This window comes from Schistocerca piceifrons, chromosome 9 (assembly GCF_021461385.2).
Source record: "Schistocerca piceifrons isolate TAMUIC-IGC-003096 chromosome 9, iqSchPice1.1, whole genome shotgun sequence".
Classification (NCBI taxonomy): domain Eukaryota; kingdom Metazoa; phylum Arthropoda; class Insecta; order Orthoptera; family Acrididae; genus Schistocerca; species Schistocerca piceifrons.
This window is the reverse complement of record NC_060146.1, coordinates 99928542-100216899: the sequence shown is the minus strand read 5'-3', so window position 1 is coordinate 100216899 and position 288358 is coordinate 99928542. Positions and strand designations below refer to the sequence as shown.

At 44.5% G+C, this 288358-nt stretch overlaps 1 protein-coding gene and 1 pseudogene across 1 annotated transcript; both read right to left on the bottom strand.

Moving 5' to 3' along the window:
* Positions 1-67979: 67979 nt before the first annotated feature.
* On the bottom strand, positions 67980-273031 carry LOC124717013 (esterase FE4-like). The gene is made up of 10 exons (XM_047243655.1): positions 272845-273031; positions 227439-227576; positions 198452-198611; positions 170211-170396; positions 147691-147890; positions 128701-128875; positions 118975-119147; positions 90608-90773; positions 88833-88965; positions 67980-68328 (listed from the first exon to the last, which is right to left on the bottom strand). Exons 1-10 carry the CDS (start codon positions 272992-272994, stop codon positions 68169-68171), a joined length of 1641 nt encoding a protein of 546 aa, XP_047099611.1. The 5' UTR covers positions 272995-273031; the 3' UTR covers positions 67980-68168.
* LOC124717661 lies at positions 200840-200957 on the bottom strand (annotated as a pseudogene).
* Positions 273032-288358: the final 15327 nt, after the last annotated feature.

Sequence of the window (288358 nt, the reverse complement as noted above, 5' to 3'; positions counted from 1 at the left end):
AAAACTCATTCTGGAAACGTCCCCCAGGCTGTGGCTAAGCCATATCTCCGCAGTATCCTTTCTTTCAGGAGTGCTAGTTCTGCAAGTGTCGCAGGAGAGCTTCTGTAAAGTTTGGAAGGTAGGAGACGAGATACTGGCAGAAGTAAAGCTGTGAGGACCGGGCGTGGGTCGTGCTTCGGTAGCTCAGATGGTAGAGCACTTGCCCGCGAAAGGCAAAGGTCCCGAGTTCGAGTCTCGGTCGGGCACACAGTTTTAATCTACCAGGAAGTTTCATATCAGCGCACACTCCGCTGCAGAGTAAAAATCTCATTCTGGAAACATCCCCCAGGCTGTGGCTAAGCCATATCTCCGCAGTATCCTTTCTTTCAGGAGTGCTAGTTCTGCAAGTGTCGCAGGAGAGCTTCTGTAAAGTTTGGAAGGTAGGAGACGAGATACTGGCAGAAGTAAAGCTGTGAGGGCCGGGCGTGGGTCGTGCTTCGGTAGCTCAGATGGTATGAGTTCGGCGCTAGCGGCCGTGCGAAGCTGAGGTCCGATACTTCCGCCTGTGCGGCGTGTGCGAGTGTTTGTTTACTTGTGGACTTAGTCTGCGCGCGGGCTAGTAACAACGATCATGGCGAACAAGTACAGGAAAACTACATTACGATTCAATTTCTACAAAGACTACGAACGACGGCTTTAGCAGTGGAACGATTCATTCGAGAGGACGTCAAGATACCGCCAAACGATATTGTCGGAATTCATCTGTCCATCGTTAGTCCCACGGTGTATGTTAAGATGGTAAATGACGCGGCGTGTGAGAGAATTCTACAGGCGACAAAAGCAGGTCTCCGATTTTGCCATAGTTACGTGAATGTCGGCACGGTAACTGTAGAACATGCTGGACTGGGTGTACGGACAATACGTGTTTTTGAGCTGCCATTTGAGCTCCCGGCTGACGAAGTTATCGAGGCTTTTAAGCCATACGGCACGGTACATGGTCACACAGCAGAACGCTCGACACAATTCGCCACGTACCCAGTTCTTAACGGAGTGCGACAGATCACTATTGATCTTCAGAAGCATGTACCGTCCTATCTGACAATTGGTGGTTGTCGGGCGGTGGTGATTTACGATGGTCAACCACGTACATGTTCTGGCTGTGGCCAGGAGGGACACCTCAGGTCGAACTGTATGCAACGGCGGATTACACAACTGCCTTTAGATGTGCGGGAGCCGTCGCCGTCGATGACAGTACTACCGATCACCTATGCCAAAGCCCTCACTGCGTCCGCTGATGACCGAAAGGACACAGCCCCGGTGGAAGATCAAGATGGCACTCTCCGAAACCTTGTAGCAGACGTCGGGATGACAGAGCATGCTGCTCCGTCGAGCATACAATCTACGGCGACAACATCAGATGAGACCGAACTCCCACCAAGCACACCGATAGTACAAGAAGCAGTTCCAGCCACTACGGATGCTGTTCCGTCTGGAACGCACTCTATGACAACAACATCAGTTTCGACCGAACTCCCGCCAAATACAACGATGGGACTCAAAACACTTCCTGTTCCTACGAATGCTTTTCTGTCGGGCAGCCGTGATTCCCTACAATCTGAGGCCACGGAAGGAAGATCACGCAAACAACGTTCCCCGAAAAGGAGGAAACGGCGTCGTCGCACGACATCTCCTAGGGATGACTCCCCTTGCCCCGACGGCGATGTGCCTGTGGACCAAGACGACACAACAGCCTCTACGAAACAGGATGAGGCAATGGAAACTGTTCGATCAGACCCGCAGCGGTCTGTCACATTGACGGTACCGGGACGTGGTGATGCTGAAGAGGAATCACAACCAGTTGGCTCTCCAGACGCAGATGCTGTGGCAATGGACACGAATATATCAATGCCTGCAAAGATGTGGTATGACGATATTGAGGAGGCGCCGGACGACATACAAAGGCAGCCGGCACTCACGAAGACGGCCTAATAATTGCTGAAGGTGAAGGGCGAGGGACGAGAGAACGTCTTCTAACTCAGCCCCCAGCCCCGATGCAGGGAGATGTTGTTGCGCATCGACAGAGTGGGATTCAACGCCATGCGAACCGTATTGCGACATTTAATATAAATGACGTGCGTTCACCGGCCAAAATACACCTACTGAAGGAAACGATTTGGGCATCTGATGTGGATATTGCTATGCTGCAGGAAGTCCACATAGCTGCACTCCCATACATCGCAGGCTACCAATCCTATTCGTCTCATGGAGATCACAATGGGAGTGGGGTGGCAGTTTACGTGCGAGATGGCTTCCCAGTGGAAAACGTGTGTTACCTTCCGTCGGCCAGGGGAATGGCTTTCACGACGTTTGGGACACGCATCATCAATCTTTATGCACCGTCGGGAAACAATCGGCGGCGGGAAAGGGCGCGATTTTATGCAGAAGACATTGCCCCACTTTTCCATGGACGTTATGAATGTGTAATAATTGGTGGAGATTTCAACCGTGTTCTCAGCCAGAAAGACCAATGGCCGCAAGCAAACATCAGCCAGGAGTTGCGAATCGTTGTCAACGACCTTGTACTTAGTTACACGTGGGAATTACGACATGGAGATGCACCGGGATACACCTATGTGACAAGTCATTCGGCGAGCAGGTTGGATCGCATTTATATCTCACGGGCTCATGCAAATGATATCCAGGACGCGGAACACTGGCCATTGGCATTTTCCGATCACAGCGTTTACATCTGTACGGTGCTACTTCCCCGTAGAGAGGTGTGGAACAGTAAGGCCCCGTGGAAATTAAACATTCAACATCTACATGATCCTGAATGCCGTCACCGGATCCTTGAGAAATGGACGATGTGCGAGCGAAGGGTTGGAAGGTATGCGACGAAGCTTGATTGGTGGCTGACTTGTGCTAAACCGGCGCTTCGCCGTACATTCATCGCATATAGGAGGGAGATGGCAGAATGGCGCCGCCGTACGACCGACTTTTATTTTGCAGCGCTGCGCGACCTGGACGATGGTCCGCCGGGACAGGACGTCTGGATCGAACGCAAAAGGATAAAAGCTAAACTAGTGGCTTTAGCTCGGAAACATCTTCAGGGGACCATGGTGCGCGCCAGATGTCACGATACGATATTGCACGAGATTCCTTCCATGCACCACGTCGTGAATGAACGAAAGTACCGACGACGCGTTTTGGTACGAAAATTAATTACCCGCGAAGACCGAAGAGTGACGCGTCAAGCGGACATTGTCTCTGCATTCGTCGACCATTACCAACACATCTATCGGGAAGAAGCAGCCCCTGTCGATGACCTCGACCGTATAGCCACGTACGTCTCCCGTACACTGACGGTGGAAGCCGCGGGAACCTTACTGGAAGCCATTAGCTGTGATGAAGTACATGATGCGATCGCAAAGGGTGCGTTGAATCGGTCCCCAGGCATTGATGGACTTCCTGCTGAATTTTATCGAGAATTTCGCAACGAAATGGCACCGCGATGGACGGAAATGTACAACGAGATATTAAATTCCGATGCGCCTATTCCACCGGCTTTTATGGAAGGCCTCTTGGTGCCAGTACATAAACCGAAGCCAGGAATTACGGTCACACATTATCGCCCCATCATCCTGCTTAATGTTGACTATAAGATCTTTGCACGGTTGCTAGCGTCCCGATGTCGTTTGTTAATTCGTAGCGTTCTCTCTCTAGAACTGACGACACCGGGTGGATCGATGAATGTGCAAACAGCTACTGGCGAATGCCGTGATGTGATAGCGCTGGCGGAGGAGTGCCGGCTTAAAGCGGCGATGGTGGCGGTTGATTTTGACAGTGCTTTTGATAAGGTGCGCCACAACTATCTGTACGCTGTACTGGAACAAATGGGATTTCCAGACCGTTTTACTGGTCTCATTAGAAGGATTTACGGGGGCACACAATCCTTGGTACAGGTTAATGGGCGTATAGCAGGGCCCATTCAGATTCGACGATCCATTCGCCAGGGCTGTCCTCTTTCGATGCTGCTGTTCGCGATAGCGTTGGAACCATTAATTGGGAGGCTAACAAATTCTCTTTCTGGGATGGAACTGCGGGGCTACACCTTCAAATGTCGTGCCTATGCGGACGACCTCCTGCTGCTCGTTCGTTCTAAAGATGAGGTGAAGACGGTCCTTGAACAGTTGTTGGACCACAGTGTGACGGCGGGTAGTGCAGTGAACATGAACAAATCGGCAGCAATGCCGGTTGGAAGGGGCCTTACGCCGGAAGAAATCAGTCCGTTTCCTTATGTGCAACGATTCCGCTATCTCGGCATAGACTTAACCTCATCTGTAAAACATACTGCGGCAACTACCGACATATTTTACAGACAACACGTACAATGGTCGGACAACATCTCCTACGGCGCCTTGATCCTTTGCAGCGAGTCGAATATCTGAACACTTATGTGGTTTCTCGAATGGTGCATATTTTGCACTACGCGACGTCGACTTCAATCAGCGCTAGGCTATTTTGTGATGATTGGATCGCCCCTCAAGGTGCGATACACAACGCTCACGCTCCCTACGGACAAGGGGGGACTCGGACTTACGAATGTTCACTGCCGAGCGACGGCGCTCCTTCTAGCCACGATGTACAACCAATGGCGTAGCGGGCGTGATTCCCTTACATCCCGCCTACTGGATCTCCTAGTTCCAGCGTCCCTCACACCTCCGGTAGCGGTGGGCAACATTACGCCACATTTTGCGGATCTATCAACATTTATCGTGGAACTTAGTTATATCAGAGACGAGCTTCCGCGCACGAGACCACCATGCGCGAAGGATTTTTATGTTTGGCTGCTACGACGGATAAGTCGTAATGTCATTGAACTCAAACACCCCAAGTTGCATTGGCCGAAGATTTGGAGACATGTGCACCAAAAATTCCTTCCTACCTTCGTTCGGGCACTGTGGTTCTCTGTCACCTGTGGCAAGTTCAACACCAACCAACGACTCCATGCAATTGGACTAGTGGACACTCCACTATGCCCGAAATGTCGCCAAGTGGATGACGACCATCACCGCTTCACTTGTATCGCGGTGGAGGACGTATGGCTCCTAGGAAGACAGATGGTGGCTTGCTACCTCCGTGTGACCCCGCAACATATTACACCTGCTTCCTTCTTACATCCAGAGAGTGACTACTTTCCGGCGACTAAATCACACTCGATCATCTGGGTCAAAGGTTGGACGATCGCGTATCTCTATGGGGATGCTGCCAAGTCGCGACTCGACTTTTGGTATTTCTTGCAGCAAGCCCACAATGAGGTTCATAGATGGTCACACTATCGGAAAACCTTTGCCAACTATCTTCAGGCAGTCTTCCTCGACCCCCCACGCAGTTGGAATGTGCCGGTTGCAGTCGGTGTGCACATTTGACAGCTGATAATGAACCTCACGCTTCTCTCACCGCTCCATATATAATGCACATACTATACCATGAAATGATCTACATGTTCCTTTTAACAGAGTGATCTTTATGGAAAATAAATAAATAAATAAATGAAAACAACATCCCTGTTCCTTAACAATTGTGATTTGTTTTAAAATGATTTTTTTTGTTTTTTTGTTTTTGCAGAGGATGCATTTCATTTAATGTTTGTGAACTGCCTAATTTTGTATTAAAAAAAAAAAAGCGGTTATGGGCGCTGCGGTCTGGGGCCGCGCGGCTGCTGCGGTCGCGGGTTCGGGTCCTGCCTCGGGCGTGGGTGTGTGTGGTGTCCTTGGGTTGGTTGGGTTTGGGTGGTTTTGGGTTCTGGGGGACTGATGACCTCGGAAGTTAAGTCCCATAGTGCTCAGAGCCATTTTTGAGGTCATCAGTCCCCTAGAGCTTGGGGCTGCTTGGGCCTGGCTAGCCTGGGGGCGTCGCGCGCGTCCATGCCCGGGGCGGGGCTCGGGCCTGCGGCCGTGGCGGTCGCGCGGTTCCGGACTGTGGCGCCTAGGATCGCTCGACCAACCCGGCCGGCTCTAACAACTAAACTTAAATTTTTAAAAATCCATGTGTTTATTTGTACCCAATACTCCAATAAATAACCTATAAAAATTTCAACTTCCTAGCTCAAGTACTTTCTGAGAAAACATATAATTTATAAGTGCCAAAAAAAAAAAAAAAAAAAAAAAAAAAGAGATGGTAGAGCACTTGCCCGCGAAAGGAAAAGGTCCCGAGTTCGAGTCTCGGTCGGGCACACAGTTTTAATCTGCCAGGAAGTTTCATATCAGCGCACACTCCGCTGCAGACTGAAAATCTCATTCTGATTCTCTGTTATTTCTCTTCCGTATGATCTTGACATTAATGCTATCAAGTTTGGTACTCGTACAGTAATTAGTTTCGTTGTTATAACGTATTAAAAAGGGAAAGTGTAATTATAGCCACCTGGTATGTCCTGCTGCATATTGACGTTATTGATATGGGCCTGTAATGTAGCGGATTACTCTTACTACCTATCTTGAATATTGGTGTGGCCTGCGCAACTTTCCAGAATTTGGGTACGGATCTTTTCTCGTGCCAATGGTTGTGTATGATTGTTAAGTATGGAGCTATTGCATCAGCATACTCCGAAAGGAACCTACCTGGTATACAGTCTCGATGAAAAGACTTGCTTTTATTAAGTGATCTAAGTTGCTTCACTATTTCCACGGTATCTGCTTCTAAGTAACTCATGCTGGCAACTGTTCTCGATTCGATTTCTGGGATATTTATTATGTCTTCTTTGTTGAAGAAATTTCGAAAGGCTGAGTTTAGTTACTCTTCTTTGCCAACATTACATATTTCAGTATGGCTCTGAGAACTATGGGACTTCACATCTGAGGTCATCAGTCCCCTAGACTTAGAATTACTTAACCTAACTAACCAAAGGACATCACACACATCCATGCTCGAGGCAGGATTCGAACCTGCGACCGTAGCAGCAGTGCGGTTCCGGACTGAAGCGCACAGAACCGCTCGGTCACAGCGGCCGTCACCAGCATTGTCATCGATAGTATTTCCGTCGCTATCGCGCAGAGAAGGCATTGATTGTGTCTTGCCGCTAGCATACTTTACATAAGATCAGAATCTCTTTGGATTTTCTGCAACTTTTCGAAACAAAGTTTCTTTGAGGAAACTCTTATAAGCTAAATTTCGAGCTTCCGTAAATTATCCAAAATCTTAGAGATTTTGCGTCTGTTTCAATTTGGAATGTTTTTTTCGTTGTTTCTGCAACAGTGTCCTGACCCGTTTTGTGTACCAAGAGGGATCAGCTCTTAATTGGTACAAAACTCTCAATTGCTGCTCATATTATTTCTTTGAATTCAAGCCACATTTGGTCTTTACTTACATTTTTAATTTGGAAGGAGTAGAGATTCTCTCTCAGGAAGGCCTCAAGTGAATTTTTATCTGCTTTTATGAATAGGTATACCTTTCGTTTATTTTTGGAGGATTTGTGGGTTACAATATTCAGTCTCGCTTTGACAACGATGTTTTCGCTAACCTCTGTATCCGTTTTGATGCTTGTTATTAGCTCAGCATTATTTGTTACTGAGAGGTTAAGTGTGTTTTAACATCTGCTTAGTATCCGCTTGGGCTCAGGAACTAACTGCTCGAAATAATTTTCAGAGAATGCGTTTAGCACAATTTCGGATGATGGTTTGTACTACCTCCGCATTTAAACATGTATTTTCGCCAACATATCGAAGGTCAATTAAACTCACTACCAACTATAACTGTATGAGTCAGGTACGTGTCTGAAAGTAAATTCAGATTTTTTTCAAACCTTTCAGCAATTGAATCATCTGAGTTGGGAAGTCGGTAAAAGGATCCAATTATTATTTTAGTCTGGTCGCCAAGCATGACCTCTGCCCATACTATCTCACAGGAATTATCTACTTCCATTTCGCGATAAGATAAACTTTTGATAGCAACGAACACGCCACCGCCAATTGCGTTTAGCCTATCCTTTCGGAACACTGCTAGGTTCTTCGCAAAAATTTGAGCTGAATTTATCTCCAGCTTCAGCCAATTTTCAGTGCCTATAACGGTTTGAGCATCAGTGCTTTCTATTAGTGGTTGGAGCTCCGAACACAGCTACGGCAATTTACAACTATTATACCGTTGGTTCCTGTATCTACGATCTTCCTCTGTATAGGCTGCACCCTTTGAAGCACTATCTATGTTTTCCCGAGACCCTCTAACCTAAAAAAAGCGCCCAGTCCACGCTACACATCCGCTGCTACCTGTGTAGCCGCCTCCTGCGTATAGTGGACACCTGACCTATTCAGCGGAACCAGAAACCCAACCACCCTTTGGCGCAAGTCGAGGAATCTGCAGCCTACACGGTCGCAGAACTGTCTGAGCCTCTGATTCAGACCCTCCAATCGGCTCTGTGCCAGACGTCCGCAAATGGTCCTGTCAACTGTGGCTGCAGAAAATACTGTGCCACGAAAATGTATGAAATTGAAACATCCCCTTGGAAAATTTTGAAAGACTGTGCTGGTAAACCTCTACGTTATTTGATTTTCAAACAGATGAGCAAAACTGAACGTACTCAGACATTACTCTCTTTACTTATTCTGATCAACACTAAACTGACACACAATATTTTTAGCGCAACGCAATCTGACTTTAAAATCCCTACAAAAGAATGGCCCTGACTAACAATAACCTATACCTTTCATGAATCACTTACCACACAAAAATTTTCGTTACTCGAACTACTGCAATACAGCGAGCGCCAATACTGCCAGCTAAACAATAGATTCTAACTACTGAAGGCACTAACTACTGATAGGCATAGTCAGCAAATGAAAGATTTTGATAGAGAACAAACAATGTATTTACCTTAATAATGCTCAAAAGTCCTAATATATATATCAGTTCATGATATCCAGTATTACAAATTTACTCTTTCTGGCGGACACACGTCCAGATCGCCCGCTCTTAAAATTCTGCCATCTCTCTCCACACATCCACTGCTGCTGCCGGCCGCGGTGGTCTAGCGGTTCTAGGCGCTCAGTCCGGAACCGCGCGACTGCTACGGTCGCAGGTTCGAATCCTGCCTCGGGCATGGATGTGTGTGATGTCCTTAGGTTAGTTAGGTTTAAGTAGTTCTAAGTTCTAGGGGACTGATGACCACAGATGTTAAGTCCCATAGTGCCCAGAGGCATTTGAACCACCACTGCTGGCGGCTCACCTCCAACTGCGCAACGCTACACGCTGTTCACATCCAACTGCCCAACACCACAATAGCGAATATTCCAACAATGAAAACCAGCCACAGAATGCACACAGCACAGTCAGTGATTTTCATTCAGTGCGCTACGTGGCGTTACCACCATAAAAACCTACTTACAAAATATATTTCCATTTATATATTAATTAAAGTAAACCGAAGAACTTTTGGGTTATTTGGTAACAACGTTTCCGCTGGATATGAAAATGTACTATGTGACCAAAGTATCCAGACACCTGGCGGAAAATGGCTTACAAGTAATGATGGAATTCAACATAGAGTTAGGCCATCCTTAGCCTTGATGACAGCTTCCACTCTCGCAGGTATACGTTCAATCAGGTGCTGGAAGGTTTCTTGGGGAATGGCAGCCCATTCTTAGCGGAGTGCTGCACTGAGGAGAGGTATCGATGTCGGTCAGTGAGGCCTGGCACGAAGTTGACGCTCCAAATGTCCCAAGGCTGTTATGTAGGAATCATGTCAGGTCTCTGTGCAGGCCAGTCCATTACAGGAATGTTATTCTCGTGTAACCACTCCGCCACAGACCGTGCATTATGAACAGGTGCTCGATTGTGTTGAAAGATGCAATCGCCATCCCCGAATTTCTCTTCAACAGTGGGAAGCAAGAAGGTGCTTAAAACATCAGTGTAGGTCTGTGGTGTGATAGTGCCACGCCAAAAGGGGTTCAAGCCCCCTCCATGAAAACCATGACCACACCATAACACCACCGCCTCCGAATTTTACTTTTGGCACTACACACGCTGGCAGATGACGTTCACAGGGCATTCGCCATACACACAACCCCGCCATCGGATCGCCACATTGTGTACCGTGATTCGTCACTCCACACAACGTTTTTCCACTGTTCAGTCGTCCAATGTTTACGCTTCTTACACCTAGAGATGTATCGTTTGGGATTTACCGGGGTGATGTGTGGCTTATGAGCAGCCTCTCGACCATGAAATCCAAGTTTTCTCATCTCCCGCCTGTCATAGAACTTGCAGTGGACCCTGATGCAGTTTGGAATTCCTGTGTGATGGTAAGGATAGATGTCTGTCTATTACACATTACGACCCTCTTCAACTGTCGGCGGTCTCTGCCAGTCAACAGACGAGGTCGGCCTGTACACTTTTGTGCTGTACGTGTCCCTTCACGTTCCCACTTCACTATCGCATCGGAAAGAGTTGACCTAGGGATGCTTAAAAGTGTGAAAATCTCGCGTACAGACACAAATGACACCCAATCAGCTGACCACGTTCGAAGTTCGTGAGTTCCGCGGAGCGCCCCATTCTGCTCTCTCACGATGTCTAATGACTACTGAGGTCGCTGATACGAAGTATCTGGCAGTAGGTGTCAGCACAACGCACCTAATATGAAAAAAGTATGTTTTTGTGGGTGTCCGGATACCTTTTATCACATAGTGTATACAGGGTGTTACAAAAAAGGTACGGCCAAACTTTCAGGAAACATTCCTCACACACAAATAAAGAAAAGATGTTATGTGGACATGGGTCCGGAAACAATTAATTTCCATGTTAGAGCTCATTCTAGTTTCGTCGTCCACCTACGCTCAATGGGGCACGTTATCATGATTTCACACGGGATACTCTATCTGTGCTGCTAGAACATGTGCCTTTCCAAGTACGACACAACATGTGGTTCATGCATGATGGAGCTCCTGCACATTTCAATCGAAGTGTTCGTACGCTTCTCAACAACAGATTCGGTGACCGATGGATTGGTAGACGCGGACCAATTCCATGGCCTCCACGCTCTCCTGACCTCAACCCTCTTGACTTTCATTTATGGGGGCATTTGAAAGCTCTTGTCTACGCAACCCCGGTACCAAATGTAAAGATTCTTTGTGCTCGTATTGTGGACGGCTGTGATACAATTCGCCATTCTCCAGGGCTGCATCAGTGCATCAGGGATTCCATGCGACGGAGGGTGGATGCATGTATCCTCGCTAACGGAGGACATTTTGAACATTTCCTGTAACAAAGTTTTTGAAGTCACGCTGGTACGTTCTGTTGCTGTGTGTTTCCATTCCCTGATTAATGTGATTTGAAGAGAAGTAATAAAATGAGCTCTTACATGGAAAGTAAGCGTTTCCGGACACATGTCCACATAACATATTTTCTTTCTTTGCGTGTGAGGAATGTTTCCTGAAAGTTTGGCCGTACCTTTTTGTAACACCCTGTATAGTGTGTATCTGTCCAGATATTCATTGGAGTAAGTGTAGAAAATTGAGGTAAATCGGCCAAACAGTTTTCAAGATTTTTGATAACGGTTTTAGCGCTGTGTCTTTACATAGTAGTATAGATCATAGAAGCCTCCAATGTTGTAATTAAATTTAACAACGTGCTCTCCATAAATATGCTTCCGCTTTTCCGACTGGCATTTTATAGCTTGGTACTGTGATGCACTCGGCCTTGACACATATTACCTTACCGATTACTTCATTTATAAGAAAACTGTAACTTTGTGTAAATCGATTAATATGCAAAACGATATACTTTGCGAGCTACTGATTTCATTCCATTTGTATAGAATAATTTTGAATTAACAAGAAACATAACCATGTAAATTTTCTAAAGTATTTACAAGAATATTTCCACTGTGAAACTTCCTGGCAGCTTAAAACTGTGTGCCGGACCGAGACTCGAACTCGGGACCATTGTCTTTCGCGGGCAAATGCTCTACCAACTTTTTTTTTTGTGGGTAATCTCATTTTGTTCGTTATTGTTCGTTTCAATTGTTCGTGGCGGACGTCACCTGGCACCCGTTGAAGTTCGTTATTGATCCAGTCACTCAGTTTTTTTATTACAGAGGGCAGCCAACCCTCTGACCGAACACGCTGAGCTACCGTGCCGGCGTAACTGAGCTACCCAAGCACGACTCACGCCCCGTCCTCACAGCTTTACTTCTGCCAGTACCTCGCCTCCTACCTTCCAAAACTTTACAGGAGCTCTCCTGCGAACCTTGCAGAACTAGCACTCCTGAAAGAAAGATATTGTTGGTTGAGCATTTGACCGTGAAAGGCAAAGGTCCCGAGTTCGAGTCTCGGTCTGGCACACAGTTTTAATCTTCCAGGAAGTTTCATATCGGCGCACACTCCACTGCAGAGTGAAAATCTCATTCTGGAATATTTTCACTAAATTATGTTAATTTTGTGTAGAATCAACTCAGTTACTTTCATTGGGGGTAATGCTCGTCTCACAACACTTCGTGAGGTAATTTTGACGTCATACGCAATATCGTGAGGCCGACCCGAATATCGACAACTGATACGGCAGACACCATATGTATTTTGGCATACTTGCATGTTTTGTGTAATAACTTGCATATGTCGTTTCAAGGTAGCGGCGCGTTGAAAATTGTCACAAGCACGTCACCTTTGTCATTAAATTTCAGTTAATAACATATCAAAGGTATAAACCTTCAAGAGATACTATGATGACGAAGATATAAGACAAATTTCACACGAATCGGCTCCAGTAGTAGCATCTATGCCTGGCAACACAAAAAAGTTTTTACTACTCTTAGTTCCAAAAAATATTAAATAATTAACGTTTTTAAGTTTAATTAATGCAAAGTGACGTCTCGAACGTCCTTGGAAGAATCGGAGGAACAAAAAGCCCTCTGTCTGTCGAAGTGGCTGGCACCGCTTCCAGCGGAGTCTGCAGCGCTGCGCCGAGGGCGATGTTGCTCGGGGTTAGTGAGTCTGCACGCTATTCCAGCTTTTAGCTGTAGCCGTTCGAAGTTTCATTGAGGTTTTGAGAGGTGAGAAAGTGATGTCGGCATCTGCTGGAGTCGATACGTTGAAGTTTACGTCTGAAAGAAATTTTGCAAAACTGATCTCTTTTGATGCGGATACGTTTCTAGAAGAAGTTGTTAAACTGAGTTCTAAAGATATTTTTGGCATCCACAAGTCAGTTGTGTCCAGTGTCGTATTTGTTAACCTGAAAACGGCTGGTTTATGTGATAAAGTGGTGGAATCACGTGCAGGAACCTTAAAGTTCAAGCACAGTGATGGTAAAATTTTTGACATGAATATCAGCTATGGTGGTTTTGGTATTAGGACAGTTGGAATTTTTGAATTATCCTTTGAAGTGCCAGCCGAAAAAATAAATTCAGTAGTATGGAAAAGTTAATTAAGGATGTTTTGGATGACGAACAGGTTGGCTTTAGGAATGGTAAAGGCGCCAAAGACACAGTTCTAACGTTGCGGTTGATAATGGAAGGAGAGATTATAGAAAAAGTAAGACACGTTTATAGGTTTTGTAGACCTGGAAAAAGCGTTCGACAATGTAAAATGGTGCAAGATGTTCGAAATTCTGAGAAAAATGGGGGTAAGCCATAAAGAGAGAGGCGTAATATACAATATATACAAGAGCCAAGAGGGAATAATAGGAGTGGACGACCAAGAATGAAGTGATCAGATTAAAAAGGTTGTACGACAAAATTGTTCAAATGGCTCTGAGCACTATGGGACTTAACATCTGAGGACATCAGTCCCCTAGAACTTAGAACTACTTAAACCTAACTAACCTAAGGACATCATACACATCAATCCCGAGGCAGGATTCGAACCTGCGACCATGGCGGTCGCGCGGTTCCAGACTAAAGCGTCTAGAACCGCTCGGCCACACCGGCCGGCTTTGTACGACAGGGATGTAGTCTTTCGCGCCTACTGTTCAGTCTATATCGAAGAAGTGATGATGGAGTACGATTAAAATTCAGGGTGAAAGGACATCATTGATACGATTCGCTGATGAAATTGCTATCCTGTGTAAAATTGAAGAAGAATTACATGATCTGCTGAATGGAATGAACAGTCCAACGAATACAGAATACAGATTGAGAGTAAATCGAAGGAAGACAAAAGTAATGAGAAGTTGCACGAATGAGAACAGCAAGTAGATGAAGTTAAGGAATTGTACTACCTAGGCAGCGAAACAACCAATGACGGACAGAGCAAGGAGGACATCAAAAGCAGACTTGCACTGGCAAAAACGGCACATCTGGCCAAGAGAGGTTACTAGTATCAAACATAGGCCATAATCTGAGGAAGAAATTTCTGAGAATGTACGTTTGGAGCACAGCATAGCAAAACGTGGACTGCGGGAAAACAGAAACAGAAGAGATTTGACGCATTTGAGGAGTGGTGCTACAGATAAATTCTGAAAATTGAGTGCACTGATAAGATGAGGTATGATGAGGTTCTGCGCAGAATCGTAGATGAAAAGAATATATGGGAAACACTGACAATAATAATGATAGTGTAGTGTCGGTAGCTGGACCGACACCGTGATGTTGATTGCTGAAAAGGAATGCTAAACTAACGCTGTGGCCGATAGTGCACGAACGGCAATAAGCAGACGGGCGTGAAGTCTGGAACATAAAAACTTATGAATGAATAAGAAGAAAAGTATGTAGATGCTTTTTACTTAACTTTTAATAATTCCTTGGAATACATCTCTCTTGAATACTCGTAAGCTATAGGCACTGATACAAATGGCTCCTTGTTAGTTCGTAGCCATTAACTTCTGATGGCTATTCTGTCTCTCGGCTAATGAGAGAGAAAGGCTTCGTACAACTGGGCGATAGCTAGGTTCGCGTACAACTGGGCGGTAGCTTGGTTCTCGTACAACTGGGGTCGAGTCCACTCTCGTATCACGAGACCTGCCTTGGTGGTGGCGCTAGGTCTGCGATCACAGTGGCGACACGCGGGTCCGACATGTACTACATGGACCGCGGCCGATTTAAACTACCACCTAGCAAGTGTGGTGTCTGGCGGTGACACCACATTCCTCCCCCGCAAATCGGCGAACGGTCGTGTAATAAGGCTTCCGCCCGCCGTGGGGAGGACCACATGTTGACGTATGCGATGAGGTGGGGAGCCTAACAACAGGCGAGGCTGTGCCACCCGCACCCGGCCATCCGGTCCGAGGGGAGCTAGGAAACGCCTGCAAAACTAGTCCAGGGTGCACGTCAACATGCGGTGTATGCGCCCGTAAAGAAACATGAGGGGCCGAAGTGTCGACCTCCATTGCGTCGGGGTAGCCGACGCGCGATGACGTCACGTGGTCCGGAGCGGGCGGGAGTTCCATGGCGGAGGACAGCTGGTCACGGGAAGCGATCGGCGGCGCGTGACCCTGGGAGGCGCTTGGCGGCTGCAACGAAGCGTCGAATGCGGGCGGCGCCGGCGGGAGAACAAGCGGCGGCGGCGGCGGCTGCTGCTGCTGCGGCGGCGGCGGCGCGTCGCCATGGGGCAAAATGGGAGGCATCGTCGGTAACACCTGGGGATGAGGCGAGCCAGTAGATGGGTCCCCAGGGCGCTGACCGGACGGCACCGTCGCTGAAAGCAGACGGGGAGCGGCAGAACCCGAGCGACGACAGAGGCGCAGCTGATTGAGATGCCGACGCACCTCACCAGAGGCCCCCAAAACCAAATACATCGCGCGGCCGAGGCAGCGAAGAATGCGCCCTGCGAGCCAACGCCGTGAACCTCGATAGTTGCGATAAAATACAACGTCGCCTGGAGCAAAAGCAGGAGTCTGCCGCTGCGCAGGAACCTGATGCGGCGGATGCAGCAAAGACATCAAGGTGCGATGAGGACGACCGTGGAGCAACTCAGCCGGCGAGCGACCATCTCGGGGCTGAGAGCGATACGAAGACAAAAAGAGCAACAATGCTTCCTCCCGAGAATGCGACTCTTTCAATTTCAACATCTGTGACTTGAAAGTCCGGACCAATCGTTCAGCGGCACCGTTGGACTGAGGCGAAAACGGCGCGGATGTCAGATGTTGAATACCATTGGCCTGGCAGAATGACTGAAATTCTGCGGACATGAATTGTGGGCCATTGTCGGAAACAATAGTCTGCGGAAGACCTTCAATGCAAAAGATAGCAGACAACGCTTGGATGGTGGCGGAGGACGTCGTGGAAGACATCCGGACAACAAAAGGAAAATTACTGAAGGCGTCGACCAGAACCAACCATCGAGCATTCCAGAATGGACCAGCAAAATCAATGTGCAAGCGTTGCCAAGGGGAAGTGGCTTTTGGCCACGCAAAGACTTTCCGCGGCGGTGCGGACTGTTGTTCGGCACACGCCGGGCACGAAGAACACATATTCGTAATCGCAGCATCGATTCCGAACCAAGTACAGTGCTGACGAGCAAGTTGTTTCGTTCGCACTATACCCCAATGTCCTTGGTGAAGAAGCCGTAAAACAGAGGACTGTAACGAACGTGGGACCACGACTCTGGACTGATCATTATCAGAACGCAACAACAAAACACCACGTCGAACAAAAAGTCTCTCCTTGTGAGCAAAAAATCGGCGAACCAACGGATCCTCGATCCGAGACTTTGACAAAGGCCATTGCGTAGCAACAAAACGTAAAACAGTAGCAAGGACGGGGTCAGCAGCTGTGGCTGTAGCGACACGACGAAAGTCAATCGGAAACGATTCGACCACTTCATCGGTTTCCGAATCAATGAACATGCAAGCAAGTTCGGAAGAATCGAATGCTTTATCCTCAGCAACAGGCAAACGGGACAACGCATCGGCGTTTCCGTGCTTAGCAGTGGACCGATACAAGATATCGTAGCGGTACTGCGAGAGGAAAATAGACCAGCGAATGAATTTCTGCGCTGTACGTGGAGGTACAGGCTTGGTCGGATGAAAAAGCGATGTCAAAGGTTTGTGGTCTGTGATGATGGTAAAGTGACGACCATACAAGAAATCATGGAACTTAGTAACACCAAACACGAGAGCCAAAGCTTCTTTCTCTATCTGTGAAGAATTTCTTTGCGCAGACGAGAGCAATTTGGACGCAAAAGCAATAGGGCGATCATGGGAGCCAACTTTGTGCGCAAGCACAGCACCGATCCCGAAATCCGATGCATCTACCATCAACAAAAGGGGTTTCTGGGGATCGAATGGCGTAAGGCAAGTATTAGAAAGCAACGCCGATTTCAACTGGCGAAAGGCGCGTTCACATTCCGTCGTCCAGACGAACGGAACACCTTTACGGCGTAAGCGATGAAGCGGAGCTGAAATGGAAGAGGCATTGCGCACATATTTATGATAATAGTTAATTTTACCCAACACACTCTGTAGCTGTTTCAGATTTTGAGGGGAAGGCAAATCTTGTATGGCACGGAGGTGCTCTGGACTTGGATGGATGCCTTGGGCATTAATGACATGTCCCAGGTATGGTAAGTCACGAGCAAAAAACACACATTTGTCCTTCCTCAAGCGAAGACCATTTTGCCGCAAGACCTGAAATAATGTTCGTAAATTCGCAAGATGATCTTCTTCTGTCTGTCCGGAGATCACTATATCGTCCAGATAGTTTGCTGCAGTAGGGACCGACGCACAAATAGTTTGTAAATATTGCTGAAACAAGGCAGGGGCGGATGCACACCCAAAAGGCAGTCTTTTGAAGCGGTACAATCCAAGATGCGTGTTAACCACCAATACGCGCTGGGATTCGTCGTCCACCGGTATTTGCAAGTACGCATCGGCTAGGTCCAACTTTGAAAAATATTTTCCCGGGCACAGTTTAGCAAAAAGATCTTCCGGGCGGGGCAAAGGAAAAGTAGCAGTCACTAGCTGTGGATTCACTGTGGCCTTGAAGTCCACGCAAAGTCTCAATTTTCCGGAAGGTTTTGGCAAAATTACTAAGGGTGAGGCCCAGAGAGAAGCTTGCACACGCTCAATTACACCCTGTGATTCGAGATCGTGTAACGTTCTGGCGACCTCATCACGCAATGCGTGGGGAACATTGCGCGCCCTGAAAAATTTCGGTTGCGCGTTTACCTTCAGTTCTAAATGTGCTTCATAGTTTTTAGCGCAACCTAAGCCCGGTGCAAAAATGTCTGCAAATTCGTCACACAGCCGAGAAACACTGTCTGTAGGCACAGTCTGATTCACTGATAGGACCTGATTTACAATAGACATGTTAAACAACTTAAATAAATCTAGACCAAATAAGTTCACTGCAGCAGAAGAACGAAGAACGTACAATGACACAAGTTTTGTTTGTCCCTTGAATGTTGCAAAAAGGCTGCACTGTCCTAACACAGGAATTTTCTGTCCGGAATATGTAGTTAGCTTAACATGTGCGGCACGCAACGGAGGTGCGCCCAGTTGTTTGTATGTGTCGTTATTGAGCAATGAAACTGCAGCTCCGGTATCGAGCTGGAATGGTATCACTTTGCCTTCAAAGTCTAAGTCCACAAAAAGTTTATTGTCCTGCTGACGACAAGAGCGACTGTTTTGTGCAATTGGAACAGACACTGGTACAGAATCACTTGCTAATTGACGTGATTTCCGGCGACGTCGACGCACAGTTTTTGTGGGACGATCACAGTCACTGTTAGAGAAAGTGTCACTGGACGAAGTGGAATTAACGACATGAATGTCCATAGGCGAAGGTCCACGAGCCTGAGTGTCCTTGGTTCGATTCCGGCGCGAAGCAAAGGGCCTGGAATGATTGTGATTGTCTGATCTGAGCTTTTTCTGGCAAACACTTTGAACATGTCCTTTCTTATTGCAGAAAAAGCAAATAGCTTGGCGTGACGGGCAATGTTCACGCGAATGTTGAGTAGCACACCGCGGGCATGATTTCACTGCATTTGTGTGCCGGCGCGGCACACCTGGCGTAGCACGCGGCGGTCGCTGTGTCGCCGTGCGCGAGGCCCCGTTACCGGGCCGCGCAGCGCGTCCAGCGGGCCGGTTAATGTTACACACGGCTGGCGAAGTTTCAAAAGATTCCTGAGCACAGTCCAGTGTGTCCTGTCTATCCAATATGTCTATCACTTGTTGAAGGGAGGGATTAACTAGTTTCAAAATTTGCTCCCGTATGCGAACATCAGAAACGTTCTGTGCAATTGCATCACGCACCATTGTATCTGAATAAGAAAGACCACAGTCACATTCAAAGGCACAGTCCCTAGTAAGTCCTTGCAATGTTGCTACCCACTCCCTATTAGTTTGACCGGCCGTACGTTTTGTACGAAAGAACGTATACCGTTTTGCAACCACATTAACTGTTTCTTTGAAATAGGCATCTAATGCAGACAAAATTTCCTCGTAGGACAGAGTTGCTACGTCGCGTCGGGGAAACAATTTCACTATCACCCGGTATGTGGACACACCGACACAAGAAAGCAAAAACGGCTGCCGCTCATTACCTTGAATTCTGTAGGCAGCAAGGTGGAAGTTGAACTGACGAGACCACTCTTGCCAGGTCTCATCGGCTGCCACGTATGGTCGAAAGGGAGGTGCAACAGCGTTCAGTGGCAGCGGTAGCGGTGAAGCGGCGGCGGCCGCATCGGTGTGCAGCGCACGTTGACCCTGGACGAGCTGTCCAAGGGCATCCAGTAACGCCTGCGTCTGCTGATTCTGCAAGCGATAAAATTCGGACAGTACATCTGGAGATTGTGGCGAAGCCATGACACAAATAAATGTAAGCAATCAGAAATAAATGTAAGCAATCAGAAAAAGGTCCTTTTCCCTCGTCGCCAATAATTGTAGTGTCGGTAGCTGGACCGACACCGTGATGTTGATTGCTGAAAAGGAATGCTAAACTAACGCTGTGGCCAATAGTGCACGAACGGCAATAAGCAGACGGGCGTGAAGTCTGGAACATAAAAACTTATGAATGAATAAGAAGAAAAGTATGTAGATGCTTTTTACTTAACTTTTAATAATTCCTTGGAATACATCTCTCTTGAATACTCGTAAGCTATAGGCACTGATACAAATGGCTCCTTGTTAGTTCGTAGCCATTAACTTCTGATGGCTATTCTGTCTCTCGGCTAATGAGAGAGAAAGGCTTCGTACAACTGGGCGATAGCTAGGTTCGCGTACAACTGGGCGGTAGCTTGGTTCTCGTACAACTGGGGTCGAGTCCACTCTCGTATCACGAGACCTGCCTTGGTGGTGGCGCTAGGTCTGCGATCACAGTGGCGACACGCGGGTCCGACATGTACTACATGGACCGCGGCCGATTTAAACTACCACCTAGCAAGTGTGGTGTCTGGCGGTGACACCACAGATAGGACATCTGTTAAGATTAGATTAGAGTAATGCTTGTTCTATAGATCACGAATACATTTCGTAATGTTGTGCAACGAGAAAGTGTAACAAAAGGTTTCTTTACATGCCATCATTCAAGTTTTTTTCCCAGTGAATAATTTCAATGTACTAGAAGGAGACCCAGAGGACAAAAACTGTAAAGGAATACAGAGACTGGAATACATCCTGCAAATAAATTAAGACGAAGGTTGCAAGTGCTACTCTGAGATGAAGAGGGCACAAGAGATGAGTTCGTGGTGGGCCGCATCAAACCACTCAGAAGACTGATGACACGGAAAAAAAGGTATCCATTTATGAGGAAGTCATGACTAGAGGCCGGATTATATGCATTTACATGTTGCATATACATTTGCACATTTGACTCCTTTTCACCGGTTATTGCATATTTTAGCTGAAAACTAGTGATGGTGCGTATCTTCGCTCTATGTTTACAATATTTTAAAAATTTAATCGGCGGTCTGTAGCTCGATCTAGTTTTGATATCTCACAGGTTGACCGCGACCTAGAACTGCGTACAATCGCTAACCGAGAAGCCATTGCCTATTGAAATCATTACAGAAGAGGAACAGGCAGAGTCAATGCTCCTGCGCCCTTGAACCCGGTTAATTACCTCCGCTGTCATACCGTGCTCGTGGGCAACAATTAAATTAAACTACGCAAGCTCTTAGTCGCACGTCCATTGCTTCAGTTTAGCTTTCAATTTACTTGCACACAGTTGAACGTGTTTATGACGTGTAGTGTGTAACGTGTTGTGCGCCATGCCCCCAGAAAAAGAAACGTCGTTTCGTGGATAGCTGCCCATCCTGGAACATTTACATATGACAGAATTGTATTATATTGCCGAGTTTGCGAGAAAAACGTTTCGTGCAAAAAAAAAGTTTCAAACAGACCAGCATGTCAAGACAAGTCTTCATATCACAGAAATGCAGAAGAAAGGACCACGACAACAACTTCTGACAACAGCAAGTTGCAGTAGCAGGGATTTGTTCAAAGGTAACCAAAATAGTCTTCACAAACGTACAAACCCTATCCTCAAAAACTTCGTGCTCAAATATTGCTTAAATCAAAATATACCAGATGAATCAATATTGCTTAAAAATTACATACCAACAAATGAAGTAAATGTTCTGGATGAAATACGCAACGAACTGTAGGACAGCATTATCTGGATTTCCGTTGACGAAACTACAGGCACTTGTGGCAGTTACATTGCAAATTGAACTGTTTGTGCTTTGAAAGAAGAGCCTTCTTCTTCCTATTTAGCGAGCTGCAAAGAAGTAGAAAAAGTAATCATTCTACGGTCGCCAGATTTGTGTATGAGGGTATTAGAAAAATATTTCCAGAATCTTCTGCAGATGAAAGGGTGTTTATGTTTATTTCAGATGTCTCTCCCTACACGATCAAAGCAGAAAAATCACTTCGAGTATTTCATCCCAATTTGATTCATGTGACGTGCTTTGCTCATGGAATACATCGCCTTGCTGAAGGGTACGTTCCACGTTTATGAATGTAAATAAGCTGATTTCATCCGGAAAGAAAGTGTTTCTAAAGGTTCCTGCTCGCATCAAGACCTACAAAGAAAAACTACCAAATGTGAATTTACCTCCCGAACCAGTGGTAATTCGTTGGTTCAAAAATGGTTCAAATGGCTCTGAGCACTATGGGACTTACCTTCTGAGGTCATCAGTCCCCTAGAACTTAGAACTACTTAAACCTAACTAATCTAAGGACATCACACACATCCATGCCCGAGGCAGGATTCGAACCTGCGACTGTAGCGGTCGCGCAGCTCAAGACTGTAGCGCCTAGAACCGCTCGGTCACAACGGCCGGCTCTCACAATCCACCCCACCAGAGTTATCAACAACTATACGCCATCGGGAAGCTGTAAAAGACTCAAAACAGCTGAGTTTTATAAAAAAGAGGTCGTTTCTCTCTTTCGAGTGCACTTAGAAAACTTAATTTTAGCAGGAGATTTCAACCGTGTACGAAATGCTAAATATCAAATTGCCAGTTATAACAAGTCACCAGAATTATCATATTTAATCAAAGAGATCATTTTAACTGACTCGTGGGAACGTGGGAACGGAAATGCGCCTGGTTTTACATTTACACTACGTGATCAAAACTAACCGGACGCCCACAAAACAGACGTTTTTCATATTAGGTGCGTTGTGCTGCCACATACTGCCATATACTTCATATCAGCGACCTCAGTAGCCATTAGACATCGTGAGAGATCAGAATGGGGCGCTCCGCGGAACTCACGAACTTCGAACGTGGTCTGGTGAGAGGGTGTCACTTATGTCATAATTATGTACGCGATATTTTCACTCTCTTAAGCATCCCTAGGTCCACTGTTTCCGATGCGATAGTGAAGTGGAAATGGGAAGGGACTCGTACAGCACAAAAACGCACAGTCCGACTTCGTCTGCCGGCCGGTGTGGCGGAGCGGTTCTAGGCGCTTCAGTCTGGAACCGCGCGACCACTACGGTCGCAGGTCCGAATCCTGCCTCGGGCATGGATGTGTGTGATGTCCTTAGGTTAGTTAGGTTTAAGTAGTTTTAAGTTCTAAGGGACTGATGACCTCAGCAGTTAAGTCCCATAGTGCTCAGAGCCATTTGGACTATGTTTTTTGAACCTAAAAACAAAAATTCTATCGAGCAATTGGAAAGCGAAAACTGAACGTCGCATATTTACAAGATGACGAATGCTCCGAATAACAAATTGAAACTAAATTGTCATGTGTGTACAATGAAGTAATGAACCCTGACGCAGATATCCCAATTGATTTTGTGGATGGAATTGTGGTTTTAGTTTCAAAAAACCAACACAGTGTATCTATCAAAAACTTTAGACCCTAACTTTGTTGAATAGTGAGTATAGGTTCCTAGCACGTGTACTAACTCAAAGACTCAAGAATGTAACGTGTACCGTGACTAGTCCTTACCAAACCAGCGTGGGCAAGGAGAACGATTATACAGTCAGTGTGTGATTATTGGGATGTACTGGCTATAGCAGATGTTTGTAAATTAAAATGAGCTATAAGACTTTCATAAGCCTTCTGATAGAATAAACTATCATTACCTACTCGAAACGATGAAAGCAATGGGTCTTCCACAACGCTTTATCATATTAATACATAAAATATTAAGCCAAGGTTCATCTATAATTTTAATGTATGACCAGCTAATGAGAACATTTCATGTACAAATTTCCTAGTGTGAAACATAATGTGTCCTATACTCAACAAGTGCTCAAAGCCCTTAAGGTATACATTTTGGAGCTCATGTTTATTAGACATTTCTTCTTGTTTTGGTCCATACTACCTCCACTCATAGTTGCCTACCCTACTATCTTAGCAACAACAGTGCTGGTACACGTATTTCCCTGTCAGAAGTATCAGAACAGTTTTCGCCTATGACTTTCGATTCTTCATTCCCTGTACAGGGACCCTAGCACAAACTGATACATTTATCCTTCTCCATCGTCCTAAAAAGTTTGTTTCATCATCACGGAATCACCCCTACATACATACGTTTACAGGCACCAGCGCCTATAACTTTGACACTGCATACTGTCGTTAGATGACGTTCCTGGACAATGGTTCCTATTTAAAACTTGATCCACTAAGCCCCCTCTACAACCTCTATAAGTGTTTAACATGAATTGTGAAGCACTCTGTATATAGATGGACATAACGTGGTAATTATGAACATAATATTTCACACCCACTTTGCTTCTACCATGTCAATTATTTTGCAGTCCACGTTGCTAAACTCGTCTGCTTCATTTAGGCTCTCATTTCCTGATACAAGCCCTCCAGTAACACCTGATTTAGCTCGACTACATCCCATTACCTGCACTGTGCTTTTACTGGTGCGCATTTTATAGATTGTTTTGGAGAAGCTATCCAATCCGTTCAACTGATTTTGCAGGTGTTTTATCGTCGGCGACTGAATTATGATGTCAATGGCATAGCTGAAGGTTTTCTTTCTTTTCTCTGAATTTTGTGTCATAACTCATTGTCCCCTAGAGCTGTCCCTGCCTCCGTGCATCGCAGTTGCATCAGCCTGTCATGGTCGCCATATCTACGATCAGGGGAATCCCCAGTCGCTGGTACGCTATCTTTGCCGCGCAACACGCGACACTTGTCTTATCTCTTTGGACTTTTCCTCTGATGCCATACAGATAAAATAAAGTGGTGGACTCTTTAGCGTTACTGCGTATTGCAATCGGTGAGAATTTAAAGTGTGCTGGCCTTCCATATAGAGTGAAACTGTCGCATACTCTGTAATGTATCTTTCCCGCCGACAACGCCTGGCAATTCGTCCTGTTCGCTGCCGTGAAGGCCGCAGCCCGTTTCCAGTTACCGGGACAGGAGTGTCAGACCTGGAGAAAATGGGTCAGTCTTTCGGTACTGATTCTAAATGGGTCGTGATCTGATCCTCCTAGACAAGCTTAAAGGCTTGTAACTTCCTCCGAAAGTAATTCTTTTTTGGCAACTTTTGGAAATAAACTTGTGGAAAGCCTCGTCAGGACGCAGCACACTCCAGAGGAGTCTTCCCGACATGATCAGGAAATGGCCGATGAAGACGCCTGCATTCAGCTGCAGAAGCAGACTGGAGGAGAGGCCTGTATGAAACAGAAATCCGTGCAGCATTTGGAGGTCGCAAATCTAGGATTCCATACGCTCTATGCACAATGCACTATGGGGCAAAGTCTGTATTTCGGAGTGATCTTGAGCATCTTATCCTCCACAGTGGAATAATGCAAATGATGACGTGGATAATAAAAAAAACCACCACAACTGTAGTTAAAGTTCCTTTACTTCGCCACAATTGATTTTGTTCTAAATAAACGTGTCGAGGTCACAGAGGAGGTTCAGAAACATGCTGGTAAATACGAGTGTGTGCTGAAAAGTTATGCCTACGCATTTTTAAGTGAAGACACTTAAAGGACTGTAGAATGTTTGAATTTCTCGACAGAGACACAATCTCATTTGACCTAGCACCGCTTCACCACTAGTGAAATCCTTGAACTTTAAGTTCAGGAACAGCTGGAAATCGGATGGGGCCAAGTCGTTACTGTATAGAGGGTGACCGATGACAGCGAACCCCAGGCATCCAACTGCTGTAGATGTTGCAGGGCTCATTTGTCGTCTGGCATTGTCATTCTGAAGGAGATGGTGCGCCACATGTGGATGAAACCTTCCAATTCGTTCTTCCAGAATCTCAGTTACAGAACGTTGTTTCTCACATAAATTAAGGATAATTGCAGAATGTGGTACAACACAACGTGGCACTACACAAAGCTGGCGGTAACAGCATAGTCACATAGGGAACACACACGACACAGGTCTATAAGTCCAAGGTATTGGTGATCAGTTGAGAAAACCGTCCCGAAACACATGTGCTACAAAACGCTACTGCTTCCTGCGTATGTACCCCGACATCAATATGGGATATGATCACCATGCACACGTACACAGGCCGCACAACGGGTTGGCATACTCTGGATCAGGTGGTCGAGCAGCTGCTGAGGTATAGCCTCCCACTCTTACACCAGTGGCTGTCGGAGCTCCTCAAGTGTCGTAGGGGTTTGAAGACGTGCAGCGATACGTCGACCGAGAGCATCCCAGACGTTCAAATGTTTCAAATGGCACTGAGCACTATGGGACTCAACTTCGGAGGTTCATTAGTCCCCTAGAACTTAGAACTACTTAAACCTAACTAACCTAAGGACATCACACACATCCATGCCCGAGGCAGGATTCGAACCTGCGACCGTAGCGGTCTCACGGTTCCAGACTGCAGCGCCTAGAACCGCACGGCCACTTCGGCCGGCCATCGCAGACGTGCTGGAGAACAGGCAGGCCGCTCCATTCGCCTGATATCTTCGGTTTCAACGTACTCCTACACGAAGGCAGCTCGGTGCGGCCGTGCGTTATCATCCGTCAGAAGGAAGGTGGGACCCACTACACTCCGTAAAAGGCGAACATACTGGTGCAAAATGACGTCCCGATACACCTGATCTGTTACAGTTTTACAATTCCTTTGCCAAAGACATGCAGGGATGTACGTGCATCAATAATAATCCCACCGCGCACCATCAAACCACGACCTCCATACAGGTCCCTTTCAAGAACATTAAGGGGTTGGTATCTAGTTCCTGGTTCAGGTCAGATGAAAACACAGCGAGAATCACTGTTCAGACTATACCTGTACTAGTCCGTGAACATAACCTGGGATCACTGTTCCATTGACCATGTACTGTGTTCTTGACACCAGACTGTACGGGCTCTTCTGTGACCAGGGGTCAGTGGTATGCACCTTGCAGGCCTCCGGGCGAATAAACCATGTCTGCTCAGTCGTCTGTAGACTGCATGTCTGGATACCACTGTTCCGGTGGCTGCGGTAAGGTCCCAGCAAGGCTACCTGCGGGTACTGATGGTGAGATATCGGTCTGCTTGGGATGTTGTACACTGTGGACATCCCATACTGTAGCGCCTGGATACGTTTCCCGTCTTCTGGACTCGTTGCCATAATCTTGAGATCACACTTTGTGGCACACGGAGGGTCTGTGCTACGACCTGCTGTGTTCGACCAGCCTCCAGTCGCCCTAGTATTCTACCCTTCATAATGTCATTAATATGTGTTCTTTGAGCCATTTTCAACACACAGTCACCATTAGCACGTCTGAAAACGTCTGCACACTTACTCGCTGCACCGTACTCTGACATGCACCAAGACACCTCTGCGTATGTGGACAGCTGCCATCGCTACAGTGCGGCGACCGCAGGTCAAATGCACCGTAGGGTCATACCCCGAGGTGATTTAAACCAGCAAACCGCCCACCAGAGCATTGTTTCACCATGTATCAGCATTATGCTTAATTTATGAGCATTGGTGTAGTTACGGTACACACCTCCCTGTTATGCGCTGCATTTTCGGAGCCCTCTAGCGGCAGAGGATTGCAACATCAAGCGATACTGCGAACAGAATAAAAAAATCGGATGCCGTGCTTTTCAGCATGCAGTCGTTACAAGATATTCGCGTGCCTCTGAAGTCATACGGCACGTTCTTCTTTAAGTTCCTCCCGTGATTAGTGGACTTGATGAACAGATATTATATAGTGCACTCTATAACAAAAAGCGTAAGAGTGGGTGTCAGGACTGGGCAACAAAATCCAGAGTCGTCATGTTAGCAGGAATAGAGGTATAATCCTGGCTGTGGATCGACAAGTGGGGGTGCGTTGGGCTCTTTTACGGCACTTCCTTCGGCTTGGGAAGCCCCAGATGAGGCGCAAGGCCGTGCCACACCAGTGTTAGCGCGTGCGGAATCCCTTCGTCTCCGCAATCGAACATTGCTGACGTGCTGTAGTAACGTGCTTGCATCGGTTTCTGATAAAACGTTATCTACATCTGTATCCATACCTTGAAAACCAAAGACAATTCTGTACTTACCTGATTACGCGCATTATTACTGCACTTATATATCGTATAATGCCTGCATTGAGAGTACGTTCATATTTGACGTTTGTATGAGGGAGTTACTGTGCAATTTTAACCAACCATCGACGGATGTATTTTACCTTTTCGTGTGAAATAATTCTATGAAATGTGGAGCGTGTTAAGCTTATAGCTTAGAGGACCACAGCAGAAATGCATCCTTCCGAAGATGCATCACGCCCTGAAAGCAAGCAGATACAGTTGATGCGGCGCAGACAGAGAGGTTGGAAGAGGTTAAAATATGGTAGTATCCAGGAACAAATGAAGTTCGAGAGAAATGAAGGAAAGGTGTATAAAACAGACAGGGACAAGGCGAAGACACATAGGTCCTCTACGTGAATGCCCCAGAAAGTGTTTCGAACATGTAAGTGATGAGGACAAGCAAGTTGGCCGTGGTGGCCGAGCGGTTCTAGGCGCTTCAGTCCAGGATCACGCGACTGCTTCGGTCGCAGGTTCGAATCCTGCCTCGGGCATGGATGTGTGTAATGTCCTTAGGTTAGTTAGGTTTAAGTAGTTCTAAGTTCTAGGGGAGTGATGACCTCAGATGTTAAGTCCCATAGCGCTCAGAGCCCTTTCAACCAAGACAAGCAACACACTCTCAAGAATTTCTGGCAGTTGAATTGCTGTGATACGCAAAATGCGAACCGACACGGTTGCCTACGGTCGAAAAATGTTAGCCTTAAAAGCACCTTTGAAATTCATATTTAATATAAGTTTTGCAGTAATGTTTCGTTAACTGGGTTGGGTTGATTTGGGAGAAGAGACCAAACTGCGAGGTCATCGGTCTCATCGGATTCGGGAAGGATGGGGAAGGAAGTCGGCCGTGCCCTTTCACAGGAACCATTCCGGCATTTTCCTGAAGCGATTTAGGGAAATCACGGAAAACCTAAATCAGGATGCCCGGACGCGGGACTGAACCGTCGTCCTTCCGAATGCGAGTCCAGTGTGCTAACCACTGCGCCACCTCGCTCGGTTTCGTTAACTCGCCCAGCAAGTAAGCAATGGAAAGTCTATGGTACTCATGTGAAGCGTACTCGGTTTGCAATTAAACGATGTTCAGTACCCACACTTTAAGAATAGAATTGTGGGCAGAATTTAGCATTTTACAAATATGTTGCTGTCGATATATCTGAAAACAACGGCGGATCTGGATAAAAATACGTCACATTGGATGCACATGTAATATCTTATTTATGTGAGTTAACTGAAACATTACTGCACGGTTTACATTGTTCATAGCCGAAGCCTTCAATCGCTTTACGGAATCACGCAGAAGGTTCTTGTCGCTCAAGATGTACACGTCTACTACACTACGTCTGTTTCTATGTTTGTATGTTGGCAGCGCTTTCGCTATAGACTGCATTAATATCACTGACAGCGCTCTGCGCTATCGTAAGAGACTCTGTGGCCGGAAGGACTTGCAGTTGGAAGTTAATAATTACCGGTGATGGAGGTTAGCAGTGAGCGAGCGGACGGTCCGGACGTTTGTCCGTCATGGAGATTTAGTGTTGGTTGGAAATCGATTGTACAATGGAAATGGAAATTAGCGTTTGGCGTCATTGGCCGGGACGCAGGTCCGGTCACCTTGGTGCAGGTCTTATTACATTCGACGCCACATTGGGCGACCTACGCGCCGGATGGGGATGAGATGATAATAAAGACAACATAACACCCAGTCCCTGAGCGGAGACAATCCCCTACCCAGCCGGGAATCGAACTCGGGCCCGTAGGACGGCAATCCGCCACGCTGACCACTGAGCTATCGGGGCGGACACGATTGTACAATGATCATTGATGTATCTGCTAATGTTACGATAGTGAAATTGCTCAACACGTGGGGCGTGAGGTCTCCACAGTACATCGATGTTGTCGCCAGTGGTCGGCGGAAGGTGCACGTGCCCGTCGACCTGGGACCGGACCGCAGCGACGCACGGATGCACGCCAAGACCGTAGGATCCTACGCAGTGCCGTAGGGGACCGCACCGCCACTTCCCAGCAAATTAGGGACACTGTTGCTCCTGGGGTATCGGCGAGGACCATTCGCAACCGTCTCCATGAAGCTGGGCTACGGTCCCGCACACCGTTAGGCCGTCTTCCGCTCACGCCCCAACATCGTGCAGCCCGCCTCCAGTGGTGTCGCGACAGGCGTGAATGGAGGGACGAATGGAGACGTGTCGTCTTCAGCGATGAGAGTCGCTTCTGCCTTGGTGCCAATGATGGTCGTATGCGTGTTTGGCGCCGTGCAGGTGAGCGCCACAATCAGGACTGCATACGACCGAGGCACACAGGGCCAACACCCGGCATCATGGTGTGGGGAGCGATCTCCTACACTGGCCGTACACCACTGGTGATCGCCGAGGGGACACTGAATAGTGCACGGTACATCCAAACCGTCATCGAACCCATCGTTCTACCATTCCTAGACCGGCAAGGGAACTTGCTGTTCCAACAGGACAATGCACGTCCGCATGTATCCCGTGCCACCCAACGTGCTCTAGAAGGTGTAAGTCAACTACCCTGGCCAGCAAGATCTCCGGATCTGTCCCCCATTGAGCATGTTTGGGACTGGATGAAGCGTCGTCTCACGCGGTCTGCACGTCCAGCACGAACGCTGGTCCAACTGAGGCGCCAGGTGGAAATGGCATGGCAAGCCGTTCCACAGGACTACATCCAGCATCTCTACGATCGTCTCCATGGGAGGATAGCAGCCTGCATTGCTGCGAAAGGTGGATATACACTGTACTAGTGCCGACAATGTGCATGCTCTGTTGCCTGTGTCTATGTGCCTGTGGTTCTGTCGGTGTGATCATGTGATGTATCTGACCCCAGGAATGTGTCAATAAAGTTTCCCCTTCCTGGGACAATGAATTCACGGTGTTCTTATTTCAATTTCCAGGAGTGTACATTGTTTGCTCTGCAACAAAATCTTTCCTTTGCTAACCATACGCCCGTTAGTAGTTAGAGCCTACAGTTGTTAGAATCTTTTTATTTAGCTGGCTGTAGTTGCTGCTTACTGTATTCGCTGTAGTTCGTGTCATGAAGATTTTCTGTGACGTAAGTTACTTTTGAAATGCACGTGTTATTGTTAGGATTTCTTATAATTCAGGGCCATTCTTTTGTGTTAATTATTTGCAGTCAGATTGCGTTGCGTTTGTATATTGTGGGCATAAATAAATAGGAAAAATCTGAGTTGTATTTGTCAGGGAAAATTCTGTAGGTCAGTGTTGAAATGATAAAAACAAGTAAAGTGACTGTAGGTTCAGTCTCACCCAGCAGTTCAAGAAAGTTCAGTTGCATTTAGCAGTTTCAGCTAAAATATAGAAGTTCACATCTACTACACTCTTAGCTGCGCGGAGTTTCCGCGCAGTTTGAGGCACCATGTCACGGATTGCGAGGCCCCTCCCGCCGGAGGTTCGAGTCCTCCCTCGGGCATGGCTGTGTGTGTTGTTCTTAGCATAAGTTAGTTTAAGTAGTGTGTAAGTCTAGGGACTGATGACCTCAGCAGTTTGGTCCCTTACAAATTCAGACAAAAAATGGTTCAAATGGCTTTGAGCACTATGCGACTTGACTTCTGAGGTCATCAGTCGCCTAGAAGTTACAACTAATTAAACCTAACTAATCTAAGGACATCACACACATCCATGCCCGAGGCAGGATTCGGACCTGCGACCGCAGCGGTCGCTCGGTCCCAGACTCTAGAACCGCACGACCACTCCCGCCGGCAGAAATTCACACAGATTTGAACATTTTGAACTACACCGTTAGTCAGCGAACACAGAGAGACCACTGAATGCTGATGGAGAAGCCCAAGTTTTGTGAGCCATGTGCGGCTCGCGCTGATGCCGTTTATAGCTTGGCATCTTGTAATAGCGATAGTGGTGTCTCGTTTTCTTAGTGTGTTGACTGGCGCCACTACGGTTGCTCGCCTTGTCTGTCCGTGAGTGGCAGCAGCAGCTCTTACCGATAGCGCGTACTGTGGTACCATCTTTGGAGCGGCCTCTAGTATTTCCGGGTGTTCTTGTTTCGAGCTAGTTCAGTTGGGACGGAGCAGCAGGTGGTCTGCACAGCCAGCACTCGCCCGACCGCTGGCGACACAAATGCACTGTCCGACGGAAGGATGCGGTCGCCAGAGTGCACGACCACGTCAAGGACCGGATTCAGCAAGTTTCGGTTGAATGGACCGTGATATTCGAGTAGTGCAGCATTCATTTATGTGTGTGTGTCCGCCCATCGAAGTGACCTCATGGTAATAAGTTGTCAGTCGACGATTTATACTGGGACCTTTCCCGTGCCTGACTTGAGTGGGGACGACCGTTGGTTGGCCGTTCGGTCGGTCGTCGCAGCGGACGGCGTGCATTTGGTCTTCCGACCGCTTCTGGCTTCTCTGTGTCTGTGACGACTTATAACTCGTTCCTGTTGTTTCACAGTGACTGGTTTTAGTTTTAAAATGGGTCAAATAGCTTTGAGCACTATGGGACCGTAGCGGTCGCACGGTTCCAGACTGTAGCGCCTAGAACAGCTCGGCCACTCTGGCCGGCTGACTGGTTTTAGTATTGTGAGTTGTTGGTGGAGTTGTTTTCCCAGAGCTGTGTTTATCTTGTGCCTTTGAATGAGCAATTATTTTAATCATGTCTGCGTACTGGATTTGGAGAGGGGCAGCGAATGGACATCAGGTCAGTTGGGGGCGCAGCAGCGGGCAGGTCCGTCCAGCACGAGGGCAAGCCGGTGCCGCTGGCGGCGTGCTGCCCCTGCCGGATCGAGGAGGGGTAGCTGGACGTTTAAGTTGAGTGAAGAGTTAACTGCAAATGCAACCTCGACTATTCTGAGATCTCGCCTTTGGTCTGCAGGTTGTTGCTCCCAGGGCTGCTGAGCCTGGCGCCAATGAGTGATGTGTTTCGAGGCGGTGAAATACTGCAGCCGTCTTTTTCTACTTGTTATTCAACAATGAATTTATTATTATTCTTTTTAGTGAAGTGCAATCAGCGGTATTTTTTGCCTTGTGGCCGCTAACACCCCAGTTACCTGCCCTGGAGGTTACCGTACTTTTCTGGCAGTGTACCTTTCCTCGTTGTGTTGATGCTGCCCAACAAGGCGTGTAGTTCTACAGTCTCTTGTATCATACTGTGTATATATTTTTTATTTTAATTTTTTTTTAATTTTTGGGCAGGTCTACCTTGGTTCTAGTGTTTCCTTTGGCCTTGTGTTTCCTGGAGTGCATTCCACTGACCCCAGGTCACAGAAGAGCCCGTACAGCCTGGTGTTAAGAACACAGTACATGGTCATTGGAACAGTGGTCCCAGTACAGGTATAGTCTGAATAGTGATTCTCGCCAAGTTTCATCTGGCCTGAACTAGGAACTAGATACCAACCCCTTAATGTTCTTGAAAGGGACCTGTCTGGTGGTCGTGGTTTGATGGTGTGGGGTGGGATTATCATTGGTGCCGGCCGGTGTGGCCGTGAGGTTCTAGGCGCTTCAGTCTGGAACCGCTTGACCGCTACGGTCGCAGGTTAGAATCCTGCCTTGGGCATGGATGTGTGTGATGTCCTTAGGTTAGTTAGGTTTAAGTAGTTCTAAGTTCTAGGGGACTGATGACCACAGATGTTAAGTCCCATAGTGCTCAGAGCTATTTGAACCATTATCATTGGTGCACGTACATCTCTGCATGTCTTTGGCAAAGGAACTGTAACGGGTCAGGTGTATCGGGACGTCATTTTGCACCGGTATGTTCGCCTTTCCTGTCTGTCTCTTCGCCCTTGCCGAATTATATTCCATCATTGTACCGATGATGGTACGTTAGGCGGATTGGTCAATCGGTCGGTCGGCGCTTAAGCTGCTCCTAGTTGAGTTGCCGTCCTGTTACGTGTGTACAGCTCCTTGGCTGCCTGTCTCACCTTATGTTTGAGTTACCTTCCCAGGCCGATCCTCGGAACACTTGCTGAGAACCGCTTGTCCTGATTCCTTAGATTGTGATGTTTGTTTTAAGGATATTTGTAATTTTCTAATTATTGTTAGTGTGGCCTTCAGCCGAACAATAATTTCACTTCTTTGATGTTAAGGCCTTCAGCCGTGTTACAGTAAATTTCTTTTTAGGCAAACTTGTTTTGAAAGCAAGGGTTTTATTTTAGAAGTGCTATTTGGAATTGTTCTTCTGACTTCTAATTCAGGCCTTCAGCTATTTGTTATTTGAAATTGTTTGTGGTCTTCAGCCGAGTAATAATTTCAGTTCTTTTATAATAAGGCCTTCAGCCGTGTTACAGTTTTATTTAAAACGAAGTGTTTATCTTAATATGTGCTATTCGAAATTGTTCTTCTGACTTCTAAATCAGGCCTTCAGCCGTTTGTTGTTTGAGGTTACTGTTGGTGCCCTTCAGCCCTAAAATTGTGGAATTTTTTGTGATAGGGCCTTCAGCCGTCATACAGTTAATTGTGTTTTTTTTTTAAGAGATAGTTTTAAAATTTTAATTTCTTTAAATAAAGTTTACGAATTTGTTGTGCAACCGAGCGCAACTGATTTCGGCCCTTTCCACAATCGTAACCTTATCCTGCCGCATCCTGAGAAAGCAGCTCTCATTCTGTCCTAGGGTAATCCTTTCCTTTAAAAATTAACTAAGCCCCAGATGGATGGTTGAGGGGAAGGCACGACGCTGAAAGTGATTGGTGCTGCATGTGCGACACCTCACCAGTGAAGCGCTTGACTCAAACCTGACAACTCTCTCTTCACTTCTGCTCTGTTCGATGTCCCAGCAACTGGCGCCTTTCCGACAGCTCCACCCAACCAGTGGTTGCGTTAGCCAATCGGAAGCTGGCGCATCTCCCGTCATTCTCAAGTCTGTACTTCAATGTTACGAGAAGGGAAGTTGATATTCATCATATAGCGGAGATGCTGAGTCGCAGATAGGCACAACAAAAAGACTCTCACAATTAAGGCTTTCGGCCGTTAAGGCCTTCGCCAACAACAGACACACATACACACACACACACACACACACACACACACACGACTGCAGTCTCAGGCAACTAAGTGTGTGAGTTGCATTTCCGTATCTATTGTTGATGAAGGCCTTAAAGACCGAAAGCTTTAATCGTGAGAGTCTTTTTTGTTGTGCCTATCTGCGACACAGCATCTCCGCTTTATTGCATGTTAACCGGGAACCTAGAAACGACGGAGAGGCTCCGTCCCCGCCACAGCCGCAGTGGTCCACAACCCCACGACGACTACCGCAGTCCACTTCACCCCTCCACCGCCCCACACCGAACCACTCTTTCAGGGTTATTGTGCGGTTCGGCCCCCGGTAGACACCAGGCATCCCCCCCCCCCCCCCGCCCCCCAGGGAACGTCTCACACCAGACGAGTGTAACCCCTATATTTGGTGGTGTACGCATACATGGAGAACTTGTTTGTGCAGCAATAGATGACATAGTGTAGCTGAGGCAGAGTAAGGGAAACCAGCCCGCATTCGTCGAAGCAGATGGAAAACCGCCTAAAAACCATCCACAGACTGGCCAGCTCACCGGACATTGACACGAGTCCGCCGGGCAGATTCGTGCTAGGGACCAAGCGCTCCTTTCCAGTCTGGAAAGCTGAGCGTTAGACCGCATGGCTAACCAGGCGGGCATCTCCACTATATGATAAGGAGCAACTTTCCTTCTCTTACCACTGTTACATTCCATCCTGGGTTATCAGGTCTATATGATTAATTTTTAAATCGGTTGGCCGTTGTACAAGGCAACAGATCTCCCAAGATGACATGCTGTAACAAGGCTTATTGTAACTGTGGACTATTTGCAATGAAAGTAACACAGTAAAGAGAAAATGATCCATTTCAGTACAGGCGCGTGGTTTTTCCATTTGTATGAAGGCGGCTGCTAGCAAAATTCCGGCGGCGGGACACCCTACGTCGCCAGGCGCTGCGTCTGACTCCACAGGGTTTCGGCGCCTCGACTTACAATACATTCGACACCCAAGTCCCCTTCGTCCCCTTTGAGAACGGCTTTCACACAGACAAGCAGCATTAGCGACTTTGTCTCCCAACTGCGTTTCTCTTATGTGAAAGGGCTCGTAACATTGCAACACAACACGGCAGAACTCCGATCTCTTCACATTCATCTGCACCTAGTCCTGTTTCGAAGATCAGATTTCTAGTACTCGTACATACGAATGGCATTGTCTTAGCACTCATTGGGAAGTTTCACAAACTTCAGGAGTGGCAGTGATTGCCTTGGAACCACATTACGATTGCTGAATGTAGGCTTGATAATACTGTACATCATTGTAGCTGTATGCTCCCAGGCGTTGTCCGAAAATTACATGTTGATGATACTGAACAACAAATGTTCCGACTTACGGAGAAGTCTGCGATTTCACTGCAGGGCGCTGAGTAACTTGAACGTTACTTCGCATTACAAATAGCGAGCACAGAATGAGTGCTGCTTTGTATGCAATGAATATTTATAGAAACATGTACTACAAACTCTACATAATGGTACAATTCAAGATTATTTGACTGTATGAATGCATGATGTCTGTTCTTCCGGAGATGTCTAAAAGAACGAAGACCACGCATTCATATAATCGACCCGTCTCGATGGGCAATCAATCCACAACCTCCAGGGCGGATGCTCAGTTACGTTTTAGCTGGCACAGAGGACATGTACAGGGACAGCAGGTAGGTGGCGCTGGATGCAATGTGAGTTGGCTGAGAGACGCAGTGGTGCAGTGGTTAGCACACTGGCCTCGCATTCGGGGGCACGACAGTTCAAACCCGCGTCCGACCATCGTGATTTAGGTTTTCTGTGATTTTCCTCAATCGCTTCAAGCAAATGCTGGGATGGTTCTTTTGAAAGGGCATGGCTGACTTCCTTCTCCATCCTTCCCTAATCCGATGGGACCAATAACCTTGCTGTTTGGCCCCCTCCCACAAATCGACCAACCAACCGAGATAGTCCACGCATTTGCACTAAATACTGTGTCGGCACAGTGGCAAAGGAAACTGCCTATACTCTGTTCATCATAAGAATAAACCTGATGTAAACTAACAAAAACGCGATGATTGGTCTGAAGCCGTAGCACACGTACACTGGTGTTGCTTAGAGACGGGCTAAGTCATTCATCCTTGGGAACTAGTGATCGCCTCTTTTTGGGAAGCATTTTTACTCGTTCACCGTTCATTATGCTTGGTATATGAGTCTTGTAAAAAAACTGAAAATTAATAGTTTAGGTGACTGAAGATGGAAGGTACCAAGAGGGGGCACTTGCCTCCCCCCTGGAGTATTGAGTTTTTATTCATAACAGAATTCTCACACACTTGTAATTTTCGTGATTCTCCAAAAACATCTCGTTTAGCCAACTGTAGTGTTATGTCGCTGATCGTAGTCTAATAATATAAGGTGGCGCACGGAAAACCGGCCCCGAGTGCAGACTGCCCGCCAATTACGCAAGATTTGTTGACTGCTACGAGCAGAATAGATAAACATGTAATAATTAGGCAGAGAAGAAATAACAAATAAGTTAATGCAAACAACTTCGAAATAATAGATGACGATTGGTAAGCGACAATGAGCAGTCTAGTACTCGGGATCGATTTTCGTGCGCCACCCTGTACCACTGAAGTAATATTGTAGGAGTTATCATCTTCTCTTTACAAAATCTGACACCATACACTTGATTACGAAGCACGGGCTTCACTCGGTTGTAAGTCTGTCTGCCTCCCACAACAATGAACATGCTCTTTTACCTGGTATCAAAAAAAGACGGAAAATGGCCACTCGTGTGTGCCATGCCGACATCCTTTGCATGTCTACTAACAAAAAATCTTGCCTATTTACAAGTATTTTTTCTGCTGTTTATCGAAACAGTGAAGTAAGCTGATACGCCGTTTAGTTACCTGAAAAGAAAATTGCATACCACGTAATTTTATGTAGTTTATGTAATTATAAAATACATTTTAATTACCGGTCATGGATGCTGAATAGACTACGGAGAGAACCAGAAGTTCTGAGTTCAAAAAAGGTTTGAAACAGATACAGAGCGAACGAAACGAACAACAACTCGATACTGAACTAAGTGGCAGCAGTCGGCAGTGGAACTGCGACGAGTGGCCACGCGAAGAAGGACGAGTCCGGTCGAGCGAGACCGAGACCGAGACCGAGACAGACGGAAACGGGACCGAGGCTGGAACGAGACCGACCGACTGTCCGTTAGGGAACGAGACAGTTTCTCTTTCCCGAGAAGTATAAGAAGAAAGCCACGACCGAGATCGAGTTAGACGGGAATGGGACAGAAGCTGGAAGGAGACCAGCCGATGGGTCGTTCGGGAACGACACCGACCATTTCTCTTTCCTGAGAACTATAAGTAGAAAGCCATGACCGAGACCGGGAACGGGAGTGAGACTGATAACACTACCTTGCGGAAAGGCAAATGTTACTTCTGCTTTACTCGATGAACTTATGTCAGTAACCACGAGCTGCGATCACACTGACGGGAAACTACGAATCCAGTGACATAAATGAAACGATAGTCCACAAGCACGTAATTTGATTACAAGCTGCTTATGACGTACGTTATGAAAAGCCTTCTGTAAATCTAAAATACGGACTCACTTTTAAATCCGATGTCGTTAAATTTCAACACTTCGTGAGAGTAAAGAGCTAGTTGTGTTCCACAAGAGCGATATTTTCTACATTCGTGTTGACTGTGTGTCAATATACCGTTCTCTTCGAGGTAATTCATAATGTTCTAACACAATATATGTTCCAAATTCGTGCTGCTTATCAACGTTAATGATATGGGTCGGTAATTTAGTGAATTCTTCCTATTGCCTTTCTTGAATATTGGAGTGACCTGTGCGATTTTCAAGTCCGTGGTTTCGGATCTTTCGTCGAGCGAGCGGTTCCACATGATTGTTGAGTATGGAGCTACTCAATCAGTATATTCTGAAAAGAAGCTGATACGTATAGAACCCGAACAGGAATACTTGCTTTTATTGAGTGAATTTCGAACACCTTGCCCCACATATCTTTTGATCGTGTCTCGATTTTTCTGCCGTTACCAATTGCAGCATGAGAAGTGCTTCCTGGTCTTGCGCAGCCTCCATCCTCAGCTCTCGCATGACCTCCATCGGTCAGCCGGCCCCCCGAGACGCTTCATACTGCTGTTATACCGACCAGGCCAATGAGTAATCGATTTACCCGTCAAACGGCACGCTACTACGACGCTCGTTCCGAAAGTAATGCCTCCTGTTTCTGTTCATGGAAACTATAGGAGGTACATGAGTCACAACGGCACAGCTACATAGACTGTCATTTTTCGACAGTCACCACTATTCGTTACGCACTTTTTCCAACGATGAACCAGAGCCTGCATGGCGCGCTTGTAAAATCCGGAGCCAGCTGAAGCTAACCACTTCCTTACAACTTCGACAACAGCATCCGAGTCCTGAAAATGTTCGCCACGAGGTCCATCTTTCAGAGGCCCAAAGAAACAAAAGTCTGGAGGCGTTAAATCGCGAATGTAGTAAGACAGGCAAGATGAATTTTGCAACGAGTAGGGTGGTCACAAAACTGGTGTGGGGTCTGGCGTTATAGTGTTACAGGTGAAAGTTGGTCTTCTTTTCTGGCCTCACCCTGGAAATTAGGGCTTTCAACTTAAACAGTGTCGTCTTGTAGCGTGCTTAACTGACAGTTTCTCCAGACTCCAGGACATCCGAATGAACCACACCCTGGCTATCCCAGAAGAGTGTGCACATTGTCTGCAGATGACCGTGTCTTGAAGTTCTTCTTTGAGGACGAATTCGCATGTCATCATTCCATGGACTGTCTTTTGGATTTCGGCTCATAGTGGTGACACCACATCTCGTCTCCAGTGACTATGATATTCAGAAAATCGTCACCTTTAGCTTCATCTCGTATTGATCGAGCAGGTCCCGAAAATTTCCATTTGATGAATTTTTTTGTTGTTCTGTAAGCATCCGCGGGACCCATCTCGCATAGACTTTGCGATAACCGAGATGTCCCAACATTTTTTCCATGGCGTCACAGCTTTGCACACAATTCCCTGGTCGTTATCTGCCGATCAGCACGGGCGAGTTGATCAAGACGCTCTTCATTGCGAGGGATGACAGCTATGCATGTTCGACCAGGCCGTGGCTTGTCATGCATGCCCTTCTCACCACCTTGAAAATGCCGTACCCATCGTTCGCTCACTTGTATTGTATCGTCTCCATACACATTTAGCAAGCGGCGATGGATTTCAATCGGCGCAACTGCTTCGGCACTGACGAACTCAATCACTCATCGTTGTTTTATACACGCGTCCATATCAGACTGCAGTTTAGAGCCCTCCTGTGCTGGCGCCAATTACCACAGAACGACGGAGCCACTTGCAAATGAATGAGGAAGGTTCAACCATTAGCACTACAGCAACGACATCTGACGCGAACATCCAAAGTCACCACAAAATTATGGGAGGCATTACTTTCGGAACGACCCTCGAATATTTTGTGTTAGCGATTAATGTGCAACGGTGCTCACAATCAGTACAATGTCATTATTCAGTACTGATGCTTGTTTCGTGATTCCGTGTCTCGCATGTTGGCGTTTGAGTGACATGGGATAACGTAGGCGGATAACAAAATTAAGGGTCATTTAATGACAAATGTGTAACGTACAGTCGTGCTCAAAAGTATCCAAATGACCTGAATTGCATTTCGCCTGATTCACATGCAACCCACATAACGCAGCTGTGTAGCAGGTCCTCTAATCGCTCCTTGGTGCAGTCGTTTGACTAGTAACTTACTTGAAATGTCGTGAGGTAAAGCTTTCTGTTGGACAGGGATTAGAACCCAGAACCTAATCGGATTGTTATGGAAGCACAATCTACCGTGACATACCTGATTTTCTCGGCTGTAGCTAGATGTTTTAACTGAAATGACGAGACGAATCATTAATTTTTTCCTTCCCAGGATTCCAAACTGGCATCTATCGCTGTTCTATTCTAGAGAAAACTAACGTTAAATGTGGATTTGTTACACCAACAGCGACATGTGAGCATGTTTGAACTAGAAATAATATGACGAAGAGTTCAGTGCTGACTGGGAATCGAACCCCACACATATCGTTTCTTCACACAAACAGACGTCAGCTACCGAATTTTTCTCCACCAACGGCTCGGAATAACATCCTTGAACTTACAGTGGGCTCGCAAATAGTCAAAAACGACAGATATCGTTAGTGCTGACAACGAATGAAAATGCCTTAAAAATCAAAATTATTATCCATCATCAGATAGGTGTTCTCATGCTGGAGCTTGATAATTCATAATGAAAACCTTAGTGCCGGGCCAGGATTCGTACCCATTCACGCGCAACATGTGAAGATGTTGAGGAATCTGCAGTTTTGAACAAACAACAAATTGTAGTCGAGCTGTATTGTCACGAAGGGATCAAATTCCGCGTTAAGAGCGGTCTGAGTTGCATTCCCTGTTCAGCACCTATTTTATCGGCATACAGAAGCGCAAAAAAAAGATGGAATAAGTGTCCTGTGACTCTACATACTGTTTGTTTCGTCACTAGAAACAAATAACTAGTATAAGAAAGGATACTGGTGATAGAGTTTATACATGTCGCCGCACCTGACTTTATTGTGGTTCAACCTAACGTCTACTTGGTGGAGAAGGAATATCATGTTTAATGTGACTTTCAGACCACAATGCCGTTATACCTTCTTCACTTGGAGTAGCCAGAAGCGAACAGACTCTGTTTCTCCCTATCAAAAAGGATCAGCAGAAGTTGGAATCGAACCTAGAGCGTCAGAGTACGAAACTACCATCAATCCTACAGACTACCAAATCCTCTTCTCTTGGACTTATTTTTTCTATCATAGCACCGATGCGGCACACTCGATGAGAATTATGACACACAGGCTCCCTGTAGTGGTTTGCTGCAGAAATTTAAATAGGAAGTGTTCCTTTCCATTCGAGCTACTCTATTGCGCTATCTGTTTGTTGAAATCGTTGTGCAATGCAAAAGAAAACCTGTAATTGTCTGTCTCTCAGAAGTCTAGACCCGGTCATATGTATTATCTCACAGCACTGTGGAATGCGGAAGTTCTGGAGCAACTGTTGACTTCTGGAGCAGCTGTAGCGTTGTCCACTGAACATAAGATGTCGTGAGTTGGTTTACATTCTCTGCTACATTTTTTATAACGCAGTTCTGCTGTCTGCTGAAGTTATCAATTTAGTGGAACTTTGAACATAATTCCCTTCACTTCTCAACCCAAAATAGTCGCATGTGGAAGAAGGGCTAACTTCTGCAGCCTTTTGTTCTTTTTAGGTTTAAGAGACGGCCAGGCAGCAGATGCATACCGAAGCATGTATGGGGAGAGCGCATCGTGCCAAAATAGTCAGAGAAGTATTTTCTACATTAGCTGTCGTGTGGTAGTGGAATTTTATTCTTCTTCAAACCTTGTTTGACAGCTTCAACTCAGAGCAAGTTTTCTACATGCATGTAATCAATAAACTGCATGTGCATTGTCAGACTGTTATAGATAACATCAGAGAATTCGCATATATCATTGATGATTAATTTCTCTCTCATGTTTAGTATTGTTTTAACAACATTAAAGGAAACCTTACGAAAATTGTGCACTGTATTATAAGAAATGAAATGAAACTACCCATGATAACCTTACGACGAAAGTCTGTTTTAATAAAACTGAGTGTCTGTACACAAGCGTGACTCTATCGGCGGATATTGGTAAAATACTACTCACTTAGATTTCGATTGGGTCTGCGTTTAACTGGTATGCTGTGTCATGCTCAAAAGGTATGCAAATGTGGCATTTCATAAATAAAATTTCCTAGAAACCCAAAATTTGCTTATCAGCAGCGGAAAGAGGCATTACCTGTTGTGCAGTATTGTAAGTTTTTCACCATTGTACTATGAGATGAAAGTATTTTCTTGCGATTTGCTTATCAATGTTTGATCTGACTGCTTGTAGCTCTTTCACAGAAGGGATAAAAATGTTACACTCAGCGAGACTGGAACCGCGAAGCATTACGGACGTTTTTCCACAGGTCAGCACGTCATCACCGAGCTATCGAAGAGACATGTTTCCTGCATCCCTCTTACAAGGTCAAAACTGGCTAGAACTCGTAAACCGCTTTTAAAGGACGAGATTAGTTGCGATTTCCAAGTGCAACTACTTTCCTGGGCTGAAAACTATAAATTTACATTCTTCTGTTACACTTCAACCTATAGTAACTCAGATTATTCAATGGAAATGACAGGAAAAATTAAGTGAACTTTGAGGCGTAATTCCATGCACACCACGAAGTAGCTCGTCGATCACAGTGTTGCCAAACATACCTTGCCTTGTTGCCAAATGTCAGTTACAGTACCAGCAGGAAGAACCAATGTGATCCTACAGCGGGCTGGGAAGTGACCATAGCTGGCGTCTCAAAGACGTAGCTGCTACGGCCTGGAATACGTAATGCGTCTGATTCGCATTTCTGTAACTAGGTTTAGGGACTGGAGCGTAGTTACTAATAATACTCAGAACTGACTGCTAACTAAGCATCATAAATCAGTAACTCTCATAGTTGTTTTTATATTTCTTTCGTAACTGTACTCAAAACTAAGAAACTCGTTCACGGACGTTTTCGTGCCTCGCCGATAGTCGAGCACAACAAACAAACTAAACTAAAAAGAGAATGTGTGTGTGTGTGTGTGTGTGTGTGTGTGTGTGAGAGAGAGAGAGAGAGAGAGAGATAAAAATAAAAAATAATGAGGGAGAGGATAAAAAATTGTTGTAAAGAAATTGAATACTGGTATGTAAAGAAATCTTTCATTAAAATGACACGTTCCACATCATTACGAAATGTATTCATGATCTATGGAACAAGTATTAATCTAATCTAATCTAATCATATCATATTGCTGACTAGTCATGAAGAGTCATGAATTACCGAAATTTTCGCCAATATCCGTAACCAAATCTAAACTTGAAAATAAAAGACGACAGTTTTTGTAATAAACCGGGACTCCTATCAAGACGCTTTCATCCCTGTTAACTAACCACGAAAGATGTCTGATATACCTCCATTCAGAAGTAACAAAGTATGCATGCATTTAAAGATGAAGCGCATGATGTGAAGTTCAGTGACGGAGATACGAACCCAACACGTAATCGGATTGTTAACTAAGTAAAATCAAATGTTACGTATCGGTTTTGCTTACCAGCTGCTAGGTGTTTGAATTTAAAATAAGGATACAAATTGTTGTGCCTGAGCGACAATTGAACCGCACTCCAATCATTTTTCTTTATCGTCCACGAATATACCTTAAGTATCAATTGCTCATTCAGCAACAGTAAGATGTGTGCGTGTTTGACCAGAAGTTGTTGGCAACACATAAACAGACTTTAAAAATGCACGTTAATTTTCACTAGCAGGCCGGTGTGCACATGAGAGGGCTTGAAATGAAATTATGAATATTTTTGTACTGGATCAGAGTTCAGATCCACATACTTACCTTTGGAGGAGACCTAGAGAAGATTGCAGTCTTGGGAAAAGGAACGAAATGATTGAACTATAGTGTTCCGAGAGATTCAGATCCTCGAAAGAGGAGATACGAATTCGAATCACAGTCAAACACCAAATTTTTCAACGTCTCTAGTTCAATCAAGTACAAGTAAAATCAGAGCCCTTTTCCTTTAAATGGCTATCGGTTCATCAAATAAAATAAAATATTCTAATGTAAGTAAGTTTACTGGCGACTGTATTTCTGTTTACCATGACTCCACCTATGTCATTTCCCAACGTAAACCGGCTCTGCCTAGTTGGGAACGAAGGAACGTGATGTTTAATGAGGATTCCAGATTATAACCTCTTTCTCTTGAGGTTACTAGAGGTAAAGTAAATCTGTTAGTTCCTCTTAAAAGTACGTAAATGCCTGAACCCACGCATTGCACTTGTGATAGTTCGTTCCACCAGACCATTGTTGCCACATTTCCCAGTCTCAGGAGTGTGCTGTAGCGGATGATGTGCTTAGCTTACAAAATTAGTTACGGTGGGAAAAAATGCGAGTCTATTAAATGGTTAAGTAGAAGAAGCTTCTGAAGTGGAGGTTATGCTATTCTCATGTCAGCAGTATGTAAAGACTCTTCTGGGCATCATATCCTCGATGTGAAGCCATTTTGCAATTTTCACTAATTCAGGAAATTTCTTAGTTGGAGAAAATCCACTGTGAAGTGTGAAGTTACCGGATAATTCGATTATTACCGTCATTATTAATATCATTTTCTTCATACCGCTGCTGTAACACATGTGCTTGAAGACCATTAAAGCCTTTTGGTCATTATAGAAGTAGTTCCCCAAGAACAGGTTCTTTCCATGTCTACGGAATCCTTTTCATGTTAATACACTCCTGGAAATGGAAAAAAGAACACATTGACACCGGTGTGTCAGACCCACCATACTTGCTCCGGACACTGCGAGAGGGCTGTACAAGCAATGATCACACGCACGGCACAGCGGACACACCAGGAACCGCGGTGTTGGCCGTCGAATGGCGCTAGCTGCGCAGCATTTGTGCACCGCCGCCGTCAGTGTCAGCCAGTTTGCCGTGGCATACGGAGCTCCATCACAGTCTTTAACACTGGTAGCATGCCGCGACAGCGTGGACGTGAACCGTATGTGCAGTTGACGGACTTTGAGCGAGGGCGTATAGTGGGCATGCGGGAGGCCGGGTGGACGTACCGCCGAATTGCTCAACACGTGGGGCGTGAGGTCTCCACAGTACATCGATGTTGTCGCCAGTGGTCGGCGGAAGGTGCACGTGCCCGTCGACCTGGGACCGGACCGCAGCGACGCACGGATGCACGCCAAGACCGTAGGATCCTACGCAGTGCCGTAGGGGACCGCACCGCCACTTGCCAGCAAATTAGGAACACTGTTGCTCCTGGGGTATCGGCGAGGACCATTCGCAACCGTCTCCATGAAGCTGGGCTACGGTCCCACACACCGTTAGGCCGTCTTCCGCTCACGCCCAACATCGTGCAGCCCGCCTCCAGTGGTGTCGCGACAGGCGTGAATGGAGGGACGAATGGAGACGTGTCGTCTTCAGCGATGAGAGTCGCTTCTGCCTTGGTGCCAATGATGGTCGTATGCGTGTTTGGCGCCGTGCAGGTGAGCGCCACAATCAGGACTGCATACGACCGAGGCACACAGGGCCAACACCCTGCATCATGGTGTGGGGAGCGATCTCCCACACTGGCCGTACACCACTGGTGATCGTCGAGGGGACACTGAATAGTGCACGGTACATCCAAACCGTCATCGAACCCATCGTTCTACCATTCCTAGACCGGCAAGGGAACTTGCTGTTCCAACAGGACAATGCACGTCCGCGTGTATCCCGTACCACCCAACGTGCTCTAGAAGGTGTAAGTCAACTACCCTGGCCAGCAAGATCTCCGGATCTGTCCCCCATTGAGGATGTTTGGGACTGGATGAAGCGTCGTCTCACGCGGTCTGCACGTCCAGCACGAACGCTGGTCCAACTGAGGCGCCAGGTGGAAATGGCATGGCAAGCCGTTCCACAGGACTACATCCAGCATCTCTACGATCGTCTCCATGGGAGAATAGCAGCCTGCATTGCTGCGAAAGGTGGATATACACTGTACTAGTGCCGACATTGTGCATGCTCTGTTGCCTGTGTCTATGTGCCTGTGGTTCTGTCAATGTGATTATGTGATGTATCTGACCCCAGGAATGTGTCAATAAAGTTTCCCCTTCCTGGGACAATGAATTCACGGTGTTCTTATTTCAATTTCCAGGAGTGTATCAAACATCACCAATTACTTGTAGATCACATTAAAACTAAAGTAATTGATGAAGACATTACTTGACAACAAAAACGCGCTGCCTTTCTTCATTTACTTGCGCCTAGAAATGTCCGTCGAGTACTACGAAACTAAAAGCCAAGAGCTCTTACTGCCTTCCGATATACGTCGCTGTCAGTTCTGATTTGATCAACGTGACCTGTTTCAAGTTGTGCATGACAGAGAATGTTTTAGAAAATCAATTGTTTTCCTTTGCAGTAAACAGAAAGATTTTCATTCTAAGCTATCCAAGTACAAATTTTCACAATATTAGTTCAAATTTAATATTCGCTTCTATAATGTCGGAAAGTATTTCACAGTTGCAAAACCCGAATCCGACTCATTGCCCTTACACTTAGTCACCATAAATTCTAGCTCAGAGTGACACCAGTTTAAGTAACCTAATGTAGCGAAGATTGTTTGTCAGTGCTCTTTCTCATCGGAAAATATGCAATTCACTCATTGGGCTCCATAAGTACTCTGCAACAGTAATTTATGTGTGTGTGCAATGCATACGGATTGTAGAATTTAGTGGTGCTCTCTCTTCCACCTCTGTATACAATATGCTTGACCTAAATGGGCCCTTTATCATTACAGGCCCTGGGCGGTGCAACACCATATTGACAACAGGAATGTGCTTATACTGATAACCTCAATGTTCGTTTACCTGATTTTGTAATCATTTACATAAAACAACATGACCTTCCAATGGGAGACATTTCGTCCCCCTTTTCCTTCTGTGAAATTTGTCAGTAAGCTTTTTGCCTTCCAACCACAAAAATGCGGCAGAGTAGGGCCGGTAAACGATTCACAAACCACGATTTAGTGCCGTTACGACGATTTCCTTAAACATTGGCGTAGCTGAAGGAATTTAGTTTCTTCTTAAATCGTCTTATGCAGCAGCGTTCACAGATATCTCGAATAGGAAAAGCTCTTTATCCAGGTACGAAGGTTGTAAAACAAACTTCCCACAATTTGTGTCAGGTTGATCTTTCCGTCTGATACCACTGCGTAAGTATTTTGTCTAAGAGATATCACAAGTAGTGTTCCTGTAGCTGTGGGAATCATTGGTTGAAAACGAGTTTAATACCAGTGGGTACAGCACTGCTAGATATTCAAAATGGTTATCAACCTAAGTCTGAGTTCATCCACAAACTGAGGCGTATTTGTAATATTGGAGTGAGACTGTGTATCCTTGTCTTCCTTGAGTAGGCATTGGAAGGCGTTTACACATACGTATACGAGGGTAATCCCAAAGGTAAGGTCTCCTAAGGGACACGCAAGTGCCAACGCAGGCGCAAACGAGAGATCCTAATTTTAATGCCGAGCAGGAACGACAGTGTGGGCTGCATGGTGGCAAGGTGATAAAGAGCAAGACTCTGGTTACGAAGGTCTGAGGTTCGATCCCTCAACAGTCTCACGATTTTTATGTGCCATTTTACACTCATTTCCCCTCGGGCCGTGTTTTTTGATGTGAAAAATACCGAATTGCATTGTGGTCCGAAAGCCACGTTAAACTGCAGGTTCCCCTATTAACTGGCTGGGTAAGTCAACTCAAAGGTTGGAGGAAAGCAACGGCATACCACCTCCAACAAGACCGTGCACTGTGGTGTTCAAACCGCTCTTTCGACTGATGACTGCTTTACTATGGGTTCCAAAGTTAATGATCTTCGGGTTATTAACATGTTGCGTTTTCATGCTGTAGCTTTGGTACCAGTAAACGTAAGTAACCGGCCGAGCACTGTCACCGATCGAGTTGTCAAGGTGGTAGACGACGATGCTGTCGACCCCAGCTACAATCATGGTCATGGCTATGTTTCAGTCGAATACCTCTATGTCCCTTTCTGCGTATTTCATGATATACTTTTAAACACTTGGTGCGCATCCAAATTGATATCTGATTTAGCTGTATTTAGTAACACGAATCAGATATGTTTTCCGTGCAATATATCGGACAACACGTCAGAGCAGCGCGATTTCGTTCGTGTGTTGCACTTGGTGCAAGAAATATTTGTGTTTTGCTTGCTTTTGTGATAGGTTTCACCCCACTGAATGTGAGCAAGCTCACAAATAGACTGTCAATAACTGGAGTTACGCAATAATACACTTAAAAGTTGTATTTTTGCATTACGTATCCCAATGAAAATGACTGTAAACAGGTTATATGCCTACTTGCTTATTATTCGCACTTCTCGATGCTTTCCTCAACAAATAAAAATAAAAATAAAATGAGAGAGGGAGGGACAGAGAGAGAAAACAGAAAAGTATTTCAAATATCAGCTCACTGACGCCATGTTCGTCTCGTGATGTAAAGCAAGGATAGTTGACAGGTAATATCTCATTGTACTAGCGATATGTATGGCTACAGGGTTCTTTCTTTTCTCTCGACAAACAACCAGAACAGAATTCAGTAACAAAGTGGTAAGAACACCTATGCAGTGTGCCAGTTAAACACTCAGCCTTTCTTGGTTATTTTGTTAACGATCTGTAATGCAGTAAAAATCCTTGATTATTGATTTGTTATTACTACCATTGTTATTGTTATTCGTCACCTCACAACAGCTTTCCTATCACTCATTGCCGCGGATGCACGTAACGAATGGATCACGATGAATGGAATGTGGGGTATTTCGTCACGGAGAATATACACATTTATCTCGGATTCCTGTGTTCAGGGCAATATGAAAATCTCAATAAGAGAAGACGACAACGGGATGCCGGTGATGCAGGCAGTAACACCCAACTATTTCTGTCGACTCAACACCATGACGACAGACAAATTGGCGTCTCACTGTATTTTGATTATAATTCGTTAGCCTTCTTGCGACCTCGTTTTAATACCTCGTGGGAGCAGGCATAATATTTTGCTTTTTAACACGCAAAGATAGTAGATGGACGGATACAAAGAAACAATCGAACTCATGGGTATCGATGCAGTTCATCATTAGAAGACTAAACAAGACAGAAACATTATAAAAGCAATGAATACGCTGGTTATTTGTACAGATCTGAAGATGAAAAAGCGCAGAGCTGGACAGTGCCCACATCTGCACTTCAGTTTCTGTCTTAATAGGCATAATTTTTAGTTTCTTCTCTTCTGAATTTTCGAATGAATTGATCATTACATGGTACAGAATAATTAGTTAACTGTGTTTCTTACAGCTTCCATTCCCACCAAAATTCTTCAACATTCTTGTGCAGTTCATGAAATTCTACTTGTATGATCACAAGACTGCACATAGATGCAATCGATTTCGAGGTGCAAAGTGTATGTAATCTTACTTTTTGTGACAGATGGGCACAGTTGATTTCTAAAGACTTTTTATTGTACTGAAATAATCTTTTGTCACAAAGTAACAAGGTAAGTGTTTTACTCGTATATATTCTGTGGGAAACTGTAATCGTGACGGAAGATTACACACCAGAATGTTTGACACAACTGGTAGGAGAAAACGCTGCATATTAACCAAACCCCGCGCCTCCTGTCCGTATTCTCCTATGACACGAGCACAGGGTTCTCCTCCTATAACGCTACAGAGCTGTTCCTAGCACAGCTGAGAATTGGCAACATCGTCACAAACATTTGGCAACAATGTGACAGTGCAGTCACTTCTGCATATGGTACTGAATTGATACGCCAAATTCACTTGATATTCCCTTTCCATTTGAATGACTCGTTGTTGTGGGTTGGCAGGAGAGCCAACACCGTGATTATTAGAGGAAGCCGAAAGGCACGCGTTTTAGCTCACGCAGGCTGGCGTGAGGTCTGGAACAGGTCAAGGAAGTTAGAATTTAGAAAAACGGACGTAGCTGGTGGAATATTTAACTTTAATCCATTAATGATGAGCGTCGCTCTTGACTGTACACGATTCAGTATCGTAACTGGTAATGGCGCATTGCTAGGTCGTAGCAAATGACGTAGCTGAAGGCTATGCTAACTATCGTCTCGGCAAATGAGAGCGTATTTTGTCAGTGAACCATCGCTAGCAAAGTCGGCTGTACAACTGGGCGAGTGCTAGGAAGTCTCTCTAGACCTGCCGTGTGGCGGCGCTCGGTCTGCAATCACTGATAGTGGCGACACGCGGGTCTGACGTATACTAACGGACCGCGGCCGATTTAAAGGCTACCACCTAGCAAGTGTGGTGTCTGGTGGTGACACCACACTCGTGCTATATAATCCTCATCTCAACTAAGACACAGAGACAGAAAATTCAATTTTTTGGCTAAAGAAATGCTATTCTTCACATAAGTGACATCTTTTAATATCTTTCACGATACGTTATGAGGCTGAGCAACCAATACCAGGACGAGAGTGGCGTGCTGGCAGCAGTGCGTCCGTAGCCCCGTGGTACAGCTCGTGTCTCGCGTTGTAGCGGTTCAAGGAGTCGTCAGTTCTAGCCGTGGTAGGAGCCAGCGTGTGCGAGCTTTTTTTTTTGTGGTCTATTTATGGAGCTGCGAATTTCCAGAAAAAATTCTGCAACGAAAACCTTCACACATCAAATCCTCTTGGCAACTCGACTCAGTAAGTAGTGTTAATCGTCATAGATCTCGGCTTTCGGACTGCCAAGCTGCTTCACAATACAAGCTTCTCTGAAGAAATTCGAATCGACCGTCAACGATACGAAATTCAATATTGTTCTTCACTTAAGACTCACATGCCATGGTGATAAGTATGAAGTAAATGAACTGATAAGCAAATCGCAAGAAAATACTTTCAGCTCATAGTGCAATGGTGAAAAACTTACAATGCTGCACAGCAGGTAACGCCTCTTTCCGCTGCTGACAAGCAAATTTTGGGTTTCTAGGAATACATAACTTTATTTATGAAATGCCACATTTGCATACCCTTCAGCATGACACAGCATACCAATTAAACACAGACCCAGTCGAAATCTATGTGAGTAGTATTTTACAAACTCATGCCAATAGAGGCATGCTTGTGTCCAGATACTCAGTTTTATTAAAGCAGACTTTCGTCCTAAGGTTATCGTGGGCAGTTTCATTTCATTTCTTATAATACAGTGCACCTCTTGTTACAGCACCTCTAGGAGTCAACAACAGTTCCTATAGAACTTCCGCTTTCCACAGTGCTGTGAGATAATGCATACGGCTGGACCTATACTTCTGAGAGACAGACAGTTACAGCTTTTCTTTGCACTGCACGACGTTTTCAACAAACAGATAGGGCAATAGGATAGCTCAGGTGGAAAGGAACACTTCCTATTTAAATTTCTTCATCCTACACTGTCGGCAGTTCTGTGTAGTTGACAGTTACGTGATATTATTTCGGTGATTACAAAACACAGTCGCATGTATGCATTGGGTGGGTAGCCGAGACAGCTAGTTCACGGCGATTCGGTCAACCAAGCAAATAAATGTACTGAACATGCAGCAAACCACTACAGGGAGCCTGTGTGTCATAAATCTCATCGAGTGTGCCGCATCGGTGCTATGATAGAAAAAATAAGTCCAAGAGAAGAGGATTTGGTGGTCTGTTGGATTGATGATAGTTTCGTACTCTGACGGTCTAGGTTCGATTCCAACTTCTGCTGATCCTTTTTGATAGGGAGAGACAGAGTCTGTTCGCCTCTGGCTACTCCAAGTGAAGAAGGTATAATGGTATTGCGGTCTGAAATTCACATTAAACATGATATTCCTTCTCCACCAAGTAGACGTTAGGTTGAACCACAATGAAGTCAGGAGTGGCGACATGTATAAACTCAATCACCAGTATCCTTTCTTATACTAGTTATTTATTTCTAGTGACGAAACAAACACTATGTAGGGTCACAGGACACTTATTCCATCTTTTATTTAAGCTTCTGTATGCCGATAAAATAGGTTCTGAACTGGGAATGCAACTCAGACCGCCCTTAACGCGGAATTTGATCCCTTCGTGACAATACAGCTCGACTACAATTTGTTGTTTGTTCAAGATTCTTCAACATCTCCACATATTGCGCGTTAATGGGTTCGAATCGTGGCCCGGCACTAAGGTTTTCATTATGAATTATCAAGCTCCAGCATGAGAACACCTATCTGATGATGGATAATAATTTTGATTTTTAAGGCATTTTCATTCGTTGTCAACACTAACGATATCTGTCGTTTTTGACTATTTGCGAGATCACTGTAAGTTCAAGGATGTTATTCCGAGCCGTTGGTGGAGAAAAATTCGGTAGCTGACGTCTGTTTGTGTGAAGAAACGATATGTGTGGGGTTCGATTCCCAGTCAGCACTGAACTCTTCGTCATATTATTTCTAGTTCAAACGTGCTCACATGTCGCTGTTGGTGTAACAAATCCACATTTAAAGTTAGTTTTCTCTAGTACAGAACAGCGATAGATGCCGGTTTGGAGTCCTGGGAAGGAAAAAATTAATGATTCCTCTCGTCATTTCAGTTAAAACATCTAGCTACTGCCGAGAAAATCAGGTATGTCACAGTAGATTGTGCTTCGATAACAATCCGATTAGGTTCTGGGCTCTAATCCCTGTCCAACAGAAAGCTTTGCCTCACGGCATTTCATGTTAGTTACTTGTGAAGAAGCAGTACTTAACATCTCTAGTAGTTCGTTAACAGGGACAATAGATGCTGGGTAGGAATTCGCGTCCGTTAAAAATGTTTACGTTATGTAATTTAAAGTTGATATTTGCTAACTCATACAGTCTAATATCGAGGTATATCACTCTCTGTATGCCTAGTTAGGAATGACTGTTAGTTTTCGTCAGTCACGAAATCTTAGTCTGCATGACCTGCGCTTGAATCCATATGCAGAACGAGACGGTTCGTCGTGTCATTTGAAGTTCATACATATTCTCAACTAGCTGCTCGTGAATAACTTAAATTTTTAATGCCATTTTCTGTTGAATAACAAGTACAGTATGTTACTTTGAAGAGGAAGTCACGAATACGACGAACTTACTACGTGCATTACCTATCTGACGTAATAATGAGAGTGGTAACATTTCAGGTATGTCATTAATTGCAATAAATGTGAGCTTACAAGCCTTAAGGCCAGTCTTATCTGTGATAAGATGTTCCCTGTTATTTCTAGTATCGTGGTATTACATTGCATCTTGAGTTATTGCGATACAGAGCAGCGTTTTCTAGTGGTGACTTGTTGGAACCATTTTGAATAGTCAAACGACTGTACCAACGAGCGATTAGAGGACCTGCGCGACAGCTGCGTTATGTGGGTTGCATGCGAATCAGGCGAAATGCAATTCAGGTCGTCTGGATACTTTTGAGCACGATTGTACGTTACACATTTGTCATTAAGTGACTCTTAATTTTGTTATCCGCCTACGTTATCCCATGTCACTCAAACGCCAACATGCGAGACACGAAATCACGAAACAAGCATTAGTACTGTCTAATGGCATTGTATTGATTGTGAGCACCGTTCCACATTAATCGCTAACACAAAATATTCGAGGGTCGTTCCGAAAGTAATGCCTCCTATAATTTTGTGGTGACTTCGGATGTCCGCGTCAGATGTCGTTGCTGTAGTGCTAATGGTTGAACCCTCCTCTTTCATTTGCAAGCGGTTCCGTCGTTCTGTGGTAATTGGCGCCGGCGCAGGAGGGTTCTAAACTGCAGTCTGATATGGACGCGTGTATAAAACAATGATGAGTGATTGAGTTCGTCAGTGCCGAAGCAGTTGCGCCGATTGAAATCCATCGACGCTTGTTAAATGTGTGTGGACACGAATACAATAGACATGAGCGAACGATGGGTACGGCATTTTCAAGGTGGTGAGAAGGGCATGCATGACAAGCCACGGCCCGGTCGAACATGCACAGCTGTCATCCCTCGCAATGAAGAGCGTCTTGATCAACTCACCCGTGCTGATCGACAGATAACGACCAGGGACATTGAAACAATGTTGAGACATCTCGGTTATCGCAAGGTCTGTGCGAGATACGTCCACCGGATGCTTACAGAACAACAAAAAATTCATCAAATGGAAATTTTTCGGGACCTGGTCGATCTATACGAGATTAAGCTGAAAATGACCATTTTCTGAATATCATAGTCACTGGAGATGAGATGTGGTGTCACCACTACGAGCCAGCATCCAGAAGACGGTCGATGGAATGGTGACATGGGAATTCTTCTCTAGTACCTCCCGCTGCGGAAGTCGAACACGTGGCAGAACAAATGGACGTGGTCAGCCCATAGAGGGCTCCGCCTCCTCGGCGGCTATTCCGGGCAGCGGCTCTCGCGCAGTGAGGGCGCCACTGCTACACCACCTGCAGACTGCGGCCAATAGCCGCTCCCTCCGGTTTCGTATATAGGGACCTGCTCTGCCCTAGTCCAGTGATCTAGAGGGTTGGAGCCCCTCCTTCGAAAGCGTCAGATTGCAAAGCCTGGGCTACTCTCAGGGTGGAATCTCCGTCTTCGAAGATTCTGTCTGTCTGTCTGTCTGCCCGCCCGCCGCTTGCTGCTGCAGGTGTTCGTCCGTCCGCCTGCCTGCTCGCTGTCCGTCGCCGTTGCCGTAACCGCCGCCGCCACCGCCGCCGCCGCCGTCGCTGCTGCCTGCTGTCCGTCCGTCCGTTCGTCGCCGACCATCGCCGCCGCCGACGCCGCCGCCTGCTGCCCGTCCGTCTGTCCGTCGCCGTTCGTCTGCAATGAGTACTCCCACCTCCACTGTCATCTACACCTCCCCCTCCCCCTCTCCCACAGTCAGTTCCTGGAGTGCCGCCCCTGGCCACCCTCCTTACACCTCCCCTTCCCCCACTTACCCATCCCCCCAACTCCTCCCCTGCTGTATACCCACACCTCTACACCCTTCCTCCAGCCTCCACACCCTCAACAGCTCCCACTACTACCCCCGCCCTCACGTACGCCTCTGTTGCCGCCTCTGCTGCCGCCCCTCAGCTGGTCAGCCTCCCCTCTCTCACCCACCCCGTCACTTCGTCATCTGCATCTCTCGCACGCATCACGTCGCGCCGAGCCACCATCGCCACCACTGAACCGGCTGCTTCTCCCGGCGCCTCCACTACGCTACAGGGATCTACCACCTGCCACCTCCCTCTCCTCCCCGTCCCTCTCCCCTCCTCCCAGCCTCCAGTCTCCAAAAAACTCCAACAGCGCGTCATTACCGACTCTGCTCCCGCCACTTCCCACAAAAAGTCAACACCACCCCCCCCCCTCCCCCTGCCGTCTCAATGGACACCACCCCTCCTCCTACCACCCATACCTCGGCCCCCACCCTCCACACCTTTGTCCTGTCAATTCCCGATCCTAAGTTCCTCGACGCTCGTACACTCACCATGGAGATCAGAAAGTACTTACCTAGTGCTCCCATCTCCCAACTCATTCCCCGCAAGGACTCTGTCCTTATCAAGTCCCTGTCCCCATCCTTTCACACAGACCTCCTGCAAAAACTCCCACGAGTTATATTTGGCCCCCATGCCTCTCTGACACCCTTCCTTTCCACTTCCACTCCTCGACAGCCCAGCCTCCCCATCGCCCCCCCACCTACACTGCTGTGATCACCAAGCTCAGCCCGGTGATCACAGAGGATGAAGTGTTGGCAGAACTGAACTCTCACCCGGACTTGGAAATCCGCTCTGCCCGCCGTATCCACAATGCCTCTGGTCCCACCTACCTCATGCGGGTATTCTCAGTCCGCCCCATCCATTGACCATCTCCTCACCCAGGGTGCCCTCATATACCACCTTCGCCACCCTGTTGAATCCTTCAAATCCCCTCCGCAATCCTACTGTTGCAAACCCCCCCCCCCCCCACCTTTCCCCGTTGCAAGGCCTCCCACTTTCTTAAGAACTGCCCCAACCTCCTTCCTGTAATATCTACTCCCACAAGTGTAAAGCTAAACCCCCTCCAGCCACCCTTGAGCTTACAGTCCCAGTTCATCCCGTTGATCCCCCTGTCCATCCCAACAATTCCCTCCATCCACCCCCATGGCTGAGGACATCATCCGGTTTCTTACTGTTGTACTCAAAAACATTCACCCTTTTCAGCACCCCCACACCTTCCAACAACTCTCCCTTGCCGCTTGCTCCGTTTTCCACCTGAACATCTTCGCAACTTACTCCCACAACCAAGCCCACTTCACCTTCACCCGCCTCGACACCCTCGTTTAAATCTCTTCCCTTCCCCCTCTTCCCCCCCTTCTTCCTGCCATGGCGCGGCATGAGTATCGCATCCTCTTCCAGAACATTCGCTCCTTCAACAAATACCTCCTTATGCACACCCTCTCTCACCACCAGGTCAACACCTTCCTCTTGAACGAAACCTTTCTCCAGCCCCACCCTTCTATCCGCACCTCTCTCTGTATCCTCCACCGCACTGACGCTCCTGGTCCTCGTGCGCAGGGTGGTCGTGATTGGCTACCTTAAGCATATACCCATCCGGCCACAATTCCTCCTCAATGACCCCACTGAACACCTTATCCTTAGCGTCTTCTTCCCCTCACTCACCATTACCTATGCCACCATCTATGGTCGCTCCAATGCTCCTCTTCCTTATGACTTCACCTCGCACATTGACCGCACCTTCTCCACCTATGTGAGTGCCGCCGACCTCAACATCCATAGCCGCACTCCTGCTGCCCTTCGACAGTGGCATGAGTTCCTCTCCACAATCCAAGGTGACCTTGTTCCCCTTCCCCAGCACACCCGACCCGAAAGTGACACCACCCCTGATGTTGTCATTGCCTCCCCCAACCTCCTTGGGCGTATCGCTGTCGCCATCCTTGACCCCACAGGTGGCGATCACCTCCCTGTCCTTCTCACCATAACGTCTGCTCACCGCCCCCCTCCGGCTCCGCACCCTGCACCCCCTCCCAAGGTCGTCCATGACTATCACCGTGCCAACTGGGATGCCTACCGGGACTCCATCACCACCCAGGTCGAAAGCCACCCCCTTACCTATCGCCATCCTGACGACATCATCCACGCCTCGTCCTTCCTTCAGAAGGTAATTACTGACGCTGTGGAGGCCCATGTTCCTACTAAAACCATCCACCCACACCGTCCCACTCTCCCTCTGCAGGCTGTCCTCCTCCGTGAATCCCGCCGCCTCTATCGCTCCTTGCTGCGCACTCGTGACAGGGACACACTCCAACGCCACCAGCAAATACAGTGACACATACGGAACCTTATTACAGCAACGAAACGCCGAGACTGGCGCCAGACCTGCACACGACTCAACGCCACCCTCCCTATCAACTCCTCCAAGTACTGGTCCGCCTTCCATCGCCTTACTGGCTCCCTTTCCGCTCCCCACTACCCCCTCCTCCATAACGATCGCCCCCTTCCTGACAACCTCAGTAAGGCCAACCACTTCACTTCCCACCTTTCCGAGGTCTTCTCTATCCCCGATGATCCCCACTTTGATTATTCTCTTTTCCCCACCATCATGGAACGTGCCGATACCTCGGTCGCTCCACTTGCTGCTAGTCTCCAGTACTTGGGGCAGTTGCGCCCCTCCGACATAAACACTCCCATCACAGCACAAGACATTAAACTTATCCTCTGGTCCAAACACAACACGGCCCCTGGTCACCACTGTGTCACCTACCGTCACCTTCGTGAAAGCCCCTATTCCTTCCTGACTGTCCTCGCCCATCTCTATACTGTCATCCTCTCTACTGGCTTCTACCCTGACCTGTGGAAGACCTCCCGCATCCTCTTATTCCTCAAACCCAAGAAACCCCCTTCTGCCACCTCTTCCTATCGTCCCATCTGCCTCACCTCAGTCTTCAGTAAGGTCTTTGAATCCATCCTCTCCCGCCGTATCCATCAGCACCTTGCTCAACCCCACCTCCTCCCCCTTACTCAGTGTGGCTTCCGACCCTCCTTCTCTGCTGAAGACCAACTCCTTAACCTTGTTCACCTTCTGTCCCTCCAGCTCAACTCCCGTCACTCCGCCATTTTTGTTTCCCTTCACCTCCAAAATGCCTATGACTGTGTATGGCATCCCGGTCTCCTCTTGAAACTCCAAACCTACGCCCTGCCTATCAATTTTGTCCGTCTGGTCGCTTCCTTCCTCTCGCACCGTCCTTCCTATGTCACCCTCCACAACACCAACTCCCGTATCTCTTATCCCATGGCTGGTGTTCCCCAGGGTTCTGTCCTCTCGCCTCTCCTTTATCTCTTGTATACAGCTGATATGCCCAAGCCACCCCCACCACCTTCTCCAGTATACTGATGACACCGCCTTCCTGGCTCTCTATCCTACCCTTCAATGATCTCAATGTACCCTCCAAACCCACCTTAACCAGTTCACCACTTGGTGTAACCAGTGGTTCCTCCGTCTCAACCCCTCCAAAACCCAGGCAATCATCATAGGCTGCACCACTCCCTCCTTTCACCTCCATGATTTCTACCTCACCCTTTATGATCGTCCCATCCAGCTCACCCCCACCCTGAAATACCTTGGCCTCACCCTCGACCGACACCTCACCTGGACCCCTCATCTCCAGACTGTCCAGCAGAAAGCCCATTCCCGCCTCCGCCTTCTGTCTGGCCGGACATGGGGATTGCATCCCTCTACCATCCTCCACACTTACAAATCCCTCATCCGTCCTATCCTCTGTTATGCCAGTGTTGCCTGGATCTCCACCCCCACCCACTTTCACAAGGCCCTCCAAATCCTTGAACGCCATGCACTCCGCCTTGCCTTCCGTATCCGCCTTCCTTCCCCCACACGGCTCTTGTATGAACTGATCCCCTTCCCCCACCTCCTCCTGTTCCTCCAACATCTCCGCATCCTTTACATTGTCCGCAGGCTTGATCCCCCCCACCCTCTGGTTTCCTCCTTCAGCTCTACCCCCCGCCCATTGCCGCACCTCTATTGCTGTATCCCTCCCTCTCTCCACCTCCACACCCTCCATCTGCTTCATCAGGGCAATTTCCAACACCTCCCCCTCCTGGATGACGAACTTTGCCATGACATCTACCTTTCCTTCCAACTATAACCTGGCCTTGTTCCCCCCCCCCCCCTCCCTCTTCCCTCCTTCTCCCAGAGCGGATTTTCCTCCTCCCCCCCCTTCCCCTGAGACCCTGCACCCCATACTTGCCTCTTTCCTTCCCACATCCCTCCCTACCTGGCCCCCTTCAGTGCGCCCCCCGCTCATCTCCCCCATCTCTTCCCCTCCCTCCCTTCTTCCGGTCTCCCTCATCTCCTAGCGCCTGGCAGATCCCCTGTTTTGATCATCGTCAGTGTGCCACATCAGTGTTGTGTTTAGTGCTCTTTCTCCTGTGCGTCAAGAGGTGTGATTTTAATTGTGTACTGCCTTGAGGTTCGCCATCAGTGTTTGTTATGTGCTACGCCATCCGTCGATACCTTTTATGCTCCACTCATACTGTGCCTTGTGTTCTTTTAATTGTTGCAGTGTGTGGCTTTTTGTGTGTGCTACTTTTAAACAGTTTTTTATCTCCATTTTACGGTCACCCCGTTTTTTGTCTATTGCCTTCCATGATGTTCCCCCTTTTTTTATCTCCATGTTCACCATATTCTCTCCTTTGTTATTTTTAAATGTTTTCTATTGTTTGTTCTATGACTCTCGGCTGAAGAGCAGCGCATATGCTGCTGCCAGCCCGCCCCGATGGGGAATTGAAATACAATAAAGAAAAAAAAAAACCTAGTCCAGTCAGTCTGGTACTCGCTCTGGATTTCGTTTCTACCTCGGTGGTACTGCGTTCTGGTCGTTGCTCGTTGTTGACATTTGGCTGGCTCTGGTTCCGAGTGGATTAACTGTCGGTGTTGTGGTTTGTACAAGCCTCCGTTGTTTATCTCTTCCTTGTTGTGTCGGTCATAGACGGTCGTGGTTGGTTGTCGTTGGTCTGTCGTCCGACTCGTCCTTGTGTTTACCCGGTGGTGCGTGCTCCACCGCCGGCGGCTTCTCCGCCTGGCGGCTCCGATCCGCAGCCAAAGGCGTTCCCGCGGTTGGTTTTGGTTACTACACTTCATCAAAGTAGGAATGCAAGACAGCCATCTGCAGTCAGAGTGAAGTGCACAGTCTTCTGCATCGCAGAAGTCTGGAAGCCAGAGTGTGGTTCTTTTGGATGCCCTGGAGCCTGGAGAAGCTGTCAATTCAGCACGCTACAAGACGACACTTTTTAAGTTGAAAGCCCTAATTTCCAGGGTGAGGCCAGAGAAGAAGACCAACTTCCGCCTGCAACACTATAACGCCAGGCCCCACACCAGTTTTGTGACCACCCTACTCGTTGCAAAATTCGACTTGAATGTCTTACTACATACGCGATTTAACGCCTCCAGACTTTTGTTTCTTTGGACCTCGTGGCGAACATTTTCAGGACTCGGATGCTGTTGTCAAAGTTGTAAGGAAGTGGTTAGCTTCAGCTGGCTCCGGATTTTACAAGCGCGTCATGTAGGCTCTGGTTCATCGTTGGAAAAAGTGCATAACGAATAGTGGTGACTATGTCGAAGAATGACAGTCTGTGTAGCTGTGCCGTTGTGATTCATGTACGTCCTATAGTTTCCATGAACAGAAATAGGAGGCATTACTTTCGGAACGACCGTCGTAGAAGTGTGCCGTTTGACGGGTAAATCGATTACTCATTGGCCTGGTCGGTATAACAGCAGTATGAAGCGTCTCGGGGGGCCGGCTGACCGATGGAGGTCATGCGAGAGCTGAGGATGGAGGCTGGAAGCGCCTGCGCAAGACCAGGAAGCACTTCTCATGCCGCAGTTGGTAACGGCAGAAAAGATATGTGGGGCAAGATGTTCGAAATTCACTCAATAAAAGCAAGTGTTCCGGTCCGGGTTCTATACGTATCAGCTTCTTTTCAGAATAAACTGATGCAATAGCTCCATACTCGACAATCATGTGGAACCGCTCGCTCGACAAAATAAACGTAACCAAAGACTTGAAAATCGCACAGGTCACTCCAATATTCAAGAAAGGTAATAGGAAGAATCCACTAAATTACCGACCCATATCATTAACGTCGATAAGTAGCACGATTTTGGAACATATATTGTGTTCGAACATTATGAATTACCTCGAAGAGAACGGTATATTGACACACAGTCAATACGAATTTAGAAAATATCGCTGTTGTGGAACACAACTGGCTCTTTACTCTCACGAAGTGTTGAAATTTAACGACAACGGATTTAAAAGTGAGTTCGTATTTTAGATTTACAAAAGGCTTTTCATAACATATGTCATAAGCAGCTTGTAATCAAATTACGTGCTTATGGACTATCGTCTCATTTATTTCACTGGATTCGTAGTTTCCCGCCAGTGTGCTCGCAGCTCGTGGTTACTGACAGAAATTCATTGGGTAAAGCAGGAGTAACATCTGCCGTTCCGCAAGGTAGTGTAATGTTCCCTCTGCTGTTCCTTATGTGTATAAACGATTTAGGAGACAATCTGAGCTGCTGTGTTCGCTTTTTTGGCAGATGATGCTGACGTTTATCGTCTAACTAAGTCATCAGAAGATCGTAAGAAATTGCAAAACGCTTTACATAAGATGTCTGTATGGTACAAAAATTCTCTATTGACCGTAAAGAATGAAAAGTGTGAAGTCATTCACATGAGTGCTAAAAGGAATCCGTTAAACTTTGGTTACGCGATACGTCAATCACATCTGAACGCCGCAAATTCAACTAAATACTAGAAATTGCAAATGTGAACAACTTAAATAGGAAAAAACACGCAGAAAATGTTGTGGAGAAACAAACCAAAGAGTGCGTTTTATTGGCAGAACACTTGGAAGATGCAACAGATCTACTAAAGGGACTGTCTACGCTACGCTTATTCGTCCTTCTTTGAAGTCTTGCTGTGCGGTGTGGCATCCTTATCATTTAGGATTAACGGGGTTTGAGTAAGCAGAATAGATTCTTCAACAAGTCACTAGCTTGAAGACTTTTTTAAGGTAATAGAAGTTGGTAAATTGTTCTGGACTGTTAGTGTTTATCAGAGCCAAATGTATCATCAGATGTGCCACAGGTAACTGTGATAGGGCCACTCTTGTTCTCAGTACACCCAAACGATCTGTCGGGAAGGGTGAGCAAGCATTTTTATACTGTATGCTGACAATGTTGTAGTATACTGGAGGGTGTCATTGCTGGGTAATGGTAATAAGATAGAGGGTATCTTGGATAGAATTTCTTTTTGGTTTGAAGAATAGCAGCTTGCTCTGAAGGTGGAAAAACATAAGTTGATGCAGATGAGTAGGGAAAACAACCTGTAATGTTCAGTTACAGTGTTATAGTGTTGAGTTCAAACTGTTATTAACGTAGATTAATTTCAGTAGTATCAAACATCGGCCGTAATTTTAGGAAGAAATTAATGGGAATATACATTTACAGCACAGCGTTCTGTGGAAAGGAATCGTTGACCGTGGGAAGCCTGGAAAAGATGAGCATCGAAGCGTTTGAGATGTGCAACTATAGAAAGATCTAGAAATCTAGGTAGAGTAATAAGACAAGACAATGAAGAGGTTCTCCATAGACTCAGCAAGGAAAGCAGCATGTGGAAATCATTGACAGAAAAAAGGGACAAGGTGACAGGACGTATGTTAAGACATCAAGGGGTAACTTCCACTCATCTCAGATGCAAAGACTGGAGTGTATACAAAAAATTATTGAGAATGTTGGGTCCAGTTGCTACTCTGAGATGGAGAGGTTGGCACCCGAGAGGAGTTCGTGGTTAACCACACGAAACCTGTGAGAAGGCCGGCGATGCAAAAAAAAAAAGTTAACCTCACGTCATCATTGAGGTTGGGATATGGTAAGTGAAATTGATGCGGCGTCATTGATCTTCATCGACTAAAAAATAAAACCTTATGTAACATTTATTTAATAATGAACTATGAAATATTGTAACGAAAATACACTGATTTAAATATGAATATGAAAATTTTCCTCAGATTTGTGAATTTCTGTAATTTTGTATTTTTATATGTCATTTTAAAATCTGTGGTCTTTTCTATAAGGTATGTGCCAATCATTAAGTAATGTAGCTCATTTATGCATAGGGACTATAGTATCGTAAGTTGTAGGAAAAAGAGGGCCTTCAAACCTAAACAGTTGACAAATGAAAAGAAAGCTGGAAACGCGATCCTATAATTAAATTTTCACGCTGCCTCAGAATATGCGCTGATATGAAACATCCTGGCAGATTAAAACTGTGTGCCGGATCGAGACTCGAACTTAGGACGTTTGCCTTTCGCGGGAAAGTGCTCTACCGACTGAGCCACCCACCCGCGAAAGGGAAATGTCCCGAGTTCGAGTCTCAGTTCGGCACACAATTTTAATGTACCAGGAAGTTTCAAGGTGATTCTGTCGGCAGCAGTCTTTGCAGCGTGGACATAACCAAATTTTCAGTTAGGATAAAGGTATAATGAAAGTAGGTTACAAGACCTCGGATGGATATGGCTATTAGCAGCAGAAAAATGGAATTTATTGGTCTGTTCTAAATTTATAATTATGATGCAGAGAAGAAAAGTCAAGTGTACGTAATATTAGCAAGTTATTGCGCCATACTGATTTACGTCATCTCCACAAACAATGTTTTAGTTTTGTACATGCATTAAGATGTGATTATTGAAGTTTCTTCAATATAAATGTTAAAGTGCAACACTGCATTATATATTTTTATTTGTTCTGAATGAATAAACCTGTTAGGCTTGTATTACGATGCCAATGAATACTCTGAGCATTGAATCAAAATAAAAGAACTGAAAAAAGTAATAAAAAATTAAAAGTAAGTGTTAAAGTAACTGCTGTCGTTTTATTGATTTTCAAATTAGATTTAATTCATTATTTTTAAGTTTATTTAACAGCTGAAATACGTTTACACAAAGTACAATAAACGAAGCGATATTAAATTTCTTTCAGTTGATATACAATTTGTAAGTCGAAGCAGTGACTACAAGGTTGTTTACTGATAATAACACAAAAGTGCCTCGACCAATCATAGATGTGCTACGAATTTTTTATCAGTGCCATTTGTTTTATCGAAGTTGATGTGTATACACAGCTAAGGTTTATTTTTGAATGTGTTAATTAGAGAGAAAGTTACAAGACAGAACAGCTTATGCCCTGCCCACTCCAATTTTATAACAGTATTTATCAGTAAAAGTGTAATGAAAATTCTTATATTTATTTTTGTGGTTTATGTGTACCTACAATTTTGAACTGAACTAACAGATTTAGGTAATGACAGATTCAGGACTCACATGTACATGTATTCAATTGTGAAATGCAAAAGATTAGCAGTATGCAGTGACTATAACTTCTGTTGATGACGTAACTGCTCTGTAACTAGTTCAAAAGTAGTCATTATATTGAGTAAAGATTCAGGGTACCATTATTCTACAGAATAATGCTTTTCTCAGTTAAGTGGAATACTGCAGCTAGCACTACCGTACCTTACTGAAATGTTTAGTGCCCGTTAGTGTGACATAATATGTTGCCGGTAAATTTAAGACTGGCTCTATTGAAAGACTCTCCTAGTGCGTTTGTATGTGTTTTAAAGCGTTTTTGTTATTGATATGTCGCACAATTTAGCAGCTGTTTAGACTAAGAAACCATTGCTACAATTGTTTTTGCAATTACTTTTGTCCATTCTACTTTGGCGACTGTATTTAGTTTTCGTTACCACATACTTGAATTTTGCACAGAGCATAACTTAATTATAGCTCACACTTGGTTCAAGAATCATGAAACAAGGTCGTATACATGGAAGAAGCCTGGAGATACTAGAAAGTGACAGATAAATTACATAATGGTAAGACAGAGATTCAGGAACAAGGTTTTAAATTGTAAGACATTTCCAGGGGCAGATGTGGACTCTGGCCACAATCTATTGGTTATGAACTGTAGATTAGAACTGAAGAAACTGCAAAAAGGTGGGAATTTGAGGAGATGGGACTTGGATAAACTGAAAGAACCAGAGGTTGTACAGAGTTTCAGGGAGAGCATAAGGGAACAATTGACAGGAATAGGGGAATGAAATACAGTAGAAGAAGAATGGGCAGCTTTGAGAGACGAAATAGTGAAGGTAGAAGAGGATCAAGTAGGTAAAAAGACGATGGCTAATAGAAATCCTTGGGTAACAGAAGAGATATTGAATTTAAATGATGAAAGGAGAAAATGTAAAAATGCAGTAAATGATGCTTTGAGGGATGAAGTAGTGAAGGCAGCAGACGATCAAGTAGGTAAAGAGACGAGGGCTAATAGATATCCTTGGGTAACAGAAGAAATATTGAGTTTAACTGATGAAAGGAGAAAATAGAAAAATGCAGTAAATGAAGCAGGCAAAAAGGAATACAAACGTCTCAAAAATGAGATCCACAAGAAGTACAAACTGGCTAAGCAGGGATGGCTAGAGGACAAATGTAAGGATGTAGAGGCACATATCACTAGGGGTAAGATAGATACTGCCTACAGGAAAATTAATGAGACCTTTGCATAAAAGAGAACCACTTACATGAATATGAAGAGCTCAGATGGAAACCCAGTTCTACGAAAAGAAGGGAAATCAGAAAGGTGGAAGGATTATATAGAGGGTCTATACAAGGGCGATGTTCTGGAGGACAATATTACAGAAATGGAAGAAAATGTAGATGAAGATGAAATGAGAGATACGATACTGCGTGAAGAGTTTGACAGAGCACTGAAAGACCTGAGTCGAAACAAGGCCCCAGGAGTAGACAACATTCCATTAGAACTACTGACAGCCTTGGGAGAGCCAGTCCTGACAAAACTCTACCATCTGGTGAGCAAGATGTATGAGACAGGCGAAACACCCTCAGACTTCAAGAAGAATATAATAATTCTAATCCCAAAGAAAACAGGCGTATGAAAATTAGCGAACTAACAGCTTAATAAGCCAAGGCTGCAGAATACTAACACGAATTCTTTACAGACGAATGGAAAAACTGGTAGAAGCCGACCTCGGGGAAGATCAGTTTGGATTCCATAGAAATGCTGGAACACATGAGGCAATACTGACCCTACGACTTATCTTAGAAAATAGATTAAGGAAAGGAAAACCTACGTTTCTAGCATTTTTAGACTTAAAGAAAGCTTTTGACAATGTTGACTGGAATATTCTCTTTCAAATTCTGAAGGTGGCAGGGGTAAAATACAAGGAGCGAAAGGCTATTTACAATTTGTACAGAAACCAGATGGCAGTTATAAGAGTCGAAGGGCACGAAAGGGAAGCAGTGGTTGGGAAGGGAGTGAAACAGGGTTGTAGCTTATCGCAGATGTTATTCAATCTGTATATTGAGCAAGCAGTAAAGGCAACAAAAGAAAAATTCGTAGTTGGAATTAAAATCTATGGAGAAGAAATAAAAACTTTGAGATTCGCCGATGACATTGTAATTCTGTCAGAGATAGCAAAGGACCTGCAGGAGCAGCTGAGCGGAATGGACAGTGTCTTGAAAGGAGGATATAAGATGAACATCAACAAAAGCAAAACGTGAATAATGTAATGTAGTCGAATTAAATCAGGTGATGCTGCGGGAATTAGATTAGGAAATGAGACACTTAAAGTGGTAAACGAGTTTTGCTATTTGGGGAGCAAAATAACTGATGATGGTCGAAGTAGACTGGCAATAGTAAGGAAAGCGTTTCTGAAGAAGAGAAATTTGTTAACATCTAGTATAGATTTAAGTGTCAGGAAGTTGTTTCTGAAAATATTTGTATGGAGTGTAGCCAAGTATGGAAGTAAAACATGGACGATAAATAGTTCGGACAAGAAGAGAATAGAAGATTTCGAAATGTGGTGCTACAGAAGAATGCTGAAGACTAGATGGGTAGATCACGTAACTAATGAGGAGGTATTGAATAGTATTGGGGAGAAGAGGAGTTTATGGCACGACTTGACAAGAAGAAGGGATCGGTTGGTAGAACATGTTCTGAGGCATCAAGGTATCACCAATTTAGTATTGGAGGGCAGCGTGGAGGGTAAAAATGGTAGAGGGAGACCAAGAGATGAATACACTAAACAGATTCTGAAGGATGTAGGTTGTAGTAGGTACTGGGAGATGATGAAACTTGCACAGGATAGAGTACCATGGAGAGCTGCATCAAACCAGTCTCAACAACCACATACTTTTTGCTACAGACCGTAGATTCCATCTATAATTACTCCTCATGACACCAACATTTAGTTTACCCAGGATGCGTAATAAAGCCCCACTCCTTCCCATTAGTCACGGTCTTCAAAATTCCTGTAGAAGAGGTAGCATTTGTAGGGTGGATTTGCTAATATTAAAGCGTTAGTATTCTCCTTATGGTGTTATAGGTAGTATCCTGTTACGATTTATTTCATGTATTTTCATTGTACAGGCACAATGTTTTAGACATCCCTTGTGTATATCATATTTGATGTTTTTATGCGATAGACTGGCCACTGTCTCTCCCGATTACATTTCGGCGGCCTCCACTGATACAGCTTGGTTCTGCACTGCTGCTGGCTGCTAGCCGCCATACTGGTTGTAGAGTTTCTCCCAGAAGGCCACCTGTTCCTCAAATGGCCGCTTGGCTATGCACAGCCCGTCGCTGGTGATGTGCAGGTAAGACTCGTCCTTCTCTGTGAAAGGCGGCCATGACACCTCCACCTCAGGGTCTGCTAGCCGGCTGCACACACAGAATGAAAGGTTCCTCACAAGCGACGAAATATTGGTTTCCTTATTTATTTAACTCAGATTAAGGTTATCTGGTAATCTCTTTCATCCTACCACGCATTCTGCAAATTGTACATTACATTCAGTAGAATAGGCATATTGTAAATTACATATGATACAACATTTAGAAATAACTACAATGCAGAAAAAACACACAGTTTACATTCTTTTATGATAAGTTCAACAATAAATATAAGTTGGTTGTTGGGTTGATTTTGGGGGAGGGGGGGGGGGGGGGGGGGAGCAAACGGCGAGGTCATCGGTCCCATCGAATTAGGTAAGGATGGGGAACGAAATCGGCTGTGCCCTTTCAAAGGAACCATCCCAGCGATTTGCCTGAAACGATTTAGGAAAATCACGGAAAAGCTAAACCAGGATGGCCGGATGCAGGTTTCAACCGTAATCCTCCCAATTGCGAGTCCAGTGTGGTAACCACTGCACCATCTCGCTTGGTAAATATAAATTATGGAAAGGTAGGTTTAAACTATGAGTGCTTGCAGCAGTGGATGTGAGGAAAAGAGGTGGAAGGGGCAGAGAAAGAGAAATGTGATAACACGTAGAAAATTAAAATAAGGGGAAAGAAAGTGATGTGGCTCATAGAGAAAGGAAAAGATAAAGAAAGGTAACAAAGAACAGATAGGATCACTGGCTTTATGGCTTCACAGACAATCATCGTCATCATCAGACAGTAAAAGCAACACCTTGTTTAGCCCGCCGCTGTAACCGAGCGGTTCTAGGCGCTTCAGTCCGGAACCGCGCTTCTGATACGGTCGCAGGTTCGAATCCTGCCTCAGGCATGGATGTGTGTGCTGTCCTTGGGTTAGTTCGGTTTAAGCAGTTCTTAGGGGACTGATGACCTCAGATGTTAAGTCCCATCGTGCTTAGAGCCATTTGAACCATTTGAACACCCTGTTTACATTTTTTTGTCCCTCTCTGTCTTGGACAAATATATTATACTAGAACTGACATGTGTTTACATTTTCACGCAATTTGTGTGGACAGATCCTGAGAAATCAGTACCCAGAACAACCACCTCTGGCCGTAATAACGGCCTTGATACCCCTGGGCATTTTGTCAAACAGAGCTTGGATGGCGTGTACAGGTACAGCTGCTCATGCAGCTTCAACACGATACCACAGTTCAACAAGAGTAGTGACCGGCGTATTGTGAAGAGCCAATTGCTCGGCCATCATTGACTAGACGTTTTCAATTGGTGAGAGATCTGGAGAATGTGCTGGCCAGGGCAGCAGTCAAACATTTTCTGTATCCAGAAAGGCCCGTACATGACCTGCAACATGCGGTCGTGCATTATCCTACTGAAATGTAGCGTTCCACAGGGATCAAATGAAGGGTAGAGCCACGGGTTGTAACACATCTGAAAAGTAACGTCCACTGTTCAAAGTACCGTCAATGCGGACAAGAGGTGACCGAGACGTGTAACCAATGGCACCCCATACCATCACGCCAGGTGATACGCCAGTATGGCGATGTCGAATCCACGCTTCCAATGTTCACCGCGATGTCGCCAAACACGGATGCGACCATCATGATGCTGTAAAGAGAACCTGGATTCATCCGAAAAAATTACGTTTTGCCATTTGTGCACCCAGGTTCGTCGTTGAGTACACCATCGCAGGCGCTCCTGTCTGTGATGCAGCATCAAGTGTAACTGCAGCCACGGTCTCCGAGCTGATAATCCATGCTGCTGCAAACGTCGTCGAACTGTTGGTGCAGATAGTTGTCGTCTTGCAAACGTCCTCATCTGTTGACTCAGGGATCGAGACGTGGGTGCACGATCCGTTACAGCCATGCGGATAAGATGCCTGTCATCTCGACTGCTAGTGATACGAGGCCGTTGGGATCCAGCACGGCGTTCTGTATTACGCTCCTGAACTCACCGATTCCACATTCTGCTAACAGTGATTGGATCTCGACCAACGCGATCAGCAATGTCGAGATTGGATAAACCGCAATCGCGATAGGCTACAATCTGACCTTTATCAAAGTTGGAAACGTGATGGTAAGCATTGCTCCTCCTTACACGAAGCATCACAACAACATTTCACCAGGCAACGCCGGTGAATTGCTGTCTGTGTATGAGAAATCGGTTTGTAAACTTTCCTCATGTCAGCACGTTGTAGGTGTCGCCACCGGCGCCAACCTTGTGTGAATACTCTGAAAAGGTAATCATTTGCATATCACAGCATCGTCTTCCTGTCGGTTAAATTTAGCGTCTGTAGCACGTCATCTCCGTGGTGTAGCAATTTTAATAGCCAGTAGTGTTTAAGAACTGTATTTAATCGTGATCATGTGGGGTTATTACATGAGAGATTAGACATTAAATACCTAGCTTATGGAAGTCTACAGCGAACCAAGGAATGGGCCTCATTGTATACGTTAGCTGAGCTTGAGTCTTTCAGATTATTTTTGGTAATGTTAATTCTTCACGCATCTGTGGAAATGGCACCTTTATACACTGAAGAGCCAAACAAACTGATAAACCTCCCTAATATCGTGTAGGGGCTTCGCGAGCATATAGAAGTGCCACAACACGACGTGGCACGGACTCGACTAATGTCTTAAGTAGTGCTGGAGAGAACTGACATCATGACTCCTACAGCAAAGAGTATGAGGGAGTGGAGATCTCTTCTGAACAGCACGTCCCAAGGCATCCCAGATATGCCCAATAGAGTTCATGTCTGAGGACTTTGGTAGCCAGCGGAAGTGTGTAAGCTCAGAAGAGTGTTCCTAGAGCTACTCCGCCGAAATTCTGGACGTGTGGAGTGTCGCATAGTCCAGCTGGAATTGCCCAAGTCCACCGGAATGCACAATGGGCATGAATGGTTGCAGGTGATCAGATATGACGCTTACGTACGTGTCACCTATTAAAGTCGTACCTAGACTTATCAGGGATCCCATTTCACTCCAACTGCACACGATCCACACCATTAGAGAGTCTCCACCAGCTAAAATAGTTCCCTGTGCACATGCAGGGTCCATGGATTCATGAAGTTGTCTCCATACCCCTACACCTCTGTCCGCTCGATACAACTCGAAACGAGATTCGTCCGACCAGGGAACATGTTTCCAGTCACCAACAGTCCACGTCCGTGCTGACGGGCCCAGGCAGGGTGAGGCGTAAAGCTTTGTATCGCACAGTCATCAAGGGTACACACGACTAGGCCCGTATCGATGATGTTTCGTTGAATGGTTCACACTCTGGCACTTGTTGATAGCCCAGCACTGAAATCTGTAGAAATTTGTGGAAGGGTTGCACTTCTCTTACGTTGAACAATTCTTTCCAGTAATCGTTCCCCGTTCTTGCACGATCTTTTTCGGCCACAGCGATGGCGGGGATTAGATGTTTTACCGGATTCCTGATATTCACGGTACACTCGTGAAATGGTCGTATGGGAGAATCCCCACGTTATGTTTACCTCGGAGATGCTGTCCCTCGTCGCTCGTGCGCCGACTGTAACACCGCGATCCAGCCATGATAGCCTGCTACTGTAGCAGCAGTAACCGATCTAACAACTGCGCCAGACACTTGTTCTCAACACATTAAATGTCATTAAAGTTATTTGAATAGTGACATTTTATTCACTTAATATTGGTCTGTGATCTCGTAAGCCGGTCTTCATGGGTGAAGCATGATATCACTTAATGAAATATGTTTTTTAAAATTTAATTACTTGAAATGGCTTCATCGTTGTAGGCTATTATCATTAGGCGATAAGCTATTTGTGCTTTTGGTAATTGTAATTACTTCTTAGATCAACTGAAATTCTTGACCTGTAATTGTCTGTTAACGACCAGCGTCATATTGCAGTTAACAAGTCGTTGTTTTTTTTTTTTTTTTTTTAAGTTTTGCACACCACACTATCTCGTACCATTGTTCACTGTTTATTTGTATACTTCTAAGTGCGTATTGTGTTTTGTAGCGTTGCCAACTTACATATATATATATATATATATATATATATATATATATATATATACATAAGTGGTAACGTTCGCAACGGTACAGAACACGGTGCACACTTAGAAGCTTACAAATTAGACTACAAGTAATAGTGTCTGAAGAAAGAAGCCAAAGACGTGCTAGCTAACGGCACTTCATGACGTTGACGAAAAAGAAAGGAAACATTACCGTAAGCAAAAACCAACTTTTTTCAATCTTAAAAAAAATTCAGTTGTGAATTTCTGTAATTGCAGACCTTTGATGATGCTTTACTTCAACAAAGCGAAACGCGTTTGGTGAGAAAAACACGCATCTTCTTATAGCTGTTACGACGGAACAACAATACCCTCAGGAATTGTACAGAATCTACGGACAAAATGGCCACACAAACGAACACGTAAAGTGCCCTCCGCCACACACCGTTGGGTGGCTTGCGGAGTATAAATGTAGATGTAGAAAGTCAAACGGCGAAGCGGAACGTTTTGTCAGAATATTGAAGCAGCAATGGCCCAATGTCGTTCCGCACACACCAGGGATCAACCCTTGCAGATGTTTCTCGCCTCATATCGTTCGCACCCGCGAGACGGACCATCGCCGGTGGAACTTCTTCACGGCCGCCGCCATCGGGCACAGTTCCACCCGCTCCACCCTCCTCAGCATCCGGCGCCGAAGGAAGGCCGCAAGTATCGCTTCGCGCCGCGTCATATTGTCTTTTACAGGATTGTTAGGGGCGCGAGGCGAGATTGTCCGTCTACTCTGCTCTTGCATGTATCTTCTTTCAGGTCCAGATGGCTCGCAGCGCCGCCATCAAAATCAGCTTCGCCTCTGTCATGTACACGGTGATCTTTCAGTGTCTCTTCCCCCAGATTCACGGGTCTAGAGGACAGCGCGGCAGCAGCAGCCGCCAGAGGGTGTCATCACGACACTGCGGGACGACCCCACGGAGACGGAGCCTTCGCCTCCTCTCGTCCTACCGATGGTGCTGGACCCGCCCACACCGCAGCAGTCGGCGCCTTCTTCGTCTGGTCCATGGCAGCAGGAGGTGGACGCGTACAGTGTGTAAACATTTAGATGGCAGACCTCTCCCTGGTCCTGAATCGGTAGAAGTCGGTAAACGTCTGGAGGCTTCGGTAGGCACACAGTTTCGACTGCTGCCAACATTACGTAGCTGACTGTTGTACAAGGTAGCCATTGTCGTCTGCTTCGTTATTGTTTAGCGCTGTACTGTTCTGCGTGTTTTTATTGTGCAGTTGTGGTGAACATTATCAAAATGAGTGAAGAGGCAGTTGCTGGCCCATCTCGGGAGTCGCCAACAACCCCTACCGGCAGGCCTACGGTTAGAAGGGAACCAGTATTACGTAGCGATGCTCGCAAAATTATATTGCGTGTGATTGAACGCTGCGAAAGGGAAAGGGAGCAGAAAAAATTGCTTCACCCCATTTACAAATCTTCAGTGAGAGCTGCTACATACACAGGACAAAGCATGTGTAGCATTGGAAGATTCAAACAGTTTTCCAAAAATCTTCGTGGCGTATCACCACAAACGCCTGGCAAGAAAAGGTGAGTTTCCATTTCAGATATTTTGGAGCCCCCTATTTCGTCCGAATTACCTTATATTTCATTTTTCCTTGCTACCGTATTGCTTTGTATGGAAACACCACTGGTTACTGTATTATTTCGAAGCACATTCATATTACAGTACTTTGCAATCGGATGAATGGTTTGTGAGCGCATAGTACATGACGGTTTCAGTTTCGTTTGCGAACAACATTTAAAGCGAGTTTTACTTCCAAGCCTTTCGTCTGCTTTCGTGTAAGCATGACGCGCAATTTGTAGTGCCAGCACTGCAACTGGTAGGCGTAGGCGTGCCTTGTCACCCCCCCCCCCCTTGCCCCAACGGCTCCTCTCCCCCCCCCCCCCCCCCCCCCCCTGCCAGCCAATGCTTGCTTCCTCCTCTCCCCGCACTCCCATCACAACTCTGCCGTCTTACAGTTAACACACTGTACCCTTCCGGTAGTTTTCTGGGGGACTTTTCCGTCAGAGCGCAGGCCGGATGGCGGGGTATGGCCGGAAGCTTGACGTCCTCTGCAGCCACAGTGTCCGGCCCTTCGATGCGTCCACAATCTTGCCTCCCCCGCCGTGGTCGCACTCCCTATGCGACGACGGCCAGTCGCTTTGGGGGGGAGGGGGGGGGGCGGGGGTAGGATTTTTCCGGCGTCTCGACAAGCGCCGGCACGAAGACGGAGATCGCAAGAGCAAAGGAGGTGGTGAGACATCAGCCAATAGCCCACTGACAAGGACCACACCATAACAGGAGCGGCTTCTAGCCGAAGAGAATATAAGCGCCGTTCCTAGCAGCCTCAGACAGACAGTGTTAGCACAGTACTGGGAGAGCTCTACGACAGCAGTGACGTGTGATCCATAACAATTGCTTACATGGAACATAGTATATAGCAAAAGACATTGACTGTCTGCATGTCGCGCATCACTTGCGACACCGTTGTGAATTCAAAGTTAATTATTGTCAAACTTCTTTGTTGTAATGAAATTATTAATGTTATTTCCTTGAATTGCTGTTGTAATGGTTCTTTATTTATGTGACCATTACGGCACTCCAACCCCAGTTCTCGATACCAGTAATATCGTACTACTTTTCTGCGAAGTAACAGACATATTTTTGTGACAATATTAACATTTCGTTTTATTAATGTATAGGTACTCCGATGTTTCGATATATTACAGTGATATGGTTCTTGTGTGTAATCATTTCTGTGAGACTGTCATAATCTTTGACTTATTTGTAACTGTTTTGGCGCGAATGCGCACAGAGCAGTCTTTGTTTCACTTTGCAGAAATTAAGTTGTTATTTCGCTTTGTAATAGAACAGTCAAGTCTTGTGTTTGGTTAAAGTGGAAATTAAATATGTGAAGATTGACACAAAGCCGGCCGGAGTGGCTGTGCTGTTCTAGGCGCTGCAGTCTGTAGCCGAACGACCGCTACGGTCGCAGGTTCGAATCCTGCCTCGGGCATGGATGTGTGTGATGTCCTTAGGTTAGTTAGGTTTAATTAGTTCTAAGTTCTAGGCGACTGATGCCCTCAGAAGCTAAGTCGCATAGTGCTCAGAGCCATTTGAACCATTTTTTTTATACAAAACTGTTTTCTCGATGATGTGACAATTAAGAAGAAGTATATGTGAACTTACAAGAAGTTTAATAAAAATGTGGATCGTGAACACCAAGTCAAAAATTATTTCTACCATACCATTGTTCTGATCTGGCATTGTTTGATCATTAAGAATTTCCTGAAAAACGCATTTGTTAGGTCTTCAAATATTGCTAAAATACAGATCTGGACCTTCTAGCAGTCAAAGTGGAATCACCCTAGAATCAACAAGATGAGCCATAACAACTTCGACGAAATCTACGTGGGAAATTAATGACTTTTTTACAGTGACTTCATTATTTCCATTCTGACGATATCATCCACAGTCAATAAATTTGTTGTTGCCCTATAAAGCGAACATATGCTGCCTGAGCAACATTATTAATTTGATTTCTAACCTTCCTTACAAGTGGTGGTATTGTTAGACTGTCTAGCATTCCGAGAACGTGGCACCCTTCAGGCACCCAATAAACGACGAGTGGGCGGCGATCCCTCAACTGTGCCTACAAGTATTTTTCACTTCACATCTACATTTCAGGTACGCTCTTGACAGTCGTTTCTTTCGCTGTTTTGTTTTCGATTGGGGACTGAGAAATTTGAATTTGCTCAGATGTTTATTTAGAATCTGTCAGAGTTTATTGTGTGTTATCTGATATTTTGCCTAGAGTTTCGGATAATATTTTTTGATTGCTGATTTCATTTGGCCCTTTTTTCCAGATCAAAACCTCACTAAAGTTTGCAGATGCTTACGATAGTTCGAACATAAAAATAATGAAAACAACGCATTTAGCAGGCAAAAAATAGCCACGTACAACTCAGGACAGGTCAACTACATCAATGATAAGCTTCCGAATGGAGCTTGTGCCACTATTTTAACAGGAATACACAGTTTAGTGGTTATATTCTAAACAAAATTTTCAATTCAGGCGTTGCCCTAAAATGTGTCTGCTGCACATGACAGTAATATGGACTTGAACCTGCTTTGTGTTGGCGGTAACAGGGCACACAAAATGTAAACAAAAGGTGCAGTACGTATTTAATCTAGACAACAAGAAAATTTGATGCTTACATATAGCTGACATACGTAAGTGACAGAAGAAAGGTTTGCGGGGAATATGGGCTTGGCAGCAGGAATGAGACATGAGAAGATTAACAGGAGTTCTACAATAAATTTCAGATGCTAATAGCGAATATTCTGTTCAAGGATCATAAGAGGAGGCGGTATAGTAAGAAAAGATGACGTATACTTGTCTGATGACGTGATCGAAGAGGAAATTGGGACGAATGTCGATGATGTAGGTGATCCTCGATTAGAGTCAGAACTGAAGAGAGTTCCGGAAGACCTGAGATCAAGTAAGGCGAAAGGGGTAGATAACATCCCATCGGAATTTGTAAAAAAATGTGGCAAGTGGCAACCGAACGTCTATTCAAGTTGGTATGTAAAGTCTCTGTGGCTGGCGACGTACCATCGGACTTTCGCAAAGTATCATCCACACAATTCCGAAGGTAGCAAGGGCAGGTAAGTGCGAAAACTGTCGCACAATCAGTTTAACAGCTCATTCGTCCAAACTGGTGACACGAATAATATGTAGATGAGTCGAAAAGAAAACTGAGGATCTCCTAGATGACGATCAGTTTGGTTTTAGTAGCGACAGGGGCACCAGAGAGGCAGTTCTCGCATTGCACTTGATATTGGAAGCAAGGCTGAAGAAAACCCAAGAAACGCTCGTAGCATTCGTCGACCTATTATGCCATCTGTTCGAAATTCTGAGAAAAATAGGGGTAAGCTATAGGGAAAGACGGGTAATGTAAAACATCTACAAGAACGAAGAGAAACAAGACTGGAAAACCAAGAAAGAAGTGCTCTGTTTAAAAAGAGTGTAAGAGATGTAGTCTTGATGCCTAGTGTACATTGAAAAAGCAGTGGCGGAAATAAAAGGAAGGTTCAAGAGCGGTATTAACATTGATGGTGAAACGATATTAATGATAAGATTTTCTGATGACGTAGCCATCGTTAGTGAGTGTGAAGAAGAACTGCAGGATGTGTTGGATGGAATCAACAGTCTAATGAGTACAGAATATGGATTGAGAGCATACTAGAAAAAGGCCAAAGTGGCGAAAACCGTAGAAGCAAAACTCATGGTCACGAAGTAGACGATAAGAAGGAACTCAACAACCTTGGAAGAAAAATTACCCATTATGAACGAAGCAAGGAGGAATTACAATGTGGACTAACAGAAGCGAAATGGGCCATTCCTGGCCAACGGAAGTCTACTGGTACCAAAGACAGGCATTAATTTCAGGAAAAAATGAGAATATATTTCTGGTGCACAACATTGTAAGGTAGTGAATCATGGACAATGGGAAAACCATGACAGAAGGGAATCTAAGCGTTTGAGGTATGGTAATACAGAAGAATGTTGAAAATTAGGTGGACTGATAAGATGAGGAATAAGAAGGTTTGCCACAGAATCGGCGAAGAAAACACTGACAAGAAGAAAGGACAGGATGTTAAGACATCTGTTGTGACAAGCCAAGACCTGTATGGTACGAGAGGGAACTTAGAGGGCAAAACATGCAGCGGAGAGTAAGATTTGAATACATTCAACAAATAATAGAGGACACAGGGTACATGTGCTACTCTAAAATGAAAATGAAAATGAATAACCCAGAAGGCTACTAAAAAGAAACTATTTTAATATTGTAAGCGTATATCTCATAAACAATAAAAGAAAAAAAATGAACCTGTTGAAGACGCCATAAGGCTGATGAAAAATGTTTGGGCATTAAACAAAAAATAGTGCTCTTTCAGAAAGGCATAGTATCTTTAATTTATTATTATTGTATGCAATTATAGGAACAGAACTTAAAATTCCGTTTTGATGCAGTTGCTGCAGTTCGCTCCACCGATACAGAACATTGTAATATGGATGTTCTGGTATGTCTCTTGATTTTGCACCCGAGTTTTTCCTGTCAAGTCTCTTCTGTATGAAGCACTTATGCCGAATTAGACCTACAAATAATGTAGGCCTCCTCGTTGTATCATGTTACCTAATCAATGTCTTTTCTGTTTAACTGATTTTGATATTTATTCATTAGATTTTGTTTCAGTCGAGGACGTTTTTCTGCTCTTCTCCATCTCCACATCTATATTGCTTCTGATTTGTTTCTTTTCTTGTCCCCCCCAGAATCCACTCTCCACAACTATAGTTCCAAATGCTCCGCCGGCCGATGTGGCCGAGCGGTTCTAGGCGCTTCAGTCTGAAACCGCACGACCGCTACGGTCGCAGGTTCGAATGCTGCCTCGGGCATGGATTTGTGTGATGTACTTAGGTTAGTTAGGTTTAAGTAGTTCTAAGTCCTAGGGGACTGATGACCTCAGATGTTAAGTGCTCAGAGCCATTTGAACCAAATGCTCCTGGTAAACATTATTGTGAATCTCATTTTTAAAATCCATTACACTTTTGTTCTCATCTCTGATTGTTCTTCCCAAGTAGCAAACCCCTATTTGCAACAAATAATTGAAGACTTAAGACATTAGTGTAAAATGTAAACTTCCACGGCCGGAATTGTCACAATTAGCAAAATATTCCGGGCTATTATGCCGTGTTTTAAGGGACTTCGCTTCAATACTCGACGTTTCGTCCCCATCTGCGGAAGGCATTTTCAAGGGAGATCGTAGATTTGTCGAATGTCCGATTCACACCCTGGCTCGCAGTAGCGTTCCCCTTGAAATTGTCCTTCGCAGATGGGGACGAAACGTCGGATATTGAAGCGAAGTCCCTTAGAACACGGCATAATAGCCCGGAATATACTATTATTTGTAGGGCGTTAGTGTTACATTGAGATGTAGATAATAACACAGCAGAGTAAGCCATGGTGGGCAGAATGAGTCACATAAGACCTGTCAGAAGCTTTCATACCTCAAGGACCAGTTCCACGTTTCCTGCCCCGTGCACTGGATGGCTGTGCCAGCTCATACTTCCAGTCATCCTGTATAGCTCGTGTTACACCGTCGCCAAGGTAGCCCCTGCGGGGCGGCAACACATTTAACACGACACAGGACCGAGGTTGCCTATGCCCAAAAGCGTAAGCGATGGTAAACATCGGCTGTGTTGGAAACAGACATTCCGCGTACTACACTACTGGCCATTAAAATTGCTACACCACTAATATGACGTGCTACAGACGCGACATTCAGCCGGCAGGAAGATGATTCTGTGATATGCAAATTATAAGTTTTTCAGAGCATTCACACAAGGCTGGCGCCGGTGGCGACACCTAGAACTTGCTGACATGAGGAAAGTTTCCAACCGATTTCTCATACATAAACAGCAGTTTACCGGCGTTGTCAGGTGAAACTTTGTTGTGATGCCTTGTGTAAGGAGGAGAAATGAATATCATCACGTTTCCGACTTTGATAAAGGTCGGATTGTAGCCTATCGCGATTGCGGTTTATCGTATAGCGACATTGCTGCTCGCGTTGGTAGAGATCGAATGACAGAATATGGAATCGGTGGGTTCAGAAGGGTAATACGGAACGCCGTGCTGGATAACAACCACCTCGTGTCACTAGCAGTCGAGATGACAGGCATCTTATCCGCATGGCTGTATCGGATCGTGCAGCCACGTCACGATCCCTGAGTCAACAGATAGGGGCGTTTGCAAGACAACAACCAAGGGCACGAACAGTTCGACGACGTTTGCAACAGCATGGACTATCAGCTCGGAGACCTCGGCTGCGGCTACCCTTGACGCTGCATCAGAGATAGGAGCACCTGTGATGGTGTACTCAACGACGAACCTGGGTGCACGAATGACAAAACGTCATTTTTTCGGATGAATCCAGGTTCTGTTTACAGCATCATGATGGTCGCATCCGTGTTTGGCGACATCGCAGTGAACGCACATTGGAAGCGTGGATTCGTCATCGCCATACTGGCGTATCACCCGATGTGATGGTATGGGATGCCATTGGTTACACGTCTCTGTCACCTCTTGTTCGCATTGACGGCACTTTGAACAGTGGACGTTACATTTCAGATGTGTTACGACCCGTGGCTCTACGCTTCATTCGATCCTTGCAAAACCCTACATTTCAGCAGGATAATGCACGTCCGTATGTTGCAGGTCCTGTACAGGCCTTTCTGGATACAGAAAATGTTCGTCTGCTTCCCAGGCCAGCATATTCTCCAGATCTCTCACCAACTGAAAACGTCTGGTCAATGGTGGCCGATCAACTGGCTTGTAAGAATACGCCAGTCACTACTCTTGATGATCTGTGGTATCGTGTTGAAGTTGCATGGGCAGCTGTACCTGTACACGCCATCCAAGCTCTGTTTGTTCAATGCCCAAGCGTATCAAGGCCGTTATTACGGGCAGAGGTGGTTGTTCTGGGTACTGACTTCTCAGCAACTATTCACCCAAATTGCGTGAAAATGTAATCACATGTCAGTTCTAATATAATATATTTGTCCAATGAATACCCGTTTATCATCTCCATTTTTTCTTCGTGTAGAAATTTTAATGGCCAGTAGTGTACTTCCTGCAGAGGGAGATGGAGATGGCCTGCAGCAAGTATTACTACACCAACATCTGATTGGCTGGCCAATACTATTTAAAGGCTAGAACCAGCACCGGACCAGTTCACGCTGAATACCGGCCTCAAGGACGTCTCCACTGAAGACTACGTCTTCGCCATCGGAATAGGACTTGGAATTAAATGTATGTGTGTTTCCACGGACTCTTGTGGGAAACTTAGAAATTATCTTTTGTTGTCTCTAGTAGGAAATTCTTACTGGCTTTGTGATTGTGACTTTTCGTTGTTATTCAGTCATTTCCATGTAGGCTCACGTAAATAAAAGTTGTGTTGTAAAAACTTCCGAATTTTCAGTTACAACACAAGTGGATCCCATCCTCGTCGCCACTTGTAACTGACAATTTGAAAGTTTTTACAACACAACGTGCGTCTACATGGAAATGACTGAATAACAACGAAAAGTGACAATCACAAAGCCAGTAATAATTTCCTACTAGAGGCAACAAAAGATAACTGCTAATTCTCCCACAAGAGTCCGTGGAAACACACATACACTTAATTCCAAGTCCTATTCCGATGGCGAAGACGCAGTCTTCAGTGGAGACGTCCTTGAGGCCGGTATTCGGCGTGAATTGACGTCCGGTGTTTTTTTTTTTTTACTTTATTGTTATTTTTAAAACCTGTACAATTCAGGTAGGCTGGCAGCGGCACACTACGCCGCTCTTCAGCCATAGCGTTTTACAAGAGTATAAAACATGGTGAATGACAATGAACAAAGCGACGGGCAAAAGAGAGAGGTCACAGAGACATAAAAAAACACGGAGTCGTTCACATGTGACGATAACAACACTGAAAACACGTTGGCACGGCGCACAAAACACTGGTGAGTCCGACGGCACAAGTGAACGTAGGAGTGGGACGGCGGACACCAAAAACACTATACGACGTCACACACACGAAGCACAAAAGGCGACGATCTCCGGCGCGCGAATGTTCACTATACGTGTGCGAGTCCGGGGACCTGCCAAGAGAGGAGGAGGAGGAAGAGGAGTGGGAGAGCGAGAGGGGAGAGCAGAGATGCCACGGGCAGGGGAGATAGGGGGGAGGGAGGAAGGGGGAGAGGAAGCCCGGGGGAAGAGTGGGAAGGGAGGGGACAGGGAGATGGAAAAAGAAGGGAAGAGAAGAGAAGGGAGGGAGGGTGCCGAAAGGAAAGGACATGGGAAGTGGGGGGTGGGGCAGGGTCAAAGTTGATAGGAGGGGTAGATGGAGGGGACGAGGACATCATCAGGGAGAGGGAGCTGGCGGAAGCCACCTTGGGAGAGGGTATGGAGGGTGGAGAGATGGAGACCAGGTGGGACGTGCGAATACAGGCGCGGCAGCGGGCGGGGGTGGGAGAGGAGCGGGGAAACGAGCGGGTGAGGAGGATCAAGTGTACGTGAGGTGTACAGGATACGTATCCTTTCAAGGAAAAGGAGGAGGTGGGGGAAGGGGATGAGATCATACAGGATCCGCGTGGGGGAGGGGAGACGGATGCGATAGGCAAGGCGGAGAGCATGGTGTTCAAGGATTTGGAGGGATTTATAGAAGGTAGGGGGGGGCGGAGATCCAGGCTGGATGGGCGTAACAAAGGATAGGGCGGATGAGGGATTTATAGGTGTGGAGGATTGTGGAGGGGTCCAGACCCCACGTGCGGCCGGAAAGGAGCTTGAGGAGACGGAGCCGGGAACGTGCCTTGGCTTGGATTGTCCGGAGATGGGGAGTCCAGGAGAGGCGATGGTCGAGGGTGACGCCAAGGTACTTAAGGGTGGGAGTGAGGGCGATAGGACGGCCATAGACGGTGAGATAGAAATCAAGGAGGCGGAAGGAAGGGGTGGTTTTGCATACAATGATCACCTGGGTTTTGGAGGGATTGACTTTGAGCAACCACTGGTTGCACCAAGCGGTGAACCGGTCAAGATGGGATTGGAGAAGGCGTTGGGAGCGTTGCAGGGTGGGGGCAAGGGCGAGGAAGGCGGTGTCATCGGCAAACGGGAGGAGGTGGACGGGGGGCGACGGCGGCGGCATGTCCGCCGTGTACAAAAGGTACAGAAGGGGGGAGAGGACGGAGCCTTGGGGCACACCGGCGGAGGGGAAAAAGGTGTAGGAATCGGTGTTATGGATGGTGACATAGGAAGGACGGCGGGAGAGAAAGGAGCCGATCAGACGGACATAGTTAATGGGAAGGGCAAAGGTTTGGAGCTTGAAGAGGAGACCGGAATGCCAGACGCGGTCATAAGCGCGTTCGAGGTCAAGTGAGAGGAAGATGGCGGAGCGACGGGAATTAAGCTGTTCGGAAAGGAGATGAGTGAGGTGAAGGAGAAGATCGTCGGAAGAGAAGGATGGCCGAAAGCCACACTGGGTGACGGGAAGGAGGCGGTGCTGGCGGAGATGCTGGTGGATGCGGCGGGTGAGGATAGATTCTAGGACCTTGCTGAAGACCGAGGTAAGGCTGATGGGACGGTAGGAGGAGACGGCGGACGGTGGTTTGCCAGGTTTAAGGAACATGAGGATACGGGAGGTTTTCCACAGGTCGGGGTAGTAACCGGTGGACAGGACTACATTGTAGAGCCTGGCCAGGGTGGAGAGGAAAGAGACAGGAGCTTCACGAAGGTGACGGTAGGTGGCACGATCGTGACCGGGAGCGGTGTTGCGTTTTGTGCGGAGTGTATCAATGAGATCCTGTGTAGTGATAGGGGCATTGAGTTCCGTGTGTGTAATGTTGTCCAAGTACTGGAAGCCAGGAGCGAGGGGAGGGGAAGAGGTGTCAGTTCGATCGCGGATATCTGGGAAGAGGGAGTAATCGAACTGGGGATCATCGGGGACGGAAAATACATCGGAGAGGTAGGAGGCAAAGTGATTGGCCTTACTAAGGGAGTCAGGGAAAGGGTGATCATCATGGAGAAGAGGATAATAGGGGGAGGGTTTAGTTCCGGTAAGGCGACGGAAGGCCGACCAGAACTTGGACGAGTTGATTGGTAGGGTTGCATTTAAACGGGTGCATGTCTGTCGCCAGTCCCGGCGTTTCTTAGCCGCGAGCAAATTACGAACGTGTCGCTGGAGTTGCCGGTGGCGTCGTAGTGTGTCCGGGTCACACGTGCGGAGGAAGGCACGGTAGAGACGACGGGATTCACGGAGGAGGAGAACGGCCTGTGGGGGTAAGGTAGGACGGTGGGGGTGGATGGCGACAGTAGGAACGTGGGCCTCCATGACCTCAGACAAGGTCCGCTGGAGAAAGGAGGCGGCATGGGTGACATCGTCAGGGTGGTGGTAGGTGAGAGGGTGGCTATCGACCTGGGTGGAAAGGGTATCCCGGTAGGCATTCCAGTCGGCTCGGGAATAGTCGTGGACATACTTAGGGGGAGGGTCAGTACGAGGGTCGGGGCGAGGGCGACGACCGTCTGAAACGGTGAGGAGGACAGGGAGATGGTCGCTACCAATAGGCTCCAGGACATCCACCGTGATGCGGCCAAGGAGGTTGGGGGAGGAGAGGATAACATCAGGAGTGGAGTTGGATTCAGGACGGGTATGCCGGGGGATGGGGACGAGGTCACCTTGAAGGGTGGAGAGGAACCGATGCCATCGCCGTAACTGAGCAGCAGAACGACTATGGATGTTGAGGTCGGCGGCGATCACGTAGGAGGAAAAGGTACGATCGACGTGGGAGAGGAAGTCGAAGGGAATAGGAGCGTTGGGGCGGACATAGATGGTGGCGCAGGTAACGGTAAGGCCGGGGAAGAAGAGACTAAGGATCAGGTGTTCGGTGGGGTCGGGAAGGAGAGGTTGGAGCCGAACGGGGATCTGGCGGTGGTGACCAATGGCAACTCCGCCACACGCAATCGGGAGGGGATTATCGGAGCGGTGGAGGAGGTAGGGCGAAGTGTGGACTGTGTGTTGGGGTTGCAGGAAGGTTTCATTGAGGAGGAAGGCATCCACGCGGTGGGTGGCAAGGGTGTGCAGGAACAGGTTTTTGTTGGCGGGAAGGGAGCGTATGTTGTTGAAAAGGATACGTTGCTGTCGCGCCATGACTGGGATTTAAACGAGGGTGTCAAGACGGGAGAAGGTGAAATGGGCCTGGTTGTTGGAGTAGGTGGCGTACATCTTGAGTTGGAAGATGGAACGGGCAGCAAGGGAGATCTGCTGGAGGGTGTGAGGGCGCTGAAAGGGATGAACATTCTGGAGGACGATGGTGAGGAACCTGATGATGTCCTCAGCGGTGGGTGGGGGACGAAGGGAATTGCCAGGAGGGGTGGGGGCGTCCAGAGGACGGACAGGTACGGTGAGTTCAGGAGTGGTTGGAGGGTGTCGGGCTTTACACTTTTGGGAGTAGGTGGGATGAGGGAGATTGCAGGTATTACAGGAGGGAGGGGATTGGAGGTTAGGGCACTGCCGGAGGAAGTGCGCCTGCCGACAATGCGGGCAGGTGGGGGCCTCGCGGCACTCAGCTGTGGGGTGCGCATTATAGCGCAGACACCTCTGGCAGCGCAGGGATTGAGGAGGGGAACGGGAAGGGTCGACCTTGTACCGCTGGTGGAAGAGGAGGGCACCCTCCTTCAGGAGACGGTCAATGGAAGGGGCGTCCTCAGAGAAAACCCGCATAAGGCGGGTGGGGCCGGCCGAGTTGAAAATGCGGCGGACCGCCCGCACCTCCAGCGTGGGATGGGCCTGGAGCTCCGCCAACACCTCCTCCTCCGTGATCGACGGACTGAGCCGCGTGATCACGGCGGTGAGGGTCGGCGGGCGACGTGGGGGTTGGGGTTGGCGGGTAGGAGATGGAGAAGGAGCAGGGGTAAGGGAGGCGTTGGGACCAAAACGGGTGATGGGGAGGCGGGAGAGGATGTCAGTATGGAGGGTTGGGCTGGGGGAGGAGATGAGAACAGAATCTCGGCGAGGAGTGAGGAGGGAGATGGGGGCACCAGGACAATGCTGGCGAAGGAAGAGGATGAGGTTCCGGGCTTCAAGGAGAGAGGGATCAGGACGGGAGAGGAGGTAGCGGTAGGAGGAAGGGGGAGAGGAGGAGGATGAGGGGGCAGGGACAGGCGGGGAGACTTCCATGGCATCATGGGTGGGGGAAGGACGAGGCGCAGCCTTTTTGGAAGCAGAGGAAGCAGGGGTGCCACCGGGGCGCTTGACGGCGGTGGAGGAGGTGTGGGGGATGGGAACAACGGGAATGTGGCGGGGAGGGGCAGGTCCCGGGGCCGGAGTCGGCGCCGGAGATGGTGACGGTGACGGTGAAGGCGACGATGACGATGACGGTGGCAGTGGCGGCGGTGATGGCGAAGGTGACGGGGAGAGCTGGGCGTGGGCAGTGGCCCGACGGGCCACCACCCGAGCTGGAGCTGCAGTGACAGGCTGGGGGAGTGGGGGGGAAGGGATCAGAACGAGAGGAGCGGGAGGAAGAAGCGGGAGAGGGGGCGACAAAGATAGAGGGTGAAGGGAGAGTGAGGAGAGGTGGAATGGAAGGAGGGAGGTGGGACTGGGCACACCAAGTTATAGTGGTGGAGGCGGCGGAAGGGGAGGTATAGACAATGGCGGTGGTGGTAGTAGTGACAGTGGTGGTGGGGGCGGACATGACGGGAGAGAGAAACAAGAACGAACAGAACGAAGAGGAGAGGACAGAAACCGGGGACAGACAAAGACGAAGACGGATGAAGACGAAGACGGCCGTAGACCAGGGTCAGGACGGCGGCGATGGTGGCGACCAGGCGGCACCGGATGGCGGCGGCGGCGGCGGCGGCGGCGAGCACCGGCAGGCGGCGGCGGCGGCGGCGGCGGCGGCGGCGGCGGCAAACAGACGACACGGCAGGGATCTTCCACGTCGAAGGCGCACCCTGAGAGTAGCCCAGGCAGTGAAACTCTTCGATGAAGAAGAGAGGGAATCCAACCCTCGAATGGACGTCCGGTGCTGGTTCTAGCCTTTAAATAGTATTGGCCAGCCAATCAGATGTTGGTGTAGTAATACTTGCTGCAGGCCATCTCGATCTCCCTCTGCAGGAAGTAGTACGCGGAATGTCTGTTTCCAAAACAGCCAATGTTTACCATTGATTACCCCTTTGAGCACAGGCAACCTCGGTCCTGTGTCGTGTTAGATGTGTTGCCGGCCCGCAGGAGCTACCTTGACGACGGCGTAACAGCTCGGAGGTATGGTCTAAGGCGTCAGACGAAGCACTATCCCGACTGCAACGTCTTCAGAACAAAGTTTTCCGTGTCATCTCAGGTGCTATCAGATAGGTCCCCAACACACGCATAAGAGACTTCCTAGGCCAATCCACCATGTAGACACTTATTCAAGAAAAATCCACATACTTTTACGAAACAACATAAACTTCGCCCCACTTTCTCATACTAAACTTTGGAAACGAATCACCAGAAGCTTCCCACAAACGCCCAAAATTAACCTCTTTAGAAGCCAATTACACATGCATAAAGCACCAAACTCAAGATTACACACAGAAAACACGCACACAGTCCCAATCCCTCAGCTTCACGTAAGCCCCTAGGGCAGGGTTTCCCAGCCTGTGGTCCGCCGGCTCTTTCTAGGGGGTCCGCGGCCACCTTTCACCAAATCATGTAAAATAATGAGTAAAATTATTGAATAAAAATGTGAAAATCAAATTCATCACTATTTTTTTTTTTCGTGTGAAAAACATGCGTACTTTTACTTCAGGTCGTATCCCAAGCAGCCTTTGCGGTTCTTAAGTGAGAACGCATACACAGTTTAGTGCCGGTGAATGCGGCTTCTCTGATCGCCTGTTTAGCAACAATACGGGGGTAGTTTGTGAGCCGGCTCACGGCGCTAGATGTGCCGAAACCTTTTACGCATGCGCGGAGCGAGCTTTGTAGACCAATCACAGCGCTCGCTGGCACGTAGGCGGCCCCAGGCATCATTAAATGTTAAACTTGCCTTGTCAGTGCACTACCTGTTTCATTAGTCGATTTTTGACCAGTTTATGACTTCTAACATGGATCAGTGGCTGAAGTCAGTATCATTGAAGAAGGCTGCAGTTTTTTCATCGCCTTCACAACAAGGGAAGTTTCCAGTTGAAATAATGAGGAGGGAGGACGACCAAAGGAAGACTTTGCATACATTTGTACATCTTTCTTCGGATTTGACGAAAAACCACACACACACGCACACACACACACACACACACACACACACACGCACACACACACACGACTGTCACGAAATATGCATGTTCCTTACACAACAGTGCCAAATAGTGGAAGTGAACAGACCATAAGCAACAGCTTGTCAACAGCGAAGAGTTTGGACGTGACGATGATTGCTCTTGGAGGAAGAAAGCTCCATTGTGTGAAATTTCAATTACCAAGTAATTTTAATCAGGCTATAGTGTGTTGAACAAAGGCAGTAAATCCACTAGTAAGTGTCAGGATACAGTGGCAATTCAAATTGGATCGTTAATTTCAAGTTGTTTTCATTCATCTCTAAACCAAAGACTATTGATACTTGGGGGGGGGGGGGGGGGGAGGGGTTTTGGGAACATGGCACCTGCATTAAGAAGCTTTCAGTTCCCATGGGTTTCGCTCTGAAATTTGAAGTTACTGTACTCTTGACTGACTAGGGGACCGCCATGGATTTTCGAGTGAAGAAGGGGTCCGCCAGCTGAAGAGGTTGGGAAGCCCTGCCCTAGGGCATTCCGAAGTCAGACGGGCACAGCCCAGTGGTACTTCGTACACAACCAGAACACCCATAGCCTCGTCGCCCCGTGCATTTCCCGCTGCTTCCGGTACGCACCCTGTTTTCGCGAAGCTGGTCCAGAGGCGCGACAGCTGGTCAGTCAGTTTGCCTTCGAATGATCCTGGCTGCGGAGCGTCACCAAAAGTTTCCACAAAGACGGTGTAGCCGAAGCCCGCTCCGTGCACAGCGCCTGAAAAAACGAGAACAACATCAGGCATTCAGCGGCTTTCCTTCTTTGTTATTGTACACTCCTGGGCCCTGCTGGACCCCGTGATGCACAACAAGCGTCATTTCCCGGTTTTTCTTAAGCTTTCCTTTGCGCCCCCTACAACTTTCACTCTTTCAGAATGCCATCTATTCCGCTAGTCAGGCACAGGTGTTCGGTCATCTCCGGCTTTTGGTTATTGGACAAATGTTTGAGCGGAGCGGAAACAAAACTTCTTAAATATCACTCAATGGAGTTCTTGCCACTCAGGACCTAGCTATTTTGCGGATATTGAACTGTCAGAAATGCTTCCTTCGAATGAGGTACTAAATTTAGGATGTTCCGGGAACAGCAGACACTAGGCACGCAAATGAGGTGTCAGTTTAATTTTTCCGAGGCCTAGATATTTTGTGCACAGAAAGTTACATTGGTGCGGTATTTAACAATTAAAGTTGTTTCCTTCGAGTCAAGTAGTAAATTCAGAAAAATTAAAAAAAAGAATTGAAATTATATTGGCCAAACGTTTTGTGAAACGATCTGCTTAAAAGTAAAGCATAAAAGAGGTTAGAGAAACGTTTGAAACACCTTTGAATGACGCTTGAAATCAACTACAGCTAGTGATTGCGACATATGTTCCTCTAATTTATTTTATTTTGAAAAATTATTCCACAAAACATTTGGCCGAGTTTTTAAATTTTTTTTATGCCGGCCAACTGCCAGGTAGTGAATTTTCTATGTAACATTTTTTTTGTGGCATATCAACTTGTATTGAAATGATATTGGCCAAATGTTTTGTGAAACGATCTGTCTAAAAGTAAAACATGAAAGAGGTTACAGAAACGTTTGATACACCTTTGAATGACGCTCGAAATCAACCACAGCTAATGATGTGCGACAAATGTTCGTCTAATTTATTTTATTTTGAAAAATTATTCCACAAATCATTTGGCCGAGTTTTTCAATTTTTTTTCTGCCAGGCAACTGCCAGGTAGTGAATTTTCTATGTAACAATTTTTTCATGTGGAATATCAACTTGTGTTACTTTTGCTTCAGTCAGGTCTTTCTTTACGGCAACGATCCAATTTACTGATTAAAAGTACAGTTTACTGCGCGTTTTACAGAGTTCCTCAACCTGTCTACTTGATCTGGTTGCATTCATTTTTTTAACATGCGTATCCGAATATATGTCGGTAGGCCTATACATTTCAAATTCTTTATTTCTTTTTATTCTGTACGTTTCTTTTTCAATATAATTTGGACTTAAATAAGTAAATGTCAATTTCATTTCTCATTGTCACATGGACTTTCATCTAGTGTATCAGATTTCGTTTATAAGTTAGTAAATATCCGGTTCAGGTAATAATTCAGTCTCCCTCAAGGGAGACATAACTAATAGAAGAATGGGCTCTAATGAGCTTCACACAGCGTAACGAATTAAATGCGTAGGTGATATGTTATTATAGTCTGTGATTTCCACTCCCATCATTATGTCAGTGTTCTAATACTAATTTTGCATTTCAGAAAAAAATATGTAATGAATACCACTTATACGTAGTAACATCAAAATGAAAGAGGTTTTGTGTGCAGAAAAAAATCACTTCTAGAATTAGTACATAAAAAACAGTACCATCGTATTTCTTCTGCATATTTTTCAAGAACTCTCCCATCGGCCCCTGAAGAACTTGTTCACTTATGTGATGGCAGACAAAGAAGTAGGCGGGAGCCTCGGACTTCAGGCTGTGAAGTTTGGCCGCACGAACAGCGTGGTAGGTGAACATCAAATCGCCCAGAAGCTGAAACGAAAAGAAAGGTAAAGATACAATCAAAAAATATTAATATATAGTAACAATAGGCACACAGAACTGTTGCGCGAGATAGGGGCACCATGTCAACAGTTTAGCTGCCAAAACAAACTGGACTCCTCTATAACGGCGTTTCGCACAGCTTTTACTATTCCTGGTTTGTATGTATTATTAGGGGTTCCCGAGGGATAAGCTGTAGATTCATTACTTTCTTCATCAAACCTTAACGATATGTCCACCGTCTCACCCGTCTGCAATTTTCGCTAATATTGTAACGGCCTTGTGTTCGATTGCAAAGTGAAGGAAACTGTGAATCGATATTAGGAAGTGTATGTCTGTGCGGCTGCATAGTCACGGCGAGAAGCGAATGGCCAGCGGTTAGTCGGTGGGTTTTCAGCCGTCGGCTCACGGAACTAGCATTCGAACGTTGAACGTCGACGGTGCCTTCATAGCGTCGGAAAGGCACGTTGGCGAGTCTTTCCGAACGCCCAGAGCAATATCTAGCAGGACTGATACTCTGAACGTTCGTTTAAACGTTGACCATTGAGATGGAAGAACGTCGCCTACGTCACATGAGCGCCATCTCTCTTCAGTAAGGAGTCGGCGGCCGCCATATTGGCTTCCAGCTGAAGCCCATACCCAGAATGTTTCCGTAAGAGCGTATAAAAATGTAACAGCACATAAAGAATGCTCCACTGAAGAATTTGAGGTAGGGAACCTGGGAGAAACCAGCTTAAGAAGATATGAAAATAAAATTGCTACTGCTTTGTCTATCATTACTGTTTTCAAACTTATTTACAGCCAACATGAGTACAAGTTTACACATACCTTCCTGTTTATTTATATGTACATTCTTTATTTCCAGCAAGGAAACAAGGATGATGAGCCTTACTAGTAGGAAGTCACGATACAAGTTTTGCCCCCACACGGATCCTCTATGACCTCATTCCTTTCCCCCATCTGCTCCTGTTCCTCGAACATATCCGCATACTCTACACCTCCCGCCGCCTTGATCCCCCTCACGCCCTGGTTGCTCCTCTCCTCTCCCATCCCTGTCCCCTGCCACACCTTCATTGTTGTGTGCCCCCTACCCTCCATCTCTACACCCTACATCTCCTTTCTCAAGGTGGCTTCCATCAACTCCCCCTCCCAGATGATGCCCTCTCTCCCTCCATCTATCCCTCCTCTCAACTCTGATCCTCCCCCCCTCCTTTCCTCCGTCCATTCCCTGGGCTCCCTCTTCCCTTCTTCCATCCTGTGTTTCTCCCCACCTAACCTCTCCCTACCTCCCTTCTCCCCCCCAAGTCCTTTTGTATCCCCCTCCTCTGCCTTCCCCACTCCCTGTCGCGTCTGCCCGGCACCCCCCCACCCATCTTATGGGTCCTCATCCTCCATCGGCTCCTTCCCCCCTCCCCCCTTCGTTTTTCCTCTCCTTCCCCCCTTTTTTACTTTTCCATCATCTGTCCACTTTCCCCCACCTGCTCTCGGCTGTGGTATGTCACATTTGCTAACTTTTAGTACAGTGTTCCAGTGAATGTTCAGTGTTGTTGCGAACAGAAACCATGCTGTCGCTGGGTGTGCCTTTTATGTCTTTTGAGAACAGAAACCAGACTGTCGCCCTGTTTTTTTAAATTGCCTGTCTATTATTTTACCTGTCTGCTTCGTATGTATTTTAGTAGCACCGTCACCCCTTTCTTCTCTGTTTTAAGCTCCACAATTTTTATCCGTGTTACTATTTAAGTCTCCGATCTTATCGCCTGTTTTTATTACTTATTCTCTTCATCTTATTCAAACAAAGTGTGTAGGCTGAAGAGCGGCATACCAAACTGCTGCCAGCCCGCCCCCTTCGGGGGGAATCGAAATTCAATAAAGGAAAACAAAAATACAAGTTTTGTTTACTTTGCTTGCCCTTAAGGTGGCTCTGTTGTATCGTGTGTTTTGTGGCGGCGTTCGTAGCGACAAGCAATTCGCTGTAGAAACGGCTTACGAAGTCACCGCCACACTTTTAATAGCGGGCCGACCGGTCCGCTGGAACAGTGAACAGAAAGATGAAAACCCAAACACTCTGATTAAATAAAAGTCGGTATTATCTTTATTAACGAAGATACAGAAACACAGTAGTGAACTCCGTGTCTACAGAAATCTGTCTAGTTCGAGTCGGAGCGGCTAGGTCAGCGTCGGCTGACGACAAACAACAACTCTGCTGCGATGAACACACAACTGACTAGCAAGTACACAATTCGGTGGCGAGTATACAACTGAGCGGCGAATACAGAACTGTCCTAGCGCTCGCGACTCCAGCGCTTAAGAAACCAGAAGCCAGCGGTGGCGCGCGCAGACTTGCGGCGATTTCCTGTCTCGCTGGCGCTGCTTATGCGGACGGCGTCCGGACTTTTATGCTGCCAACCTTTTTGGCAGCGGGCTCGGGTGGCATTACTGGCTAGGATATAACACTCCTCCCCCCCAAATCGCCGCACCGTCGTTGAATAATGACGTGGCGAGCGTCGACGGCGGGGGAGGGGTCTGGCCGCAGGCGTAGCGGACGAGACCGGGGCGGAGACTGTTGTCGGTGGCAGTCCCCGGTCCGCACCCCAGCATTGGCTGCGCGGGGCCTCGGGAAACACCGACTGAAAACCGAGGTCAGGGTGCACGCCTGTGACCGCGGGCGCAGCTTCTGGTATTGGACGCGACGGGGCGTCGGGACCCACGAAGAGAGGCAGCGTCTCCTGACGCTGCGTCGACGGCTGCTGAGTGGGCGCCGGACAAGGCGCTGCGGTGTCAGACTCCTTGGGGGTGCCCAAGGAAAGCGGCTGCAGGACAGGCTGCACAGCCACCGCTTGGGAAGGCGGCCCGGCTGAGGGGTCGACGTCCATCAGCTCAGAAGGCGGTGGCGACTGAAGAGGGACCGCAGGCGCCGGAGCGACCACCTGGGGCGCTCCCGGATGAAGCTGCGCGGGAGGCATCAACGGGACGGGCTGTCGGCGTGGTAGCGGCGACGGCTGCTGCTGCTGCCCTGGGGGCGGCAGCGAAGTCGGAAGGCGCGGCTGGAACCCGCCGCGGACCAAATCTGTGGACAAAGAACGAGCGGCAGAATCCGGGCGGCCAGCGCGGCGCAACTGGTTCTGATGCCTCCTGTGCATCCCAGTAGCACCTTGAACAGTATAAAAACCGCGACCCTGGACACGTATCACGGTACCACGTTCCCAACGACGGCGACCGTGATAAACTCTGAAAAAAACGGCGTCGTTGCGCTGAAAACGCGTGCGATGCTCAGAAGCGGTGGGTCGATCCGGGGGGTGCAACAACCGTAGTAGGGTGCGATGACGACGGCCATGGAGAAGCTCCGCAGGCGAAGGGCCGTCGCGTGGCGTGGTCCGGTACGACGACAGGAACGTGATGAGGGCCTGCCGACGAGAGTGCGTAGCACGAAGGCGGTCCATATGATCCTTGAATGTGCGTACAAAACGTTCCGCTGCACCATTCGATTGAGGGTGGAACGGCGGAGTTAGAACATGGCGAATGCCATTGGCAGAACAAAAACTTTCAAATTCAGCAGAGGTAAATTGTGGACCATTGTCAGACACTAAAACTTCTGGAAGACCCTCAATACAAAAAATGGAAGTCAACGCCTGTATAGTTTGTGCAGACGTTGTAGACTGCATGGGCACAACAAACGGAAAATTACTAAATGCATCTATCACGATGAGCCAACGAGAATTCCAATATGGACCAGCGAAATCAATATGTACTCGCTGCCAGGGACCGGCAGGGCGTGCCCACTCAAAACAGCGTTGAGGCGGAGCAGCTTGGTGTTCGGCACACGTCGAACAATCTGTAGACATCTGCGTAATCTGCTTATCAATGCCGATCCATGTACAATGACGGCGGGCAAACTGCTTCGTGCGGACCACTCCCCAATGACCTTGGTGCAACAAGTCGAGGACCTTGGATTGGAGCACTTGGGGAACCACTACACGAAGCTGGTCATTCTCGGTGCGTAACAGCAAAACTCCGTGCGAAACAGACAACAGATGACGTTGCGGATAATAGCGACGAACCACAGGATCCGATATGACCTTTGCCTTGGACGGCCAACCACGTTGAACAAAACGTAATAGTAAACTCAGATGAGGATCCGTAGCTGTCTCACGTGCCACCTGACGATAATCAATCGGAAAATCCCGGAGGGATTTATGCTCATCGGCGTCAATCTGATGGCAAGAGTCGTCAGAGGAATCGAAGACATCATCTGCAGCAATCGGCAATCTAGAAAGCGCGTCAGCGTTTGCATGCTGAGCTGTAGGGCGATACAGTATCTCATACTGGTATTGTGATAACAAAAGAGCCCAACGATGTAGTCTCTGAGCTGTCCGCTGAGGAACTGGTTTAGACGGATGAAACAGTGACGTCAGGGGCTTGTGATCTGTTACTAAATAGAATGGTCTACCATAGAGGTAGTGATGGAATTTTGTGACACTGAACACAATAGCCAACGCTTCCTTGTCCAATTGGCTATAATTACACTGAGCTTTGTTTAGCAATTTAGATGCGAACGCAATAGGACGTTCGGTGTTACCGACTCGGTGAGACAACACAGCACCGAGGCCGAAAGAAGAGGCATCACAAGCTAACACCAGAGGCTTGTTAGGGTCGTAATGGACCAGACAACGATCATTCAATAAAGCCTCTTTAAGCTGCTGAAAGGCTGATAGGCAATCAGCTGACCACACAAACGGAACATTCTTACGGCGGAGACGATGCAACGGAGCAGCAATCTGTGATGCAGTAGGTATAAACCTAATATAATATGTCAATTTGCCAAGAACTGCTTGCAATTCATGCAGATTGCGAGGGGCGGGCAAATCACGAATAGCTGCTAAATGTGACTAGGAGGGATGAATGCCTTGAGCATTAATAACATGTCCCAGATACTCCATCTCCGTAAGGAAAAATGAACATTTATCGATGTTGCAACGTAGGCCTGCCTGAGACAACACTGTAAACAAACACTCCAAATTACGGAAATGTTCAGCAGGCGTCCGACCGGACACAACAATATCGTCTAAATAGTTGCAACACGACGGCACATTTGCCAGAAGTTGTGACAAAAAACGCTGAAAAACAGCTGGAGCTGACGCACGACCAAAAGGCAAACGCAGAAAACGGAACAACCCCAACGACGTGTTTATGACAAAATACTGTTGTGATTGCTCGTCGAGGGGCAATTGCAAATATGCTTCACGGAGATCAATTTTGGAAAAGAAACGAGCTGCCCCTAACTTATCCATCAGCTCGTCCGGTCTAGGCAAAGGAAAAGAATCAATGACATTCTGAGGATTAACTGTCGACTTAAAATCAGCACACAAACGTAACTTGCCAGACGGTTTCTTTATAATAACTAAGGGAGAAGCCCACTGGCTCGCTGAAACGGGTTGAATAACACCGTTGTTTTGCCAACGACGAAGTTCATCTGCTACAGGTGCCCGGAGGGCGTGAGGCACTGGACGAGCACGAAAAAATCGAGGCTGAGCATTATCTTTTAACGTAATATGAGCGGTAAAGTTCGCAGCACAACCTAGTTCGTCTTTAAATATGTCACTGTATTGTTTACACAAATCGGTTATACTGTCTTGAGGAACAACAACAGAATTAATTTGCAACACATTGTCTTGGATAGACAGGCCAAACAAGTCAAAACAGTCTAATCCGAAAATGTTTACACTGTCTGTAGCGCGGAGCACTGTGAATGAAACTGTTTTTGTATTGCCACGGAATGTGGCTGGCACGCTACATACACCTAACACAGGAATTTGTTCTGCACTATAAGTAGCCAAAGAATGTTTTGCCGCTGAAAGTTTAGGGCGGCCGATAGCCGCATACGTAGCACTATTTATGAGAGTCACAGACGCACCAGTGTCTAATTGAAAATTGAAGGTCTTATCCTGGATGCGTAGCTTCACAAATAGTTTATTACACTGTCTCTGGATCGGTGCAGTGGAGGCGGAAGACACAAAATCAGCGCGTTTAGCGCGTGTTCGCTGCTTACGACAACTCGTGGGTTGGGCGGGTGGAACAACTCCCGCTTCACTTGCAGTCTGTACATTACTTTTTACAGCGTTTGAATTACGCCTGGGTCGCATAGCAGAGGGCTGGGTGGGTGGCTTATTGCGAACAAGTTTATTACCCACACGAACCGTGGAAGAGTCTTTAAACGCGACCTTCTGGGCGGGCTGGCTTTGAAGAACATGAATATCCATGGGCTGGGCAGCACTAGAATTGTTCTTGCGTTTACGCAAACAAACAGTCTGGATGTGTCCTTTCCTTTGACAAAAGTGACAAACCGCGTTTCTTAACGGGCGACGTTCACGAGGATGAGCAAGAACACACTTAGGGCAAGACTTAACTCTATCATTTTGCACACGCGGCTGACGAATGTGTTTAACATGACGCGGCCGGCTAGTGTTTACAGTCTGACTCTGCCGGTGGGGCCGCGGGCGTGACATAACTTGCTTAGCACAGGCAATTTGAGAAATACATGGCTGATCTAACTCACACTCAGCATAGTCAAAAGTATCTTGGGCTTCAATGATGTTCATCACAGTCTCTAATGACGGGTCAGGCAACTTTAAGATAGCAGCACGAATACGAGAATCTGCAATGTTTTGAGTAATAGCGTCTCGTAACATGACATCACTGTAGGAAGCTCCACACACACAATTAAATCGGCACTGACGGGTGAGGCCCCGTAAATCTGTTAACCACTGCTTATTAGATTGATGTGGCAGTTTCTTCAATCTGAAGAACTTGAATCTGGCTGCTGCCACATGAACTCGCGACTCGAAATACTCAGCAAGCTTGTTAACAACAACGTCATAGTCTAAAGCTTCTGGCTTGGATTCCGGGAACAACTGACAAAGTAGTCGATAGACTTCCACGCCTGCAGTGGAAATTAAATAAAGCTGCCGCTCAGTACCCGTGATTTTGTAGACTGTCATGTGCGCCTGCAACTGCGCGAAATATTCTCGCCATTCTTCTCTTGATGCATCAAAAGCACGGAAAGGTGGTGCTGCCTGTGCTTGTTCCTTTTGTGTTGGAGGATTAGCCGCTTGTTTGGCGATTGATTCCACCAGACTTCGTATTTGCTGACTCTGTAACAAGATCAACTGTTGTAATTCGGCAGACATAGTGAACACAAATTAAACCAGCCCCCAAAATTTTATCGCTATAATTAGTATAACCAGAAACAAGTTGAACCAGCCCTGCACACGAGTTCGGAAGCCCTCGTCGCCAGTTTTGTGGCGGCGTTCGTAGCGACAAGCAATTCGCTGTAGAAACGGCTTACGAAGTCACCGCCACACTTTTAATAGCGGGCCGACCGGTCCGCTGGAACAGTGAACAGAAAGATGAAAACCCAAACACTCTGATTAAATAAAAGTCGGTACTTATCTTTATTAACGAAGATACAGAAACACAGTAGTGAACTCCGTGTCTACAGAAATCTGTCTAGTTCGAGTCGGAGCGGCTAGGTCAGCGTCGGCTGACGACAAACAACAACTCTGCTGCGATGAACACACAACTGACTAGCAAGTACACAATTCGGTGGCGAGTATACAACTGAGCGGCGAATACAGAACTGTCCTAGCGCTCGCGACTCCAGCGCTTAAGAAACCAGAAGCCAGCGGTGGCGCGCGCAGACTTGCGGCGATTTCCTGTCTCGCTGGCGCTGCTTATGCGGACGGCGTCCGGACTTTTATGCTGCCAACCTTTTTGGCAGCGGGCTCGGGTGGCATTACTGGCTAGGATATAACAGTGTGTACATTCATTACTCTACAGAGACGTACAGCACAATACGACTGAGCAGAACCGGTGCAGTTTCGTAGACTAACTGACATGCAGCGTGCATATGGGGAAGTACGTTGCAATGCTTTCGCTGCTGAAAGGCTGCACAGGGAACGATTTCATAACAGGCATCATCCGTCACGATGAGTGTTTATTTCTCTCAATCGAGCAATGCGGGAGACTGGTTCATTGGAAAGAATAAACGAGGGACCCCGCAACATGAGGATCACTCGCACACCCAATTTTGAAGAGGAGGTGGTGGAACGTGTTGCAGCGGACCCCTCTACAGGGTGAAAAGTATTTAAACCGACAAACTCTGGGAGGTTGTAGGGGACATCAAATCAAATATTTTTCCCTAATGTCATTTTTTCCTATAAGGATTATTAAACCGGTGGAGGCCGTATTACGCTCTTTAGTTCTTAGAGGTCGTATTACGATCTTCAGTTGTTAGAGGGAGTACTGCGATCTTCAGTTGTAGGCAACTGCTGTCCACCAGTGTAGTAGTGCATTGTCTCTGTTTACTAGTGGAGCGACACACCTGGAGTGAGTACACTGATACGGTTGGTGGGTACTACGTAGCACACTACAACGGACGAGCTGCACAGCGGGGTTATCAACACCAATATTCTAATCGCCGTATCCCGCATCATACGACCTTGCTGCTGTGTACCAACGTCCGCGTGAGACCGGTTCATTTAGCAGATTACCTGGACAGGGACGCCGTCGCACGGTAAGAACGCTGCAATTTGAGGAAGCTGCCTTGCAACATGTGGAGCGGGAGCCTTCAATCAGCATTCGTAAAATTACACGTAACATGGGGACGAATCAGACGAATGTAGGAACAGTCCTTCGAGAGCAATTGTTACGTCCATTTCGCTTACAGCGTGCCCACAACCTGGAACCAGTTAACTATCCACCCAGAGCACAGTTTTCGCAGTGGTATCTGGAACAGTGTGAAATGCATCCCACATTTCCATCCTCTGTGTTGTTTACCGATGAAGCAACGTTCGGGTGTGATGGAGTCTTCACATTCACAATTCGCATCTTTGGAGTAGGGATAACCCACATGCCACAGTTACTAGCGCTCATCAAGTTCGGTTCTTCGTTAATGTGTGGGTCGGTGTTGCTGGGGACTGTTTAATTGGGCATTATCTGCTACCTAGGCCATTAAATGGCAGGCATTATTACAATTTTCTCGCCAGAGCATTGCCAGAATTTCTGGAAGACGTCCCGCTCCCTACAAGACAACGCATGTGGTTCCAACATGACGGGGCGCCGGCACATTTCAGCCGTCGTGTGCGTCGATTCTTGGACCGACGGTTCCCAGAAACGTGGATTAGCAGGGGTGGTCCTGTACCGTGGCCTGCTCGATCCCCAGATATGTCCCCTCTGGACTTTTTTGTGTGGGGAGAGATGCGGAACCTTGTTTCTGCAACTTCTGTTGCATCAGAAGACGATCTGGTTGTCCGGATAGTAGCAGCAGCAGGAACAATTCAGGATACTCATGGGGTTTTTGCCCGTGTCAGACAGAACATGATCCGAAGGTGTAACCTTTGTTTACGTGTCAATGGAGTCATTTTTGAAAATCTACTGTAATTGAAACTGGGTTGTGTTAACCTGTTGTCTCTTGGTGATAAAAAAAAAATGGAAAAAGTGTTTGTTGGTTTAACTGATTTGCCGCCAGAGAAATCTTTCTCTACTGGTTTAAATACTCCTCAAAGGAAACAATGACATCAGGGAAAAATATTTGTTTTGATGTCCCTACAACCTCCCAGAATTTGTCGGTTTAAATACTTTTACTCTGTGTAAGTACTCGTCGGATTGCACGTGAAATGCGCGCTGCAGAGTCTAATGTGTGGCGAATACAGGGTGATTCAAAAAGAATACCACAACTTTAGGAATTTAAAACTCTGCAACGACAAAAGGCAGAGCTAAGCACTATCTGTCGGCGAATTAAGGGAGCTATAAAGTTTCATTTAGTTGTACGTTTGTTCGCTTGAGGTGCTGTTGACTAGGCGTCAGCGTCAGTTGATGCTAAGATGGCGACCGCTCAACAGAAAGCTTTTTGTGTTATTGAGTATGGCAGAAGTGAATCGACGACAGTTGTTCAGCGTGCATTTCGAACGAAGTATGGTGTTAAACCTCCTGATAGGTGGTGTATTAAACGTTGGTATAAACAGTTTACAGAGAATGGGTGTTTGTGCAAAGGGAAAAGTTCTGGACGGCCGAGAACGAGTGATGAAAATGTAGCACGCATCCAGCAAGTATTTGTTCGCAGCCCAGGAAAATCGACTCGCAGAGCTAGCAGAGAGCTGCAAATTCCACAATCAACTGTATGGAGAGTCCTACGAAAAAGGTTAGTTATGAAACCTGAACGTCAACTACCCGAGGCGATGGATCGGCCGCCAGGCAGCCCGTGACAGAGCACTTCATCACTGGCCTCCAAGAAGCCCTGATCTTACCCCCTGCGATTTTTTCTTATGGGGGTATGTTAAGGATATGGTGTTTCGGCCACCTCTCCTAGCCACCATTGATGATTTGAAACGAGAAAAAACAGCAGCTATCCAAACTGTTACGCCTGATATGCTACAGAGAGTGTGGAACGAGTTGGAGTATCGGGTTGATATTGCTCGTGTGTCTGGAGGGGGCCATACTGAACATCTCTGAACTTGTTTTTGAGTGAAAAAAAAACCTTTTTAAATACTCTTTGTAATGATGTATAACAGGTTATATTATGTTTCTTTCATTAAATACACATTTTTAAAGTTGTGGTATTCTTTTTGAATCACTCTGTACTCCACGAACAACAATTACACCCATAGCACCCACAACGAGCCGGTGCAATGCTTGTGACTGGCTTTGTATCATGTATCAAGGGGTGGCATTGCGTCAGTGGTTGCTCCGACAGTGGATTGATCGGCCAGATTTCCTCCAAACCGAGCTGTTTACTGGCAAGTCCACATTTGATCGTGATGGTATTTCGAATAGCAGGAGGGGAGTGCGGGAGGAGGAAAACCCTCACGCTATAGCTGTGTCACACCATCAGGTGCGCTTTGCTGTGAATATCTGGGCAGGAATTGTAGGCGACAATATCACTGGTTTATACCTTCTACCTGGCCGGCCTAATGGCCGCCTGTACTTGAGATTGATGCAAAGAGCTCTACCTGAGTTATTGGAGAACGTACCCTGGCCTGTTCGTTCGAGGATATGGATACAACATGACGACCACTTCCATGTGGATGTTCTCAAGCTTCTCAGAGCTCTATTTCGTGGTCGCCGGTTTGCACGGGGAGGTTATTTTCCATGGCCTGCGAGATAACCTGATCTGAATCCCCTTCATTATTTGCCATGGGGATATCTAAAGTCACTTGTGGATGAGACCCAAGTGGATACGGAGATGGAATTAGTTGCCAGAATTGTAGCAGTCTCTGATGTGATTCGAAACACGCCAGGAATATTTGTCAGGATGCATCAGAATCTTGTTCGCCGATGTCACGCTTGCATTGAGGTTCATGGTCGTCAGTTTCAGCACATTTTGTAAGATACAGTACAAATGGTACGTTCATTGTGTCAGTGACGGTATTTGCAGTTAACTGTAACTCAATATGGAACTACATAGTAATGTGATCTTATTCCTATTATCTCCATAAGCTGCCTTCCCCGTCCCTAGGTTCCCTACCTCAAATTGTTCAGTGGAGCATCCTCTACGTCCTGTAGAATTTTTGCACGCTCTTTTGCAAACACCCTGGCATTTCTAAGCATCAGGGAAGTGAGGATCTATCGAAAATTCCGTAGTTAATTGTACGATTTATTGCAATAAAATAACAGGAAATGGCATATTTGTGATTAAATAATTATTGTAACTTGCGTACTATGAAAGTATGTCGTCTCAAGCCAATGGCACACTGAGCTTCTACATCTACATTTATACTCCGCAAGCCACCCAACGGTGTCTGGCGGAGGGCACCTTACGTGCCAATGTCATTACCTCCCTTTCCTGTTCCAGTCGCGTATGGTTCGAGGGAAGAACGACTGCCGTAAAGCCTCCGTGCGCTCTCGAATCTCTCTAATTTTACATCCGTGATCTCCTCGGGAGGTATAAGTAGGGGGAAGCAATATATTCGATACCTCATCCAGAAACGCCCCTCTCGAAACCTGGACAGCAAGCTACACCGCGACGCAGAGCGCCTCTCTTGCAAAGTCTGCCACTTGAGTTTGCTAAACATCTCCGTAACGCTATCACGCTTACCAAATAACCCTGTGACAAAACGCGCCGTTCTGCTTTGGATCTTCCCTATCTCCTCTGTCAACCTGACCTGGTACAGATCCCACACTGATGAGCAATACTCAAGTGTAGGTCGAACGAGTGTTTTGTAAGCCACCTCCTTTGTTGATGGACTACATTTTCTAAGGACTCTCCCAATGAATCTCAACCCGGCACCCGCCTTACGTCAATAAGAAACGCTATGTTCTGGGTACAATTTGTTATAATTAAATGTCTGTTAATAACGTATCGACGATTAAAGCTTTCAATTAATAAAAAAATATATTATTAACTCTTTCAGGAGACGGAGAGATGCAAAGTATGGCCACGGACTAGACGTAGTTGGCACAACGCATTGAGCAGAGTCGTAGAAGTGTAGGATATTGGCTGCTCTGACGCTACTTCGTGTCTCGCTGCACACAATTTTGTTTTGTCCTTCGCGTCTTCTAATATGTTTTGATGAATTTGTTATTAGTTTAATGAAAGTGTGTTCTGTAATATTTATTGTTACGTACACATCAAAATAAGGTTTGCATCACACCGGTTCCCAGAACTCCTGACGATAGACGTTCACTGTGGATACTGTATCACAGACGCAGTCCCTTTGACTGTTCAGAGACGTCACTAAACCCGCTCAACCATGCATCGGGAGCGCCTATTAGACGGAGGGGTCCGACACCCGATCAGTTCCAGTCATTCCAGGAGGTACACGGCTCGTTCAACCATGCCTTGTGTAAGAGTTGTATATTTCTATTGTCTATTGTCAAACCAGAATTTATGAAAGATGTTTATATTTTATTTATAGGATGAAGTAGGAATAATTAATATTTGTCATGTTGGAAATAATTGTGGTAGCAGGGAATGTCTGCACCAAAGTATTGTTGCCAAGAGAGACCGCAAATTGATATGATTTTGGTAGCAGGGATTGTCTGCACCAGAAAGCGTTGTTGGCAGGAGAGACCGCACTTTAGCGTTCGTAGGAAGTCAGTAGCAAGCGAGAAGTGAAGCGAGTCGGTAGCAGGTCTGAAGCGAGAGGTTGAGAGGAGCGGTGTGCCTGCCAGCCACCAGCTATGATTTACAAGAGATTATAAACGGATGTACAGAGACGTCAGCTAACTATTGTCATAAGAGGAACTAATATTATTGAATTATTTTCTTTGCGAAACTCAAGACTACTGAAGGTATGTTTGCGCAATGCTAGTTGTAACATTATTGTAAAAAGTAAGTCCCATTTGAACGTTTATAAAATCATTTCATTACTAGCAGTAAATATTTGAAGAAACGTTTTCAGAATATAATTAATTTTTGCCAGCAATGTTGCATTACTGATTATAATCCATCCCAAAAACCATCAACGTAAAACTTTGCAAAAAATTTATTGTTGTCAAGAAAAAGTGTGACTATGAATTACGCAACTTCAGTCAAATTAATTAAAGAATAACGTCAGCTTTGGTAATAGATACAGCCACTTATTATGACAGCCCACCAGCAGTTAATAGAGTATAGTAAACCAGAGTAAGTATATTCAAGTCGCAGTTCGATGTAGCAGTCAGATGGTGATCCAGTAACAGTAAAAAAGGTAAGGAACCAAAGCTATGTCGTTCGGACATGTTGGAGATACAGAGAGACAGGAACTGTTGATGATATGCCACGCGCAGGCCGCCCAAGGGCTACTAGTGCAGTGGATGACCGGTACCTACGGATTATAGCTAGGAGGAACCCTGACAGCAACACCGCCATGTTGAATAATACACAACGATATTCACAAGACTTACACAAAAACAAAAACCCACGATTAATTTTCTAACCACTAGCCTACACAGTAAAATTCATACGTACAGTTCACTTCTTTGCAGAAGCACGTGAACAAAAAATAAACAGTAAATTAATTTACAGTTTATCACACAAGTGCTGCTGCCGCTGCTGCTCTGCTGGGGAGAGTAACTGTTCCTATGAAATTATTTATTTTTAGAATCAAATACTTATTCAGAAAGACAGAGCAGAACTTCGCTTGATCACACTTAACATTGGTTTGAACAATATAATGCTTCCAGAATGCTTCATTATGGAAACCTTCCAGGCTGCGGCTAAGCCATGTCTATGCAATATCCTTCCTTCCAGGAGAGTCTGCAGGAGAGCTTCTGTGAAGTCTGGAGGGTAGGAGACGAGGTACTGGCGGAATTAAAGCTTTGAGGACGGGGCGTGAGTCGTGCTTGGGTAGCTCTGACGGTAGAGCACTTTCCCGCGAAAGGCAAAGGTTCCGAGTTTGAGTCTCGGTCCGGCACATAGTTTTAACCCACCAGAAAGTTTCAGTACTGTGTTTAACAAAGTAAACAATGATTTAAGAAGGGTACAATGTTAACACAGTATTTTTATAAAAAAAAACAAACAGCTTAATCAGTCAATATGTTAATGCATGACTCAGAGAATTGGGGTGAGCTTTCTCTCAGCTCTGAGCAAGTGACCTAACTGACAATCATTCCTACAAATTATGTGCGCAGTACTGCATTCTTGCCCAAAAGTTACATTATTCAAAATTTATTTTCTCTTCGCTTTCTAACATATGCATCTTATTTGTTGTGTTGGCAGAAGAGCCAACACCGTGTTACGAAAGGAGGCCGAAATGCACGCGTTTTAGCTCACGCAGGCTTGCGTGAGGAGGGAAGAACTATACGGAGGTGAGGTCTGGAACATAACAAGGAATTAGAAATCAGAAAGCGGACATAATTAGTTTGATACTTAACTTTAATCTATTAATGATGAACGTCGCTCTTGACGGTACATGATTCACAATATTATCTGTTCAGAATACATTCGTAGTAACTGAATATGGCGCCTTCCTAGTTCGTAGCAAATGACGTAGCTGAAGGCTATGCTAAACTGTCGTCTCTGCAAATGAGAACGTACGTAGACAGTGAACCATCGCTAGCAAAGTCGGCTGTCCAACTTTGGCGAGTGCTAGGGAGTCTCTCTAGACTAGACCTGCCGTGTGGCCGCGCTCGGTCTGCAATCACTGATAGTGGCGACACGCGGGTCCGACGTATACTAACGGACCGCGGCCGATTTAAAGGCTACCACCTAGCAAGTGTGGTGTCTGGCGGTGACACCACATTATTCATCCTTGCTGTCCTTTACAATCAATCTTTCTTCATCTAACTGGGCAATCACAAGTCAACGCAATACTACTGAAGACGCACATCACCTATCATACTTCAACTAAGAACGTATGAGATGCGCAGAGGCAAAGACTGTGCCACAAAAAGACCAAAGATTTATTTACAGCATCACTGCTCTCTCTCTCTGACATGTACATCGATAACATACAAAAATCAATATAACATGACCACCGTACAGACAGCCACCATACGCCCCTGATCTCTACCCATTGGTAAACGTATCGTGCGCCAGCTGTGTGCTCACAAACCACCGTTCTGTAATTTGTGGGAGTTTAGTGACCTGTAAGTAGACGAGATGATTACTTCTGGGAATCTATCAAGGACTTGTAGAACCCATGTCAATCATAATCGCCGCTGTACCGTGTTTCAAAAGTGGACCAAAACACTATAAAACGGGTGGTCATAATGTTTTGGCTCATCGGTGTATATGTTACCTTGGTGTCTTGAACCACTTCTCTTTTAAATGATAAAGATTTGTGAGGCCACTGTTACCTGCAGCATGAGGAAAAGCTGTAAGCATGAAACAAACTGATTATTTCAATACAGAAAGAGCCTCTGCAGGAAAATTACATCCCTCCAGAAATTTATACCCACTGTCGATTGTCCACAAAAGACTGTTCCTCTCTCGTGCCAAAGATACCTCTTGCAATAAGCGTACACTTTTTTTTTATATACAATCCTGTATATGTGTTCCTGTACAATTTTTGCCATCTACGGCTCTCTCCAGTACCATAGCGTTCCCTGATGTCTTAATACTTATCCAGTGACTATTTTTCTTCTTCTAGATAGTATTTACCACATATTTATTGCCTCCTCCGTTCTGGGGAGCGCTTCGTCATTTCATGTCTCACCAGTCCACGGCAAATACGGCACCTCAACCTTCTCTTATTTTCGTTTCCCTGCACTCCCATGATTCACTTCCCAACAGTACTCTACTCCACGTGGACGTTTTTTCATTCTCAAATGGCGGCTTGCGTTTGATACAGACAGACTTCTTTTGGAAAAACTCCCAGCTAAAACGTTTAAATTTTTCTTTCGTCCGTTATGCAGTGTGGCGTCGCCCATTTTCCTGTCAGAGAATGATTTCCTCTCGGTAACCATCCTGCACTGTTATTTTTCCATTGACCTTCGGAGTTTCGTAAATGTCTCACAATGAACCTCTTATGTCACAGCACGAGTATTCTCACATATTACTTTCACGAAATCTGTTGCCGAAATACCTTTGCCATCCCAAGATACTGCTGCGTTTTGACAGCGTCTGCTTGACTTGTTCGGGCTTATTGGAAGAATGAGTGACCATCTGCTGTTTCGATGTTCTTTAGTATTGGACTTCAAGTACTTCACCCATGTCTCGTCTGCAGTCAACATTCCGTTCCGAAATCCTCCCTCTTCTCATGGTAGCACTTTTGTGAACATCGATTATACAAGTCTCTGTGAGTCCATCTTTGTACAGGATGGCTGAGGGACTTTACCTGTTCAGTATAAAACGTAACATCAAAAACGTCTTAGCCATTTGTATGTCGAACGTAATTTGTTTTTGCGACCAGTTCGGCATTTCACTACGCAATATTCAGGCCCCCCGACCGACCTGTAGCAAGAGTCCAGTCTTATGTGCACTCGAAACAGACGACAGCATTGAGCAACTGGTATCCGTAAATTTGTTTTTCAGCAACACGATCAATTCGCTCGTCAGATGGAAACTGCCAGTCTTGATTTTGCATTTCTAATCCATTTTACATGTTGGTAACTACCGTGCGCAAAACTGATGGAACATAACCTTTCTGTGAAAAGTGAAATTACGTTTCTAGGAATGATAATGGTCTCACGCCTCTCATGGACAGGGCACCTTGCGTAACTCATAGAGAAAAATCTAGTGTTATCCTAGCGTGTTGCTCTCTGGTACAAGAATATCCTGCAGCGGATCACAAAAATAGTATACAGGAGTCTTACAGTGATCTGCTAGAACGTTATGACCACCTATATAGCAACAGGTATGTCCACTTGTATTCAAATGTTAATGTGATTTTAAGAGTCGCAAGGGTCAGCTGGGCAGTTATTGAATTCATCTGAGTTGTTGCAGTTGTGATTAAATTTTCATGTTGTTTTAACTGTTGCACAGATTAGCTGGGCAGTCATTGTTGGCTAGCTTTATAGCAGTTTATTGTGTAAATCTTCCAGTGGTTTCAGGTGCTGCTCAGATGAGCTGGGCAGCTGTTGAATTCATTTCAATTGTTGCACTTTTTGATTGAATCTTTGTGGATTTTAAGTGCTGCACAGATTAACCAGGCAGCCTTTGCATTGGTTGATGTTGCTGCAGATTTTGCTTGTCATTTACGGGGTTTTCAAAAAGTCTCTCCGCAGTGCTGTATGATTGTTAGCCACGAATGCCGTATGATTGTTCGCCTGCCTGGGTTTTTCATCGAAACAATAAACGCACAACAATACTGCAGTGATATTCTATACCCATTCATAGGAGAACTTGTGTTAAGTTCTATTGACACACAGTCAACATGGCTTTAGAAAACATCATTCCTGTGAAATAGAACTATCTCTTTATTCACGATTCCGTATTTCTGGATTTCCGGGAGGCTTTTGATACTGTACCACACAGGCGGTTCGTATGAAATTGCGTGCTTGTGGAATATCGTCTCAGTTATCTGACTGGATTTGTGATTTGCTGTCAGAGAGGTAGTAATTGACGGAAAGTCATCGAGCAAAACAGAAGTGATTTCTGGCGTTACCCAAGGTAGTGTTATAGGCCCTTTGCTGTTCCTTATCTATATAAACGATTTTGGAGACAATCTGAGCAGCCGTCTTCGGTTGATTGCAAATGACGCTGTCGTTTATCGACTAATAAAGTCATCAGAAGACCAAAACAAAGTGCAAAACGATTTAGAAAAGATATCTGAATGGTGCGAAAAGTGGCAGTTGACCCTAAATAACGTAAAGTGTGAGGTCATCCACACGAGTGCTAAAAGGAACTCGCTAAACTTCGGTTAGACGATAAATCAGCCTAATCTAAAAGACGTAAATTCACCTAAAAACCTAGGTATTACAATAAGGAACAACTTAAATTGGAACACATAGAAAATGTTGTGGGGAAGGCTAACCAAAGACTGCGTTTTATTGGCAGGACACTTAGAAAATGTAACAGACCTACTAAGGAGACTGCCTACACTACGATCGTCCGCCCTCATTTAGAATACTGCTGCGCGGTGTGGGATCCTTGCCAGATAGGACATGGAGTACATCGAAAAAGTTCAAAGAAAGGCAGCACGTTTTGTATTATCGCGAAATATGGGAGAGAGTGTCACTGAAATGATACAGGATATGCGCTGGACGCTATTAAAAGAAAGGCGTTTTTCGTTGCGACGGAATCTTCTCACGAAATTCCAATCACCTACTTTCTCCTCCGAATGCGAAAATATTTTGTTGACACCGACCTACACAGGGAGGAACGATCACCAAGATAAAATAAGGGAAATCAGAGCTCGTATGAAAAGACATAGGTGTTCATTTTTTTCCGCGCGCTATACGAGATTGGAATAATAGAGAATTGGGGAGGTGGTTCGATGCCTCTGCCAGGCACTTAAATGTGATTTGCAGAGTATGCTTGTAGATGTAGATGTAGAAGTGAAATACTGAACAGTTATTTTCAGCAAGATGGTGCAACCGCGCATACAGCTCGCGTTTCAATGTCACTGCTTGCTGATGTTTTTAGTGATCGCATAATTTCACAGGGGCGTTGGCCTGCACGATCGCCCGACCTAACACCACCTGAATCTTTCTTCTGGGTTGCAGGAAAGCAACTGTCTATAAAAGCAGTCCAAAATCCATCTATGAATTGAAAGCTGCAATATGCACTTTCACTGCTTCTGTTACAGAAGAAATGTTACAGCTTGAGTTTGGAAACATGATTAGACGAATTGAACTGGGGGGACAGTTGCAACATTTCATGTGAAAATTTGTAAGTAAAAATGAATATTCAATAAATTAATAACTTGTATTTCATTTCGGTATATTCACTGCGGCATACGACACGTGCAGCTAACGATCATACGGCACTGCGGAGAGACGTTTTGAACACCCCGTAGTAATGTGAATGTCAGTGCCGTGCAGGTCACGCTAGTAGCTTTTGAGTCTATTAGCGGTGCTGCGGGGTGAGACTGGTGGTCCTCATGGGAATTGTAATCTGAATGGAGCTATTGCCGATATTTACCATTTCTGTTAAGGCTGCAGTAGTGGGTGGATTGAAATTCGTTTGCGTCGGAGGGTGTGAAAGATAACAGTTTTAGAACGCTGTGGAGCAAATATAACCTTCAGCCTTGCATATCTGCAATTAGAGTGTTCCCCAGTGGCTCAAGTGGTTTGTCGATTTTGGCTGTTGTTGAAATAAATAGTTGTTAAGGTATCGTAACTGGGATAATTCTCCAGCCCCAAATTCGAGAACTGCTCATGGGTTCGTGCTTGGGTTACAAGCAGTATGCCGCAGAGCGTGGTTACTGGGTTATAGGATTATGTGTGTTCGCTACAGTCGAAATCGGTATGGTTACTGGTATGGTCGATTTGATAGCATCGCAGGGAAACTATTTAAACCCACAATACGGAGCTATGGCTGATTCGAAACCGTAGTGTCTGGGTAGGGAGGAACTGATTTATAAAATTAAAATTAGAGGGGCTAAATCCCAGGGTACTGTCTCTATTATGTTGGATAGGTGAAGGAGGTCAAGTTGAAACCACTGGTAGTGTTGCTCAAGGAGGGACAAGAGATAGAATCTGCACTTCCAGTCATCGAGAAGACGTTGGAAGAGCTTGATATTTGTCGTGATTTATTGGTTGATAGTGTTCCATCCGCAGGTCAAGTTGGAAAGCTGGAACATTATAGGACTTATAATAGATCGCAGTTGGTGGAACTGCAAGACAGTATTTCAAGTTGTATCTGTGGTGGGCTGGTTTTAGATCAGAACAGGAAGAAGAAGGTTTGGTAGATAACACAGTAAGGAAATCTGGCTTTAGTAAGTACAGTAATTTGTTAAATCCGTATAAAAGCTTTTTGCAGGAGGTGGGTGAGTTTTCAATAAGTTCCGTCCACAGGTAGATAGATAGATTGATAGATATTCAGCGATCACAGGTCCTGCAGACCACGCGCTGCTTCCACGATTTGCCTCCATTCCTTCCTGTTTTGTGCTCGGTTCCTCCAGGTGTCTTCAATTCCCAGGGCTGCTAGGTCCTTCGCCAGTCGTCCATCCAGCGCTGCCTTGGTCGCCCAATGGGGCGTTTGGTTTCCCCTCTAGTGCCATCATCGCCTGTCTTCCATCTGGCATATGGGCTACATGGCCCACCCATTGTATTCTTTTGCTCTTTATCTTGTGTAGGATAGTTGGTTGTCGCACCAGAAGGTAGATTTCCTCGTTTTTCCTTCTCCTCTATTCTCCTTTATCTAAAACTGGTCACCATATCTACTCTTCTTTCAAATATTAATTGTTATTCCCTTTTTCGTTTAGTCATGCTCCATGTTTCTGAACCGTACATTACTGCTGGGCATATCACCGTGTTGTAGATTTTCATCTTAGTGTTCACTGAGATCGATTTAGAACCGAGCGTCTCTCTGAGGAAATGCATGCATTACGTGCCCACTGCTATTCTTTCATTGATGTCGCTTTTTATGTTGTTGTCCATGGTAAACCAAGATCCCAAGTATTTGAAATGGTCTACTCTCTTGAACCCCTTACCATCTATCTCAAAAAATTCTACCTGCTCTTGTCTTCTTCCTAATTGCATGAACTATGTTTTGTCTCGATTCACTTTGAGCCCTATCTTCTGTGCACAATTGTTCATTTTCTGGTACATTTCTTTCAGCTCGCGCTTTGATTCACTTAATAGTACTGTCATCTGCATATGCGAGATAATTGAAGTTACTGTCCATCTCTACTCCAGCCCATTCCTGTTGCCTACACTCTTTTATTACTTTCTGTAAGATGACATTGAACAGAACACATGAGAGAGCATCCCCATCTCTGAGGCCTGTCTCAATCTCGAATGTTTCTGATGTGGCTCCTCTGAAACGTACTGCTGCCTTTGACCCTTCCATACAAGCTTGCACCATTCTCACTAGCTTGTCAGGGATTCGGAAGTCCCGCATTGCACTGTATAGGCTGTTCCTGTGTACGCTGTCATATGCACGTTGAAAATCGACGAACAGACTGTAGATATCTTTATCATATTCCAATGTTTTTCAAACAATTGTCTTAGTGCGAAAATGTGATCTATTGTCGATCGGTTTGGTCGAAGGCTAGCTATGTACTCCTTTATGTTGTTCTCTATGAATGGTTGCAATTTTCTGAGGATAATGATGGACAGCACCTTATACGTTGCATTCAACAAGCTGATTCCTCTGTAGTTACTGCATTCGATTTCGCTTCCCTTCTTGCATATTATAGCCAATTTCCATTCTACTAGCAGTGTCTCCTTCTCCCATATCAATATATATATATATATATATATATATAAATTCTGATGTTATTCCGTCCTTCCCTGCGGCTTTGTTCTTTCTGAGTCCTTTGATTGCGATTTTCACGTCTTCTTCACTAACTTCCCATTCTTCTTCATCTTTCCTTTCCTCTGTAGTGTTTGCAGGTAATATCCTATCTTGGTCTGGGCGATTCAATAGTTCTGAGAAGTATTCTTTCGATTTTTCTACAATTCTTTCCTTGTCATTTATCACGTTGCCATTCTTATCTCTAATGAAAAAAAGTTGGGCTCTGAAATCTGCGGATCCGATTTTTTATGTATTGGAAGAATTGCCTTGAATTCTTGTTTTGGCTCTCTGCCTCAACTTGTTCTAGCAAACTGGTTAGATATATTTTCTCTTCTCTTCTCTTCTCTTCTCTTCTCTTCTCTTCTCTTCTCTTCTCTTCTCTTCTCTTCTCTTCTCTTCTCTTCTCTTCTCTTCTCTTCTCTTCTCTTAGGATTCGCTTTGTCTTCCTTCTGAAGTTGATAAAATGTTCCCTTTTCTGTTCTGCCTGTCGGATAGCCACTCCTCTTTCATCTTCCTTTTCTCAGTAGCCTTCTGGCATGTCTTGTTGAACCATTTCCTCTTCTTCATTACCTTCTTTCTTCCCAATATATCCTCCGCTACACTTAGTACCGTGAACATTACTTCTTTCCACCTTTCCTTTACGTTCTCTCTTGGTGCTAGGGTCTCTAGGACCTTGAAACGGTTTTTGGTTTCCAGAGGTAGTTAAGTTTTTATATTTTGTGGATAAATTGGAAGAGAACGGTGGAGCCTTAAAAGTTAGACAGGAGGAATTGTTAGAGTAAAAGCCACAAAGGGTGATGGCGAGATTGTTGGAGAATATGCAAAATGCCACTGTCCAGGGTGAAACCTTGCACGAATTCAATGAGACGATGTGCAGGGGATCAGTGCCGCATAGGAGGAAGCAGGTGCTCGTTCATTTGCTTTCAGTACGCGATTCAACGTCATCAGGGGCAGTTACCTGTTATGTAGACGGAGTTAAGCGGAGTGCCAGAGTTTCATGCCTAGGATTTAGTCAGTTGGTAGTTGAACTACGTATTGCTGACGGTATGTGGCCTCAGGACCTACGATTATGTTACCTTGAGTGATATGGTTAGCCATTTGCAGTGGGTAGCTTATGTCGATGAGTGAAGGAAAGAGAAAAGAACTATAGAAGCCAAACCACGTGACAATAAAAAGTCCGCAGCGCAAGGAAACTTAAGGTAATGGAAATGATCGTATGGCATTGTTCGCCGGGAGGCCCCATTCGGGGGAGTTCGGCCGCCGTATTACTTCTAGGTGACGCCAATCGGCGACTTGCGAGTCAGTGATGATGAAAGACACACAACACTCAGTCCCCTGCCGGGAATCGAACCCGGGCCCCCTGCTACGCTACGGAGGCGGACGCAACTTAAGGTGTTACGCTTGCGTTGGTCCCAGTCACCTACACCGACACTATCCTGTGGGTCGACGCAGGCATTGTTGTACGATTGATTTGGCATTTGTAGTCGACCACTATTAAATCATGATGCTTACAGCGCCATCTCATGTTGCATTTTGTAACTATTTATTTTTCTCTCTGATACTTTTTCGCTCTTCTCCGATAATACTCCATTGCAATTTGACGTCATTCTGGCAGTGGTGTTATTTATACAGCGTTTTGAAAGTTTAATTTTAATTTTAGTACAAGTCAGGCATTGTTGTCATTCCATTCTAATACTGATTGTTGTCATTAACCGCAATTGCGTATTCATTTTATGTATTCCGTAATGGCTGAATCGCCGCAGTGCCTATTCCTTTGGACATGCACGCATGTCAAAAGGAACTTTGCATCGTCATCAGAATAACATAAGCACTGCAATATCGTACAAGCTTAGCAAGTCGCTAGGAGTGACATCATACTGAAAAGTCTGTCAACTGATTTCGCTGTTACATGGAAACGGCGCAGTGACCGCAACCTGTGGGGTGCGATTGGCGTAGAGCGGCACAAATTAAGAGCTACGAGGGTTGTAACTTATATAGTGGCAACTATTTATTCACAGCCGATACAATAGAGTTACATGTTTGCAGCTGTTACTGTCCTTCAAAGTAGCCAGCGTTGTGTAGAACCCGTTGCCGGCGATGCGGAAGGCGTAGTACACCGTTACCAGAGCCTGCTCTGTTGATGGTGCGAATGGAGCGGTCTACTCCCTCTGGAGCAGTTCTGAACCGAATGCCACAAAGTGGTTCCTTCAACTTCGGAATCAAGTCAAAGTCACAAGGACTTACGTCCGGGGAGTATGGTGGATGGTGCAGTACTTCCCAGTCCCATCGACCGAACAGAGCAGCCACAGCTTGCTCTGTATGCGCCCACGAATTGTCGTGCAAAATGATGGGTGGGTTGCCCAGAAAGTGTCACCGCTTTTGGGGGTGTCCGGATACCATTGATCAATAGTGTATAGTTCTAAGTGGAGCATTAATAATTACAGCTGTGACTACGCAGAAAATCTGGGTTTTATTTTACCCTGCCGGAATTTGAAGTGATAGTGATGTTTAATAGCACAATAGATTTTCAAGCACGGACTGAGTTTGTACTAAAACCGCGAGGAAGTTTGTAACCGAACGACGTCAGGTGTGTTTCGGAGAGACTTACCCCTCCATCGATCCCACCGGGAGCGACAGAGATGGAACATACAGTCGTATTAGAAAAGAAAAATTGGTCGCAGTACATACACATTCATTGCAACACCTAGAAGATATGCAAGATAAACCAAACTTGGTAGACGTGTTTCTACATTTGAAAGATGACTTCTATTCAGATTTGGCTCCAGTCGCGTAAGAGTGGCGCTAGTGGCACCACTATAAGGATGCAAATCAGGTTTGCCTTAAATACACGCTGTAGCAAATTTTTGGAAATTTGTGGTAAGCTTCTATGGAACCAAACTGCTGAGGTCATCGATCACTAGACTAACACACTACTTATTCTAACTTAGTTAACTTACGCTAAGGACGACACACACAGCCATTCTCGAGGGAGGACTGGAAACCTCCGACGGAGGGAGCCGCGCGAACCGTGACAACGTGCCCTAGACCGAGCGGCCACGCTTTAGCAGCCGTGAGCGTTAGTTAGCTACGAGACTGGACGTAATGAATTGATGTTGGTCAAGAATGTCTTTGACGCCGGTATCAACACCTCATTGACTTTGAACGAGGTCGTGTAACAGGGCTACCAGAAGCTGAATGTTTCTTGTGCGATACTGCAGGAAGACTTGGCAGAAATGTTGACACTGTACATAACTGCTGGTTGCAGTGGTCCCCGGTTCGATTCCCGACAAGGTTGGGGATTTTCTCCGCCCGGGGATTGGGTGGTTTTTTTTGTGTCCTCGTCATTTCATCATCATTTGTGAAAGTGGCGAGACTGGACTGTCTAAAGATTGAAAATTTGTACAGGCGCCGATAATCGCACAGTTGAACGCCTCACAAACCATACATCATCAGCAGTGGTCAAAAAAAAAAAAAAAAAAAAAAAAAAAAAAAAAAAAAAAAAAAAAAAAAAAAAAATGGTTCAAATGTCTCTGAGCACTATGGGACTTAACTGCTGTGGTCATCAGTCCCCTAGAACTTAGAACTACTTAAACCTAACTAACCTAAGGACATCACACACATCCATGCCCGAGGCAGGATTCGAACCTGCGATCGTAGCAGTCGCGCGGTTCCAGATTGTAGCGTCTAGAACCGCTCGGCCACACCGGCCGGCAGCAGTGGTCACGGAAATGTACGGTAGCAAGAAGACCGGGCTCCAAACATCCAAGTGACGATACTGAGAAGGGAGACCGTCGAGTTCGGTGTACGACTGTAGCGCATCGTCCTCTATCTGAAGCAGCAATATGAGCAGCAATCGGCACCACAGTAACACAACGAACTGTTAAAAGATCGCTTACGTCATGGACAGCTCCGGGCCAGATGCTCTGTAGCGTGAATTCCACTGAGCCCAAACCACCGCCATTTGCGGCTTTGGTGGTGTCAAGCGAGAGCTCATTGGAGGTCGAATTGGTGGTCTCCTGTTGTGTTTCCTGGTAAGAGCTGGTTCTGTCCCGGTGCCAGTGAAGGCCGTCCCCTGGTTGGGTTCCGACGGATCAAGTACAGTTGGGCTCACCACCTGTCTTACTTAAGCGAACGAGGGCAGACCGACCTCCCTGGAGGCTTTCTGAATTCCACTGGTGTTTAATTATCTGTTGTCAGCTAAGTTTTAGGCTTATGGTTATTTGTTTGTTTTCCTAAAATTTTGCAAAATTAATTTTTAAATTTATCTTTCAAGCTTAAATACTGTGGCCTTCTGCCTTTAAAGATTATGGTAATATACAGGGTGATTCAAAAAGAATACCACAACTTTAAAAATGTGTATTTAATGAAAGAAACATAATATAACCTTCTGTTATACATCATTACAAAGAGTATTTAAAAAGTCTTTTTTTCACTCAAAAACAAGTTCAGAGATGTTCAATATGGCCCCCTCCAGACACACGAGCAATATCAACCCGATACTCCAACTCGTTCCACACTCTCTGTAGCATATCAGGCGTAACAGTTTGGATAGCTGCTGTTTTTTCTCGTTTCAAATCATCAATGGTGGCTGGGAGAGGTGGCCGAAACGCCATATCCTTAACATACTCCCATAAGAAAAAATCACAGAGGGTAAGGTCAGGGCTTCTTGGAGGCCAGTGATGACGTGCTCTGTCACGGGCTGCCTGGCGGCCGATCCATCGCCTCGGGTAGTTGACGTTCAGGTAGTTACGGACAGATAAGTGCCAATGTGGTTGCGCTCCATCCTGCTGAAATATGAATTGTTGTGTTTCTTGTTCGAGCTGAGGGAACAGCCAATTCTCTAACATCTCAAGATACTGTAGTCCAGTTACAGTAGCACCTTCGAAGAAAAAGGGACCAAAAACTTTATTGGCTGAAATGGCGAACAAATGTACAACTAAATGAAACTTTATAGCTCCCTTAATTCGGCGACAGATAGTGCTTAGCTCTGCCTTTTGTCGTTGCAGAGTTTTAAATTCCTAAAGTTGTGGTATTCCTTTTGAATCACCCTGTATTTTAAAATTTTGAAGTTAATTGTGTGGCTCAGCCATTGGTATTGCACATCGCTTATGTTGCTTCTTTAAATTATTTTATTTTATCTTAACTGGATTTTTATCTTGTTGATTTTTATGATTTCTTGCTGTTAAACATGCTTACCTTGTGCTTTAAATCTATGGTAATATATTCTGAAGTTTTGAAATTTAATTGTGGCCCTCAGCCATTTGTGTTGCACCTTGCGTATGTCGCTTTTTGGGGTTTTAAATTGTTTTATTGCCGTCTTAATGGAAATTTTGATTTTTTTAAGATTTCTTGTTGGCCTTCTGCCTTTAAAGGTCTATGGTAATATATTCTAAAATCTTGGAACTTAATTGTTGGCCCTCAGCCATTTGTATTGCATTTTGCGTATGTTGGTTTGGAATTATTTTATTGCTACCTTAATTGGATTTTTATCTTGTTAAGATTTCTTTTTGGAGGCCTTCAGCCGTGAAAGAGTTGCATTCGGTAAAGATTCGGCTATGTGCCGCTTTGGTTGTAAGGATTATTAAATTACGATAAATGACAATTAGAAGCAGAAACTGACCTCAACGCTTGGCGCATTCCACAAAACTATTACCTGTTCTGCCCAGCGGGTTTAGCGGGCGTATCAGTTCCTTGGCCTACTCGATCACCAGACTGTTCTCCAATTGAAAAGGACATCATCAGAAGACAACTCCACCACCATCCACAAAAAGCATTAATCGTCTCCGTATTGACTGACCGAGTGGAACATTCTTCATGCAGCACCTGTACGGCACGGTGGATGCAGCTTGTATGCTTCCCTTCAACATTCTGGCTATTACACCGGTTATTAATGTGCCAGCGCTTCACACTTGCAATGGCTTACCTCGCGATTACATTAATCTGTAATCTTGGAACGTAATCACTTAAATACGTTACGTAGACAAATGCATTCCCGGAACATCGATACTCTACATTAATCATTTACTGGTTTAGGATATTATCAATCAGTGTATTATACAAATTCTGTCTTTTGAAATCCAAGGATGCAAATGGTTCAAATGGCTCTGAGCAATATGGGACTTACCATCTGAGGTCATAAGTCCCCTAGAACTTAGAACTACTTAAACCTAACTAAGCTAAGGACTTCACACACATCCATGCCCGAGCAGGATTCGAACCTGCGACCGTAGCAGTCGCGTGGTTCCGGACTGAAGCGCCTAGAACCACTCGGCCACAGTGGCCGGCTCCAAGGATGCAGCCATAGGCTATAACCTGGTCGAACATAGCTTTACAGTTGGTCAGGTGACCGTGTCTTGACAACAGAGGAAAACTCACTGCGCAAAGGTTAAGCTTGGTGTCGGGTCCGATTTCGCGGTCCCCGAAGTAGAAGCGCCGTATCTGCTCGGCCACGGCGTCCCTGTCCGCTTCAGGGCAGCGCAGGTTGGTGGGGATGAGCAGGCGGGGGTTCTCAGCGTAGCTGGACGAGTGTATCCAGATCGGTGGCCCATCTGCGGAATGGAGAGAACATCGAATCAGATCAGTCGCACTTCGTAACATCTGCATTTACATCCACGTGTATGCGCTGCAAAGCACTATGAATTGCATAAGAGACGAAATTCTCCTTTTTCAAGAAGAACCTACACTACTGGCCATTAAAATTGCTAGACCACGAAGATGACGTGCTACAGACGCGAAATTTAACCGACAGGAAGAAGATGCTGTGATATGAAAATGATTAACTTTTCAGAGCATTCACACAAGGTTGGCGCCTGTGGCGACACCTACAACGTGCTGACGTGAGGAAAGTTTCCAACCGATTTCTCATACACAAACAGCAGTTGACCGGCGTTGCCCCGGTGAAACGTTGTTGTGATGCCTCGTGTAAGGAGGAGGAATGCGTACCATCACGTTTCCGACTTTGATAACAGCGATTGCGGTTTATCGTATCGCGACATTGCTGCTCGCGTTGGTCGAGATCCAATGACTGTTAGCAGAATATGGAATCGGTGGGTTCAGGAGGGTAATACGGAACGTCGTGCTAGATCCCAACGGCCTCGTATCACTAGCACTCGAGATCACAGGAGTCTTATCCACATGGCTGTAACGGATCGTGCAGCCACGTCTCGATCCCTGAGTCAACAGATGGGGACGTTTGCAAGACAACAACCATCTGCACGAACAGTTCGACGACGTTTGCAGCAGCATGGACTATCAGCTCGGAGACCATGGCTGCGGTTACCCTTGACGCTGCATCACAGACAGGAGCGCCTGCGATGGTGTACTCAACGACGAACCTGGGTGCACGAATGGCAAAACGTCATATTTTCGGATGAATCCAGGTTCTGTTTACAGCACCATGATGGTCGCATCCGTGTTTGGCGACATCTCGGTGAACGCACATTGTAAGCGTGTATTCGTCATCGCCATACTGGTGTATCACGAGGCGTGATGGTATGGGGTGCGATTGGTTACACGTCTCAGTCATCTATTGTTCGCATTGACGGTACTTTGAACAGTGGACGTTACATTTCAGATGTGTTACGACCCGTGGTTCTACCCTTCATTGACATCCCTGCGAAACCCTACATTTCAGCAGGATAATGCACGACCGCATGTTGGAGGTCCTGTACGGGCCTTTCTGGATTCAGAATATGTTCGACTGCTGCCCTGACCTGCACATTCTCCAGATCTCTCACCAACTAAAAACGTCTGGTCAATGGTGGCCGAGCAACTAGCTCGTCACAATACGCCAGTCACTACTCTTGATGAACTGTGGTATCGTGTTGTAGCTGCAACAGCAGCTGTACCTGTACACGCCATCCAAGCTCTGTTTGGCTCAATGTCCAGGGGTATCAAGGCCTTTATTACTGCCAGAGGTGGTTGTTCTGGGTACTGATTTCTCAGGATCTATGCACCCAAATTACGTGAAAATGTAATCACATGTCAATGAATACCCGTTCATCATCTGCATTTCTTCTTGGTGTAACAATTTTAATGGCCAGTAGTGTAATTAGCCTACTCTTGTCCTCACAGTCAAATGGTTCAAATAGCTCTGATCGCTGTCGGACGTAACTGCTGAGGTCATCAGTCCTCTAGAACTTAGAACTACTTAAAGCTAACTAACGTAAGGACATCACACACATCCATTCCCGAGGCAAGATTCGAACCTACGACCGTAGCGGCCGCGTGGTTCTAGAATGTAGCGCCTAGAACCGCTTGGCCACACCAGCCTGCTCTTCACAGTCCCTGTGAATCTTAAGACATCTCGGAATAACTTGCATTGTACTAAAGGGCAAAAACTGTAGGAGAAGACACTGTTTGGAAAACGTGAATCAAATAGTCGAGAACATAAAGCGCAAGTGCTAGTCTTATTTGAAGACCTTCAGAGAGGAGAAGAAGCCGCGGTGGGCAGCATCAAACCAATAGGAAGACTGATGGACACGAAAACAGTACATACGTGACTCTACATTACGCGATTTACTGTTGTAACAAATAATTCGTTACGACAATGCAGTTTGTTGGGTTCCATACCGCAGTCGGTAGAAACGGCACCCATACAGAATCACTTTATAGTTCGTCGGTCTCTTAAGAAACTTTCTTCTGAAGAACCGGTACACGTATGAAGCTGAAATTTATGTCACATTCTAACATCTACTGTTCCTTGGTGGTGTGAAAAAATTAAGCTTCTAAGTAAATTCAAACAGTAGATATGGTCATTCATGTCACATATTTCGATACTTGCAAAGTTACCAAAAGCTATAGGGAGCTTCCCGTTGACTAGAAACATGATATTTGACAAGAACGAAGGTTTCACAGTACAAGTGAAGGAAAGATAGGAAAAATCCTAAAACATTTAATTTGTAATTAAAAGTTTTATTTATTTATTTTACGAATTATTGCCCGTCAGTACGTCTGTCTGTTCACCTGCTAAGACCACGCTTTTCTCAGAAATTGGTTGAAATTTATGTCAAATATTAAGGTTTGCGGCGTCTTGGCGGTGTCAAAACTTTAAGCTTTGAAGTAAATGCAGTCAGAATATTTGGCTGCCTGTGAAGGTCGCCTTTTTTCTCATGATTGGTTAGAGGTATCACGTTGAAACGTATGTCAAACGCTGAAGTCAACGGTTTGTTGGCGGTGTAAATAATTTAGGCTTCAAAATCAATGCACTCTAATGACACTAAGTAAGTCACATATTTTGATACTCGCAAACTCACTCTTCAAAACATAGAGATGAATTATCTAGATATTTGTTGGCGCAGGTGGTCCAGAGGCAAAGTGCATGCCAGTAAACTGTGAAGTCGCGGGATCGAGTCTCGGACGAACTACGAATTTTTCAGTCTTCGTTTTGTGAAGAGTCGCCACGAAGTACAACTGGTTTGGATTCCATATATTAAACTGTAGGTCCCGTTTTGCCGGTTGGATGCCTGGGGTAGGCAAGTCGCCGAAACGGCGTCCAACAGAAAGACTTGTACCAGGCTATTGACACACAAGGTATCATTATCATTACCTATATGCCGGAAGGCTATAATTAAATTTTCCCTGTTTAACACGTCACAACATGGAAACTAATTACCGTACAAGGACCAAACTTGGTGGAATTAATGTCAAGTATATGGGGAAGAGAAACAATGCAGAAGCAGATCAATTACAACACTTTTAATGTGCTACAAAAGAGCACAATATGGCTTCCATCAGTACCCACAAGAGTATGAAAGCCAAGGAATGCATTCTGCACAGCAGAACGAAGTATGCCCGTGGGAATGCTGGCTACCTCTCTTGATATACTGCGCTTCAGATCAGCAAATGTGTGAATGTCCCCCTGGCAAACCCTGTCCTTCGGGTAGCCCCAAAGCCAGAAATCATAGGCAGTGAGATTAGGTGATCGTGCCGACCAATCATTTGAAAACGATCTTTCTCGTGTAGGGCGGGTATGACACGCTGGTGAAGCATATCGCAGTAACGCCGGCCAGACACACTGCGTGTCTTTGGTCCTTGAGCGCCAAGCTGTTTAAAAAAAAATGGGTCAACGATGAACGTAGCCGTGAAGCCACACCACATGGTGACACGTTCATCATACAGGGGAACTATGCTCAGTGACTGGAGGTGAAAATCCCCATACTCGGCAACTCTGTGTGTTCACGCTCACCCCTCAGAGAAAAATGAGCTTGTCAACTTGAATCCTTGCGAAAAAGTGAAGTCAACATGTGGTTGTGCATACTGTGGTGCAAGCTGCTGTACGGCACGGATCTTGCACCGATACCATTTGAGAATGGTTGGAAGCATCTTCCGTACAGTGGAACACGGGATGTTCAACTGTCGTGACACAGCACGCGCACTGCCTGACGATCGGGAATTGCGCGCAGCGTTGTCTGCCATAGCAACAGCGATTTCATTGACCACCTGTGGTTCAACCTGTCGTCGGCCTCTTCCCGGAGCGACGCACCGGTTGATTCGAACTTCTTTATCATTCAGCCGGCGATATTCGCGAAGTGTAGCTGCAGCATTACTGTTGTCTTGATAATACAGCTTCATCAATAATGCCCTGCTCCTATTGTCCAAGCTCGTGTTGGCACGTCAACAAGTGCAGTGCGACTGGTCAGGTGTGGGAGATCATGAATCACGATGACTGATCACGGCACCTGCTGGCCATAACTGGAACTAGACGGTGGCACTGTGACAATCGCGCACCCCATAGTCTGGACATCAAAGTTGCCAAGTTTGGTACTCGGAAAGGCAAACCTACGTTTCTAGCATTTGTAGACTTAGAGAAAGCTTTTGACAATGTTGATTGGAATACTGTCTTTCAAATTCTATAGGTGGCAGGGGTAAAATACAGCGAGCGAAAGGCTATTTACAATTTGTACAGAAAGCAGATGGCAGTTATAAGAATCGAGGGGCATGAAAGGAAAGCAGTGCTGGAAATGGAGTGAGACAGGGTTGTAGCCTATCCCCGATGTTATTCAATCTGTATATTGAGCAAGCAATAAAAGAAACAAATGAAAAGTTCGGAGTAGGTATTAAAATCCATGGAGAAGAAATAAAAACTTTGAGGTTCGCCGATGACATTGTAATTCTGTCAGAGACAGCAAACGACTTGGAAGAGCAGCTGAAGGAATGGACAGTGTTTTGAAAGGAGGGTATAAGGTGAACATCAACAAAAGCAAAACGAGGATAATGGAATGTAGTCGAATTAAGTCGGGTGATGCTGAGGAAATTAGATTAGGAAATGAGACACTTAAAGTAGTAAAGGAGTTTTGCTATTTGGGGAGCAAAATAACTGATGAAGGTAGAAGTAGAGAGGATATAAAATGTAGACTGGCAATAGCAAGGAAAGCGTTTGTGAAAAAGAAAAATTTGTTGACATGTGTATAGATTTAAATGTCAGGAAGTCGTTTCTGAAAGTATTTGTATGGAGTGAAGCCATGTATGGAAGTGAAACGTGGACGATAAATATTTTAGACAAGAAGATCACATAACTAATGAGGAGGTATTGAATAGAATTGGGGAGAAGAGGAGCTTGTGGCACAACTTGACTAGAAGAATGGATCGGTTGGTAGGACATGTTCTGAGACATCGAGGGATCACCAATTTAGTATTGGAGGGCAGCGTGGAGGGTAAAAATCGTAGCGGGAGACCAAGAGATGAATACACTAAGCAGATTCAGAAGGATGTAGGCTGCAGTAGGTACTGGGAGACGAAGAAGCTTGCACAGGATAGAGTAGCGTGGAGAGCTGCATCAAACCAGTCTCAGGACTGAAGACCGCACCAACAACAACGGTATTTAGTTTCCGTGTTATAACGTTTTAAAGATGGAAAGCTTTATTATAACCACCTGGTTCGTAATTAAGCTGGTATGCAACCCTGAGAGCGTGAGTCCTACTCCAGCTTGTCCGGTTTTTCATTATGGAATCGCAATTATATCGTAAAATTATTCATATTTTCCATACATAGAACTTTTCTTACATGAGCGCTTGGAACCATAATGATGTGTTCTGATTTGCACTGATAATTAAGTTAATTATTTTGTTTACATCACCTAGTTGACAGGAGTGGACATTTGGCAGGCAGTTTCATACATTTTCCACTAAGATTCGGTTAAGTTCAGAACCTACGCCCTATTTCCGAGCCCTTTACGTAAATTATCAAGTGGTCAAGTGACTTGCTGAGAAGAGGTTTCAAGAGTGATGCAATCCATATCATTCATGAGCGGAAGCCGAGTTGTAACCGACACTCCGGGTGCAGTAGGAATCTCAGAAGAACGCCTAAGAATCACGAGGCAGGCGGTGGAGAACGGCGTTTCCATTCCAACCTGCGGCAGAAGACAGTCCGTTTTAGTGGAAGCCTGCATACCACTGTTCAAAAATGGCTCTGAGCGCTATGGGACTTAGCTTCTAAGGTCATCAGTCCCCTAGAACTTAGAACTACTTAAACCTAAGTAACCTAAGGACATCACACACATCCATGCCCGAGGCAGGATTCGAACCTGCGACCGTAGCTGTCGTTCGGTTCCAAACTGTAGCGCCTAGAACCGCTCGTCCACCCCGGCCGGCTCATACCACTGTCTCAGGAGACTAACTATCCTAGCTGTGGTTCACTATTAGCCTTTTACTGTTTCCAACTTTCTGTTAAAGTCTATATACAGCACCTGTGCCAAAGAGAAAAATTGTGGTGAAACAGACGAGAAAGCAGTATAACCATCTTGTGGTGTTGCAGTTGTTCTTATGTCCGTGTTTGTTATGAAAATAGAACGAGGAATTCAGCCTTATGGAAGACACCTTTGCAGTTTCGTTTTACCCAGACATGTTTCAGCACTTTTTGTGCTATCTTCAGTGGGTTATTTTATTTACTTACTTATATGAAGCTATTGGGTATTTATGTTGGTAGCTAATCTGCTACACAATCTACGAGTTGTGATAGATTTGATGTTGAAGTGTTCTGGCAAAGGTGAATACGCTGATTTCTGTGACTTATGGTCGTTTGACAACGCACTTTCTACTATTTTCAAACATGGGCACAGTTTGCGCCGCCATTACGTGTTGTTATCAATACTCAATGGCTTCATATAAGTAAGAAAATAAAATAATCCACTGAAGATAGCACAAAAAGTGCTGAAACATGTCTGGGCAAAACGTAACTGAAAAGTTGTCTTGCTTAAGGTGGTATTTCTCGTATAGTTTAAAATGTTTTGCCTAAGTGAAACGAAACATGTATGGCGACGAAGAAAAGGCATGTCAGTGGTTGCGTGCACAGCCCCAGTAGTAATATTAACTGATACAGTACCTACTGAAACCATGTACACATAAAAACATAAAAAAAAGTTTTGCATCACCTCGGTTCCGAGATTTCAGAAAATTGGAATATATCTCAACATAAACATCATTTCCGCCCTTTCTACTGCTCGTGAAAACCACACATTGCATGTTGTACCACCATACAGCTAAACCTTCAGAGGTGGTGGTCGAGGCTGCTGTACTCACTGGTACCTCTAATACCCAGTAGCACGTCCTCTTCCTTTGATGCATGCCTGTATTTGTCGTGCATACTATCGACAAGTTCATCAAGGCACTGTTGGTCCAGATTTTCCCACTCCTCAACGGCGATTCGGCGTAGATCCCTCAGAGCGGTTGTTGGGTCACGTCGTCCACAAACAGCCCTTTTCAATCTATCCCAGGCATGTTCGATAGGGTTCATGTCTGGAGAACATGCTGGTCACTCTAGTCGAGCGATGTCGTTATCGTAAAGGAACTCATTCATAAGCTGTGCACGACGGAGGCGCGAATTGTCGTCCATGAAGATGATTGCCTCGCCAATATGCTGCCGATATGGTTGCACTATCGGTCGGAGGATGGCATTCACATATCGTACAGCCGTTACAGCGCCTTCCATGACCACCAGCGGTGTACGTCGGCCCCATATAATCCAACCCCAAAACAGCAGGGAACCTCCACCATTTTGCACTCGCTAGACAGTGTGTCTAAGGCAGTCAGCCTGACCGGGTTGCCTCCAAACACGTCTCTGACGATTGTCTGGTTGAAGGCATATACGACACTCATTGGTGAAGAGAATGTGATGCCAATCCTGAGCGGTCCATTCGGCGTATTGTTGGGCCCGTCTGTACCGTGCTGCATGGTGTCGTGGTTGTAAAGGTGGACCTCGCCATGGACGTCGGGAGTGAAGTTGCGCATCATGCTGCCTATTGCGCACAATTTGAGTCGGGGATGCACCCTATTGCGCACAGTTTGAGTCGTAACACTACTCCTGTGGCTGCACGAAAAGCATTATTCAACTTGCTGTCAGGGTTCCTCCGAGCCATAATACGTAGCTATGGGCCTGGGCGAGACATGTCATCGACAGTTCCACTCTCCCTGTATCTCCTCCACGTCCAAACAACATCGCTTTGGTTCACTCCGTGACGCCTGAACACTTCCCTTGTTGAGAGCCCTTCGCGGCACAAATTAACAATGCGGACGCGATCCAACCGCGGTATTGACCGTCTAGGCATGGTTGAACTACAGAGAGCACGAGCCGTGTACCTCCTTCCTGGTGGAATGGCTGGAACTGATCGGCTGTCTGACCCCTCTCCGTCTAATAGGCGCTGCTCATGCATGGCTGTTTATATCTTTGGGCGGGTTACTGACATCTCTGAAGAGTCAATGAGACTATGTCTGTGATGCAATATCCACAGTCAATGTCTGTCTTCAGGAGTTCTGGGAACCAGGGTGATCCAAAACTGTGTTTGATGTGTGTAAATGGAGTAATGTACCAATATTACTCTGGAAGTGTCAGTATTCTTAAGAAGTGGGACGAATTAATGTACTATCGGATCAAATGTATCTGGGCACCTCTATGTGATACAGAACTGTCCACTAGAGTTCATTAGAGGTGGGCCCATCAGATTAAAAGACTCAGAGTGTATTGTGTTGTCATCATAGAAGCAGCAACAGTAGAATGGGACAGCCAGGAGAGCCCAGCAGTCAGGATATCAGCTGAGAAACAGATTCATCAGGGACATATGAACCCTGCCAATGTTGACTGACGATGAGGAAATTGTGAAGTGGAAACTCGATGGAACAACCACAGCTAAACCAGGACAAGAGAGACCTCATGTAGTAATGGACAAGTTGTGGAGTGTCGTTGTAAACAATTCGGACTAAATGAGCATTAGAAATCACTTGGGAGTCCAGGTGCCACAATTACTGTGGGTACAGAGTTGAGAAGAATATGGTACAATCGTCGAGCAGCTCCCCATAAGCTACGCATTTCTGTAGCCCACGCTATGTGATGCTTGAGGTGTTGTAAAAAGCGAATGACCGGAAATGAGTGACTTCGAGTGATGCATCATAGCATATCCAGTGGCAATCCTTTCGAAGGATCCGAGTTTGGTGAATACCTGGAGAACGTCACCTGCCACCCTCTGTGGTATTATCAGTGAATTGCAGAGGAAGTGGTGTATAGTATGTGGTTGGTTTCTATGGTTACAGTGCTCTTTCCTTATTGTGCTTATGTAAAAGCTAAATACAGAAGGATAGGAACTCGTTTTGCAGCGTTGTGTACTGTGTACCGTAGAGGAATGGCTCAGACATGATGTGTGTTTGTATCAGCGTGACAGTGCACCTTAACATAAAGCATCTTCTGTGAGGAAATGGTTTGTGGACGAGAACATTCCTGAAACGCGCTGGCCTACCCTGGGTCCCGACTTGAATCCATTGGAACACCTTAGGGACGAGTTAGAACATCCAACATGACTACCTTGTCTGGTTTCCGCTGTCAAGGAAGAATGGGCTACCATTCCACCACAAACATTTTTTCATTGAAAGTGTCCCAAACAGACTTCAAGCAATCATAAAGCTGATTAGGAGACACATCCCAAATCAATGTCCACCAGTAAGTGTCCAGATACTTTTGATCAGTTTGCTCAAACATAACCTATTGAGTAACAGTTGCAATGCTGAGGCAACAGCAATCATTACAGTCTTTTTAGAATGGCGCGTACAATTCCGCTCTAGGGAGTGCCACAATGCACAGCTGACTCACTGTAGTATTCCTGTCACATGCACTGACCTCCAGCGAACACTGAGCCCTCGTGGGTGGCGACGCCCGTGATGAAAGGCACGTGCTGGAAGTCCCCAGAGAGCAGCAGCTGGGCAGGCTCCCTCGGGAAGAAGGCCCCACCGTCAGCATCAGCTGGCTCCACTGCTGTGCCCACAAATGGGAGTATCACACTGCGAGCCTTATCCTGCAACAACAGACGGTTATCAGGGGAAGAAGGCCACCACACTGCATGTAGGGGCATCGCCTTGACAGCTCTGTGGCCTGTCCTAATGGTGTTTTCAAGAACTTTTCACAGTAACCAACACTTAAAACGTGAGCTGCTCAGAAAGTGTTTTTCACTGTCCCCAGCAGATACACAGTTCGACAGTCTCTGCATTTTGTATCAGAAACGTCTTTCCCAATTCTGTTTTAACCGCTTAAAGTTCATAATTACAGCCAGCTATATGTTTAAAATAAAGATAAAACCATAACTTCAACGGAATTCAGAAGAGAATTATGTGTATCCTGTCTTGAATGGAACAGTATGTTTTGAGTGCACTAGTCAACGGTAAAAGCAGCCAAAGTGATGTTATTTCAACGTTCTAAATCTATTATGAGACTTAAAACAATGGAAAATCTATATATCATAGTTACTATGTACTTTAGACACCACACAGCCATCAAGCATACAGTGATGTACCACTGTTTGCTGTAGCTTTGACCTGCAAACAACAATTCCTCTGGAGGTTAAACCAAAACACTCTGCATCAGAAGATACACTCCAGGTTTCTTCAAATGAGCCTCGAGCAGCCATCACCACACCCTGTGGCACTTGCTTCACTGAAGCTCCAAGCCAATATTCTTCTCCTTGATGGCTATTTAAGTCACTGCCCTCTGCAGTCAGTACCTGCTCCAGGCTTATGCCAGCTTCAACTGACAGCCCATCAGTCAGAGTTCACAGCCCCAAGGTGATAAAGGAATGTCTCACCTCAGTCCAAATAGTCTAGCCATCACTGAGTCATCTATGGCTAATCACAGATCATGGTGTTACAGACATCATCCAGCTTTCAGCAACATGCTGCTAGCTGCCGACCACGACCTCACACACTTGGGCCACCCTCAAGTATCCTATTTCTCACTGTTGAGTGCAGTCTTGTGAACTTTGTCCATCATGAAGCGACCCAATGCAAATGAGTGAACATGTCCTCATGTATGTAAGGAAAATTCCAGTGCAACATCATGACTGACTTTCAGCCTGAACTGTATTGGTATTCTGTTTATTAGATTAAAAAAGATTCAGTTGTCCCTTGCTGCATGGACACATCAATTATTCGTGTGTTGTTTCCACAGTCATGAACGCTAAAATAGCAGTAGCTCATGCTGAACAACACCAGATGATGAGTGCTGCCGTTAAAATGTGGGTTGTACGTATCTAAGGGAGCTGGTAACATAGCTGTCTAGTGTCATTTTTTGGGCAACTGGGAGGGCCATATCGACCAAAACAGTACACAATCCACATGATAGCTTTCACCACTAGGTATCCATTACAAACTTTGGTACTGGCCCCCACCACTGTGATGCACAAACATGATGAACAAATGAACACCTGGTATTGATCCAGGAACCATGGCATCAGGTGGTATTTACAGATGAGTGCAGGATGTTTACAAGTGCTGATAATCCTAGATTAGATTAGATTGGTTTTCGTTCCATAGATCCGTGATTAGAAGATCCTCGTGGATGTGGAACATGTCAATTTTTTTTAGCTGAAATAACAATACTAATAGTATGAATATATACAATACATCATTTGTTTCTATTAAATAATTCGTCAATGGAGTAGAAGGAGTTGGCCACTAGTAAGTCTTTCAGGCTCCTTTTAAACTGATCTTTATTTGTAACTAAATTTTTTATGTTTACTGGCAAATTATTGAAGATGAGTGTTCCTGAGTAGTGGACCCCTTTTTGAACTAAAGTAAGTGCTTTAAAGTCCTTGTGCAGATCATTTTTGTTCCTGGTATTGTATGTATGAACTGAGCTGTTTGTTGGAAAAAGAGATATATTATTTAGAACAAATTTCATTAATGAGTAAATATACTGAGAGGCAGTAGTTAGTATACCCAGTTCTTTGAAGAGGTTTCTACAGGACGTCCGTGAATTTACTCCACAAATAATACGTATTACACGCTTCTGGACTCTGAAAACTTTTGTTTGACTTGAGGAGTTACCCCAAAATATTATACCATATGACATTATGGAATGAAAGTAGGCAAAGTATGCAAGCTTTTTCATTTTTATGTCGCCTATGTCTGCTAACACTCGAATTGCAAATACAGATTTGTTAAGGCGTTTCTGCAGTTCTGCGGTGTGCTCTTCCCAACTGAATTTATTATCAAGTTGTAATCCCAGGAATTTAAGACTGTCAACCTCTTCTATCTGCTCTTCTTTGTATTTTATGCATATGCTGGGTGGAAACCTCTTACAGGTCTGGATTGCATATAGTGAGTCTTTTCGAAGTTTAATGTCAGTGAGTTGGCTTTAAACCATTTATTGATATCCATGAAAATATCATTAGCAGATCTTTCTAGAACTACACTTGACATACTATTTATTGCAATACTTGTGTCATTTGCAAACAAAACGAACTCTGCTTCTGGCAGTGTAACTGATGAGAGATCATTAATGTACACAATAAAAAGCAATGGCCCTAAGATGGATCCCTGTGGGACACCACATGTAATTTCTTCCCATTCTGATGATGACTGATGACTTAATTCACTAGTCCCTTGCACTGACACCCTTTGTTTCCTGTTAGTGAGGTATGACTTGAACCATTTTGCAGCACTGCTCGTGACACCATAGAATTCTAATTTACTTAAAAGGCTGTTGTGGTTCACACAATCAAATGCCATTGACAAATCACTGAAAATACCTGCTGCTTGTAATTTGTTATTTAATGAATTAAGTAAATTTTCACTGTAGGTGTAAATAGCCTTCTCTATATCAGAACCCTTCAGAAATCCAAACTGTGTTCTTGATAATATGTTATTTGTGGTCAGCTGGTTGAGCAGCTGCCTGTACATTACTTTTTCTAAAATTTTTGAGAATGCTGGCAAAAGTGAAATCGGTCTGTAGTTTGATGCTATCTCTTTATCCCCTTTCTTGAATAGAGGCTTTACATCTGCATATTTTAGCCAGTCAGGAAATGTCCCAGTTATAATTCACTGGTTACACAAGTAGCTTAGAATTGTGCTAAACTCACAAGAACATGCCTTAATTAACTTTGTTGATATTTCATCGTACCCACTAGAATGATTTGTTTTTAAAGATTTTATTATGGACATTATTTCTTTTGGTGAAGTGAGTGATATATTCATGTACTTGAAGCTATTTGTGAAGGCTACTTTCAGATAATCAAGGGCATTATTTACTGATCCTGAAAGTCCCATTCTATCAGTAACGGACATAAAGTACTTGTTAAATAGATTTGCCACACTATGCCCATCAGTTACTAATGCTGATGACCATAGATGTTAAGTCCCATAGGGCTCAGAGCCATGTTACTAATGTGTCGTCTACCCTTAGTGCTATTTGCTCCTGTTCCTTTCTGGTTCTACCAGTCTGCTCTTTCTCTATATCCCATATTGTTTTTATTTTGTTCCCTGACATTGCTATCTTCTTCTCGTAGTGCATTTGTTTAGACGTCTGAATTACTTTTTTTAATGTTTTACAGTATTCCTTGTATTTAGCTAAATCATCAGCATTGGAGCTATTCTTGGTCGACAGATACATTTTCCTTTTTGTCTTACAAGAAATCTTTATTCCTTGTGTAATCCATGGTTTTATTATAGACTTCTGTTTAATTTGAGTAACTTTTAGAGGAAAACAGTTTTCAAACATGGTACTGACATTGTTCATGAATGTGTTATATTTTTCATTCATGTCATGAGCACTATAAACATCTTTCCAGTTCATATCTTTGAGCAGTTTTCTAAAACACTCAATTTTTGGTTGATTGACTACTCTCCTGTACTCAGATTTAGCAGTCTTGATAATCTGCTTAGAATTTACATCTAAAACAAGGAGCTGCATGTCATGATCTGATAGTCCATTTATAACAGGTTTTATGATATGATTTTGTTCCTTTGATTTGTCTATAAAAATGTTATCAATGGCTGTCCTTGAGGATTTAGTGATCCTAGTTGGAAAGTTTATAGTGTGAGTTAGATTGAAAGACAACATTACTAACTGCAGTGAATGTTTACTGGAAGATTGCATTAGAAAATCTGTATTAAAGTCACCAGCAATCAAAATTTCTTTGTTTCTTCCTGTTAAATAACCCAAAAGAGCTTCTCGGTCATGTAAGAATAGATTATAATTTCCTGCAGGTGCTCGGTAAATAGTTATTATTATATACGATCTGTTATGGAACTCTACTTCTGTTGCACATGCTTCTAGATGCTGCTCTAAACAGAATTTAAGGCAGTTTTTGATAAATGTGGCAACTCCTCCTCCATCCATATCCACTCTGCAGAAGTAGGAAGCTAGCTTAAATCCTGAAATGTCTAACATATCTATATGAGTGGTCACTTGATGTTCAGAGAGGCAGATTATGTCAATTTGGTTAGATGAATTCATTTCATCGATACAAATGAGTAGTTCATCAACTTTATTTCTAAGTCCCGGAATGTTCTGGTGTAATAAAGATAACTGATACTGCATACTAATGGGATTGTAACTGCTTTGGAGAAGATGAACTGGCAGTTTCTGATTACTTTCTGTTAAACACTGTTTAAATGGAGGCAGTATGATAAAATCTGACTCCTGTTCATCTGTTTTCTCAAACTGAGTGTGTCTGCCAATCTCTCTTAAAACTCGTTTTCTTTCCCCCTTCCCTATCCTAAAAAAGGCATCCCTCTGACACCTGTGACCACTGGTATTTTACCACTTGTGCCAGTGTCCCCCCTTAAGTTTTCTGCAATCAACCCAGACAGTTTTCCCTTCCCTTTCCTATTGAGGTGAAGGCCACGCCTAGTGTAGTCCCACCTATCGATAGCATCCACTGGAATCAAACCAATATGGGACCCTATATCCGTCCTAAGCAGTCACTCCAACTCCAAGTTCACCCTCCCTACGGAAGAGTTCAAATGAGGCCGATCATGGCGTCTCAACACAGACACAAATCCCACACTCGTATGCTTCGTTGCTGATGCTATCTTCACCAGGTCACTCTCTATGGAATATTCAGAGTCTCTGCCAATGCTATTTCCCGGACCACCCACTATAACCACGGCATCCTCCTTTGTGAAATCTACCAGCAGAGTGTGGAGATGGTCAGGTACATAGGGTTAACACACAGCGAATAGTTTTTTATGATAATTTTAGGGCTGTGCAGCATTCAAGAAAACATCTTCACACCTGTTGTCCAGTTCGACATTTCGGTAATGGTTTCGTCTTTTAAGAGGATCATGTGCTTGCACACTGCACATACCTAGCGTGTACTGTCCTTCAATTGTCAGAGATGAACCAGATAGAATTCTCTGTGATTTTGGCTCAAATGAATCCAATTCAGTAACTTTAGTACTAGTTGACAATTGCAGTTCATCACCACCGAAACCCTCCTCGCATCCTGGGTGACACTGGAGTGGCTGTGCGTATTCTGACCCAAGCTGCATTGTTGCCAAATTTCCCCCTTTCCTATCCGCTTCCCTCCCACATGATGCTAACACTGATGTCACGTGCTTTGTTCCCAGTTTTCTCTCTTAAACCCCTCTGACATAGACCAATTGCCCTTTGTATAAAACAGCGGGATGTTTAAAAATTAACAGGAAAATCATAATAGCCAGTTTTTACTCCTGGCCCCTATGACATCCCTGTGGAAGTAGGGCTGTTGTTCTAAGAGTTAAATGGTGGGGCATTGTCCTATTTGTTAACAACACTGTGACATTAGTATTAAAGATACTGTTCCAGCCATATGACTTCAGAACTGAAGATGGCGATCCAAGGTGGATGACATGGAGATACTGCTCCAGCCTGTATGGTTGTCAGATTTACTAGGTTTTTCTCACTGTGGAAGTAGAGGTGGTGGGGCACTGTCCTATTGGTTGAGAATACTGTGACGTATTAAAGATACTGTTCCAGCCATCTGACTTCAAAACTGAAGATGGCAAGTCAAGGTGGAAGACATGAGGATACTGCTCCAACCTGAATGGTTGTCAGATTTACTAGGTTTTTCTCAAGCCTTCGATGTCAGAATCCAAGATGGTGGCCCAGAAATACTGGTGCAGCCTACATGGCTGTCAGATTTCCTAGGTTTTTTCCCATCTCAGAATCCAAACTGGTAGATCCAGGGATAATGGTACAACATGCATTGTTGTCAGATATAATGTGTTCTGCGTTTAGAATCTTGTCTTAAGTATAAAATGGTGGGAAACTCAAAAAATCACTGCTTTCCCCACTTCTACGACGTTACAGCTCTCTTGTCCTAAATACACAATAAGCATCAAAACTCGTTAATGGTAAATTTCCCTTGACGCCTACAGCAACAACATCCATGAATAAACGACAGGAAGGCAGGCTTTACCCGGTAAATCAGATCACTAGGTGTTCGCCGTACACTTCTGCATAAAGGTGTTACTCAGAATTCTTCTCATAGTACAGTCTTCAACCATACACAGTGCATCTATGTTTCTCCTATCACCTACCTAACATGTAATAAGTCAACCTATCCTTAAATCTTGGAAACCAACGAAGAACTTTTTTGGTGCAGCAACTATCCATTTGTCTCTCCCACTACCATTTAATATTCAGTACAGTGAGAACAGCTTTTTCCATTTGTAATATAATTTCAGTTACTTGCTAGTTTTCACCCATAATTGGTAAATAGGTCCATAACTACTTGAGCCTTACTCTAAATTAACGTAATATTTCACACTGAGTTAGTAAACAGTAATGTTACTCGATACTTTATTTTTGTATATAAGATTATTTCGGCTTTATTGCCTTCATCAGTACATCTGCAACAATCGCATTTATTTATATGTTACATGGTATATAATCTATAAACTATTTTTTTTTACATTGGATGTTGTACTCACGTCCTGACGTTGTAAACGGACATACGTCAATTGTGTGTAAAGTGTAACAGCTGTTCATAGTTTTTGGATGTAATATTTTTTTCAGTAATGTTTTAAAATTGTCGAATGATTTGATGTTGCAAATATACTATAATAGCTTTTTATTATTCTGACAGTGATAAAAATTCACGTCTGACAGCTGGTTTTTTATTGAAAGATATTGATGATGCTTTAGTTCACGTATCTGTGGAAATACCGTTGATGAGTTTGTAATCCCTGATGTTTTGCTGTCCATTATCCCCAGATACAATTTCAATAATTTCTTTAACTGGATGTTGCTCACTTAGTGTATCGTTGGCGTAATCTTTAGTGGTTATGTATATTTCAAATTACTCCAAAATATTGATGATTGCACCTTTTGGGATTTTGTGCAGGATGTGTAGCACGTTTCTAATGTCGCCAACTTTGTGTTTTTCATTTCTGAGGTGTGTAATGTAGGTGGACTAGTTGTTATTTGGCTCTCTTGTGTGTTCTTCTGCATCTGAATATGAAATTTCTTCCCGTCTCTGCTATTTAAGTTTTCTGCAGTTACTGCAGTTAATTCTGTAAATTCCAAGGTTTAAGTGTTTCCAGAGTGTGACTTTCCCTGAACACAGTTTTGTGCTAGTATTATTTGTTGTTATGAAGGCAAGTTTCAAGTTTGTATTTATTAGTAGGACGTTTATTATACCGAATAATTTTCCCACATAAGTTTGTTGGTATGGAGGTGGTTTTCTTTTTTAATGTAGTTTCTCATATTAGTTTTATTTTATGATTCATGGAATCTTTTTTAGGGCATGCTTTTTGTTGTACGTCTGTGGAACGGTGGTATCATCATAACAGTACTTGTATCCGATGTATAGTAGTGAACTTATTTCTTTATGTGTGGCGTCCTGTTCCAGTGGCAGATTTAGGGTTATGTTAATCATAGAATGAAAGAATACATATGTGTGAGATTTTGGATGTGAAGATGTACCGCATGGCTGATTATTCCATCTGTAACAGTTGCTTTTAATTTGATTTCGAAAGTATGTTTGTAGATGTTGTTGGTTATTGTGAGCTCCGTTTTCTTTTTTCAAGTCCCATAGTGAATTTCATTTTAGATGTGAGTTATTGAATTCCTGGTGTATTGTTTGTATGTCGTGATCATATCCTTGTATGAGTAGCAATGTGTCATTGACACAGTGGTAGTAGTAGAAATAGTTGTTGTGAGCTGAAGAAATTTGTTTAGAGTCTACTAAGGAATACATTTGCTATGGTACCGACACAATTGCTTCCCATAGCCTCACCATCTGGTTGTGTGTAAATTTTTTCGTTAAACTGGAAATAGTTATGCAATAGGGTTACTTTGAGAAGTTGTATTATTTCATGTATGCCTCCATATGGTTGTGTTTTATGAGATTATGTTGTATAGTATCTATCGTTTCTTGTACAGGGATGTTATTGTAGATGTTTGTAATGTCAAGTGAAACTAAGTTATCACGGTGTGGGGTTTGTATGTTCCTTAATGTTCTTGCAAGTAACGTGGAATTTATTATGGTGTAGTTCTTCATCAACAGTTTGTTGAGTTTTTTATCCATAAGTTAATCTTTTAATACCATTAACAATCGGATTTATAGAAGCCAAAGGCTTATGTATCTTTAATTGTCCGTAAAGTTTTGGGGTTCTTGACTTCATTACTATATGTGTTTTCTTTTTGTATTCAGAAACTACAAATTCTGCACAAAAACCGAAAGTTACAGTCATGAATATTTTGAAGCGATTTGAAATAGACATACGCATTAAGGATTATCCTCACGATATATTAAATGAACAAACCGATATCATGCACACCTAGTTAAAAAAAAAAATTAACTACATCAATAACAATTCCATAGATAAATGAATTACAAGAACACAGATGCTTTGAGTAAACAACTACCTATCAAACTTGAAATTCTATGACTGTCAGAACAATACAAAATATATTATGGGTCCGTTTACAACGCTAGGATGTCAGTACAACATCGAACGTAAAAAACCTTTATAAGTTATATATTACGTAAAATACAAATAAATGGGATTGTTTGCTGATGAACTGATGAAAGCAGTAACGCCAAAATATGCTTATATACAAAAATAAAATATTAAGCAGTGCACTGTTTACTAATTATCTGCCTAATGTCCTACTGTGACATGATATATACTGCAGGTCTCAAAAGAAAGAAATTTGACGCTGGTTTTGGTTGCATATAACATACGTCTGACACAATATAATCTAGGTTATAATTTCCTGATGTAGTCCATACCGAACTGTCACAAACCTGTTTCATAGTTTAATATGCAGATCCCTATAGTCAGTAAAGTCAAATCGTTTATGCTACATTAAAACTACAAGCAACATTCATGTCTGCCAATGATTGCAACGCTAATTATTCTAATTCTCCTATTGGTACAATGAGGCAGCCTTGTTATTTTGGCAGCCTTGATGGGGATTTTAGCTGGCTCCCGCGAGGGGAATGAACAGAAGAAGTACGAAGCTGTTTTGGCGCTGAAAGCCATTTTTCACGCAGTTGCAGAACAGCGTGCCATGTCTGCACAGTTGGAGAGTCCAAAAGGCCAGACAGCTTGCCGTAAAAACTGTATTGTGCGTGAAGCGATAATGAATCCTTCTCAGCTTGACAAGAATGTGAAGGCTAGGTGAAAACATGAGCCTTCATTGCACGAGAGTAGCCATTGAGCTGTGACCTGCACTGTTTCATCAAATTCTAGTAAGGGATTTTCTAATTCACTCATAGTAATTATTTTTGGTAAAAGGGCTTAGATCCCACATTCGCAGATGTGCAGGGCTTTTGGTTAGCCAGCACTGGAAATCTGTCATGCAGTGAGACGGATTTTCTGCCTTCTTCCCCACACCATGGTTGTTGGTTAATCATGACAAAAACCAGAAGAGCAGAAAATTGTTAAGCTTGTTTATAAAATTATCATTGGTTGAAATTCTCAGGATGAGATACATATTGGCTGGCAGATTTTTGCGCTGAACAGAGAGCTATGTTTCGTAGAGTAAGGTCAGGATGGACTTCGCTTAAGGTCGCGGTTGAGAACATGTTTGCTCCAGGTTGTTGAAGGTGCTGAAGAGAGGGATGTCTCTCACTTAGAACAGGGTGCAGAGGCCAAACTGAAGCTAGAGTTTTCAGCTACACAATAGCCATATTTTCCACTAGCAGAGGTTAAGAGTAGTAAGCTTGCTCCATCATTGCTCACACTGAGATGAGATGAATGTGAGGTTAGTTAAAATGCATCGGGGTATCACGTGGCAGTTGTATATTCCACAACTAGCTAATTGCAGCAATCAAGAACATTGGCGATAGTATTGATGCTCGTTCATTCTTTTCTGGGACCTTTTCTGTAATTACACTAACCTTTTCCAGAATCGTTGGTCGTATTCGTGATGTTGTTATATTGCGTTCTTTTACGCACCAACACAGACATAGCAAGGCTACAGGTCATATTTGAAATCTCTTGTCCACTTATTAGATGTAAATATACTTGATTCAGTGGATAAATCATCTTATTTGATGTCTTATGGCAATAAATCAAATAGTTACACTGATAACTAGTTTCCTTTCGTAATTTGAAGGCTCCCTTCATTAATATGTCAGTGAGAGTTGTTGTATTCATACCTTCATGCTTAATTTCGCCTCCCCTAGTAAATTTCATGTAATAGTACTCTATCCGTTGACTTTCCTTGTTTCTTTTAAAATTGCATGATCTTATGGGGAGCATTCTTACGTCACTGGGGATTGGATATGTAGCAACTTTGGGGTATGCTAAACATCTTAACCACAGTCTCAAATAAGGACAGAAATTATTCGCATGAATATCAGTGAGTGAATCCAATATTCGTGTCCAGTCCTCAAGTTTGTGTATGTAGCAAATAGCACTAACATTCTATTTAAGACAGGATGACCACCAATTTGTCTCACTGCATTAGTGTCACATCCCAGAGCGATTATTGTAGAGCAGATGGTGCAGGGTGTCAAGTTACATCGCTACAGGGGAAAGGGTGCAAGTGAAGACCTATATTTGAATTAACAAACTATGAGATCCGATGTTGCCGTAGTATTTATTTATTGCTTTGCGTGAGACTTCATACAAGTGGAATATATTTTTCACTTACAAAGCAATACAATGTTTGAACTAGTATGATTGACGAGCTTATTTGTTTCACACAGGAGAGAGTTGTGTAATGCTGCCCATACAAAAAGCAACTGTCATTAAGGTCCATGATCGCAGTACGCAGCATCTGGCCTTCTCCTTTATTTACAGTCATGCCCTAACGTAAGCTCACGCTCACTATGAACAGTACACGTTTAAAATGAAATGGTGGACTGTTAGGAATAAGGAGGACTGACCTGCACCAACTCTGTCAAAATTTCTCCTGCTATGATGTTACGTTGGAGACAGAAGGATTCTGAGGTGCGAGATAATGAATTTCACCCTCGATCAGAGTTACGTCACACATAGCTTTCGGAAGGAGTTTTCAGAATACGAGTTAAAGCCTGATGGTCTTGAGACACAGCATGTCTGGCCTCATGATTTTCATTGGATTCTTGAGACTGCATAGTCATGAGTCTTTTAGTCGTTCTAATGTATTCAGGAAGAATCAAACGTTTTCTAGGCATTATTATCTGTAAACAGAACTAAAACAGAATATAATGAATAGACAAGCAAATCACAAAGACAACTTACTAAAACCGTTTTTCCTAGTAGATAATACAAATAAAGCCTATTAAAAGATGCAAATCAATGATTTTAAGCTTTTAATACTAGCAAAGCCAGTAAAACTTTATATTCTAGCCAAGTAAATTCGTTGTGGTTTATCAATAAAGACAAGATTGCTGTGCTTAACTTTGTTATTGACGTAAATTTCAAAAATAAATCTGTCGCCGAGTTGAAGAAACTAACAGCACCATCTACTGGTTCCTTAGCCCGCCCAGTTGGCCGTACGGTCTAACGCACGGCTTTCTGGGCGGGAAGCAGCGCCTGGTCCCCGGCACGAATCCGCCCGGCGGACTTGTGTCGTGGTCCGGTGAGGGGGCCAGTCTCTGGATAGTTTTTAGCCGGTTTTCCATCTGCTACGGCGAATGCGGGCTGGTTCCCCATATTCCGCCTCAACTTGACTATGTCGACGATTGCTGCACAAACAAGTTCTCCACGTACGCGTACACCACCATTACTGTACCACACAAACAAAGGGGCTACACTCGTCTTGTGTGAGACGTTCCCTGGTTGGGGGGGGGGGGGGTCCATTGGGGGCCGAACCGCACAATAACTCTGGGTTCGGTGTGGGGCAGCGGAGGGATGAAGAGGACTGAGGTAGTCGACATGGGGTTGTGGACCACTGCAGCTGCGGCGGGGACGGAGCCTCTCCGTCGTTTCTAGGTCCCCCGTTAACATACAATACAATACAATACAGTTGGTTTCTTAGTGCACTATGAAACAAGCAGCCCATTGGTTATTTGCTGTACTACACCATGACGATTAAAATCCGAACTACTAAGCTGAACAGACGATTTTAGATACAATTTTAAATTATGATATCTTTGTTTTCTTTATCCCAGTTTTGATGAAATAAAGCCTATATGTTTCCCCCAGTTACGCTCAAATAATCTGTGAAAGTCCCCTGAAAATTCGTTTTTGAGATTAGTTTGTTCAAACAGACAGAAAAAACCGTTTTACAGTTTGATCATTACTAATGATATGCAATTGTTTAATATAATAGAATTCAAGCATTAATTTCGTCATAAATACACATCACAAGATTATAATGCCAGAAACAAGATATATTCAATTTCAGCAGTGTCTAGTTTTTGAAATCATACACATTGCATAAGAAAAAAGTGAAGTACCCAGAAGGATGCGCTGTGACGGACACGGCACCTTTCTGCAGCTACCTGCTGCACGAGTTTCGAGTTCTGCCGTGAGAGGGTGTGTAACAAAGGGTGGAGTAGTGAGGACCAGTAGCTAGAGCGACTAGTATGGCCGAACTGACACTGTCCATTCCGTTCAACTGCTCTTCCAACTCCTTTGCTGTCTCTGATAGAATTACAATGTCATCGGTGAACCTCAAGGTTTTTATTTCTTCTCCATGGATTTTAATACCTACTCCGAATTTTTCTTTTGTTTCCTTTACTGCTTGCTCAATATACAGACTGAATAACATCGGGGAGAGGCTACAACCCTGTCTCACTCCCTTCCCAACCAGTGCCTCCCTTTCATGCCCCTCGACTCTTATAACTGCCATCTGGTTTCTGTACAAATTGTAATAGCCTTTCGCTCCCTGTATTTTACCCCTGCCACCTTTAGATTTTGAAAGAGAGTATTCCAGTCAACATTGTCAAAAGTTTTCTCTAAGTCTACAAATGCTAGAAACGTAGGTTTGCCTTTCCTTAATCTTTCTTCTAAGATAAGTCGTAAGGTCAGTATTGCCTCACGTGTTCCAACATTTCTACGGAATCCAAACTGATCTTCCCCGAGGTCGGCTTCCACCAGTTTTTCCATTCGTCTGTAAAGAATTTGCGTTAGTATTTTGCAGCTGTGACTTATTAAACTGATAGTTCGGTAATTTTCACATCTGTCAACACCTCCTTTCTTTGGGATTGGGATTATTATATTCTTCTTGAAGTCTGAGGGTATTTCGCCTGTCTCATATATCTTGCTCACCAGATGGTAGAGTTTTCTCAGGACTGGCTCTCCCAAGGCCGTCAGTAGTTCTAATGGAATGTTGTCTATTCCCGGGGCCTTGTTTCGACTCAGGTCTTTCAGTGCTCTGTCAAACTCTTCACGCAGTATCGTATTTCCCATTTCATCTTCATCTACATCCTCTTCCATTTCCATAATAATGTCCTCAAGTACATCACCCTTGTATAGACCCTCTATATACTCCCTCAACCTTTCTGCTTTCCCTTCTTTGCTTAGAACTGGGTTTCCATCTGAGCTCCTGATATTCATACAAGTGGTTCTCTTTTCTCCAAAGGTCTCTTTAATTTTCCTGTAGGCAGTATCTATCTTACCCCTAATGAGATAAGCCTCTACATCCTTACATCTGTCCTCTAGCCATCCCTGCTTAGCCATTTTGCACTTCCTGGCTATCTCATTTTTGAGACGTCTATATTCCTTTTTGCCTGCTTCATTTACTGCATTTTTATATTTTCTCCTTTCATCAGTTAAGTTCAATATTTCTTCTGTTACCCAAGGAGTTCTACTAGGCCTCGTCTTTTTACCTACTTGATCCTCTGCTGCCTTCACTACTTCATCCCTCATAGCTACCCATCCTTCTTGTACTGTACTTCTTTCCTCCATTCCCGTCAATTGTTCCCTTAAGCTCTCCCTGAAACGCTGTACAACCTCTGGTTCTTTCATTTTATCCAGGTCCCATCTCCTTAAATTCCCACCTTTTTGCAGTTTCTTCAGTTTTAATCTACAGTTCATAACCAATAGATTGTGGTCAAAGTCCACATCTGCCCCTGGAAATGTCTTACAATTTAAAACCTGGTTCCTAAATCTCTGTCTTACCATTATATAATCTGTCTGATACCTTCTAGTATCTCCAGGATTCTTCCATGTATACAACCTTAGTTTATGATTCTTGAACCAAGTGTGAGCTACGATTAAGTTATGCTCTGTGCAAAACTCTACCAGGCGGCTTCCTCCTTCATTTCTTAGCCCCAATCCATATTCACCTATGTTTCCTTCTCTTCCTTTTCCTACTCTCGAATTCCAGTCACCCATGACTATTAAATTTTCGTCTCCCTTCACTACCTGAATAATTTCTTTTATCTCATTGTACATTTCATCAATTTCTTCATCATCTTGTACTACTGTAGTAGGCGTGGGCTTCGTGTCTACCTTGCCAACAACAATGCGTTCACTATGCTGTTTGTAGTAGCTTACCCGCAAACCTATTTTTTTATTCATTATTAAACCTACTCCTGCATTACCCCTATTTGATTTGGTGTTTATAACCCTGTATTCACCTGACCAAAAGTCTTGTTCCTCCTGCCACCGAACTTCGCTAATTCCCACTATATCTAACTTAAACCTATCCATTTCCCTTTTTAAATTTTCTAATCTACCTGCCCTGTTAAGGGATCTGACATTCCACGCTCCGATCCATAGAACGCCAGTTTTCTTTTTCCTGATAACGACGTCCTTTTGAGTAGTCCCCGCCCGGAGATCCGAATGGGGGACTATTTTACCTCCGGAATATTTTATCCAACAGGACGCCATCATCATTTATCCATACAGTAAAGCTGCATGTCCTCGGGAAAAATTACGGCCGTAGTTTCCCCTTGCTTTCAGCCGTCCGCGGTACCAGCACAGCAAGGCCGTTTTGGTTAATGTTGCAAGGCGAGGTCAGTCAATCATCCAGACTGTTGCCCCTGCAACTACTGAAAGGGCTGCTGCCCCTCTTCAGGAACTAGCTTAGATGCGTCTTTTGTGTCCACTGTAGGGAATTAAAATTTGTTCTAATGTACGTGATCCAGTCACACTAACGTGACCACCCGCAGTGTTTCACGACGACGTGCTGTAATCATTCACAAGCGTCAAGTGCCAGCACTGGCGGTGGAGGGTATATGAAGCGCCTTGGGGGGGATATGGGAAACAGTCCCGTCGTTGTCGTAACGAGAAAGCGGAGAAATGTATCGGACATCCAAAAGGGCATGATGGCTTCCGCGCCATGGGTGAAAGCATTTCCGAAACGGAGAAGTATGACATGGGTGCGTATCACCCTAGTTGTTTTGCGCCCTAAAACAAAAAACCCAAAAAAGCAAAACAAAAATAGAGCATTTGGTATTTCACTCTATGACATACTCACGCTATGCCTCACTGCTCCACATGCGGACGCGACATACAGGAATGGAAAGTGGTAACTCAACGAATGCTGCATGACTATATCTGGGGACTGAGGGCTGTTGCAGTAAATTTTACAACTTTGAAAGCAACTGCTTCCTTGAAGAGAAATGAACCGCTAACAGAAAATAATCTTAACTTTCTGACCATGAAATCATACCAATGTTAATTCTGACACAATACTATCGAAAAACAAAGTCCACCAATCGAAACTTTCTTGTGACCTGAATAAAAAGACACTTTTGTGACAAATAGCGCTTGGTGTGCTACAGGGTCAAGAATTAAATTTCACAAGAAGCGGATAACGTTACAGCAACGTGCCCATGTGGCAGCCTGCTAACTGATGACTGACCATTAACTGACACAGAGAAGAAAGGCGAAATGGCAATGCTGCAGCGCTATATGGCAACGTGTAGTCTCCATCAGAGCGTATTCGGAGCTTTGCACTACCTTAGTACCTTAGGGCCCAAATCTGGGTTCAAATGGTTCAAATGGTTCAAATGGCTCTGAGCACTATGGGACTTAACATCTGAGGTCAACAACCTAACTAACCTAAGGACATCACACACATCCATGCCCGAGGCAGGATTCGAACCTGCGACCGTAGCGGTTCGAGACTGAAGCACCTAGAACTGCTCAGTCGCCATGGCCAGCCTGGATCTGGGAAGGGGGGGGGGGGAGGGTTCGGCGGGGTATCTGCCACAGGCAGCAATTTCAGGGGGCGCCAAAGTGATATTTTTGAAGAAAAAAAACCTTGTTTCACAAAGCGCCTAGCATCCAGCGCACGTTAGTCTATTAGTCTATCGATTATTCATATGATTTTGGAATGCATCCCAGTTGGTTCTTGACCACTTTTGAACACATTCTAAGTTGATTTCTGAACGAATCATAAGCTGATTGTTGAATGCACACATAGTGTACGTGATGTCTTGGCAGGGGAGTGCTCCTCGCATCTAGAAATAAAAAACTTTCCCATAGACAAAAGGGGAGGGGGATATACGAGCTGAGCCGAATAAATCCGAACGGCTGAATGCCAATCGCTGTTAGTTTATGAGGTTGACTGGGTGCGCGAATGATCAGAGCTGTTATAACTACTAGCGAAGTCCATAGGTTCAGACTACCAGAGTGGAAATAAACGACTGACAGGTAAGAAATATTGCGTGTTATGACTTGGCCAGACAGCCAAGTCACTATGAGAGGAAGCCGAAAGGCACGCGTTTAAGCTCACGCAGGCTGGCGTGAGGTCTGGAACATTACAAGGAAATGAGAACTTAGAAAAACGGACGCAGTTGCTGTAATACTTAACTTTAATCCATAATTGTAGAACATCGCTCTTGATTGTACATGCTTCATAAAATAATATCAAATGCTATGGCGCCTTGCTAGGTCGTAGCAAATGACGTAGCTGAAGGCTATGCTAACTATCGTCTCGGCAAATGAGAGCGTATTTGTCAGTGAACCATTGCTATGAACGTCGGCTGTACAACTGGGGCGAGTGCTAGGAAGTCTCTCTAGACCTGCCGTGTGGTGGCGCTCGGTCTGCAATCACTGACAGTGGCGACACGCGGGTCCGACGTATACTAATGCACCGCGGCCGATTTAAAGGCTACCACCTAGCAAGTGTGGTGTGTGGCGGTGACACCACATTACGTATTACCTTCTCGGTGTATCCAAGAAAATGCAATTTTGATAGAAAATTTTTGCCAGATCACTACACTACCAGTTGTATTGTACCCCCGTTAGCAGGCGCTTTAAGTTCCATTCTCGGAATAGCGCGGAAAACGCATTATGCGAACACGTAATAACGCCTAAGCGGAGAATAAATTCGGGATAACTGTACCTGTGATTCTGCTGGGGCTAGTGGAGTTATCCAGAGATTAAGTTTTGTCAGTGGCAGGAATAGTTACAGAATTAGAAGATTATTTGTTAGAACGAGGAAAGAGAAGATACGGGGACATCACACAAGTTATATGGAAGAATTCGACGATTCCAAATTTATATAAGAATTTCGTACTACTACTTTTGTATCTCATGCTTGAGAAACTGGAGCGCAGGAATGAAATATGGAACTATTTCCTAACATAAAACTTTTTGCTTGTACTAAAAGGCATTTGATATTAGTACTTCGTGAATTATGTGTTGTCATGTTATTTCTGTAAATGAGGTATGCAAGAATGACCATTTGCATCAAAATAGTCTCGCACAATTGGCATGTGTTAGAAAGGCCTACAAAATGTAATCAAATGGAGAAACCACACCAGTCTTGGGTACTATTTGTATTTACACCTTTTTCAGTATTAGAAACGACATTTTGTTTTTTCATGTAGCAAAACGCTTGACGAACACTGATGAGGTAATAGATTTTTTCTCATAAAGGAAAGCACGCAAGGCAAAGGCGTAATAATATTAGAGAGAAAAGAATGTTGGGACCTATGGATTGAAGAAATGTGTACTGTCTTGCTTGTATCTGTCTTAACCGGTTTTATGTTTCTTATATTTTAGCTCATGTTATTAGCTAATAAAGGGCTCAAATTATCTGAAGAATTTTTATTCTCCCGGTAGCAAATAATCCGATCCAGTATTAATAACGAGATTTTTTTAAGACGATAGGACGCGAAACCAACCGACTGGGAGCGGGAGAGGCATCAAACGACATCTTAATTTCTCCTGGCTTCCATTACAAAGTTATACGCGTTTGAATTCCACAGAGGAAACGACAATGATGTGCGATAGAGGAATGCCTTGTGAAGAGGCGTGGCAATGCACTTTGGCTCACTTAAGAACGAATAACATGTCCTAAATTTCCTCGAACATATATGTCTTATACATAAAACTGTTCAGAAAGATGTGCACTACGATATCAACATATCTTTGAAAAATCGATTTTTTTTAAATTTTTGATGTCCTACCTCAAACACTCGACGTGGGAGAGGGTCGCCACTATCAAGATTTTGCTCCAATTCGGAGGTATCTTTGATCCGGATACGGGTGCTGGTGTTGGTTGACTTACGTCTGGAGTGCGGCCGAACATGGCGTTCTCGACGAGCATCTGCGCCGGCTGCTTCCTCAGGAAGTCCACCAGCTGCTGGGAGTCGTCCGTCTCCAGTCCTAGGTGGGCGCCCAGTGCGAAGGAGCGAGCCCGCATGCGGTCGGAGCACACGCCGTCCCCCACAGCCACACCACTGTGTGCGATGGCTCTGTGGAACAGGCCTGCAAGGGTCGTAACAAAACGTTATGGCGTTCCTCGATAAATAGTGAAAAGTAGAAATACACCACTCTTAAACACTCATAAAACTTAGAGCTCAACAAGTAGAGTTCAGACGTGGAAAGAGCGGGTTAAGCCTAGTTATAAGCCGAACAGATTACAATGATGGACCTATCTGCTGCTTACGATCTACATCTACATCTACATCCATACTCCGCAAGCCACCTGACGGTGTGTGGCGGAGGGTACCTTGAGTACCTCTATCGGTTCTTCCTCCTATTCCAGTCTCGTATTGTTCGTGGAAAGAAAGATTGTCCGTATGCCTCTGTGTGAGCTCTAATCTCTCTGATTTTATCCTCATGGTCTCTTCGCGAGATATAAGTAGGAGGGTGCAATATACTGCTTGATTCCTCGGCGAAGGTATGTTTTCGAAACTTCAACAAAAGCCAGTAACGAGCTACTGAGCGTCTCTCTTGCAGAGTCTTCCACTGGAGTTTATCTATCATCTCTGTAACGCTTTCGAAATTACTAAATGATCCTGCAACGAAGCGCTCTGCTCTCCGTTGGATCTTCTCTATCTCTTCTATCAACCATATCTGGTACGGATCCCACACCGGTGAGCAGTATTCAAACAGTGGGCGAACAAGTGTACTGCGACCTACTTCCTTTGTTTTCGGATTGAATTTCCTTAGGATTCTTCCAATGAATCTCAGTCTGGCATCTGCTTTACCGACGATTAATTTTATATGGTCATTCCATTTTAAATCACTCCTAATGCCCACTCCCAGGTAATTTATGGAATTGCTTCCAGTTGCTGACCTGCTATATTGTAGCTAAATAATAAAGGATCTTTCTTTCTATGTGTTCGCAGCACATTACACTTGTCTACATTGAAATTCAATTGCCATTCCCTGCACCATGCGTCAATTCGTTGCAGATCCTCCTGCATTTCAGTACAATTTTCCATTGTTACAACCTCTCGATATACCACAGGATCATCCGCAAAAAGCCTCAGTGAACTAGCTATGTCACTCACAACGTCCTTTATGTATATTGTCAATGGCAACGGTCCTACGACACTCCACTACGGGACACCTGAAGTCACTCTTACTGTGGAAGATTTCTCTCCATTGAGAATGACATGCTGCGTTGTATCATCTAGGAACTCTTCAATCTAATCACACAATTGGTCTGATAGTCCATATGCTCTTACTTTGTTCATTAAACGACTGTGGGGAACTGTATCAAACGGCTTGCGGAAGTCAAGAAACACGGCATCTACCTGGGAACCCGTGTCTATGGCCCTCTGAGTCACGATAAATCACAGAATTCCACTGGACAAGCTGTGCAGAAACTTCAAAGATTATCATTTCCTTCAAGTTACTCAGTCAGCTGCTAAGAACCGAAGACTCTATTCATGTTCTGACAAGGAAAACAGTAGATGGAGAAGTCAACATAATGGATATTCTCATGTAAGTGTACAGGGATCAATCGTAGTCGATTGTACACAGATGACCAACCAATTTTCAGTAACATGAAGCATTTCCATTATGTACGAGGTGCGACAATAAAGTAATGAGACTGATATGAAAAAAAATGTTGCTTACCGCTTTAGTCAAGTTTAGTATTGTCTCCTTCAAAGTAGTTCCCTTCTGATTGCACACACTTTTTTCCAGCGCTTCTGCCAGTGATTGTGACATTTCTGGAACTCATCGTCTGTAATATCCTCCAAGACCCTCGTCACAGCTTCTTGGACATCTTGTGTTGTTTGAAAATGGTGTCCCTTGACCGTCGTCTTGACTCTTGGAAATACAAAAAAGTCGCAAGGAGCGATATCTGGCGAATAAGGTGGCTGTGATAGTACTGAAATTTGTTTTGAGGTTAAAAATTGCTGTACTGACAGAGCAGTATGAGATGGCGCATTATCGTGTTGCACAATCCAATTATCAGCAATGTTGGCACAGAAACGAAGAACTCTTTTACGAAGTCTTTCTAAAATTTCTGTGTAGTAATATTGGTTAACTGTTTCTTCAGGACGCACCCACTCTTTATGATCAATTCCCTTGGAATCAAAGAAGCGCACAAGCATACATTTCACGTTTTACTTTGACATGCGAGCTTTTTTCTTGGACTGGGTGACCTCCTACAGCACCATTGCGAACTTTGGCGTTTTCTCTCTGGGTCATACTGAAAAAACCAACTTTCATCACCAGTGATAACACGGCTCAACAATTCTGGATTGATTTCCGTTTGCTCTGACAGATCGGCTGCCACATTTTTCGTGTTTCTCGCTGTTGTGGTGTGAAATTTTTGGGGACCGTTTTTGCACAAATCTTTTTCATACCAAGATCTTCAGTTATTACTAGACGAAACGTTTTTCGATTGATGTTCAGTTCTTCTGCAATCATTTTCACGGATAATCTTCTATCAGATCGTACGAGTTCACGCACCCTGGCCAAGTGGACATCCGTCCGTGAGGTTGATGGTCGTCCACTGCGGTCTTCAACATTCGTTCTGCCTTCGCTAAACATTTTATGGCAACGAAAAACTTGAGCTCTTGACATAACCTCCTCTCCAAAAGGTTTCTGAAGCTTACCGTAAGTTGTCATCGCGTTTTCACCCAATTTAACGTAAAAAGAAATGGCATACCACTGCGCAATATAATGTGGTTCCATTTCCGTGACGAGAGGCACAAACACGTGTTAACTTGGGTTAGATAGAGCAGCAATCAGTCGTAGAATTAAGTTGCTTTAATAAGACATTTATAGTCACAACGCAGATCAGATTTCGAACTAATGGTTGAACTGTGTAAGCATTTACTTGAGCACGAACAACTGCTACAATTTCGCACTGCATTGATAATGACCTGACACAGGTCGAAATCTGATCTGCGTTGTGACTATAAATGTCATATTAAAGCAACTTAATTCTACGACTGATTGCTGATCTATCTAACGCAATATAACCACAGTCGTTGCGTGCACCCACCCCATGGAGGGAAACCTGACGTGTTAACTTATTACAGGACAACTCACAACTGAGCAGTTGCATCGATGTGCCGCGTGGACTAGAAGCAGCTTATTGACCAAGATCAAAGATATTGTGCCTACGCAAGCCTGCAACGTTGCCATATCTTGCAAAGAAAATCAGTGTCATTGCTTTACTGTCGCACCTCGTAGATGATTTTGCTTTTGCTGCAGAGGGCATGAATGACAGCATACCAGGTCGAATCACCAGACTAACAGAGAAATTTGCAGTCAGGGTCCATGGGATAACCACGAGAGTGCCCTTTCCGTCATACGAAATTGCACCCCAGACCGTAACTCCAGATGTAGGTCCAGTGTGTCTGGCACACAGATAGGTTGGTTTCAGGCCCTCGGCTACCCTTCTAGCCAACACACCGTCATCACTGGCTCTGGGACAGAACCAGCTTTGATCTGAAACCCTGCCCTCCAATGAGCTCTCACTTGACACTACCGAAGTGGAAAATGGCGGTGGTTCGGGGTCAGTGGAGTGCACGCTACAGGGTGTCTGACTCGGAACAGTCCTTGAAGTAACCGATCTGTAACAGTTCGTTGTGTCTCTGTGGGGCCACATTGCTGCTCACATTGCTTCTGCAGATTTACATCTACATCTACATGGATACTCTGCAAATCATATTTAAGTGTGTGGCAGAGGGTTCATCGAACCACCTTCACAGTTCTCTATTATTCCATTCTCGTATAGCGCGCGGGAAGAACGAGCACCTTTATCTTTCCGTACGAGCTCTGATTTCCCTTATTTTATGGTGGTGATCGTTTCTTCCTATGTAGGTCGGTGTCAACAAAATATCTCCACATTCGGAGGAGAAAGTTGGTGATTGGAATTTCGTGAGAAGATTCCGTCGCAACGAAAAACGTCTTTCTTCTAATGATGTTCAGCCCAAATCCTGTATCATTTCAGTGACACTCTCTTCCCTATTTCGCTATAATACAAAACGTGCTGCCCTTCTTTGAACTTTTTCGATGTACTCCGTCATTCTTATCTAGTAAGGGATCCACACAGCGCAGCAGTATTCTAAAAGACGACGGATAAGCGTAGTGTAGGCAGTCTCCTTAGTAGATCTGTTGTATTTTCTAAGTGTCCTGCCAATATAACGCAGTCTTTGGTTAGCCTTCCCCACAATATTTTCTGTGTGCTCCTTACAATATAAGTTGTTCGTAATTGTAATTCCTAGGTATTTACTTGAATTTGCGGCCTTCAGATTTGACTGATTTATCGTGTAACCGAAATTTAACGTATTCCTTTTAGCAGTCATGTGGGTATTTTCGCTATTTAGGGTCAACTGCCAATTTTCACACCATTCAGATTTCTTTTCTAAATAGTTTTGCAATTTGTTTTGATCTTCTGATGACTTTATTAGTTGATAAACGACAGCGTCATCCGCAAACAACCTAAGACGGCTGCTCAGATTGTCTCCCAAAACGTTTATATAGATAAGGAACAGCAAAAGGGTCTATAACACAACCTTGCGGAACGACAGAAATCACTTCTGTTTTACTCGCCGATTTTCCGTCAATTACTACGAACTGTGACCTTTCTGACACTAATTCACAAATCGAGTCACAAAACTGATACGATATTCCATAAGCAAGCAATTTCAATAAAAATGGTTCAAATGGCTCTGAGCACTGTGGGACTTAACAGCTGTGGTCATCAGTCCCCTAGAACTTAGAACTACTTAAACCTAACTAACCTAAGGACATCACACAACACCCAGTCATAGCAATTTCAATACAAGCCGCTTGTGTGGTACAGTGTCAAAAGCCTTCCGGAAATCCAGAAATACGGAATCAATTTGAAATTGCTTCTTCGTAGCAATCAACGCATCATGCGAATAAAGAGCTAGTTGTGTTTCAGAAGAACGATGTTTTCTAAATTCATGTTGACTTTGTGTCGGTAGACCATTTTCTTCGAGGTAATTAATAATGTTCGAACACAATATACGTTCCAAAATCCTGCTGCATATCGACGTTAATGATATAAGCTTGTAATTTAGTGGATTACTCCTACTACCTTTTTTAAATATTGGTGTGACCTGTGCAACTTTCCAGCCTTTGGGTACGGATCTTTCGTCAAGCGAACGGTTGTATATGCTTGTTAAGTATGGACCTAATGCATCAGCATTGGTATACAGTCTGGACCAGAGGACTTGCTTTTATTAAGTGATTAAAGATGCTTCAGTACACCGAGGATATCTGCTTCTACGTTACTCATGTTGGCAGCTGTTCTCCATTCGAATTCTGGAATATTTACTTGTCTTCTTTTCTGAAGGCATCTCGGAAGGCTGTGTTACTGAACTCTGCTTTGGCAGCACTCCATTGGTATCGCGTAGTGAGGGCTTTGATTGTGTCCAGACACTAACATGCTTCACAAACGACTAGAATCTCTTTCGATTTTCTGCCAGGTTTCGAGACAAAGTTTCGTTGTGGAAACTATTATAAGCATCTCACATTAAAGTCCGCGCTAAATTTCGAGCTTCGGTAAAATATCTCAACTCTCGGGGATTTTGCGTCTGTGTGAATTTTGGCAAGTTTGTTTCGTTGTTTCTGAAAATTTGGAAGGAGTGGAGATTGTCCCTCAGGAGGGCGTCAAGTGAATTTTTATCTGCTTTTTCGTTTATTTTTGGAGATACAGTACGATGCGCCAGAGCGCTGTGCCGAACGCGATAGTCTTCCCTATCGGTAGTGCTACGTGACTGTCCGGAGCCCGGTCTTGTGTAGCTTTTAATAAAGTGCATCATCTATAACTTATGACAGCGTCTTTTTAGTGCATTTGAACGAAGCATAGCTTCAAAATTCTGTACAGAATAAATTTAACATTCCGTAGTACACTCCTGGAAATGGAAAAAAGAACACATTGACACCGGTGTGTCAGACCCACCATACTTGCTCCGGACACTGCGAGAGGGCTGTACAAGCAATGATCACACGCACGGCACAGCGGACACACCAGGAACCGCGGTGTTGGCCGTCGAATGGCGCTAGCTGCGCAGCATTTGTGCACCGCCGCCGTCAGTGTCAGCCAGTTTGCCGTGGCATACGAAGCTCCATCGCAGTCTTTAACACTGGTAGCACGCCGCGACAGCGTGGACGTGAACCGTATGTGCAGTTGACGGACTTTGAGCGAGGGCGTATAGTGGGCATGCGGGAGGCCGGGTGGACGTACCGCCGAATTGCTCAACAAGTGGGGCGTGAGGTCTCCACAGTACATCGATGTTGTCGCCAGTGGTCGGCGGAAGGTGCACGTGCCCGTCGACCTGGGACCGGACCGCAGCGACGCACGGATGCACGCCAAGACCGTAGGATCCTACGCAGTGCCGTAGGGGACCGCACCGCCACTTCCCAGCAAATTAGGGACACTGTTGCTCCTGGGGTATCGGCGAGGACCATTCGCAACCGTCTCCATGAAGCTGGGCTACGGTCCCGCACACCGTTAGGCCGTCTTCCGCTCACGCCCCAACATCGTGCAGCCCGCCTCCAGTGGTGTCGCGATAGGCGTGAATGGAGGGACGAATGGAGACGTGTCGTCTTCAGCGATGAGAGTCGCTTCTGCCTTGGTGCCAATGATGGTCGTATGCGTGTTTGGCGCCGTGCAGGTGAGCGCCACAATCAGGACTGCATACGACCGAGGCACACAGGACCAACACCCGGCATCATGGTGTGGGGAGCGATCTCCTACACTGGCCGTACACCACTGGTGATCGTCGAGGGGACACTGAATAGTGCACGGTACATCCAAACCGTCATCGAACCCATCGTTCTACCATTCCTAGACCGGCAAGGGAACTTGCTGTTCCAACAGGACAATGCACGTCCGCATGTATCCCGTGCCACCCAACGTGCTCTAGAAGGTGTAAGTCAACTACCCTGGCCAGCAAGATCTCCGGATCTGTCCCCCATTGAGCATGTTTGGGACTGCATGAAGCGTCGTCTCACGCGGTCTGCAGCACGAACGCTGGTCCAACTGAGGCGCCAGGTGGAAATGGCATGGCAAGCCGTTCCACAGGACTACATCCAGCATCTCTACGATCGTCTGCATGGGAGAATAGCAGCCTGCATTGCTGCGAAAGGTGGATATACACTGGACTAGTGCCGACATTGTGCATGCTCTGTTGCCTGTGTCTATGTGCCTGTGGTTCTGTCAGTGTGATCATGTGATGTATCTGACCCCAGGAATGTGTCAATAAAGTTTCCCCTTCCTGGGACAATGAATTCACGGTGTTCTTATTTCAATTTCCAGGAGTGTATATGGGGTGCAAGAGTGAAGATATTACCTTCTAAATGAGTCTTTAGGGCATCGTAAGTAGCATCCAACATATAAGACAAAAACTTTGAAATAGTACTTTTAAGAACATGGTATAGGCTTGACTTTTCGAAAGATGTAATCGCCAGATGGCAAATACCGAAGTGTCGCGTCTTTACTTGAGCCAGAACGGCAACTCTAATGCGAATATCGGATTTTTTTAACTGAGCTCGAATCACACCTCTGAAAATACCACACTCTGACAACTATTACATTCACATTCACTTTCTTCAACTCGGCCTGACTGACTTCAAACACACACACACACACACACACACACACACACACACACACACACACACACACACACACGAGAGAGAACAGAAATGAACACACTTTAGTTTTCAGCATATAATTCGTTAAGTTGGTGACATGTACACAAACAAACCAAAGAAGAAGAGACATAAATTGAAGATACAGTAGCTACGACTTTAAATCGGTTTTTGGTAAAATACCCGCAGCTCGTGACAAAAGAATAATTGTGTTCCACACCAATTAGCTGAGACAACATGAAAATTGTGTATGTTTCTTAACATTAAAATGTGCTTATGTCTCGTAAGTGAAGTTATAATGCGACCTCCAGCCTGCGACCAGATGAGAGGAAATGTAGATGCTACCCAAAAACTCAATTAACTGCAAGAAGTTACTAGTTCACGTAAAAAAATAAGACGTGAACTGTTTGATGATCTACAAATATCGCAAAGATTCCAGTGGAAATGCCTTAAAGGAAAAGGCGAAACGCGCCTGGAACAAATAAAATACATCGTAGCAAGAAAAAGGCGTCTGTTACTTACAAAACGAATATTTCTGTGCTTTCTGCCGATGGTGGCCACGCAAGCAAACTTGTTATTTATTTCGTATTGCCTTAAGGCATTTTGTTTATTTGCAACGTTTAGAATATGTCATAATTAGATGCAATACCACCAGATTGCCAATTACTCTTTGCAGCATCGCTAAAATAGTCTTCACATGCGGGATATACAAGTATATCCCCTGATAAGTCGATATCTGTCACCGAAAGATTTGACATCCATTATTGAATCTTTGTGTCAAACACCTTGGCATAAACCAAATGCAATATTCCCTGCGTCCTCTTCATTATCGCGACTGCTACGGTCGCAGGATCGAATCCTGCCTCGGGCGTGGATGTGTGTGATGTCATTAGGTTAGTTAGGTTTAAGTAGTTCTAAGTTCTAGGGGACTGATGACCACAGATGTTAAGTCCCATAGTGCTCAGAGCCATTTGAACCATTTGAACCTCTTCATTATCCTTAAAGTGTCACTGATCCCGGCCTTGCAAGTAGTTATGAAGGACCAGGGATAATAGTTGGTTTCACAGTTTCCACTTTAGGTGTTATGATCCATCTGCCAAATAGATATTTGGTTCACAAAATGCCGTCTTTACTTTTTGATTAACTTGCTTTCCCGACGCAAACGGTAATTAAAAATAGTTTCATACGGCGCTAGTGCGTCCTTTAATATGCCTGAGCATGGTCACATGATATTTGAGGTCAGCGGAAAAGCCCCCAATGCACAAAAAATGTATGACAGAATATGCAGAACTGCATGATACATTTGCCATCGATGTCTTTTACACATTTTGAGAACTGCCAGAGAATTCGAAAGTCATGGATAATATGTAACCGGTCATTGGTTGTTGGTTCACGAAGAATATAGCCTATGTCTTATGAAAAATGGCACAAATGGCAGAGAGAGCAAAACCGTAGTTCAAATTTATCATTTTCTGAAGCCGCCATAAGAAAACTGCGCTCAAGTTATAACTTTTCGCTAACATAAATCTGTTTGCAGTGTGTAACAGATATGCATACACAAATACATCACAATTGATATGGCCTAGAGGCTATATTAGACAAGTATCCTGGCAATAAATACTCATTTGATCTACTTAATCAAAGGTGAAGTTATTTGCTGCTTGGTTGCATTAACAAGAAATACAATTCGTCTCACTATTTGTTTGCTTTAGGGTTCAGCCTAAAGACTGTGTTGATACAGAGTCCCCACAATACTCTATCCTGTGTAGGTCTCTTCGTCCCTACGTAACTACTGCATCCTACATCCATTCGAATCTGCTTGCCGTTGGCAAGCTTTAGTCTCTCTCTCTCTCTGCAATTTAGCCTCCATTACCAAACTGACGATTCCTTGATGCCCTGAATATGTCCTCTCAACTATTCCCCACTTATAGACAAGTTGTGCCATAATTTACTTTCCCTCCGCAGTTTAATTCAGTACATCTTGTTTAGTTCTAATACATACCTGATCTTCTTCTTTAGCACTACATACTGAAAGCGTCGATTGTCTAATCTTCAGCATTCTTCTTTAGCACCACATTCTGAAAGCGTTCGTTGTCTTCTTGACAGTAGTGTTCATCGTCCACGTTTCATTTAGATACAAGAATACACTCCACACAAATACCTTCATAAAATACTACCCAATAATTAAAATTTATATTTGATGTCAAAATATTTTATTTTTCAGAAACGCTTTTCTTGGTATTGGGAGTCTGCATTTTATAGCCTCTATACTTCTGCCTTCTCAATTACTGATTCCCTTTCAAGTCCTTGAAGTCTTACAACTGCAGTTTGGTTTCTGTAGAAGCTGTAGATAACCTTGTGTCCATCTGTTTTATCGCTTGTATCTCCAGAGTTCAAAGAATGTCTTTCAGTTAAGATTGTCAAACCTTTCTCTAAGTATACAAATACCATAAACACAGGTTTGCCTCTCTTCAGTCTGTCTACTAAGGTAAGCTCTGAGCACTATGGGACTTAACACCCGTGGTCATCAGTCCCCTAGAACTTAGAACTACTTAAACCTAACCAACCTAAGGACATCACACACATCCATGCCCGAGGCAGGATTCGAACCTGCGACCGTAGCAGTCGCGCGGTTCCGGACTGAGCGCCTAGAACCGCATGGCCACCGCGGCCGGCACTAAGTTAAGCGGTAGGATCAGTATTGCCTTGCGTGGTCAGACATTTCGCAGGAATCTAACATTGTGCTCATATTAGTTTGTACAGCCCCTCCCCTTTTCCTCTCTACATATTCCTTCCACATTCCAGTATTCCATTCTTTGCTTAGTTCTGGCCTGCCAAATGAGCTCTTGACAGTTCCTTCTCTTTTTAACAAAGTTTTCTTTGTTGTTTTTCTTATTCACTTTCGGCACCTAAGTTTTCCAAGAGCAAAATCTACAGTAACTTTCCCCATTTACATCCTCTGCTGTCTTCACCACCTCTTCTCTCAAAATATTCATTCGTATTGTAGTGGACTCCTTCCTCTGTTTCAGTCAGTCATTGCCTTATGGTCCCTTAAAGATTATCGTAAAACTCTCGGCCTTAACTTATTCAGGTTCCATCTCACAATTTTTTGCCGTTTACTATCTCTTTAGTTGTAATCTGCAGTTCATAACCAATAAATTATCATCGATCTGCGTCTGCATTGGGAAATGTCTTACAATTTAAAAATTGGTTTCCAGGTATGCATCCTACTTTCATGGTTCTTAAGCAGAGCATTGGCGTTGATTAAATTAAGCTCTGTGCAAAATTATATCAGGAGGCTGCCCTTTCGTCCCTTTCCCCGAGTCTATGTTTTCCTACTACTTCCTCTTCCAATATTTGCCTCCGAATTCCAGTCTCTCATCATATTTTAAATTTTTGTCTCGCTTAACTATCTCAATAATCTCTTTTATCATACACTGTGTCCTTTCCAGCTGCTGAATGGTCAGCGCATTGGAATACCACGCATGGGGGCCCGGGTTCGATTCCCGGCTGGGGTGGGAGGTTTTCTCCCCTCAGGGACTGGTTGTTGTGCTGTCATCATCATTTCATCCCCATTGTCGACGCGCAAGTCGCCCAATATGGCGTCGCATTCAATAAGGCTTGCACTTGGCGGCCGAACTTTCCGACTGGGAACTCCCAGCCACCGACACCATACAAATTGCAACCAAGTTCGTTGTGAGGCTGACAAGAAGTCGGATCGTAAACCCATAGAAAATCAGTGATACGGCAAGTGTTAGTTGTACACTGCTCGCCATTATTCAACTTGGCCTTGGAAAAAGTAAGCCGCGGCCCTGGTCGAAACTGAGAAATGGAGTTGGTGCGAACAGACACTATCCTGGCATTTGCTGACGATGCTGTGATCCTTGGTAACACCCAAGAGAAAGTAAGCGTTGACACTTCATGATTCCTCCATACCGCGAAACAAATAGGGCTGGTAGTGAACGAGAGTAAAACAAAATATCTCGTTGTCTCACAACATCGAGCTGCTCTCCCCTCCATTATTGTTGATGGGCATACCTTCGAACAAGTAAGAGAATTCAAATACCTGTGATCCGTATTGACCAACAAAAGTAAAGAGACGAAAGAGGTGCAGCAACGAATAACAAACGCTAATCGCATTTTCTTCAGCCTAAACATTTATTAAAATCCCAGCTGATATAGCTAAAAAAAATAAGATTCGGCCGTACATGACATTAGTACGGCCGCTACTTTTATATGGTTGTGAAACCTGGGCAACTTCAGTAACAACTGAAGAAGTAATTTGTGCTTTCGAGAGGAAGGTACTTCGAAAGATATATGGACCATTCTACAATACCATGAAGGGTAAATGGGAACGAAGAACAAAAGAAGCCCTTTACCAGCGGTACGGAAAGCCACACATGGGTTGTATATTTGGGCAGAAGAGACTACACTGGATCCATCCCCAAATGTGCAATGCAAAGGGATGACACTCTGTCGACGAAATTAACACACCGAACCTAAATCCTGCATGTCAATGAGCAAGAGAAGAAATAAGCTGCCAGAGGAAACGTGTTAGTTTGGGAGCAGATGCGAATTGCCATATCACGGCCTGACTACAACGGAACGCTCTAAAAGCAGCCTGTGGCAGTGGACAAGGAACATGCTGGGTGACTCATCGAAGAAGGCTGGTAGCGAGCCAGTGGCGTGGTACAGAGAGAATCTTTAGAAAACTGCGTTGGAGAATTTCGAGATGGATACAAACAGACCAGTGACGCAGTCGATCATGTGAACTGGGCGTGGTACGCTCATGATGTATGCGTGTAACTTTAAGGCGTCTGGAGTGGGCACAAAATGTCCGATTGGATGACATGAACTAGGAAGGAGTAAAGTGTCGAAGTTTCGATGTAATTTGATGGTAGGCACTTTGTGACTGGCAGAGGTAGTTTCCACAAGATGAAAGGAATGCTCCTATTGGTCGGAAAAAGCCGTGATGTGGAGCACGAAAGGACCCAGGTAGGGGATAGTTATGCTACGAGAGACACAAGACCGAAAACTTTGGGGACTCTCCTCTGAACAAGTGTCAAGTGCAGAACAGGGAGCCTCATGCTCTGTAAGACGCTATATAAGGAATATTGTGTAACGCTGCATTCACTTCGGCTGACATGCAGCTAGATATCAGCTATAGCGTCGTTGAGCTCCAACAGCGGAGAAACGAAGCAGCCATGTAATTAATTGTTCTTGCGAGAACTGAGAGGGCATTGAAATATGCACGCATCCATGCACATGCATATCGCCATATTTCAAGACCAGGGATGAGTGCATGTTTTTTCGCCTAACGAGAAACATAGGATAGTTTCTGCTGATAAAATCCGCAAAGATTTTGATCAGCTTTTATAGGACTTTCAGAGGACGAGAGCAGCCATGCAGCCGACAGCTCATTACAGCTAAGGTAAATACTGCTAACCGAGGCGTGAACTTGTTGATTTACCAGCTTGCGACCACTGTGAACTCGAGCAACCTTGAGTGGTCTTTTGCCCAGATTGTCACAAAAACTAACCATCCTCCGTAGACTTCATTGTCATCCTAAATAGTACCGAACTTAGATCCGGAATTGGATGATTTATCGTAATATCAGCTAACTTCATGATGTAGTAGTAAGAATAATTTTGTAGAGAACCTTCTGGTTAAAATTTAATCTTGTTGAGTACAGTGTCATTTCGATTAAACAGGACGAAATGCGTTATCTTGACAACTGTCCTAACATTGTCACGTTATAACCTATGTAAATTCATGTACTTCTTTGATAATAATCCTGAATTAAAAACAATTTGTGTACAGCTAAAAACCGTTATGCTCTGTCGTGAAATAAGGGTCCACTCCTAACCCCAATCATTTGTTCTATACATGCTAATGCACTATAGAGGAAAGGGGTCCCACAGCTGGAGACCGACAGCGATGGACCGCCATCTGCAATAAATGTCTCCTGCACTGAGATTGTGACTGGTGTGTTTTTTCTTTTTGTAATGTGTGTCTTTGCAAATTTTTATCATGTGCAGTTTGTTGTATTCCTTTTATATTATGGCTTGTATTCTTTTTATTCCGCTGCAGGCCTTAAAGGTCCATAAATGCAATAAATGATGATGATATGCACTGTAATATGGGAATGTGATTGCATACCTTAAAAGTCAATTGAATGTCGTTGCAGGAACTTCCTCAAACGACGTAGAATGAAATCCACAGCTTTCTGGAGGAAGTTGTGTGCGATCTTGGTAAGTACTTCCCAAATCTGTTCCTCCAATGCGTCCATTGTGCGAGGTTTCGTTTGGGACACCTTTTTTGACCAGTCTCATAAAAAGTTACAGTGTGTCAGGCGTAGACGTCTCCCCAACAAGTTTCGCACGACATACGGAACGTGAGGCGGTGCGCCATCTTGCTTGAAGACGATGTAGTCGGTATTTTCCCATCCAGACACCGAACGTAATCCTGAAGCATTTGAACATGGCGTTCCATGTTCATTGTGTCATGCAGGAGATATGGGCCGATGTCGTTTGTAGCCGTTATTCCACACGACCCTGTCACTTTTGGACGCGAATGCTGTAAGATGGCTATTTTTTGATGATGTTATTGGATATGTTGATATTTGTAAAGGAAAATGATATATTTGAAGAACTTTGGTCAGAGAAACAGTTGTTAGGCAACTGTGGCTGTGATGGTAACAAATGGTTCAAATGGCTCTGAGCACTATGGGACTTAACATCTGAGGTCATCAGTCCCCTAGAACTTAGAACTACTTAAACTTAACTAACCTAAGGACATCACACACATCCATGCCCGAGGCAGGATTCGAACCTGCGACTGTAGCGGTCACTGTGAGAAAACATTAGGGAGTCACAGAATCTTTGACAGTCAGTAGCTGTGGTGTGCAGCAGACACATTTCCTTGAGTGTACAGTGTAATGCACGGTCGCACTTGTGGAAGTATGTGAGTTACAGATTTATTACGCGAAGGAATGATGACTCATAAGAATGGTTGGCTAGCATATGGACATAAAAAAGGTTTATAAATGAATAACAAGGTATTACTTGATGAGTTAAGAAGTTTATTTTTATTTTTATAGACTTGTATTGTTGGTTCATTTCACCCTCGTCTTAGTCAAGTTTTTATTGATTATTCTATTGATTGATCTTCTGAGTTAATTTCCTTTACCAAGGAAGATTAAATGAATTTTCGTATTAATGTCTATATATTTTTTAAAAAGTTCCTTCCTAACTGAAATTTCTAAAGTTAAATTTTGTGTCATTGGCATTCTGTGTCAAGATTATGAACCCAATTTTCCTGGACCAACTGTACCCAGTTTTTAGCAGTATTTTTTTTATTGAGTCTTTCTGTTTCTGCCAGTACTTCATTTTGCAGGTAAAATGTAAATTTCGTGTGACTAGGGCCTCCAGTCGGGTAGACCATTCGCCGGGCGCAAATGTTTCGATTTGATGCCACTTCGGCGACTTGTGAGACGATGCGGATGAAATGATGATGATTAGGACAACACAACACCCAGTCCGTGAGCAGAGAAAATATCGTACCCAGCCGGGAATCGAACCTGGGCCACTAGGATCGACATTCTGTTGCGCTGACCAATCAGCTACTGGTGGCGGAGATTTAACAGGTGAGATTCATAATACATGATTGTTTCGTTTCCTGTGCGTAATGTAGGTTCTCTTAGTTTCCTTATTTTACCAGGGCCATATTTCAGTGCAGAGATTTTCGTGTGTTTCAGGTTACATTCTTATACAGGTCGACATTACAGTTTGATTTTTTTTATACAGTTACGTTGTTTTTGTTTTTTTAAGCATTTCGCAATGAGCAAGTCTACTGAGCGTGAAATTATTGGTTTGCTTATTTATTTGCTTATGAATGAGATCGGTTTACACACACACACACACACACACACACACACACACACACACACACACACACACACACAATTCTTTTAAATTTCATGTAAGTGAAGTGACTCTGGCCTGAGTAGCACATTTAGGCTGTCAGTTCACATTCTCAGGTTCGTATTTAGCATAAAACACACAAAAGTAATGGCTACTCCCAATGTGTCTTCTCCATCGTAACTTCAAGATCCTGCGCTGTCCAACAATGGCAGTTCTGCCGACTGACAAACCTCCCACACGGAATACGATCTCGTCACTCCAGAGGCTGTTGTGAAACAATTGAGGCCAATCTTTGTTCCAACCCAACATCAACTCCTCATTCTGCACTCTGCTAACATAGTCTTCTGGTGTCAGCTGCTGCACGTAAAATAGTTTCCATGTTCGAAAGTTTAACTCCTTATGCAATACCTAATGTGCCTTGTGAGTCCGCTCTCTCGTGCTGCCTGACGTCTCGATTTCCCTGGGCAACGATTTGGATGGACGACCTGTTTTTGCTGCATCCTTTACCAAATCTGTGGTCCCTAGCTTCGTACAGCAATTCTTTATTGTCTCTGGAGGAAGTGTGACATTCCTTCCCTTTACCATGGGCCACCATCTCTGCAGAAGAACGGTACAATTCCACATCTCATAGCGTGAAGCAACCTGTGCTTGTTCCCCAATTGTAAATCGATCGACCATCTTTGTTGTTGTTGAGTGTACCGCCTCCCACGGCCACCGTCGGTACTACGCGCCATGAAAAATCACGGTCCTATTTAATGTTTGTGCTATTCCCAATACTATGGCATCAATATTAAAAACTTAACAGTCATTTAATGACAACTAGTTACTTCCTGATCACCCTGTATTACGCGTAAATTGGCAGACAGACTCGTCGTTGTGTGATTACATGATTGCCAAACAGTCACTGGAAGCATTCACATGCATTACATTCAAGGTGGTCAGAAAATGTGTGAAATGCTTGTAGGGATGTTACAGGGCAGGTTGTACTGAGACATAAATGTTAAGAAGGAAATTCGATACGTTGCGCCGTTTCCGAATTATTTAGCATTGAAGTTAACCAATCAGATCGTCGTGGGTGTAAATTCAAGTTTCACCTAACGAGACAAAGCAATCGTTGGGCAACAACACCCCTGGCAGGCCGCTTGAATGTGAGCGCGCGACGCCCCGATTGGCTAAATTCTATGATAAATAAGTCGGAAACGGAGCAACGTATCGAATTTCTTTCTTAACATTTATGTCTCAGTACAACCTGCCCTGTGACATCCCTTCAAGAATTTCACACATTTTCTGACCACCCTGTATATGAGAGTATGCGTAGAGAGTGATTTAACGTGGTATGACCACATAAAACGAATCGCCAGTAAGACAGATGGCAGACTGCGGTTGAGTTGTTCAGTTAGTGCGTTAGTTATCTGATAATCAGTTGATTAGTTAGTCAGTCATTTATGATACAGAAAGAGTTTACTGAGGGCTGTTATGTTTGCCATGATGGTTTTCAGGACATTTTGGCCATAAATGTGAATGAAGTTGCGCATTTGATAAATGTTCTCAACCTCTCTAATATGGATATAATCACATTCTTAGTAAAACTGCGTTTGAGACCACAGATGTTAGAGAGGTTAACTTGACTTTGCCAGAGTAAGTTAGATAGTAGCAGTAAAAGAGTGTGTTGGACAGTCTGGCAGTGTACTTGGTTTAAAAAGGATGAAAACTGGTCTGCTGTGTAGTCGAGGCAGCATTATTTAAAAAGGATTTTGCAACGATATGTTTTGAGTAAATATATTCAGCAAATGAAACTGTATTAATACAAGAATGATAAAACACAACTCTTAAGGTAACCCAGTTTCTTGTATTTGTAATTGTGTGAGTTCTCATTGCTAGAAAATTGTGAATGGTTGAAGTTTGCTCTAGAAATTTTGTAATGAAGTGCATGATCTTGTCTTACAGTAGAAACAAGTGTCAAAAGACAGAATTTTACACAGAAGAATTACTGAGAAATATTTTGCTAACTTGTCTAGGTGTTAGAACTTTATTTATTTATTTATTTATTTTGGTCATCAGTCTGCTGACTGGTTTGATGCGGCCTGCCACGAGTCCCTTTCCTGTGCTAACCTCTTCATCTCAGAGTAGCACTTGCAACCTACGTCCTCAATTATTTGCTTGACGTATTCAAATCTCTGTCTTCCTCTACAGTTTTTGCCCTCTACAGTGCCCTCTAGTACCATGGAAGCCATTCCCTCATGTCTTAGCAAATGTCCTACCATCCTGTTCCTTCTCCTTATCAGTGTTTTCCACATATTCTTTTCCTCTCCGATTCTGCATGGAACCTCCTCATTCCTTACCTTATCAGTCCACCTAATTTTCAACATTCGTCTATAGCACCACATCTCAAATGCTTCGATTCTCTTCTGTTCCGGTTTTCCCACAGTCCATGTTTCACTACCATACAATGCTGTACTCCAGTCGTACATCCTCAGAAATTTCTTCCTCAAATTAAGTCCGGTATTTGATATTAGTAGACTTCTCTTGGCCAGATATGCCTTTTTTGCCATAGCGAGTCTGCTTTTGATGTCCTCCTTGCTCCGTCCGTCATTGGTTATTTTATTGCCTAGGTAGCAGAATTCCTTAACTTCTTTGACTTCGTGACCCTCAATCCTGATGTTAAGTTTCTCGCTGTTCTCATTTCTACTACTTCTCATTACCGTCGTCTTTCTCCGATTTACTCTCAAACCATACTGTGTACTCATTAGACTGTTCATTCCGTTCAGCAGATCATTTAATTCTTCTTCACTTTCACTCAGGATAGCAATGTCATCAGCGAATCGTATCATTGATATCCTTTCACCTTGTATTTTAATTCCACTCCTGAACCTTTCTTTTATTTCCATCATTGCTTCCTCGATGTACAAATTGAAGAGTAGGGGCGAAAGGCTACAGCCTTGTCTTACACCCTTCTTAATACGAGCACTTCGTTCTTGATCGTCCACTCTTATTATTCCCTCTTGGTTGTTGTACATATTGTGTATGACCCGTCTCTCCCTATAGCTTACCCCTACTTTTTTCAGAATCTCTAACAGCTTGCACCATTTTATATTGTCGAACGCTTTTTCCAGGTCGACAAATCCTATGAAAGTGTCTTGATTTTTCTTTAGCCTTGCTTCCATTATTAGCCGTAACGTCAGAATTGCCTCTCTGGTCCCTTTACTTTTCCTAAAGCCAAACTGATCGTCACCTAGCGCATTCTCAATTTTCTTTTCCATTCTTCTGTATATTATTCTTGTAAGCAGCTTCGATGCATGAGCTGTTAAGCTGATTGTGCGATAATTCTCGCACTTGTCAGCTCTTGCCGTCTTCGAAATTGTGTGGATGATGCTTTTCCGAAAGTCAGATGGTATATCGCCAGACTCATATATTCTACACACCAACGTGAATAGTCGTTTTGTTGCCACTTCCCCCAATGATTTTAAAAATTCTGATGGAATTTTATCTATCCCTTCTGTCATATTTGACCGTAAGTCCTCCAAAGCTCTTATAAATTCCGATTCTAATACTGGATCCCCTATCTCTTCTAAATCGACTCATGTTTCTTCTTCTATCACATCAGACAAATCTTCACCCTCATAGAGGCTTTCAATGTATTCTTTCCACCTATCTGCTCTCTCCTCTGCATTTAACAGTGGAATTCCCGTTGCACTCTTAATGTTACCACCGTTGCTTTTAATGTCACCAAAGGTTGTTTTGACTTTCCTGTATGCTGAATCTGTCCTTGCGACAATCATATCTTTTTCGATGTCTTCACATTTTTCCTGCAGCCATTTCATCTTAGCTTCCCTGAACTTCCTATTTATTTCATTCCTCAGCGACTTTATAGAAATGTGTATTGCTGTTATGGCTTAACGAAACACAGTTAAACTTGGACTCTTTCTTTTCATTTATCAGTCATTAAGATTAACCAGTTTAATAAGTCACAGCTGCAAAATACTAACGCGAATTCTTTACAGACGAATGGAAAAACTGGTAGAAGCGGACCTCGGGGAAGATCAGTTTGGATTCCGTAGAAATGTTGGAACACGTGAGGCAATACTAACCTTACGATTTATCTTAGAAGAAAGTTTAAGAAAAGGCAAACCTACGTTTCTAGCATTTGTAGACTTAGAGAAAGCTTTTGACAACGTTAACTGGAATACTCTCTTTCAAATTCTGAAGGTGGCAGGGGTAAAATACAGGGAGCGAAAGGCTATTTACAATTTGTATAGAAACCAGATGGCAGTTATAAGAGTCGAGGGGCATGAAAGGGAAGCAGTGGTTGGGAAAGGAGTGAGACAGGGTTGTAGCCTCTCCCTGATGTTATTCAATCTGTATATTGAGCAAGCAGTAAAGGAAACAAAAGAAAAATTCGGAGTAGGTATTAAAATTCATGGAGAAGAAGTAAAAACTTTGAGGTTCGCCGATGACATTGTAATTCTGTCAGAGACAACAAAGGACTTGGAAGAGCAGTTGAACGGAATGGACAGTGTCTTGAAAGGAGGATATAAGATGAACATCAACAAAAGCAAAACGAGGATAATGGAATGTAGTCAAATTAAATAGGGTGATGCTGAGGGGATTAGATTAGGAAATGAGACACTTAAAGTAGTAAAGTAGTTTTGCTATTTAGGGAGTAAAATAACTGATGATGGTCGAAGTAGGGAGGATATAAAATGTAGACTGGCAATGGCAAGGAAATCGTTTCTGAAGAAGAGAAATTTGTTAACATCGAGTATAGATTTAAGTGTCAGGAAGTCGTTTCTGAAAGTATTTGTATGGAGTGTAGCCATGTATGGAAGTGAAACATGGACGATAACCAGTTTGGACAAGAAGAGAATAGAAGCTTTCGAAATGTGGTGCTACAGAAGAATGCTGAAGATAAGGTGGGTAGATCACGCAACTAATGAGGAGGTATTGAATAGGATTGGGGAGAAGAGAAGTTTGTGGCACAACTTGACTAGAAGAAGGGATCGGTTGGTAGGACATGTTTTTAGGCATCAAGGGATCACATATTTAGTATTGGAGGGCAGCGTGGAGGGTAAAAATCGTTGAGGGAGACCACTAAGCAGATTCAGAAGGATGTAGGTTGCAGTAGGTACTGGGAGATGAAGAAGCTTGCACAGGATAGAGTAGCATGGAGAGCTGCATCAAACCAGTCTCAGGACTGAAGACCACAACAATAACAACAACAAGATTAATTGTTCATTTTCATTGACTTTCATGATCCTGTTTGCACATTCACATTGCACATCGCGTGTTGTGTACTGAGCTGCATTTACGAAAGTTGGTAAGATACCATCTTGAATTGCACAATGCAAGTAATGCAAGACAAATTTGATTTTTGACAGTCACGTCATTATTCTCAATTGCAACAAACTGCAAAGCAGACGAGTATTCCGTGCGCACAGGTAGGCCAATAAATTTGAATGCTATGAAAGTTCATGTCCATTGCAAGGCACAGTTATTGACAGAGTGTGTTTGTGAAAACAGTATCAATATCAGTTCAGAGGCTTAATACCAGTAAAAGATTTCAGTGAAGTACTATCTCAGGAATTTTCAAGCCGTTTGATCAGAATGGCAGATACGTTAATTTCATGTTCATTAGCTGTGTAATTACAATAACGGTTCAAGTACAGCAATTGTTTGCAAGGCTAAAGATAAATATTAGCAATATTCTGGGGTAAACTTTTTAAACTGAGTCTTTTTTTTTTTTTGCAGTCAGATGGAGTATGTAAACGTCATTGAAAACAGATTGAGTTCTCGCAGACGAATTGTTTAATGTACAAGCCAGTCTGGTATTCGCGCTGTGGAGTGTGAGCTCCACATACTTCGGTTCAAAAATAAATTTTCACATAGTTCTGTTGCTCTGCACTGAGTTTTACATATTTCGATACGAAACATAGGTTTTACACTTTTCTCAGATACCAACTTGACACTTATGAACACGAGTTTAAGTATATAAGAAACTTACAAAGTCACTTTTATAATTATCGTAGAGCCTCTCAGCGAAAAATACTCATAATTTACATTATAATTTTCTTTTGATTTATTTATTTCGCTGAATAATCGTTAGAAGTTTAGTCCACCCACAAAGCAGATAGTTTTCAAAACCCTGGTTCAACCAATACTTGAGTATTGCTCCTAAGTTTGTGTGCCATATCCTGTAGAATTATAAGGTAAAAGGTGAAAATCCAAAGAAGAGCAGCAAATTTCGATAGAGATTCATTAGACATGCATGAAAACGTCACGGAGGTAGTCAGGCATACAAAGTGTCAGGCAGTACAAGAAAGGCCGTTCTGCATCATGATGTGGTTTACTGGTAACCTCCTGAGAGGGCACATTTCTATGCATATTTTACGAATAGTGCATGAAGTTAAAATCAAGCTCACACACTTGCCGACCAACAACTGTTTTTCTCTCGGACCATTTGTAGCTGGGACAGGAAAGCACAAGTGATGGTATTACACAAATTACCCTCCACCGCACTCTATAATGTAGCTTGAGGATGTAGATGTGGATCTGTTGCAACAGATGACACATGCACACGACTGCCAATGTTAATGGCCATTTGCTGTGTCTCAGCTGCAGCACTGCTGACATCTTGTGTGACTAAGACTTTTTAAGCCATGCCCACATTTAATAGTACTTATATTCAGATATCTAAAATGTACAAAATGTCTGGCACGCTGTAACAGGAATCGTCACACACACCACATTGTAGACCCCCTTTCCACAGAACTGGTGACGAGTACTTACGCACCCTTGGTCAACGGCGAGAGGACGAGAGCGTGGCAGGACCATCCCCCTCCACTGCAGCCGAAGATGGTGACGTTGTTGGGGTCTCCCCCGAAGCTGGCGATGTTGTCCTTGACCCAGCGCAGCGCCATCACCTGGTCCTTGAAGCCCATGTTCCCCGGAACCAGACGGTCCCCCGCGTTCAGGAAGCCTGCAACACGACACGCAGAAATCACCACAGCTGGTTACGACCTCATCCATCGATAGTACTATTAACACTACTGGCAATGTAGCGCAGCTTTAAATATGAGAGGTATCGAAAAGTTTCCATTCAAAGGCTGTCTTCAATCGGTATGCCAATCAGGCAAAATCGCCGTGAACATTGAGGCAATTAGCCCACCGTTGCACCAGGTTGAAGATAGACCATATCCTGCCACATGAAGAAGTGCCTGTTGCACATCTTTCTCTGACAGATATCATCGACTTTCATGGCCTTTGTTAAGGGAATGACGGCGTGATAATTGCACGGGGACAGATAATGACTGGTGCTCAAGTGTCTCCCATTGAAGTACTTCTGTGGTACGACATTTGTGATATGGGGATGTGCGTTATCACGAAGCAGCAGCACTTCTTGTCTCACACAATGATGACTGTCAAAAATGCTACCCCATACATGTTCTTCATTCTTCGATGGGGGTCTAATGTCTGTCCTTCGGCAGTGAAGAAAATAATAACAGCATACTGGTCTCCGTTGGATGAATTTGGTAATAGTTGACATACAGAGTGTATCCTAGTTCCATTAGGACTGTACGAAAAATAGAAGTCATGGATTATATTCAAATTGAGCTGTGTTGAGCTCATGTTATGCGTTGGTTTAAACATCCTGTCCTATGTTTGGTTGCTCGCAGTTCTTCCGATTATGCTGTTGTTCGCTCTCTCCATCAGGGGCAAGAGTGGTGTGTATCGATATTCCCACTTTGTACTATCTTTGGTCTGGTGCTTATAGTTTCCACCAGTGCTGTGTGCGAGCAGTCGGTTTGCCACAGAGCAGCGAAGAAATCTCCACGGGGTTTAGTTTGGCCGGGCCTGCTGGCAGTCTCTACGCAGAGTGTGTGAGGCTGTTGCCATTGCTACGAGGTCAGTGGCTCACCGACCCTGGATACGAAAGTTGAGTTTGGATTTAAATTACCAGCAAGTCAAAACTGTTCACATTGTGCCGTTTGGTTCTCGTTGTTAGCTGCGGGGCAATACTGCGAGCATCAACGTGTGTGTTCGAGTTGGCGAAGGTTTAGCCACCGTCCGGTGGAGTCTAACTGTACTTGGTTATTTGAAATTGAAAAACACTGGCGGAATTTTCTGCCTTGTGGCCGTTAACATTCTGGTTACCTGTCCTGGCCGTTGACGTAAATTGAGGTAGTGTGCTTTTCTCACCGTGTTGTCGCTGTCCAGCACGGTGTGCAGTTCGGCAGCTTATTGTATGCTTGGTTGTGGGCATCCATGCCTTTTACGTTTGCATTGAACTCCCGGTTGTGTGCTGGTCGAGTGGAGCGCAAGTTACCTTGTCGGCGGGTCCATTGACTGTCTGTTGGTCGGGTTTTAGTCGGATCGAGAATGGTTGGGCCGACTGCCCGTCTCACCTAAATGGACGTTAGTATTTCAAGTGCTGGCCGATCCCCGAAACTTCTGAGCGCCGTTAGCTGCACTGCCTTTTCTTATTTTCTGTCGTGTGCATCTGTATGGCTCATAGCCGATGGTTTTGAATTAAAGTTGAATTGTTTTTAGTGGTGCGCTAAATGTGCGCTAATTATTGGGGAGGGGGGGGGGGGTTGTTTGGGGAAGGAGAACAGACAGCGCGGTCATCGGTCTCATCGGGTTAGCAAAGGACGGGGAAGGAAGTCAGCCGTGTCCTTTCAAAGGAACCATCCCGGCATTTGTCTGGAGCGATTTAGGGAAATCACGGAAAACCTAAATCAGGATGGCCGGACGCGGGATTGAACCGTCGTCCTCCCGAATGCGAGTCCAGTGTCTAACCACTCCGCCACCTCGCCCGGTGTTTTTAGTGGTGTTTAAGTAAATCGGAATTTAAAAGAGCTTTGGAGGACTTGCGGTCAAATAAGGCTGAAGGGATGGATAACATTCCATCAGAATTTCTAAAATAATTGGGGGAAGTGGCAACAAAACGACTATTCACGTTGGTGTGTAGAATATATGAGTCTAGCGACATACCATCTGACGTTCGGAAAAGCATCATCCACACAATTCCGAAGACGACAAGAGCTGACAAGTGCGAGAATTATCGCACAATCAGCTTAACAGCTCATGCATCGAAGCTGCTTACAAGAATAATATACAGAAGAATGGAAAAGAAAATTGAGAATGCGCTAGGTGACGATCAGTTTGGCTTTAGGAAAAGTAAAGGGACCAGAGAGGTAATTCTGACGTTACGGCTAATAATGGAAGCAAGGCTAAAGAAAAATCAAGACACTTTCATAGGATTTGTCGACCTGGAAAAAGCGTTCGACAATATAAAATGGTGCAAGCTGTTAGAGATTCTGAAAAAAGTTGGGGTAAGCTATAGGGAGAGACAGGTCATGGACAATATGTACAACAACCAAGAGGGATTAATAAGAGTGGACGATCAAGAACGAAGTGCTCGTATTAAGAAGGGTGTAAGGCAAGGCTGTAGCCTTTCGCCCCTACTCTTCAATTTGTACATCGAGGAAGCAATGATGGAAATAAAAGAAAGGTTCAGGAGTGGATTTAAAATACAAGGTGAAAGGATTTCAATGATACGATTCGCTGATGACATTGCTATCCTGAGTGAAAGTGAAGAAGAATTAAATGATCTGCTGAACGGAATGAACAGTCTAATGAGTACACAGTATGGTTTGAGGGTTAATCGGAGAAAGACGTAATGAGAAGTAGTAGAAATGAGAACAGCGAGAAACTTAACATCAGGACTGAGGATCACGAAATCAATGAAGTTAAGGAAATCTGCTACCTAGGCAGTAAAATAACCAATGACGGACGGAGCAAGGAGGACATCAAAAGCAGAATCGCTATGGCAAAAAAGGCATATCTGGCCAAGAGAAGTCTACTAATATCAAATACAGGCCTTAATTTGAGGAAGAAATTTCTGAGGATGTACGACTGGAGTACAGCATTGTATGGTAGTGAAACATGGACTGTGGGAAAACCGGAACAGAAGAGAATCGAAGCATTTGAGATGTGGTGCTATAGACGAATGTTGAAAATTAGGTGGACTGATAAGGTAAGGAATGAGGAGGTTCCATGCAGAATCGGAGAGGAAAGAAATATGTGGAAAACACTGATAAGGAGAAGGGACAGGATGATAGGACATCTGCTAAGACATGAGGGAATGACTTCCATGGTACTAGAGGGAGCTGTAGAGGGCAAAAACTGTTGAGGAAGACAGAGATTTGAATACGTCAAGCAAATAATTGAGGACGTAGGTTGCAAGTGCTACTCTGAAATGAAGAGGTTAGCACAGGAAAGGAATTCGTGGCGGGCCGCATCAAACCAGTCAGTATGATGAAAAAAAAAAGGAAAGAAAGAAAGAAAGAAAAGTTATGGGCCGTCAGCCGTTTTAAAATTAAAGTTCCATGCTTGTCACGTGTTAGATTGTTTGGAGCATTCAGACTAAATGAAGGTAAGGCCTTCTGCCGTGCGTTTTTTAATTTAATGTTACCTTGAGTCTTAAATCATCGGCCTTCAGCCGTCCTTAAATTAAGGTTGTTGCTTTTCAATTGTTAGATTTTGGGGCCTTCAGCCAAATTATAGAACTCACTTCACGTGAGGCCTTCTGCCTGCTAAATATTCTTTTAGCGTCTGAATTTTGAGTTAATGGCTTTCAGCCGTTTTTCTTAAATCAAAGTGTTTGTGCCCTTAAGGCATAAGATACTGTGGCGTATTCAGCCGACAACTAAGTTAAAGAATTTGTATTGAAATGTTTGGTTAAATAAATAAAGTTGTATGCGTTAGAGTGTAACTGACAGTCGCTTATTTTGGCCCCTTTCCACAATTATTCCAGCTACCTGTCCTGTCCTGTGGGCTTAGCAGAACGTTTCACACAAAAGGATGGTACTTATTCAAAATAGCCTCCCCCGGAATCTAAACGTACTGAAATCGTTTCAAAGGAGTTTGTAACAGTCGCTATAGTCTTTTTTTGGAATAGCATTTATACTGCAGTACAATTTTCTTTCATGCCCTTAACTGTGTCATGGCGACGTCCTTTCATTGCAACTTCAGTTTGGGGAACAACCAGAAGTCGGCTGGGGCCAAATCCAGTGAATACCGTGGGCGTTCCAGTGCTGTGATCCATTAGCTGGCCAAAAATTCGCGCACAGTCTTCGCTTTGTGAGCTGGGGTGTCGTCATGGAGGCGAAACAAGAAACTTGTCTCTTGTTATTCGGGTCGAATACGAATTCTCGGCCACAAACGCTGGAGGACACACAAAAACTTGTAGTAGTGTCACTCCTCCACTGCCATTTTTTACACTTGCGGCCACGATGCCTGCTGCAGCATTGCAAACGCTTTCAGCGCAGATCTTTTTGAAACTTAAAGGACTGTAACGCCGCTTCGCAGTTTGGAATTTCCCACAAGCAGTCGTAACGGAACTGGGACACACTTTGTAGTTCACGATTCCTAATTTACAATGCCACACTAATCCTTGCCCACACGTGGGTGCTTATTTACCCACATTGTAGCCGCGCTACGTTGCATATACCGGGTGATCAAAAAGTCAGTATAAATTTGAAAACTGAATAAATCACGGAATAATGTAGATAGAGAGGTACAAATTGACATACATGCTTCGAATGACATGGGGTTTTATTAGAACCAAACAAATACAAAAGTTCAAAAAATGTCCGACAGATGGCGCTTCATCTGATCAGAATATCAATAATTAGCATAACAAAAGTAAGATGAAGCAAAGAAGATGTTCTTTACAGGAAATGCTCAATATGTCCACCAGCATTCCTCAACAATAGCTGTAGTCGAGGAATAATGTTGCGAACAGCACTGTAAAGCATGTCCGGAGTTATGGTGAGGCATTGGCGTCAGATGTTGTCTTTCAGCATCCCTAGAGATATCGGTCGATCACGATACACTTGCGACTTCAGGTAACCCCGAAGTCAATAATCGCACGGACTGAGGTCTGTGGACCTGGGAGGCCAAGCATGACGAAAGTGGTGGTTGAGCACACGATCATCACCAAACGACGCTCGCAAGAGATCTTTCACGCGTCTAGCAATACTTTTTTTTGTTCTAATAAAACGCCATGTCATTCCAAGCATTGCCAATTTTTACCCCTCTATCTACATTATTTCGTGGTTTATTAAGTTTTCAAATTTATGCTGACTTTTTGGTCACCCGGTACTTTGCAGCAATGTGCTAAAACGAAAACTTTTGGATGATCCCTTACACTTTCGCAAAAGAAGAATCAACTTGATGGGAAACTAACTGTACTAACCAGAGAACGACATGTAACTGTTTATGTTAGTTTGCTTTGCTCAGTCCTTTTTTTCTATCTCATTACTTTTTGTGTCTGATGAGAAGCAGGTAACAGAAGCCATTCCCCAAAGCACGCAAATATTGCGTGTGTGGGTCTAAAATAATTTTTATTTTATTCATGCAAATCAAGGGAAAACAGTGAAAAAGACGGAACTGTTTGAACTTATTCACAAGTACTCTCAGGCTGACTCAGTCGTTCTTTGATAATATTCCTGTTGTTTTTTGTTCCTCTTGGCATTCATTTCATCGTGCCCTCGAAAACGTGTAAATATTGTCTTCTGTTTGGGCACTGAAGAATGAAAATCGTTCAATCTCACTTTTATAATTAGCACTGAAATGGCTGTGTGGATACTGTTTTAGAGATTGTACATACTATGCCTCGCCTGCTTGGATTATGGGTGAATACGCTCAGAGGTCTGGACATTGCAAAGGGTCGGATAGCTTGTCACTGGGTGCTCCCCTCAGGGAACTGGTGGGCAGGCCGGGAAAGAGGGCCAGTCTCCACTCTGTTTGCTTGAAGGCAGTCTCGTCCGAGATGTGGAGCAGACTCTTTCGGCAGCGACTGAGAGCACTGGGTGACCCCAGCTGCAAATCGCGGCTCCTGTGGGCAAGAATGTTGCCTGCCGCCTTGGTTCCTCCAGGCGGGTGGCTAATTTGCTGAAGACAGAAAGCCACTCCCACAGGATGGAAGCAGAGCTATTGTTTTGTATAAGGGTAAGTCAAAAATTACCCAGACTTTTCATAAAACACATTACTTACTGTTGTGTAGATAGTTCCGCGTAGTCAGCGTGTACACAACTTTCCCACTAGAGCGCGCCCCGCTAAGCACAACAGCGCAGGCGCAGCGCTCGTCCATCTCCGCAGTACGGGATGGCGCTGTCTGAGAGACAGACCAAATTCTGCTTCCGCCGATCCACGTATTAATATGTAACGCAGCCAATGAGATTGCTGCTAACGTAGAACCTTTTCTCCTCGCGGATCACAGTCGCGCAGTGATACCTGAACGCTAGAGGTATTATAACGAATGTACAGACCTCCGATCAGTCAGTCTGCGTCAGTCTGCATTATTCTGCATTTGTCTGCATTTGTCTGCACCAGTCTACAATAGTCTGTACCAGTCTATAGTCAAGTTTCAGTCTGCGCCTAATAAGATTACCATATTCCTGTACATAGCCATGAAGATAAATGTATAAACACTTTGTCAAGCGTCAGGGATGTGAGAATAAGATTAAAGTACCAAGACCCAAAGGAACTTCAGATTGTCAATTGTAAATAGCATCCAGAACCAAGTTAAGTTATTTTTATGCTTGTTATTATTTTAATAAATGTGTGTGAAAATTAATCAAGTTCTATTTCATGTTGGTCACCGTCAATCTGCTACTCTAAGCGTGCAAGTGGCATTTTTATCGTCTGATCTAACGGCAGAAGATAAACACGCCACGATAAGACCACGATACATATTGCTGACACTCGCCTACTTCGCTAGAGCGACAAGTCAAATAACATGATGGTGTGTGTACCGAAGGTCTTACAGTACGTACAACACACTTACTTCAAAAATACAGTTGATTTACACATATTTTGCAATGTGGTCTTCCTTCTTTGAAATGCACTTGCTCCATCGGTCTACAAGCTTGTGTATTCCTGCCAAAAATAAGATTTCCAGTTGGTTGCAAAGCCACTGATACACCACCTCTTGCACCTCTGTGTCTGAGAAACATTCATGACCTCGCAATGCATCTTTCAGCGGCCCAAAGAAATAAAAATCTGATTTAGCAAGATCCGGACGATGAGGCACATGTTCCAGCAGCCCGAAACCCAATTTTTGGGTGGTTTCAAGGGTGAGGCAAGCCTTCTGAGGACCGGCTTTATCGTGTAACAGCAACACTTCCTGTACATAAAGACCTCGTCATTTGCTACAAATTGCTGGTTTTTCTTCTCTGGTGATGTAGGTGCTTCCACTCCATATTCTGGCGTTTTAATTCCGGCTCATAGTGATGAGCCCAATTTTCATCATAAGTCACTATTCTCTTCAAAAATGACTCGCCTTCTTTATAGTTATGGTCGAGTAAGCGTTGGCAGATGTCAAGAGGTCATGTTATCCACTGAGTCATCATGGCAGCCATTGCGAACAAATGTTATGGGAAACAAGTTCATCATGGTTGATGGAATAGGTCTGATGTTCAACACAGACGCTATACCATCTGTAGTAACCCAACTGTTCGTCAAAACTGTACGGGCGTTACATTTTGGTTTGGCGACTTTTGTGCTAGAAAACATTTGACTGCAGCAGTTTACTGTCCACATGCTGTGCTAACAGTCGAAGACAAATTTCAGCCCCGTTCACTCATTAAATGACCAAATAAATCGTATCACTGCCCTGTGTTCTTGCTTTGTGCAAACTGCTAGCGGAGCGGATATGTTTACGTTGCCACTACCGGCTCATTTCTGTTGCAACTAGTGATGGGGAGCTCGTGAATGAGTCGTTCGAATGAACGCTTCACTCCTGTGAAGTGTGAACTAACCATTCAATTTCATGAACTGGTACTTCAAACTCTTCACAGATAGCACACTCCACACTTTTTTCTAGTTCACTCACTCTCTTCCCCTCTCCCTCGTCACTCCTCCTCCCATCACTTCTCTCCTCCCTGTCCTCCTTATCGACGAATCACGCGGTGTTAGTGGGGAACGATAGGTTTAGCACGGGTGGAGGAGGCGAGGGGTGGGGAGAAGGCAGCGTCAGCTGCTACCTGCAGTGCTGACATCATTACCCGTGACTATTTGTGCAGTTAAACTTCGCGTCTACGGCTAGCCTACCGTTGGCAGCGCTTGAAGACAAATGAATATTAAAGATAGAAACGAAGTGGCTATCTGTGTGAGCACGCACAGCAAACATGAAAATAAAAGGTTTGTTAATAACACTGAAAGAGGGATTTTACCTGAAATCGTACCAGTGACTACAGGTGACAGTTTACGTTTTGAATCTAGTGGGTTATTATTGTCAACAAAAATAAAATCTACAGGAAAACTTCTGAATAATTACTTAACGTAGGTATATAGACTTTGTGACAGTGTTAATCATACTCATTCTATTTTGGATTAAATTTTAAAAGGAACATAAAATTGGACTGCATTTCGTTGGTAGCCCTATTTTTCAGTTCATGAATACAACAAATAATGTTTCATTTGGCAGATAAAGACTTTTTTGGGCGCTTCATGAGAAAATGTCGAGCAAGATTAAATGTAGTACCTTCTTTATATGTGACAGCCTTCTCTGTTTATCTTTCCCTTGTCCCCCTTTTTTTTTTCTTTATTGTCATTTTGAAACCTGTATACAGGCAGGCCTGCAGCAGCATACTACGCCGCTCTTTGGCCGCAGAGAAATACAAAAGATAGAAATGAAGACAATTAGAGGAAAAAGATGGTGGACATATAAACGGAGCCAAACACTTTTTAAAGTACAAGGTGCCGTTCACGGGTGTAAAGTCCAAGATAAAATTGTTCAGACACTTGGACACAGACAGAAACGCCCTTTGTCCCCTTCGACCATGCTGTATTTAAGATAACTCAGACGCTGTAAGAGCGTAAAACGTTGCGTGCACGTTACTCCATAGTTCCGCCATCTGTTGGTAAAATTGTGAAGTATTACGGAGCTTTATTGTACGAGCGAGGCGAAGCGAGCGTAGCAGCGGCTGAGCGGCGAACTGGGCAACTTCGCTAGGCTTCCGTACTTCACGAATGAACTACTTCATTTGAACGCTTCACGGCAAAGAGTGAAATGAATGAAGTAGTTCACGGGAATGAACGAGTTCGACCCACCGCTAGTTGCAACGAAGGTCAACTGAGGCGCACATCACCACAGTAGTGCCAACTGCAAACACGCATTCGCGCAACGAAGTACGACTACTGGAAAAGTGTTTTTAAGACCGTCTTGATAACTTTTGACTTAAACTCGTAACATCATTACCAGCAGCGACTGGGCTGCACTAACTCGGAGCCGAATGGAAGGTTTAAGCCAGGGGTTCAGACGGTTGTGTGACGATACTGGATGCGGATATCTCGACGTCTGCAATCGGGTGGAGAAATGTAAGACTACCCTTAATAGTTGTGGTGTGGGCTACTAACAGGGAGTGACTACGTATGGCGTGAATATGTAGTTGTTCAGATGAGATCCATCCTGAGTCCAGACGCGGCAGAATTCGCCACAGCAGCTCAGAGAACGGGTACTACAGACAGAGGATCGTGTGAATTTCTTCTTCTTTATCCCAAAATTAACTTGACGGGTTAATGAAGCAACCAATTTATCGAGGTAATACATACCTTAGACGTACTGGTAATAGACAGACCCAAACCTCTACTCAGTGTAGAACACAGAATCAGTGACCATAAGCCTGTAACAGCATTACAGAACACGGCCGCAAATAAGGCTGGATAGCTAAATGGACAGCGGACTCGCAGTTGACTTATTTTGGCAGTTATAATAGTCGAGGGGCATGAGAGGGAAGCAGTGGTTGGGAAGGGAATGAGGAAGTGTTATAGCTTATCCCCGATGTTATTCAATCAGAATATTGAGCGAACAGTAAAGGAAACAAAAGAAAAATTCGGAGTAGGAATTAGAATACATGGAGAAGAAATAAAAACTTTGAGGTTCGCCGATGACATTGTAATTCTGTCAGAGACAGAAAAGGACCTGGAAGAGCAGCTGAACGGAATGGACAGTGTCTTGAAAGGAGGATATAAGATGAACATCAACATAGCAAAATGAGGGTAATGGAATGTAATCGAATTAAATCGGGCGATGCTGCAGCAATTGGATTAGGAAATGAGACGCTTAAAGTTGTAAATGAGTTCTGCTATTTGGGGAGCAAAATAACTGATGATGGTCTAAGTAGAAAGAATATAAAATGTAGACTGGCAAGGGTAAGGAAAGCGTTTCTGAAGAAGAGAAATTTGTTAGCATCGAGTATAGATTTAAGTGTCAGGAAGTCGTTTCTGAAAGTATTTTTATGGAGTGTAGCCATGTATGGAAGTGAAAGATGGACGATAAATAGTTTAGACAAGAAGAGAATAGAAGCTTTCGAAATGTGGTACTACAGAAGAATGCTGAAGATTAGATTGGTAGATCACATAACTAATGAGGAGGTATTGAATTCGAGAGAAGAGAAATTTTGTGGCACAACGTGACTAGAATAAGGGATCGGTTGGTAGTACATATTCTGAGGCATGAAGGGATCACCAATTTAGTATTGGAGGGCAGCGTGGAGGGTAAAAATCGTAGGGGTAGACCAAGAGATGAATACACTACACAGATTCAGAAGGATGTAGGTTGCAGTAGGTACTGGGAGATGAAGAAGCTTGCACAGGATATTGTAGCATGGAGAGCTGCATCAAACCAGTCTCTGGACTGAAGACCACAACAACAAAAACACAATGTTTCATGAGCACCCACTCAACGTTGTGGACTAACTTCATCTTAAAAATAATGGACTCTTATAAATAATCCCGTATTAGACAAGAACGCAAAATTTACCTATAATCAGTACAACTGGTTTCGTCTAAAACAACTAGCCTCCTTCAGATCTGAAATTTTGTGGAAAATTGCACAAGAGGGAGAGTAGTGTGACACAAACTGTCATTATGACAAACGTTAGGCAAAATCAGTAAGCACCAAATATGACAAACTCTGCTGCCTAATCACCAGGCCAGTGGGAAACACATTCTCATCAGTAAATTGCGTACTTATGCTTAACGGCAGTCATAGTCCAACTTTTTTGTACGTGTTCATTGAAATAACGGTAACCTAAAAGATAAATATCAAATAGTAAATATGACGCAGTCATTATACCATTGCAAGGTCGAAACGACAGAATTCATACCCAAATGTGTGAGTTCGTCATAAGCATTGTGTAGTAACTTTGTATAGACTAGTATCCACGTACGAAGAGTGCTTTTCGCAAACTAATGCATAAATTTACGCCTGCCACATAGCACCAGTAAATAACAGAGTAATATGCCTGTGACAGAGCAGGCAGAGTACTGACTGATGTTACATGCTGGGACATACAGGGAAACTACGTGCCACCGGATGGCATGACAGTTATAGAATATTAAGCAGAAGCAGAAAAATAGCTGTACCAACTAGTATATGATGTATACAGCTAGTAATTGTAACTAAACAAGTAAACCAATCCCAGATAACAACAAAAAGCATAATAATGACGCACGTTCATATTTCAAAGTGACAGGATTCCGCTACACGGCATATGATTTTTATGCACTGGAATTCAGAATAATAATAACAAAATTTGTATCATCAATACGTTTAAGCTATTTGGTATAACCAACATAAATTATTTAAGTAACCAATATTAAAGAATGCAAAGTGGTACAATAATGAGGAGTGAACATGACATCCACTTGTTTTATTGCCACACTGTAAGATAATGGCATAGGCGATTCTGAAACATACGAATGGAATGCATACCTGTATTCGGAACAACAATGTTCACATAGAGAATATCATATATGAAGGACAGTCAAATGAAAATGAGAAAGATGGGAAAGAGTAAGTCAACTGCTCATTACTTCAAAACCAATCGCCCTAACCGTTAGTACATTTATCCCAGTGTGAGACAAAACGAGCAATATCTTTGAGGATAAATGTTTGTGGTTGCCTATCGAACCACGATTGTATCTAAGTGTGCATATTTTCGTCCAGAGCGAACAGACAGCCACGAATGGCTTTCTTCAGGTCTCCAAAAATATGGAAATCACACGAGGAGAGATCGGGACTGTATGGAGAATGCGGGTGGGCTCACATGTTGCCATGGTTGCTTCGACTGCGCTGCAGGAGTTTCGCTAGGAAGCCGTCAAATGTCCTCCATACAGTCCAGATTTCTCCTCACGCGATTTCCATATTTTTGGTGACGTGAAGAAAGACATGCATACGGTCTATTTCGTTCCGATGGTGCACGCCTGCTTACAATCGTGATTCTGCAGGCGAGGGCAAACGTTTCTCATGAAGATACTGACCTCCTTCTCTCACAACGGGATAAATTTATTGACAGTTGTAGCGATAACTTTTGAAATAATAAACAGTTTACTTACTTGCTCCCATCTGTCTCGTTTTCATTTCATTTTCCCTTATAGTTCAAAGGCACTTATAAAACTTAATCATCATTTTAAATATGACACACGGTACATGGCCTAGGAGAACCACGAGCCTTCACGGAAATCGATAACCGATATAAGTCAACACAGCACAGGAACCAGAAGATTAGGATGCAAGTATTGTATATGTTAGGATGCAGTACATGTAAAAATCATGACAAATCAGTTTTTTGTATACAGCGTACATACTGCACATAGGGATGTATCTGATACAAATGTGCCCTATCAAAGGCACGGAGAGATATAAATGTTGTGTGCCAATACCTGAAACATAAGAGTTGTAGTATCAGTTACATTACAAGCGAGAAAACTAGTCAGCGGCTTGGATTCAAGTGAAAATAGCGATAACATGGCCTACATTATTAGTCGTAAGCAAATGATTAAAGACATACTCAATAAGATCAAGAAAACGTCAAACCTAGGTAGACCAAAAAATTCGTCATAGACTAATATCATACTTGAAATATGTGTCTGTGAGAAATAATGTAAAAAGTGCAGTGAAAATGTACATTTAACTTGACATCAATGTATGTGTGAGTAGTGGCCCCATGTCTACATGAATGAGAGACATTGTAGTACATATAATACAGTGCAAAAATTCAACACTATTAAATGTGATGTATAACACATTTATAAAAGACAAATTGCTGTACTGGTTAAATGCCAGAAAATGTTATAATAGAGCGATCAAATACTCATATATTAAGTGGCCTAATGTTCACGTGAGATGTAGACCAAAGTCTATGTACTACAATAAAATAAAATGCTGCATCCCAAGCATTGCAGTATTCGACAATAATACCTGTCCTCTAAAGGCAGGCATATGTCGTATGCGTGCTCAAACATAACACTGTGCAGGTTTTGTGTTAAAATTATCTCCATGAGAGAAAACGCTCTGCCGTGAAAATGTGTGGTTTTATTTCCTTTGCCACAGCTAGTTTTAATTACGATAGCGTGGCATTTGAACCATAAGACAAATTGTTTCTACCATATACATTCTTTCTCATTATATGTATTTTTAAACATAATTCAGATACTCAACACTTCTTCACTGACGGTTGTCGCAGAAAATAGAAACCTTGTATTTCTTGCTTATCGGATAATAATTAGAGTACTACTATATAATCTGAATTTGCGGTAATAATAAACAAAGCTCAAATGGAGAGGGGGAGGTGACGGTAAGAGGAGATGGAGAAGTTGACATAGGGACTGTAAAGGAGGAGATGGGCAGGAAGAGGGGCGGAAGGAGTTGGAGACAGAGGAGGGAAGATAAACTGGACAGAAGGAAGGGGAGGAGGTATAGAGAGGGGGGGGGGGAAGAAGGAAGAGATTGATAAAGAGAGGGTAGGAGGAGATGAACAGAGAGAGGTGCAGGGCGAAGGAGAATAGGACGTATATCCAATTGCCATACATATCAGAAACGTGTGCTTCCTCTTTTCTTTCGTTTTCATGTAACTAGACTGAGCCACAGCATCATGTCGCCGGGTACAGTTAAGTGACACATTTTTATGTTTGACCACAAGGAGCTACAACGCACTACACTCGATGTTACGTTTTCCACACTGTTTGTAACGATTTTTGCACAATTAATTTTGTGATATTTCAACAAAATGCACCATATTTTTTATTTTCCTGAACGAACAACGTAAAAACTCCTTCAAAACATCTGGATCAATTTGAACCAAACTTCGTACATGTATACTTCCTGTGTGGAAAGATATACTGTGGGGTAAGAACCAGAAAGGTCCTGTTGGGATGAGGGTGATAGTGTGAAGAGAGAAGGTAGAGGATTTGGACAGGGAAGGGTGAGTGGAAGAGATGGAAATGGGGGGAAAGGAGACAGACAGAGGAAATAGGAGCAGCATGTGGATGGGATGATAGGAGAGGAGGCGATGTAGTGAAAGTTAGGGTTGGAGGAAGTGGACAGAGAAAAACGGAGAATAGACGGAGAGAGAGAGCGGGGTGGCTGGAGATGGAAAGGAAGTGGCAGTGGTAGAGGTGGGCAGAGGGAGAGGTAGGAGCTGATGGACGGAAAGAGGCTGGAGGAGCAGATGGGCAGAGTAGAGAGGAGAAGAAGAAATGAGAGAGGAGAGGTTCAGATGGACTGTGAGAGGGGAAGCAGCAGATGGAAAGAGAGAGGGGCAGGAGAAGATGGAGAGGTAGGTTGAAGAGCTGAACAGAAAGAGGGGGAGGAGGAGATGGAGATGGACAAGGAAATGGCGAAGGAGGAAATTGACTGTGAATGGGGGAGAGAGGGACGAGGAGAAGATGGACAAGAAGATGGTGGAGGTGGGCAGAGAGAGGGAGGAGAACAACACAAAGCTAGGGAAGGGAGAGATGAGCTAATCGAAGGTCTTGATAAATATGTATCAGGCCAAGTCTGGGTGCTCAGTTAGTATGCCATATTTCTCGCGCCACGTCATTTCTGTGCGGATTGCGCCTAACCTCTGTTTAACACCTCCTGCTTACAACTGACTCGTCGAATGCACGTCTGTTGTTTTCAATTGTTAATTCAAGCAGCCACCATACTTGGCTTCTCCGCTGCCGTCCCTCAAACGCCAGGAATAAGGTCAGTATCGTATATTTTCGACGTACGTATATCTACCAGACAAAAAGTTATGAAGCCTACTGTGTGCAAATGTGGTTTTGTTTGTGTGTTCATTTAGTACACTCACTGAATTGCCTGACGTATAATGTAAACTTGAAGCCTGTGAAGAAACAAACTGATGTAACAATCTTTTGTTCTGCATACTATAAACTCATTCGACTGAAACATAATTTTAGACAACATCACAGTGAAGAAACAGTGCACAAAAGGTGTGGAGAACAGAATATCTGTACAGGGTATCTCTTTGCTTACGAGTTCCTTAAGCTGATACAGTGATATGACACTCGGATATCTAACAGTTGATAAAACAAATCTGCCTTAACGATGAGGCTACCACAGTACTTTTCCATTGCAATGTTACATTTATAAATGCGGATGAAACAAAATACACATATTAAAATATGAGATAACTTTGTGATGCTTTTAGATTGTACCGTTAGATAATGCAGATTAGGACTTTTTGCGCGTCAGGAAGGTAGTGATGAATAATACGATTAAATGGCGCAGTAAAGCATGTATCTGCTCTGGAATTACACATCCGAGTCTGCTGATACCGTGACCCATTCAGATAAGGAGTGAAGTTAGGGTAAAGTAGATGTAGTTTAAACATAATTTGATATAAAAAGTTCGTAATGCATATCTTCAGGTAGATCTGTGGTATGCACTAACGGAAAATGATCGCAACACCAAGAAGCAGGTATGCGACACAAATGAAAATTGGTGGTGTCTACTCAAATTTCACTCCAGTCGCATGAGAGTGGCGCTAGTAGCGTCATTATGAGGCTGAAAATCAGGTTTGCTTTAAATACACGCTGTAACTATCGTTAGCGTTAGTTACCTTTGAGACTGGACGTAGTGAGCTGATGTTAGTGAAGTACACGACAAAGACGCCATTATTAATACGTCACTGAGTTTGAACCAGGTCGTGTAATAGGACTATGAGAAGTTGGATGTCCCTTCTGTGATAATGCATTAAGACTTGGCAGGAATGTAGCCACTGTGCATGAGTGCTGAAAGCGATGGTCACGGGGATGTACCGTCTCAAGACAACTGGACCCTGGACAGCCACCTGGCACTACCGAGAGGGATGACCATCGTGTTTGGTGTATGGCTCTGCTGCATCATATTGCATCTGCAGCAGCAATTGGAGCAGCAGCTGGCACCACAGTGACACAGCGAACTGTTACGTATCGTTTACTTCAAGGACAGATCCGAGCCAGACGCCCCGTAGCGTGCATTCCGTTTAGCCCAAACCACCGCCATTTGCAACTTCAGTCTTGTCGAGTGGAGGTCTGTTGTGTTTCCTGATGAAAGCTGGTTCTGTCTCGGTGCCAGTGATGGCCGTGTGTTGGGTAGAAGGAGGCCAGTTGAGAGTCTGCAGCCAACTTGTCTGCATGCTAGACATACTGGAACTGGACCTGGAGATACGGTTGGGGTGTGACTTTATATGACAGCAGGATCAGTCTCATGGTTATTCCATGCACGCTGACCGTAAATTTGCGTGTGAATCTTTGGACTCGACCTTTTGTGCTGCCACCCACGAACATAATTCAGGAGAGTATTTTCCAAGAGGACGTCCTAAGGGGCTCAGCATTTGTTTGCTGCGTACAGGCTAGGTGACCCCATACTTCTGGGGACTGGTAAATACTGGTAATCCTACGTCCTTGTAAGCTCTGGGCATGCTTCAGAGACCACTGTGCGATGCAGCAGTCGAACATTGTGTGTCACTGGGGATTGGGATGTTGGCTTGACAGTCCTCATTGGGAGGACAGTAAAACTCTCCATAACATTGTGTGTCACTGGGGATGGGGATGTTGGCTTGACAGTCCTCATTGGGAGGACAGTAAAACTCTCCATAAAAATCCTCAGTCTCAGTGTGTGCTGCGTGTTGATGGCATGAATGGCTGTTGAGATGCAACAGTCTTTAGAGGACAGGGAGATCGTCTTTTCTGAAGGTCATGGACGCTGCCTACTATGAGGGGATTTAGTCTGGCCACAGCCAGGAGCAGCCTCTTATCCAGGCTCTGTGCTGAGGCTGGTGAACTGCCACTTACAATCCGATGGCAACTTCTCATGGTGCGTCAGGCATGTAAGTTCCTCCAAATTTACCTGCAGTCCTTACTGTTGCTTGCCCACCTCTGAAACAACTTTTGCCCAATCGTCCATGAGCAACAAGGCTGTTGGTATCAGCGAATGGCGTTTGCTGGAGTCACTATGGGTAGCTAAAGACTGGTTTCGATCATACCTAACAGATAGGGTACAAAGAGTAGAGATAGCACATACTTCAAATAGATCTAAACATTTAGTAAAACACTTATCAGAACCAAAATACATTAATATAGGGGTTCCATAAGCTAGTATATTAGGACCAATACTGTCCCTGACATACAGCAATGACTTTCCCAGTAGTGTTAGTCATGGTGAAAAAATCCTCTTCGCTGATGACAGCAACATTATAGTCACTGAGAAAACAAGAGAACTCCTTCCCGAGAAAGCAAATGAAGGTCTCAAGAAAGTTTATGATTGGCCGGTAAGTAATAGAGTGACAGTGAACACAAAGAAAACTAATGCTATGAATTTCACTTTGAAGAGGAAAAATGAGAAAGTTAAATTAAATGTAGATGGCACCTCTATAGACTGTGTAACAAATGCAAAATTTCTAGGAATGAATACTGATTCTTAGTTAAAGTGGTGTGAACACACAAAGGTACTTGCAAACAAAATGTCATCAGCATGTTATGCCTTAGAATCCTATCATCAGTGTGTAACATGCAATGTCTTTTAGTTACATATTATTCGTATGTACACTCAGTTCTTAGCTATGGAATTCCTTTTTGGGGAACAAATACACAAAATATGAACACAATTTTCAAACTCCAGAAAAGAACCATAAGAATAATAACCAAAAATACTAGTCGAGCTCATTGTAAGGATCTGTTCACAACACTGAGGATTTTAACTGCTCCATGTGAACACATTTACCAGTCAGTTGTACACATAAGATAACATTGGTAATTACTGCACAAACAGCTCTGTCCATGACCATGCAACAAGAGATAGAATCAACTTACATTTACAAAGGTAAAATAAACATAAAACTCAAATAGCATTTTCTACCAAGGAATAAAACTGTACAATAAATTACCAAAAGAGATTAAAGAAATTGACAAAATACACTTATTTAAAGAGGCAGCTAAAATGTACCTGTTATGCAATATATTTTATACATTGAAGGATTACTTAGCTAAAACAGAGTAGGGGTTTGATAAAAATGTTATCCAAAAAAAAGATAGTAATAATGATTATAAAATATCCAACATTCCACATAACACCTTCATTTTATGTTTTTTTCCTTCTTTTTTCCTTTCTTACCCCCAAAGCTACACATAGCACAGTACTAACATCTCTTCCTCTTTCTGAACTCAATATCTCACTCATTGTGGAGGGATGCTGACTCAATTTTTCGGGATAGTAAATGGAAAGTTGAGGTACAGAAAATGGCCCACACACACACACTGTGTGTGTGTGTGTGTGTGTGTGTGTGTGTGTAGTGAGTGAAGTGTTATGAAACAATGTGTGTATAGTGTGTGCAGTGACTGATAGTGAGATATTAGTGACCAATGTGGCATTACGTTATTTAATAAGTTATTTGTAAAAAAAGGTAATGTATACCAGGAGTAAATCTAATGATTGTCTCTAACTAGAAGTCTGTGAATACATGTGTATACGGATTAGCTTATTTTAAATTGATCTAAATTTGTAAATACTTACACATGTACTATATCCTTGTAAAAAGTGATCTACGGATGAATAAAGCTACTGCTACTACTACTACTACTACTACTTGGTGAAGAGCAAGTCCAACCCCAAGTCCAGAGTTTTAACCACCTGCACCAAGATTACCACAGAAGCCCTGAGTAATTTTAGATTTAGTGTAGTACAGGGAAGATTCAACTCCTGCATACGTTATTTACTTAAGTTTTAACTCAGCACCACAACTCTACATCTGTCTTTAAGGATGGGCTGAAGCATGGACATTCCGTCGGTTGCTCTGTTGCTTTCCCTGAACGTGTCCACACGGTCAGACTGGCTTCGAGACTTTAACGGTATGTGCTTCAAGTACTTACTTCCTTGTCTGTTCTGATTCTCTTAGTGGTCTTCACTCTCTAGAACACTTGTACCCAGCAGATAAAGTAACACAGAATGTGCCGGAGCCGGCCACGGTGGTCTAGCGGTTCTAGGCGCGCAGTCCGGAACCGCGCGACTGCTACGGTCGCAGGTTCGAATCCTGCCTCGGGCATGGATGTGTGTGACGTCCTTAGGTTAGTTAGGTTTAAGTAGTTCTAAGTTCTAGGGGACTGATGACCACAGATGTTCAGTCCCATAGTGATCAGAACCATTTGAACCATTTTTAGAATGTGCCGGATGCCTTCCTCTAACTACAACCGCTGGGGAAGGAACTGTCTTTCTGCTGGGAACCAGGGTATATGGGTATTGTAGGGAACGAGGGGATGGATGTAGCAACCAAGGAGGTGTGTAGCGCTCCTCAGTTATTTCAGTGTGTTATCCCCCTACATCGTATCTCCTCGCTGTTGAGGTACAGAGTCATGTATTGATGGGAAGACGAGTGGCCGGAAGTGACATGTAACAAGCTGCGTCTGGTAAAGCCCACTATGCGGTACACTTCCTTTCAGCTACGAAGATGGTATGAGGGCCTCCATACTCGTCTCTGCATGGGCCACAGTCCTCTAATGCATGGCTTCTTTGTTCGGCGAAGACTCTCCAGTGTGTGGTGAATGTGATGTGCTGATCAATGCATGCCTCATTTTACTAGACCGTCTTTTATTTTAGGACCAAAGGGCAGCAGCAGATTTGCTGGCAAATATGCCTTCTTTTTTAAGTGATGTTCAATCGAATGTGGTAAGACTCTTAAGGCTATGTGATTTGTCCAACTTGCTTCCAAAAATTTTAGAGAGGTTCTCTTAATATGTTAACAATTTGACTGGCTCACCCATGGTTTTTGTACGTGATCAGCCGATGACGTTTCCCTGTACCATTGTTTTAGTTCATCTGTCGTTTTACTTCTGCTTTAATCCCTGTTGTAGCAACTTTCACTCTTTTCTCATTGTCTTAAGGCGAATTAGACAGAGTAACTGTATGAGTGAATTCGAGTGAGGTGGGAATGAGTGGACGAACGTCGTTTTGTAGGTCTCATTCTCTCTGTGCTCAACAATTTTAGTGATTTTATTCACATTCTTTTGCGTTTAAAATGTGTCAGGGCGCTGATAACGTCGCTATCGAGCACCCATAATGTCAGAACACATACACACTTCAACAGGATAAGTCCGCAGCTCGTGGTCTCGCGGTCACATTCTCGCTTCTCGAGCACGGGGTCCCGGGTTCGATTCCCGGCGGGGTCAGGGAATTTCACCTGCCTCGAGATGACTGGGTGTTTGTGTTGTCCTCAACATTTCATCATCATTCACCAAAGTGGCGAGTTTGGACTGAGAAAAGGTTGGGAATTTGTACGGGCGCTGATAACCAAGCAGTTGAGCGCCCCACAAACCGAACATCATCATTTCAACAGGATAACGCTCGTCCACGTACCGCCCTTGTAACCCAACATGCTCCACAGGGTGCTGACACATTGCCTTGACCAGCTCGATCACCAGATTTGTCTCCAATTGAACGCATATGAGACAGCATCGGATGACAATTCCAGCATCATCCACAACCAGCGTTAACCCTCTCTGTGTTGAACGACCATGTGCAACAGGCATGGAACGCCATTCCGCAAACTTACATCTAGCACATGTACCAAACAGTGCACACGTGTTGGTATGCCTGCATTCGATATTCTCGAGGTTACGCCATTCAGTGGTTCAAATGGCTCTGAGCACCATGGGACTTAACTGCTGTGGTCATCAGTCCCCTAGAACTTAGAACTACTTAAACCTAACTAACCTAAGGACACCACACACATCCATGCCCGAGGCAAGATTCGAACCTGCGACCGTAACTTTCGCGCGGTTCCAGACTGTAGCGCCTAGAACCACTCGGCCACTCCGGCCGGCGGTTACGCCGTTTATTAATGCACCAGCCATTCACCATTACATCAACCTGTGATCTTGAAATACTAATCACTTATCTTACCTAAAAAATGTATTCCCAATATTTTATTGCTCTATATGAATTATTTTTTGGTGTTGCGACTTTTTTCCTGTCAGTGTCTTATGCTGCAGTTTATGTAATAACAGACTGTTTTATGAAATTATAGAGTACGTTCCTTTTTTGTGTAGCAGCTAATATGGTTTGCTGTAGCCACGGATCGCAAACTTTACATATGATGCCAGATAAATATATCCAAAGACTGAGAATCTTCGTTACCCCTGCAATAAGAAAGCGAACTTTCAGAAAAAAGAGTTATTTTAGGCAGGCCCTAACGCCGACGCAGTCACGTAGTGGCGAGTGTTAGGGGGGATGTGCGGGGAGAAAGAAAGCCTATAAGAAACTAATAAAACAGCCTAATGTTTATGGCGACTGCTAGCGATTGGCAGGAAAACCCTGTTACACGCTGGCCTGGCGTTAATTTCCACTATTCACACATCGCTCTATCGGATACGATCTTATCAACGTACGCAGTTCCTCGTATTTTTCTCGGCTTTATCGCTCTTGTCTGAGAAACACAGCAGAAACACTCGTAATTATCATAGCAAAATCCTTTCTGTCCCACTCAGTCAATCACCGCCTTCTCTATGTCCTTTCTCTAGAATTACCTCCCTCAGTGTATCACAGAACTGAATAACAGTTCCAACTTCATAAGACAATTAAGAACATATCTCGTCCAACGTCTGTCTTCGTTCTACACTTTCTCGTTACTCCATTGCAAATAAGTACTCTTCATTCCTACCAGACCTTTCTCGTTTCCCGAAGACGCTAACTGGCATAGTGTACCTGAATTTCACTCCCTCATCAATCATATCATTATGTCATAAAATCCCACTATTGTACACCTATAAATACGTTAAGCAACTTCTACTGTAACTATTGTTACCATTGTTATTGATAGTAGCCCGTATGGTCGCTAGTATCACTGCTGTAAGTTCTTAGTAAGTATCACTACTCCAAATAGCATTAGATAAATTCAAATTTCGTTTTTTAACATTTTTAATTATTTTATTATCGTCCAGTAAAAGAAGTCATAGCAGCTTTGAAAATCAAAAAAATTGAAAACTAACACGTTAAATGGACATAATGAATAAATTTGGAGGATTATCATTACAACTGAAACTGTTAAACTTAGAGTTTCATATTTGCTGGGAAAAAAAGAAAATGTACCATGCAATTCGACGAAAGCAAAAGTAATGTTGTCATTTAAGACACGAGAAAAATATAACGTGAAAATTACAGGGATATAACCTTCCTTGACCCAGTATATAAACTGTATCCAAAAATTTTAAACACTAGACTAAAAGCAATAGCGGAATGTTTACTGGTGGAAGAACTGGTTATACTTAGAAAGGAACGATCAACGCCGGATGTAGTTTTTACTTTACGAGAGCCTATTGAAAAGTGGAGAGAGCTTACAAAAGAGACACATACTGTATTTACATATTTTTAGAACACTTTCGATAATGTTTTTAGTCAAAGTTAAGGAGAATATCGGAATACAGAGGTTCTCATTCAGCTACCAGAATTCTGTGTAAAGAAACATTAGTAATCTTAGATATAGAAGATATATGTACAGAATCCATACAAACAAATTAAGGGGATGAGGCAAGGCTGTAGTTTACCTCTGAACTGTTGAATATTGACATTGACGATGAAGATATCATACGTAATTCTAGGATAAACACTGGGGTACAAGTAAGCAATTCGGTAAAGCTAAAATCAGTTGTATATGCTGTTGACCCTACACTAAATTTTACAAGAGTTGGTTATTTACATAAAGGAATTTATGAACTAAATAAAATGTGTACAGAATAAATTTTAAAAAATCACCTAATAAATCGAAGTCAATGGCATTTCGTGTAAAATATTCAGTGAGGACGAAGATAGCAGTTAATGAAATGAATTGAAAATGTAGAATATTACAAATTGTTTTCGATGTAAAATATTCTATGAATATGAAGAAGATAATACTATAATCCGTACATATTTTACTTAGTTCATGAATTCTTTTTTGCAAATCAACTTGTCTTGTAAAATTCAGTTTAAGATCATCATCACGTAGGAGTTATTTTCCACTATGAATGTTGGGCTCCATAAGGTTCCTTTTCTGTGCAGCGACCGTGGAATATAAAATTATAAAGAATGTAGCAATCAGTCGCGGAAACATAATTTATTTACCTTTTTGCAAATCGATTTCGACTGATATCAGTCATCATCGGTCCATTTTTCTAACCAATACATGCCATAAGTAGAAGTACTGTCCTCGGAAGATTTCTATCATGAAAGAAATCTGCCACTATAGAAATATGCCTAGGACAGTAATTCCACTTATGGCATGTATCGGTTAGAAAAATGCACCAATGATGACTGATATCAGTCGAAATCGATTTACAACAAGATAAATAAATTATGTTTCCGCGACTGGTTGCTACATTCCTTATAATTTTATTTTACATTAGTTTTCTCTGTTCATCGCATTATTCATGTGAAATTGGATAGCTCTGGAAATATCTTTAAACAGATAATAGAACTTCAAAGCAGGAAACACCGAAGAAACATTACAGATATTTTATGAAATACTCGGATTGCCAGCCATATTATATGGAAGTGAATCATGGACATTAAATGAGAAACAAGAGAAACAAAAACAAGGAATAGAAATGAGATATCTCTGAGGCGTGAAACATGTAAAACAACAGAAAAAATAAGAAATGAAGTTATTCGGATGGAACTGAAAATTTCGGGTGTGATAGGAAAACTGGCTGAGAATAAAAGAAAAGAGGAATGAACACATGCAAAGAATGCATCCAGCGAGGCTACCACGCAAGATAGAGAGCTTCAAACAAAAAGATAAAAGATAAAATGGAATATTCCACGATGTCCCACAGCAATTTCCGCGTTTTCTGAGCCGAAACTGGCCCAGAAAAATTATCTGTTACATTACTTGTTGAGTGCCCCCATACATACGAGGGTGAGTCAAATGAAAACCGTAATAGTTTTTAAAATATTATTTATTGTGCAGAAGAGGTACAAAGCTATATAACTTTTCAAAATAATCTACCCCACGCTCAATGCAAGTCCTCCAGCGCTTACCAAGTGCATAAATTCCTTTACAAAAAAATTAATTTGGTAGTCCGCGCATCCACTCATGCACCACGTGGTATCAAGGGAGGCCGAGAAGAAGAAAACAATAGACGAACACAACTGGCCTAATACAGGAAGTGAAAGCAGGAGGAAGAAGATGTTTTTATTATGTATCATATTAAAATTATGTCCGCCTCCTTAGCTGGGTGGTAACGTGCTTGCCTCCCACGCACTGGGCCCGGACTCGATTACCGGCCGGATTGGAGATTTTCTCCTCTCGCGGATGAAATGATGATGAGGACAACACAACACCCAGTCCCTGAGCGAAGAAACATTTCCTGCCCCAGCCGGGAATCGAACCCGGGCCCCTTGGCGTGGCATTCCGCCGCGCTGACCGCTCACCTAAGGGGGGGGGGGGGTGGACGACGGACAGTGCACCCTTAATCGGCCCAAACAGATGGGGGGCGAAAGTGCGAGATCCGGAGTGTAGGATGGATAAGGGAGAACAGACCAATGAAGTTCTGTGACCTCCTCGCGGTTGCACAGAAATGAGTGAGGCCTTGCGTCATTTTCGTGGAGGAGAAGAAGTTGGTTTGCATTTTTGTGGCGACAAACACAGTGAAGTCTCTTCGTCGGTTTCCTGGGGGCAGCGCAACGCACGTCAGACTTGATTGTTGCATCACGATGGATGACATCAAACAGAATAGCCTCTTCAGAGTCCCAGAAGACCGTCGTAATGATTTTTCCGGCTGAGGGCGAGGGTTTGAAATTTTTCTTCTCATGATATGTGGTATGGCGCCACCCCATGGATTTCTGTTTCCGGTTCATCACCTGTAGCTTTGTTCGACAAAAATTGTCACTATCAATTACGTAACGCGCAAGCAGGTCTGCACAGATGGTTCTCTTTATGGTGTTCTGTTAGACGACGAGGAATCCGGCGGTCGCACACCTTTGAGTGCCTGAACTTCTGGACGAGTCTGTCAGGACTGCCAACAGAGACGACCAGTTGATCAGCGAGGTGTTTGATTGTGGTCCGTCGATCACTTTTAATGAGAGTGTCCGCACGTTCCAACTTTGCAGTGGTCGCAGCTGTGTGTGGCCAGTCGGCACACGGGAGATCGCACAAGTTTGCGGGACTTGGTTGCGATGATGGCAGACGCCTCGCCCAACGACTCACTGTGCTTTTGTTCATTTCCAGGTCTCCGTACACATTCTGCAAGCGCGTATGAGTATCTGCGTTGCTCTGGTTTTCTGCCAAATGAGACTCAGTGATGGCTCTCGGCTTGGGACGCACCTCCATCAGAGAAGCTACCTATCGGAGCTTCATGAAACTATAGGGGCCGAAATGGAATATTCCACGATGTCCCACAGCAAATTCCGCGTTTTCTGAGCCGAAACTGGCTCAGAAAAATTATCTGTTACATTACTTGTTGAGTGCCCCCATACATACGAGGGTGAGTCAAATGAAAACCTTAAATATTTTTTAAAATATTATTTATTGTGCAGAAGAGGTACAAAGCTATATAACTTTTCAAAATAATCTCCCCCACGCTCAAGTCCTCCAGCGGTTACAAAGTGCATAAATTCCTTTAGAAAAAAATTCTTTTGGTAGTTCGCGCAACCACTCATGCACCACGTGGCGTTCCTCTTCATCAGAACGGAACTTCTTTCCTCGCATTGCGTCTTTGAGTGATCCAAACATATGGAAATCACTTGGAGGCCAGGTCTGGTGAGTATGGCGGATGAGGAAGACACTCAAAATGAAGGTCTGTGATTGTTGGAACTGTTGTACGGGTAGTGTGGGGCCGTGCATTGTCATTTTGCAAAAGGACACCTGCTGACAGCAATCCACGTCGCTTTGATTTGATTGCAAGCCGCAGATGATTTTTAGGAGATCTGTGTAATGATGCACTGGTGACAGTGGTCCCTCTAGGCATGTAATGCTCCAAAATGACGCCTTTTTCGTCCCAAAAGAGAGTCAGCATAACCTTCCCTGCTGATGGTTTTGTTCGAAAATTCTTTCACTTTGGTGATGAGGAATGGCGCCATTCCTTGCTCGCTCTGTTCGTTTCCGGTTGGTGGAAGTGAACCCAGGTTTCGTCGTCCCCAGTAACGATTCTTGCAAGGAAGCCATCACCTTCTCGTTTAAACCGCTGAAGAAGTTCTCCACAAACATCAGCACTTCCTTCTCTCATTTCAGGAGTCAGCTGCCGTGGCACCCATCTTGCAGACACTTTGTGAAACTGGAGCACATCATGCACAATGTGGTGTGCTGACCCATGACTAATCTATAAACATGCTGCAATGTCATTCAGGGTCACACGGCGGTTTTCCTTCACTATGTCTTCAACTGCTCCAATGTCATGTGGAGTCACAACTCGTTATGCCTGACCTGGACGAGGAGCAACTTCCACTGAAGTCACACCATTTGCTAACTTCTTACTCCATTCGTAGACTTGCTGCTGTGACAAACATGCATCACTGTACTGAACCTTCATTCGTCGAAGAATTTCAATAGGTTTGTGTTGTGTACATAGTTCCGCGTAGTCAGCGCGTACACAACTTTCCCACTAGAGCGCGCCCCGCTAAGCACAACAGCGCAGGCGCAGCGCTCGTCCGTCTCCGCACTACGAGATGGCGCTGTCATAGAGACGGACCAAATTCTGCTTCCGCCGATCCGCGTATTAATATGTAACGCAGCCAATGAGATTGCTGCTAACGTAGAACCTTTTCTCGTCGCGGATCACACTCGCGCAGTGATACATAAACGCGCGAGGTATTATAACGAGTGTACAGACCTCCGATTAGTCAGTCTGCATTTGTCTGTACCAGTCTATAGTCAAGTTTCAGTCTGCGCCTAATAAGATTCCGGTACATAGCCATGAAGAGAAATGTATAGACACTTTGTCAAGTATCAGAGATATGTGAGAATAAGATTAACGTAACAAGACCAAAGGAACTTCAGATTGTCAATTGTACACAGCACTCAGAATCAAGTTACGTAATGTCTACGATTTTTATTATTTTAATAAATGTATGTGAAAATTAATCAAGTTCTGTTTAAAGTTAGTCACCGTCAATCTGCTACTCTAAGTGTGCAAGTGGCATTTCTATCGTCTGACCTAACGGCAGAAGATAAACACGCCACGATAAGACCACGAGACATATTGCTGACACTCGCCTACTTCGTTAGAGCGACAAGTCAAATAATCTGATGGCGTGTGTACCGGAGGTCTTACAGTACGCACACCACAGTTTGAGACCTTCACTACGCAAAAACCGAATAACAGAACGCTGTTCTTCACTGGTGCTAATCGCAAGTGGGGCTGCCATCTTTATACTGATACTGCGACGGTATGTGTGCGTCTGATCTACGTTGCCACCTACAGGACATTCTGCATTGTGGATCAATCTACTTTATTGCAATAAAAACCATTAATGTGATTTGCATGAATTGTTGTATAGCTATCCGAGAAAGCAGCACCCTATAAGAGACGAGTGAGCAGGACCCCACAATGATGACCATCTAGAGACAGAGAACTGACGAATATTTTGCGGTGAAGCACTAGAATTATAGACAGTTAGATTCAGTTCTAACGGGATCGCTGCGACACACTTTACATACAACCCTCGTTCTCTTTTATACCCAGAACTGACTGGTCACCGTAACCTGGCTGATACGGTATTTATGTACTCACCGAGGACTCCGAGGCGGTAGTTGAGGGAGACGAAGACGACGCCGTAGCGGATGAGGAAGTCGGGTCTACCGAAATCCATGTTGCCGGAGCCCCCGACCAGACCGCCGCCGTGGATGTGGACCATCACCGGCAAGAGGTTGCCAGGGCCCTCAGACGGCAGCTGCGGGCAAACCACCGCACTGCACTCGGTACGAAAATGTTCAAATGTGTGTGAATTCTTAAGGGATCAAACTTCTGAGATTATCGGTCTCTAAGCCTACACACTACCTAACCTATCTTAAAATAACTTACGCTAAGGACAACAGACACACACATGCCGCCGGCCGGTGTGGCCGTGCGGTTATAGGCGCTTCAGTCTGGAACCGCGTGACCGCTACGCTTGCAGGTTCGAATCCTGCCTCGGGCATGGATGTGTGTGATGTCCTTAGGTTACTTAGGTTTAAGTAGTTCTAAGTTCTAGGGGACTGATGTTAAGTCCCATAGTGCTCAGAGCAATTTGAACCATTTTTTGGACATCCATGCCCGAGGGAGGACTCGAACCCCCCACGGGGGCAGCCGCCCGGACCGTGGCAAGGCACTGAGTACGCCTCGTCACAGTCGCTGATTAAGAAGCGAGGCTTTACTTTACAAGAAATCCGGGTTGCGGCCAGTTTTTAAAAGTAATGAAGCTTGCCTACTCTTAACATTTGTACTTAAACTGAAATGTTCGACACCCCATAAATTTTGGCCTCACTTGAGTTGAATTATATATTCTTAGTATTAGAGCTGCACCTTTTTTACATTGAAGTCAGCTGATAGGTATACCTGCTTAAAGGGAGTCTCTCTAAGGAATCACCCTCAGAGGACCTCATGTTTCTAAGTAGAGAAGGAATTAGCATGTTTCATCAAAATATAAGAGGTATTAGAGATAAAGTTAGTGAATTGCTTATAGATGTTGACTCTGAGGTTATTGGTGTACCGGAGCACCACTAAAATGATTTGACAATTCAGAGGGTTATTTTACCAGGATACAGATTAGCTGGCTGTTTTTCAAAGAGTTCCTTGAGGAATTGGGGAGTGGCCATGTACATAAAAAACAGCATTCCGTTTGAGTCCATAGAAGTATCACGGCACTCCACTGAACAGAAATTTGAATGTTGTGCAGGGGCAGTTGAAATTAGTGAAACTAAACTTCTAAATGTTGTTCTTTATAGGTCCCCCAATTCTGACTTCAGAGCGTTTCTGCTCAAGCTAGAGAGGGTTCTTGATTCACTTTATAGAAAGAACCAGGAATTAGTTATATGTGGCGACTTCAGTATTAATTTTGTACATGACTGTGCAAGAAAAAGGATGTTGGTAGATCTCCTAAATTCATATGATCTGATGCAGGCTGTGTTTTTTTCCATCTAGGGTGCAGGGGGACAGTAGCGCAGCCATAGACAACAGTTTTATTCATTCTTCATCTTTAGATGGGCACTCTGTTAGTAAAAGAGTGAATGGCCTTTCAGACCATGATGTACAAATTTTAACACTAAAAGGCTTTTGTACATGCTGTTGTGGATGCAAATGGTCATCTCACTGAGCAACGTTTGTAACCTGTAACGTAAGCACGGTAGAAATTAATAAATGTTACCCTCTCATGTGCAAACTAAAATGTCTTTCTTTCTGTGGTGTCACCGCCAGACACCACACTTGCTAGGTGGTAGCCTTTAAATCGGCCGCGGTCCGTTAGTATACGTCGGACCCGCGTGTCGCCACTATCAGTGATTGCAGACCGAGCGCCGCCACACGGCAGATCTAGAGAGACTTCCTAGCACTCGCCCCAGTTGTACAACCGACTTTGCTAGCGATGGTTCACTGACAAAATACGCTCTCATTTGCCGAGACGATAGTTTAGCATAGCCTTCAGCTACGTCATTTGCTACGACCTAGCAAGGCGCCATTATCAGTTACTATTGATATTGATTCATGTACCGTCAAGACCGACGTTCACCATTAATGGATTAAAGTTAAGTATTCCACCAGCTACGTCCTTTTTTTCTACATTCTAATTTCCTTGTCCTGTTCCAGACCTCACGCCAGCCTGCGTGAGCTAAAGCGCGTGCCTTTCGGCCTCCACTAGTAACACGGTGTTCGCTCTCCTGCCAACCAAAACACTTTCAATGGTTTATTTATTACTCCTCTTCGAATGTCGTTACGAAGCACTCCGTCTTCAGGCCACAAGTGGCCCACCGGGACCATCCGACCGCCGTGTCATCCTCAGATGAGGATGCGGATAAGGATAGGAGGGGCGTGTGGTCAGCACTCCGCTCTCCCGGTCGTTACGATGGTTTTCTTTGACCGGAGCCGCTACTATTCGGTCGAGTAGCTCCTGAATTGGCATCACGAGGCTGAGTGCACCCCGAAAAATGGCAACAGCGCATGGCGGCCCAGATGGTCACCCATCCAAGTGCCGGACACGCCCGACAGCACTTAACTTCGGTGATCTGACGGGAACCGGTGTGTGCACTGCGGCAAGGCCGTTGCCAATGTGCTTACAAATGTGTCTACAAAATTTCCTTGACCTGCGATCACTCGTTTATGACTCGCTCTCACGTAAAGAAAGTTTAATCATAACCACCCTGTATATTTTATCACCAAATTTTTCTGGTAATATAATTTTATTTCTCACATCGATCCATTTAGAAACATCGATCTTGATTCACGAAGATTAGTAATCACAATTCCAAACTTAAATTATACGAACACCACTTTGCAGTGAAACTAATATTGTTATACTTTAGTTTTCATGCAAACAAAATTTGTTTTAATTTTCAGTTCTTGTAATTTTACTATCGGTAATTCAATCTAAAATTATATGAAGATAGGAAGCTGATAGTTTTTATAGTGTCCAAATTTGCTACCTTTATCAAAATTTGCAACCCTTATAAATACACTCCTGGAAATTGAAATAAGAACACCGTGAATTCATTGTCCCAGGAAGGGGAAACTTTATTGACACATTCCTGGGGTCAGATACATCACATGATCACACTGACAGAACCACAGGCACATAGACACAGGCAACAGAGCATGCACAATGTCGGCACTAGTACAGTGTATATCCACCTTTCGCAGCAATGCAGGCTGCTATTCTCCCATGGAGACGATCGTAGAGATGCTGGATGTAGTCCTGTGGAACGGCTTACCATGCCATTTCCACCTGGCGCCTCAGTTGGACCAGCGTTCGTGCTGCAGACCGCGTGAGACGACGCTTCATCCAGTCCCAAACATGCTCAATGGGGGACAGATTCGGAGATCTTGCTGGCCAGGGTAGTTGACTTACACCTTCTAGAGCACGTTGGGTGGCACGGGATACATGCGGACGTGCATTGTCCTGTTGGAACAGCAAGTTCCCTTGCCGGTCTAGGAATGGTAGAACGATGGGTTCGAAGACGGTTTGGATGTACCGTGCACTATTCAGTGTCCCCTCGACGATCACCAGTGGTGTACGGCCAGTGTAGGAGATCGCTCCCCACACCATGATGCCGGGTGTTGGTCCTGTGTGCCTCGGTCGTATGCAGTCCTGATTGTGGCGCTCACCTGCACGGCGCCAAACACGCATACGACCATCATTGGCACCAAGGCAGAAGCGACTCTCATCGCTGAAGACGACACGTCTCCATTCGTCCCTCCATTCACGCCTGTCGCGACACCACTGGAGGCGGGCTGCACGATGTTGGGGCGTGAGCGGAAGACGGCGTAACGGTGTGCGGGACCGTAGCCCAGCTTCATGGAGACGGTTGCGAATGGTCCTTGCCGATACCCCAGGAGCGACAGTGTCCCTAATTTGCTGGGCGGTGCGGTCCCCTACGGCACTGCGTAGGATCCTACGGTCTTGGCGTGCATCCGTGCGTCGCTGCGGTCCGGTCCCAGGTCGACGGGCACGTGCACCTTCCGCCGACCACTGGCGACAACATCGATGTACTGTGGAGACCTCACGCCCCACGTGTTGAGCAATTCGGCGGTACGTCCACCCGGCCTCCCGCATGCCCACTATACGCCCTCGCTCAAAGTCCGTCAACTGCACATACGGTTCACGTCCACGCTGTCGCGGCATGCTACCAGTGTTAAAGACTGCGATGGAGCTCCGTATGCCACGGCAAACTGGCTGACACTGACGGCGGCGGTGCACAAATGCTGCGCAGCTAGCGCCATTCGACGGCCAACACCGCGGTTCCTGGTGTGTCCGCTGTGCCGTGCGTGTGATCATTGCTTGTACAGCCCTCTCGCAGTGTCCGGAGCAAGTATGGTGGGTCTGACACACCGGTGTCAATGTGTTCTTTTTTCCATTTCCAGGAGTGTATTTGCAACCTTTATCAAAATTTTCAACCTTCATTATTAATTGGTTGGTTGGTTGGTTTGTGGGATTAAAGGAACCAGACTGCTACGGTCATCGGTCCCTTTTTCCAAATACTAAAAACACCCACAGAGAATAAAAACGATTAACAGAATAGAGCACAGACGACACAGAACAAGAGAAACTGAGACAAAGACCAGACAAAACGAACTAAAATCACACAGAGTGTGACGGTGGTTGGCCGACCATAGAAATAAAAAAGGAAAAGCCAACCACTTAGAAACACATTTAAAAAAATCAGTTTAAAATCGGAGGCCAAAGGCCAGAATCAACACAAAACAATAAGATAAAACAGAAACACTCAGATTAAATGATAAAAAACCCCTGCCCGAATAAAACGTAAAACTAAGTCAGCCGTAGCAGAGTCATGTGTTAAAAGGGCAGGGAGCATGTCAGGCAGTGCGAACGACTGCCTGAGCACAGCTAAAAGTGGACAGTCCAATAAAATGTGGACCACTGTCAAAACGGAGCCGCAGCGACATAAAGGTGGGTCATCACGTCGCAATAGGTGGCCGTGCGTCATCCATGTGTGCCCAATGCGCAGCCGGCAGAGGACAACAGACTCCTTGCGAGAGACCCGCAAGGAGGAGCGCCACACACCGGTAGCCTCCTCGATGGCCCGAAGTTTATTTCGTGAAGGCAGGGCGCGCCATTCGAGATCGGTCAATGTAACTATCAAGTACGTTGTGTTGTGTTGAAATGTTGCACAATGCATTTACTTAACAGGTGGTGTTGTAAAAAATGTTAGGAATTTACCAATAAATACTGATGATATCAAAAAGCAGAAGTGTTCCAGCGATTTTTACTGAAACAAGAACCCTTGGACACATAAATTAGAATAAACAGGAACAGAAACACTAGACAACGAGGAAGTCATATCAAGGTAAGTAACATTTATCTGCTAATATGATAATTCTACCCTTATGAAACTACATTAACAACCAAAGAAACTGGTACACATGCCTAATATCGTGTAGGGCTCCCACGAGCACGCAGAAGTGTCGTAACACGACGTGGGATGGACTCGACTAATGTCTGAAGTAGTGTAGAAAGGAATTGACACCATGAATCCTGCAGGACTGTCCATAAATCTGTAAGAGTACGAGAAGGTGGAGGTCTCTTCTGAACAACACTTCGCAACGCATCACAGATATGCTCATATCTGCGGAGATTGGTGGTCAGCGGAAGCGTTTAAACTGAGAAGAGTGTTCCTGGAGTCACTCTGTAGCAATTCTGAACGTGTGGGGTGTCGCACTGTCCTGCTGGAATTTCTCAAGTCCATCGGAATGCACAATAGAGATGAATGGGTGCTGGCGATCAAACAGGATGCTTACGTCAGCTCTGTCACAGTCGTATCTAAACGTGTCAGGGTCCCATATGACTCCAACTGTACACGCCCCACACCATCACAGAGCCTCCACTAGCTTGAACAGTCCCCTGCTCACATGCAGGGTCCATGGATTCATGAGGTTGTCTGCATACCCTAACACGTCCATCCACGCGTCGTCCGACCGGGCAGTATTTTTCTAGTCATCAACAGTCCAATGTCGATGTTGATGGGCGCAGGAGATACCTACAGCTAAGTGTCGTGCAGTCTCAAGGGTACACGAGTGGGCCTTCAGCCCCGAAAGCCCATATCTATGATGGTTCGTTGAATGGTTTGCACGCCGACATTATTGATGGCCGAGCATTGAAATCTGTAGCAATTTGCGAAAGGGTTGCAGTTATGCCACGCTCAACGATTCTCTTCAGTCGTCGTTGGTCCCGTTATTGCAGAATCTTTTACATCTACATCTACATTTATAATCCACAAGCCACCCAACGGTGTGTGGTGGAGGGCACTTTACGTGCCACTGTCATTACCTCCCTTTCCTGTGCCAGTCGCGTATGGTTCGCGGGAAGAACGACTGCCGGAAAGCCTCCGTGCGCGCTCGAATCTCTCTAATTTTACATTCGTGATTCCTCGGGAGGTATAAGTAGGGAGAAGCAATATATTCGATACCTCATCCAGAAACACACTCTCTCGAAACCTGGACAACAAGCTACAGCGCGATGCAGAGCGCCTCTCTCGCAGAGTCTGCCACTTGAGTTTGCTAAACATCTCCGTAACGCTATCACGATTAACAAATAGCCCTGTGACGAAACACGCCGCTCTTCTTTGGATCTTCTCTATCTCCTGCATCAACCCGACCTGGTACGGATCCAACACTTTTTTTTTGTTATGGTTTTAGGGCGTAAAACTGCTACGGTCATTAGCGCCGACGAGGATCCCACACTGATGAGCAATACTTAAGTATAGGTCGAACGAGTGTTTTGTAAGGCACCTCCTTTGTTGATGGACTACATTTTCTAAGGACTCTCCCAATGAATCTCAACCTGGCACCTGCCTTACTAACAATTAATGTTAAATGATCATTCCACGTCAAACCGTAAGCATACTCCCAGATATTTTACAGAAGTAACTGCTACCAGTGTTTGTTCCGCTATCATATAACCATACAATAAAGGATCCTTCTTTCTATGTATTCGCAATGCATTACATTTGTCTATGTTAAGGGTCCGGCCTCAGCTATGTCGATGTTTTACCGGATTCCTGGTATTCATGGTACACTCGTGAAATGGTCGTATGGGAAAATTCCCACTTTATTAGTATGTCAAAGATGTTGTGTCCAACCGCTTGTGCACCGATTGTAACAAAACGTTCAAACTTACATAAATCTTGATAACCTGCCTTCTAGGCGCAGTAACCGATCTAACAACTGCGCCAGACACTCGTCTTATGTAGACGGCCGCGCGGGGTAGCCTCGCGGTCTCAGGCGTCTTGTCACGGTCCGTGCGGCTCTCCCCGTCGGAGGTTCGACTCCTCCCTCAAGCATAGGTGTGTGTGTCGTCCTTCGCGTTGGTTAATTTAAGTTAGATTAAGTAGTGTGTAAGCTTAGGGACCGATGACCTCAGCACTTTGGTCCACAAGACCTTACCGCAAATTTCCAAATTTTTTTACGTAGACGTTGCTGTCCGCAGCGCCGTATTCCGCCTGTCTACATATCTCTGTGTTTCAGTATGCATGCCTATACCAGTTTCATTGGCGTTTCAATGTATATTAAAGTTGACAACACCAGTATAGTTAGTTCAACGTGGGATATTTACTTTTTTCATCGACGAACGTTCTGATAGCAAGGAGGCGGAGGAGATTAGTGCTTAACGCCCCGTGGACAACGATGTCATTAGAGACGGCGCACAGGCTCGGATTAGGGAAGGACATGAAAGGAAATCAGCCGTGCTCCTTCAGAGGAACCCGAAGCGATTTAAGGAAATCACGGTAAACCTATAGTAGGATTGGCGGACGAGGGTTTGAAAAGCAAGTCTTCTTGTCCAGAGTGTATACCAATTAGGTTCCTTTCGTAGTATGCTGATGCATTAGCTCCATACTTAACAATCATATACAACCGTTTGCTGAACGAAAGATTCGTACCCAAAGACTGTAAAGTTGCACAGGTCACACCAATATTCAAGGAAGGTAGTAGGAGTAATCCACTAAATTACAGGCCCATATCGTTAACGTCGATATGCAGCAGGATTTTAGAACATATATTGTGTTCGAACACTATGAATTACCTCGATTGAAACGGTTTATTGACACACAGTCAACGTGGGTTTAGAAAATATCGTTCTTGTGAAACACAACAAGCTCTTTATTCTCATGAAGCGCTAATTGCTATTGACAACGGATTTCCGATCGATTCTGTATTTCTAGACTTCCGGAAGGCTTTTTGGCACTGTACAACACAAGCGGTTCGTAGTGAAATTGAGTGCTTATGGAATATCGTCTCAATTATGTGACTGGATTTGTGATTTCCTATCAGAGACGTCACAGTTCGTAGTAACTGACGGAAAGTCATCGAGTAAAACAGAAGTGATTTCTGTCGTTCCCCAAGGTAGTGTCATAGGCCCTTTGCTGTTCCTTATCTACGTAAACGATTTGAGAGACAATCTGAGCAACCGTCTTCGGTTGTTTGCAAATGACGCTGTCGTTTATCGACTAATAGAGTCATCAGAAGATCAAAACAACCAGAAAAACAATTTAGAAAAAATATCTGAATTGTGCGAAAAGTAGCAGCTGACTCTAAATAGCGAAAAGTGTGAGCCATACATATGAGTGCTAAAAGGAACTCGTTAAGCTTCGGTTACACGATAAATCAGTGTAATCTAAAAGCCGTAAATTCAAGCAAATACCTAGGTACTACTATTACGAACAACTTAAATTGGAAGGAACACAGAAAATGTTGTGGGGAAGGCTAACCAAAGAGTGCGTTTTATTGGCAGACCTACTAAGGAGACTGCCTACACTACGCTTGTCCGTCCTCTTTTAGAATACTGCTGCGCGGTGTGGTATCCTTACTAGATAGAACTGACGGAGGACATCGAAAAAGTTCAAAGAAGGACCGCACATTTTGTATTATCGCGAAATATGGGAGAGAGTGTCACAGAAATGATACAGGATTTGAGTCGGACATCATTAAAAGAAAGGCGTTTTTCGTTCGACGAAATCTTCTCACGAAATTCCGATCATAAACTTTCTCCTCCGTATATGAAAATATTTTGTTGACACCGACCTACATAGGAAATAAGGAAATCAGAGCTCGTACGGAAAGACATAGGTGTTCATTCTTTCCGCGCGCTATACGAGATTGGAATAATAGAGAATTGTAAAGGTGGTTCGATGAACCCTCTGCCAGGCACTTAAATGAGATTTATAGAGTATCCATGTAGATGTAGATGTAGAACTGTCGTCCTTCTGAATCTGAACCCAGTGTGATAACCACTGTGCTTGTGATAGTGAACGATATGTAATATTATAGTGTCCATACGACTTGTTTTGGGAGATGCCTCCCCCGCGCCCCCTCTCGATAGTGTTTACAATGAAATAGTACATTACTTACAAGGGGAAGGCCTCAGACACGGTCAACCGATTCGGCTAAAACTCGGCAGGTCGCTTGTGTGCTCCCTAAAACGAAGGACTCTAGGATATTTTGGGTCAACACCCCCGCCCGCAATTTTGAGAAAATCGCCCCTAAAAGTTATGACGAGCAATCGACTCAAAATTGAAGAAATCGATAGATAATTGTAAATAGAGCATTTTTAATCATCAGGTATGGGGCCCACAAACGCAAACTTTTCCAGAAATCGAGGAGAGAAACTTTTACAAAAAAATGGTTCAAATGGCTCTGAGCACTATGGGACTCAACTGCTGTGGTCATAAGTCCCCTAGAACTTAGAACTACTTAAACCTAACTAACCTAAGGACAGCACACAACACCCAGCCATCACGAGGCAGAGAAAATCCCTGACCCCGCCGGGAATCGAACCCGGGAACCCGGGCGTGGGAAGCGAGAACGCTACCGCTCGACCACGAGATGCGGGCAAACTTTTACAACTGCCGCTTCTGTATCCACGTGGTAAACGATTTCACCGACAGTGCCGATAGCGCAGCGGCCAAGGTAACTGGCTGGGAATCGAAAATCGGGTTGGAATCTCAAAAAAACCGAGCGGATGTTATTCTTTTCGTTTGTATCTTTCAATATCTCAGTTGATAGGGATAGGAGGCTCAATAAAGTAAGTAAATCAATAAGAAATGATAATAATAAGGTAGGCCAATTAATTTACCGCGCGACGCTTGTTTACAGCGAGGCACGGGACAGAATGCACGCAGGGAGAGTTACGTTGTCCCGGTTGGCTCTTCGTCATATCATAGTTGTGCACCTGGAAGAGTGAAGGTGTCCAGCACGAGCCTAATAGAGGTCAATCGGAAAGAATTGTTTTCCGTCATTAGGCTGCCGCGAACCTCGCGGATACATGGAGTGATTTTTCCATCGTTAACGCGCCGAATGAAATACGTTTTGTGAATGAATACAATGTTCTTCCGTAAGTAACATATGGCGAATACTGTATGTAGTTTGTAGTAATTAGCACGTCTGTTTATGCGGTAGTAACTAGTTATTGTTTGTTGTGTCATATCTTTCAGGTGCACAATCTGAATAATGGAGGATGTACACCCTTCGACTAGCGTTGTAATATATAGTTGGGAGCCTGTCACAGACGATGGCAAGAGGGAAGTTACCGATGCTGTGTTTTGGTTTGTAAAAGTGTTGCAAGACAGATGCATTATCAATGCACTACCGGAAGCAGGCAGTTCTGTTTCTCGGCGTTTGAGAAATTTATTTGCCTACCTTAATATTATCATTCCTTATTGATTTACTTATCTTATTAATCCTCCTATCCCTATCAATTGAGATATGGAAAAATACAAACGAAAAGAAGAACATCCGCTAGGTTTCTTCGAGATTCAAACCCGGGTTCTCCGAATCCCAGCCAGTTACCTTGGCCGCTGCGCTATTTTTTTTATTGTTCTTGTTTTGTTCGATTAACTTGTTCGGTGTGGATGTCCCATGACACCCGTTCAAGTTCAGTGTTGAGCAGTTAACTCAGTTTTTTATTAGAGAGGGCAGCTAACCCTCTGACCGAACACGCCGAGCTACCGTGCCGGCGACTATCGCTGCTGTCGGCGAAAAGCGTTTACCATGGGGGTACAGAAGCGGCAGTTGTAAAAGTTTCTTTCTCCGGTTTCTGGAAAGGTTTGCGTTTGCGGGCCCCATACCTGATAATGAAAAATGCTCTATTTACAATTATCTATCGATCCCGCCAATTTTGAGTCGATTGCTCGTCATAACGTTTAGTGGTGATTTTCTCAAAAACTCAGGGGTATTGACCCAAAATATCTTAGATTCCTTCGTTTTAGGTTGTACACAAGCGATCTGCCAAATTTGAGCCGAATCGGTTGGCCGTGTCTGAGGCCTTCCCCTTGTTAGACTTTTTGCGAAAAGTTTCAACGCAAACATCAGCATCAGCAAGTGTTTTATCACTGCACTCTCCTTTCCGAGAGCCCTAGAATGCCTGTACCAAATCACGTTGTTCCGTATAACAGAGCCATTCCAGTTTCGGTTCCTCTTCTGACAGAGAAGATAAGACGATTAAAGTTTCATGAAATAAAAGAAGTGTTATATCTTATGTGGCTCACCCAATACATACAGCGTGTAACAAAAATTTATGGCCAAACTTTCAGGAAGATGTGCTGTAAGGACAAGGGTCTGCAAATTTTTTATTGCCATGTTAGAGATAATTTTTTACTTACCTTATAATGACAATGATCGTGGCAAACACATGTTGTGATGAATTGGAAGAAATGCATTGACAAGGTATAAGAAAAAAGTTTGGCCAAAAAAGTAGTGTACAATGAAGAGTAATTATTTTGAAAGAAGATATGAACAAAAAAGTAGGGTTTAGGGACAACAGGTTTAGGTAGGATTTTCTTGGAAATAAATGATGAGGTAAGATAATGGAAAATAAATAATGAGGTAAGAAATATGTGAACATATAAATTACAGAAAGCATGCTTAGATAGGATTTTTAAGTGGGAACAAATGTTGAAATAAGAGGAAAGATCTATGGAATGAAGATTTAGGTTGGACTGCAGTACCAAATCTCATACTGAAAACAAATTCTGTCCTTTCCTTTTGTCTTATTCCGTTATGTGTTTGTGTACCCTTGTGTATTTGTGTTCTTCCTGTCTTTATGTGTTTAGCTGATAAGAGTTATTGTGTTGAATTTTTCTAATACTAAGCTACATTCACTATGATGAGGAATGCTGTTATCCTCAAATATACGAGGGCTGTCCAGAAAGTAAGTTACGACTGATCGCGAAATGAAAATCACACTGAAAATCAGAAATGTTTAATTTGTAACAGTTAGCTACACCTTTCAGCTACTACTCTAAGTAGTCGCCGTTCTCACTCAGACATTCGTCGTAGCGTTGTACCAACTTTCCAATACCCTCATCATAGAAGGCAGCCGCCAGTGCTTTCCGCCAATTCTCTACGCTGGCCTAAAGCTCGTTGTCTGTGCCAAAATGTTGTCTTCATAGCCAGCGATTCGTTTGAGCAGAGATGAAACTCAGTGGGAGACAATTACGGGCTTTATTGTGGGTAACCAAACATTTCCAATTGAAACGATGCAGGAACATCTTCATTGCCCCTGCAGAATGAGGCTGAGAATTGTCTTGAAGAAGAAACCGCACGACAGTTATGTAATGTTGGTTGCATAGCTTCAGGGGAAAATTCTCACCAGGCGTTCGTACTTGGCGGGAGACACTATTTTCTACAACATTTTTACGCGCTCACTAATAGCTCAGGAATGAAAAGAGCGACATACACTCCTGGAAATTGAAATAAGAACACCGTGAATTCATTGTCCCAGGAAGGGGAAACTTTATTGACACATTCCTGGGGTCAGATACATCACATGATCACACTGACAGAACCACAGGCACATAGACACAGGCAACAGAGCATGCACAATGTCGGCACTAGTACAGTGTATATCCACCTTTCGCAGCAATGCAGGCTGCTATTCTCCCATGGAGACGATCGTAGAGATGCTGGATGTAGTCCTGTGGAACGGCTTGCCATGCCATTTCCACCTGGCGCCTCAGTTGGACCAGCGTTCGTGCTGGACGTGCAGACCGCGTGAGACGACGCTTCATCCAGTCCCAAACATGCTCAATGGGGGACAGATCCGGAGATCTTGCTGGCCAGGGTAGTTGACTTACACCTTCTAGAGCACGTTGGGTGGCACGGGATACATGCGGAAGTGCATTGTCCTGTTGGAACAGCAAGTTCCCTTGCCGGTCTAGGAATGGTAGAACGATGGGTTCGATGACGGTTTGGATGTACCGTGCACTATTCAGTGTCCCCTCGACGATCACCAGTGGTGTACGGCCAGTGTAGGAGATCGCTCACCACACCATGATGCCGGGTGTTGGCCCTGTGTGCCTCGGTCGTATGCAGTCCTGATTGTGGCGCTCACCTGCACGGCGCCAAACACGCATACGACCATCATTGGCACCAAGGCAGAAGCGACTCTCATCGCTGAAGACGACACGTCTCCATTCGTCCCTCCATTCACGCCTATCGCGACACCACTGGAGGCGGGCTGCACGATGTTGGGGCGTGAGCGGAAGACGGCCTAACGGTGTGCGGGACCGTAGCCCAGCTTCATGGAGACGGTTGAGAATGGTCCTCGCCGATACCCCAGGAGCAACAGTGTCCCTAATTTGCTGGGAAGTGGCGGTGGGGTCCCCTACGGCACTGCGTAGGATCCTACGGTCTTGGCGTGCATCCGTGCGTCGCTGCGGTCCGGTCCCAGGTCGACGGGCACGTGCACCTTCCGCCGACCACTGGCGACAACATCGATGTACTGTGGAGACCTCACGCCCCACGTGTTGAGCAATTCGGCGGTACGTCCACCCGGCCTCCCGCATGCCCACTATACGCCCTCGCTCAAAGTCCGTCAACTGCACATACGGTTCACGTCCACGCTGTCGCGGCATGCTACCAGTGTTAAAGACTGCGATGGAGCTCCGTATGCCACGGCAAACTGGCTGACACTGACGGCGGCGGTGCACAAATGCTGCGCAGCTAGCGCCATTCGACGGCCAACACCGCGGTTACTGGTGTGTCCGCTGTGCCGTGCGTGTGATCATTGCTTGTACAGCCCTCTCGCAGTGTCCGGAGCAAGTATGGTGGGTCTGACACACCGGTGTCAATGTGTTCTTTTTTCCATTTCCAGGAGTGTAGTTCTACCTAGAGTCATACTAGAGACACTGCCCAACACATCTTTGCAAAGCTTTATCGGATTTTCATAGTCATTTCGCGACCGATCGTAACTTACTTTCTGGACAACCCTCGTAATTTGCATTAATAATATGTTATTTACTTTGTACAGATGTTTGGACATTATTTATTCTGTTCTGTTTTAATGCTCATGTGTGAAGTTAATGTTTCGAAAGCTCTTCTCATTTTTTTATTTATTTACTTATGTTATAATTCCTGCAACACTGATGTATACGTTTATTTCTATTCTTTTGTAAAGCTTGTATTACTACAAATTTTATCTGTATTATTATGTTCTTCAATGATGTTTTCTGTACCAGTTCTTCGATTTAAGTTTCATTTTACTGCACACGCTTCTGTTGGTCGTAGTATATGCACAATATGTGAGAAGTTAAAAAAAAGGGGGGGATTGTTAGTGCTCGCACGTGTGTCGATAATTCAGCAAGGGACTGGTTAAAAGCATTGCTGGTTCTAAGGACAATTGTGAGTGCACAAGTGGTGGTTCATGAATGTACCAATCTTACAGGAAGCATTTTCTTACACGAAATGTCCAGAGCACCATATTAGGGTGCATGGGAGTTTAAGCATGCTACTCGCCACTAGGGGAAGCCTAGAAGGGCCAGGACACTTTAACTGAATGAGCAATTTCCTCTAGAATCAGCGCAAGATAAGCAGCTGCAACAAAGTATGTTGACCACGTGTCTGACTGGAGAATGCTGCAGGATAACCTGCCGTATCCATACCTTGTACAGCGCGTGCAGGCATTGTCAGCAGATAATTTTCCTGCGCGAGTACATTTCTGTGAATGATTCATACGAGAATGTGTCAACCCTCACTTTAGTGAAAGTGCACTGTTCACGAATGAGACTTTGTTTCAACGTGATCAGATTGTAAATCTTCACAATCAGCAGGTATGGCGTTTTTATTTCATTTTGACGGTATTTTGACATGCTTAGAATGATGAAGCGAGGTGAGCTTTAATCGCCACAGTAGTCAGTTGTGCCGGCTGGTGTGGCCGTGCGGTTAAAGGCGCTTCAGTCTGGAACCGCGTGACTGCTGCGGTCGCAGGTTCGAATCCTGCCTCGGGTATGGATGTGTGTGATGTCCTTAGTTAGGTTTAATTAGTTCTAAGTTCTAGGCGACTGATGACCTCAGAAGTTAAGTCGCATAGTGCTCAGAGCCATTTTGAGTAGTCGGTTGTAAGTTGGTAAATCTCTTGTAATGAAAATGGAAACGAGCGTTTGGCGTCATTGGCCGGGAGGCCCTTTACGGGGCAGGTCCGGCTGCCTTGGTGCAAGTCTTATTATATTCGATGCCACATTGGGCGACCTGCGCGCCGGATGGGGATGAAATGATGATGAAGACAACACAACACCCAGTCCCTCAGTGGAGAAAATCCCCGACCCAGCCAGGAATCGCACCCGGGCCTGTAGGACGGCAATCCGTCACGCTGACCACTCAGCTATCGGGGCAGACAATCTCTTGTAATTGAATATTGTTTGAGATCTGTTGTGTACGTAGTTCCACATAGTCAGCGTGTACACAACTTTCCCACTAGAGCGCGCCCCGCTAAGCACAACAGCGCAGGCGTAGCGCTCGTCCGTCTCCGCACTACGAGATGGCGCTGCCTTAGAGATGGACCAAATTCTGCTTCCGCCGATCCGTGTATTAATGTGATTGCTGCTAGCGTAGAACCTTTTTTCCTCGCGGATCACACTCGCACAGTGATACCTGAACACGCGAGGTATTATAACGAGTGTACAGACCTCCGATTAGTCAGTCTGCATTAGTCTACATTTGTCTGCACCAGTCTACATTGGTCTGTACCAGTCTATAGTTAAGTTTCAGTCTGCGCCAAATAAGATTATCATACTTCTGTACATAGCCATGAAGATAAATGAATAGACACTTTGTCAAGTATCAGAGATATGTGAGAATAAGATTAACGTACCAAGACCAAAGGTACTTCAGATTGTCAATTGTAAACAGCATCCAGAATCAGATTACCTAATGTCTATCCTTTTTATTATTTTAATAAATGTGTGGGAAAATTAATCAAGTTCTGTTTAAAGTTGGTCACCGTCAATCTGCTACTCTAAGTGTGCAAGTGGCATTTCTATCGTCTGACTTAACGGCAGAAGATAAACACGCCACGATAAGACCACGAGACATATTACTGACACTCGCCTACTTCGTTAGAGCGACAAGACAAATAATCTGATGGTGTATGTACCGATGGTCTTACAGTAGGTACACCACAAGATCCTTCATTGCAGTATTCCGTGTGAAAAGCCTCAGGCTGATTTCCTTTCAGTGGGTCCTCTGTTGTTCGTTGTGACGGCTTTCTGAGCTGGTATCAGTAATTATTGTTCGCTGGCCATTCTCATGTTGCTACATATTATCACAATGCATTTCATGGAGGTCAGAACATCAAACAGAAAGAGTATCTGTATGCTAGGGGGATTTCGGCTTTTGGCAGTACTGCCTCCCCCCTTTGCCACCGTTGAGTTACCTTACTGAATAGTACACAACAGGACAGCATTCTTTCTGTGTGTATCTCGGATGAACGAGAGGCAATAAGAGCCCTTCTTTTTCATCATGAATCGTTACCTCAGTCTCTCGGCGATAATCGCTTTTACTGTCGTTTCAAATTATTTATAAATTTATAAATCTAAATCGTTGTGTGTTAGGGGACAACCTGATGTTTATTATGAATGTTCTGATATTTACTGTAAATACATGCTGAACGCCTTGTCCTTGTTCTAAGAAATGGAAATAAAAGTTTTCATTAATAATTGCAGAGGCATTTCACCGTTTACGTGAAAATATCCTGAGCATTCCTAATATTTTTTTCCAAAACTACAACTGGCCTAGCAACAAAGAGTAAGAGGAGCTGTAAAGCGATGTCTTTTCAGCGTCCAACCGCATCGTCATTGTGTTATGTGGGATAGGTACAAATGTTGTGAGCACTCTGTTAGGTCACTTTTCACTACTAGTTTGCTTATAAGACGTTATTTCACTGAGCGAGATTGGATTATCAGTTCATCACGCCATGTTTAGCTGTTACTTCTCCCTAATAGCTAATGTAACGGAGAAAGAAGACGTGATAGAACGAAGCTAAGACGGTTGATGAACGTATAACGGAGTCCTTTCTGTTCTGCCGGACATACAGCGTACGTCCCGTCCGCCTGCGGCACGGACTTCCCGCATGACAGAAGAGAGATGCGGGATGTCTTCAACACAGCAAGTGTAAACAAATCAGACGTTTCCGGTACGACCGTGGACGCTGCTAGGGAGCAAAACACAGCCTCCTCGTGTCTCAGCCAACGGCCGCCAGAACCCGCTACCCGTGTCGACAACGGGACTATTTTCCTACGCCACTCACTTGATCGAAAATAGTCCCAGAAGATCCATCCGCCAACTGCCGGCTTTGCAGGGTGGTCATGTAGATGTAGACGAAGAAGGATAGCATCAGAGGTACACAGAGCCCCATACCTTGTTCACTGAGGAAAGTTTGTTGAAGACGATTGTACATAAGAACAATGGTAATAAAACTTTTCAGTACCAGCAGACATGTCGTGTAACATCCCTGTAGCTTTCGCAATGGCCTCAATTCAACTATGAAGAGAGCCCATCTGTTTTTTCAGGTATGGCACATACAGCTGAACCACTCATGGATGATAGAATCCTGTGGAGCTATCAAACTCCAGAGTTGTTGATTGCCCTGCTCTTGCAAATAGTGCTGGACTTCCCTACATGATTAGGAATGGGGATTTAGCAGGCCTATGGAGGAGGTAGAAGCGGCCCTCGGGGAAGATCAGTTTGGATTCCGTAGAAATGTTGGAACACGTGAGGCAATACTAACCTTACGACTTATCTTAGAAGAAAGATTAACAAAAGGCAAACCTACGTTTCTAGCATTTGTAGACTTAGAGAAAGCTTTTGACAACGTTAACTGGAATACTCTCTTTCAAATTCTGAAGGTGGCAGGGGTGAAATACAGGGAGCGAAAGGCTATTTACAATTTGTACAGAAAGCAGATGGCAGTTATAAGAGTCGAGGGGCATGAAAGGGAAGCAGTGGTTGGGAAAGGAGTGAGACAGGGTTGTAGCCTCTCCCCGATGTTATTTAATCTGTATATTGAGCAAGCAGTAAAGGAAACAAAAGAAAAATTCGGAGTAGGTATTAAAATTCATGGAGAAGAAGTAAAAACTTTGAGGTTCACCGATGACATTGTAATTCTGTCAGAGACAGCAAAGGACTTGGAAGAGAAGTTGAACGGAATGGACAGTGTCTTGAAAGGAGGATATAAGATGAACATCAACAAAAGCAAAACGAGGATAATGGAATGTAGTCAAATTAAATCAGGTGATGCTGAGGGGATTAGATTAGGAAATGAGACACTTAAAGTAATAAAGGAGTTTTGCTATTTGGGGAGCAAAATAACTGATGATGGTCGAAGTAGAGAGGATATAAAATGTAGACTGGCAATGGCAAGGAAATCGTTTCTGAAGAAGAGAAATTTGTTAACATCGAGTATAGATTTAAGTGTCAGGAAGTCGTTTCTGAAAGTATTTGTATGGAGTGTAGCCATGTATGGAACATGGACGATAACCAGTTTGGACAAGAAGAGAATAGAAGCTTTCGAAATGTGGTGCTACAGAAGAATGCTGAAGATAAAGTGGGTAGATCATGTAACTAATGAGGAGGTATTGAATAGGATTGGGGAGAAGTGAAGTTTGTGGCACAACTTGACCAGAAGAAGGGATCGGTTGGTAGGACATGTTCTGAGGCATCAAGGGATCACAAATTTAGCATTGGAGGGCAGCGTGGAGGGTAAAAATCGTAGAGGGAGACCAAGAGATGAATACACTAAGCAGATTCAGAAGGATGTAGGTTGCAGTAGGTACTGGGAGATGAAGAAGCTTGCACAGCATAGAGTAGCATGGAGAGCTGCATCAAACCAGTCTCAGGACTGAAGACCACAACAACAACAACAACAACAACAATGGAGGTGCGATTAGGATGTCTGAGTGTTGGCCAAACTAGCATCATATGCAGCCACCCCAGGGAGCACAGCTGTTGTCATCTTGGAAGACCTGGCACACTCATTATGAAGATGTAGAAGAAAGGGCGGAAGCTGCGCACCGAGAATATCGAAAGAAACATCGGTTTCTTCGGGTATGGCACATACACATAACTTGAATAACTAGGTGGAGTTATTGGCATGACGAAAGACCCCATAACATCACACAACCATCGCTGACCTGAAATAAACACTCTACGCATTGCACTTTAAACGTTTCTTTGGCGCACCAATGCACGTGACGCATCATGTAATTTGAAAAGGAACAACACCTCAAATTGTCGAATCGCACTACACGCCTGCCATCAGCTAATGTCCAACTTCTGTGTTCGGCCCACTGAAAATGAGCAAATTTACGAGTCTTTGGGGCTGTGGTGTTGGCAAAGTAGCCGTCTGTAAGTAATTTTCACTAGGAAACTTGTTGAGATACATCTGCATTCACCGACAGCAGCAGTTTCTCCCAGGCGACTTCTGTCACTTTCAGTTATGATCTTTTTACGACCATGTGGACACCTTGGACTGTCCGCGTTGATATACCGGCAAATCAGGCAACTTCTTTCACGGCGTGGTGGTGGCTACCTCGAACCTGAGTATCTCTTTAGTGTTTTCCAGTCGCCTCTGCACCTTGTCCAATCCTGCTGCTGCTAACTCCATACTGTCGACTCGCACATACCCACTACCTGACTGCCTGAATTACGTCAGCAGTCGAGTATCTCGTGACCACCGTGCAGGTCTGCAGCGCTGCAAAGCCACCAGAGCGCTCTTTTAATGGGTTTGACTGTACTATATCGTTTTCTAGCGCTCACAAAAAAGTTTTTGCATCACCGCGGTTCCCGGAACTCCTGTATTAGATATTGTGTCACAGACACATTCCCTTTGACTGTTCATAGATGTCACTAAAACCGCCCAAAGATGTAAATAACCATCTATGAGCAGCGCCTATTAGATGGAGGGGGAGTCCGTCACCCGATCAGTTCCAGTCATTCCACCAGGAAAGAGGTACACGGCTCCTGTTGTCTGTAGTTCAACCATGCCTAGACGGTCAATACCACGGTTCGATCACGTCCGCGTTGTTGCTTTGTACCAAGAAGGGCTCTCAACAAGGGAAGTGTCCAGGCGTCTCGGAGTGAACCAAAGCGATGTTGTTCGGACATGGAGGAGATACTGAGAGACATGAACTGTCGATGACATGCCACGCTCAGACCGCCCAAGGGCTTCTACTGGACTGGATGACCTACCTACGGATTATGGCTCGGAGGGACCCTGACAGCAACGCCACCATGTTGAATAATGCTTTTAGTGCAGCTACAGGGCGTCGTGTTACGAGTCCAGCTGCACGGGAAAGTGCGTCGACGCACTTTGCGCTGCTCTCGATTCCGCCTGACCGCGCTTCTCTGCGCCGCTCAGTATTGGCTCAGCAGCCGTCCGCGATGGAGGTGCCCATTGGTGATTCCGCAAACTGCGAGATTCGTTCCGTAATTCGGTTTTTTGCACGTAGAATGGACTCCACCCGCGGATATTCATCGCCAGTTGCCACAAGTGTATGGCAACAAGTGTTTGTCGCTTCAACACGACCGGAATGGTACTGGGAGTTTAGCGCCAGTCAGAAGGAGGTCCAAGCACTTTTGACAAACTTTGGTTGGACTGCCATGCCCCACCCACCTTACAGTCCGTACCTCGCACCTAGTGATTATCACTTGTTCCCCAAGTTAAAGGAACGCAAGGGTGGCCAACGCTTCCGCAGCGCCGACAAAGTCAAAGAAGGGGTGAAACAATTCCTCAACGGGTTAGCGGCGGACTTCTACAACATGGAGGTACAGAAATTGGATCACCGTCTACAAAAATGCATACAAAAAGATAGCGATTATGTAGAAAAACATAGCTAACTTTCTTCTTTCCAACGATGTGGATTTATAGGAGAATAAACAATCTGAAACTTCCTGGCAGATTAAAACTGTGTGCCCGACCGAGACTCGAACTCGGGACCTTTGCCTTTCGCGGGCAAGTGCTCTACCAACTTTTTTTTTTTTTATTATATTAATACCTTCAGCTGCTAACGGGCGTTGATGTATATCAACGGGGACGGGTGAAAATGTATGCCCCGAGCGGGACTCGAACGCGGGATGTCCTGCTTACATGGCAGACGCTCTATCCATCTTTTTTTTTTTTTTTTTTTTTGGACCACTTTTTTCCCTTAAAAAGCCCATTAGGAAAATGGAACTAAAAAAATAAAGAAATAAAAAATAAGAAAAAAAAAGAAACCTAAGTGCCACCGCCACTTGTCATCCTATAACAAAAAAAAATCTGATCCACTTCAGGCGTTGGCTCCTGAGTAAGCCCACCCCAGAGAGCTGCCTATAGACCAGGGGAAGTATGGGAATCAAGGTTAGGGCTATTCGTCGCCACTTTTTCTTATTTTTTTATATGATTACATTTAGGGAGCGTGTACAAATGAGAATTCTAGTAAGTAAGTGTTACAAGTAAGTGTTACAACAACAAAGGTGGCATAAAAGAGCAATCAAAAAAATAAAAATATAAACCACTGATGTAATTCTAACTAAAAGGTTCTTCAATAATGTAACTGGTTCCACTTGGAGCCTTGCCATCGTTATCTGAAATCTCCAATAGCGCCTTTGAAGGGCATCTGCAACGGAGGCACTCTGCTTCGCTAGTGCCTCAAGGAAAACAGTAGCCTTGCAGCAGCTTGTCTCATCCTTTGGTCATGGCTGACAAGGCAGAACGTTGAGCCGTTAGTGTGATGCGGCACAGCACATTAACCACAGCCTGGCACTCCCCATCTGAGTGGGGGGTTAACGAAAACGCTGCGTAAATAATTTGCGAAGAGCGTACGGTATTTCGGTGTGCGTTCGAGGGCATTGTGAGCATTTTGTAGGAACCACCAGTAATCAAGCTGCTCTTTCTCTCCGTCGCTAAAGATGTAGGCGACGGTAAGTCCCTTGAACCATGTAAGCGCATGATATTTTGCAGCCGGAAAGTAAGTTTCATCGGGACAGAGTAGGGTCTGCGGGTCAATCATATCAGGTGTAACCCGGAGGTAACAAGCCAGTATCTTCTGTGTTAGTCGCCAAACTCCGGACGATGATGCGCAAGTAAAACGATGTTCATCAGTATCCAAAAGGTGACAATCTGGGCAATAAGGGGAGTCTGCCAGTCCGATAGTGTGAAGTCGCTGGCGTGTGGCATATTTTTTGTTGGCGATCTGATACCACTTCGAACGCACCGTGGATGACAGAAAGTGGTGGTGTATCGTTTTCCACACTCTTGGCCAGTGAACCGTAGGGTACTTGTTTTCCACCACGTTATGGTGAACAGCCCGCAGAAGGTTAGTATAAAAATCTTTCGCCTTCGGTGGACGTGTGGCGGAGAGGTTCAAGCTGACATAGCTGTAATCAAGAATGAAGGTCGACACATGGGAGAGCTGTGGTGCGACGTGCGCAACCGACACCGGCGGGACGTTAGAGGCTGGCATCAGAACCTGTAGTAAACGACCCGTGAGAGAGGTATATTGACTTTTCCATCGTTTCCTCATGTTGCTCATGTAAAGGGCAGCTGCTCTCGCCCTGACGTTGACCAATCCCAGCCCTCCTTTGTGCACTGGGAGGGTAAGAGTGTCGTATCGTACTTTAAAGATATGACCTGCGGAAACGTAGTAACTGAAGGCCGCCTGAAGCCGGCGACCTATCTGCAGCGGTAGTGGGAGGACCTGTGCCACGTGGTTGAGTTTGGATGCTACGTGGAGGTTCAAGTATTCAACGCGTTGTAGCTGATTCAAGTCCCGGAGCAGGTTCTGTCGCACCATTGCGCGTATGATCTGTAATAACCGTCGGTAGTTTGCTGCAGCTGTTTGACGTACATCTTTCTTGAACGTGATGCCCAAATATCGCAGATTAGAAACTGGTGGGAGGGGAGCGAGGGCTTCCGGTCCGAGACCACGCCCAATGTCCAACGCCGCCGACTTGTTGATGTTCAGAAGACTGCCTGCGGCCTGTCCGTATCGCTCAATCCAGGTTAGTACGCTTTGAACTTCGTCATTGGAACGAACCAGCAGTAGCAGGTCGTCAGCGTATGTCCTATAGCGAAAGGTGACGTCCCGCAGCGTTATACCAGATAGGCGGTGGTTAAGGCCCCCTAGGAGTGGCTCGAGTGCGATTGCATAAAGGTAGGTAGAAAGGGGACAACCCTGTCGTAGAGACCTCTTAATGGGTACTGGTCCTACCGTCCTTCCATTGACCTGGACGTGTGAGCTGGCTGCGGTCCAAAGACGCCGTAGGGTGTCGATGAGGCCCGGGGGGAATCCCATACAGTCCATCACTCGTAGGAGGAAGTTTTGGTGCACTCTATCAAAGGCGCGGTTGAAATCGACGGAGACGATCGCCGCTCTCAGACGGCACGCAGAAGCGATCGCTATTAAGTCCCTGCAGTCACCGGTGGCCGTGTGTATGTTGGCTTCTCCCCCCTGCGACGTCTGGTCTGGAGGGAGGATCATCGGCAAAGTCGTCTTAATACGGCTCGCCATAATCCTGGTGAAAATCGTGTAATCGGCGTTCAACATTGTAAGCGGCCGATAGTCGTTAATCGATAGCCCTCCACCTGGCTTGTGTACTGGTATGAGGAGACCTTCTACAAACGCTGGCGGCACAACACAGTCTGGAGACATAAGTTCGCGGAACATTATAACCCAGCGAGGCATCATGAGGTCACGGAAAGTCCGGTAGAATTCGATGGGCAATCCATCAGGTCCTGGAGATTTATTGGCCGCACCTTTGTCCACGGCGTCTTCGACTTCTTCGAGTGAGATTTCCTCTGTTAGTGCATTCACGGTAGCCTCGTCGATAGTACGTGTTATCTGCTGTAACACTTCAGTAGTGGCCTCGTCAATGACGGTTCTTTCCTTGTAAAGATGACGAAAATGATCCTCCACCGCCTTTACTATGGTTGCTTGGGTCGTACATAAGCGACCGTCGTGTGTCCTGAGTTGTGTGATTAAATGTTGACGTTGTCGGCGCTTATCCGCCACAACGTGGTGCATAGTGGGTTCCTCTGCAACCGTTCGGTCGTGCCGTCGCGAGCGGACTACTGCACCTTCTAGTCGACGCTTCGTCAATGATAGTATGTGAGCCTTGATTCTGCTTTGGTCATGTTGTCTCTCCGGGGAAGGGGGTAAGGCGTCGAGGTCCCTGAGTGCCGCGTAGTAAAAATCGAGGGTCTGTCGATGCCACGCAGTCACGTCCTTGCCATATCGCATAAGTGTCTTACGGATTGCTGGTTTGGCACAGAGGAGCCACCACTCCAGGGTCGAGGTGTAGCGTGGGTGGCGGCGTTCACAGTCAGTCCACGTTGCTGCAACTTGCCGACGGCAATCCAGGACCTGGAGATGAGTTATGTTGAGCTTCCAAAAGCCATTGCTGCGCCAGACTTGTTGGGGGCGTAGGTGTATAGTGCAGATATAGGCACTGTGATCGGAATAGGCTTGAGGCCATAATTCGGCGTCCGCCACACCTTGTGTGAGATCTTGTGACACATATATGCGGTCAAGTCGGCTGGCCGAATGACTGGTAAGATGAGTGTGGCCAGAGCGGTTACCGTGGACTTTTTCCCACGTGTCGCAAAAGTGAAGTTCTTGCATCATCGCTCCCAGTTCCGGACAAGGCATGTAATGTGGGATTTGGTCCTTGGGATGAAGTACGCAATTAAAATCGCCGGCGAAGACGCTGTGGTCGTATCGTCCAAGGAAAAGGGGAGCGACATCTGTGGAGTAGAATCTGGCGCGGTCGTGACGTCTTGTGGTACCCGACGGCGCGTAAACATTAATGAATCGGGTGTTGAGTGCCGTAAATGCTATTCCTCGCGCGGAGGGAAGAAACGTGACGTCGGTAACTTCAATACCTTCACGCACTAATATCGCCACTCCGGTGTCTGCAGGGCTACCGGGCGTCACATGTGTGGCGTAACCGTAAAAGTGCGGGAGTGCAGTCGTTTTCACTTCTTGTAGGAAAGCAAAGTCAACTCCCATGGCTCGTATGGTTTCTTTCAAAAGTTGGATCTTGACTGGAGAACTGATCATGTTGATATTCATTGTCGCCAGGCGGTAAGCCTGGCAACGCGTTGTTTGGGCGAGGTTATCCATGTTGAAGTTGGAGAGAAGCGAACATCGGAAGTAATGTCACCCCCCGCCAAACGCGGTCCTCCCTGTGCTGCTTATGCTGCATGATCCGGCGGCGCCTCAGCTGGCCGCGGGTCGGGATCTTGCGTCTCGACGTCCTCGGCCCACGAAGCGGGCGTGGATGTCTGTTCATGTTCCATAGCCTCGGAATGTTTGGTAGTAAGGGACCGGGCGACTTCGCTGCCTGCACTGGTACCTTCCCGCTGCTCACTGTTTCTGTCAATGGGCTGATGTTCGAAAGCTGCACGTTTTTCTGTCTGTTCTGCAAGGTTGGAGTCAGTGGAAACAGCCCCAGCTTCGCGGCTGGCTTCTTGAGGGGTCAGTTGTTCTTCCCCGGCCGAATGCGAACCGCTGTGTTCCGACGCGGTCCGACGACGGCGCTTTCGGCGTTTCGGTGATCGCTGTTTCCGTACATGGCCTTCATTGTCAGAAGACGGCACTGACTCACGCTCCGCCGGAACAAACGCTTCGGTCGGTACAATAATGGAATCAATTGCCGTCTTGCCGGCGTCAATGTCAGTCGCGTTCGGTAGCTCCAGAGTCGTAGTACTATTTTCCACCACTGGCCAGGTCGGCGGATCATCCAGGTTTTTGTCCGTGGAAAGTGATTCTTGTACCGCTGAAGCGGTCGGTCGTGTCTGTTGTGTGGAGAACGTCGTGAGCGCCGCCGCGTAAGTCACGGGTAGAACAGTCTTCGCCGCTGGTGGTGCAACGTCCTTCGGTGGGAGTTGTGTGATCCGACGCTGGAGGCACTCGGAACGAAGGTGTCCTTCTTTGCCGCATCCGGAACACGTCTTCGGCTGGCCGTCATAAATAACGATGGCCCGGCATCCTCCTATCTGTAGATAGGATGGCACGTGTCGCTGGAGATCTATGCGCACTTGGCGTACTCCATTGAGTACGGGATACGTCTTAAACTGGGTCCATTTTTCAGCCACGTGTTCGTGTACCGTGCCGTAAGGGCGGAGCGCCGCTACAACTTCTGCCGCCGGGAGTTCAAATGGAAGTTCGAATATGCGGATAGTCCGCAGTCCCATTGCGGCATGGCCAACCTCGACGTTGCCAACATTGCCATCTGCGTGGCAGAAGCGGAGTTCTTGTTTCATCTCACGAAGCACCTTGTCGCATGTAGTTTCGTTTATGAGCTTTACATAGACCGTGCTACTGACGATCGAAAAATGAATGCCGACAATGTCGGCAGCCGGGATCTTGGCTTCCTCCTTTAAAAAGCGTTCGACTTCGAGCGCCTTTGGTCGGGTAAAGTCGTTCCGAAATGTGAATTTCAAGGTTGATCTTCTGTATTTGTTTGCCATGGTCTTGTAGCGCTACGGCGTCACGTTAGTGTCGGCCGAAGAAAGTAAACAAGGCGCGCGGGCTCTCTCTGACAGCGGAGAGCACACACCGCACGTCTGCTTCGCTCGGCTGCGAGAGCCGCACTGACCAACTGAGCTATCGAAGCACGACTCACGCCCCGAACTCACAGCTTTACTTCTGCCAGTATCTCGTCTCCTACCTGTCCTCTCGTCTGCAATCTGTTTGTGAAAATGACGCGAACCATACTTCTGGATGAATCCTCGTATAAATCCATGTATTCAATAGACACGTTGAAGATACACGAATGCCGAATGCAAACAAGTCTCCCTGGCAACAAAGCATCATATGTTGAGGCAAACAGGTGCATAGGTAAGATGAGGTGGGCTGTACCTGGAAAGGCATTCAACTTAAGATTTCATTAATAACTCAAAAACGAAGGATTTTCGGACATATGTTTATATGATCTTTTTCTCTTGTTTTTTAAAAGTATTTTTGAAACTACAGAATCACAGAGGCTGAGGCTTAACACAGGCAAGAAATGAGCAGCCCTCTTAGATTGTTTGCAGATGTTTCTGTCATTCTCCGTCTACTAATGTCATCAGAAGATCGAAACCAATTGCAGAATGACTTAGATACGGTATCTGAATGGTGAGAAAAGTGACAGTTGTCTTTGAATAAGGTGAGGTCATCCACAAGAATACGAAAAGAAATCCGTTACATTTCGATTACACAACAAATCTCACAAATTTTTAAGGCTGCCAGTTGGACTAAATGTCTAGGAATTGTAATTACCAACAACTTAAGTTGGAACGATCACATAGATAACATTATGGGCACTTAGAAGATGCGATAGAGCTACTAAAGAGAGTACCTATAGGAATGCTTGTTCGTTCTCTGCTAGAATATTGTGATGTATAGGAACCTTACCAGATTGGCAGAGGACATCAAAAGAGTTAGAGACAGGCGTCTCCTTTTGTATTATCGTGAAATAGGGGGAGAATGTCACGGATATGATAAGCGAGTTGGGACGGCAATCATTAAAACAAAGACTCTTTTTATTATGGCGAGATATTTACACGAAATTCCCGTCACCAACTTCCTCTTCTAAATGTGAAATATGTCACTGCCTCCATCCTACGTAGGCAGAATAAGAGAATTCAGAGCCTGTACATAAAGAGTTAAATGCTCATTTTTACCAAAGCATTGTTAGGGTGTGGAACGGTAAATAAACTCTCTGAAGTTGGTTCGAAGAATCCTCTGCCAAGCACTTAAGAGAGAACTGCAGATTAGTTATGTAAATGTAGATGTAGGGGTACACTAGAATACCCCAACCAAATGACAAAGGCTGCTTTTGTTGCATGCGTTTTTGACAATAGATGTTTTTGCAGAACTATCGTATCTTTGAGCTGCAGTAAGTGAGAACCAAAGTTCATTCCTCCAAATCTCATCAATTAAAATCGTGATTTATCGGTGTAGGGACCGATGCACTGAAATAAAAAAATGAGAAAATTACGACTCTGGTTTTTGATATGAACTTTTCATTGGTACAGTATTGTTGCATCGTTTCGAAGAGCTTCACGTTCCTCATTTTCAGAGAAGTCTAATTGTGGCGTCGTGCAGTTGTATGGTTTTGACGAGCAGAAAAATCGTGGTAAACTTGTGACAACAAGACTTCATGACTCAACTGACAGCCTGAAAAGATTGCTTCAATTAATTCTCTGAGAAAATCTACATTCCTGAATGGCTAATTATCATGTATCAGCTGTTACGGCGTGAAGTTAGTGTTGGCACACCAGTCGGGAACGACGGAGAAGGCTTTGAGAAGAGGTCAGCCAATCGCAAAGTGACTAGCCTCCCTCCAGGATGACAACACGACAACAACGGCCCCTAGGTGAAGACGACATATGCGCCACGCCAGACGGGTTGCAGCCCACTTCGATAGCAGCTTCAGCATTAGCATCTTCGGTGGCCGGCGTATCGTAGCCTCTCCACTAGTACTCTTACGTAGCTCAGTTAGAGATCAGCAGTCACTGCAAAGACTGTTTTGTATGTCGCCTTTTGCTTGTGACACATATGTGTAATATCAAAGTTTTTGTAATTACCTAGTCGTAATAAAACTCATTAATATGAGTTGTTTGATTATTTGTGTAGCGAAATGAGAGTGCAGGATTCCTAGGCACAACACCGTCAACCATTGTCGGACCTGAAATGGTGACACCTCCATTACTTGCCAGACCAGACTGGTGAATAAAGCTACTACGCCAGTAGAGCACTTACAAGTGAAGGGAATCATGACGTACCCTGGGCGTGCAGACGTTGATGAAGAGGCAGTCCTCGTCGCCACCGTATTTCCCAGTCAGCATGTCGATCTGGGGCGCGATGTTGCCATGTTTAGTGGCGTCTCGGACTCCGCTCCACCCAGCTGCTGGCTGTGGTGGCTGAAATAACAATAAATAACACACACATATAATATGATGTGGAGACGAAGCTGCAGCTGCAAGTAATTTAACACACACACACACACATACAGAGAGAGAGAGAGAGAGAGAGAGAGAGAGAGAGAGAGAGGAGAGTGAGGGATGGGGGCTGAGTTATACAGGGTATCAATATGAAAGCTCCTTCATTTTGAAATTCAATTTAAAAAAATATTACACATAAAGTGAAGAGCCAACGAAACTGGCACACCTGCCTAATATCGTGTAGGACCTCCACAAGCACGCAGAAGTGCCACAAAATGACATGGCATGGACTCGACTAATGTCTTAATGTCTGAAGTAGTGCTGGAGGGAACTGGCACCATGAATCTTCCAGGGGTCCCATAAATCCGTAAGAGTACGAGGGCGTGGAGATCTCTTCCGAACAGCACTTTGCAACACATCCCAAATATGCTCAATAATGTTCACGCCTGTGTGGAACTATTTAAACTCAAAAGAGTGTTCCTGGAGCACCTATGTAGCTATTCTGGACGTGTGGGGCGTCGCATTGTCCTGCTGGAACTGCCCAAGTCCGTCAGAATGCACAATGGACACGAATGGGCGCAGGTGATCAGGCAGGATGCCTACGTACCTGTCACCCATTAGAGTCGTGTCTGGACGTATCATACCACTTCAACTGCACACTCCCACAGCATTTCAGAGCCTCCACCAGCTTGAACAGTCCCCTGCTGACATGTAGGGTCCATCGATTCATGAGGTTGTCTCCATTTCCTTACACGTCCATCCACTGAATACAATTTGAAACGAGAGTCATCCGACCAGGCAACATGTTTCCAGTCATCAACAGTCCAATGTCGGTGTTGAGAGGCCCAGACGAAGCGTACAGCTTTGTGTCGTGCAGTCATCAAGAGTGCATGAGTGGGCCTTCGTCTCCGAAAGCCAATATCGATGATCTTTCGTTGAATGGTTCGCACGCTGACACTTTCTGATGGCCCAGCATTGAAATCTGCAGCAATCTGCGGAAGGGTTGCACTTCTGTCACGTTGAACGAGTCTCTTCAGTCATTGTTGCCGTTCTTGCAGGATCTTTTTCCGGCCGCTGCGATATCGGAGATTTGATGTTTTACTGGATTCCTGATATTCACGGTACACTCGTGAAATGGACGTATGGAAAAATTCCCACTTCATCGCTACCTCGGAGATGTTGTGTACTATCGTTCGTGCGCCGACTATATCACCACGTTCAAACTAATTTAAATCTTGAGAACTTGCCACTTTAGCAACAGTAACCAATCTAACAACTGCGTCAGATATATATCTTATGATCTTATATAGGCGTTGCCGACCGCAGCTCCGTATTCTGTTCAAAATGGTTCAAATGGCTCTGAGCACTATGGGACTTAACATCTATGGTCATCAGTCCCCTAGAACTTAGAACTACTTATACCTAACTAACCTAAGGACATCACACAACACCCAGTCATCACGAGGCCGTACTCTGTCTGTTTACATATCTCTGTATTTGAATACGCATTCCTATAGCAGTTTCTCTTCCGATTCAGTGTAGATACCAGCGTTTTGTGGCATTATGAAAAGCAGTTCAAAATTCTTTTTGTTTTGTTTCAGTTGGTATATAATTAGCAGAAATGACCACATCTCGAGAGGGAGTCCAATGGGCAGTGTGGTATGTGGAAACGAAATCAGTCATTGCTGTCCAAAGAAATTTCCGATGTGAATTTTTTTTCTAATTCAAACAGAGCCACTAGACGGTAAGACTATCAAGGGTTTGTATGACAAGTTAGTAGCCACGGGGAGTGTAAACAGTCAGTGTGCAGGTGAAGTATACAGATACTAATTTCCTGAAAGTGCATTAACAATATGTGGAATACAGATATGAGTTACTTACGCAAGAAACACATACGGAAGGAACCTACGTGAATCTCTGCATACTGTTGTACACCGTCAGAGGGAAGATTGATTCTTAGTGATCGTGTACAGCACTCATAGCGCTCATGCGGGAAAGGACACTTACTTCACCTTTTCAGTTTACCTACAGAATATACCTCCACAGCATTTTCTATATCTACATCTACATCTACATGGCTACTCCGCAAATCATATTTAAGTCCCTTGCAGATGGTTCATCGAACCACCTTCACAATTCTCTATTATTCCAATCTCCTACAGCGCGCTGAGAGACAAAACGTGCTGCCCTTCTTGGAACATTTTCGTTGTACTTCATCAGTCCTATCTCACAACGCACAACACTATTATAAAAGACGGCGGACAAGCGTAGTGTAGGCAGTCTACCAAGTAGATCTGTTACATTTTCTAGGTGTCCTGCCAATAAGACGCAGTCTTTGGTTAGCCTTCCCCACAACATTTTCTTCCAATTTATGTTGGTCTTGGAAATGGAAACGAGCGTAGGGTATTGTGGGCCGGGAGTCCCCATTAGGGGAAGTTCGGCGGCCGAGGACAAGTACTTAATTTCATTCGACGCCACATTTGGCGACTTGGAGATGGGGATGAAATGATGATGAGGACAACACAACACCCGAGCTCTGAGCGGATAAAATCTCATGCCCCAGCCGGGGATCGAACCCCGGCGCCTTGGCGTGGTAGTTGAATTAAAGACCTTTAGATTTGACTGATTTATCGTGTAACCGAAGTTTAACGGATTCCTTTTAGCAATCATGTGGATGACCTCACACATTTCGTTATGTAGGGTCCGTCCATTTCTCTTATGGGAGTACACAAAATAAGTTCACTGAGCTGTTTTATATATATTTTCAGTTTATTAAATCAGTTCTTATTCGTAGCTTTTAGGTTTTTATATAAAAATCTTTGAACAGCTGAGCTGTCAACTGTCTACCACACTTAAGAGCCTGTGCCAAGTGTAACCTACTCGAAAATTTTTCGACAGTGTCGATATCATTGTCTCCAGTATCATAGTCAGGAATAGAGTTCAGAGGATGCAATATAACAAATGCATCAACTCACCCTCATCTCTTGCAACATCTGAGGAGGCCCAGAGGCTTAAATTGCCTCTGTCTGTAGCAGAAGTAGGCCACTTAGATGTTGTGGAACTGCAGATATTTCAACATCGGCCAAGCAACGCATTACAGCTGAATACTTTTCTAGACTACAACGTGATCAGTTCTGTTCCACCATACATATGGGCACCCACCTTGCAAGAAATACTGTGGGTGTGCAGTAAATGGCACCACACAGTGCAGACCACTCTACAAGTAGCAGAAATTCCTAAATGAAAGAGATTTTTGCAGTATGCCAGTAATTTAGCGAATCGCGAAAGAAGTGCTGTAACTTTGTGGTCACTCAACAGTTCACCACCAAGTGACTGCAAAATGGTGACACGGCTTTACAATACAATACTACATAGACCAGCGACAACATCACACTTGCAAATTAAACACCATTCAGCAGTTATTTACAGGAGTGTATTTTACATAAAAGCTCATTTAACAACACCGAATAAGCACTGACGTAAAAAGCGAAACTAACTCTAACGCATAAACACGACCTCAACAAAATTATTTTGTTTACTCACATAAGAGGACTAACAGGTAATGCTGGAGATGTAGGTGAGAGTACTCTTGTTGTGGAAGTTGCCTTTCCCTAAAGAACGCTGCAACTGCTGTACACAGGGATGAAGAATCGGTTTGTTTGCAGACATTGACGTAGCTTCTATCCATATGCATTTCATGCATTAGTATCATTAGGAACTCTTATTCGCACTCCATCTACAGACCCTTAACTCGTATCAAACGTCTGTGAGACGGCTGTCGAACTTGCTGGTGGACATTTCGTCCCCTTTCGGAGTCGTTTCACCCCTACCCACGGTGTTGATTTCAGTTTGAGTGCTGGCTTCTTACTATGAACATCTGGTTCTGTTCGCACAACTTAGCCTTCAGTAAATCCACAATAACGTCGCCACGACGTCTGGCAGATGTATGATACCAGGTGTGTGGTTGTTTGTCGTCAAACTTATCAACCATTCGCATTCATGGCGATATTTATGGTGTAATATTTTATCCTTGTTACTGACAGCGTCTCACAAATAATTTACACAGTATGGAACGTGTATCAGGTCAAGCACACTATTCAAAACAGCCTGAGCACACCGTTATTCTCAACGGGCTAATGTGTGCTTTCAATATGGCCATACACGAAGCACAATAGGCCACACTAGCTAGCTTGACGTTTGCGTTTAAACCTGATTCACCAACTTGTGGTCACTTATAATTTGCTTCCGGAGAGAGAGCGTGCTGCACATACCTCGGGTAACTGGAAGTACGCCCATAATAACTCGTGCATAACCCATCAAAAAATGGAAAAACCTTGGAATGCTGGAAGATGGCCAGTCTCTCCGAAACCAGAGGGTCAGCTCTGGGTGGAATGGTTTGGAGCGACAAGTTACGGATCATATAAAAATTATGGTTTGTTGCGCCTGCCGAATTTTGTGTTTTTTCATCCGGTCACATGGTTGGTGAGGAGCCCCCAAAATGAAAGGTTTTTAGACCGCGCATTTCCGAAGTTAAGCCTTTCGTGAAAGTGGAGATACCGAAATGAGAATGTGCCCTTATGATGATTGCTCTAGTGTTATAAATTGCACGATTGTGATTTCTGCTGTGTGTGGTAGCTGGATGATGTAGGTTTATCCCATGTATTCAGGTCATGATGTCCTTTTTTTTTTAAAAAAATAGTACCTTGTCATCCGAAGAGTAATGGGGCCCCTTAGGGAAATGGCAGCAAGAGAGGGGAAGAAAACCAATGTGCACTCCGTGTGCATACCGGAGGGAGTCATTCCAGAAGTGGAAAGGGTCCTTCCGGATGCCATGAAGGGTACAGGGTGCACCCATCTGCAGGTGGTCGCTCATGTCGGCACCAATGATGTGTGTCGCTATGGATCGGAGGAAATCCTCTCTGGCTTCCGGCGGCTATCTGATTTGGTGAAGACTGCCAGTCTCGCTAGCGGGATGAAAGCAGAGCTCACCATCTGCGGCATCGTCGACAGGACTGACTGCGGACCTTTGGTACAGAGCCGAGTGGAGGGTCTGAATCAGAGGCTGAGACGGTTCTGCGACCGTGTGGGCTGCAGATTCCACGACTTGCGCCATAGGGTGGTGGGGTTTCGGGTTCCGCTGGAAAGGTCAGGAGTCCACTACACGCAACAAGCGGCTACACGGGTAGCAGGGGTTGTGTGGCGTGGGCTGGGCGGTTTTTTAGGTTAGATGGCCTTGGGCAAGTACAGAAAGGGCAACAGCCTCAACGGGTGCGGGGCAAAGTCAGGACATGCGGGGACCAAGCAGCAATCGGTATTGTAATTGTCAACTGTCGAAGCTGCGTTGGTAAAGTACCAGAACTTCAAGCGCTGATAGAAAGCACCGAAGCTGAAATCGTTATAGGTACAGAAAGCTGGCTTAAGCCAGAGATAAATTCTGCCGAAATTTTTACAAAGCTACAGACGGTGTTTAGAAAGGATAGATTGCATGCAACCGGTGGTGGAGAGTTCGTCGCTGTTAGTAGTAGTTTATCCTGTAGTGAAGTAGAAGTGGATAGTTCCTGTGAATTATTATGGATGAAGGTTACACTTAACAACCGAGCTAGGTTAATAATTGGCTCCTTTTACCGACCTCCCGACTCAGCAGCATTAGTGGCAGAACAACTGAGAGAAAATTTGGAATACATTTCACATAAATTTTCTCAGCATGTTATAGTCTTAGGTGGAGATTTCAAGTTACCAGATATAGACTGGGACACTCAGATGTTTAGGACGGGTGGTAGGGACAGAGCATCAAGTGACATTATACTGAGTGCACTATCTGAAAATTACCTCGAGCAATTAAACAGAGAACCGACTCGTGGGGATAACATCGTGGACCTACTGATAACAAACAGACCCGACCTTTTCGACTCTTTAAGTGCAGAACAGGGAATCAGTGATTATAAGGCCGTTGCAGCATCCCTGAATATGGAAGTTGATAGGAATATAAAAAAAGGGAGGTAGGTTTATCTGTTTAGTAAGAGTAATAGAAGGCAGATTTCAGACTACCTAACAGATCAAAACGAAAATTTCTGTTCCGACACTGACAATGTTGAGTGTTTATGGAAAAAGTTCAAGGCAATTGTAAAATGCTTTTTAGACAGGTACGTGCCGAGTAAAACTGTGAGGGACGGGAAAAACCCACCGTGGTACAACAACAAAGTTAGGAAACTACTGCGAAAGCAAAGAGAGCTTCACTCCAAGTTTAAACGCAGCCAAAACCTCTCAGACAAAGAGAAGCTAAACGATGTCAAAGTTAGCGTAAGGAGGGCTATGCGTGAAGCGTTCAGTGAATTCGAAAGTAAAATTCTATGTACCGACTTGACAGAAAATCCTAGGAAGTTCTGGTCTTACGTTAAATCAGTAAGTGGCTCGAAACAGCATATCCAGACGCTCCGGGATGATGATGGCATTGAAACAGAGGATGACAGGCGTAAAGCTGAAATACTAAACACCTTTTTCCAAAGCTGTTTCACAGAGGAAGACCGCACTGCAGTTCCTTCTCTACATCCTCGCACAAACGAAAAAATGGCTGACATTGAAATAAGTGTCCAAGGAATAGAAAAGCAACTGGAATCACTCAATAGAGGAAAGTCCACTGGACCTGACGGGATACCAATTCGATTCTACACAGTGTACGCGAAAGAACTTGCCCCCCTTCTAACAGCCGTGTACCGCAAGTCTCTAGAGGAACGGAGGGTTCCAAATGATTGGAAAAGAGCACAGGTAGTCCCAGTCTTCAAGAAGGGTCGTCGAGCAGATGCGCAAAACTATAGACCTATATCTCTGACGTCGATCTGTTGTAGAATTTTAGAACATGTTTTTTGCTCGAGTATCATGTCGTTTTTGGAAACCCAGAATCTACTATGTAGGAATCAACATGGATTCCGGAAACAGCGATCGTGTGAGACCCAACTCGCTTTATTTGTTCATGAGACCCAGAAAATATTAGATACAGGCTCCCAGGTAGATGCTATTTTTCTTGACTTCCGGAAGGCGTTCGATACAGTTCCGCACTGTCGCCTGATAAACAAAGTAAGAGCCTACGGAATATGAGACCAGCTGTGTGGCTGGATTGAAGAGTTTTTAGCAAACAGAACACAGCATGTTGTTATCAATGGAGAGACGTCTACAGACGTTAAAGTAACCTCTGGCGTGCCACAGGGGAGTGTTATGGGACCATTGCTTTTCACAATATATATAAATGACCTAGTAGATAGTGTCGGAAGTTCCATGCGGCTTTTCGCGGATGATGCTGTAGTATACAGAGAAGTTGCAGCATTAGAAAATTGTAGCGAAATGCAGGAAGATCTGCAGCGGATAGGCACTTGGTGCAGGGAGTGGCAACTGTCCCTTAACATAGACAAATGTAATGTATTGCGAATACATAGAAAGAAGGATCCTTTATTGTATGATTATATGATAGCGGAACAAACACTGGTAGCAGTTACTTCTGTAAAATATCTGGGAGTATGCGTGCGGAACGATTGGAAGTGGAATGATCATATAAAATTAATTGTTGGTAAGGCGGGTACCAGGTTGAGATTCATTGGGAGAGTGCTTAGAAAATGTAGTCCATCAACAAAGGAGGTGGCTTACAAAACACTCGTTCGACCTATACTTGAGTATTGCTCATCAGTGTGGGATCCGTACCAGGTCGGTTTGACGGAGGAGATAGAGAAGATCCAAAGAAGAGAGGCGCGTTTCGTCACAGGGTTATTTGGTAACCGTGATAGCGTTACGGAGATGTTTAATAAACTCAAGTGGCAGACTCTGCAAGAGAAGCGCTCTGCATCGCGGTGTAGATTGCTCGCCAGGTTTCGAGAGGGTGCGTTTCTGGATGAGGTATCGAATATATTGATTCCCCCTACTTATACCTCCCGAGGAGATCACGAATGTAAAATTAGAGAGATTAGAGCGCGCACGGAGGCTTTCAGACAGTCGTTCTTCCCGCGAACCATACGCGACTGGAACAGGAAAGGGAGGTAATGACAGTGGCACGTAAAGTGCCCTCCGCCACACACCGTTGGGTGGCTTGCGGAGTATAAATGTAGATGTAGATGTAGATGTAATGTTTGGCCGGCCGATGTGGCCGAGCGGTTCTAGGCGCTTCAGTCTGGAACCGCGCGACCGCTACGGTCGCAGGTTTGAATCCTGCCTCGGGCATGGATGTGTGTGATGTCCTTAGGTTAGTTAGGTGTAAGTAGCTCTAAGTCCTAGGGGACTGATGACCACATGACTACAGATGTTTTAAGTCCCATAGTGCTCAGAGCCATTTGAACCATTTTGAGTAATGTTTGGAATCATTTCGTTGTTAATTCATATTGTGAACTGAGAACATACCTCCACAGCATTTTCTAGATCTACATCTACATCTACATGGATACTCCGCAAATCATATTTAAGTCCCTTGCAGATGGTTCATCGAACCACCTTCACAATTCTCTATTATTCCAATCTCCTACAGCGCGCTGAGAGACAAAACGTGCTGCCCTTCTTGGAACATTTTCGTTGTACTTCATCAGTCCTATCTCACAACGCACACACTATTAAAAAATACGGCGGACAAGGTGGTACCCGTGGTCTACGGGTAGCGTCTTTGATTCATAATCAAAAACGTCTTCGGTCCCAGGTTCGATCCCCGCCACTGCCTAAGTTTTGATAAATAATCAGCATTGGCGGCCGAAGACTTCCGGCATAAGAAGTCAGCCTCATTCTGCCAACGGCCTTGTCAAAGAGGGCGGAGGAGCGGATAGAGGTTCAGGGCACTCTCTTGTCCTAGGGGTGGGAAATTGCCCCTAAAGGCGGAAGAATCAGCAATGATCAACGACATGAGGATGCAGAAGGCAATGGAAACCACTGCATTAAAGACACGTAACGTGTATCCACAGGACATGTGGTCTGTAATTGAAGAAGTGTCATGATGATCTCTCCATTGGCATAAGATTCCGGAATAGTCCCCCATTTGGATCTCCGGGAGGGGACTGCCAAGGGGGAGGTTACCATGAGAAAAAGATTGAATAATCTACGAAAGGATAACGTTCTACGAGTCGGTGCATGGAATGTCAGAAGCTTGAACGTGGTAGGGAAACTAGAAAATCTGAAAAGGGAAATGCAAAGGCTCAATATAGATATAGTAGGGGTCAGTGAAGTAAAGTGGAAGGAAGACAAGGATTTCTGGTCAGATGAGTATCGGGTAATATCAACAGCAGCAGAAAATGGTATAACAGGTGTAGGATTCGTATGAATAGGAAGGTAGGGCAGAGAGTGTGTTACTGTGAACAGTTCAGTGACCAGGTTGTTCTAATCAGAATCGACAGCAGACCAACACCGACAACGATAGTTCAGGTATACATGCCGACGTCGCAAGCTGAAGATGAACAGATAGAGAAAGTGTTGAGGATATTGAAAGGGTAATGCAGTATGTAAAGGGGGACGAAAATCCAATAGTCATGGGCGACTGGAATGCAGTTATAGGGGAAGGAGTAGAAGAAAATGTTACAGGAGAATATGGGCTTGGGACAAGGAATGAAAAAGGAGAAAGACTAATTGAGTTCTGTAACAAGTTTCAGCTAGTAATAGCGAATACCCTGTTCAAGAATCACAAGAGGAGGAGGTATACTTGGAAAAGGCCGGGAAATACGGGAAGATTTCAATTAGATTACATCATGGTCAGACAGAGATTCCGAAATCAGATACTGGATTGTAAGGCGTACCCAGGAGCAGATATAGACTCAGATCACAATATAGTAGTGATGAAGAGTAGGCTGAAGTTCAAGACATTAGTCAGGAAGAATCAATACGCAAAGAAGTGGGATACGGGAGTACTAAGGAATGACGAGATACGTTTGAAGTTCTCTAACGCTATAGATACAGCAATGAGGAATAGCGCAGTAGGCAGTACAGTTGAAGAGGAATGGACGACTCTAAAAAGGGCCATCACAGAAGTTGGGAAGGAAAACATAGGTACAAAGAAGGTAGCTGCGAAGAAACCATGGGTAACAGAAGAAATACTTCAGTTGATTGATGAAAAGAGGAAGTACAAAAATGTTCCGGGAAAATCAGGAATACAGAAATACAAGTCGCTGAAGAATGAAATAAATAGGAAGTGCAGGGAAGCTAAGACGAAATGGCTGCAGGAAAAATGCGAAGACATCGAAAAAGATATGATTGTCGGAAGGACAAACTCAGCATACAGGAAAGTCAAAACAACCTTTGGTGACATTAAAAGCAACGGTGGTAACATTAAGAGTGCAACGGGAATTCCACTGTTAAATGCAGAGGAGAGAGCAGATAGGTGGAAAGAATACATTGAAAGCCACTATGAGGGTGAAGATTTGTCTGATGTGATAGAAGAAGAAACAGAAGTCGATTTAGAAGAGATAGGGGATCCAGTATTAGAATCGGAATTTAAAAGAGCTTTGGAGGACTTACGGTCATATAAGCTATAAGGGATAGATAACATTCCATCAGAATTTCTAAAACCATTGGGGGAAGTGGCAACAAAACGACTATTCGCGTTAGTGTGTAGAATATATGAGTCTGGCGATATACCATCTGACTTTCGGAAAAGCATCATCCACACAATTCCGAAGACGGCAAGAGCTGACAAGTGCGAGAATTATCGCACAATCAGCTTAACAGCTCATGCATCGAAGCTGCTTACAAGAATAATATACAGAAGAATGGAAAAGAAAATTGAGAATGCGCTAGGTGACGATCAGTTTGGCTTTAGGAAAAGTAAAGGGACCAGAGAGGCAATTCTGACGTTACGGCTAATAATGGAAGCAAGGCTAAAGAAAAATCAAGACACTTTCATAGGATTTGTCGACCTGGAAAAAGCGTTCGACAATATAAAATGGTGCAAGCTGTTCGAGATTCTGAAAAGGGTAGGGGTAAGCTATAGGGAGAGACGGGTCATATACAATATGTACAACAACCAAGAGGGAATAATAAGAGTGGACGATCGCCCCTACTCTTCAATCTGTACATCGAGGGAGCAATGATGGAAATAAAAGAAAGGTTCAGGAGTGGAATTAAAAAAAAAAAAAAAAATGGTTCAAATGGCTCTGAGCACTATGGGACTCAACTGCTGTGGTCATAAGTCCCCTAGAACTTAGAACTACTTATACCTGACTAACCTAAGGACATCACACACATCCATGCCCGAGGCAGGATTCGAACCTGCGACCGTAGCGGTCGTGCGGTTCCAGACTGTGGCGCCTTAAAATACAAGGTGAAAGGATATCAATGATACGATTCGCTGATGACATTGCTATCCTGAGTGAAAGTGAAGAAGAATTAAATGATCTGCTGAACGGAATGAACAGTCTAATGAGTACACAGTATGGTTTGAGAGTAAATCGGAGAAAGACGTAATGAGAAGTAGTAGAAATGAGAACAGCGAGAAACTTAACATTAGGATTGATGGTCACGAAGTCAATGAAGTTAAGGAATTCTGCTACCTAGACAGTAAAATAAGCAATGACGAACGGAGCAAGGAGGACATCAAAAGCAGACTCGCTATGGCAAAAAAGGCATTTCTGGCCAAGAGAAGTCTACTAATATCATATACCGGCCTTAATTTGAGGAAGAAATTTCTGAGGATGTACGTCTGGAGTACAGCATTGTATGGTAGTGAAACATGGACTGTGGGAAAACCGGAACAGAAGAGAATCGAAGCATTTGAAATGTGGTGCTATAGACGAATGTTGAAAATTAGGTGGACTGATAAGGTAAGGAATGAGGTTCTACGCAGAATCGGAGAGGAAAGTAATATGTGGAAAACACTGATAAGGAGAAGGGACAGGATGATAGGCCATCTGCTAAGACATGAGGGAATGACTTCCATGGTAATAGAGGGAGCTGTAGAGGGCAAAAACTGTAGAGGAAGACAGAGATTGGAATACGTCAAGCAAATAATTGAGGACGCAGGTTGCAAGTGCTACTCTGAGATGAAGAGGTTAGCACAGGAAAGGAATTTGTGGCGGGCCGCATCAAACCAGTCAGTAGACTGATGACCAAAAAAAAAAGGAGCTGAGAAATTATTGTTGAAGTGAAAGTGAGTTTCCAGCCACGGTCCACTCCCTGTCGTCTTGAGTGTGACACGGGAGGATGTGCAGAAATTTAGCTTCTTACCGGGCAGGTCGGTGGAGTGTCCTTCTACATTCAGCCGTCGACCTGGACGTATCGATTATTCGACTCGCTCTCCATGTAAGACGCCACTCCCTATAACCCTGCAGAGCTGCCTACTTACTCCGTATCGGTAACAATGGCGGTTACGATCATACATTAATGCTATTAGTCTACTACTCGGCGCCGATGCTTAATAAAGCTTTTATGTTGGTGTCTGTATTTGCTGGACGGCACTGGATGGTTTGGCTGATGGTTTCGTCTGGCCCTTGTCGCTGATTAGACCGGTATTACACTATCATATTTCTTTGTCAAAGTTGATATGTCAAATATTTATGTCAAAGAAATTTGGTGGTGTAATAGGGAACTTCGTCAAATCTCGCCTGTCGTCAAATAAATATAATCAAATCTAGGCCCTCGCTGTAGATTTGATCATAAGTCACTTCTCTTCTACTCACTGCAATGTGAAATGTTACCACTTGGAGCACTAGCATCGCTGCAGCGTTCTGTCACCAGTAGCGTGTTTGTAAACATGGCTGCGAAGTTTAACTCGTGTGTGCTGTCAACTACAAAATTAATAGAAATGTATGTAGGTGATGAGGCGCTTTACTGCTTGAGGCATCCTGAGTACAAAAATAGATTAAGAAGGCTGGAGACTACACAAAAATTGTGGAGGTCGTTAGCCATGAGATACACGGCCAAGGTGCACGGGTCACGACATAAAAAAGAAAATTAATGGACTCCACTCAAGCTACTCTCACGAGAAAGCAAAAGTACGTATCGACATATTTCATTTTATGTATATATTCCGACCCTTCCAGTCTTCTTAATATATTTCTGTACTCCTGATGCCTCACATTGTAAAGCGCCTCATCAGCTTCATACACTTCTATTAATTTTGTAGTTGTTGGGCGAAAAATGTAATTATTACTTTGATCTACAATAAAAATAGTTCTTCATGTACATCAAGTGTATTGAACACTTATTTATTTTCAGATATTGATCCTTTAGTGCTTTATGGGGGAAAGAAATACAGTAGAAGAAGATTGGGTAGCTTTGAGAGAGTGAAGTCAGCAGAGGATCAAGTAGGTAAAAAGACGAGGGCTAATAGAAATCCTTGGGTAACAGAAGAGATATTGAATTTAATTGATGAAAGTAGAAAATACAAAGATGCAGTAAATGAGGTAAGCAAAAAGGAATACAAACGTCTCAAAAATGGAATCGACAGGAAGTGCAAAATGGCTAAGCAGGGATGGCTAGAGAACAAATGTAAGGGTAAGATAGATACTGCCTACAGGAAAATTAAAGAGACCTTTGGAGAAAAGGCTCAGATGGAAACCCAGTTCTAAGCGAAGAAGGGAAAGCAGAAAGATGGAAGGAGTATATGGATGGTATATACAAGGGCGGTGTTCTTGAGGACAGTATTATGGAAATCGAAGAGGATGCAGATGAAGATGAAATGGGAGATATGATACAGCGTGAAGAGTTTGACAAAGCACTGAAAGACATAAGTCGAGACAAGGCCCTGGGAGTAGACAACATTCCGTTAGAACTACTGACAGCCTTGGGAGAGCCAGTCCTGATAAAACTCTACCATCTGGTGAGCAAGATCTAGGAGACAGGCGAAATACCCTCAGACTTCAAGAAGAATATAATAATTCCAATCCCAAAGAAAGCAGGTGTTGACAAATGTGAAAATTACCGAACTATCAGTTTAATAAGCCACGGCTGCAAAATACTAACACGAATTCTTTACAGACGAATGGAAAAACTAGTAGAAACCGACCTCGGGGAAGATCAGTTTGTATTCCGTAGAAATGGTGGAACACGTGAGGCAACTCTGACCCAACGACTTATCTTAGAAAATAGATTAAGGAAAGGCAAACCTACGTTTCTATCAATTGTAGACTTAGAGAAACCTTTTGACAATCTTGACTGGAATACTCTCTTTCAAATTCTGAAGGTGGCAGGGGTAAAATACAGGGAGCGAAAGGCTGTTTACAATTTGTACAGAAACCAGATGGCAGTTATAAGGGTCGAGGGGCATGAAAGGGAAGCAGTGGTTGGGAAGGGAGTCAGACACGGTTGTAGCCTCTCCCCGATGCTATTCAACCTGTATGTTGAGCAGGCAGTAAATAAAACAAAAGAAAAGTTCGAAGTAGGAATTAAAACCCATGGAGTAGAAATAAAAACTTTGAGGTTCGCCCATGAAATTGTTATTCTGTCAGAAACAGTAAAGGTCCTGTAAGAGCAGCTGAACGGAATGGACAGTGTCTTGAAAGGAGGATATAACATGAACATCAACAAAAGCAAAACGAGGATAATGGAATGTAGTCGAATTAAATCGGGTGATGCTTAGGGAATTAGATTAGGAAATGAGACACTTAAAGTAGTAAATGAGTTTTGCTATTTGGGGAGCAAAATAACTGATGATGGTCGAAGTAGAGAGGATATAAAATGTAGACTGGCAATGGCAAGGAAACCGTTTCTGAAGAAGAGAAATTTGTTAGCATCGAGTATAGATTTAAGTGTCAGGAAGTCGTTTCTGAAAGTATTTGTATGGAGTGTAGCCATGTATGGAAGTGAAACATGGACGATAAATAGTTTGGACAAGAAGAGAATAGAAGCTTTCAAAATGTGGTGCAACAGAAGAATGCTGAAGATTAGATGTGTAGATCACATAAGTAATGAGGACGTATTGAATAGAATTGGGGAGGATTTTGTGGCATAACTTGACTAGAAGAAGGGAACGGTTGGTACGACATATTCTGAGGCATCAAGAGATCACCGATTTAGTATTGGAGGGCGGCGTGGAGGGTAAAAATCGCAGAGGGAGACCAAGAGATGAATACGCTAAACAGATTCAGATGTAGGTTGCAGTAGGTACTGGGAGATGAAGAACCCTGCACAGGATAGAGTAGCATGGAGAGCTGCATCAAACCAGTCTCTGCACTGAAGACCACAACAACAAGAACAGTGCTTTAAATGTTTCAGGTATTATTTTAGTTAATGTGCACCGTGGTATTCGAGTCCTGTGCTGTAAGCTAGAGTAACTGTCTCATGTAGCGAGAAACCGTAGTGTCACTGTGAGCGTGTCTTCTGCAGATATAGCACTTCTTAAGTGAGTATTGTGCTTTGTGATATGACGAGACGCTTCACTGAGCAAATACGGAAAAATATGCTCATCCATTCTCAAGTAATTTATGTACGACTTCCCGTCCTCCATTAGGAGCTCACGTAACAAATTTTGTTGAATGTTTTTATCGTCTCGTCATAAAGCCCACGGCTTCACCCGGATGCGTTTCTTTTTTTTCCCACTTCTCTTCCAAATGCGCACACAGTGCAATTGTGGTACATGCAACTGCTCCGCATAACAAGTTATTGGTGTCTCCCATCTTGAACTTCGACGAACATATAATGACCACGTCAAATATCTTTGCAAACAAATTTGACGAATATTTGATCATATATTTGTCAGAGAAATATGATAGTGCAATACTGGCCTTACTGTTTATAAACTTCAATGCTGACTGAGTTGTAGGTGCCTGAAGTTATTGGGGAGTAATCCGTTTGAAAACTGGGAATAAAGCTGAATTGTAGTATTCAGGCAAGTAGCTGCGTTGCTAGCAGAACGAGTTGTTCCAGACATGTGTAGAAGGATGTTGTTCGTTAGCTCAGTGCATGGAAATATGGAGTTCACTTAAACTATTTCATAATTAAAAGGACGTATCCTCTAAAATCGTTTATACTGTGCTGTTACCTTGGATAACCAACTCAGACTCATAAACCGCAATTACGTAGACTCATTTTCAGAAAAAAACATAACACCTTGAAGAACTAGAGTTAGGACGTTCATATTCACAGGACATATGTTCTGTAGAAATGCTTAGCATTCGAAGCATGTCGGCCTGCGGGTTCAAAGTCAACACTGATATCACGGCGCAACAACACCCACCGGTCAAATGCGTCTGCGGCTCTCGTTGTCGCTATAAACCGTAGCTAATGGATCCGTGTGAGTTGAGCAGACGTGCAGGGTGTCTTGCAGACGTATTCGCGAACTTTACTGTCAAATTAGCGAGTTTGGAAGAGGGCGTATTATTGGCATGAGAGAATGTGGTGCATCCACCTGGGATACTGCTGCTCGTGTGGGACGAGATATTTCGGCAGTGCAACGGGTGTGTACGGAATGGGACGAGATATTTCGGCAGTGCAACGGGTGTGAACGGAATGCTTTATGGGACGCCGTAGAACACGACGAATGAGGCAGGCCGCACAAACGAGGCCGCCCACCCGCTTCCCCGAGAAGATAGAAATATCTGAATGTCTTTGCAGAACAGATCTCCGTCCTCCTCGGCTCTGGAGAAACAGTGGAACAGTGTAATGCATCATACACTGTCGGGGGTGACACTCCGCCGCCGCCGCTGCAAGTGTTACGTGCAGAAACAGGCTAGACGGCAATGGTGTATGGAACGATGTCACTATGAACAGGAATGGCATCAGATAGTGTTTTCGGACGAATCCAGTTCCTGTTTGTTTGAAAATGATAGCCGTATTTTGCTTCGCCACATACACTGGAAGCGGCATCACAACGACTGCTTTCGCACTCGAGGTCTTATGGTGTGAGGTGTTATTGGGTACAGCCACATATCACAGTGTGTGTTCAGGATGCTGCGACCAGTGTCACCTACGTGAATGACATTCTGCGATCCTTAGCCACACCCTTACTGTACAATACCCCAGACGCCCTTTTTCAGCAAGATAATGTACGAGCACATATTGCTGCACTAACACGTGAGTTCATGGTGCCTTTTGCCCTGGCCTGACTGACACCAGACTTGTCGTTAGTCGATAATGTGTGAGATATGGTGAAACGATGGTGCAGTGCTGTGACCCAATGCCAACCACCACAGATGAACTTTGGAACAAGATGAATATTAGAGTACTCTAAAATTCTGTCTGATTATACACTGACAGAAAAAAATCGCAACACCAAAACATAACGGATGTAGTGTGACGAAATTTCAAGAGTGTACATACACATCAAAGAAAGGTTTGCATCACTTCGGTTCCGAGAGTTCCGCAACCTGTACTGAAAATTGGAATAGAGATCAACATAAACATCATTTCCGCCCTTCTTATTGCTCATGAAAACCACACATTGTACGTTGTACCACCATACATCTACATCTACATCTACTTGATTGCTCTGCAATTCACATTTAAGTGCTTGGCAGAGGGTTCATCGAACCACAATCATACTATCTCTCTACCATTCCACTCCCGAACAGCGCGCGGGAAAAACGAACACCTAAACCTTTCTGTTCGAGCTCTGATTTCTCTTATTTTATTTTGATGATCATTCCTACCTATGTAGGTTGGGCCCAACAAAATATTTTCGCATTCGGAAGATAAAGTTGGTGACTGAAATTTCGTAAATAGATCTCGCCGCGACGAAAAACATCTTTGCTTTAATGACTTCCAACCCAACTCGCGTATCATATCTGCCACACTCTCTCCCCTATTACGTGATAATACAAAACGAGCTGCCCTTTTTTGCACCCTTTCGATGTCCTCCGTCAATCCCACCTGGTAAGGATCCCACACCGCGCAACAATATTCTAACAGAGGACGACCGAGTGTAGTGTAAGCTGTCTCTTTAGTGGACTTGTTGCATCTTCTAAGTGTCCTGCCAATGAAACGCAACCTTTGGCTCGCCTTCCCCACAATATTATCTATGTGGTCTTTCCAACTGAAGTTGTTCGTAATTTTAACACCCAGGTACTTAGTTGAATTGACAGCCTTGAGAATTGTACTTTTTATTGAGTAATCGAATTCCAACGCATTTCTTTCGAAACTCATGTGGATCACCTCACATTTTTCGTTATTTAGCGTCAACTGCCACCTGCCACACCATACAGCAATCTTTTCTAAATCGCTTTGCAACTGATACTGGTCTTCTGATGACCTTACTAGACGGTAAATTACAGCATCATCTGCTAACAACCTAAGAGAATTGCTCAGATTGTCACCCAGGTCATTTATATAGATGAGGAACAGCAGAGGTCCCAGGACGCTTCCCTGGAGAACACCTGAGATCACTTCAATTTTACTCGATGATTTGCCGTCTATTACTACGAACTGCGACCTTCCTGACAGGAAATCACGAATCCAGTCGCACAACTGAGACGATACCCCATAGGCCCGCAGCTTCATTAGAAGTCGCTTTTGAGGAACGGTGTCAAAAGCTTTCCGGAAATCTAGAAATACGGAATCAACTTGAGATCCCCTGTCGATAGCTGCCATTACTTCGTGCGAATAAAGAGCTAGCTGCGTTGCACAAGAACGATGTTTTCTGAAGCCATGCTGATTACGTATCAATAGATCATTCCCTTCGAGGTGATTCATAATGTTTGAATACAGTATATGTTCCAAAACCCTACTGCAAACACACGTCAATGATATAGGTCAGTAGTTCGATAGATTACTCCTACTACCCTTCTTAAACACTGGTGCGACCTGCGCAATTTTCCAATCTGTAGGTACAGATCTATCGGTGAGCGAGCGGTTGTATATGATTGCTAAGTAAGGAGCTATTGTATCAGCGTAATCTGAAAGGAACTTAATCGGTATACAATCTGGACCTGAAGACGTGCCCGTATCAAGCGATTTGAGTTGCTTCGCAACCCCTAAGGTATCTACTTCTAAGAAATTCATGCTAGCAGCTGTTCGTGTTTCAAATTCTGGAATATTCCATTCGTCTGCCCTGGTGAAGGAATTTCGGAAAGCTGTGTTCAATAACTCCGCTTTAGCGGCACAGTCGTCGGTAACAGTAGCATCGGCACTGCGCAGCGAAGGTATTGACTGCGTCTTGCCTCTTGTGTACTTTACATACGACCAGAATTTCTTCGGATTTTCTACCAAATTTCGAGACAACGTTTCGTTGTGGAACCTATTGAAGGCATCTCGCATTGAAGTCCGTCCCAAATTTCGCGCGTCAGTAAATTTTAGCCAATCTTCGGGATTTCGCGTTCTTCTGAACTTCGCATGCTTTTTCCGTTGCCTCTGCAACAACGTTCGGACCTGTTTTGTGTACCATGGGGGATCAGTTTCATGTCTTACCAATTTATGAGGTATGAATCTCTCAATTCCTGTTGCTACTACATCTTTGAATTTGAGCCACATCTCGTCTACATTTGCATAGTCAGTTCGGAAAAAAGGGAGATTGTCTCTTAGGAAGGCTTCTAGGGACACTTTATCCGCTTTTTTAAATAAAATTATTTTGCGTTTGTTTCTGGTGGATTTGGAAGAAACGGTATTGAGCCTAGCTACAACCACCTTGTGATCACTAATACCTGTATCAGTCATGATGCTCTCTATTAGCTCTGGATTGTTTGTGTCTAAGAGGTCAAGAGTGTTTTCGCAACCATTTACAATTCGCGTGGGTTCGTGAACTAATTGCTCGAAATAATTTTCGGAGAAAGCATTTAGGACAATCTCGGAAGATGTTTTCTGCCTACCACTGGTTTTGAACAAGTATTGAAGTATTTTTGCCAACATATCGAGGGAAGGTTGAAGTCCCTACCAACTATAACCGTATGAATGGGGTATTTATTTGTTACGAGACTCAAACTTTCTCTGAACTGTTCAGCAACTATATCGTCGGAGTCTGGGGGTCGGTAGAAGGAGCCAATTATTAACTTACTTCGGATTTTAAATACAACCTCCACCCATACCAATTCGCACGGAGTATCTACTTCGACTTCACTACAAGATAAACCACTACTGACAGACACGAACACTCCACCATCAATTCTGCCTAATCTAGCTTTCCTGAACACCGTTTAAGACTTCGTAAAAATTTCTGCAGAACTTATTTCAGGCTTTAGCCAGCTTTCTGTACCTATAACGATTTCAGCTTCTGTGCTTTCTATTAGCGCTTGAAGCTCAGGGACTTTCCCAGCACAACTACAACAATTTACAACAACAATTCCGACTGTTCCTTGATCCAAGCACGTCCTATATTTGCCATGCACCCTTTGAGACCTTCAGAGGTGGTGGTTCACATTGCTGTACACACGGGTGCCTCTAATACCCAGAAGCTCGTCCACTTGCATTGATGCTTGCCTGTATTCGTTGTGACTTACTACCCACAAGTTCATCAAGGGACTGTTGGTCCAGATTGTCCCACTCCTCAACGGCCAGTCGGCGTAGATCCCTCAGAGCAGTTAGTGAGACACATCGTCGATAAAGAGCCCTTTACAATCTATCCCAGACATGTTCAATAGGGTTGATGTCTGGAGAACATGCTCGCCACTCTAGTCGAGCAATGTCGTTATCCTGAAGGAAGTCATTCACAAGATGTGCACGGTGACGACGCGAATTGTCGTCCATGAAGAGGAGTGCCTCGCCAGTATGCAGCCGATATGGTTGCACTATCGGTCGGAGGATAGCATTCACCGTTACGGCGCCTTCCATGAGCACCAGCAGCGTACGTCGCCCCAACATAATGACACTCCAAAACATCAGGTAACCTCCATCTTCCTTCTCAGTGTGTCTAAGAAGTTCAGCCTGATCGGATTGCCTCCAAATACGTCTCCGACGTTTGTCTGGTTGAAGACATATGCGTCTCTCATCGGTGAAGATAACGTGATGCCAATCCTGAGCGGTCCATTCGGCATGTAGTTGGGCCCATCTGTACAGCTCTGAATGGTGTCGTGGTTGCAAAGATGGACCTCGCCACAGAATTTGGGAGTGAAGGTGCGCATCATGCAGCCTATTGCGCACAGTTTGAGTCGTAACACAACATCGTGCGGCTGCACGAAAAGCATTATTCAACATGGTGGTGTTGCTGCCAGGGTTCCTCCGAGGCATAATCCGTAGGTAGCGGTCATCCACTGCCGTAGTAGCCCTTGGGTGGCCTGAGCGAGGCATGTCCTGTCTCTCTGTATGTCCTCCATGTCCGAACAACATCGCTCCGAGGCACCTAGACCTTCCTGGCACAAAGTAACAACGCGGACGCGATCGAACTGCGGTATTGACCGTCTAGGCAAGATTGAATTATACACTAGCCGTGTACCTCCTTCCTGGTGGAATGACTGGAACTGACCTTTTGTCGAACCCCCTCCGTCTAATAGGCGCTGCTCATGCATGGTTGTTTACTTCCTTGGACCGGTTTAGTGACATCTCTGAACAGTCAAAGGGAGTGGGTCTGAGATACAATATCCACAGTCAAAGTCTATCTTCAGGAGTTCTCGGAACCGCGGTGAAGCAAAACTTTTTTTTATGTGTGTAATGGTCTAGTTAACTTTGCAAGAGAGCAGGTTAATGTAAGCGAGAGATAAGCCACTGCAAACAAGACGTGGTTGTAGATTAATAGCCGGTGTAATAGGCAGAATATTGAATGCAAGCATGCGAAAGTGTGTCCATTGCGTTGTACACATGCCGAATGTCACTTTGTCGCATGGAGTTCCATGCCTGTTGGACTTGCTCGGTCAATACTGGAACATTCAATGCCGTCTGTGGATCTGGCTAGACTTTTCGTGCAATGATGTCCGATATGTTTTCGATTCTAGACAGATATGTTGATCGAGCAGGCCTAGGCAACATGTCGACATCCTATGGCGTATGTTGGCTTGCAGCAGCTGTATGTGGGCGAGCGTTATCCTGTTGGGGAAAAAACCTGTTATTTCGTTAATGAATGGCAGCAGTACAGGTCGAATCACCATACTGACGAACAGATTGGCAGTCAGTATGCGTGGGATAAGAACGAGATTGCTTGTGCTGTCATACGAAATTGCAGCCTAGACCATAACTCTAGGTGTAGGTGCAGTGCGAATAGCCTGCAGACGGGTGGTTGCCTGCCCTCCCCTGGCCTCCTTCTAACCAACATATGGCCATCACTGGTTCCGAGGCAGAACCAGCTTTCATGAGAAAACACAGCAGACCTCCACCCTGGCCTCCAATGAGCTCTCGATTGACACCACTGAAGTCTCAAATAGCGGTGGTTCGGGGACTGTGGAATGCGCGCTGCATGGCGTCTGGATCGCAGCTGTTCTTGAGATAACCGATTTGCAACAGTTCGTTGTGTCATTGTGGTGCCAACGCCTGCTCAAGATTCTGCCGCAGATGCAGTTTGATTCGTCAGAGTCTGTAGTGCCACCCCTGACCCTCTGGAGCACAGTCTTACTGCGACCGTATATTCTCGTGACCAATGTTGCCAGCTGCCACGTACAGTCTTTATAAAAGTATCGCAGAAGGAGGAATATTCACCTTCTCGTAACCCTATTACACGACCTCGTTCAAACTCGGTGAAGTGTTGATAATGGTGTCTTTGTCTCCTTAAAGGCACCCTTGAATAACATCAACTCACCATTTCCAATCTCAAAGGTAACTAACACTCACAGCCGTTACAGCGTGTACACTACCGGCCATTAAAATTGCTACACCAAGAAGAAATGCAGATGATAAACGGGTATTTATTGGACAATTATACTAGAACTGACATGTGATTACATTTTCACGCAATTTGGGTGCATAGATCCGGAGAAATCAGTACCCAGAACAACCACCTCTGACCGTAATAACGGCCTCGATACGCCTGGGCATTGAGTCAAACAGAGCTTGGATGGCGTGTACAGGTACAGCTGCCCATGCAGCTTCAACACGATACCACACTTCATCAAGAGTAGTGACTGGCGTATTGTGACTAGCCAGTTGCTCGGCCACCATTGACCAGATGTTTTCAATTGGTGAGAGCTCTGGAGAATGTGCTGGCCAAGGCAGCAGTCGAACATTTTCTGTATCCAGAAAGACCCGTACAGGACCTGAAACATGAGGTCGTGCATTATCCTGCTGAAATGTAGAGTTTCGCAGGGATCGAATGAAGGGTAGAGCCACGGGTCGTAACACATCTGAAATGTAACGTCCACTGTTCAAAGTGCCGTCAGTGCGAACAACAGGTGACTGAGACGTGTAACCAATGGCACCCCATACCATCAAGCCGGGTGATACGCCAGTATGGCGATGACGAATACAGGCTTCCAACGTGCGTTCACCGCGATGTCGCCAAACACTACGCGACCATCATGATGCTGTAAACAGAGCCTGTATTCATCCGAAAAAATGACGTTTTGCCATTCGTGCACCCAGGTTCGTCGTTGAGTACACCATCGCAGACGCTCCTGTCTGTGATAGTCCATGCTGCTGCAAACGTCGTCGAACTGTTGGTGCAGATGGTTGTTCTCTTGCAAACGTCCCCATCTGTTGACTCAGGCATCGAGACGTAGCCGGCCGATTTGGCCGAGCGGTTCTAAGCGCTTCAGTCTGGAGCCGCGCGACTCCTACGGTCGCAGGTTCGAATCCTGCCTCGGGTATGGATGTGTGTGATGTGCTTAGGTTAGTTATGTTTGAGTAGTTCTAAGTTCTAGGGGACTGGTGACCTAAGAAGTTATGTCCCATAGTGCCCAGAGCCATTTGAACCATTTTGATCGAGACGTGGGTGCACGATCCGTTACTATAGCCATGCGGATAAGATGCCTCTCGACTGCTAGTGATCGTTGGGATGCAGCACGGCGTTCCGTATTACCATCCTGAACCCACCGATGCCATATTCTGCTAACAGTCATTGGATCTCGACCAACGCGAGCATCAAAGTCGTGATACGATAAACCGCAATCGCGATAGGCTCCAATCCGACCTTTATCAAAGTCGGAAACGTGATGGTGCGCGTTTCTCCTCCTTACACGAGGCAACACAACAACTTTTCACTAGGCAACGCCGGACAGCTGCTGTTTGTATATGAGAAATCCGTCGGAAACTTTGCTCATGTCAGCACGTTGTAGGTGTCGCCACCGGTGCCAACTTTGTGTGAATGCTCTGAAAAGCTAATCATTTGCATAGCGTAGGCTCTTCTTCCTGTCGGTTAAATTTCGCGTCTGTAGCACGTCATCTTCGTGGTGTAGCAATTTTAATGGCCAGTGGTGTTTGTCAAGCCAACCTGATTTGTATCCTCATGGTGACGCTACTAGAACCACTCTTATGCGACTGGCTAGAAATGTGAACAGACATCATTTTTCAGATTTAGAAGGACGCCTACGAGCTTTCGCTTATGTCGCAGAAATCCTTCTTCGAATTGCGAATTTTTTCCGTTGGTGTTATTGTATGTGAAATCATTGACTGGGGGTTTCGGAAGTTGAAAGTTGTGGTGACAAAGTCGTTAGTGGGGGCTTTGTTATTCTTGTAGTGAACTGTGTTTTCTGCTAGCAAAACTGTAATGAAAGCAATGTCTTTACTGTTACACATTGGTAGCAATGAGTGTGGTTTGGGCAAGGTGACTTGTGTGTAGTACCAACAGTATTTTACTTTGGTTGGGGAGAAGTGAAAATTGCTTGCTGGAGTAAATATTTCGCATTCAGTTTAGCAAATATTATTCGTTGTTGTTCTGTTTCAGCATGGCTGCCATGAAGTTGTTTGGGGCAGTGGAACTGAGAAAGGAAAAATGGTTCAAATGGCTCTGAGTACTATGGGACTTAACATCTAAGGTCATCAGTCCCCTAGAACTTAGAACTACTTAAACCTAACTAACCTAAGGACATCACACACATCCTTGCCCGAGGCAGGATTCGAACCTGCGACCGTAGCGGTCGCGCGGTTCCAGACTGAAGCGCGTAGAACCGCTCGGCCACTCCGGCCGGCCTGAGAAAGGAAAATTTAGTTTGTGAACTAAAGATTCGCGGGCCTGATTCTTTCCTAATTTCAGCCAGCTAAAACATCACTGAATGCTCTTCTGAACAAAAGAAAAGGAAATCGAGTGAAGTCCATCACAACATAAGTCGTTTCAGGACTTGAAGAAGAGTTTAGCCACTGCTCCAGCTTTGGCTGATTTCAATTAGGACGCTTCCACTGTCGGGAGTAGTGCCAATGCTTTTGCAGGAAGGAGCGTTCGGAAGACATCTCTCACCAGTTAAAGGGACTGTAATACAATATACACAGTCAAAGTTTATCTTCAGGAGTTCTCAGAACTGCGGTGATGCAAAGCTTTTTTTGATGTGTGTATTTGTCTAGTTACGGTTCACGTAGCCTTTTTCCATTGGAAGCCCAGTATTCAGTATACGAGCTGGAAGCTCTGACAGTCTTGTCGTCCCTCGAAAAATTTAAGTTACTCGTACATTTGTAACATGTAGTATTATGTGATTGCCTTATCACTTTAAATCATTCACTAATCGAGTAGTCGCTCGGCAACAGCTACAGTTAGCAAATAATGTTGCGAGAATGTAAAAGGTGAACGACCTGTGACGTAACTTGCTTATTGTCGAAGCGCCGTCAGAGATGCAGTGAGTTATTGACTTTGAAAACCGCGGCGCGAAAAACGGACAGAAGAAGAACACTTTTACACTCTTTTTTTTTTTTTTTTTTATGTACGAGATATTATCCATGAACAGTTACTCATTCTTCTCTTGTCTCTTGTAACTTGTGTCGGACGCGCATGTCTTGCCACCGTATTATTATCGTTAAAAATAATGTTATTTTAGTGTAAAGTAAAAGTGCAATACTAAAAGTGCAATACTGCATAGCAGTAAATTTATTGTGCGACGTGTATGTGAAAACGTCAAAGGAATTATTTTCATCACGAGAACAGAAGTGCCAGTCAAAACGCCATCCATGTTAATTCCTTCATTGCAGTGTAAGTTCATCTATTAACTGCCATAAATTCAGAGTTAAATGGAACTGGTGTATGGACTATTTATTTAATATAGAATCTATGTCTCACTCCTTGATGAAGTGATTTAATTTTCTTTATGTTTCTGCCAAATAGAGAGTTCACAGTCACGAATTCTTTCGTCGAAATCGGACGGAAGTTGTATGCGGCGAAATATTTTCTCCGCGCCATATTCTACGGGTAAATGCATGATAAACTACGGTCCATTAGGAAATTCATGTTGAGCTATCCAAAAATAATTATATTTTGAATAGGCATTTGCTTTCCTCTGCAATGCGACTTCCGACTGACCAGACAATCCAAGAAGAAACAGCCGCACACGGTCGGCGTTCGCAAACATATTTCCACCGCTGATGTTACAGCACAAAAGTAAACATATTGTAATAAGTAGCGACTACGAACGGGGACATTCATAACTGTATGTTTATGTATACACATTACGTAAACATATCGTTATAAACACCAACCATTGTTGATGTTGTTGTGGTCTTCAGTCCTGAGACTGGTTTGATGCAGCTCTCCATGCTACTCTATCCTGTGCAAGCTTTTTCATCTCCCAGTACCTACTGCAACCTACATCCTTCTGAATCTGCTTAGTGTATTCATCTCTTGGTCTCCCTCTACGATTTTTACCCTCCACACTGCCCTCCAATGCTAAATTTGTGATCCCTTGATGCCTCAAAACATGTCCTACCAACCGATCCCTTCTTCTAGTCAAGTTGTGCCACAAACGTCTCTTCTCCCCAATCCTATTCAATACCTCCTCATTAGTTACGTGATCTATCCACCTTATCTTCAGCATTCTTCTGTAGCACCACATTTCGAAAGCTTCTATTCTCTTCTTTTCAAAACTATTTATCGTCCATGTTTCACTTCCATACACTCCATACAAATACTTTCAGAAACGACTTCCTGACACTTAAATCTATACTCGATGCTAACAAATTTCTCTTCTTCAGAAACGATTTCCTTGCCATTGCCAGTCTACATTTTATATCCTCTCTACTTCGACCATCATCAGTTATTTTACTCCCTAAATAGCAAAAATCCTTTACTGCTTTAAGTGTCTCATTTCCTAATCTAATCCCCTCAGCATCACCCGATTTAATTCGACTGCATTCCATTATCCTCGTTTTGCTTTTGTTGATGTTCATCTTATATCCTCCTTTCAAGACACTGTCCATTCCGTTCAACTGCTCTTCCAAGTCCTTTGCTGTCTCTGACAGAATTACAATGTCATCGGCGAACCTCAAAGTTTTTATTTCTGCTCCATGGATTTTAATACCTACTCCAAATTTTTCTTTTGTTTCCTTTACTGCTTGCTCAATATACAGATTGAATAACATCGGGGAGAGGCTACAACCCCGTCTCACTCCTTTCCCAACCACTGCTTCCCTTTCATGCCCCTCGACTCTTATAACTGCCATCTGTTTTCTGTACAAATTGTAAATAGCCTTTCGCTCCCTGTATTTTACCCCTGCCACCTTCAGAATTTGAAAGAGAGTATTCCAGTTAACGTTGTCAAAAGCTTTCTCTAAGTCTACAAATGCTAGAAACGTAGGTTTGCCTTTTCTTAATCTTTCTTCTAAGATAAGTCATAAGGTTAGTATTGCCTCACGTGTTCCAACATTTCTACGAAATCCAAACTGATCTTCCCCGAGGTCCGCTTCTACCAGTTTTTCCATTCGTCTGTAAAGAATTCGCGTTAGTATTTTGCAGCTGTGACTTATTAAACTGATAGTTCGGTAATTTTCACATTTGTCAACACCTGCTTTCTTTGGGATTGGAATTATTATATTCTTCTTGAAGTCTGTGGGTATTTCGCCTGTCTCATACATCTTGCTCACCAGATGGTAGAGTTTTGTCATGACTGGCTCTCCCAAGGCCATCAGTAGTTCTAATGGAATGTTGTCTACTCCCGGCGCCTTGTTTCGACTCAGGTCTTTCAGTGCTCTGTCAAACTCTTCACGCAGTATCTTATCTCCCATTTCATCTTCATCTACATCCTCTTCCATTTCCATAATATTGTCCTCAAGTACATCGCCCTTGTATAAACCCTCTATATACTCCTTCCACCTTTCTGCCTTCTCTTCTTTGCTTAGAACTGGGTTGCCATCTGAGCTCTTGATATTCATACAAGTGGTTCTCTTCTCTCCAAAGGTCTCTTTAATTTTCCTGTAGGCAGTGTGAGACAAGCCTGTACATCCTTACATTTGTCCTCTAGCCATCCCTGCTTAGCCATTTTGCACTTCCTGTCGATCTCATTTTTGAGACGTTTGTATTCCTTTTTGCCTGCTTCATTTACTGCATTTTTATATTTTCTCCTTTCATCAATTAAATTCAATATTTCTTCTGTTACCCAAGGATTTCTATTAGCCCTCGTCTTTTTACCTACTTGATCCTCTGCTGCCTTCACTACTTCATCCCTCAGAGCTACCCATTCTTCTGCTACTGTATTTCTTTCCCCCATTCCTGTCAATTGTTCCCTTATGCTCTCCCTGAAACTCTGTACAACCTCTGGTTCTTTCAGTTTATCCAGGTCCCATCTCCTTAAATTCCCGCCTTTTTGGAGTTTCTTCAGTTTCAATCTGCAGTTCATAACCAATAGATTGTGGTCAGAATCCACATCTGCCCCTGGAAATGTCTTACAATTTAAAACCTGGTTCCTAAATCTCTGTCTTACCATTATGTAATCTATCTGATACCTTTTAGTGTCTCCAGGATTCTTCCAGGTATACAACCTTTTTTCATGATTCTTGAACCAAGTGTTAGCTATGATTAAGTTATGCTCTGTGCAAAATTCTACAAGGCGGCTTCCTCTTTCATTTCTTCCCCCCACTCCATATTCACCTACTATGTTTCCTTCTCTCCCTTTTCCTACTGACGAATTCCAGTCACCCATGACTATTAAATTTTCGTCTCCCTTCACTACCTGAACAATTTCTTTTATCTCGTCATACATTTCATCTATTTCTTCATCATCTGCAGAGCTAGTTGGCATATAAACTTGTACTACTGTAGTAGGCATGGGCTTTGTGTCTATCTTGGCCACAATAATGCGTTCACTATGCTGTTTGTAGTAGCTAACCCGCACTCCTATTTTTTTATTCATTATTAAACCTACTCCTGCATTACCCCTATTTGATTTTGTATTTATAACCCTGTAATCACCTGACCAAAAGTCTTGTTCCTCCTGCCACCGAACTTCACTAATTCCCAACATATCTAACTTTAACCTATCCATTTCCCTTTTTAAATTTTCTAACCCACCTGCCCGATTAAGGGATCTGACATTCCACGCTCCGATCCGTAGAATGCCAGTTTCCTTTCTCCTGATAACGACGTCCTCTTGAGTAGTCCCCGCCCGGAGATCCGAATGGGGGACTATTTTACCTCCGGAATATTTTACACAAGAGGACGCCATCATCATTTAATCATACAGTAAAGCTGCATGTCCTCGGAAAAATTACGGCTGCAGTTTCCCCTTGCTTTCAGCCGTTCGCAGTACCAGCACAGCAAGGCCGTTTTGGTTAATGTTACAAGGCCAGATCAGTCAGTCATCCAGACTGTTGCCCCTGCAACTACTGAAAAGGCTGCTGCCCCTCTTCAGGAACCACATGTTTGTCTGGCCTCTCAACAGATACCCCTCCGTTGTGGTTGCACCTACGGTACGGCCATCTGTATCGCCGAGGCACGCAAGCCTCCCCACCAACGGCAAGGTCCATGGTTCATGGGGGGGCCATTTTTGATAGAGACTGCTAAAAAGGCTCTCGGCTGTGTGATAGCAAGATGAAGGCGGGTGGGACGAATCGCTAGATGGGCGGCAGGTACTTCAGCTTTTCAGTTGAAAGTCAGACTTAACTCTCTTCCGGAAAATGTAGTGACTGATGGCCTGGGCCAAATGTTTAAGCAGGGGTCGGACGAATAGCTGGTGATGAAAGACCCCTGGTGGTCATTCCGGACTCACTGTGATGAGAACAATCTGGTCTGTCGCTTTGAAGTTTCATCTCCTTGTGCGCTATACAGCGTGTCGAATTGATCCACGATGTGGCCGGCGAACGGGAACCTCACACGCTGGTATCTGCCGGGATTTCAGGGCTCCACTGGAGAGAAATTGCGATCCGTCCAAGAGATGGCCAGCCGCAACTTTGCGGTTTCGTGCCGGCGATACGGAATTACAGGAGCTGAATATCGCCGCTCTGCGGACGCTGGAACCACGACCGTTAATTGAGACATCGCCGCACACCGAGGTAAGGGGTTCTGTGTCGCTGCTCCGGCTTGTTAGGGCCAACAGGACCACAATCTCACCACTTGTTCTCAGCTACATCAACGTACACTCATGCTCATAAATTAAGGATAATGCTGATACATGGTGAAACAACGCTGTGGTGGGCGGTTTGCGGGTTTAAATCACCACGGGATATGATCATGCGGTGCATTTGACCTGCAGTCGTCGCACGGTGGCGCTGACAGTAGTCCACCTACGCAGAGGTGTGTGGGTGCATGTCAGAGTACGGTGCAGCGAGTAAGTGTGCAGACGTTTTAAGACGTGCTAATGGTGACTGTGTGTTGAAAATGGCTCAAAGAAAACATATTGATGACGTTATGAGGGGTAGAATACTAGGGCGACTGGTGGCTGGTCAAACACAGCAGGTCGTAACACGGGCTATCCATGTGCCACAAAGTGCGATCTCAAGATTATGGCAACGATTCCAGCAGACAGGAAACGTGTCCAGGCGCTACAGTACGGGACGTCCACAGTGTACAACACCACAAGAAGACCGATATCTCACCATCAGTGCCCGCAGACGGCCACGGAGTGCTGCAGGTAGCCTTGCTCGGGACCTTACCGCAGCCACTGGAACAGTTGTCTCCAGACACGCAGTCTACAGACGACTGAACAGACATGGTTTATTCACCTGGAGACCTGCAATGTGCATTCCACTGATCCATGGTCACAGGAGAGCCTGTAAAGCCTGGTGTGAAGAAGACAGTACATGGTCATTGAAGCAGTGGTCGCAGGTTATGTTCAGGGACGAGTCCACGTATAGTGTGAACAGTGATTCTCACAGCCTGTAAAGCCTGGTGTCAAGAAGACAGTACATGGTCATTGAAGCAGTGGTCGCAGGTTATGTTCAGGGACGAGTCCACGTATAGTGTGAACAGTGATTCTCACAGGGTTTTCATCTGGTGTGAACCAGGAACAGATACCGACCCCTTAATGTCCTTGAAAGGGACCTGTATGGAGGTCGTGGTTTGATGGTGTGGGGTGGGATTATGATTGGTGCACGTACACCCCTGCATGTCTTTGACAGAGGAACTATAATAGGTCAGGTATATCGGGACGTCATTTTGCACCAGTATGTCTACCTTTTCAGGGGTGCAGTGGGTCCCACCTTCCTCCTGATGGATGATAACGCACGGCCCCACCGAGTTGCCATTGTGGAGGAGTACCGTGAAACGGAAGATACCAGTCAAATGGAGTGGCCTGCCTGTTCTCCAGACCTAAACCCCATCGACCACATCTGGGATGCTCTCGCTCGACTTATCGCTGCACGTCTTCAAACCCCTACGACAATTCCGGAGCTCCGACAGGCGCTGGTGCAAGAATGGGAGGCTATACCCCAGCAGCTGCTCGACCACCTGATCCAGAGTATGCCAACCAGATGTGCGGCCTGTGCACGTGTGCATGGTGATCATATTCCATATTGATGTCGTGGTACACGCGAGGAAACAGTGGCGTTTTGTAGCACATGTGTTTCGGGACAGTTTGCTCAACTTATCGCCAATACCGTGGATTTACAGATCTGTATCGTGTGCGTTCCGAATGTGCCTATGCTATTAGCGCCAGTTTTGTGTAGTGCCACGTTGTGTGGCACCACATTCTGCAATTATCCTTAATTTATGAGCATGAATGTAGTATAAATTTTGTGTAGAATAAATCCATCAAGGTCTTTCTAGTGTTGGATAATTTCAGGTTGCGTTATCCACGTTTTGCGCCGTAGTAAACAGTTCCATCAGACAAACCATATCCTTTGCCAACCAGCCGCCACTCAAGGGAGTGTTAACTGTTCGTTGCATATTTATACTGCCTTTAGATTATCTTTTATTATCATCTCACTTTATATCGTCTTTTTGTCCTTTTCACAATCAATAAACTTGTGCTATAAGTGTCATAAAAGATCAAGCCCATGTTGATATATTAATCACGTGTCAACAGTTGACTAAAATAATGACAGGGTCACCATTTCATCAATATTATTTCAGCATTCAAGCTCATTTGGATTCTCATAAATGTGATAACATCTAATGCAGGTTATCAACAACAAACACTGTCAAACGGCAAAATCAATTTAGCAGACGCATGGGGCACGTAGTAAAGCGGAAGTTCAATAGTTAAAGTGATTGCCGTCGGTGCAATAACTCAGTCGCCTTCCAAAACATACCGCAAGTCGAATGTAGTCTTTCAATTTGGCGACCGCTGCCAAGATCCTGAGCTGATAGCATCTTCTGTAATCATCAAATACTATTTCTGTTACAAGGCATCTGTTTCCACATGTTGAAATTCAGTTGGTGCATTCAGGTAATTTAGTTTCGCGTAACAATAAGAATTGGTGCTGAATACATTGAATATTTGTAAATTTTGTTTGTATTGTTTGTTCACATTTTCATTCATTCGTTGTCGAGAGTTCTGTGTTACTTGCTGATTGTTCCTGATGGAGAACGGCGTTGTGTTAACGTGTCGTATGCTAGATTATCTGCGGTTTTCCCATTTTGTCGTAGATTAGTGTTGTTTTTATTTGATATGTTGTCAGGGATTTAGAATTAGTGGCTCGCCAGAGCTAATTTCAGGGTATAATTCTGTGGGATTGCGACGAGGAGCAATAGCAATTTTCTGGAGAGTAGCAACTCCATTGCATGCTCACTAGGCCGGCCGGTGTGGCCGAGCGGTTCTAGGAGGTTCAGTCCGGAACCGCCCGACTGCTAAGGTCGCAGGTTCGAATCCTGCCTCGGGCATGGAAGTGTGTGATGTCCTTCGGTTAGTTAGGTGTAAGTGGTTCTAAGTTCCACTGGACTGATCACCTCAGATGTTAAGTCCTATAGTGCTCAGGACCATTTGAACCATTTGAACCATGCACACTAGAAGCAAGGCACGTTTGCTCCAAAGTAGTGAGAATATTCGAATGTCATCACAAATGGATCAATGTGAGACTTGTAGCACTGATATAGAGAAAGATGCAGAGAATTCTCAGTCGAATGCAGTAATTGACCTTGCGGATTTGTCGAATGCGGAATTTTCTGATTATGACCAGAAAATTCAGTCAGACAAAAACGCAACGGTGAAACCGCAGCTGAACGCCATGTACACAGAAGCGCAAAAGAAACTGGTATAGCCATGTGTATTGCAATACAGAGATATGTAAACAGGCAGAATATCCCGCTGCGGTCGGCAATGACTATATAAGACGCCAAGTGCCTGACAGTTGTTAGACAGGTTACTAATGCTACAGTGGCAGATTATCAAGATTTAAGTGAGTTTGAACGTGGTGTTATAGTCGGCTCACGAGCGATGGGACACACCATCTCCGAGGTAGCGATGAAATGGGGATTTTCCCGTAAGAACATTTCATGAGCATGCCGCCGAAATCAGTAACCCGGTATAACAACAAATCTCCGAGATCTCTGTGACCGGAAAAAGATCCTGCAAGAACAAGACCAACGACGACTGAAGAGAATCGTTCAGCGTGACAGAACTGCAACGAAACATCTTCGATATGGGCTCTGGGAGCCGAAGGCCCGCTCGTCTACCCTTGACGACTGACGCCTCGCCTGGACCCGTCAACACCGACATTGGACTGTTGATGACTGGAAACATGTTGCCTTTTCGGATGAGTCTCGTTTCAAATTGTGTCGAGCGAATGGACGTGTACGGGTATGGAGAGAACCTCATGAATCCATGGACCCAGCAAGTTAGCAGCGGACTGTCCAAGCTGGTGGAGGCTCTGTGTCCGCAGCTCGTGGTCGTGCGGTAGCGTTCTCGCTTCCCGCGCCCGGGTTCCCGGGTTCGATTCCCGGCGGGGTCAGGGATTTTCTCAGCCTCGTGATGACTGGGTTTTGTGTGATGTCCTTAGGTCAGTTAAGTTTAAGTAGTTCTAAGTTTTAGGGAACGGATGACCATAGATGTTAAGTCCCATAGTGGTCAGAGCCATTTGGAGACTCTGTAATGGTGTGTCCTGAGCAGTTGGAATGATACGGGACCCCTGATATGTCTAGATACGACCCTGACAGGTAACACGTGCGTAAGCATCCTGTATGACCACCTGCATCCATTCATATTCTCTGTGCATTCCGACGGACTTGGGCAATTCCAGCAGGACAATGCGACACCCACATGTCCAGAATTGCTACAGAGTGGCTCCATGAACACTATTCTGAGTTTAAACACTTCCGCTGGCCACCAAACTCCCCAGACATGAACATTACTGAGCATATCTGGGATACCTTGCAATGTGCTGTTCAGAAATCATCACCCCCTTGTACTGTTACAGATTTATGGATATCCCTGCAGGATTCATGGCGTCAGTTCCCTCCAGCACTCCTTCAGACATTAGTCGAGTCTATGTCACGTCGTGTTGGAGTACTTCTGCGTGCTCGCGGGGTCCCTACACGATATTAGGCAGGTGTACCAGTTTCTCTGGCTCTTTAGTGTGTATAACGTAGCATGGCGGCACAATATCTCTTATTTTGTAGATTCGAAAGGTAGTTTGGACTTACGTTTCCCGCCTCGAGATTTCAGTTTAGTCAACGACAAGAATAAGTGCGACAAAGCAAAAGGGATGATCGTTTCATGGTTCCCGTATCCTTCCTGCAGTCACTCTTAATTTATCTACAAATTAGCTGAGTCAGAACACAGGTAACACTTGAGTGTATGGCGGACACCAGGATACAGTACGTATATAACGCCTACATTGTAAACTCGAAAAAAAAAAATTGTAGGTTAACATTTAAATGTGAATTTATCCCTCAAATTTTTGAGTAATTTTAGTTTCTGTTTCTGATCCTTGGTTGTTTATGGAAGACAACTGTAGCACAGCATTAATAATTATAAATTTTATTTCTAGCTATTTGAGAAACGTGTAATAGTCCACTATATTGGAATATCATTTGTGTTTTGCCTGTGTTTTTTCTCTCTTTTAATATTTGCTATGCATTCACTTTCATACGTATGAAAACATGTGTTGTAAATGTTTGAGGTTAAAAAATAATAAATCGAGACAGTGTTATTCAAGATGGGGCAAACATGTGTTCCGGACGAGTGGACACTGCTGGACGTGAATGCATGCGTATAACAACACACCGTGAGGTGCACACCACGTGTTCCACACCGGTTCCGAGCGAAATGCGGCCTATGTCACTGTGATTGAAGCTAGTTACGTGACCACAAAGTCGTGGGCCGGCCTCTGTGGCCGAGCGGTTCTAGGCACTTCAGTCCGGATCCGCGCTGCTGCTACGGTCGCAGGTCGCAGGTTCGAATCCTGCCTCGGGCATGGATGTGTGTGCTGTCCTTAGCTTAGTCAGGTTTAAATAGTTCTAAGTCTAGGAGACTGATGACATCAGATGTCAAGTCCCATAGTGCTTAGAGCCATTTGAACCATTTTGAACCACAAAGTCGTGGAAACAGTGTGGCCAGTTGTTTGCTGAGAAGTTTAATGCTGTCAAAGCGCCAACAAAGAGTGTCATGCAACGCCTAGTCCGAAAATGGACAGGATCTGTTTTGAACAAGGCTAGAAACATTCCGAAACGTGCCCGCTCACCTGAAAACGTGGCTGCGGTTCAGTAGAAGATGCTTCAGAGCCCTACTAAATCAATCCAACACCTGTCGCAAAAGACCAGCATATCACGGCGATCGTGCGGACGAATACTCCACCAGGACCGACCTGTGCATGCGTCATTACCGAGTGTCTGTTGTTCATGCATTAAAACCAGCACATTCTCCAAAGCGCCTCCTGTATTGTGGGTGGCTGTTCAGTGAGATTAACAATGAAAGAATTCGGAGTAGTGAAACAGCTTAAATCACTTAATAAAAGCAAGTCTTCTGGTCCAGACTGTATACCAATCAGGTTCCTTTCAGAGTATGCTGATGCATTAGCTCCATACTTAACAATCATATACAACCGTTCGCTCGACGAAAGATCCATACCCAACTACTGGAAAAAAGAACAGGTCACACCAATATTCAGTAAAGGTAGTAGGAGTTATCCACTAAATTACTAGCCCATATCATTAACGTGCTGAGGGAATTAGATTAGGAAATGAGACACTTAAAGTAGTAAAGGAGTTTTGCTGTTTGGGGAGCAAATTAACTGATGATGGTCGAAGTAGAGAAGATATAAAATGTAGACTGGCAATGGCAAGGAAAGCGTTTCTGAAGAAGAGAAATTTGTTAACATCGAGTATAGATTTAAGTGTCAGGAAGTCGTTTCTGAAAGTATTTGTATGGAGTGTAGCCATGTATGGAAGTGAAACATGGACGATAAATAGTTTGGACAGGAACAGAATAGAAGCTTTCGAAATGTGGTGCTACATAAGAATGCTGAAGATTAGATGGGTAGATCACGTAACTAATGAGGAGGTATTGAATAGAATTGGGGAGAAGAGGAGTTTGTGGCACAAGTTGAGGAGAAGAAGGGACCGGTTGGTAGGACATGTTCTGAGGCATCAAGGGATCACAAATTTAGCATTGGAGGGCAGCGTGGAGGGTAAAAATCGTAGAGGGAGACCAAGAGATGAATACACTAAGCAGATTCAGAAGGATGTAGGTTGCAGTAGGTACTGGGAGATGAAGAAACTTGCACAGGATAGGGTAGCATGGAGAGCTGCATCAAACCAGTCTCAGGACTGAAGACCACAACAACAACAACAACATCATTAACGTCGATATGCAGCAGGATTTTGGAACACATATTGTGTTCGAACATTATGAATTACCTCGAAAAAAAGGGTCTATTGACACACAGTCAGTATGGATTTAGAAAACATCGTTCTTGTGAAACACAACTAGCTCTTTATTCGCATGAAGGGATTTAAAATTGATTCCGTATTTCTGGATTTGCGGAAGGCTTTTGACACTGCACCACACAAACGGATTGTGTGAGTAAGACAGAAGTGATTTCTGTCGTTCCCCCAGTTAGTGGTTCAAATGGCTCTGAGCACTATGGGACTTAGCTTCTATGGTCATCAGTCCCCTATAACTTAGAACTACTTAACCCTAACTAACTTATGGACATCACACGGATCCATGCCCGAGGCAGCATTCGAACCTGCGACCGTAGCAGTCGCGCGGTTCCGGACTGAGCGCCTAGAACTGCTCGGCCACTGCGGCCGTCCCCCAGTTAGTGTCACAGGCCCTTTGCTGTTCTTTCTCTATATAAACGATTTGGGAGACAATCTGAACAGCTGTCTTAGGTTGTTTGCAGATGACGCTGTCGTTTATCGATTAATAAAGTCATCAGAAGATCAAAACAAATTGCAAAACGATTTAGAAAAGATATTTGACTGGTCTGAAAAGTATGAGTTCATCCACATGAGTGCTAAAAGTATCCGTTAAACTTCAGTTACATGATAAATCAGTCAAATCTAAAGGCCGTAAATTCAGCTAACTACCTAGTAATTACAATTACGAGCTACATAAATTGGAGGGAACACATAGAAAATGTTATGGGCATGGCTACCTAAAGTCTGCGTTTTATTGGCAGGACTCTTAGAAAATGTAACAGACCTACTAAGGAGACTGCCTACACAACGCTTGTCTGTCCTCTTTTAGAATATTGCTGCTTACCAGATAGGACTGACGGAGGGCATAGAAAAAGTTCGAAGAAGAGCAGCACGTTTTGTATTAACGTGAAATAGTGGAGAGAGTGTCACTAAAATGATACAGCATTTGAGCTGGACATCGTTAAAACAAAGGCGTTTTTCGTTGTGACCGCATCTTCTCGCGAAATTCCAATCACCAACTTTGTGCTCCGAATGCGAAAATATTTTGTTGACTCCGAACTACATAGGGAGAAACGATCACCACGATAAAATAAGTGAAATCAGAGCTCGTACGGAGAGATATAGGTGGTCCGTCTTTCCGCGCGCTAAACGAAATTGGAATAATAGAGAATTGTGAAGGTGGTTGGATGAATCCTCTGACAAGCTCTTAAATGCGATTTGCAGTGTATCAACGTAGATGTAGATGTATAATAGCTAATAGCTTGGACGTGGATCAGTTTATGTCTAATGAATCCTGGTTTCACCTGAGTGGTTTTGTCAAGTCACAGAATCACAGGTTTTGAAGCCGCACATCACTCTTCACAGGACAGAGCCACAGCCCGTAATCTACACACTTGTCAAACACATACTTTTTAATATTTTGAACATGGCTGCACTACAGCAACGATTACAGAACAGCAGGAACAAAAGACAGCCAACCAGATGCAATAAATGGTGGTTTTCAAATAACGTTGACCACGCTTTCGACGGATTGAAACCCGCCTTCTTCAGAAGACAAACAAACTTCACAAACGTAATTCATTCAGTAAAAGCTGTCTTCAGATGACAAGCATCAGGAATGGTCTGTATGTCATATATAAAAGTTAGGGCCCCTAAAAACAAGTGCTTGTCACATCAATGAAACCAAACACTTATAAAACAGTCCATGGTAGTAGCTACATGCTATTTTAAGTGTTTGGGTTTACTAACGTGACAAGCCCTTGATTGTAGGGGCCTTAATTTTTACATATGACATACAGACCGTTGGTGCTACATGTCATGTGGAGACAGCTTTTACTGAATGAATTACTAATGAGAAATTTGTTAGTCCTTCCGAAGAAGGTCGAAACCATGGTCAAGGTTATTTGAAAACTACCATTTCTTTCTGCAGATGAGGAAACCATTTCGAGAATAATGATTAGCTTATTTTGTACGTGAAATGTTTGCTGAACGGCAAAATTTGCAGTTTTCTACAACAAAGGTCTCCATTACGTCATCTTTTGTTGGGAAAGTGAGTCACAATGCAGGGTGAATATGTGGATGTCCAACACCACACCAAGTTAGTTCTTCCACAGGTCGGACTACAGTTTACTTTCTCAAGTAATGCAGTGAATCCAAAAAGTATTCATCTAGCTGTGTACATTTTTTTAAGTATATGTTTTTTAAGTGGGTAGGACGTCAAAAATTAAAAAAAAAATTGATTTTTCAATAATATGCCTATTTCGTAGCGCAAATTTTCCTGAATAGTTTGATGTATAAGACATACACTCCTGGAAATGGAAAAAAGAACACATTGACCCCGGTGTGTCAGACCCACCATACTTGCTCCGGACACTGCGAGAGGGCTGTACAAGCAATGATCACACGCACGGCACAGCGGACACACCAGGAACCGCGGTGTTGGCCGTCGAATGGCGCTAGCTGCGCAGCATTTGTGCACCACCGCCGTCAGTGTCAGCCAGTTTGCCTTGGCATACGGAGCTCCATCGCAGTCTTTAACACTGGTAGCATGCCGCGACAGCGTGGACGTGAACCGTATGTGCAGTTGACGGACTTTGAGCGAGGACGTATAGTGGGCATGCGGGAGGCCGGGTGGACGTACCGCCGAATTGCTCAACACGTGGGGCGTGAGGTCTCCACAGTACATCGATGTTGTCGCCAGTGGTCGGCGGAAGGTGCACGTGCCCGTCGACCTGGGACCGGACCGCAGCGACGCACGGATGCACGCCAAGACCGTAGGATCCTACGCAGTGCCATAGGGGACCACACCGCCACTTCCCAGCAAATTAGGGACACTGTTGCTCCTGGGGTATCGGCGAGGACAATTCGCAACCGTCTCCATGAAGCTGGCCTACGGTCCCGCACACCGTTAGGCCGTCTTCCGCTCACGCCCCAACATCGTGCAGCCCGCCTCCAGTGGCGTCGCGACAGGCGTGAATGGAGGGACGAATGGAGACGTGTCGTCTTCAGCGATGAGAGTCGCTTCTGCCTTGGTGCCAATGATGGTCGTATGCGTGTTTGGCGCCGTGCAGGTGAGTGCCACAATCAGGACTGCATACGACCGAGGCACACAGGGCCAACACCCGGCATCATGGTGTGGGGAGCGATCTCCTACACTGGCCGTACACCACTGGTGATCGTCGAGGGGACACTGAATAGTGCACGGTACATCCAAACCGTCATCGAACTCATCGTTCTACCATTCCTAGACCGGCAAGGGAACTTGCTGTTCCAACAGGACAATGCACGTCCGCATGTATCCCGTGCCACCCAACGTGCTCTAGAAGGTGTAAGTCAACTACCCTGGCCAGCAAGATCTCCGGATCTGTCCCCCATTGAGCATGTTTGGGACTGGATGAAGCGTCGTCTCACGCGGTCTGCACGTCCAGCACGAACGCTGGTCCAACTGAGGCGCCAGGTGGAAATGGCATGGCAAGCCGTTCCACAGGACTACATCCAGCATCTCTACGATCGTCTCCATGGGAGAATAGCAGCCTGCATTGCTGCGAAAGGTGGATATACACTGTACTAGTGCCGACATTGTGCATGCTCTGTTGCCTGTGTCTATGTGCCTGTGGTTCTGTCAGTGTGATCATGTGATGTATCTGACCCCAGGAATGTGTCAATAAAGTTTCCCCTTCCTGGGACAATGAATTCACGGTGTTCTTATTTCAATTTCCAGGAGTATATTTATTTGAGAGATTATAAGGCACGTTATTTAGTCTTAAGTGTACCAAGATGCAGCGCCACGCCACTTCGCACAGCATCCTTCTGTCATACGTATTTCGCTCTGTAGAATTCGAATATTTATATTTGCGGCAGAGATTGTCATACGTGAAAGAAAAGACTGTTTATATCGATACTTTCTCTACTGCTATCGACGTGCATTGTTTTGATAGCTGATTTTGTTTGTTCTCGGTTTTGAAAGGTTTGCAGTGTGATGTTGTGAATTTCGAAACGATTTTCATTTAGCTAAGTTGTTCTGTGGTCGTTTGTGGCATATTATCGCACAAGATGCCGCTTAGAATTCGTTGCTTCAACGGTAAACAACGTCACCAGCGCAACAGGTACACAGTAAAGGGTGCTACAACCAAAGGTCAGGTGCTGGTGGTGAAGAATATCATCACAGGAGTTTTCTACCGATTGCTGCAATGAAAGCCATCAAACTTGTATTCAGGGGCTTTGCAAATGAAAATTTATTGAAGAAATGTCTTCGTGGCGGTACCCAAGACCCAAATGGAAGTTTTAACCAATGTGTATGGGAAAGATTGCCAAAAACAATTTTTGTGGGAAGAAATGCACCTACTATTGGTTTTTATGATGCAGTTGCATGTTGTAATGATGGTGTGCAAAGCAGAAAATACGTTTTAGAGAAAATGGAAATTAAGCACGGAGTGCACTACACCAAAGTTTTGTATGCAATAGACAGAGAGCGCGTAGTAAAAGCAGAGAAATAATTTTTGGAGGTGATAAAATGAAGAAGAGTGCATCATAGGAATCTCAGAAGGAAAAAAAACTGATTTAGAAAAGGAAAAAGAACCTGCCTATGGTGCTGGACAGTTCTAAAAAAATGCCAAATATAATCAGAAACTTTAACGGCCATTTTCCGCAAAACACAATTTCTGTACTTAGGTATATGCAACGTCGAAAATAAATATCCTATTATTTTCAAATTTGGTATGCTTATTAAAAACAAACTTCTTAATGCAAAACTTTAGAATTTTACAAATCTATTAAAAAGTGCGGTAAAAATTGAGATAATTAACTATAAAATTTGAGTTTTTTCTAAATTTGAAGTTTACAATTTAACGGTTCATTCATTTTTTTTCATAAATTAAATAAACTCTAGTGTTTCATACACCTGTAAATATGGTTTGCATTCTGCGCAAAATTTATGGAAGACTGTCTCTTATGTATGAAGAAACTGTACCTATAGCAAGAAATGGAGCCAATAAAAAGTGAAAGAGTTATAATATTTCACATGTAAAAAAATTTATATTTTATGTTTTTTAACTTCCACTACTACTATGAGTGTGAATCATGAATCCTTCTGGTCGTACTGACAAAATTTTATGAATTTATTTGTAAAGGGATAGACAGTGGAAATTAAATTTCCTGTGGTGCCTCTCCTGCTCCAAGTCGGCCCGTTTGACGTCCTTCCCCCATGAAGCAAGTCTGAGACACGTGCGTAGAAGTGAACACAAAACGTGAAGAAACAGACCTGTGGAAAGTGTCTCAGTAAATTATTTTTGTTGAAAAAGAATGGAACATATACATTCATAACTATAACAAGATTAACAAAATAGAAAATGTCATACAAAAGCTACTTCACAAACCACAGTCAGAATACGCCTAAAATTCGCACCCAGGGACGAAACTTCAATGTTGATTCACGGCACATTGGCTGGAGTGTCAGCTGTCCACAACCAGAGCCAGCCACCTGTTGTTTTGAGCGACGCCGGGATAGCGCTGTTAGTAGCATGGGCCATAACGATAATGAACAAGGACACCCTCCGCTCCTAGCGCTCAGGGAAAGGGAAAAAATAGTGTAGTCAGGTGTATTTCTTTCAATAACGGGTATTCTTTTTTTACAGAGTATTACTACCACAGCCTAGTATTTTATCAAAAGGACAACGTCGTTAGCAGGACCAGAACTAGAACTTTCTTACGGCTTCTTACAAGTCGCCATTCGTCTTCCAAAATATTAAAAAATACTCCGTACTTCCAGACCTAGTCCCGCTCACCTCCCCCTACAAATTATCTCAAAGGCGCCCTTGGTAGGGAGACAGCCCTAACTGAAAGAAAACTTATTCTGCGCCTACATAATCATGGTAAATCCTCTTACGAGATTACTAAAATATTTGGCAGACCTAGATCGACTATTCAGATCGCTTTTGTGTAACGAAAACATTGAGAAACCAGCCACGGACTGGGCGCCCTCGTTAACTGACCGGTGCAGACGTGAGTTTCATCGTGAGGATAATCAACAGAAATCCTAAAATCAGCCCCCCTGACTGGGGAGTTGAGAGTCGAGGGGCAAGAAGATATTAACTACACAGAAATATCTGCAAGAAGTATGGGCATAATGGCAGAGAAGCTTGGAAGAAATTTTGGGTCAGCGAACAGAATGAGAAGAAACGTCTTAATTTTACCCAGGGACATAGATTTCGCAACCAAGTCTTCAGGTTTAGTGTTATGTGTAACATATTCGGGTCGGACGACATGCGAATGGTGTGGTGCAGAATCATGTGCCCATGGTGAAGCACGATGGGGATTCCCTGATGGTGTAGGGGTGTATGAGTGCTGCACGCACTGAAGAGCTACATTTTATAGAGAGCACAATGGTCTAAAAATGTATATTAAGATTTTAATGTAAAATCTAAATGCTAAAGCCGAAAATTTATATTTGCCACCAGTACAACGATCGGAAGCATACAGATAGAAATACCGAAAATGTGCCACATGGACAGCTCACCGAAACAGCTCAGCACTTCTACTCAGAGCAACAGGTATTAATCCCATTGGCCATCTTTGGAATCTGCTCGAGGATAACACCAAAACAAGACAACAATGTCTTTCATAGAGCTCTTCATGAAGAGTGGGACAAAATTCAATTCTCTGTGGCGGCTCTATGCTCAAACGACCGCAAGCAGGAACAACTACAAAAGGAAACTCCACTATCCATCAATTTTTTAAATTTAAACCTTTTCCATGCTCTAGATCAGTGGTTCCTAACGGGTAGTCCGCGGACCCCCAGGGTTCCGCGAGCTATGCCAGAGGTGTCCGCAAGATGATTTTAGAATAAAAAATATGTTAAATACATTTCGTATGATAACAGATTTTTTGTTTTGGCTGCTTCCTGCATGAGCAGAGCTTTAGCGAACGCTAACTTCGGCGTCTAGTTCTTCCTAGAGCCAACTGACAGTAGCGCACTCTAGCGCAAAGCTAGAATTAGACAGAGGCAAATAGTTCAGCAGTATGCCGTTAGACGGCGCGCGCTGCCTCTTTGCAGCTGACAACTGACAGTCACTGTACACAGAAACTCGCATTTCAGACGACAATCGGCCATTGTTAATTTGTTGCCCGTGCTTCTTTCACAGACCGTAAAAGTTTCAAGTTTGGAACCTAATATTTGAGAAGTAATGGATTGAAAGGTTAGACTGACCTCATCTCATTAAAAACTGAAAATTGAAACTAACTGCATACTGATGGCGTACTCTGTTGTAAATGTACTTTTTCAAGTAAATAATACCTTGTATGAAATTAGTGTTTTCTTATTTTTCACACATGCTACTGAATGCAATGTCAAGTGTAGTACACTTGAAAGACCAATTTACTCAGTTTTAATTTTTTCCTGTCATTTTCAGTTCATACTCAATTTTTATTTCTTTAAGGAGTTTGTTATACTAAACACCCAGATTTGAAGACAAAGATTTTGAGCAATAATCAAAAATTTAACAATAACGGCTAAATTGAAAAAATTTTAAGCTCAATATTTTTTCAATAATGAATGTGTCAATGTTTTCTAAGTATCAAAAATAGAAAACTTCTAAAAAGACTCTTAATTTGGCTTTTTTAGGTACTTGATACTGTGATATGACAAGGTACCAATCATTTTTAGGTTAGGCTTTACCGTGACTGTTATTGACATTAAATGAAACAAGTTTACTGTTACCAGTCACCGTTTTATTTATTTCCACGACGCGTTTCGAAGGTTTAAATCTCCATCACTGGGTGGATTTACATTAGTTAGTATGACATTTGTGTGTGTGTGTTGTGTTACGATTTTTTGGAGGATATTTGTTTACCAATGTGGCAGTATACATGTGATGTGTTACGACAGCAAAAGGACCCTGTGGCCTCTGGAGGCAGTGCCACACGTTCCTACAAGAAATTCGTAAAACAACACACACACAAATGTCATACTAACTAATGTAAATCCACCCGATGATGGATGTTTAAACCTTCGAAACGCGTCGTGGAAATAAATAAGACGGTGACTGGTAACAGTAAACTTGTTGTTTCATTTAGTACCAATCATGCTCGATGAGGGGGTCATCGAAAAAAATTTTGTTGGGAACCCCTGGTCTAGATGTCTAAAATGTGGGCAAATACTTTGTGATGTTGCCTTTGTATGGCATTTTCTGTTTTGTTAGCCTACGAATGTATTTTGTGCGTTGTTTTTCAGTAAAAACGCGTTGCTGAGGTAATTTCCACAAGATTTGCACTTCAGATTTTGTATTTCCTCCCTGTCACATGCAAAAGACTTCATTTTTTGATAAATGTGCAGCTGTTTGTCGGCACCAAGTCGCGTTTTCCACTCACCTTGAAGCGGAGCGGTCCGACGGGCGGCGCCGCATAGGGGATTCCCAGGAAGGAGCAGTAGGGGAACCCCCACACTGTGCGGCAGCGGAAGCCGAGCAGCTCTCCCTGCGAAACGCGCACCTTCACCGTCTCCTGCTCTGCGCCCGCCATGCTTGCCGCTGCGTCTGCTGCCACTGCAGAATACGTGGCAGCGGGCTGGACTGCTCCAGCACGTTGCGTAACTGATTGATGGCGCAGCCGGCGGGAGAGATAATAACATCCTTTTCGCAAGTCATCCGGCCGCGCGCGGACTGCGGTCTGGAGACGCTAAACTAACGGCCACGCCACGGGCGTATCCCACTCTTATTTCTGTGGGAAACAGTAGGAAACCCTTGCTGACAGCTACGTAACAATACATCCTCAGGTGGCCGAGCGGTTCTAGGCGCTTCAGTCTGGAACAGCGTGAGCGCTACGGTCGCAGGTTCGAATCCTGCCCCGGGCATGGATGTGTGTGATGTCCTTAGGTTAGTTAGGTTTAAGTAGTTCTAAGTTCTAGGGGACTGATGACCTACGATGTTACGTCCCATAGTGCTCAGAGCCATTTTTATAATTATGAGATGTAGGTATTTCAAATTGAACGAGAAAAAAAGATGATACTGCTGTGATTTGAACCAGCCCACGGATAATCTACTGGTAATAAGATTTCTAATACATTAGTAGGACCTACTTTGTAACAACACCAGTATACGTGTGCTACCGCCTCTGAATAATAATCGCGTTTTGTTTGTTTGGATCAGGTATATTCTTATGTTAAACGGATTACACTATCAAACATAGGATTTGATTTGGGGAAGGAATTTCTGAGAATGTATGTTTGGAGCACAGTATTGTATGGTTGTGAAACATTGGAAAACCGGAACAGAAGAGAATCAATGCATTTGAGAAGTGGTGATATGGATGAATGTTGAAAATCAGGTGGACTGATTAGGTACGGATTGAGGAGGTTCTGAGCAGAATCGGAGAGGAAAGGAATATGTGGAAAACACTGACAAGGAGAAAGGACAGGATGATACGACATCTGTCAAGACACCAGGGAATGACTTTCGTGGTACTAGAGAGAATTGTAGAGGGCAAAAAATGTAGGGGAAGACAGAGATTGGAATACATCCAGCAAACAATTGAAGACGTAAGTTCCAAGTTCTCCTCTGGCACAGGAAAGGAATTCGTGGCGGGCCATATCAAACCTGTGAGAAGAATGCTTACAGTTCATGAGTTCTTACAATATTAGAACGTCAGAAATCGATCATCTTAATAGATAAATGGCTAATGTTTGAGCTAAGGCAAATGTGCGAACGGCTACGAAGTATCACAAGTATGAGGTATAGGCTGCGCGCTACAGTTGTCCGACATAGACATGGTTCAGCCGCAAGACCATACTCTCAGAAAACTGTTAGTTTCCAGTTAACTAGTATCAACTGTGCCGACATTATCAGTTAATCATGTTTAGTGAATAAATACGCCGTTAAGTTATTCCGAGTAATATGGCCTCCTGCTTCGCTACTTAGAATGATAGGAAGTAGAATTGCACTTTACAGGGAACCCGACAGCGCTGATGCTGCTTCTGTGAGGGACGTAAACGTCGGGAACTCCTCGGCAAAAGAGGTAGAAGGAATCCTACACGATGACTCACTAACAAAGTCCAAGGATGCACCATTTGAACCAATACATCCTCAGACCATCCAAACCTTAATGTAGATGTTATGTAGATTTCTTGAACATACTGCATGTTCGAATACAATAAATATCCATAACAAGAAAAACGTCTGTCGACCAATCAATACGGATTTAAAAAGCATCCCTCGAGTGAAACTCGCATTCCTTATAGTTGCACGATACCCTCCGAACCCGGATTAAGGGCTCTAGACAGATTCCAAATTCGGAAATTCCCGGAAAAAAAGTTTTTGACACAGTATCGCACTGCAGGCTGTCAACGAAGGTCCAGGCATATGGAATAGGTTCTCAGACAGGCAAATTGATCGAAAAGTTTTTAAGCAATAGAAAACAGAGACAATGGTATAGTCAGGAGTGCTCCAGGAAAGTCTGATAGGACCGCCCTTGTTCTCGACATACTGTTCATTAACGATCTGTTGGGTAAGGTGAGCAGCAATGTACGCCTGTTGTCTGATGATGCTATTGTTTATGGGAAAGTCTTATCGCTGAGTGTCTAGGAAGATACAGCACGACTTTGACAGAATTTTTAATTGGTTTGAAGAATGGAGGCTTGCTCTGAAAGTGTAAATATGTAAGTCACTGAAGAGGAGTAGGAAAAACCATCCTGTAATTTCGAATACTGCACTAATGGTGTGTACTTGACACTAAAATGGTTCAAATGGCTCTGAGCACTATGGGACTTAACTGCTGAGGTCATCAGTCCCCTAGAACTTAGAACTACTTAAACCTAACTAACCTAAGGACACCACACACATCCATGCCCGAGGCAGGATTCGAACCCGCGACCGAAGCGGGCGTGCAGTTCCAGATTGTAGCGCCTAGAACCGCTCGGCCACGTACTTGACACTGTCATGCCGATTAAATATCCCGTGTAAAATTGTAAAGCACTATGAAATGCCACGGTTTAACCCTTCCCCCCCCCCCCCCCCCCAACCAAACAAAACACTTGTACTAAACCTCCAAGTTTAGGTACTGGGTCCATTCAGGATGCGTACAATATGATTAGCTCCGCTTTCCCATCCAAGGTTTACGAGATTAAAACGATCCATCCTTGGACTATGTTAGTGAGTCATCGTGTAGGATTCCTTCTACCTCTTTTGCCGAGGACCTTCCGACGTTTACGTCTCTCACAGAAGCAGCATCAGCGCTGTCGGGTTCCCTGTAAAGTGAAATTCTACGCCCTATCATTCTAAGTGGCGAAGCAGGAGGCCATATTACTCGGAATAACTTTACGGTGTACTTATTCACTAAACATGATTAACCGATAATGTCGGCACAATTGATACTAATTAACTGAAAACTAACAGTTTTCTGAGAGTATGGTCTTGCGACTGAACCATGTCTATGTCGGACAACTGTAGCGCGCCACCTATACCTCATACTAGTGATACTTCGTATCCGTTCGTGGATTTTCCTTAGCTCAAACAAAGATGATCGATTTCTGACGTTTTAATATTGTAAGAACTTATGAACTGTAAGCATTCTTCTGACAGGTTTGTTGTGCCTCCCCACGAATTCCTTTCCTGTGCCAGAGGAGAACTTGGAACTTACGTCTTCAATTGTTTGCTGGATGTAGTCCAATCTCTGTCTTCCCCTACATTTTTTGCCCTCTACAATTCTCTCTAGTACCACGAAAGTCATTCCCTGGTGTCTTGACAGATGTCCTATCATCCTGTCCTTTCTCCTTGTCAGTGTTTTCCACATATTCCTTTCCTCACCGATTCTGCGCAGAACCTCTTCAATCCGTACCTAATCAGTCCACCTGATTTTCAACATTCATCCATATCACCACTTCTCAAATGCTTTGACTCTCTTCTGTTCTGGTTTTTCAATGTTTCACCACTATACAATACTGTGTTCCAAACATACATTCTCAGAAATTTCTTCCCCAAATTAAATCCTATGTTTGGTAGTATAATCCGTTTAACATAAGAATAAACCTGATCCAAACAAACAAAACGCGATGATTATTCAGAAGCCGTAGCACACGTATACTGGTGTTGTTACAAAGTAGGTCCTACTAATGTATTAGAAATCTTATTACCAGTAGATTATCCGTTGGCTGGTTCAAATCACAGCAGTATCATCTTTTTTTCTCGTTCAACTTGAAATACCTACATCTCATAATCGTAAAAATGGCTCTGAGCACTATGGGACGTAACATCGTAGGTCATCAGTCCCCTAGAACTTAGAACTACTTAAACCTAACTAACCTAAGGATATCACACACATCCATGCCCGGGGCAGGATTCGAACCTGCGACCGTAGCGATTGCGCTGTTCCAGACTGTAGCGCCTAGAACCGCTAGGCCACACCGGCCGGCTTCATAATTATAAAACTCATCATTATTTTTATGAATAATGCGCGACTTCTTGTTTCTAATTACGTATTGGACGCGAAATTCCTGTTTCCATTTCAAATATAAATTCTTAATTATCCATGTTTTATGAAAGACTGTTCATAAAAGTTGTTTAAATTAAGAAAACATAAGAATTTAATTTTTAAGGCAGAAATGAAAAACCGTTTAGACTACATCCATCGTTTTATACCACAGAGGTAGATAAGTGTCGTAGAACATCGACACATCATACAAATGCTCCATTTTTACATTTGCTACTGTTCCATTACAATATGAACCCAACAGAACTGATCTGGAGCCAAGCTGCGGGATTTGGCCCGAGAAGTAACAAGGTTGTTACAGCTGCCAGACGTACTGCAACTAACGCACGCAGGTTTTTCACACGTCACTGCCGAATGCTGCAGGGATGTAGAAGGGCTCGTCATAAAAGGAGAGGACAAAGTGCTGCACCTGGTTGGCTTCGTGGATTCTGTTGTTGATAGGCTCGTTATCAATGTAGCAGGTGACACTTCCAGAACTGAAATGTGTTTCTCGGTTTCGGGTAAGGAAGGAGCTAAGAGATTAGCAGACGACTGACTGTAATACCTTCAGTGGCTTCAATATTTAACTATACGGTGAAATCCTTCAGTACTCTCTTACGTTACACACAGCTTATGCAGAACAATTACCTTGCGCTTAAGTCATGTTTTAATTATAATAGTACGTTAGCTAAAAGCGATAACGTGCTGAGGTTCTCGTCTAGTAGTCTAAGGAGCGTATTGTGGGTGATTTTTAGTGTATTATTTCATTCTGATTAAAAATTAAATGACATTCGAAGCTGTATTGCTCGTTTCTTTTTATGTGTGAACTGCAACTAGCCACATCCCTGCAGGTTAGCTGTACCAGCTGACCGACCAGTGCTGTCCAAGTTAACTGCGCCGGTAAAGCTGTTGTCCCGAACTGTGGTTCAAATGGCTCTAAACACTATGGGACTTTACATTATCAGTTCCCTAGACTTAGAACTACTTAAACCTAACTAACCTAAGGACATCACACATATCCATGCCCGAGGCAGCATTCGAACCTGCGACCATAGCAGCAGCGAGGTTCCGGTTAGGTTAGGTTAGGTTGTTTGGGGAAGGAGACCAGACAGCGAGGTCATCGGTCTTATCGGATTAGGGAAGGACGGGGAAGGAAGTCGGCCGTTCCCTTTCAAAGGAACCATCCTGGCATTTGCCTGGAGCGATTTAGGGGAATCATGGAAAACCTAAATCAGGATGGCAGGACGCGGGATTGAACCGTCGTCCTCCCGAATCGAGGTTCTGGATTGAAGCGCCTAGAACCGCTCGGCCACAGCGGCCGGCTGTTTCGAATTATCGCTGAAGTTCGCGTAACGCACAGCAGCACAGCACAAAACGTATCCTTATTATCGTACTTGACAGTACCCGAGACGACTTGGCAGTCCCACGTGAAACGGAAATCCAATGAGGTTCCAGCAAACGTGGAAGAATACATAGTGCAATGTTTACATAAGGTTTACTCTTATGATAAACAGATTATAGCAGACTTCTCTTGGCCAGGAAAGCCCTTTTAATCCAACACTAGTCTGCTTTTGATGTCCTCCTGTATCCGTCTGTCATTTATTATTTTTCTGCCTAGGTAGTAGAATTTCTTAACTTCCTCTACTTCGTCTCCATGAATCCTTATGCTAAGTTTATCGCTATTTTCATTTCTGCTACTTCCCGTCACTTTCGTCTTTCTTCGATTCACTCTCACACCACATTCTGTATTGGTTAGACCACTCCATTCAGCAGATCATGTAATTTTTCTAGGCTTTCAATGAGGATAACAACGCCATAAGCGAATCGTATCATTGATATCCTTTCACCTTGAATTTTACTTCCACTCCGGCTTGAACCTTTCTTTTATTTCCATCATTGCTTCTTCGACGTATAGATTGAACATTACGGGCGAAAAACTACATCTCTATCTTACGCCCTTTTTCATCCGTGCACTTAGTACTTCGTCCTCAACTCTTATTATTCCCTCTTGACTCTTCCACATATTGTATATTACCTGTCTTTCGCTATAGCTTACCCATTTTTTGTTCTTATAGTTTCGACCATCTTGCAGCATTTGACATTGTCGAACCCTTTTCCCAGGTCGACAAATCCTCTGAACGTGTCTTGATTTTTCTTCAGTTTCGCTTATATTATGAATTGCAACGCCAGAATTGCCTCTCTGTTTGTGTTACCTTTCCTACAGCCAAAGTGATCGTCATTAACATATCCTCAGTTTTCTTTTCCATTCTTCTGTCTATTATTCTGGTCAGAAAGTATGATGCATGGCTGTTACGATGATTGTACGATAATTCTCGACTTGTCAGCTTTTGCAGTCTTCAGAATTGTGTGAATGGTATTTTCCGAAAGCCAGACGGTATGTCGCCAGGCTCATAGGTTCTACACACCTACGTGAATAGTTGTTTTGTTTCCACTTACCCCAACAATTTTAGGACTTTGGATAGAATGCTATGCATCCCTTCTGCCTTATTTGGTTTTCAATGTTCTATTGTAATTCTAATACTGAAATTCTCCTCTTCTGTCACATCAAACATATATTGCACCTTATACGGGTCTTCAGTGTATTCTTTCCACCTATCCTCTCTTTCCTCTGCATTTAAAAGTGGAATTCCCGGTGCATTCCTAATGTTACTACCCTTGCTTTTAATTTCACCGAAGGTTGTTTTGACTCTGCTGTATATTGTCTATCTGACAAATTTTTTTTTAGATTTCTTCACATTTTTCATGCAACCACTTCGCCTTAGCTTCACTTACTATTTATGCCATTGGTCAGTGACTGGTATTACCGCATTCCCCAGTTTCCCTGAACATTTTTGTTCTTTCTTCGTTCATCGATCGATTGAGGTAATTCTTCTGTTACCCACGGTTTCTTTGCAGTTACCTTCTTTGTACCTATGACTTCGTTTCCAACTTCTGCGATATTCTTTTTCAGAGACGTCCATTCTTCTTCAACTGAACTGCCTACTGAGCCATTCATGATCGCAGTATCTATAGTAATTCTCGCACCTTTCGGCCTTTTCCAAGTATACTTCCTCCTCTTGTGATTCTTGAATAGAGTATTCGCTATAACTAGCTGAAATTTACGACAGACTTCTCATTTATCCTTTTCATCTACTCCTTCCCCTACAACCGCATTCCAATACCTCACGGCTATTAGATTTGCATCTCCCTTTTACAAAGCGAGTCACCCGTTTAGTATCCTCAGAAACTTCCTTTATTTCTTCGTATTCTGCTTGCGGCGTCGGCATGTATACCTGAACTATTGTTGTCGGTGTTGGTTTGCTGTCGATTTTGATGAGAACAATCCTACCACTGAGTTGTTCACGGTAACTCATTCTCTGCCCTACCGTCCTATTCATAACGAATCCTACTCCCGATATACCCATTTTCTGCTGTTGTTAATATTACCCTGTATTTATAGACCACAAGTGCTTGTCTTCTTTCCATTTCACTTCAGTGACCGCCACCATATCTAGATCGAGCCTTAGCATTTCCCTTTTCAGATTTTCCAGCTTCCCTACTACGTTCAGATTTCTGACATTCCACACCCGTTATCCTTTCGTTTGTTATTCAATATTTTTCTCGTGGTCACGTCGGCGTTGGCAGCCTCCTCCCAGAGATCCGAATGTGGGACTATTCCGGAATCTTTTTGCCAATGGAGATTACAGACCACATCTCCTATGGAGACACATTATGTGTCTTTAATGCAGTGGTTTCCGTTGCTTTCTGCATCCTCATGCCGTTGATCATTGCTGCTTCATCCGCCTTTGGGGGCAGTTTCCTACTTCGTGGGCAAGAGATTGCCTGAACCTCTGTCCGCGCGTCCGCCCTTTTTGACAAGGCCGTTGGTAGAATGAGGGTGACTTCTTATGCCGGCCGGAGTGGCCGTGCGGTTCTAGAGTCTGGAGCCGAGCGACCGCTACGGTCGCAGGTTCGAATCCTGCCTCGGGCATGGATGTGTGTGATGTCATTAGGTTAGTTAGGTTTAATTAGTTCTGAGTTCTAGGCGACTGATGACCTCAGAATTTAAGTCGCATAGTGCTCAGAGCCATTTGAACCAAGCCGGAAGTCTTCGGCTGCCAGTGATGACTTCTATTCAGAATGTAAGTGGTGGTGGGCTTCCAACACGGGACTGAGGATGCTTTGATTACCAGTCAGAGAGGCTTTCTGACCTACCTCGCTGGTGACGTAAAGGGCGTTCTCATGTCTAGCTACAGCGTCCACTGGCAAAGCCGTATGGTCCAACGGTTCCTCGAACCAGTGTGGGAACTGAAATCTTATCTGTACATGTTCAAAATAATGTTTGCCAATTCAGCCAATTTAGTTTGAAGCAGACGTTGGTTGTGTTCATGTGTTCCTGAGTGTTTCTGCAGTAGTGAGAACGGCTACAAATGCAGACAAAGCAGTCCTGGAACAGTGTTTATAGATGAAGAAAACAAGACTCAGGTCCTGGGAATAGGTTAAAATGATTTACCAATGAAAATCTGCTGAAGGAAATATTACTTTCGGAAGCTGCTGATTACATAACTTTCTTCAAAACTTTCTAGAACTTGTTAAGGTCCTCCTGAAAGGCAGTTTTGCCTGTCAAGTTCTCTCTTACCTAGCCACGGATGTATCATACAAGCCCGACGCTGTACCAGGAAAGCTTGTGTTGTGTACATAGTTCCGCGTAGTCAGCGCGTACACAACTTTCCTACTAGAGCGCGCCCCACTAAGCACAACAGCGCAGGCGCAGCGCTTGTCCGTCTCTGCACTACGAGATGGCGCTGTCTTAGAGACGGACCAAATTCTGCTTCCGCCGATCCGCGTATTAATATGTAACGCAGCCAATGAGACTTCTGGTAACGTAGAACCTTTTCTCCTCACCGATCACACTCGCGCAGTGATACCTGAACGCGCGAGGTATTATAACGAGTGTACAGACCTCCGATTAGTCAGTCTGCATTTGTCTGCATTAATTTGCATTTGTCTGTACCAGTCTACATCCGTCTGTAGTCAAGTTTCAGTCTGCGCCTAATAAGATTACTATATTCCTGTACATAGCCATGAAGATGAATGAATAGACACTTTGTCAAGTATCAGAGATGTATGTGAGAATAAGATTAACGTACCAATACCAAGGGAACTTCAGATTGTGAAATGTAAATAGCATCCAGAACCAAGTTGAGTAACTTTTATGCTTGTTATTATTTTAATAAATGTGTGTGAAAATTAATCAAGTTCTGTTTAGTCTGACCTAACGGCAGAAGATAAACACGCCACGACAAGACCATGAGACATATTGCTGACACTCGCCTACTTCGTTAGAGCGACAAGTCAAATAATCTGATGGCGTGTGTACCGAAGGTCTTACAGTACGCACACCACAGCTTGTCAACTGACCATTAGTTTTGAAGCAGACGCTTTACGTGTACGCTGTATTTTGGCACTGGTGGGAATGGCTACAAAAACAGACTAAGAGCTCCTAATATTAACTCTGGCAATATGTTTAAAGAAGAAGAAAACAAGGCGCTGATCTAGAGAATGGTTTAAAACTAGTAGCCCCGCTACAAGGATGCAAATTAGGTTTCCTTTAAATACACGCTGTACCTGTCGCGACCATCCTTCGCGTCTGGAATGGAACGTGGTGACTTGTTAGTCGCCGGCTGGAGTGGCCAGCCGGTTCTAGGCGCTACAGTCTGGAACCGCGCGACTGTTGCGGTCGCAGGTTCTAATCTTGCCTCGGGCATGGATGTGAGTGATGTCCTTAGGTTAGTTAGGTTTAAGTAGTTCTAAGTTGGGAAGGAAAACATAGGTACAAAGAAGATAACTGCGAATAAACCATGGGTAACAGAAGAAATACTTCAGTTGATTGATGAAAGGAGGAAGTACAAACATGTTCCGGGAAAATCAGGAATACAGAAATACAAGTCTCTGAGGAATGAAATAAATAGGAAATGCAGGAAGCTAAGACGAAATGGCTGCAGGAAAAATGTGAAGACATCGAAAAAGATATGATTGTCGGAAGGACAGACTCAGCATACAGGAAAGTCAAAACAACCTTTGGTGACATTATAAGCAACGGTGGTAACATTAAGAGTGCAACGGGGGTTCCACTGTTAAATGCAGAGGAGAGAGCAGATAGGTGGAAAGAATACATTGAAAGCCTCTATGAGGGTGAAGATTTGTCTGATGTGATAGAAGAAGAAATAGGAGTCGATTTAGAAGAGATAGGGGATCCAGTATTAGAATCGGAATTTAAAAGAGCTTTGGAGGACTTACGGTCAAATAAGACAGAAGGGATAGATAACATTCCATCAGAATTTCTAAAATCATTGGGGGAAGTGGCAACAATACGACTATTCACATTGGTGTGTAGAATATATGAGTCTGGCGACATACCATCCGACTTTCGGAAAAGCATCATCCACACAATTCCGAAGACGGCAAGAGCTGACAAGTGCGAGAATTATCGCACAATCAGCTTAACAGCTCATGCATCGAAGCTGCTTACAAGAATAATAAGCAGAAGAATGGAAAAGAAAATTGAGAATGCGCTAGGTGACGGTCAGTTTGGCTTTAGGAAAAGTAAAGGGACGAGAGAGGCAATTCTGACGTTACGGCTAATAATGGAAGCAAGGCTAAAGAAAAATCAAGACACTTTCATAGGATTTGTCGACCTGGAAAAACCGTTGGACAATATAAAATGGTGCAAGCTGTTCGAGATTCTGAAAGAAGTAGGGGTAAGCTATAAGGAGAGACGGGTCATATACAATATGTACAACAACCAAGAGGGAATAATAAGAGTGGACGATCAAGAACGAAGTGCTCGTATTAAGAAGGGTGTAAGACAAGGCTGTAGCCTTTCGCCCCTACTCTTCAATCTGTACATCGAGGAAGCAATTATGGAAATAAAAGAAAGGTTCAGGAGTGTAAATAAATACAAGGTGAAAGGATATCAATGATACGATTCGCTGATGACATTGCTATCCTGAGTGAGAGTGAAGAAGAATTAAATGATCTGCTGAACGGAATGAACAGTCTAATGAGTACACAGTATGGTTAGAGAGTAAATCGGAGAAAGACGAAGGTAATGAGAAGTGGTAGAAATGAGAACAGCGAGAAACTTAACATCAGGATTGATGGTCACGAAGTCAATGAAGTTAAGGAATTCTGCTACCTAGGCAGTAAAATAACCAATGACGAACGGAGCAAGGAGGACATTGAAAGCAGACTCGCTATGGCAAAAAAGGCATTTCTGGCCAAGAGAAGTCTACTAATATCAAATACCGGCCTCAATTTGAGGAAGAAATTTCTGAGGATGTACGTCTGGAGTACAGCATTGTATGGTAGTGAAACATGGACTGTGGGAAAACCGGAACAGAAGAGAATCGAAGCATTTGAGATGTGGTGCTATAGACGAATGTTGAAAATTAGGTGGACTGATAAGGTAAGGAATGAGGAGATTCTACGCAGAATCGGAGAGGAAAGCAATATGTGTAAAACACTGATAAGGAGAAGGGACAGGATGATAGGACATGAGGGAATGACTTCCATGGTACTAGAGGGAGCTGTAGAGGGCACAAACTGTAGAGGAAGACAGAGATTGGAATACGTCAAGCAAATAATTGAGGACGTACGTTGCAAGTGCTACTCTGAGATGAAGAGGTTAGCACAGGAACGGAATTCGTGGCGGGCCACATGAAACCAGTCAGTAGACTGATGACCAAAAAAAAAAAAAGTTCTAGGGGACTGATGACCTCAGATGTTAAGTCCCATAGTGCTCAGAGCCATTTGAACCATTTTGTCGGTTAGAAGGGCCTGCAACCAACATGTCCACCGTTGTATACATAAATATTTAAGACTTACCGGCCATTTGACCATCTTCTTCTGTGCAGATTCACAAACAGTGCCTGAACTCTTACGGGAATCGGCAGTATAGCCGCGAGTAATGAGTGTAATGGGCAGGGGTACTATGAGTACAGTTCGGGACAATAAGTTGCAAATGTGGGTCTCACGGGAGGCGTGCCAGAGATAAGTCCCTGCAGCCGCACTATCCTCTGTGTCCTCGGTGGCTCAGATGTATAGAGCGTCTGCCATGTCTAACAACCCTACCACAACAAAGGTCAGCATTTAATAACGATTGTGGTGTTGCTCACGCTGCTAAATACTGCATTTTCGGGCAACAACAGTCATATTATGTGGCAGGTGTCATTAGAGCACAGTTAATAAAGTTATTTCATGTAATAATAAAAAGACTAGGCACTCATCTTGTGTTTCCCACGCTGGTCTCGTCGTAAAATCGTGGCTCAATTGTTGAAAATCTAGGTGGTTATGATTCCAAGCTCGGATGCAAAGAGGCCTAGGTTTTATTCTGCTATATTCAAAAGTTTTGTAGATGCGCTTCACAAAACATTCTTCAAGATTACACTTTTGCTGGACAATGGTGATGTAAAAAAATAATCAGCACTCCGAAATTAAGTTACACTTCCTTTTAATTGCTTTTATTGCAATATCACGTAAACACAAAACACCAGTTCACAATACAAGACATACTTGAAAACATCTCTCTCACAGTCACTGTTAAAGTTCACATTTTATAAGCGGACTACGTTATGCGTCTTTCCAACACGACGTCCAACACTTGACTTTCTCAAGGTCCGACTCTAACAATTCAACAACTAACTAATAATCGCTTACGTGCCCAAAAATCATAGTGACAAAAGAAAGAATACACATAAGAATAATATCATTGCAATATAAACATATTGATGTATCACAAATGAATTCAAATCTGAATGTTGTCTCAGAAATATGTCAACTACTTTGCAGAAACACGGTAGAATATTAATGTGTATCGAGAGGTTCAGGTGAGCTGCCGTAATGGTTACGTAATTCAGGTACCATTACACATGGAAGCAGGAGATCCCGGGTTCGAGTCCCGGTCCTGGTCACACATTTTCAACTGTCCTCGTTGACTTACATCAACACCTGTATGCAGCTAGGGATATACATTTCATTGTAATTTCACACCATTGTATGACAGCAGGACCGCTCTCGTGCTTATCTCATGCGCCCTGACAGCAAATTTTTACATCAGTCTGGTGATTCGACCTGTTGTGCTGTCATTCATGAACAGCATTCCAGGGGCTGTTTTCCAACAGGATAACGCTCGCCTATATATCCTTGTGTAACCCAACATGGTCTACAGCGTGTCGACATGTTTCCTTAGCCTGCTCGGTCATGAAATCTGTCTCCAATCGGGCACGTATGGGACGTCATCGGATGACAACTCCAGCGTCATCCACAAACAGCATTAAGCGTCCCTTTATTGACCGACCAAATGCAACAGGGGTGGAACTCCATCACACTAACTGATATCCGCCACTTGTGGAACACAATGCATCCACGTCTGCATGTTTGCATGCAACATCCAGGCAGTTACACCGCTAAGTAACCCCTAGTTACTACCGTGGATCATTTTTGACCCAGCATAAACATTATTTTATTTATTTCTGGGCCGGCCGCGGTGGTCTAGCGGTTGTAGGCGCTCAGTCCAGAACCGCGCGACTGCAACGGTCGCAGGTTCGAATCCTGCCTCGGGCATGGATGTGTGTGATGTCCTTAGGTTAGTTAGGTTTAAGTAGTTCTAAGTCCTAGGGGACTGATGACCACAGATGTTAAGTCCCATAGTGCTCAGAGCCATTTGAAGCATTTTTTTTTATTTATCTCTGGAATGACGCGGCTCTTGCGCCAAAGATTGTACATATTCTCTTAGAAGTCAGTTGTCTTCAAGGGAACGTGAAGACCCCAGGATAGTACTTACGTGCAAATTATTTCTGAATATTCCATTGTGTTTTCTGAGTTGCGTGTGTGATCTAACAATGAGTAGTGAATCTATTAGCAACGACGGACATGTTATGACGGCGGAAGAGGATATGGACTGTTTAGATGGTACAGAAAATGAATCTGCAGAAGAAGAATGAACCCAGGAACATATTCCGATATAAGTGATCGTCGAAGTGAGCGCAGTCCTCACAATACAGACAACAATTTCTGATTTGGATGTCTCAGAAAAGGAAATCTGTGAAATTGATTCTGGTAGTTACTACTACGGGAAAAATACGGGGAAAACAGGTTCAAATAGTCGCAAAACCCACCCTTTAGTTCTAGCACGAGAAGAACTAGTATTATTGTTCAATTACTGGGATGAGATAGGTGAAATGCCCACAGACTTCAAGAAGAATATAATAATTTCAATGCCAAAGAAAACAGGTGTTGACAGATGTGAAATTTACCGAACTATCAGTTTGATAAGTCACAGCTGCAAAACAGACGAATGGAAAAACTGGTAGAAGCCGACCTCGGCGAGGATCAGTTTGGATTCCGCAGAAATGTTGGAACACGTGAGCCAATACTGACCCTACGACTTATCTTAGAAAATAGATTAAGGAAAGGCAAACCTACATTTTTAGCATTTGTAGACTTAGAGAAAGCTTTTGACAATGATGACTGGAATACTCTCTTTCAAATTATAAAGGTGGCAGGGGTAAAATACAGGGAGCGAAAGGCTATTTACAATTTGTACAGAAAACAGATGGCAGTTATAAGAGTCGAGGGGCATGAAAGGGAAGCAGTGGTTGGGAAGGGAGTGAGACAGGGTTGTAGCCTCTCCCAGATGTTATTCAATCTGTATATTCAGCAAGCAGTAAAGAAAACAAATGAAAAATTCGGAGTAGGTATTAATGCCCATGGAGTAGAAATAAAAACTTTGAGGTTCGCCGATGACATTGTAATTCTGTCAGAGACAGCTAAGGACTTGGAAGAGCAGTTGAACGGAATGAACAGTGTCTTGAAAGGAGGATATAAGGTGAACATCAACAAAAGCAAAACGAGGAAACCAGGATAATGGAATGTAGTCGAATTAAGTCGGGTGATGCTGAAGGAATTAGATTAGGAAATGAGACACTTAAAGTAGTAAAGGAGTTTTGCTATTTGGGGAGCAAAATAATTTATGATGGTCGAAGTAGAGGGGATATAAAATGTAGACTGGCAATGGCAAGGAAAGTGTTTCTGAAGAAGAGAAATTTGTTAACATCGAGTATAGATTTAAGTGTCAGGAATTCGTTTCTGAAAGTATTTGTATGGAGTGTAGCCATGTATGGAAGTGAAACATGGACGATAAATAATTTGGACAAGAAGAGAATAGAAGCTTTCGAAATGTGGTGCTACAGAAGAACGCTGAAGATTAGATGGGTAGATCACATAACTAATGAGGAGGTATTGCATAGAATTGGGGAAGAGGAGGTTGTGGCACAACTTGACAAGAAGAAATGACCGGTTGGTAGGACATGTTCTGAGGCATCAAGGGATCACAAATTTAGCGTTGGAGGGCAGCGTGGAGGGT

Coding starts and splice junctions, on each gene's coding strand:
- LOC124717013 (XM_047243655.1), bottom strand. CDS start 272,994: ATGGCGGGCGCAGAGCAGGAGACGGTGAAGGTGCGCGTTTCGCAGGGA. Junction 198,612..227,438: donor TCAACGTCTGCACGCCCAGG/GTACGTCATGAT, acceptor GTTTGCCCGCAG/CTGCCGTCTGAGGGCCCTGG. Junction 119,148..128,700: donor GGGCTCAGTGTTCGCTGGAG/GTCAGTGCATGT, acceptor TCCATTCCGCAG/ATGGGCCACCGATCTGGATA.